Source organism: Phyllostomus hastatus, unplaced genomic scaffold, assembly GCF_019186645.2.
Source record: "Phyllostomus hastatus isolate PE091 unplaced genomic scaffold, TTU_PhHast_1.1 phas_contig_137, whole genome shotgun sequence".
In the NCBI taxonomy this organism is placed as follows: Eukaryota; Metazoa; Chordata; class Mammalia; order Chiroptera; family Phyllostomidae; genus Phyllostomus; species Phyllostomus hastatus.
The window spans coordinates 20,339,324-20,627,681 of NW_025333583.1; the positions used below are offsets into that span (position 1 = coordinate 20,339,324).

General features: G+C 35.1%; 5 protein-coding genes across 14 annotated transcripts in view; 3 read left to right on the forward strand and 2 right to left on the reverse strand.

Annotated features, from left to right (window-relative positions):
• Nucleotides 1-4,683: 4,683 nt before the first annotated feature.
• On the reverse strand, nt 4,684-169,333 carry NBEAL1 (neurobeachin like 1). Of its 8 annotated transcripts, none has more exons than XM_045855797.1 (56): nt 169,209-169,333; nt 167,881-168,156; nt 142,087-142,178; nt 136,947-137,108; nt 128,867-128,948; nt 128,183-128,310; nt 122,814-122,896; nt 122,390-122,475; nt 118,504-118,810; nt 116,714-116,820; nt 110,175-110,261; nt 108,046-108,129; nt 105,033-105,131; nt 104,365-104,945; nt 103,425-103,557; nt 102,500-102,619; nt 101,236-101,539; nt 97,622-97,707; nt 93,719-93,808; nt 91,717-91,885; nt 91,151-91,284; nt 90,572-90,731; nt 90,363-90,465; nt 89,633-89,789; nt 87,912-88,070; nt 85,926-86,085; nt 83,365-83,453; nt 78,809-79,381; nt 78,283-78,458; nt 77,348-77,501; nt 76,730-76,858; nt 70,412-70,717; nt 70,177-70,326; nt 68,139-68,296; nt 62,002-62,126; nt 60,980-61,106; nt 58,130-58,278; nt 57,387-57,520; nt 55,360-55,461; nt 53,632-53,727; nt 53,102-53,226; nt 50,577-50,717; nt 46,756-46,886; nt 42,437-42,546; nt 39,262-39,379; nt 38,103-38,200; nt 35,541-35,657; nt 31,035-31,124; nt 29,489-29,598; nt 27,949-28,121; nt 26,089-26,183; nt 23,261-23,377; nt 22,459-22,620; nt 21,627-21,775; nt 15,168-15,303; nt 4,684-12,336 (listed from the first exon to the last, which is right to left on the reverse strand). In XM_045855797.1, the coding sequence occupies exons 2-56, from the start codon at nt 167,929-167,931 to the stop codon at nt 12,235-12,237; spliced, it is 8,166 nt and encodes a 2,721-aa protein (XP_045711753.1). In that variant the 5' UTR covers nt 167,932-168,156; nt 169,209-169,333; the 3' UTR covers nt 4,684-12,234. The 8 variants fall into 8 exon arrangements, with proteins under 8 accessions (XP_045711753.1, XP_045711759.1, XP_045711764.1 ...); XM_045855803.1 differs by lacking the exon at nt 169,209-169,333 and adding an exon at nt 168,997-169,097 and having other exon boundaries at nt 118,504-118,807; XM_045855808.1 differs by lacking the exon at nt 169,209-169,333 and adding an exon at nt 168,997-169,097 and having other exon boundaries at nt 57,387-57,514.
• LOC123829895 (transcription factor BTF3-like) lies at nt 138,604-138,929 on the forward strand. The gene has a single exon (XM_045855835.1). The coding sequence runs from the start codon at nt 138,633-138,635 to the stop codon at nt 138,927-138,929; it is 297 nt and encodes a 98-aa protein (XP_045711791.1). The 5' UTR covers nt 138,604-138,632.
• Nucleotides 169,334-190,074: 20,741 nt separating the features above from the next.
• Nucleotides 190,075-239,150, reverse strand: CARF (calcium responsive transcription factor). The gene is made up of 18 exons (XM_045851245.1): nt 239,038-239,150; nt 238,216-238,316; nt 237,193-237,277; nt 235,385-235,550; nt 227,438-227,549; nt 226,732-226,959; nt 221,082-221,202; nt 220,021-220,150; nt 218,371-218,455; nt 212,598-212,787; nt 208,057-208,177; nt 204,943-205,086; nt 203,141-203,374; nt 200,263-200,425; nt 199,056-199,119; nt 195,894-196,024; nt 195,163-195,529; nt 190,075-193,180 (listed from the first exon to the last, which is right to left on the reverse strand). The coding sequence occupies exons 5-18, from the start codon at nt 227,504-227,506 to the stop codon at nt 193,059-193,061; spliced, it is 2,169 nt and encodes a 722-aa protein (XP_045707201.1). The 5' UTR covers nt 227,507-227,549; nt 235,385-235,550; nt 237,193-237,277; nt 238,216-238,316; nt 239,038-239,150; the 3' UTR covers nt 190,075-193,058.
• A 485-nt stretch (nt 239,151-239,635) lies between these two features.
• On the forward strand, nt 239,636-259,670 carry WDR12 (WD repeat domain 12). 2 transcript variants are annotated; one of them, XM_045855502.1, is made up of 14 exons: nt 239,636-240,088; nt 240,638-240,753; nt 243,342-243,436; nt 245,874-245,968; nt 247,515-247,621; nt 248,523-248,638; nt 249,231-249,385; nt 250,659-250,704; nt 252,214-252,299; nt 256,499-256,639; nt 256,755-256,860; nt 257,230-257,362; nt 258,455-258,527; nt 259,325-259,670. In XM_045855502.1, exons 2-14 carry the CDS (start codon nt 240,713-240,715, stop codon nt 259,400-259,402), a joined length of 1,272 nt encoding a protein of 423 aa, XP_045711458.1. In that variant the 5' UTR covers nt 239,636-240,088; nt 240,638-240,712; the 3' UTR covers nt 259,403-259,670. The 2 variants fall into 2 exon arrangements, with proteins under 2 accessions (XP_045711458.1, XP_045711457.1); XM_045855501.1 differs by having other exon boundaries at nt 239,636-240,075.
• A 13,410-nt stretch (nt 259,671-273,080) lies between these two features.
• ICA1L (islet cell autoantigen 1 like) overlaps nt 273,081-288,358 on the forward strand; it is a 45,548-nt gene continuing 30,270 nt past the window's right edge. The window contains exons 1-2 of one of the 2 annotated variants that reach the window (XM_045854668.1): nt 273,081-273,301; nt 282,558-282,708. In XM_045854668.1, coding sequence (XP_045710624.1) covers nt 282,671-282,708 — 38 coding nt within the window. In that variant the 5' untranslated portion in view covers nt 273,081-273,301; nt 282,558-282,670. The remainder of the gene's footprint in view (nt 273,302-282,557; nt 282,709-288,358) is intronic. The other variant, XM_045854677.1, reaches the window with a different exon arrangement.

Below are 288,358 nucleotides of genomic sequence, written 5' to 3' on the forward strand. Positions count from 1 at the left end.
ATTGAAATGGTTTTTCCCTTGCCACTGTCTTTGAAGACTGCCCATAAATAAGGCTTCAGTTCAGCTCCTACCTATTTTTAGCTTTACACACATACTAAGCCATCCCATTTGTTAATCAAGTGTGGGCTTTTTTCTCATCCTCCATCTGCTCATACAGGACCACCCACAAAACCAAACATGTTAGCTAAGAAAAGAGAACTGGGGTAACAGTGGTTGATACCCTGGGGATCTGGCCTACTTCCTCATACTTGCCTCTGCTCTGTGGTCCTTAAGACCTGGTGATCCGACAAGACCTAGCTAACAATAGGCGGTGGTGGAAAACTAAGTCTCTTATAAGTAAGGATTAATTGCCATTGCTCAGGACATCCTTTAAAAGGATTTTGTACAACAAATCTTGGAAGATAAAGGTAGTTTCTTTCTAGAACAGAAGGGAAGTTTGCTAACTTATCCAATGTAAAAACAGCTCCCTCCAGAGCAAGGGTCAGACTGGTTTGCTTGCAGCCCATTACATAAGATTCAACTTTCCTAAACTCAGATTCTTCAGCTGCGACATAAGATTGTGAAATGTATTCTTCTAGTTTCTTCTAGAAGTTTGTAGGCTTTACAGTAGTAGGTTTTACATTTAGGTCTATACATCACTTCAAGTCAGTTTGTAAGGTGAAAGTGAGACATCATTTTTTCCCATGTGGATAATGAGTTCTAGCACCATTTGTTGAAAACACTACTGTTCTTTTCCCGTTTAATTATTTTGGCACATTTGTAGACAATCAGTTCACTATGTATGTATGGATACATCTAAAGGTTCCTGTCTTCTTCCATAGAGCTACATGTCTCTCTTTGTTTCCGGATTACTATAGCTCTATAGTGATTTCTTTTCTTTGAAAAGAAATTCAAATATAGGTAACTATCATTATCTTAGCCACCCTGTAAATCCAGATTCATTCATTTTGGATCTGTTTTACCATTCATCCATTAATTTTCCACCTTCCAATATGCTTATATTTTCTATTTTCCTTATTCTTGTAGGTTTATGCTTTTGTCCTTGTAGGTTTATGTCTTCATTGTTGTTCTGATAGAATTTTCATATGAAGCAAAACTAAATACAGTACTTTTATAGTCAATCTGTTATCCTTAGAGAACAGTCTTTTCAAAGATCTGGACAAACAGAATCAGCTGTGGCAAATGTCAAGCGGTAATAGCTCCTTATAGTTGATCACTTTTTTTACTTAACTTTAAGATTCCAAAGATGCAGAAGTAACATATTTAATATATTTTAAAGTACCCTAAATTAAAATATCCTAAATTTTTTGGATATTGACAGAACTCATAGTTTCCTTTAACAAACACCTTTTCATGCTGGTTAACTTACTGGCTTACTAATTAAAAGCAGAATGTTTCATAAAACACCTTTTCCCATTTCAAACCTCCAAGCAACTTTACTGCTTAAGATCTGTGAGCCTTAATTGTAAAGTGATACTAGCCAGTCATATCATTTGGTATGAGAATAATTAGGCTCAGGCAGCAAAAGAGAAAATAATACATAACTGGTATACATTATTGGTTTTTCACATTCACTGCTATGTTTGGCTGAATAAGGCACCCAAATATGTACATATCCTAAGCCCTGGAATTTGTGAATGTTACCTTACATGGTAAAATAAACTTTACAGAGTAGTAAGCAAGCTAAGGATCTTGAGACGGGAAGATAAACCTGGGTTATCCATGTGGGCCCAATATAATCACTAGGCTTAGTAAGAGGGACACAGGAAGAGGAAGAGGCAGAGAAAGCAATGGGATGGTGGAAGCAGAGATTAAAGTGATATGGTCTGAGTTTGGTGGCCATAAACCAAGGACCACCACCACTAGAAGCTGAAAAAGATAAGGAAATGGATTATCCTCAGAGCATCCAGAAGAAATCACCCCTAATGACATTTTGACTTTAGCCCAGTAAAACTGATTTCAAATTTCTGACCTCCAGAATTTTAAGAGTAAATTTATGTTGTTTTTAGCCACTAAATCTGTGGTAATGTACAGCAGCAACGGGAACATATATAATCACTTGTAAATGCAATGTACCTTAAAGGGAGACGAGGCAAAATATCTAATGTTATGATCAATACCATCCATCAGTTAATTACTGTACTTTATAGTACAGGTAATTAGATTTAGGATATAGGCATTCACTTCAAAGAAATTTATTTTGCCTCTCTTATTAAAAGATTACTCCTTGCCAGGGAAGTACAGATTTCACTTATGTGAAAGATACTAAGCACTGAGTTCCCTGAATAGGATCTGCCCTTTATTTTAAAATCTGTGTGGCTTAACATATTATGTATTACATATCTCCTTGTTTAATTAATTTACAATTTATTAGTAACCTTTCAGTGCACTTTTATGATGGAACTCCATACCTGTTACCCAATATTTAAACATACAGAGCAAACTAATGACATGCCAATAGTCCTTTCATTAAAGTGAAAATTGTTTATTACATCGCTGTAATTTCTCACCTCTGATCCTTTACCATTATTTCATTTGATCCCTAAGCCATCATAAACATTGCTATGTTATAGATGGAGTAGAACCAGGTAGCTTAAGTGTATTATTAAAGGCACTGTGCTAGTAATAGTACACATGTAACTTGAAGCCAGATCTTTTGTTGCAGGTGCATGTCCTTTCCACTCTGTTACATTCTGTCTATTAGAGATTATGACAATATCTCAATAATGTTGCCCAATAATGTTGCCCATAGATCAAAATTTTATTTCCCCCCATTTCAATATGTTTAAAATATAGTAGTGACCTTAGTATACTGGGATCTGTCGTGGTTAGTATATGAGGCAGCTGGGGGAAATAAAATGAAGGTTGTCTCCTGTATTATAAATTAGTACATTTACATTGTGCATGTGCATGTGTGTGTGTGTGCCACTCTCTTAAGAACTTTGCTAATTTGCATTCTCAAGCTTCTCTTTAGGATACTGATAGGGCTAGATCCTGAACCAGGACAAGTTCATCAAGGAAATGAGATTTCCTCTCTCTGCATTACTATGGCTCTAACCAATACTACTATTAATATAACCACCACTCATTTAACCAATGTGGAAAAATCACAGCATCTGCATACAACCCAACTGTTAGCATTAAAATAATTTTCACTTTTTTAAAGATTTTATTTATTTTATTTTTAGAGAGGGAAGGGAGGGAGAAAGAGAGAGAAACATCAATGTGCGGTTGCTGGGGGTCATGGCCTGGAACCCAGGCATGTACCCTGACTGGGAATCGAACCTACAACACTTTGATCTGCAGCCTGCGCTCAATCCCCTGAGCTACGCCAGCCAGGGCAAAATAATTTTCACTTTTGATATAAATTTAGATTGTTTTCTCAAACAAAAGTTCCTCAAAGTGTTATACCTCAAACAAAAGTTCCAGATGATCTGCATATTTCCTTTCAGATGTAAAATTGGATGAGCACTGTTTTTAGGATGTCTATGTTTCTTTCCAATCTCTTTGACACTGTCTTTAAGTTCTCACATAAGCCAAGTTAGCATATGTTTCCTCATCTGTAAATGCCTCTGTGATGTTTCTTGAAAAAAATACTTAAAAAGGATTCTGAAAGTATTGTTGTTCTAGGCTGAATTAAACTCACCTTCACCTCTTTAATCATCATATCACATCATACGCATGTGAGCAATCTGGCACACTATTGTTCTTCTGAAAATCAATGATATGTTAAAGGATTTGGACTGTAAGTTAAGGTAGAATAATATAAGAAGGCACCTGCTTTCAAAAAGAATTTTATATCACTAGAGCATGTGTTACCGGGGAGACCTGAGTAAGGGGACTCTCCCTCTTCGGTTCTTACCGTGCTCGTAAGAGAAGAATTCAGACAAGAGACAAACACATATAGTGGAATGAGACAGCAAGTTTTTTACAAAACACACTTGAGCATAAAACCACAGGCAGGCACCCAACTTAGTCTGAATGCCTCACATATAGAGGAAATAAAGTTGTTAGTAAGTTTGTTGTCTATACACTTGAGCCCCTGGCTACAAGTGGGCACCCACCTAATCTGAGTGCACTGACTACTGGGATTCAGGGGTTATATACTTTAGCCAGTTTCTAGGTCCCCCCTCCTCCTCTCCCTTCCAGACCGTGGGACAATTACAAAGGCTTTCTTTCGCAGCCAGTGGAGATGATACACACAGAATTTCAAGGGGTCCCCTCTTCCTGCACTATCATAGTTTTGCTTGTGATATTTGGGACACCTGGCAATCTTATGAGATGGGGCTCAGAACTCCTGGGTCAGCAGGTGAGACATGACTCCCTTTTGTTTCTAGCCTCCTGTTTTACGTTCTTCATTAGACTTCATTGGGTGGAGGCCCTGCTTTATTTCCTCTCCGGCCACTCATTCCAAGCTGGGATTCACTAACATATGGATAAAGGAAATTCACTATTTCTCAGTAGCCTCCCCTCAACTCTTCCAATCTCTGCAAAATTACAACTGAATTACCTTTGAATGAATACAACTTTAGAAAACACACCAGTTTTATAGGAATTGAATAGACTCAAAATCTTAACAATTCAGTAGTAGAAAAAGTTAAAAATCATTAAAAATGTCGTAAGCTTTTAAAAATTGTTTAATCATTAACTGAATGATAGATGGTGAAAACATACAAGCTCCAGTTTTCTGTGTAAGATGAACACATTTATTTGATGCTTGGTATGGTGTTACAGATGTATTTCATATGACAAAAGCAAGGCGGTCTTAATTAAACCTGTAACTGACCTGGCTTGTATTGTCCTGTGACCGGGCAATTTCACCAGCTGAATTAATGCAGGCAGTTTCCAGTTCTAGCAAAGTGTCTTCAATTAAAGTGTAGAATAGTGCATAGATGGTGCTAGGTTAGAAATAAGTTAATGTTCCTTTCTATTGTCCTGTTACTATGGCTCTAGAGACTAAAGTACTAGCAAGAATCTGAAACAGAACTTGGGTTCTGTCTTATTATGGACTAAGTTCTATTAACCTTAACAAAAACAGAAGGATTAGGTCAACACTTCGACTGTCAAAAGTTGATGAATAAAAGATTTAATTATGAAGGAAAATAAAAGTAAAATAAAACACCAATCTAATGTAGTGTTGTTTAACTACAAATGGCGATTTCTGGCTTATGAACGTTTCCTGGCGCGGGGTGGGGGGTTGGGGGGAGAGGGAAGAATGTAACCATGTTTCTGAGGCGGCTTTTAAAACAAAAGGCTTAATAGCTGCCATTTTGTATGATGAAAACTGGTCAATTAACATAACATTTATCTTATACACACAGGACTACAGAAGAAATTCTGCTCATAACAGAAAGAAGCAGTGATCAATTTGTTGCTTAACAAATATTGTATTCAATTCCTTAACTTAGCCAAGGTCAAGATGCAATCAGACTCCATGAATGGAGAATTTAAAAATCAATGGAAGAAAGTAACATCATTTTTTAATTTGATCAAAACCCATTTTCATGTACAAAGCTAATTTATTATGTACAAAATAAATGTACATTCTTAGAAACTTTAAAATACAAATTTTGAAAGGACTAAAAAAGTGCAAAATTTTCAATTATTATCTTCAATCATGCTATACAGAAACAAATAAAACATTAGCTCATATACACACATTGAAAAATTTTAAAACAGCACTCGGTGTAACAAAACAAATAAAACAAAACATACATCTTATAGATTTAATTGTAAAAAGGTGAAGAAGAGAAGAGTGTATTGCACCAAATTAACAGTAACTTCATTATAATGAGAATATTAATGAAAATTATTTACACATGTTTATAGTTTAAACGTTTCTCAACTTCAAAACCTTTTTTGGCATACAAATATTCACTGAGTCACAGTCTGCACTGTCAATAATTAGATATAAATAAGGCTTAATATTCTTTTCCATGGTCCATTCCAGTAGAAAAAATGAGAAAGAATGTTTATGATAACCATATAACTTCTTCAATTAAATATTTAAGTAGCAGCACAATTTGCAAGTTTTTTAACATGTAATTCCAAATTTTCAGCTCTCCTCCTCTGAAATGATTATGTGCGTGTGTGTGTGTGTGTGTGTGTGCATTCAAGTCACTGTCACATCCCCAGAAAGCTGACAGAAAAGACAAATCATTTGTATGATATTCTTCTGTCTTAATGGATACACATCGACAACAATGCATCTGATAGAAAATCACTGTCTGGCTAGTTCTCTGATTACTTTTAGCAAACTTTTCCTCCAAGTCTTTACTTGGGGAAAGACTTTAGTTGGGGAAATAAAAGCCATACCTGTTAGGAGTTTCTGAAGAGAACAGAACAGCCATATAATTTTTGTTATGTAAAGCTAACTATAAAACTAACACTAGCCACAAAAAAACTTGGTTATGGTATTTATAAATCACAGAAAACAGTAAAAAACAGAAAAAGGAAAGACATCTAAAATATAAAGGATTTTTAACAGTAAGATCTACTGTAATATAGCATAATTTTGGGAGAAGTATAGAAACTATTATAATTAAATAATTTAAAAGTTACCTAAGAAAAGGAATCAAAATCCCAAAGGAAGAAATAAAGTTATTTTCTTTAATCCCTATATAAGAAACTAAGAGGTTGAGATTCTTTTCAGTTAAATCTGACAACTGATATCTCCTTACCAAAACAAGTTTCTGAAGTTTTTGTTATATAATTTTAGTGTTCTGAAGAACAAAATAATGTCTATCGCCAATAGTTTTTTTCCCCTTCAAAGTGCAAAAGAAGTACCTGTTGAATTTGTAGGTTGAGCCCCGTAAATCTTAAAACACATGGCTTATAGGAGAAAATGTTTCCAAGAGAAAGAACATAAAAATAGTGTTTTAACATGAATTAGACAGTACACTGGCTACCAGAGAACCTCTAATTTTAATACATATTAAACTGAACTATGTTATTTTCAAATAAAATTTTAATAGGTCCAATTAGATTAAGACTTCTTTTTAAAAAGTTACATTTTAATTAATAAAATATCATTTTACCAATCTTACGTAAATCCTAACTTGTTTTCCTATTCTCAAATTATAACATAATACTGAAACAGTATTACAAAGTTAATCACTTTGTGTACTCAAATGTAGTTATAAATTAAAATAATGAGACAGCTATATTATAAGTGAACACACACACAAAACTCCATTAACAGTCAACTGTGAAAAATGGTCAACTCTTTCAGTGACCAAACCGTGTTGTTGTGATTGTTATTTTACGATAATATTTGCAACATCCTGAATTAGTGACTTTCTACTTGTTCTTTTCCTTGAAGTTCAGTTCCCAAGATTATAGGCACTAAGACAAAGGAAATGCAGTTATATTTGTCTTTTTTCACTAAAGCTATTAGCTTTATAAATCAAAATCCTGTAATGTATTTAGAAATCACCCACATATGACAAATGTCACTAAGATAATGCCAGAAGATGTGTCTGAAGATTTACTGCAATGTGCCAGAACAGTACTTGGTGACACAGCCACTCTTACACAAGGTTCTTATATTGAAGAAAATAACTTAAATCCTATAATTAAGGATGGCTGATATTAATGTAGAAAATTGAATCATTTCCAATATAGGCCTAAATATCTTAAATGTTAATGCTATATTTTTGGTAATACTAGGACTTTGCATATGAAAAATTGAAGATTATTTCCATACAGGAGCTCTACTTACCAAAGTCATCATAAGCGGAAGGGCTTTATCCAATGCTTTTTATATGGAAAATTCAATTGATTAGAGCTTCAAAATTACAGAGCTCTAATTTTATTTTTTAGCATTTTGGAATTGCTAGTAGCATTTTGTTACTTGTGCTCTTTACTAATACTTTTAAATGTTACCAAATTTGACATGCAAATATTCACCGATGGTCAGTAGGATTAAAAACCAAACATATACTTGAGGGCAAATATTAGTTACAAGTTTCAAATATGAAAGGTCTGAGGAGGGTTTATGATGATAATGCAACTGAAAAGGAAATTTAAATGTTTCTATACCATGAAACACAAATAACTCATTTTAAGAAAATTTTATATAAAGTATCTCCCAAGATAATGATTAAAACTATTTTTAAATAAACCTGTGAATATTAAGTCTGATTTATAAAAATGAATGAATTTCTACAGAGTAAAACAGTTTAAGATTTAATATACTAATCCTGAGACATAATTTATTTTATATCAACATCTAGTAAAGTCATTCAGAAAGTCTAGGGTACTGTCTCGACCTCTGTATATTCACAGAACTTTAATAAGTCTGATCTGCAATCTCAATTAAGAAAAACTGGCCTAGAAAATGCTAGGTTCAAATTAAAGAAATAAGGCTGTAGCCAACATTTTAATCATATTGAAATGATGACCGGTAACAATATGCTGCCACTGCCTAATGTCATCAGAGAGAGTACCATCAGGACTCCGATGAAGGAAGACTCTTCAGAGCAATGTCAGACATGCAGTCAAGTTTAAAACAAATCAAGTGTTGAGTATATCTGATAAACGAATTAGGCAAAAAATACTGAGAATTAATATTTGTTGAGAAACTGGTCACTTACTGGAAGGGAACAGTTTCAGTTGATGACAAACAGTAATTAGGGCAAGCTATGTGTCTGGCTGATAAAGGAATACAGATTAGCTTTAAAAAAAAATGTATTTCCTGTCTTATATCACTGAAAAACCATATCCTAAAGACAGGTTTAAGAATTTATTTATGGAAATTTAATAATATATTTGTAGAGACGAACCATATTACATATTATATTATTTAATATTTATATAATATTGTCCACATACTTGCATCTCTTCCTTGGAAAGATAATAAAACAATGCTACTCATTTTTAAAATATAAATATATAAAAGGAGCTAACCTCTTTAAGTTCAATTAAAATATTTCCATTAGTGATTTCTTTAATAATAATATAAAATATACTTAAAGGCAAAGATCATGAGTCAGTCTATCATTAAATAAAAATCTGTTATTCAAGTTAAAATTTTTCTTTGCCTATTCCTATTCAAAATATAAAAAATCTTAGGTTAAGATTCAACTTTCAAGTCTAAATTCTAATTAAGTATGAAGGCACACTTATTCCTTCAGAAGCATAACGCTGATTTTCAACAATCGGTTCTTAAGAATTTTATATTGCTTACATAGAAAAAAACCTTGTTGATATTCCTTGCTAATGACAAGCGAATGCTTGGCATTTTCTCTCCTAGAAAAGCACGTATCCTAATAAAAGCACTTGGACCTCAAGAAAATAGAAACATTCATAGCTGACATGAGCTTCACAAACTTAAAATATTTTAAACCATCTAGCCAAACTTCATTTTCATGTACTTTTCTAATTTTCATGTCAGGATCTACTTTAGCTTCTGTCCTCCAATTTTAACTAAGAAAACGACAGAATACTGACTGGGGAAAGCTGAAAAAAGGCTTACAAAGCTTCTTTATTCTTTAAGTGAGGACAGCTATTACAGATTTTCATACTTGACCTCACTTTCTAAAAGTAAAATCATCTTATTATAAATCTCCCTTCATCAACAGGAAGCTGAGATTTTTATTTCCATCATCACCAGTGTCAAGAAACAAAAGCAAATGAAAAGTTCTGCAAAGACTTTATAACAGCCAAGTTATTACATTCATTAACTGAAATATCCACCTGTTATTCTATTCTAATGATATCGTTAATATATACAATACAGAAATAATTTCTAGGGATAGCATCTCAATACACCAGAATCTCCCAAAATATATCCTTCCAGTGATTTTATCTAGTGATTTTTAATTCAGTGGGTTAAACTGTTTAAAGAGAAATATATTATTCAGCTAATGGTCCCACCATATTTGCTTATTTAATAGATAAACTTTAAGTTCTGTTCCTCTAGACTGTTGCCAGTATTCTCAAAGATTTTCCTTAAAATTTTGGATTTTTACTTTTTGAGGAAAGTAATAAAAGGTTTAATTCCACTGCTTTGCACATCTACTGTTAGTGTCGGGTATCCATTTTACTGTGAACAGAGCTGCCTACTTGTGCTATAAAATCAATACTACTTCTTCAGTTCCTCCATCTAAAAAGCAGCCAAGCAAAGCACCGCACATGTCGGAATTTTCCCTCGGTAATCTAAGTTAAACTTTTTGTAACTTTTAAGCATCCAAAATAATTTCCAAAACCATATCAAGTGATCTTAAAATTAAATAAGGCATCCTTGTACCAAAATATCTGGAAAAATAAGTAAAAGAAAATTTTGCACAGTTTTGATTTAGAAAGTTGTTTTACAAGTCTACATTTAAAATATCAAAAATATTGTTAGTTCTGCCAACTTAAAACCTCCTAAAATATTAGATAAAAAATTAAAATAGAATGAAATAAACTAATAGAACCAATAAATCTCGATAAATCATAATTATTTCTATTGACTTGGTTTGAGCCATTTTCACCACAAATTTCTTAAGTTCTCAAAAAGGTAACCTTCACATTTACATATGTTCTATTTTACAGTTGCTACACCAATTTATTTTAATGTTATTTACCAAAACATAACTGTTTTTTACTGAATAAAAGGATTTAAAGTAATTTGGAAGAAAATTCTTCTAGTATATAACCTTTTATTAGTCCAGACTCAAATCAAACCTATTGAAAAAAACTTCCCTACACAGAATCCTTCACTACTTACAAATTTTTACTTACTCACAGGGTCATAAAGGAAAAGGTAGCAGATAATGTGGACAACAGGAGAGAAGATTTGCCAAGGAAAAATTTTTCCAAGGTTCAAGTGAGATTCAAGGTTCAAGGTTCAATTGGACATAAGGGATCTATGATTTGTGGAATGAAAAAGATTATTGTTTCAAGAAATTGTTAATGTGGAAAATGTTTGTTTTTCCTGATCAAAGACCCTTTAAGAAAGCCATTCAACCATTTGTTCCTTTAAAAAATGCAATTAACAAAATCTTCACACAATTTCAGGCGATTCATATATGCCACAAATAACGTGTAATCTCAAATTAAGAACACCTGTAGTTGTAAAAGCTCTCTGACCAAACTCAAAAAATGACCTTATAAAATCACTAGGTTTAACATTCTTTCTAAATTCCAAAATATATCTATCTGAATTTTACTATAAAATCTTGAATAATAAAGCACAATGTAACACCTAGCTATGTACAATAAAATTAATTATAATCCTCAAAGTTATACATAACATGAAAAAGAAATGTGGCTTTAAAAATTAGTATATCTAGATGGTTAGTTTAAGTTGCACATGTCTTTTCTATTCATTCATCTTTCACATGGAAGTCCTACTGAAGAATGTGATATATTTGGGTGTCACTGCTAGGTCTTCTCATTACTGAGGGAAAACAGAGTATTTGCTTAGCAAAGAAAAAGTCAAGAAATTCTGCACTTTGGAGATATAAATTGTGCTGCAAATGCTATGGAAAGGACCCAACTGTCAAGATCACAATCAGCATTTTTTATCTCTAGTTTCTCTGATTCCTACTCAACATTTATTATTTAAGAATAGTAATACATTTCAATACATTTTCACTAGTAATGTGCTAAGTAGTAGTGGAATGAGCCAGTGCACAGTTTTAATAGTCTTATTTTCAACTTAATGTGAAACCTGGAATTTTATACTGAGTTTTGGAAATCCAAGTATGCAACAGATACCTTTAAATATTATCTCCAATCAGGAGTTTTACAAGTAAATTGATTTTTTTCAACATATAGTGGTCAGTATACAGGAAAATGATTAACTAAAGAACGTATTAAGAGCCATGTCTCCCAACTGTCTTATTATCTGTTCTCTTTTTTTAGTATACCTTAAATACCTGGTAAATACTGCTGTTTAGAATAAGCATATCAAATCTAACTTCTTCACTTTTAGAAGTTCATTTTTAAAAATGAATCTAATGATTAGAAATGGATCACTAAATCTAATTAAACGTGTTTTCTCAAATCTTAGTGCAGACCAAGAATTAGCTAACAAGACTGAATTCAATTATGTTAATGGGAAGTTTTTAAAGTGAATAATAATACAATCTACATTTTTATACACACTTCACACCAAACTTTGGTAATCCCTAAGACCTTTTCAGGGATAAAAGCCCTGAAAGATTTCAGATCTTTGAGAAATGTGGTTAAAGTGACAAAACAGTAAATCAAGTTTCAGTTACCCATGACAGAAGACAGAAATAACAGTCACTTGGAACCTTGAGTATTATATTCCGTTTCTCCAGATGAAATCTGGCTGAGCCGCTTGCTGGATCCCCAAAATTTTCGAGAAAGTTGACCTGAACGCATCTGTTTAAAATAAACCAGAGAAATGTTATTAAGGAAGAAAAGAACGAATAAGTGAAATTGTTAAGATAATGTTAATTTAGTAGAATGCAGAGAATGTAAGTTCGGGTAGCAGAATCATTTTAATGATTCTTCATTAATAATAACAAAAGAAAAATTCTCTACATTGAATGTCATTCAGTTGAGAATGGTCTAATGCCAATGTGTAAATTTTTTAAGTGTTCCAGTTATGCCAAAATTACCAGACTCCTTTACTTCACGTGTTAAAAAAAAATTTCATTCCATTAAAATAATTTCTTTAAATTATATTTTATCTAGCTAAGGAGATACAAAGGTTTGGGGATTTTCTCCTCTTGTATGAAGTACTATTAAGGCCCATCACAAGGATAAGAAGTAACATGTTTCGATGAAAATAAATTTTTCAAATCTGATATAAAAATTTCCAAAAATATATTTGACAATAAAATGATAAAAAGTAATTTAGAAAATAAGAATGGCATAAATTTTTGATGGTAAGAATAACATTTTGTCCACCATTAGATTTGTACCACCCAGCCCACTTCTCAGCATATAAATATTACTAACTGAATCAATGAATGACCATACCTCTAAAAATGCTCACATTTCTAGGTAGGGGGGAAAAAAAGCCGTGGAAAACATTTCTCCCATCCAAGCTTCTGAGATCATATGAGATCAGGCATGTTTAGGGTGGTATGGCCATATACAAAAACATTTCTCAATCTAACTATATGATTTGTTGGAATTACTTTCCCAAATGCAATCTACTTTTAAACGGTGCTTTGTCTGCCATCCTTTTTAAATGGTTAATTTTTTTAGGTATGTTTAGTGGAGTGATAAAAGACAAGCCTAATGCAAAAACACTGTGGCAAACTTATTTTGCATTTTTGTTTCCAAATGTATTCCCAGAAATGTATTTCCATTCATCTATTAGTACTTTACCATCTAATTTATAAACATGTATTTCATACTGACTATATAATATGTAAAACTGATGCATGTTTTAAAAATACACATTAACCAACATTTTGACCTTTTAGATAAAAACAGATCTTAAAAAATAATTTTTTCATAATGATCTATTTAATTTCTACACTGTCATATAGCAAAATTCAAATTATTAAATTTGATTATTTACTAAAGTAGATGCATAATTCAAATGACACATACAAAAACATAAAAAAATACTTTTATTTAACATCTACACACAAGTCATATTATTTTTTGTGTTGTAGACTATATAAATCTTTTAACAAGGGCAAAAACTTACTTGGTAAATATTACATAACATTAATTTAGGCCTATAAAATGAAGTTGGTTAGGCACTTTTCCCCCAATCATTTCTTAAAATAGGGTCATTTCATTTTTAATAGTTCAGTAAAATCAAAACTGACAATTTTTTTAAAAGGCATGTCAATAAACCACAGAAAGTGAAACATACTCAAAGAGGCAAGTCTGAGCAGAGTACTTAAGTAATCTCATTAGCAGAAAATAGGAGGGAACTATTTATCTGGGAAATTTATTTTGTAAATAATTTTTAAAAGATTTTATTTTATTTATTTTTTAAGAGATGGGAAGAGAGGGAGAGAAACATCCATGTGTGAGAGATACATCCACTGGTTGCCCCTCACATGCCCCAAACCAGGGATCTGGCCTGCAACCCAGGCATGTGCCATGACTGGGAATCAAACCAGTGACCTTTCAGTTCTCAGGCCAGCACTCAATCCACTGAGCCACACCAGCCAGTGCCAGAGACAATATTTTAGATTTCTCAGAAAAGACCAGTTATATTAATAAAAATTCATAGTTCTTAATTTAATGTGATTTAACAATAAATTTTCCAGAATAATCACTAAATTACTTGGAGTAGCTACTATTAAGTTTTCTTAAGAACAGTGTTAGAATTATGATACTGGAATATTCAGTAACTGATAAACTACTGGCAAATAAATTCAGTGACTATAGGAAATTCATTGAGAATTAGCACATTATATGGGATATTTGTGGTTCCAAATAAAAAATGATGCTTTTATAAGAGGACAACTGATACACAATCATGTTGGGTATTTGTTAAAATACAGTTTCATACAGATTAGTTTTGCATGTTCTTGAACTTCATATAAATAGAATCATTCAGTATGTGTTCTTTTATGTCTTCCTTCTTTTAATAAGCATACTAAATTTTAAACTTATGTTGTTATATGTTTCAGTAATTTGTTACTTTTATTGGTGGGAAGTATTACATTGTACAATTATCCTAAATTTATTTATTTTCCTGTTAACAGACATTTTCAATATCCAATTTGAAATTATAAATAAAGCTAATATAAAAAAATAAAGTAGCTTTATTGTTTGAGTCTATATTTCTTTTTTTTTATTGCTTTTATTAGATATCTTAGTTCTTTAGCCACAGGTGTGTATAGAGAAAGATGGCAGATGGTGGGGCTGGTTGAAATTCTTCAGGGTCTTGTCCTGCTGGTACAGAGACAGGCCCCACTGTCTCTGTACCAGCAGGACAATTTTATTTTTCATAAATGCTTTTATAGACTAAAAATCTAAGAAGCAGTCTCGAATCTAGATTTGGAAAGAGAGACTAGAAGACCACTCTTAACTCAGAGTGATAGATGGAAACTGCCATATGTGTGCTTTCAATGATAATACCAGCATCATTCTTGAATACTGACTTTATTGCCCTTAGAAAAATCAAATTTTTAAAATTTGTTTATCTATAACAGTTATTCTTGATTCAGTAGGAACAAAGGAGAACCAAAGGAATACCACACAGTACAGGAATTATATTGTTCACTAGGTTTTACCTCTGCTGGCTTGCCAACACCCACTACAATCAATTTTCCATCTTCTAATCCTACAAGAATATGGCTGCATTCTTTGGTTACACAAACACAATGGATAGGCAATCGCATAGCTAATGGGGTGATGCTGAGATTCAAACTAGAAGAGAAAAAACACACATATAATTAATGGACATGTAATAGATTCTTAGAATCTTATACCTGAAAATTAACTTGATCATAATCGAGTTCTGCATTCTAATTTTACAGATGTGGGATTTGGCTTCAGAAAGTCTGTGTGCCACACATAAGGTCCACATTTATAGCATTACTTAAATACTTAATAGACCTTTTCTTTATCCTCAACATCTGTTGTTCTTCTGACCATATATATGAGTTCTCACAAAATGATTTTTATCTTGCTGATTACAAGTTAAAGTTGGATAAAAAGGTGTAAAAGTTCAACAAGTTTATATATAAGGGGATAAGGTCAATAAAATTGATTTATTTAGTTTGTCTTAAAAAAGAGGTAACACATCAAAATTACAACTGAACTATAAAACAGCCATCATTCAGACCCATCAGAAATTGAGCTGAATGGAAGTCCTAAAACTATGTAATTAAAGAAGAAACCACATCAAGACTGTAGGAGGGGAAGGATGCAGAATGGGCTAGTCCCGCACACACATGTGGTGGATAAAAATCAGAAGGGATATCTCAGGAGTGAAGAGTCCCAGCCCCATACCAGGCTCCCCAGCCCAGGGTTCCAGTGCCAGGAAGAGAAATTGCCATAACTCTGGCCATAAAAACCAGCGGGGATTGAGGCTGTGGAAGACAGAAACTACTGGGAGTTCAGGCAGTTCCTGTTAAAGAGCCCATGCACAAACTTACTCAGACTCACTCCTTCTGAGCCCCAACATGGAGGCAGCAGATTGAAAGGCACCAGAGACATATGGGGAGGAACGGAACTGTCCAGCATCAGGGCAAGAGCTGGGAGGACGCTTTCTCCCAGACAGAAGTGCTGGCAGAGCCTACTGTTCCTTTTCTAGGCATCCCCCAAGAGAACCACAGAGGTAGCAGGTGAGTGCCGTATCTGAGACTCCATCAACCTGGCTCACACTGTGTGCCCCACAATGGTAATTCTTTGAGGCCCTGCCCCACCCAACTTTCACGCCTACCAAAGCTGTTTGCAGTGGCCTTTCCATACAAATGGCTTGTCTTGGCCCATGATTCAGATTTTCCTAAATTCTCTCAACCAAGCAGTATCTGGCCGCTATCTCTCACTAAGGTGATCCAGGACCAGCACTAGCAGCAGTCAGCCTGGGTTCACCTGGGCACCTCGAAGCTCAGCACAAGTAGCAGCCATCTGTGGGTTGCTTTGTAGCTTATGCTGTGTGACCCCTGCACAGAACACAGGTGGTGGCTGACCTTGGATATGCCGACAGCAATAAAGGCTCAACTACAACAGAAAAGTGTATACAGCCCACACAGTGGGCACACCTTGAATACCCAGCTTGATGAATAGGGAAGTCCTACAGGACACATACTACACTAGGACACATACTATCACTGAGTCCTACAGGACACATACTACACTAGGCCACTCTACCAAGCCTGGGAGACATAGCAGCTCTACATAATAACATCGAAACAAACACAGGGAGGCTGCCAAAATGAGGAGACAAAGAAACATGGCCCAAATGAAAGAACAGATCAAAACTCCAGAAAAAGAACTAAACAAAATGGAGATATGCAATCTATCAGAGGCAGAGTTCAAAATACTGGTTATAAGGATGCTCTAGGAATTTTGTGACAACATCAATGGCATAAAAAAGATCCTATCAGAAACAAAGGATACACTGATTAAAGTAAAAAAAGATTTACAAGAATGAACAGTAGAGTAGATGAAGCTGAGATTCAAATCAGCAATTTGGAATAGGAGAAAGCAAAAAAAAACCCAAATCAGAATAACAAAAAAAAAAAAAAAATCTAAAAAAATGAGGAAAATGTAAGGACCCTCTGGGACAACTTCATTAACATTTGCATCATGGAGATGCTGGAAGAAGAAGAGGGCAAGAAACTGAAAACCTATTTGAAAAAATGACAGAAAATTTCCTTAACCTGATGAAGGAAATAAAACATACAAGTTCAGGAAGTGCAGTGGGTCCCAAACAAGATGAACCCAGAAAGCCCCTCAGCAAGACAATCATAATTAAAATGCCAAAGGTTAAAGGCAAAAAGGGAATCTTAAAAGCAACAAGAGAAAAGCAGTTAGTTTCCTACAAGGGAGCTCCCATAACACTGTCAATTGATTTCTCAAAAGAAACTCTGCAGGCTAGAAGGGATTGACAAGAAATATTCAAAGTGATGAAAAACAAGGACCTACAACTAAGATTATTCTATCTAACAAAGCTATCTTTCAGAAATCAAATGACAGATGAAGAGACTTCCAGCCAAGATGGAGGCATTGATAGATAAACTTTACCTCCATGCATGACCAAAAGAAGGACAACAACAAATTTAAAAACAAAAAACCACCAGAACCGTCAGAAAATCAAACTGTATGGAAGTCCAACATCCAAGGAGTTAAAGAAGAAACATTCATAGACTGATAGGAGGAGCAGAGATGCACAGTAGGGGCAGAGAGGACACGCAGCATGGTGATGGCTGGAGGACTGCAGATCCTGAGGTGGCGGCTGGGAAGCTTGGTGGTCCCACATTTGAGTGCAGATATACTGGGAGGAACAACTGGGGAGCGAGCGCACGAAACTAAAGCCTCAAAAACCTCTGGCTATAAAAATCTGTAGGGGTTATGACAGTGGGAGAAACTCCCAGTTTCACAGGAGAGTTCGTTGGAGAGACCCACAGGGTCCTAGAATGCACACAAACTCACCCACCTGGGAATCAGCACCAGAAGGGCCCAATTTGCTTGTAGATAGCTGGAGAAGTGACTGAAAGCTGGCAGGCAACCTAGCAAGTGGCACTGTTCCCTCTGGGATGCCTCTCCCACACACAGCACCACAACACAGTGATGTGGGTTGCCCCACCCTAGTGAATACCCAAGGCTCTGCCCTTTACTACATAACAGGCATGCCAAAACAAAAACAATGGCCCAAATGAAAGAACAGATCAAAGCGCCAGAAAAAATACAACTAAGCAACGAAGAGATAGCCAACTATCAGATGCAGAGTTCACAACACTGGTAATCAGGATGCTCACAAAAATGGTTGAGTATGGTAACAAAATAGAGGAAAAAGTGAAGGTTATACAAAGTGAAATGAAGGAAAATGCACATGGAACCAACAGTGATGGGAAGGAAACTGGGACTCAAATCAACAGTTGGATCAGAAGGAAAAAATAAACCTTCACCCAGAACAGAATGAATAAACAAGAATTCAAAAAACTGAGGAGAGGCTTAGGAACCTACGGGACAACTTAAAATTTTCCAACATCCAAATCATAGGAGTGCAAGAAGGAGAAAAGGAAGAGCAAGAAATTAAAAACGTATTTAAAAAAATAATGCAAGAGAACTTCCCTAAACTGACAAAGGAGATAGACTTCCAGAAAGTCCAGGAAGCTCAGAGAGTCCCAAAGAAGCTGGACCCAAGGAAACACACACCAAGGCACATCATCATTACATTACCCAAGATTAAAGATAAAGGGAGAATCTTAAAAGCAGCAAGAGGAAATGAGACAGTTACCTCAAAGGAGTTCCCATAAGACTGTCAGCTGATTTCTCAGAAGAGACCTTGCACGCAAGAAGGGGCTGGCAAGAAGTATTCTAAATCATGAAAGGAAAGGGCCTACATCCAAGAGGACTCTATCCAGCAATGCTTTCCTTTAGAATGGAAGGGCAGATAAAGTGCTTCCCAGATAAGGTCAAGTTAAAGAGGTTCACCATCACCAAGCCCTTACTACATTAAATGTTAAAGTAACTTATCTAAGAAAAAGAAGATAAAAAACTATGAACAGTAAAATGACAACAAACTCACAGCTATCAACAACTGAACCTAAAAAAACAAAAATAAAGTAAGCAAACAATTAGAAAAGGTACAGAATCACAGCAATGGAGATCATATAGAGGGTTATCAGCAGGGAGAGGGGAGAGTAGGGGAAAAGATTCAGGGATAAGAAGCATAAATGGTAGGTACAAAATAGAAAGAGATTAAGAACAGTGTAGGAAAGGAGAAACCAAAGAACTTATATGTATGACCCATGGACATGAACTAAGGGGTGGAGGAATGCTCATGGGAGGGCAGTGCAGGGCAGAGGGGGATAAAGAAAGAAAAAAAAAGGAACAACTGTAATAGCATAATCAATAAAATATACTTTAAAAAAAGGACAGATGAAGAGCTTCCCAGACAAGAAAAGCTGAAGGAGTTCACCATCACCAAACCAGTAGTCTGTGAAATGTTAAAAGGTCTTCTTTAAGAAGAAGAAAAATATATAAGAATAAAATCACAATAAATACATATCTATTAACAACTGAATTAAAAAAAAATAAATAAGCAGAACATAAACATAATCACTGATACAGAGAATGATTTTGATGGTTGGCTGCCAGATGGGAAGAGTGTCGGGGAGGGAATGATGAAAAAGGTGAAGGGATTAAGAATCACAAATTGGTAGTTACAGAATAGTCATGGGGATGTAAAGTACAGTACAGGGAAGAGAGTAAGCAAAAAACACATATGCAATGATTCATGGACATGGACAACAGTGTGGGGATCACCTAAGGGAGATGAGGGGGTCTGGGTGGAAAGGGGCAATGGCAGAAAAAATTGGGACAACAGTAATAGCGTAATCAATAAAATATAATTTTAAAAAGATAAACCATATAAACAGAATATAAAATAATATACAGGGTCTGGTCTGGCAGAAGTAATGCATGATTGAGTGTGGTTGGTAGGGTAATAATACAGGTGTAATAATTTATAGTTTTAATGTGAACATTTCACATAAAATGTCATATGGTGTGCTTGAATGTGATATTGTTATATTACAGAATTACATGGTTAAGATTTTATAATAAAGAAGGGGGATTATTTGTGCCAGATCCTATATATTTAAAATATGATATGAAATATAATACATCATTAGGAAAAATGTTCACAGCTTTTATAATTAGGGAATAAAAAATGCTACGATGCAATTAACATATTCTACACTAACCTACTAAAATATCCCACTGATTTTTCTAATTTGGGATTTTCTTAACAATACCCTGAAATTAGGGTTGTAAAACAAAAGGCTGGATCAATATGATTGGAATTGTATCTCAATGTTCTACCAAAGAAGAAAGATAAAACAGAGAAGAAAACTAAAAAAATAGAAAAGAGGTGTTGGTATAAAAGAGATTCTTATTGAATGCAATAAGGTAGGACATCTTGAATCAGGAAATATTTTATAAAAAAAGTTTTTGGAAAGGCCAAGATAAATTTGAGGAATATAAATAAGCCACAATAAATTTTTTATAAAGAGAAAAAAGAATGTGTGTGGGCATATAGGAAACATGAAACATATCTACTATTCAAACATTGGTGACATCCTTCCCCTTCACTGCATTAAATAACAAGTTTCTCCACCAATTTTATGCATATAGTACACTCAGTTATAAACAAACCCACTAGCCTTAAAATTTTTAGGATTTGGGATTTTTTTACCACAACTAAAAAATATTTTTAAAACCCTAACTTTAGTTTGTAAAAATTCAAACTGTAATTGGAATAATTTCGAAATCTATAATCCAGGGCTAGCACTTCTTGGCTATTTAAAAACATTTTTTTAAAGATTTTATTTATTTACTTCTAGAGAAAAGGGAAGGGAGGGAGAAAGAGAGGGAGAGAAACATCAATGTACGGTTGCCTTTCATGTGGCCCCCACTGGGGACCTGGCCCACAACCCAGGCACCTAGGAATCAAACCAGTGACCTCTTGGTTTGCAGCCCATGTCCAATCCACTGAGCTACACCAGCCAGGCTAAAAACATTTTTTTTAATTGGGGTAAAATACACACAGCATAAACTTTTCTACATTTAAAGATTTACATTGGTATTTCATTTATTAATCCAGGAATACATTAGCTTCCCCATTTTTTTTCACAGTTGCCAAAAAAGACATGGTCATAATAAATGATAAACCAAAAGATTAGAAACCTTAGATTGCTGATTTTTATGCTAGGTTGAAAAAACTACCACATTTACTTATATATTTATTTAAGATTTTATTTATTTATTTTTAGAGAGAGGAGAAGAAAAGGAGAAAGAGGGACAGAAACATCAATGTGTGGTTGCCTCTCACACATCCCCAATTGGGGACCTGGCCCACAACCCAGGCATGTGCCCTGACTGAGAATCGAACTGGCGACCCTTTGGTTCACAGGCAAGCACTCAATCCACTGAGCCACAGCACCTAGGCTGAAAGTACTACCACCTTTTAAAAAGCACCTTTTTAAGATGTTACTTCGATAATTCTTACTATTTACCTGTGGAGATCTCTTATGGACAGGAACCCTTGTAAACTGCCCATGACAATGTGTTCTCCAATTATGCATATATCTGATACTTGTTCCTTTAGGACTTGAGACCCTAGATACTTTCCATTTACAGAAAACAGATGTAATGCATTTTTATCCTGTAAAGATTAGATAAAGGAAATTTAATTATCTCAATTTAAAACTCAGTTTCAATACTATTAATTAAAACTATGACTTTAACAGTGACTATTGGGTTTAAAATGCTGGAATAAACACTTGGTTATAGTTAAAAAGAAAGTGTGTAAGCAATATTATTGAAGTGATTTCAAATCCGATTGCCAAGCAAATAAATATTAAATAAGAACTTACTCCTCCAAAAGAATTAACATCTTATCCAGTCCAAAAAAACCAAAAAACAAAAAAAACCTTCTACATTCTTAAAACAAACAGATTCTTAGATTCTCTTAATTTTTAAAAAGTTATCACTGAAAAGAAAAATAAATATAAAAAATCATGGTTTGTTTATGTATACCCTACCTTGTACAAAAAGAATTTAATTTGGTTATAATTTTCACTTAAGCTTATGAAGTCCCACATAACCAGAAATTGTTGAAATTATATATTATATAGGTCAATAGAAATCCTTAAAAAAATACAAACATGAAGCCAAGATTGTGAAAGGGTAAAGTAATGGTAAAAAAAATGAACAAATTGAATGATGAAAGAAAAATATCCTTTTTCAAACATGGTTTTCTTTCCTTCCTCAAAATGCTTCATATATAATTTGGGAAGGAAAAGACAAGCTTATGATCTAGCCCTGTTGCATGTAACTCTTAGATACCTTGAGGGTGGTCTTTTCTTCAATGCTGGAGTAGATGACAATATGTCCTTCCGAAGATATAGCCAAACTGGGAATGGTCAGGAGCAGAGAACTCTCACAAGGTGGCCGTAAAGTCCTCATGTACTGACCTTTCTGAATAGTATGTATAATCACAGTGCCATCCTACACATAGAAAATATTAGAAAATGAAAAAGACAAAGAAAAAAAAAACACCATAATGAAAAAAACAGTGGGCTGGAAAAAGAAATGTGGGAACGTTTCTGAGAAAATGAGTATTCTACCATGAACACATGTACCTTAGGAAAAATTCAAATCTTGAAATTTCAAATAGTATTTTATTTCATAAAATGCCCTGTTATTCTTAACCAATTAAGACCAGTAAATTCCCAAAATATGTCTTTTTAAGTTTGTACTTCCTGCAGTTTTCTACTTTTCTACTTTTTGCTACTTTTCTACTTTTGCGAAGTCCTACACATAGTATAAAATTTCTATAGTTTTACAAATTCCCCTACCAAAAAATATAGCTATAAACATTGTTTCTAAATTTATAGAAAAAATAGCATTTTTAAATCCTCATCCAAGAACATGCTTACTGACTTTAGCGAGAGGGGCAGGCAGAAAGGGGGAGAGAAATATTGGTTGCCTCCTGCACATGCCCCGACAGAGAACCAAACCCACAACATATGTAATGTGCCCTGACAGGGGATTGAACCCATGATCTCTCAGTTTACAAAAGGATGCTTCAACCAACTGAGCCACACCAGCAAAGGCAAAATAGCACTTCTTAAAGGTGAAATCTTACCCTTGATCCTGACACTGCCATGTCGAGCTCAGTGCTGATGCCGACACTCAATACCTCATCAGTGTGTCCATACAGAATCTGAAAGGGTTTAGATGCTAAGCCCACAGGAACACCTCCCTAGTATTAAAACAGAAAAGCAAAGGTAATTTTCTTGTAGGCTATTTCTACTAAAAAGTTTGCTGTATTTAAACTGTCTAATTACAAACCAATACTGTATCTAGTTCTTACCACTGATTCTGTTCAAAATACTCATTCTTGTCATCTCAATCTTTGGTAGCTAAAAAACTTAATCTGAAAAATTTTGAAGTTGATTATTTGGGATTAATTTTAACAGGTAGTTTGCCCTTTCCATCTAGATATTTATTCTTCCTTCACTTTGAAGAAACATTTTGCATTATGTTTCTGAATGCTTTCTCTTTTTTATTCATTGGAGTATGTAGATTTCAGGGACATCAATTATCTTTATGCTGACTTGTCTGATTTCTATAGCAGTCATTCTTTTTCTAATTGCTTTAATAATTTTGTTTTCATATTTCTATTCTCTTTGATTACAACATCAATTCTATCTTCCATGCTAATAATTTTATTTTTAGCCACATCAAATCTGTCCCTTACTGTTCCACTTTGGATTTACTATATTTGTAATGGCATTGGTCTGAATCTCAGTTTGATTCTTTTACAATCTCCCTTTTCATCCTAAAATACATTTTATAATTTCATTTTTGGGGTCCTATTTTACTGAATCAGTATTCTTATTATGTTCCTCTAATACCGTAATATTGTTGCAGGAATTTCCCTGCACTTGAATTGTTTCCTTCCAGAAGATTTCTTCATCTGTTTTTGACATGCTTTGTTTGTATACAAGTATCACTTCTTGTGATAAAGGATGCTTGAGTAGTTACCATGATATCTGTGTTATGATCATCCTGGACAACTCTATCCACATCTTCTACCGGCACTACATGATGTGGATGAAGTCCCCTTTAGACTCTATTACCCGTGACACATTTGTCTTTCTGTAAGGGTGTCTGAGTGCTTAGTACACTCTATCTAATTGCCAAAAATCAGGTCATTCCTATATTATTTAAGCAATTGAAGTTACAGAGAAAGATGGGCCCTTCTCGAATTCATTTTATAAAGGTTGTATATCCCAATATTAAACATGGTAGAGAAAAAACAAAAAAAGAAGTATAATAATTAAAGCACTAGTAAATAAAATCCTACAGTAAGATGTAACAATACATGACAAAATATATGAGTTTACTATAAGAATTCAAGGGTAGTTCAACCTAAGACATGTCTCAAAATAATACATTACATTAAGAAAAAGTAAGAGGAAAGCTATAAATAAAAAAAGGAAGAGAAACTGGGAAAAAATAGCTGCAAAGGACACTATTGGGACTGACTACTTACAAAATTAGAACGTGGACTATGCACTAGATAATGGTATTGTATAAATGCTAATTTCTCATTTTGATAACTACACTGTGGTTATGTATTAAGAGTGTCTTAGTTCTTAGAAAATAAACACTCAAGTATTTAGTGAAGGAATATGATGTCTCCAACTTTAAAACTGTTCAGAAAAAAATAAGATGGTAGGAGAGGGGAAGGAAAACAAAGAAAACAGGGGTTAGGATAAACAAATGGATAGCAAATTTTTTTTAACTCTTCTATAAATTGAAATTTTATTAAAACTAAAAAGTTACTAGAGAAAAAACATAAAAGATAACTACTTAAATATTAAAAATCACAACAAGTGAAACCCAATAGCAAACAGTATACTAAATGGCACATAGTAAAGGCACTTCACCAAAATCAGACTTAAGACAGGAAAGCTAACTATAATTTTCTTACCTTATTACATTAGATAATAATATAATAGGATAAGAAAATGAAATAATTAGTATATTGTAAAATATTTTTTATAAATCCTTTATTTTCATATCATCTTATTTTCAAAAAAGCCAAGAAATACCAAAAATTATGAGAGCTAGGTAAGAGGATTTGGTAAAACAATTAGTTACAAATAACTGTATAGAAATTAAAAGCTTGTTTTAACAGTAGTGATAATCAATTAGAAATAAAAATGATTTTTAAAATCCCACCAAAACAATAATAAACATATAATTAGAAGTAAATATAACAAAGTGCAGGACCTAAATTAAAAAATTACCAAAAACATTTATGCTGTTATAAATGACCTTCCACCCAGAAGTAAAAAATCATGTATATTGTTATAGAATAGAGAATATGTATTTTGCCTATAGAATACATAATCTAGGATATAAAATATATGCATATATTATACATATATAAAAACTAATTACCAATGAATTAAAGATTGAAATGTAAAACAATAAAACAAGAAAAGTATTACAAGAGAATTTTTAGTTAATATTTAGTAAATTTGGAATGGGAGAAAGCCTGTTAAACAAGGTAAAAAATCCAGAAGCTATAAAAAAAAAGATACTTCCCTGAACCAACATTATTATGAGAGTACAATAAGGTTGATGAAAATTATATATCTATGGTTTTTAGTAGTCCTAATGGAAGGAAAATAGGAATATATGTTAACAGGATAAGAAAAACAATCATTTTCCTAGAAGAAGTTAACAAAGAGGAGTTTCTGGAAAGTAATAGGATAAAAGGTCAAGAATCAGCCAATAAACAGGACAAATGTGGTGATTTAGGACGGGGCAGAATGGGGAGTAAAAGAATGCAAAGCAGCTCAAATAATCATTCAACGCAAAAGAACAATTCACCAGCATCTCAACAGTACTCCCAGGGTAAATCTCTGATTGAAGCTGAATATTTAAGTGCATAACTACCTGTTGTGTTATTTGCCATATCATACATGTAGTATCTCTGGAACCAGAAATCAAATGCATTCCACAGTAGTCGGTAGCTAAACAAGTCACAATATCTGTAAGGGGAAAAAAAAAAGACTTGGTTTTGCTGGAACAAAGAGCAATTTTAGTTTATGCTCCGAATATTACTAAACTAGTTGTTTTAATGGAAAAATATAGCACTGGCATTGCAAAAGCATGGAGAAAGTGACTCAGAGAAGCAGCAATATTAAAATCACATAAAAGAACTTTCTTTGAGGACACCCTTCTGTTGGGAACCATCCTGCCTGGTTTCAGGAGCTGTAACCCCACTACCAGGTGAAAAGGCCCCACGGCTAGGGGACCTTGGGACCATAAGCCACTAAGGAGACAAAACTTATCCTCCCAGCATGGGTGCAGCCTCTACCCCCTCTACTTCACTCTGCTTGGCCCCTAGAGGGTGGCTGGATAAGATTCCTCAAGGAATGAATAACCTAAGACAGGCATAGTCACAAAGGGGCCATCAGGGAAGGATTAGGGGATTGTGGATGAGGGACAAAAGACCTTCACAACCCTTGGCTTTATCATAGCCTGAGTCCTCAATTTATCTGTAAAAATCTCCTAATCTCTTGGCTGTCTTGCATCCCCCTCCTGATTCAGGCCTGAAACAATGCTGAAGGGAGGTGCAGCCCTGTGCTAGAACAGGTGGTCCCCAGCAGGGGGCGATCAGGCCTAAGAAAGAATGCATAAAGTCCTATGAAACCTGCTTTGCTAAGAATGTCCTCAACTTAAATGTTAAGGGTCCAAGCACAAAATAAGTTTGTTTCCCAAGGTTTTACAGCCAACTGGTGTCACCCTGTCTACCAGACCCTGACTCAAAAAGGACCTCTGATCCCAGAAACGTTATCTGTAAACCATACCTCCTTTCTTTGATATGCATCCCTATGCAAGCTTAACTCAATAAAAGCCCAATGTAAGAGAGGCTCAAGACCTTTCTCCTCTGAGAGACTGGTTAGCCCTTCCTCCCCAAGCAGATCATGTCTTGGCAGACTTATTCTCATCTGCAGCAGCCAGGGAAGCTCTGTGGGACAAAGCTCCCCCACAGCCTTTGAGGGTGAAGTGTAGACAGTGGGCTGGGGAATGCCAGCCAGAATATTGGCAGGAGGTCTAGTAGCTTGAAACAAAGGCATAGTAAATTTTGATACACTTCTCTGCTCCCTCATCCCCATTCACCTTACTCCCAATGGGAACTGCAATCCTATACAATATGCGACCTACAAAATTATACCATGAATTCACAATGTAAAATACATTTTTCCTAAATTGTAAAAGCCTGAGCTAAGTGACATCTTAGAAGTTACTGGTGCAGAAGTAGTGGCAGCTCCATTCCCTTTTCTATTAGGTTTATTGAGGAAAAATCTACTCATTTCATTCTTATACTGATGACCGAGACACTAAGAAATACCAGGTTAAAGAACATTCAACAATTTCACTTCTTTCATGTTTCACTATTAACATATATATAATAGGGCCATTTATGTATTAATCAATTATAACAGATTTTTAAAAACATTTTGTCTTAAAATTCTCATTTCTATCAACCAATTTTTTAAAAAGACTTAGTCTAACATCTTTAAAATACTGTAAAGCTGTATTTAATTTATATGGTACTTAATATACCCAAAATATATTAAACACTCTTAAATAAAGCATACAATATTCATAACACTGTTCTATCAAAAAGTTTACTCAGCCTCAGTGATAAAATATAATATTTTTTTCTAAGAAATATGTACTACTTTTATAGTTAGAAAAAAACAGAGAAAGTTTTGTGTTTTGGGAAGAAAAAAAGTTAATGCTTACCCATATGTCTGATATTGTGTGAAATAATTTTGCCTTTTGTAAGTGACATCACTTGAATGCTATTATCCCAATGTCCAGCACTGAAAAGCAACTTCGCATCATGTGATACTATAAATAGTTTAGAAGTGATCTCCAGCCCTGGAGCAAAAGGACCATTCAGACTACGTTGAGTTCTGTAAACACAAGTAAATATTAGACTTTTCCTTGAAAGAACATTTAGCCTTAACTATTTTTATGTCTTTAAAAAAGAAATGAAAAATAAGTCTGTTCAACCTTCAATCTGCAATGTCTCCTAACAAATGATACTTTCAGATAATACATCTTTACTCCTATTTTTCATGAAATAAAATTTTATATAACAAAGCCTCAAGGGTTATGCATTAAGAAACTGAGATTGGTGAAGGTGTGAAAAAATTTAAACCTAGCTTTTCAAAGCCAATTAGTAAGATAGTCAATTCTATAAATAGCAGCCTCAAAGCATAGGGTGAGCAAAAGTGAGCTTACCGTTGTTAATACATAAATAATAAATAAATAATAATGCAAGATTAAACTGTGTTTTGTATACTGACAACTGTAAACCTACTCTTGCCCACTCCTGTATAAAGACAAGACAGTATATACCAGGACCAGGAAAGTTGGAAATAAACTGAAACTAGTGATCTACTACACAGGCAGATAAATGTGTCTCTGACAATACTCATGAAGATCATTTTCCATTCCAACCAAAGAAAGCATATGGGTTTTACCTGCTTCCCACTAAAATACCTGTGCACTTAGCCAGTCTAAATTCTGCAGAAAGACACAAAAAGTGATTATGAGAATCAATTCTGACACTTCGGCTCTAGATTTTTATTATTCAACATTAATTTGCCGAAGGTACACTTTGAACAAAGCACGATGTACTAAAAATCCTATGTGGGATAAGAAGGAAAAAATACCTCCCTTAATATAGCTAAAACAACTCAATAGTAAAGGAATCATCACCTGAACTTAGAATGTAACCTTTGGATAGTTTAAAAGATAACTAAAGTAAATAATAAACTCTTATTAGATATAAGACACTGAGTCTTATTTGTAGATAATACTGTATAACAAGCCGTGGCTAGTGTGGCTCAGTTGGTTGGAGCATCATCCCATACAACAGAAAGTTCGAGGATTCAATTCCTGATCATGGCACATGTGAAAAGCAATCAATCAATGTTTCTCTCTTTCTCTAAAATTAATAAACATATATTTTAAATATTGTATAATAAAAATACAATGAAGCCCAAAACTATTCCTAATCATTTTTCCTTCCATAATGGTCTGATAGAAATTGTTTTCTCTTTAAACCAGTATCAAGTCAGGGAAATTGAAGGAAGAATAAAAATGAAAGAGGAAAGGAAAGAAGGAAGAAAGAAAAGGGAGTAGGAGGAAAGGAGAAAGGAAAGAAAATCTGGATGTCTACAATATTACTTTCAAAATGAAACCAATCAACCTTGCTGTTTTTCTTGGCAATAAGGTACTGTACTTCATTTACTTTAAATGTTCATTTACTTACTTTGGATTTGTCACAGTCTGATCCCTGATGAATGTAAAGTAATTAGAAATGTTTTTGTCATAAGGCAACCATCCATGGGTTCCAATAACATAATTCATGCTTACTGTTACCTAGAAAAAATATGAAAATGAAAATTAAATGCAAGATTAAACAAAGCAACACATAATAATCAAATGCTCACATGTTAGCATTTATCATTTAGGGAAAATGAAGGACTGTGTGCTTAAAACATAAAACTTATTAAGAAAGTCTAAATAATTTAAATGAAAAAAGCTCTTTGTTTTATCTAACAAAAAGTTATCCAGTGTATCTTTTTTTAGTGAGATTCTTTTCCTCATAATCTCTCAGTTAATTAGCATCTATTAGTTGGCAGTCAGAAGTAATTAAGACCAGCCCTTATCATAAAGTTTGATCTATATCATTTAGAGCATGAATGAGTAGAACTTATGATGAATTGTTAAGCTCTTCCTTCTAAGTGACAGTCATAGTGAACATTTTCTATTTATTTACTTTTAATTATTTTATTGTTGTTCAGTTACAGTGAATATTTTCTTTTAAAAATGAAAAGATTTCTTCCTTATGATTATAAAAGTAGATTACCAAAAAGAAAAATTAGATACCTTTTAAAATTACAGATATTAAGTCTGAAAAAATCACAAGAATTCTACCACTCAAAAAGTACTGTTACTATTTTTGTATCTTTTTCAACCTTCTTTTTCCTGAGTAAACACACAATATGCCTAATTAGAAAAAAGGTCTAATTCTGGAATCTCTACTGTTCACTCTGCTAGACTCCATTTCTATGATTTCTAAGTGACAAAACTGAAATAAGACAGACCTCGTTTGGGTCCATGTGCCAGGGTCCCATAACCCCTTACTTTGCTAGCTCTGTGACTATGAGCAATTTACTTTTGAATTTTAAAATTTCTCATCTGTAGAAGAGAAATAATAATACTGCATATCTCACAGGATATTTAGATGGATTACATGACAAAATTCATGCAAAGCACTCACATGCATGCCCTGCATGTAAACTGTAGTCAATTCTGTATTATTTCTCATTTTCATAATTATTCCTGCTGTATGATAAATTTTAATATGTAATAAGATGGGTTTTAAAAACACTTTATTTTTGAGAGAGAAGGTAAAGGAGGGAGGGAGAAAGAGAGAGAAACATCAATGTGAGAGAGAAACATCGACTGGCTGCCCTCCACACAGGCCCCAGGGGACCAAACCTGCAACCCAGGCCCTAGTCACACTGGCTAGGGCTTAATAAGATGTTATATCTTATTTTTCCTGTACAAAATTTCCTTGTATTTTCACATATTTATTATTTCAGATAAACTTTAAAATTATAGTTTTAAGCTGTAATTTTAAACTACTTAAAATAAAAGCTGTGCAAATAGAAAATATATTTTTATTCTTGGTCTAATTCTATACAAGTTTTCTCTATTTTTTTAAAAAAGCTTTAAGTATTTTTTATTTTCTCAATTTTTTGTTAAGTTGTTATATATATGGCAGTGTGAAAAAGGGATAATCAACTTACCAGTAACTCAGGACTGCCTTGAGACATAAAAGAACGAGACTGATTTCTGGGGACAATAGCCTTTATTAGTGGAATACCATCACTAATTCCCTATAAAATAAAAGAGAAGTTTAGTGGCTAATTCTGCTTATCTTTGTTAGGCACAAACTATGCAAAACTTCTGTTTCTTTAACAAGAATGAACCCTGTGACATAGCATTTTACTCTATCAAAACATATCACTGTTTAAATTAAAATGTAAGAAAGAAATTATATACCATGTTTGAATGGCATACTTGAAACTTCTGAAACTCATCACCTTCTTGTATTCCACTATTCTGCTATCAAAAAGAGATGTAAATTTCAAGGAGCATCAATTATTTAGGACCTTTCCCTTCCACTAGCCATACTGACATGAACATAAGTAGAAAAATATAGACCATATTAGGGTACACTTCTCTAATAAGTCAAATGGGAAAACTGGTTATATTTTAAAGAGATTTCCTTTGGACTTACCTTTTTAGGTGTAACTGGTACCTTTAGATTTTTAAGACAGCTTTACTGAGGTATAATACACAAAAAATTACACATACCATATTTTGCTGTGTAGAATGTGCTCCCATGTATAATGCATGCTCACATTTTTGCCCCAAAATTTCAGGAAACAAATGTTTCATATTAATTTTTTAAATCAATTTTATTTATTTATATTTAGATACTTGTTTTTTGTATTATAAAGGAATTTTCACATTTATTTTTGAACATATTATGGTACAAGAAATTTTATGTAACAAATAATTACAAAACATAAGAATAGATACAAGATATTTCAGGCACTACCCATGTATAATGAGCATCCTTGTTTTTCCCTCAAAAATTTGGGCAAAAAAGTACACATTATACACAGCAAAATATGGTATTTAATGTATATAATTTGGTAAGTTAGGATTCTAGTTTATATTCAGGATTTTTCACCTTCTGCATTAAATGTTAACTGTAGATCTTTTTTAGTGAATATTTTTTGAATAGTTCATTTTATAACTGAATTTTTCCATTACCATTTAGACCCCCCTATAGCCTCTTCCCTACCTGCACCCTGCAAACACTACACTTTTGTCCATCTCCGTGGGTCCTTCTTCTTTTCTCTCAGTCCCTCCACCCCTACCCCTGTCAGTCTACTCTCTATCTATGAGTCTGTCTCTATTTTGCTTGTTAGTTCAATACATTTCTCAAATAAGTCAAATAGGAAAACTGGTTTTATTTTAAAGAAATTTCCTTCTGGGTTTAACTTTGTACAAATAGAGCTATTCCATTTAGTAAGGCAGTCCCTGAAAGCCACAATAGGCTTTCAATAGCCAGAAAATAAAGATAGCCCTCAGAAAACATCTAAACACCTGCCATTATCTTATTACAATGTGAAGAAGAATAACGATTGGAACTGAGGCTCTTGATGTGACAATAGTTCATTATTGGGTACATATTATGTGCCAGGTGCTATTCTAAGAGCTTTATATGAACTAAAGAATTATCAACCACATGAAGTCATAAATGATTAGACATGATGAAACTAATTTTTATCAGCATTACATAATAAGTGTAGTATTACATGTCCATCAGGCTATGGGTTAAATGGGGTGTTATGGGTTGCCCTATGAGCAGTAAAGAGTTAACATAGCAGGACAGAGGTAACTCTCCTTGGAAAGGCCAGCCTGCAAGGTTGGCCCTTTCCTGCCATCTGGTAACTCAGTGGGCAAAGAGTTCCTTACACTGATTTAAAACTTGTCTTCAATGATAAGGGTGGCTCATTATGTCTAGATTCTCTGTACAAAGAATATGGTTTATGCATAACATCTGTTTTTCTTCTGAGAGCCTAAAATTTTGGCATGGCATAAAGAGGGTACCTATGTGACCAACCTCTAATAAAAACCTTGGGTACTGCGTCTCTCTAATGAGATTCCCTGGCAGACAAAAACACGGTTTCTCATTTCATTACTGGAAGAACTAAGTACGTCCTATGTGATGCCACTGGGAGAAGACTCTTTCAACTGGTTTCCCCAGACTTTGCCCCATATGCCTTTGCCTTTATGATGTTGCTTTCTATCGTCTCACTGAAATAAATCTTAGCTGTGAATACAACCATATGTTGAATCTGTGAGTTCTTCTAGAAAACCACCAAACCGGGGGTGGTCTCAGAAACACAGAACACATCCTAGAAATGACTCATCACTTCCAGACGTTTTTTTCTATTTGTTCCAGGGAAATGACTGAGATACTTTTGGAAAACAACCAGTTTTGTAGAACTTTGTTGATTAAACATTAAATAACTATTTCAAGAACATGCATCTCTAAGAGTGACAAAAATTAATTTTGAACTGTTTTCACAAACATGTGAAACATATTTAAATTAAAGCTATAATTCACATACTTTATTTCATATACTTTATTAAAAGTTATATAGTAAATTGTGAAAAATTCTATAAAGATTTCCCATGATATTGAACCTAAGTAACACATTACAATCATGCTCTCCCTAATGCAGAATCTGACAAACTAGGCCTGTGGGACAAATCCAGCCTACTACCTGTTTTGTAGGTTGTAGGTAAGCTAAGAATGGTTTTACATTTTTAAATAGTTATTATATAAATATGCAAAATACATATATATACACATACCTATACACACAAACACCTAACGGTATCCTTGATTTTGTCTTTGACCACAAAATCCAAAATGTTTACCACGTGATCCTTTAAGAAAAAGTTTACCAACCTCTGCTGTACTACATGAGAGTTAACGCTTTTTCTATGTATATCTCCAACCTATTCTTAATAACTTTTTTGCCAAGAGTGACTATTATCTGTCCAAACCAAATTCAAAGGTATAAGTGCATTTGACTATATACACATTCTGAATTATTCAAAGTAATTCAGTATGTATATTTAAACACTTAAATTCGAAGGTACTCTCTTTTTTTAATTGTTGTTCAAGCAGAACTGCCTCTATGTCCTCCCACTACTCCCCCCGCACCCCAGCCATCCCCACCTCCAACCCTTGATCCTACCCACTTAGGCTTTGTCCATGGGTCCTTTATAGATGTTCCTTGACAACCCTCCTTCCTTCCCCCCATTATCCCATCCCCCACTCTGGTTACTATCAGTTTGTTCTTTATTTCAATGTCTCTGGTTATATTTTGTTTGCTTGTTTGTTTTGTTGATTAGGTTCCACTTACAGGTGAGATCATATGGCATTTGTCTTTCACCGCCTGGCTTATTTAACTTAGAATAATGTTCTCCAGATGTTCATAGCAGCACAATTTACAATAGCCAAGTGATGGCAGCAACCTAAGTACCCATCAGTAAATGAGTGGATCAAAAAACTATGGTACATTTACACAATGGAATACTGCGCAGTAGAAAGAAAGAAGGAGCTCCTACCCTTCAAGACAGCATGGGTAGATCTGGAGAGCATTATGCTAAGTGAAGTAAGCCAGGCAGTGAAAGACAAATAATACTGATCTCACCTTTAGTGGAACCTAATTAACAAAACAAACTGGCATTCAAAATATAGCCAGAGACACTGAAATAAAGAACAAACTGATAGTAACCAGAGGGAAGGGGAGAGGAAAATAACATGGGAAAGAAGGGAAAGGGATGTAAATGAACTTGAGGAACCCATGGATGGAGCCAAGGTGGGGTGGGATTGAAGGTGGGAGGAGGGAGTGGGTAGGGTGAGGGAAAGTGGTGGTGGGAAAATGGAGGTAACTGTAGTCAAACATCAATTTTAAAAAAGTAAAAAAACAAAACAAAACAAAACTATGGTACATTTACACAATGGAATACTATGCAGCAGAAAGAAGGAGCTCCTACCCCTCATGATGGCATGGATGGATCTGGAAGGTACCCTCTTCTTAAAAATTTGTTTTTTATTAATTTGAGATAGACACACACACACACACACACACACACACACACACACACACACAAACACACATCAATTTGTTGTTCCACTTACCTATACATTCATTGGATGATTCTTATATGTGCCCTGACCAGAGATTGAACCTGCAACCTTGATATATAAGGACAATGCTCTAACCAACTGACCTACTCAGCCAGGGCACAAGGAACTCTTTCAACTATAGCATTAACTATCTTTGTTTTACCTGAATACTCCTGATATTAGCAATGAACAGTTTGACTTATTGGGCCACATTTTATACATGAACAGACATTACGATTGAGTTATTTTAGACTCCTTCTACACATCATCTCAACTGTCACAAAAAGCAATTTAAATAAAATTATTTTTTAAATGTGAAACAGAAGAAAGAAAGCCACTCAGCAGCAAAAAAAAAGTTTGCAATAAAATTGTTTTAAAAATTCAAGAACAGGTAATTATTTACTATTTTGAATTAAATATTACAATCCACCCCCTATACTGAAGAGTAAAAGAAACACTGAGGTGTACAGAATTAAGAGAGAGAGAGAGACTGACTCTGACTTTTTACCATTACCAAGTTGGACATTACCTCTATAAAAAATGACTTCAGTTCAGGGAGGTGCTGAAATAGGTTTAGGGTTGAAGTCTCAGTTCTCGTCTGCTTCTGTAATGCTTCCTCTGCTGATAATCTAGGAGGGTGTGGTTCCTTTAAAACAATTAAAAAATAATAATTTCTTAATTATATTAAAATATCTCTCACTGTATTCCTCCATATATACTGGGCTCTAGCTACAATGGCTTACATATCATGCACTATTGCTCTGAATCTTCTCTCAGCAGAGTTCCTACCATCTACATTTCTAGAGAAACCCTATTTCTATTTTAAAGTTTTTCTTACTGGTATCTTCCTAAATATCTGAGTAACAATTAGTCTCATACTATTTTCCTGAACATATTGCTTTAATATTTTATTTATCACTTATTTCTTTCTATGTTGGATTACATATAGCACTTATTTATGGTCTCTGTTTTCCTATCAAGAAATAGGCATCTTAAAGTAAGAAAACAAATCTTATTCATTTATGGATTTTCAACACCTAGAATAATACCTTAAATATCTTAAAGCATCTTAGTAGATGCTTAATAAGTTCTTGGTAAAATTAAACATATTATTCAAAAGTCAAAAGTTATAAGATGGGTAAAACTTTAATTCCTGAAATAAGATAAAAATGCCAATATTAACAGAATCAAATTAGAGATGTGGCTGAATTTTTTCAAATAAATTATTCTTTCTTAACTGTAATGCCAGAGACATAGAACAGTATTACCTTTATCAAAAAAAAGAAAATAAAAAATCGAGTTAACATTGCAAATGTACTGTTAAAATGTAGAACAGAATTTTATCTAAAAGGGATTCTTCCATCTGAATTTCCATTCAAGATGGCAGCATGATAAACAAGCTTATCTCCTCACACAACCGCATCAAAATTACAACTAAATTACAGAACAAACATTATTCATAACCACCAAAACTAGAGCTGAATGAAGTCCTACAAATACAGAAATAAAGAACAAACCACATCAAGACTAGTAAAAGGGGCGGAGGTGCACAATGGGCTGGTCTCACACGAACGTGTGGCAGATAAAAATTAAAAGGGATATCTCTCTATCAAGGGGTCCCACACTAGGCACCCCCAGCCCAGGATTCCAGTGCCAGGAAAAGAAGTTCCTTTAACTTTTGGCTGCAAAACCCAGCACATATTGAGGCTATGGAAGACAGAAACTTCTAGAGTCCCCAGCAGTTCTCTTAAAGGGCCTGTGCCAGGATTTCCTCAGACTTACTCTCTCTGAGCACCAGTGTGGGAATAACATATGTGAAGGCACAAGAGGCATACAAAAATGAAAATGAAGTGTCTGGCATCAGGGCGAGATGGGGGAGCTCTGTCCCAAAGAGAAATGCTGGAAGAAGGTATTTTTTCCTTTTCTGAGCCTACTCCCCACAGAGCGGACAGACAGGTGCAATGTGCGAGACTCCATCAACCTGGCCCACACTGTTTGCCCCATCTTTGTGATACCCTGAGGCTCCACCCACCCTAGTTTTTTCCAGGGGCTTTTCCATATGAATGGCTTGTCTTGGCTCATGCTTCAGATTTTCCTAAATTCTCTCATACAAGCAGCATCTGGCCTCAGTGTGCCCCAAGCCTATTGTTAAGTGGTCTCAGGCCTGGCACTAGAAGCAGCTACCCTTGGCTTACAGCTTGGACTTTTTTAGGCACCTCCAAACCCAGTATAGGCAGCAGTCAACTGCACATGGCTTTGTAGCTTATGTCAGGTAGCCTTGGTCAAAACACAGGTAGTAGCATTAAAAATGGATTGGCCATATGACCCAGCGATTCCACTTCTGGGAATTTGTCTGAAGAAACCCAAAACACTAATTCCAAAAAACATTAAGCACTCCTACATTCACTGCAGCATTATTTACAATCTTCAAGATATGGAAGCAGCCCAACCATCCATCAGTAGATAAGTGGATGAAACAACTATGGGACATTTATACAGTGGAATACTGCTTGGCTATATAAAAAAGAAAATTTTACCCTTTGCGACAGCATGGATGGATCTGAAGATCATCATGCTTAGAGAAATAGGCAAATCAGAAAAAGACAAGTACCATATGATTTCACTCACATGTGGAATGTAATGAACAAACTGAACAAATAAGCAAAACAGAGACAGACATAAATGGAGAGTACGTTGACAGCTCTGCACAGAGGGTAGGGAGTGGAAGGATCAAACCATAAAGAAAAAGGGCTCACGAACATGGACAACAGTGTAGTGATTGTGGGGGAGGGGATGAGTGGCTGGAGGTGGAAAAGGGTATAAGGGGGATAATGGTAATGGAAAAATACAATAAAAATAAATTATTAAAAAGAGTAATTGCATATGTGCATTTCTGACCACAATATTTTGTTATTTCAAAACAGAAACAATCACTTAAATCTATTTTTTATTAAGTGACAGAATATTTTTCCCAAATCTAAGTAATTCTGAAATAAGGTTTTAAATCATTAAAATCCTTGGAAATACTGGTACTATTCCACAGCAATTATATTCTAGACTTATCATATAATCAATAACTCTTATGATTTACCTTTAACAGTTGACAAGGTGTTTGCCCAAAATTATTAATCATCCCTTCTAAGGCTTTTCTTTCTTTTTCATCTGTTAAGGCATCCAGATCCACAGCTCCTAAAATCAGCAGTAGTCAACTCACTATACAGCAAAAAATAAATCAGCAAGCCAAACAACTGACTGATGTATCAGAGACTGATTAGTACACTTTCATTAAAATATTATTGCATTCTTTAATTTATAAAATATTTTAAAGAGGTAATGTTTTTTAAAAATAGTAAAACATCAAAATTAAATATGCAAACAAAATTTTATCTACTACATATAACTAAAATATTTTAAACAAATTTAACAGGCAGTCTGTTAGCTTCTCCTAGAAAAATACAAACTCTACTCAGAGAATACCTAATTGTTTTCCTCATGAGAGTCAAGCTCAAACAAGAGTAAGAACCACACAAAAATACTGCCATAAATTACCTTTTATCTAATAAATGTTAGGGAAGGTATTATTAGGGATAAATTATTATACTCAGCCATACCTAATATGAATCCTTACATGGCTAGTAATTGGCCAAAAGAAGCCAGTGTGATTCCAAAATCTATGCTTGTAACCACCATGCATACTACCTCCCAACAAACTTTTATAGAAGGAAAACATATTTGTCTATTTACAAAACGTCACATGGGCTCTGTTAAAACTCATATAACTTCATACTATTCACAATCTTTACAACTGAAGGATTAGAAAAGAAAGAATTGCTTCTATTTCAAAGGCTTCAAAATTGTTCTTGATCCTGAGCTACTTATTAAACATTAGAATGTCATCTTTATCATTTAAAGAACTGTTATTTATAATTCTAAAGGTCTTCTTTCAAAGTCTACTAAAACTGTAATACTAAATATTTAATGTAGGGCCTGACTGAATAGGACACACATGGCCAAGGATCAAAAACTTATATGCCACCAGTACTTGACATTTATAATTAGATTTGCATATATATATTCTCATAACTACTTTTTTTTTACAAAAATAGGTCTCTTATCTTTCAAATAGAAAAGATCACTATTTTTAAATGTAGTTACACTTAAATAGTTATGTCCAAAACACCATGTTATAAACTCATATTAAATAATACTTTCTAACAATATAATGGGGAAAAAAGTATACAGGCTTATACCTTCATAGCTACAGTAATAGAAAACATTGAGTGCCTCCACTGCAGGCGGCCCCCTCTGTTTATAGCCAAAAATCAGATCTATCCATTCATGAAGATGAGCAGAAACATATTCAGACTCCTAGAAAAGAACAAATAAGTAATAATTAATATGGAGATACCTTCCAATTACAATGTAGTGATGGGTCCTTTAAAAAAGTAAGAGCAAAGTCAGCATTTCCACACAAAATCTTACCACTGTAAATAAAATTATCTCAAAATCAATTTATTCATCATACACAACATATATTGACTATATTCTATCTTGTACAATGTAGGCATTATATTTATTAATATTTACTACATATGCATCTATTAATTAATGGGTGAAAAAACATTTTCTAATAGCCCAAATATTAATGACAAAAATTAATTATAACTCTGGAATGCATTTTCGTTGTAAAATTTCCATTGAAATAATTGTTTAGAAATTCAACTCAAAACACACAATGGGGTAGATGAAAGATTCTGCAAATCATTTCCTCACCCCATCCCACCAAGAGGTAGACTAGGGGCAGGCAGAGGCTTGGACAACTTCTGGGAGCCTCCAAGATGGCTTAAAAGACCATAAGGAAATTGTTATTAGAGACAGAAAGAAAGGGGACTCAATGTTTTAGTCACATGAAAAAACAGAAAGGGTAAATAATGAACTCATGGATCTGGAGATGAAGATTTCCAGGCAGAATATTTTTAAATGCTAATTGGCTTCTTTTTAGCTGCCTGTGATAAAGTGTTGGAGGAGAAAGATGAGTTAGGGAAAAAAAATAACTGTTTGAGTTTTAAGCATGATTTTAAAAAAATATAAAGGTGCCAGGTCTTGCTGGTTTCAAAATAAAATTATTTCTTATTTCCCGGATGACTACAGAGTACAGACTCACAAACCCACAAATGGCCCAAGTCAGTCAATAATCCAACCAAAGATCACCAGTAAAATATGGCCTCAGGCAAAAGTTTTGTTCAGGAGTGTAGTTGTCAAACAATCTGTTGAGACCCTTTTCCCTCACAGACACACTCAAGACAATAGAGCATATCTTAAGAATGTTAAAGAAAAAAAGAGACAATGCAAAAATGGAGTCACTTGTGCAAACCAAGACTTAATATCGAACCTCAGTGCAATTTCAGTCTATCCCAGGAATATGACCTTTAACCAATCTAGAATTACCCAATCAGTACTAGTGAGGTAATTTGCATGACAGACCCCTGCCTTTCCCCCAAAGGAAGGTGACCTGCCTGAAACAATCCTCTTTGTGTCAGACTTCCTTTTTCTGGCCCCCTCTACCTGTAGACCCTTCCAGTTTGTACAGTATCTGGGAGCTCCTTTCTATATGGTAAATGGCATGCTGTGTGAATCATGAATCACTGAATAAAGCCAATTAGATCTTCAAATCTACTGAACTGAATTTTGTTTTTTAACAACAATCTTAAGGGTTTTTTCCCATAGTAGCCTCCCACTCAGCCCAAAAGAGGTATGGGGCTGTTCTGTAAATTAATATGGAACGTTTTTGTCCAATAGACTAGATGCATAAGAAATCCATAAAATTTTATAAGAAACTGTATTAGTTCAGAGATAGAAACTGTTCAAAAAAGGAGACAGACCTTTGACTCCCAAGTTACTATGGTTAAGAAAGAGGCTGCCAAAAACACTCATGGACCCCTTTTTATCAAAGACATTCTTTCCATTACAAAAAAAAATTTTTTTTTATTTTATTTACAAAAAAGCCATGAGAAAGTGTGGAAGCTTCCACCTTTGCACTCTTGGGGAGCCCTGAGCGGCCATGGAAGAAGCCTGGCTACTCAGGTAGAGACCACACAAAGAGGAGCTATCCTCAGACTACATGGAGAGGGAGAAAAGTCCAGCAGGTCAGGGTCTCAGTGAAGCCAACATGACTCAAGCCTCAGCAGTCATACGACTCCAAGGGCATGAGAACATCAAGCAAGACCAGGAGAATTATTCAACTGAGACCAGTCACTTCACAGAACTGTGACAGGTCATAAAATGGCTACAGTTTAAAACCATTACATTTTGGAATACAGTCGAACTTCAGTTCTCAAACATAATTCGTTCCAGAAGGCTATGGAAGGAGTGATCTGTTCAAAAACCAAATCTCCTTTGTTTGCTGCCTGAGAGATGATACATAACTGGTGATACCAGTATCAGCATGAAGGGTTGTCACACTGAGAACCGAAGTTTTGTTCAACAACCAAGACATGTTTTCCGTCAACAACCTGGTCGAGAACCAAACTGTTCAAGACAGGAGACATTTGAGAACTAAGGTTTGACTATAGTTTATTACACAGAAATTACACATATGAAACACAGACTTCTACCATCTTATTAATAAGGAGCATGCTCTCCTGAAATCCTGGACCCCCCCCCTCCCCACATGCCATAGGTAATATAGACAAAAGCATCTGAGAAGTTCCTGGTTAGCTATAAGAAACAGATGATGTTTGGGAGTTGCTTTATTCATTAACAGGATCATGGTTTACAAATATTATAATCTTATCCTGAATATTGTAAATTTGACAAACTATATATTACTGACAAGGAATGTTTCCAAGTATTGGCCTAATCAGCTTTAGAGTCTGCAACATTTCAGTTTAGATAGAAAACTAAGTGGGCTACTATAAAGGAAAAAAACACATTACCTGCAAGATAAAAATACTGCAATACAATATCAACATTAACCTAATTTTTCAATTCCAAACTGAAAATTTAGCTAAAAACTAATAATATTCTTTCAGTGGCATTTAGGGTTTAGCTGTCTTAGTAAAAACTTAACTGAAATCCTTCAGAGAAAACAAAAGCGCACTCAGCCTTATATTAGATTTGAAACGACTGTATAAACTACAAAACATCAAACTACACCCTGCCAGGTGACTGAAATAGTTTCACATACAACAAGCAGATTCCTTAGAGAACTGAAATCCTTTTGCTATATATCCATAGAACTTTACTATACTTTCACTATATCAGAAGATTCATTACCTCGAAATAAATCACTACATTACACTTTCTAAAATATCATATATGAGATTACAAATTAATCTAGAAAAATAAGTCAGATATACTTAATTTCATCCTCTAGAAAACACATACATTTTTATCTTAATCTAATAACTAAATACAAAATCTTACCAGAGCTTTCCTATGTTTATAGATGAAATCTTCAGCAGATTTAGCCCATTTGGGGAGAATGACATCATTTACTTGTTCTTTAGAAACTTGTAGATGACCCAAGTTAAATTCTAAGACATGTAAAAGATAAATGTATCAAGTCATTTTAGCTTTAATCAAGTAGAACAAATATGAGGGCACATTCTTTAGCAAATCTGAATGCTTTTTTCTTCAGGAGTGAAATGTGAGAATCAAGTTCCTTTTTATTTTTAAATCCCCACACAAGGATATGTTTTTCAATAGAGAAAAAGGGGAAAAAAAATCAATGTGAGAGAGAAACATCAATTGGTTACCTTCCCATACTCAGTCCAACCTGAACCCACAGCCTAGGCACGTGCCCTGACTGGGGATCAAAACTGCAAACTTTTGGTGTACAGGACGATGTTCCACCAACTTAGCCACCCAGCCAGAGCTCAAGTTCCTTTCTTGACCTAAATTTATAGAGCCACCCTGACCTTGCTGGGTGTTTCAGTTGGTTGGAGCATTGTCCTTCCACCAAAAGGTTGAGGGTTAGATCCCCGGGTTGGGGTATATAGGGTGGCGGCCTACAGAGGTTTCTCTCTCACATTGATGTCTCTCTCTCTCTCCCCCTTCATCTCTAAAATTAATTAAAAAAAATATCCTCAGGTGAAGATTAAATTCACTGAATAGATAAAAGTAATTCTTATATATTGGAATACATTTATCAGTTGATTAAAAAGGTAAATGAAAATATAATATTGGGTTGGCCAAAAAGTCTGTATGTCTTTTTCCATAAAAGACATTTTTCATTTCCACCAGTAACTTCATTGATTTAGATATTTTGAGTATGTTGGCTATCTCTCATGTGATATAACATTGATTATTCTCAATTAATGTCTCAGTTTGATCGCTTTCAAGTTTAACTGATCTACCTGACCATGAAGCACCACCCAGAGAGAAATCTCCAGCAAGAAACTTCGCAAACTACTTTTGACACATTTGATCAGATACAGTAACTTCTTCATACATGACATAAATTTTTTTGCATTTGTTTCATTTTTACCTTTCTTGAAATAATAAAGCGTAATATGCTGAAAATGTTGCATACTTTCTTTCATCTTTAATATTAAAATGGCTACACAAAAATCCACTGATTTTTATTTATAAGCTTTTTAAAATGCACGCTGATATGACAGATGTCACAATACAATCTAACAACATTGTTTCAAATGAAGTTAAAGACAACTAAGCACTACTAAAGCTATCTTATGGGAAAAAACAAACAAACTTTTTGGCCAACCCAACAGTTTTTTTTTAAGATCTTTATTTATTTGTTTTTAGACAGAGTAGAAGGGAAGGAGAAAGAGATGGAGAGAAACATCAGTGTGTGGTTGCCTTTCATGTGCCCCCTACTGGGGTCCTGGCCCACACTGGGAATCAAACTAGTGACCCTTTGGTTTGCAGGCTGGTGCTCAATCCACTGCGCCTCACCAGCCACGGCCCAATAGTTTTAAATTGGCTATTAAAAGGTAAATCAAATTAATAATTGATATTTTTGTTGAGGAAAGGGAGGAAAACTATAGCTATGACTGAAACCTTAACCTGAACAAAAATGCAAGATTAAGTATTCATTTTAAATTAAAAAATAATTAATATACATAGTCCCTTTAATGGTTAATTTGCAAAATATAACTCCTTAGAGCTTTTTGGATTAATTCATACCTTAAACTCACTTTAAGATTTATGCTTGCCTTATGGAGGAACAATATATTTATTGACATACACCACTATTCTAAGTAGATACTGACATCATAAAGATATGCTCATATAGCTAAAACCCAAAGATGAAGTTTTCTTGTTCATACAGTGTGGGAAGGGAAAAGTGTTAACACAAAAGACCTTCATAAAAAGAGCTGCCTTAAAATATCAGTGTGACTCAAAGTAGGAGGTTTAATGTCACAGGATGACAGAACAGGGTCAGTAGCTTTGTTAACTCAACAACTGTGCAGCAGATACTGTTTGTCGGCCACCTGATAGCCATTCCCTACTTTGCAGCAGAACCTTGATTTTATGCAAGTTGTCTGCCCCACCCTATAATTCATGCCTGTTGCAGGTGACTGGTGTGGAGGCTGGTCTATGGCCCAGCCCTGGGGAATGAGGGGAAGTTATGAGAAAGGGTTTTTCACTCTTAAGAAGTAACAAAAGAATCAACATTCTCACTTCTTTCTAAGACACTAAGATATCTGCCTATGATACCTAGTACTGAATTAGCCATTTGTAACCTGGAGAGGAACTATCTAAAGACAAAGCCAAACACTTAGAACAGCACAGTGAAAATACAGAGAACTTGGATGATATCATTTAGCCACCTGCAACTACCATATGTCAAGGTTTTTATGAGGGAAAATACTAAAATTTTCTTGCTCACACAATTTTGAGGTGTTTTAAATCAATATCTATTTTACTAATAAATACTAATATTAATATTTGTTGACGTTCTAACTAATATACTTTGCTTTCTCTCACCTACTTCATTTCAAACAAAGAGACAATGTACAGTTAGAAATGGAGGCCACCAGAACGATAGTGCGAGAGGACAAACTGGCTCTAGTGAATGTCAGCAACTGTCGAGCTGGGAGTACCTTAAATTCTGCATCCAAATTTAGTCTGCTCAATCTATCTATCCCAGACACCCTGCTTTAGGAGACTCCAGTTCCATGACTGACTGAGAGTCTAAGATCAGACTCAGTGAATAGAATCATTTGATTTTCTGAAAGGGACCAATTCTAACTACCTCACTAGAAAATCAGACCCCCTGCCTCCTATAGCCTGGCCCACTGTGCCTGAACACAGGACATGAAGCCCCCAATATGTTCTCTCCAGCCTGATGAATAATTCTACTGAGCAAGCAAAAGGTCCAACATTACATGACATGCTAAGGGAGGAAAAAAGAAATTGGTAATGGTCCTTTGATACTGTGAAATTTTCCTAAAGAACACCAGTGGTAACAATCTTGTTAATTTCCTTATCTGTGCTTTAAACTAAATCAAACATTACCTTATAGAAAAAGTATTTGGATATTTTTAAAGACTGTATTTAGCTTCACAATTCTCTCCTTCAAATACTATGGTACCTTATGCCATCATTAAGTTCAATCTGCCTCCTGTCTTCTGCTTTAAATCAGGTGTTAGCAAACTTTTTAAATAAAGGGTCAAATAATAAATATTTTTGGCTTTGTGATCCCCGTGGCCTCTGTTGCAACTACTCAAATCTGCTGTTACAGTGTGAAAACAGCCACAGTCTGTATGTAAATGAATTGTCTGGCTATGTTCCAACACGACTTTATTTATAAAAGCACACATCTGCCTACAGATTCAGCCCACGGACCTGTAGTTTGCTGATCCTCGCTCTCAATCCTCACCTTATCTAATTCAAACACTTTTAACCTAAGTGGTTATATGGCTGAAATGGGGTAGGGTCATTTTTTCTTCTCTAGTAAACACTGTACTTTGACAAATTGTCTCACCAATTCACATCTTGCTCATTTATCTTACTTCACTGTGGCATTTCCCTGGAAGGTGACATGAGTACCTGGGCAGAGAAGCCCTGCCACTGAGTAATACACAGACAGAATGAATCTTAAATAATCTGTAGGGCATCACGAAGGAGAGCATTATGCTAAGTGAAATAAGCCAGGCAGTGAAAGACAAATACCATATGATCTCACCATTAACAGGAACCTAATCAACAAAACGAACAAGCAAGCAAAGTATAGCCAAAGACAATGAAATTGAGAACATGCTGACAGTGATTGGGGGGGGGGGGGGGGCGGTTAATGGGGGAAAAGGGTGAAGGATCTACAAAACAATTATAAAGGACATATGGACAATAACAAGGGGGGGGTGGAAATGGGGAGGGAGGCGGGAAGGGCTGGGGCGGTGGGGAGGAGTGGGGCGGGGAGGCAGAAAACTGTACTTGAACCCCGGCTGGTGTAGCTCAGTGGATTGAGCGTGGGCTGTGAACCAAAGTGTCGCAGGTTCGATTCCCAGCCAGGGTACATGCCTAGGTTGCAGGCCATAACCCCCTGCAACCACACATTGATGTTTCTCTCTCTCTCTCTCTCCCCCTCTCTAAAAATAAATAAATAAAATCTTAAAAAAAAAAAAAAACCCTGTACTTGAACAATAAAAAAAAATGACCTGAATAAATAAAAAGATTTAACATATTAAAACAAAACAAAACAAAATGTCCTGAAAGATATTTTTCAGGCTCCTCCACTGGGACCAGTTAAGTCAAATTTTTAATCTTCTATATCTTACGATTTTGATTTTCCAAAAACTCTGGGAAATAGAAGAATTCAGGAATAAGTTCCTTCACATCATTTGGACTGTCCATGAGAGTCTGCCAGGTGGCAGGGATGGAATGGAACTGCCGATCTGCACAATCAAACCTGCACATGGAGATTGAAAGAGAAAGTGAATGCTGAATGAAAGTGACAATGTATATGAAACAAACCTTTAAACTCAAGTTTCCTAATGATTAGTCTCTCTTCTCTCAATATTTCTATTTAATGTCTAACACACAATTTGCTCTCCTTCTTAGACTATCTTTCATACTCTGTTGTCAGGAACTAAATACCATCCTTTTAACTAGTAGTATCATTTTAGTTAAAATAGTTGAAAACCAACTATCACTGGAGAAAAATTTTAAGTAATGAAATATAAACCTAAATAAAAGCCTAAGACACCTTAAAAATAGCACTTTAAAAAAATAGTTTACATTCAATACTATTTTGTACCAGTTTCAGGTATACAAGCTTACTGGTCAGTCACATACCCTACGAAGTGCTCCTCCTGCTAGAAGCACCCGCCTGGCACTGTGTGTACTAACCACACCATCACTGACTACATTCCCCATGCTGAACTTGACATCCCCGTGCCTATTATGTAACTACTCGTTTTTACTTCTTAATCCCTTTGAAAAATGGCACAATTTTTGCTCAGTAAAATTTATTACAGAATATGAATAAACGTTGTTTGGATATTTTTAAATCACAGGGTTTAAATATCAAAGTATAGTATTAATATATGTGGTTAACAGATCTATAAAAATGCTGCTGACTTAGCCCTTGATACATAAATATCTTTACAAATTCTTCCACTAAAAACCAGGGGGTGACTGAGAGAAATAGCTCTGTGGCTAAAACTCTTATATTTTACTTGCATATACTATTACCTTATTTTAACTTTATTTTTAAAAATATTTTATTTATCTATTTTTAGAGAGAAGGGAAGGGAGGGAGTAAGAGAGAAAGAGAAACATCAGTGTGCGGTTGCCTGTCACATGGCCCCCACTAGGGACCTGGCCCACAACCCAGGCATGTGCCCCAACTGGGAATTGAACTGGCGGCCCTTTGGTTTGCAGCCCCTGCTCAGCCCACTGAGCTGCACCATCCAAGGCTTAACTTTATTTTTAAGTCCCATCATGGCTGTGTGGTAGTTGAAAAAGGTCAAGTGGTCATGCTATAATTTTACTACGCTTTCTCTCATCTCAAAAAGCATAAACTCCTTCTGTTTCATCTCCTTTGATATTATTTCCCTGGACTTATTTAGTAATGACTTACTAAGTGACACTGATGACTAATTTGATTCTTTTTATGCCTACAAATCTTGGTTTGAGGCTAAGCTAAACTTAGCAGAACTCTGAATTTAATTATCATCAGTGATTGGGTCATCAATAAAGTGTAATGATGGTATATCTGAATTCAAGGAGAAGTATAGCCTTTAATGGTAGAATCTTTTTGTTTGTGTGGGAGACAACAGCTTTATTGAGATACTACTAACATACATATAATTCACTCTTTTTAAGTAGAAAATTCAGTGGTTTAAGGTTTTCAGTATATTTACAGTTGTGCATCTACCACAATGAATTTTATAATACTTTCATCACTCCAAAAAGAAATGCTGTGTCTATTAGCAGTCACTATTCCTTCACCCAACTTCTACCCCCGATCTACTTTCTATCTCTATGAATTTGCCTATTTTGGACATCTCATATAAATCATACAAGATGTGGTCATTGTGCCTGGCTTATTTCATTTAGTATACTGTTTTCATGGTTCATCCATGTCATAGCATGTATCAAACTTTCATTCCTTTTATTCACTCATGACCAAATAAGATCCCATTATATGGATACATATTTTATTTATTCCTAATCATTTGATAGACATTTGGGTGTTCACATTTTTTACTATTACATACCATACTGCTATACACATTTGTGTACAAATTTCCACATGAACATGTTTTCAATTACCTTGGGCATATACTTAGGAGTGGAACTACTAAGTCACATGGTAATTCTATGTTTAACCCTTTGAAGAACTGTCAGACTATTTTCCATGATGCAGCCTGTGGAAAACAGTACATTAGGGTTCCAATTTCTCAACATGCTCATTGGTGTTGGGTATTATCTCTCTTGATTATAGCCATCCTGGTGGATGTGAAGAGGTATCTCAATTTAGTTTAGATTTAAATTTCCCTGATGGCAAATGATGCTCTGCATCTTTTCATGTTTATTGGACATTTGTATATCTTCTTTGGTGAAATGTCTCTTCAGATCCTGCGTGTCCAGTGTTAACTCGGTTATTTGTCCTTTTATTATTATGTTGTAAGGGTTTTTTATATATTCTAGTTACAAGTCCCTTATTAGATATACAATTTGCAAATATTTTCTCCCACTGAATGGGCTGTCTTTTCACTTTCTTAATATTCTGTAAAGCACAAACAATCTGTTTTTGAAGCTCTGTAAAAACAATTTATTCATAAAATCATTAAAAATTGGAAAAAAACCAGTTATACTTTACTAGAGGAGAAATTACTTACTGTCATGGTAAATGTAGTATTTGGAGATGTATTAATGATCTTGAGGACAGAGCCTCTTCTTGGAAACCAGCTTAATGTTCTAAAATCAGGAATAAGGGACCCATGCTAATTTTGAGAGACAAAAACCACATGTAGCCCTGGCTGGTGTGCCTCAGTTGGTTGGAACACTGTCCCATAAACTGAAGGGTCACAGGTTTGGTTCCCGGTCAGGGCACATGACTGGGTTGTAGGTTCAGTCCTGGTTGGGGAACATATGAAAGGCAACTGATTGATGTTTCTCTCCCTCTCCCTCCCCATCCTTTCCCTTCTCTTTGCAGTCAGTAAGCATATTTGTGAGTGAGGATAAAAAAAATAAAATATAAAGCCACATATAAAGACAGAAGAATAGGCAATGTTTACATAGCTCTTAATTGTGTAGGAAAGGCAAATGGTAATGTTAAAGAATAAGCCAATATGGAGACTAAACGTGAATCAGTCAAGAACTATCTGCAGGATACAATGAGGAATGGCAGATTCATAAACAAATGTTTCTTTAAGATCATTAGGAAAATCTGTAACACAGGTAAGTTTTAATACTGACAGATATATGATATAATGACATCACAGACCTGTTTGAGCTGCTACGCCTAATATAAAAGCCCTCATTCCTCCTCCTTTTTATTCCTTTTGATTAATAAATATTTTTAGGAAGACTACATAGGCATTGGTTAGATATGAATCTCTGGTAGATGTCTTGGGTCTAGCTCTAAATCAGTTCTAATTTTAAATCCATGGTGAGTTGCTAAAACCAGTAAGAATCACAAAGGTATACTGGGTAACAATAAAAAGGAATTATCTTTAAAATCATTTGTGGCCCTGACTGGTGTGGCTCAGTTGGTAGGGCATCTCCCTGCAAAGTGAAAGGTTACCAGTTCAATTCCCAGTCCCAGCACAAGCCTGGGTTGTGGGTTCAATCTCCAGTTGAGGCACCTAGAAGCAATTGATCCATGTTTCTCTCTCACACTGATGTTTCTCTCCTCTTTCACCCTCCTTCCCCCCTAAAGTTAATAAACAAAAACTTTAAAAAAATTCATTTGTGTAAGTCACTGTGACCTATCCTCAAACTAGTTTGGCTGTTTATCTAGAGGCTATCAAAACCTAAAAAGGAAAATAAAAAAGATGTGGCTCTGTTATACAGTATATGACACGAAGGTAAAGAGTTTTGAACACTAACATATAGTCTTAAGAAAATAGTGTATTTATCCAAAACATACCTTCCACTTTGAAGCTGGATGTGGAGGGTAGTGAATGGTTCTATACGAATAAGATAATGCATAACCCCAGCAGAATTTGAATAGTGAGTACCATAATGAAATTTATCAATAGTTCCCATAGGATCCTCAAAATTTTCATATCTAAAAAATAAAACAAAACATATCTAAACAAAGAAACTAAAGTCTGGTAACCACAAGAGTAAAATTAAATTAAGAAGACAAAAGTTTGTATTGCATTGCTGAAAATAGTTTTTAAGAAGCCCTTATTAATAATTTTCATGATTAAACATGTTGTATTTTTCATGTTGTATTTATAACATCACACCATGTAAATAAATGAAAAAAATTTTTATTCAGTAATACTTTTTTCCTGATAAACAAAATATCAGTAATACTGGATTCTGGAACAGGTTTGTATTATACAATAATAATATACATGTTCACTGTAAATTAGAAAACACAGAGAACCAAAAAAAAAAAGTGAGAAAAAACTTTAAGTCAGCTATTACATTAAAATTTTGGTGAATATTAGTCAATCTTTAATGTATAAATTAATACAGATCTATATTTTAACATAAAAGTGCCATACATAATATACTGTTTCAACTTATCATTTACTGTCATCTATTAACATCTTTCCAAATGACTAAATAAACTATTTTTAATAGTATGTGCTATTTGTAACAGGTACATGTATAAATATATTAAAATATATAACTATTTCTTACTTTCAGATATTTAGGTTGTTTCTATATTTTTGCTATTGTTGGCAATGTAATAATTAGAGATTCTATTGTGGCCAACATAATAGAAAAAACATCTGGTGAGTCAAGAATTGTGGAAATGAAATCCTGATAATTTAAAGGTAAAAGATGAAGGAAGGAAATAGTGGATAGAAAGAAGGGCTCAATCATATAGTGATTCCGCAAGTACTATCACTGACACAGAGGTGTGACTGTTTTAAATAGTGGTTTGAATGGTGACATCTGAATTAGAGGGTATAAAATTTGAACATGAATGAACATTTTTTGAAGCAATAGACACTGACATTTTTAGACCAAAATACTAATCAGTTCCTCAAGCAGAAGTCAATTCCTTTTATGTAGAAATCATTAATATTTGGGGGAATAAAAGTTTTCAGGTCAAAGTCATCTGTACCAATGTAAAAAATATATTACTGAAATTTAAAACAACCTGTATCTTAGATTATCAACAAATTATTTATATAATAAGTATTACTTGTGACAGTGTTAAAAAAAAAACCTTTAAGCCAGTTGACAAAGATAAACGATCTCACTTACACATGGAATATATTGAACAAAAGAAACTGACAAACAAAATAGGAACAGAGGCAATGGATACATGTAACAGACTGACAGCTGTTAGAGGAAGGGGGTTGAAGGGCTGGATGAAAGAAGGTGAAAGGATTAAGCAAAAGATTCACACATATATACAACACATAGACCAAGACAAGGTGGTGACAGCCAGAGGGAAAAGGGGCGTGGGGTTATGGGAAGTGGGCAAAGGGGGAATAAATGGGGACTCAATGAGACTGTGCTGGTGGCGATGGGCACATAATACAGTATGTGGATTGGATGGTGTTTTGCCAGTTTCACTGTACACTTGAAATCTGTATGATGTTGTGAACCAATGTCACCCCAATAAATTCAATTAAAAAATAAACCTTTTATTTTATTATTGTAAAAAAAAGTTTGACTAATAGTGGTGAGGTAATACACACACAGCCAAATTCCACTAGTAAATCAAATCAAATATTAAACACTACAAAAAGTCCCAGGGAAGATTTGTGGGGGGAAAAAAAAAGAAAAAGAAAAAGAAAAGAAAAAAGAAAAAGAATAATGTACAATCTACTCCCAAATAAATCTACAAGTGAGTTTACTGACAAAACAGTTCTTTGTCCTTATTATTTAGAAGCAATAACTGACAAGTCACCTGCAAGTTCAACTGGAGAAAGGGAAATGAAAATTATTCTTTTACTTGTCAGCACTTGGCTTTGAAAAACAAATTATGAGAGGTTTACAGAGTAGATTATAAGTATATAGAACTATAAAACTTTTCCTTATCAAAATGATACTTAAAATTTTCATACATTCCACTGTTCTTCATTCATGTTACCTGTGAATAACAGGTTAGTATTATTCATTTTATATATACCAAAATATTATCTTAGATGGATATTTTTACATGTTAGATTATAGGTTAAGTCTACAATACTTGGGCAGAAAAATTTCAAAAACTCATTATCTTTTTGCACATACTTATTACAAGGTAAAAAGAAATTCTAAGCAATATTCGTTGAAATTTGGCAAAGAAGGGAAATAGACTATAGTAAGAACATATAAAGGACAACTTTTATATTTTCAAGAAGACTTAGTGAAGGAATTATCAGACTGATTATCCAAAGTAGTTGTGCATTTAAATAGAGTAACACTTGGTTGGCCACAGAAAACAACACAAATTCAAACAAGCAAAAAGTATCTTTCAAAATGATAAAAGACTCTTACTTTTCTTGCACAGCTTTCGCATTTTTATCATTAACTACCCCAATAGGTTTGGAAAGATCTCGAAAAATAGACGGGTTATTCAAGTCCAACTCTTCTGAAGTATAGTCTTGTAAAATCCAGGGAAACTAAAACACACAATATACAATTTAGACATCCCTTCCTAGAGAAGTTACTATCTCCCTGTCTAAATAATATCAAATGCTTATCTAAAGATAAAAAAGAAACAGTGTTTAAAAATATTTTTCTCTGTTGCAAATGTTTATTCATCATTATTGCAATAACCAGAAGCATTATTTCCTATAATCCCAATGGAATATTTTCAATGAAGCAAAAGAAAAAAGGTTTTATTTTTTAAATATTTTTCATGTTTATATTTCTTCTTGAAAATAGTGGGGTAGAAAATATACAGAAAGGCAAAAACAAATTTTATATCCTTTTAAAAATAAAAAATAACTATCATGTGCATAGATTTTTATATATTCTACAACTGGAAGGCAATTATATATTTATGAGAGTTATATGAAACTTACCACAGGATACTGTGCAAGGTCATTATAGGTTCTCCCTGCCATTGTATTTATTTGAATGAGGTAGTCAAAATTTGATATCTCTCTATTCACCCACTTCTAGATGACACAGAAAAGAAAAGCAAAATGAATCTATCTCTCTTAGAAACCAGTAACTATTACTGATTACTAATATAATCTTTATCATCTTTCTGATAAAAGGAATGGGGCTTTAAACAAGCTTAACAGGGACATAAAATCAATGTACTTTTCCTAAATTCATTTCCTCCACCTTAAGTCAATAATTTTATCTTTTTTTGTTTCACTTTTAGATTTTGTTCATGTTTGCAATTATGGTGTACATGCACTTATTTTATATATAAAATTTAAATTTGAAAGTAAAAAAAAAAAATGGTCTCCAGAAAAGGAACAGAAACTTCCACAAAAATTTTATACTACATTCTCAAGATCTTCATAAGAATACTTCAATGAAATATTTTATTGGCTGTCTTAAAATTTTTAAGTCTAGGAGGATCGTCCGACTTTGATAATTTTGTTTTTAAATAAAATTTTCGTAAGTGCACATATTTAAAAAACCAGTATCTTAGTTTACTAAAATGACCTACAAATTCCATATAAACATTATCTTTTACAAAGCAATGGTAGAAGGATTTCGTTACATTGGATATAAGATTTTCTAAAGAAAGACATTTTTTCTTTTAATAACCTTCTTGCATATAGCCTGCTAATTACACAGTGTGGGTATGCTAGAGAATTTTGCTGACAGTTTAACATTCAAATTTAAGTTTACTGTGTACCTTAAGCAAGAGATGTACTTAATGGGAAACAGTGAGAAATTATGTATATAGATTTTATTAAAAGCCCTATTATAACTGTTCTTGAGTGTCAAATTAAAGAATCAGTACTTTAATGAATAAAGTTTATCCCACAGAAAACAGAAAATGTATTTTATTAAATAGAGCTTATTCCACAAGCAATAGGAAAGAACTGCTGATGGCTTTCTGAACAAGAGCAACTCTTCAGATTATGATTCAAGTACAGCATAGAGAATACAGTCAATAATATTGTAATAATTATGTATGGTACCAGGTTGGTACTAGAATTAATGCAAGAACCACTTTCTAAATTACATAATTGTTTAAGCACTCTGCTGTACATCTGAAACTTATATAAAAATAATACTGAATGTCAACTGTACTTAAAAAAATTAAATTAAAAAAATAGATTAATGCATACACAGGAGGAAGGAAAAAGCCAAGGCCAAAGAACTTAATTAGGAAACTACTAACAGTTCTGGAAAGCAATGGCCTTTCCTTGGCAGAGCAAATTAAAGAGCCGTTGGGATACAGCTGAGGGTAAAATACATCAGTCAGCTTTGGCTGTCAGAAGAAATTACCCTTTTTTTTAACCTTTTTTCCATGATATCTTTTGTATTTTCCCATTTTTGACCTTGTCCATGAGTTATTTTTATTATTAAGAAAAAACACATTATTTTTTAAAAAGAAAAAATTAGTAGGAAAGAGGAATTCGTAAGACATGCCCATACACTGAATGATGTGGGAACTGGAAGACAGGCACTGCATGTGTGAGGGAAACAAAGATTCAAAGTATCAATCTGACTGGAAGAATAGCAGTTGTAATAATCAAAATAATCAGGAGAAAGTTTTATCTTTAAGCAAAACTCTGAGATATAAAGTGAACACCAAAACAGTGACTGTTAAAATCTCCTACCTGAGTCAATCCTGATGCTTTGAATAACTCCTGTGGTGATCTGGTTCCATAACTATTTGGAGAGTGAAATGACAACAGCCTGCTATATACTTTGTTTCTAACCTATAAAAAAACAGCATTTCATAGTTTAAAAATTGATCAAGACAAACAAGGATTATGGCTTTTATAATAGCTTTATTGAGATAATTCCAATACCATAAAATTCACCATTTAAGTATACAAAATTCAGTGGGCTTTTCTGTGTATTCTCAGTTGTGCAACCATCAACATCATCTAAGTCTGAAACCTTTTCATCCTCCCCAGGGGCAGCTTTACCCACTATGGCTCCCCAATTCCCACTCTCCCATCCCCTAACAACCACCAATCTGTTTTCTCTCGCTATGGATTTGCCTCCACTGGACATCTCATATCTCAAATAAACAGAGGATTATGGTTTTAACTTCTCTATGATACTAGGCTCAGTGAAGTCAATACATGTATTTTCTGAGAAAGTTATAATGTATAATGGAATGATCATCAAACACTGAATCAGAAAACTAATTCAAGTCTACTGCAAATTTAGTTGCCACTTACTAATCATCTTGGAAAATCAATTTATTTACTAAGTCTCACTTGTACATTAAGCATAATAATCTCTACTCTTAATAAATTTGTAAATTATTCAGGGCTATACAAATATAAAGTAATAAAATTTGTCTTTGAACTAAGTGTGTTCATCTATAAAAAAGGAATAATGAAATTTTCTGTATCTAATCTGAAGGCTGTTATGAAGATTAGATACTATATACAAATGTGCTTTAAAACTATAAAATTATACAAATATATAGTATTCAATAGGAACACACTTGGTATAATTAGATGATACAGCTTTCTAATAAATACATGCTTTGTTTTTCCCTATAAGGGAAAATTGATTTTTAAAGATTTTATTTATTTATTTTTAGAGAGAGGGGAATGGAAGGAAAAAGAATGGGAGAGAAACATCAATGTGCGGTTGCCTCTCGTGTGCACCCTATTGGACACCTGGCCTGCAACCCAGGCATGTGCCCTGACTGAGAATTGAACCGGCGACCCTTTGTCACAGGCCAGCACTCAATTCACTGAGCCACACCAGTCAGGGCAAACAATTTTTAATAGTAGACTTTTTAATAGCAGACTTTTTTAATAGTAAAAAAGTATTCTTTTGTAAAAATAAAAAAAAATACTCTTCAAATGTCCAAATCAAATCATCTGAATAATCCTCAATCCCAGGATTGAGGATTGAAAGAACAGGAATATAGCTTTTGTGCTAATCCAGGTCACTTGAGAAGCAGATGCCAAGACAGACTTGAACATAAAATAATTTTACTAGGGGAGATGCCTGTGAAAAGGAGAGAGCGCTAAGCAAGGTAGGGACAGATGTCAGAATGTGATGGATGCAAGTATGACTCCAAGTGAATGGCAGAGGGAAGGAAGGACGGCTCACAAATAACATATGGAAGGTTACACAGCTAATGGCAGACCCAGGAACCTGGTTTCAGTGGTAATCTATTAAACTCTTACACTCTACTCCAGATGAAATAAATGCCCCAGTATTGTTGAAGTGAACCCAACCTATTCTCATAAATCCAATTATTTTATATGTATTGCATATTATGTCACAATTGGATACTGTGAGTACCTATTGGCTAACACTCAATATTCTATTACCTATCCATATATAATAACTGCAAGCAAGCAGTCTCTAAACATTCAAACATAAATTCCAACAAAATTCATATACTACTTAGCCTCCAAGTACAGGGTGGCGCAAAAAAGTAGGTTTACAATTTTAAGTACAAGAAACAAGGTTTATTATTATATTATTATGTATTATTTTCCATAGGAACTGTAAATATACTTTTGCCCAACCCTGTACCTACTTTTTTCCTATAAATATTCTGATATGATAAAAGAATAGAATTCAAAATTTCATTATAACTCACTGACTGGAAAATAATCTCAAGCCAATACTTTTGGGGCTCCCAGAAAGGTCATGTGTCACATACCTCTTTTTTAAAATTGAGAAAGTAGTTGGATTGGTCAACATGGAAAATCTCAAGGGCTGACCTCCTTAAGTTGTAACGCCGCAGGTGAATCTCTCGAATTTGAGAATGAGGCCATTTGAAATCAAAGCCTACTCCTTAAAAAAGAAGAAATCTTGTGACTACGGTACCCTATAAAGTTACTCATGCTATGCAGAAAATAACTCCTACTTAGGAAAGTAGCTAGGAAAAAAAGTAGCACATAGGAAAAAGAAATTCAATTTCTATATCAAAAACCATTTGTTAAATTTATTGGAAGTTTAAATTGTTTCTCTTTAAACTATTTAAAAATTTTATAGCTACTCTATTTCCTTTCCATTAGAATAAAGAATAATTCTAAATATTATATCATGGAAACATTTATCTCTATGTTGACATCTTAGATTTAAGCACCTTTTTATTTTCAGGTAAAGGATTAGAAGCCTACAAGAATAAGTGGACATTCAAATAAAATTAAGATTGCATTTTATAACTTAAATTTAAGCAATCCCCTCAACCAAATCTTTGAAAACACTGATAATAAAAAAAAGCATTCCTTCAGTACATTGTTGAATATAAATTTAATCCCACACTGACTTTCCATTTCTCCTTTTATATGACACATTATAATTCCACAGGCCTATCTTACTGTTTTTTTCATATTAATGACTGATAAACTGGATACTCAACTATTGAACAACAGAAATTATTCCCCCAGAACTCCTCACCATCTTCTTTTTCAATGCTGCCATCATAGAAGTAAATGTGTTGAGTAGTGATTTCTAATCTGCCAGGAATTATGTCAATTATTGTAACAAGTTCACAGTCTACTGACAACACCAATTTTTCTTTTTGATCCTGTTCTTTCTTCTCATCACTGTAAAAACAAATACCAATCAAACACCTAACAATGTATTTTGTGTAAATGGAAAAGAATATCATATTCAAATATAAATCTCATGTCTATAAAATTAATATCCAAGAGCATTTACATTATATAAAAAACATATTCCACTGCACATTAAATTACTTAAATATTGACCAGATATTCTTAATACCCAATAACTCAGTTTCAAAAAACAAAATATAGTGAATCTTTAACAATACTGGCAGAGGTCCTTTCAAACATGCAGCAATACTGGTCATGTCATTTAGTTACATTTAGGAGACATAAACTGATCCAGGGGAATATATGAATTTGTAAATGAAGTATTGCATTATTAGTGGTTTCAAAAATTATTATTACAAGTACTAATTATGATTGATTCTTAAACTGTAAAATGAGACCTTTCAAGAGCAAATCCAACTCTGCATCATAGAGCATCATCAGCATAGTGGCCCCCGACAAGAAAGGAGACAGTACTGTGCACTGCTCATCCCATACCTTATTTAAAGTGAAGTCATCTTGATTTGGATGACTGATATAATTTATATTTATTGAAAGGTGTAACTGGGGAAGTGACTTTTACTGCCGAGCATAGAAATGGAGACTTCCACCATTCACAAAATAATATTCAAGTATAACCTGCAAGCTACCTGCTTGCTGGTCCTAGATATTTCACATCTGTCTCATTTCTAGGAGAGCAGTGGCTAAGTCTAATTTTGTTCCCAATGGATTTTCATGAGGAATCTTATATTACAATCTTTAAGATAAACTTTAAAAAATTAAAAATTATCAGTGTTTTCTTAAACAGTGAAATTCCAGTATTTACTATGATGAAATGGAGAAATAAGAGACCTAAGAGTGTTAACAGTCTAAGTGTTATTACAATTTAAAACAGTTAAAATAGTAAATTTTGTTATGTGACTCTCAATTTTCAAAAACTCTATTTCAATTTTTTAAAAAGTAGCCAAAAGTGAAGGCAAAATAAAGACCTTCACAGATAACACAGACTGAGGCTATCAGAGCTTCCTTACGAGAAATACTAAATGAAGTCCTTCAGGCTGAAAAGAAATGACACCAGATGACAATGTGAATGTATACTAAGAAATAAAGCGTAGAAGTATGGTAATTATGTAGGCAAATGGAAAAAAACATATAGTTATTTAGTTTTCTCTTTTCTTCTCTTAAGTGATTTAAAGATAATTACGTATAACAGTAACTACAAAACTGTACTGTTGGGCTTAAAATATATAAAGTTCTAACGTTTATGATATTAGCATAAAGGAGAGATGAAGAAATGAAAATATATTTGCTTAGAAGAAGTTTTTAAACTACAAAGCCAAAATTAGACATACAAGGTCTATCCAGAAAAAGTCCAACCATTGTTAATATAACAAGAACAGTTTGCAAGACATTGATGTAACCTCCTTGGCAGCCAAGGAGAGTGGACTAGAATGTGCATGTGTGAACAATGACTACTTTACTGTACTAGTCAGTGGGGGCAGTAGATGCCATCGAGTGAGAATGTGTATTGTGTGGCCAACACATTCAAAATGAGCAAGTAGAGCAACAAATCTGCATCAAATTTTGCATTAAGCTTGAATATTCCTCCATGGAAACTATTCAGATGATTCTGAAGACTGCAGCTATAGGCAACTGGTAATTGGCAGCTTCATCACGACAATAGAAGGGCTCATGCATCATGTCTCAGGTGGAGTTTTTTGGTGAAACATCAAATCACCCAGGTGACTCAGTCCCCCTACAGCCCAGATTTGGCACCCTGTGACTTCTGGCTTTTCCCAAAACTGAAATCACCTTTGAAAGGGAAGAGATTTCAGACCATCGATGAGATTCAAAAAAATACAACAAGGCAGCTGATAGAGTTTGGGAGAACTGTGTGAGGTCCCAAGGTGTCTGCTTTGAAGGGGGCTGAGGTGTTATTATCCTACATACAATGTCTTTTGTATCTTGTATCTATCTTCTCCAGTAAATGTCTATATTTTCCATATTACATGGTCAGATACTTTCTGGATAGACCTCACATATCTAAGGCTACTCAAATTATATATTTCTTCCTGAGTGAGGTTTGCTCATTTGTATCTTTTAAGAATTTATCCATTTCATATAAGATCTCAAATTTATTGGCATAAAGTTATTATTAGTATTTCTTTTTAATAATTTTAATATTTGTAGCATTATCTTCTCTTTCATTCCTGCTACTGGTAATTTATGTTGTTTTTCTTTCTCTACTAACCTGTCTGGCTAGAGATTTATTGTTCTGTTATCTGTTTTTTTTAATAACTAGCTTTAGATTTCTTTTTTGCTTGTTTTTGTTTTTCAGGAATTTCTGCTTTTATCTTTATAATTTCTACTTTTTGGTTAAGAGTTGCATTTTATGCTATACATCATAAATGTGATGTTATGGTCTTACTATCATTCAAATCAAATACTTTCTAAATTCAAGGTCATGCCAGTTCTAAGAAGCCTTCCTCAATGATCTCAGTTGGTCATGCCAGTTCTAAGAAGCCTTCCTCAATGATCTCAGTTAACACTGATACACTCCTAATAGCTGATACAGCATTAACTGTTAGACCCTGGAAATGCATTAAAATTTCAAGCAAGTGTCTTCCTCAAATTGACAATCCTATATGTCAGAACAAAATAATTTTAAATTCTTTCAAGTACATATACATACATATTTACTCTGGCCGTTATTTCCTCTTCAGAAAGGTCTAACTTATCTTCTTCCATATCACTCACTTTTACTTGTTTCACTACTTCCAAAAGCAATGAATCACTGGAAGGCTGTGAGTGTTGGACACCTGTTTAAAAACAAAATATTTATTAAACGCAAAGTAAAAAAATCATACCTCTTTTGTAATTTCTGACTGTTAATTACATGATAATGTGTTACATGATAAAGAAGGTACTTAGCTCTCTTCATTTTATGGCATCAATTCTACTGACCAACATATTAGTGCAACTTTTAAAAAAATTAAAAGCTAGTACTAATTTCACCTGTAACTTAGTCACTGAACCCAAGGGAACACAATGTCCATTGGAACACAGGTGGCTATGTATTGTAACTTCAATTTAGTGTACACATAACTAACTAGCCAATCACTCTTTAACAATCAATATTTTGAGGTTTTTACAGACCTCTCTTCATAAAAGGGAGAAACACCAGGTCAGATGGCTAGAAAACAATGGCTTCCTAAAGAATTGTAGAAATTCTTTCAAATCTGCTTTGAATCACTGCTAGGCTATGTATTTTAAAGCACTTTCTCCTATAAAAAAGACATTGCCCCCCCCCAAGATACTAAGTGTCTTGAATTCTGTAAGAACACACTGTAAAAGAAAGGCCTAGAGTTACTGAGAATTCTAGATATATTTAACCTCAGTCTCAGTCTTGGTAAGCAGAACTAAGGGGAAAGGACTATTGTTTCACTGTACCATAATGAATATTAGACACAACACATTTCACACAAATGATAGCATAATTTTATGGTTTTAAATTATGTTGTTTGAAAAATTACAATTAATTGAAACAGAAAGCCAAAGTAGGTTTAAAACATTTAACATATACAAAAATTTAAATATCAATTCTAAAATGTCACCCTTCCTTCATGAATAAATAATTTTGAAACAATAAAAACAACAACCAACCCCATCAACACCCTTATTATATCCCACAAATACATAGCCATTAGAACTCACCTAGATTATCTCTCAAAGCACTAGCTTCCTCATGGGTTTTGAAGTTATAGTTTGGTACCAACTTAAGTCTCATACGGGAATAGTTTTCTACATTAGCTAGCTTCCAGTGAATTGCATTTTGTTTCCTATGAATATTCATAAGTAAAAAAATACAATTATTTAGCTTAAAGTTGCAAAGATTGACATAGAATAAGAACGTATCAGGTATTTTACATGTGTTTAAAATCGTTTTATAAAAATTCACATTCTTTAACTAACTTGACTCAAAAACAATTCTGAGACAAAACCAATGCGAGTATGCACAGCTACAATTTATACATGAGGTCTCTAAGACAGGCTAATTTTTTTTTCCTAAAAGGCCATGTGGTTTATAGGTAGCAGAAATAAGATCTGAACATAAATCTTCAGATGTATAATTTGACATCTTCTAACTCTTTCACTGTTATATGGAAGTTTTTAACTAGCTATACAAGTTTATTCCAAATACAGTTTTCAAAATGAAGTAATTTTATTATAAACAAAGATAACATAATTGCAAATGAATCGAAGATCTAAGAGTTAAAACTCTTAGAAAAAAAGATGGGATAAATCTTTAAGACCTTAGAATTGGGAATGCTTTCTAAGATATGACATCAAAAACACAAGCAACAAAAGAAAGAAATAGACATACTGGACTCTAAAATTCAATACTTTTGTGCACTAAAGGCAGCTATCAAGAAAGTGAAAAGACAGCCTATGTAATATTTACAAATAATGCATCGAATGAGGGTCTATTATTGAGAATATAAAGAGAACTCTTACAACTCAAGCACAAAAGGTCAAACAATCCAATATAAAAATAGGCAAAGGACTTGAACATAGATTTCTCCAAAGAAGACACAACTGGCCAACAACTACACGAAAAGATGCTCAGTGTCATTAGTCACTAAGTGAATGTAACAACATCAAGAGATATCACTTCACATCCACCAGGATGGTCATAATTAAAAAATCAGAAAATGACAAGTACTAGTAAAGTGGTAGAGAATTGGAATCCTCAAGTATTGCTAATGGAAATGCAAAATGGTGCAGCTACTGTGAAAAAAAGCCTGGCAATTCCTCAGTAAGTTAATCATAGAGTGATCATATGACCCAACAAATCTGCTCATAGGTATAAACCCAACAGGATCAAAAACAGGCATTGAAACAAACACTTGTTTACAAATGTCCTGTTGTTTACAAGGAACACAACTCATTAACTGATGAATCGACAAAATGTGGTATACCATACAATGGAATATCATTTGGCTATAAAAAAGAGAGGTACTGATACAAAGTACAATATAATGAAAACATTATGCTAAGTGAAAGAACCCAGACACAAAAGGTCACATATTATATGATTTCATTCATATAAAATATCCAGAACAGGCAAATTCATGGTCAGAAAGCAGATTGATGGTTGCGTGGGGCTGGGGGAAGGGATAATAGGCAGTGACTGCTTCAAGGGTCCAGGGTTTCTTTTTGATGTGATGAAAATATTCTAAAGCTGGACAGTGGTGATGAATATACAACATGATAAGTATACTTAATGTCACTACAGTGTACATTTTTAATAATTAAAATTTGATATGTATGTTACCACAATAAAAAAGGCTATAAAATATACACATATATCATGTAGTACAATATTTTGTGACATTACTTTGTCAAGTAAAAAAACGTAAAATATTCAAGCACAAAACATCACTAACTCTAGATAAAAGAGGCAGTGTCAGGAAGACAGAAGTAAACTGATTCAAGACAAACTATCACAGGGTAAAAGGAAAGGAAATAAATCCATGGTCAAAAATATATACATATAAAGCTCAAAAAATATCAGAGCTATAATTTACAAAATACAATCAAATAAATAAAATTAATTTATATATTTTTTTTTGTTTTTGAGGAGGGATAAAGAGTACAATAATCTTTGCTCTTAAGGAGCAGAGTTTGGAAGATATAACCTACACACAACCCACACACAATTCAGAAAACAAAGAACTCTAATGGTAGAGATAGAAACCAATTCAGGTATGTGTCTTAATTATCATTTTAATCAATGTCCCCAATTTGTATGTGACAGAACGGAGGCTCAAAATGGCTACTTCCATAAGGTCATGCAGTTTATAAACATCAGAGTGGGACTTGAACCCAGGGGCTCTGACTTCAGAAGCTCATTTGCTCTAACACTGGGGTCCTACTTTTCTCAGTCTTCTTTCTCAGGGACAAGAACTGTCATCTGCAGATAGTACGCCTGGATTTCTCCTTTCAGATTGATGCTAACTGTGGACTTCTTGCTTACTGCAAGTTTTTTTCCTGGGCTCCGCCTTACTAATAAACTTACTCCATGCTGCTAGCATCTGTCAATGAGTTGGCCTGGTTCTTTATTCTCCTGAAATCACACAGCCAGTTGATAGGCTTCTCATGGCAGCTGGAGATCCCAGTGGCTGCTGCCACAGGGACCTTCATTTTCTTATGCTAGAGCTCAGATGCAGCCCACACGTCTTCTTCTTCAGCACCAGGACCAGAGGACAGCTCCAATAAATTCTGCGCTGGGGAAATTCCACTCAATATTTCATCTGAAACTGCTCTTTCACGTACTCTAGTATAATGGTCAATTTTACATTTTTGGTTGTAAGGAAACAAAACTCAAATTGCTTATAAGCACATCAGACATATACAAGCTCTCATAACTTGCAAGTCTAGGAGTGTATTTGGTCTAGATGGATCCAGAAGCTTCAGTAATGCCACCAGGGATAAGATGGCCAGCCACAACCCAGGACTAACATTCTGTTAGCTTAGTGATCCCAAAAGACACTACTTTCTGTGACAGTACCAGCAATAAAGTCTCAGGGAAGAGTAACGGGTAGACTTGAGCCACTGGCACCTTTGCGATAAGGTGAATTGGGAGGGGCCATATCAAAGCAGTTTCCTCACAAAAAGGAAGGGCTTTAGTACCAGGAGAAGGAAATGGGGCTAGAGAGACAAAAATAACAGGGTTTCCTGTAGCTGGCATCCTCAGGGAAACTCCCACAATCCACAAATAATCCAAGGCCTGTTGTGAGATAGAGTTGTCATTCCCCTTAGTAGTACCTGAACTCAGCTTTCCAGAAGAATCAGCAAAAGTTGCAAATTATAATTCACACACCTCCTCACTGTCCCTTCCCAAAAAAACAGGGCCAGAGACATAGATGTGAACTAGCTCTGAGAATAGCCAGGGGTGCCTAAAAATACCTCATGAACAATACGCAAATAAAATCCTAACACCCAACCCAGGTTACATCTATAACCTTATCTCTACCATTGTTATAGTGCCATAGTGCTGCCTGTTCTCTAATGCATTCTCAGAATGTGTAGTAAATGAGTCTTTTTAAAGGAAAACTTAAGTGTGATAAAAAAAAGAAGCACTTCCCTTATTCTGCAAAACAAATAAGATCTTGTAATTCACCTGATCCATCTGTGAGAAATTCCTTTATGTTTCACTGTGCAAAACAGTAATTTCCTTTCTTAAATTTTATGTTTTTAATTTTTTTGTCCTTCCATCATTTTCATTCCCATTCCCCAGCCCACGTCCCCTCTGGCAATCATCAGCTTCTCCTCTATGTCTATGTATCTGTTTCTATTTTATTAATTTGTTCTGCTTGTTTTAGATTCCCGTAAGTAAAATCATCGTATTTGTCATTCTTTATATGACTTATTTCATTTAGCATAATACCCTCTAGGTTCATCCACTGTTGCTATTGGCAAGATTTCATTCTTTTACTGCTGAATAATATTCCATTACATATATATACCACATCTTCTTTATCCATTCATCTATTGATGAACATCTAGTTTGCTTCCATATTTTCAATATTACAATACCAATAATGCTGCAATGAACATACAGGTGGCACGCAATCTTTTCAAATCAATGTTTTGGGTTTTTTTTTTTTTTATAAATTCCTAAAGTAGAATTGCTGGACTGCATAGCAGCTCTATTTTTAATGTTTTTGAGGAATATCCTACCATTTTACATTGTGGCTATATTAATTTACAACCCACCAAACAGTATACAACACTTCCCTTTTCTCCACATCCTCATCGGTACTTGCTATATTTCCTTTATTGATGAGAACCACTTCAACAAGTGTAAGATGATATCTCATTGTGGTTTTAATTTGCACTTCTCCAGATCATTAGTGATACTGAGCATCTTTCATATGTCTGTTAGCCATCTGTATGCCCTCTTTGGATAAATGTCTTTTCAGGTCCTCTGCCCATTTTTTAATTGGAGTATCTGGGGGTTTTGGTGTTAAATTGTATGAGTTCCTTATGTATTTTAAATACTGTGTATTTAAAACAATATACAAATTCAATGTAATCCCTATTAAATACCAGCCATGGCTAGTATGGTTCAGTGGATTGAGTGCCGGCCTGCAAACCAAAGAGCTGCCACTTCGATTGCCAGCCTGGACATAGGCCTGGTCTCGGGCAAGGTCCCCAGATGGGGGCATATGAGAGGCAACTATACATTGATGTTTCTCTCCCTCTCTTTCTCCCTTCCTTCCCTTCTCTCTTAAAAAAACAAAAACAAAAACAAAAAAACAATGGCATTCTTCTCAGAATCAGAACAAATCCTAAAATTTATATGAAACCACAATACCACAAATAGTGAAAGAAATTTTCCCTAATTTTCACTCTCCTTGATTTCAAACTATATTATAAAACTACAATAACAAACAGTATAGTACTGATGTAAAAAGATATATGGATCAAGGGAATAGAATAAAGAGCCCAGAAGTTAATTTTCACTTATACAGTCAACCTAGGACAAAGGAGGCAAGAATATACAATGGGGACAGTTTGTTCAGTAAGTAGTGTTGCGAAAGCTGGGCAGATACATGCAAAAAAAATGAAACTGGACCACTTTCTTACACCATATGCAAAAATAAATTCTAAATGTATTAAAGACTTAAATATAAGAGCTGAAACCATAAAACTCCTAGAAAAAATCACAAGCAATAACCTCTTTGACATTGCTCTTAGCAATATCTTTTTGGATGCATCTCCTCAGGCAAGGGAAACAAATGCAAAAACAAACAAATGGTATTATCACAAACTAAAGTTCTGGGAAGCTTAAGAAACCAACAAAACAAAAAGACCACCTACTTAATGGAGAGAAGATATTCGCAAATGATACATCTGATACGTGATTAATATCCAAAATATGTAAGAAACTCAGTCTCTATTTTAACTTGGATTCTGAAATTCATACACTTTCTAATATTCATTATGCAGCCAATGAGTATGTGACTTGTGACTGTAATCACTGCCAGCAATTTCTTTGCTCCATTTTTTTTGTTTTCCAAAGGTTATCAATGATAACAGTTGAGTGTGTTTGTTTTTGGTCTTAATCTCTGTATTTTACATACCTTGATGATACCCCATAGCTTTTGAATCTTTTTAAAATTTAATATGACTGCATTAACATTTTCTAGGGCTTTAAAAGCTGTAAGCCTAATTCTAATGCATGCATCATATTCCAGAGAAAGGACATATAACTTCATAATTCATTTTTTAAAGAAATAAGTGTATGTACCCTTCTCCGATTTCCTACATTCTTTTATTTATATATTTATTTTTAAAAAGATTTTTATTTATTTATTTTTAGAGAGGGAAGGGAGGGAGAAAAGAGAGAGAGAGAAACATCAATGTGCGGTTGCTGGGGGTTATGGCCTGCAACCCAGGCATGTGCCCTGACTGGAAATCGAACCTGCGATGCTTTGGTTCGCAGCCCGCACTCAATCCACAGAGCTACACCAGTCAGGGCCATTCTTTCATTTTTAATTTTTATTTATTGATTTGAGAGAGAGAGAAAAACATCTATTTGTTCTTCCACTTATTTATGCGTCCATTGGTTGTTTCTTGTATGTGCTCTACATGCTGTGACTGGGAATCGAACCCTCAGCTTTAGCCTATCAGGGTGATGCTCTAACCAACTGAACAACCTGGCCAGGGCTCCCTCGTTTTTAAAATTAAAAATCATATAAATTGGATTGGAGAAGCCATTGGCTTAAAAAGTTCTAGACTAGAACTAAAGCGCAAAGGTTATTTAATAAATGATATACTCATACCTTTCAGCCCAAGGTCCTCTTTCACATGTAAGATAGACCTGTATTGCCTTCCAGCGTCTCAGAATGGCTAACTGTTGACCGCTAAGTTGTTTAAGCATATTATTATACCTCAAATTCTCTTGGCGTGCTTTTCGATTAAATGGCTCTACAAAAAATTTCTAAAAAAGAAGCAATAAATAATACCACTGAATCATATTTTACAGGTAAATTTCAATGCCATAACTTAAAAAAAAAAAAGACCCAATAAAATCATACAGTGAAAGAAAGAAGCTGGTAATCAACAGGATTTTTGCTCTACTAGAATCATTTTCTTTAATGAAGCACAATACGATTCTAGCCGTAGTGCATTTATTTATTTATTTATTTATTTATTTAAATTTAATAACTAACCAACAAAGACTTTTGGTCTGTTTCATCAGTATTTTATAGTTTTTAGCATACCAATCAAGTACATATCTTGTTAAATTGATGTCTAAATATTTCATTTTTTAAAGATACTCTAAATAGTATTTTTTTAAATTTCAGATTCCAATTTTTCATTGCTTAACATGCAGAAATATGATTAAATTTTGTGTACTGATCTTGAGTACTGCAATCTTGCTAAATTCAATAGGAAATAGGAAATTTTTGGTAAGATTCCTTAGAAATGTCTATATAGATAATCATGTTGTCTGCAAATAATTTTATTTTTTCCTCCCTAATGTAAATGTCTTTTATTTCTTTTTCTGTTCTTATTGCATTTGCTAGGACTTATAGAACAATAGTAACTGGGACTGGTGAGAGCAGACATTCCTGCCTAGTTCTCTACCTTCGCTATTCTACAGGAAAGCACTGTTTTATACCTTTAAATACCAAGTTCACTGTAGGATTTTTGTAGAGATTCACTTCTATTTCTGGTTTGCTGAGAGCTTTGATCATAAATGGATGTTGAATTTTGTCAAATATTTTTCTCTATTAATATGATCATTATTTTTTAATTGATAAGTTTACTAATGTGGCCCATTATATATATTATCAAGTGTTGAATCAGCCTTGCGTTCCCAAGATAAACTCTACCTGGTTGTGATATATTATTTTTTCATATATTGCTAGATTTGGTTTGTACCTATGTTCCTGAGGGATCTTGGTCTGTGGTTTTCTTGCATTATTTTGCATGATTAAACACGAAGGTAGTATTGCCCTCATATAATAAATTCAAAAGTGATCTCACTTTTCTGGTTTCTGCAGAAATGGTGAGAACTTGGTGTAATTTCTCTATTAAATGTTTGATAAAATTTGCCAGTGAAACAACCTGCATCTGAAATTTGCCCTTTTGGAAGGTTTTTATTACATTAAATTCAATTTCTTTAACAGACAGAGGACTGTGCAGGTTATGTACTTATTATTGAATTAGTTTTGAAAATTTGTATTTGTCAAGAAATTGATTCATTTTATTTATGTCATTTCATAGATTGGTTTGTTGTAGTTTTTTTATTACTATGTTGACATTTGTGAAGTCAGTGGTGTTACTTCCCCTTTCATTCCAGGTACTACTAATTTTTTACTTTTGTTTTTTTGCTTTGTCAATCTAGCTAGAAACTTATCAATTTTACTGATATTCTGAATAACTAGATTTTGGTTTCACTGATTTTTCTCTATTGTTTTTCTGCTTCCAATTTCACTGATTTAGAAACTAAGTTAGATTACTTTCTTTTTTCTAGTTTATTCAGGTGAAACAAATTATTGATTTGAGGCCTTTTTCTTTCCTAATATAAATATTTCATGCTATATATTTCCTTCTAAGCATTTACTTATACCCAGACTCCTTAGAGAAACCTATCAGCTTAATAGACTTCTTATATAATCAGAATATATAGAACATTTTGATATTAAAGTTTTAATTTTTATTAATCAAAGCTTTTCTTTCAATCCTGAATATTTTCAGTCAGAAATACTGTTTGTTTTCAAAGTTCAGACTTGTTATTACTCTCACTTGAATATTAAATGCTTGAAATCAACATAAAAAAATTAGATACCTAAAGCACTTAACAATTTTTACCTGGAACTTGAGTTTGCTTTCTCCTCCTTCCCGGTCTCTTTTATGCATATTCACCATTAAGGCTTCGTAACAATTCTTCCAATAAAGTGCCATGTTCTCATGATCATCATAAAATGTATGGGTTTCATACTGCTTCATATAAGGTATAATCTTATAAAAATACATATACAAAATTTAATATATACTTCTATAAAATAACAGTAGAAAAATCTCACTCAAAAAATATAAAACTTACATATTTTTCAATGTAAACTTGCCATTCATTTGAACTGCAATATTCTTGAAAATCTTCAAAAAATGAAGAACTACCATTGGTAAAAGGTAAAGAAGGCAGGTGCAAGTTCATGAAGAGAAGTTCATAAATTTTGGAAACCAGGGTACGGACAAGGGGAATCAGAAATGAGTAAATTTCCGTCTGTTCCTTGATGGATTGACTTAGAACATGTTCTAGCTTCCCTAAAATATAACACGCTTCTTCCTGATTTTCAATCACTTTGGTCTGCAAAAGTGTGTTTAGCTTAGCCGATGCCATTGCACAAACCTGGGGGAAAATAGGTAAGAAAGAGCAGAATAAAGTAGACGCTTAGGGATAGCAAAAGTTTTCTTTTACTCTGCTTGAAGTTTAAGAAATTATAAATGTACCACATTTAATTTGGAATATACAGTAAGGTTGTGGTACATAATTAATCACCCAACATCCATTCTACTCCTCTTAAAGTCTGCAAGGATAGAGTGATGATGCCATCTCTAATTCTAACAATAGGTCCTGAAGGTCAAAATCCAAACAGAATATCCAACCCCTAGCTCCAGTGATTAGTTCATTCAATTCATACCATTGTCTGTCACAAAGATTCATTCAGGGATAGGCTTATCAGCGCAAATTCAGAACTTTTACATAATAACTGTTAAGGAATGCGAAGGGTCTCAGAATTCATCTCACCTGCAAGCTAAAAAGTTAGCCTACCACAGTTTCATAGATACTGGCAGAAGACATTACAATCCTGGGTTGAAAACAAAGATCTACAGTATTAGCAATAGCCAGAATATCAGTCTTTACGTCGGTCCCCATACTGCAATTCCCATGGTGAAAGATAAACAGGACTAGATGATGCCTGCACACACAGTGGTTGCATTATAGGAGAGGAACCCTGAGCACAGAGAACCCAAATCTTTTATATGGGGCAATAAGTGTGCCTACACTTTGCCTGGGAGGGAGGCAGTATCTTTACTATGCTGGAGAGTCAACAAACCTGCCTTTTGCCCTGGAAGGAAGGCATGATCTGTGTCTTCCAAAGTTGTGCACTATACATGCACCCTCAGAAAGACCACACAAAGCATCCAGCACCTCTATTCATAAGATATGCAGAGATCCATGAAGAACTGTCTTATCAACAGTGACTGTAGGAAGGAGGACTCTCCTTCTCTGGATATGAATAAGGCAGCATGTAGCCCCCACAGCTGTTGGCAGTCATTTTGTGACAATAAGAGCAGCCAAGTTTAAGACAACTTGAGACAGGTTGGAGAGCAGTGCTGCAAGAACAGCAAATAAATGTAACTGGAGCCTTGATTGCATCATGCCTTAAACTCATCTTACCTATAAAATTTTCAATTATATGAGCCAATGAGTCTTAAGAAGTCAGTTGAACTTGATGCTTCTGTTACCTAGAATCAAAGCATTCTGATACATAAAGAACACGTACACAGGAGACCAAGTCCTTGATCAGAAATCTAATTATCCTTGAAGTTCCCAAGGAAAATATATATACCGGGTACAAATCCATGCAAAGGAATACTCTATTTACTATTAAACTTTGACCTTAAACCTCAAAATAGAAAGGTAAATGAGGTCACAAAGGGGACGCCTTTTGTCTACAATTAAGATCTAAGACTTAAAACCGTATCAGGACAAATGATAGAAAGTGTCTCCTTCTCCCTTAATCCTAAATCCCAATTTTGAATCTTATTACTTTAAAAATTTTAAAAAGCAAGAAAAAACTCAGGAAGTATTAAAACTTAACATCACTTCAAGAATGCATTTGTGTCCAAGCAGGCTGAAAAAAAGCAAACAGCACTGGAGGAAACAATCTCTAAGAAAGCTCAAAACACTTACTTTTCTACTTTTTACTTTAACTTCTACTAGTGAAGCTTCTCTAGCCTCCTCAGGTTTTCTCTAAATCTCTTCATTTTAATCTTTGGATCTGACTTAAGCAGATTAATTCTAATAGAGGCCAACAAATGTAAGGGGGAAAGTCACACATTTTTCCATCAACCAGAAAATGCCAGTGCTAATATTCTAGGATTTTATGCTATGTGTTTTTTAAAATACAGCTTGTATAAAAAGACTATTCAGTGCTTTGCTTTTAACTTAATATTATGGTTAATAAATGTAAGTTTATGTATTTATTTAAAAGTATGAGACTTTGAATAAGTACAAAATAATTTAGTTGACCATTGCCTTAATTTTGAATATAAACATACACTACATACATGTAATCTCCTCATCATAAAGAATACTGCCTTAAGGTCACCTGAGAAAGTACAAAAAATACGGATGCCCTACTTCCCTATTTCTTATTTAATTACTATGGGAAATGCCCTACAAAGATTTAGAAAAAGCTCCTCCATCAATGGCTGAACTAAGACAACTGGGAGAGTAGAGACCCAGACAAATTAAAGACCATATACTGCATCTAAATAGATGCAGCGTTTCTGAAGAGCCATTCAGTCTCATTTTAGAGACAAGCTGGAAATCTTGGTGTTTATGTAAAATTTACTAATACTTAACTGCTGGCAACTAGCTAATATGTATGTGTCATGCAAAAGAAGTTTGCTAGCTACATTCATTTTGCAGGCAGCTCTATCAAAACTCCTTTAAGGGAAGCGATTCCTTTCCTAGCTTTTAACATGCACAACCTCAGAGACATAATCTTTCATTTCTGAAAGAATGAAATTAACTGGTTAATGAGAAATGATTTAAATCACTGACTTCTGGTAGACAGGACCAGTCTCATCTGTAGGCGCTGCTACACTCATTTTCTTAATATATTTTATTGACTATGCTATTACAGTTGTCCCATTTTTTTCTCCCTTTTATTCCCCTCTGTCCTGTACTACCCCGCCCACCAGCATTCCCTCGCCTTAGTTCATGTCCTTGTGTTGTACAGGTAAGTTCTTTGGCTTCTCCAATACCCATACTATTCTTACCCTCCCCATATATTTTGTACCTATCACTTGTGTTTCTTATTCCCTGTACGTTTTCCCCCATTCTTCCTCCTGCACCTCCCTGATGATAACCCTCCATGTGATCTCTATTTCTGTGATTCTGTTCCTGTTCTAGTTGTTTGCTTAGTTATTTTTTTTTTTAGGTTCAGTTGTTGATAGTTGTGAGTTTGTTATCATTTTACTGCTCATATTTTTTATCTTCTTTTTCTTAGATAAGTCCCTTTAACACCTCATATAATAAGGGCTTAGTGATGGATGAAATCCTTTAACTTGAACTTATCTGGGAAGCACTTTATCTGCTCGGATAGAGTAATGTTAAATGTAGGTCCTTGCCTTTCATCACTTTGAATACTTTCTAGCCCCATCTTGCCTGCAAGGTTTCTTTTGAGAAAACAGCTTATAGTCTAAAGGAACTTCTTTGTAGGTAACTGTCTCCTTTTCTCTTGAGGCTTTTAAGAGTCTCTCCTTATCTTTAACCTTGAGCAATTAAATTACGATGTGTCTTGATGTGTTCCTCTTTGGGTCCAACTTCTTTGGGACTCCCTGAGCTTCCTGGACTTCCTGGAAGTCTATTTCCTTTGCCAATTAGGGTAGTTCTCCTCCATTATTTTTTCAAGTAAGTTTTCAATTTCTTGCTCCTCCTCTTCTCCTTCTGGCACCCCTACGATTCGGATGTTGGAATATTTAAAGTTGTCCCGTAGGTTCCTAAGCCTCTCCTCAGTTTTCTAAATTCTTGTTTCTTATTTCTGTACTGGTTGGATGTTTATTTCTTCCTTTTGGTCCAAACCGTTGATTTGAGTCCTGGTTTCCTTCCTCTCACTGTTGGTTCCCTGTACATTTTCCTTTACTTCACTTTGCAGAGACTTCACTTTGCAGAGCCTTCACTTCTTCCTCTATTTTGCAACCATACTCAACCAATTCTGTGAGCATCCTGATTACCACTGTTTTGAACTCTGCATCTGATAGTTGGCTATCTTTTTGTTGCTTAGTTGTATTTTTAGAGCTTTGATCTGTTGTTTCATTTGGTCCTTATTTCTTTGTCTGGGTACAACTAATACATAGTAAGGGGCAGAGCCTTAGGTATTCACCAGGGAGGGGCAACCACGTCACTGCATTGTGGCACTGTATGTGGGAAGGGGTCCAAGAAGGAACAATGCCACTTGCTCAGCTCTCAGCCAGCTTTCAGTCACCTCCCCAGCTACCCATAAGCAAATTGGGCCCTTCTGGTACTGATTCCCAGGTGGGTGGGTTTGTGTATGTTCTAGGACCCTGGGGATCTCTCCAACAAACTCTCCTGTGAGGCTGAGAGTTTCTCTGGCCCCAGCCCAATGCCGCAACCCTCACAGGTTTTTACAGTCAGAGGTTTTGAGGCTTTATTTCCCCAAGCTGGAACCCTGGTTTGCACTGTCTGTCTCACTCCCCAGTTGTTCTTCCTGGTTTATCCTTACGCAAATGTGGGACTGCCCAGTACGCCAGCAGCTGCCTTGCCCAGCAAGGTCCTCCAGCTGTCTCCTTGCCAGGAGTTCTCTCCACCCCAGCTGCCCATCTCTGCCCTTCCTACAGGTCTGAATGAATGTTTCTTTAATTCCTTGGTTATAGGACTTCCATACAACTAGATTTTCTGGCAGTTCTGGCTTTTTTTTTGTTTTTAAATTTGTTGTTTTAGAAATTTGGTTTTTGCAAGGAGGCAAAGTGTATCTACCTGTACTCATTTATTTAACATGTATTTATAGAGCCCTACTATGGGAAAGACATTGAATAATTAATGTTGAACAATTTAAACAGACATTTTATTTGGTGAAATTTCATCAAGGAGAAAAACAGAGAGTGACTATGAGTGGAACAAAATGGAGTCCAATACCTAAAGTAAATAACCACCCAGCATGCTGCCTGCAACTGCTTTAATAGTCATCAGGTTAATATTAATGAAAAAGCCAAAAAAGCTATTTTTGTTCTACTTCTAGGTAGAGGAAAAAAAGAATACTACAATGACTATCTATGGGTACAAAGACTGGTGATATTTCAGACTATTATCTTAGGGTACAGTTTCAGAGCAGAATTACTAAACTAAGAGTGTAATAACTTTTTACAGTTCTTAGTTCATGTATTTTCAAACTGCATTTAAAAGGCTGTATGTACCATTCAAACTTCCACCATCCATATATCACAGTGTCCATTTTCTGGTTTAGCTTTTCTGCAATTTCCATGTTTTTTACAATGAATATGTGCTACTCTTATGACCATGAAAAAAACTATCTTTATAAAGTTAGTAACGTGGGGAAATGAGTTTGATATAATTTTAAGAAAAAATACAAACTTATCAAAATACTGATGATTTCAATCATGTGGAAAAATACATGCATAGAAAAAATACTAAAGTAGCTGTTTTCTTTTAGGCCATGAGATGATAAATAAGTTACGTATTTTTTCTTCTTTATGCTTTTGTGTATTTTCCACAAGAGCCTGTGTTATTTTTACGATTAGAAAAATATATCTACTGAAAAATCTGGCCTTTTTAAAACAGAGCAACTTTATACATTTTTAATCTCATGTTCTTATCAATGCTATATCAAGTTTATGTATATCAGAAACTATCTTTACCCAGACCTCCTTAACTCCAGGTACTTAAAATCGTAATACCAAAAGAAAAGAAAAAGGGTCAGGTAAGGAGTTATGGGATACATGTCATGACTAAGCCAACCTAGGTAATCACAAGCATCCAATGTAAATACAAACATGACAGACTAACATTCATATGGACCTTAACCAACCTTTAAAATTTTTAATTTAAAATATAAATAATAAATATTCCTTGGGTCCATATTTTGTTTCTTTATTTTGGACAGACAGCACAATGCTAATACTTGGTAGATATTCAGTAGGTGTTTGATGAATGAAAAATAAATACAATGTAAAACTGGATTACTACAGTAGTAAACTAGTAGGATATGATTTTGAAATGAACAATTTAAAAAATAATTTTCCTTAAGTGTAAGCCTTAAACTGTACATGTATAGTCATTGCAAGCAGGATAGCTCCTAGCTGCACTAAATATAAATATCATTAATGCCTTCTACTATAAGCTATGTATGAACACTTTAAAGGGAATTTTTAAATTATACTGAGTAATAAAAAACTGAGATAAATAATTAGCTGACTGTCAAGCTTCTTTCTAATCTCACAGAACTGAATCTAGAATGAAGTCATAAATAGTACTAGAACTAATTAAAAAATTAAAATACTGAAAACATATTATCATTTAATTATCGCACAAATAATTCCTATACTGCTTGCAAGCATAGAAAACAATGTAAAAAAAAAAAAGACAAACCTGTAAATTACCCTTTCCAATAAATCCTAGAAGCAACTGGATTTGAATCTGAGAGAGTTTTACCCATACTGGACTTTCAGAATACCAAACTGATAGAGAATCGAAGAGCAGCATCATATCCTCTAAAAGCTATTGCAAAAGAAAAAGTCAAAAAGAAAAACATTCAGTTCTTTAATCTACTGATGATGAGTTTTCCCTAACACTAATACCAAGAATTAACATTCCAAACCTAGTTCAATGTACAGTCAGTAAAAGCCAGTAACAAGCTAATAAAATCTGTGACTATCACATCTTATCCATGGTTTATTGCATCTGATGAAATATTAATACTCTGAAAAGAGGGGATACAAAATTTGATTATTTTTTAAGATTTAATTTATTTTTAGATGGGAAGGAAGGGAGAAAGAGAGACACACATCAATGTGTGATTGCCTCTCACATGCCCCCTACTGGGGACCTGGCCAACAACCCAGGCATGTGTCCTGACTGGGAATTGAACTAGTGACACTTTGCTTCACAGGCTAGCACTCAATCCACTGAGTCACACCAGCCAGGGCAAATTTGTTTAAATAAATCCTTAATTATCAAAGAAATGATTTCAAAGACATATTACTGCACCTTCTCAGTCCATGTGTTTGAATTAGCTAGTCCCTCTGACTGCAGAAAGTCCTGTATGATCAGCATGAGTCGGAAGGCATTTTCAGCAGTTACTGGATTAGTTTTTGCTTCTCTATTTTCTGCAACTGCCCATTCTAACATCTTCTGCAGCAAACTAAGTGTAAAATAAAGTTCTCTTAAAACCTTTTTAAACTTAGAAAAACAGTAGGATATTAAAAAACCCAGTTATTATTTAATAAGCCTATATCTCCAGAGATATACCATCTCTGGCAGGCATCATAAAACACTTGGAAAGAATTTAATAACAATGAAGCAACTTTTTAATCTTTAGAGTATCTATTTTTAATACACCTAACACTAAACTGCAAAGTAAAAGTTACCTGTTGACTTGACTATTAAAAAGCCATGAAAATAAGTCACATTCAAGTCTCCATGAAATACTTAAAAGCTTCTTTAAAGCTGAAATTGGAAAAATTAGAAAAGAAAGCCTTATTATGCCTTATTGTGGGCCAAGCTCTTTGGAAAATAAAGAAGTAATTCTCCCCTAGGGTGCTACTGTTAGTGTTCTATCATAAGCAGGGAACTCAATGCTTTACAGAAGTAATTTTCATGAAAACACTTAACATGGAAACAACCAAATTTGGACAAGACCATAGAACACAAGCACCAAGTGCTTAGATATTGCAGAAAACAATTTAAACAAGGAATATATAATGACTTAAAACCCAAATTAATTTAGGGTTTAAATCTCTTCATACTGGAGCTAGTTTTTGGACTTCTCTCTAAATGCCAAAAGAATGGTGACAGAAAAGGAGCTGTAAACAAAGTTTCCCCTTTCCTCTACATCCACTGAATGCTGGATACATGTTCAATAAAATATTTTATGCTCCTGCCCACTCCAAGGAAAGAGGGGAAGTCACCAACCGAATACTTACATTAGTTTTATTTCATCTGATGGTCGGAGTAGCTCACTGGATATTCCTGATTTAGTTAGTGCTGCAAATACTTGTCCCCGTTCAATCCAAGTATCATCATCAGACTTTTCTAGTCCTTTACAGATTACATAGTTCAAAATACTTGTCAGTAATTGAAGAAGCTCCTCCTCACATCTCTATAAAAATATAAAGTAATATTAAATTATTGGAGGGAAGGGATGTTAATTAAAGCACATAATATCCATCACATATACTGACTATAATCCTTTAACATATTATCATTAAAGTGTCCGGATGAACCTAGAACTTTAGTAGTAGGTGCTAGAGAGATAAAGGATGAATAATACACTGGCTTTGTTGTCAACACATGCATAATTTAATGACACAGGCTTCTAATATCTTAGATCATGAGACTTAGAAATTAATATAAAATGAAATTGTTAACAATTACACATTCCTAAGAATTAGAAGTATACAATAGACATATATAAATAAAAAGAGCACTTGGACAAATAAGGTATTTTACCTCTTGGCTTTCAGGTAAAGAGAAGTCATCACTAAAGCCCATGTCATTCACGATGCTGCTTTCTTTGTCGGATTGCACAGAAAATGATTTAGTAGACTCTACTGGGGATGGCGTGCTAGGCAAGCTATCTGGCATTTGACTTCCACTATCACTCAATTCACATGAATCAATTCCACTGAGATCTAAACTTAAATGTGAAGGATTATGCCAGAATTCTTCCTGATTCTCTGATTTGAAAGACAATTCTCCCACAGAGCTATCTTCTTGAAATAAGGGTGTGTTTGAATCTAGAGAGTGTCTATCCTCCAAACTCCAAGGATCTGAATGCACATCAGCTAAAGCAAAAGAGTTAATTTTTTCATCATCTGTCTTTTCATCTAAGTTCCTCTTAATATCTTCAGCTGATATATTTTTATCATTGTCTTTCATTAAAACAGCCCTATTGTGCTTATGAAGAGTATTTCCATTTTCAAAATTTGCTTTTAAAAAAAGCCTAACTAAAGTGTCTTGCCAACCCACTTGTTGAGATATTTGATGTGCTGCATCTGGCTGGGACTGTAAAATCTGTAAAATCTGCAAAGAGAGTAAGAACACCAAGTTCGTCAAAACGTACACAGTACTTTACATCAAAAACAATTTCTTTTCAGTTATTTTAATAATGAAGGGACTTAATGAGAAACTTTGAGAAGGTATACTTTCCAAAGATTATGTTTATAACTGGATTAGAAACTATTTGGAAGGCAGACATTATGTTTGTAACTAATCTACTTATTTTATTACAGAATGGGGATGTACTAAAAAATTTGCTGAGAGATAAAAGAAAAAAGATTAACAATCCTCCACATGTCAATACCCTCATGTTATTAATTTAATTTGGTTAGAGAGAAAATATAAGTAGAATGAAGGTATATTTAAAACACAATAAAAGTTATATCCTCTTAACTAAAGCCTTCCCATGAGCCCATTTCATTTGCTTCGCTAATACTGAACATCAACTATGTGGCAGACACAGGTCTGGTAATAGGGTTAGGAGAGTAGAAACGATACACAAGACACTTTGATAGAACTTAAGTGCTAAGTGCCCCAAGAATAATGTTTTCCCATCTTATGTTTTTCCTGGAAAAATTAATGGTTGTTTTTGCAAAAACATTTTTTGTTCACTCTATATAGTATTAAAAAAACAAAAATGAAACTTTAATTCCAAAAAAAAACTCCTAATTCCAATAAAATGGAAGCTGCTATTTAACTAGAATAAGAAATTAAAATTAAAGAGCAGACACTGACATAGTAAGGTATATGACCTCCAATATCCAAATGCTTTTACTTTTTTATTTGTTTTTTTTATTAATTTATTTATTTTTAGAGAAAGGAAGGGAGGGAACAAGAGAGGGAGATTCCCCTAACTGGAAACCTGGCCTGCAACCCAGTCACATGCCCTGACAGGGAATTGAACCGGTGACCTTTCAGTTTGTAGGCCAGTGCTCAATCCACTAAGTCACATCAGCCAGGGCTGATTTCACTATTTTTGTGGAATAAAAATAAATTCTTAGATATTCAGTTAAAATTAAAAGTACCTCTTTTATTAGAATTTCTAACTCTGACAAGTTCCTAGCAGGAGATGAATAATGTTGGTAGGGACTTCAATATTAACAGTTCAGTTCGAATGTACATTGATGCTGATATAGAAAGTAATGAGGCACAAGGACATGATGACATGTGAAGTTTCTTTCTTTATTAATGCTATCAATCAGTGAGCTACCATTGCTCTATAGGTGCAGTATACCAATTCTTTTTTGTTCCAGATTAAGCTTTCCTTGGATAAACACTAGGTTGCACTGATAGCTGTTCCTAACTACACACTGAAAGAAAAGAATCAATTTGCATGACCTGCTTCAAGGAAAATATGGCAAAATCCATCAAAATGTAAAATGTAAATACCCTTTGACACATGAATTCCATTTCATGGAGTATGTCTCACAGATATACTAACACAAAGAGGTAAAAATATATGCAAAAATTATTCTTAATAGAAGTATATTAACATGCAAAAAAGAGGAAAAATAAGCAAAATATCCATCGATGAGAAACCAGATAATACTTTCTATAATAGCCAAAAGATGAAAAACTACGCAGCCACTAAAGAGAAAAATATATATCTACATTTACTGATGGAAAAATTGTGACATAGGAGTTCCGACCAAGATGGAGGCTAGGTGAAAACCCTTCACTACCTCGCACAACCGAAAGGAGGATAACAACCAATCTAAAATCAATGAACAACCAGAAGTGCTAGAAAATCAAACTGCATGGAACTCCAAAAAACCACAGAATTAAAGAAACAGTCAAACAGAATAACCAGACCTGTAAGATGGTGGACAAAGAGAAACCACAGTGATAAGGCAGACCGTGTGGGCAGGGTTGGCTGAGAAAACCCACCAACCCGGCACCTCGAGGCTGCAGGTGGAGCTGACTTAAGGAGAAACTGGGACTCAGAGTTGACTGTGGAATATGGAATGTGGCAGTTGCCACAGTGGGAAAAACTCCCAGTCTCACACGAGAGTCCACTGGAAAGTGCACTAGAGACAAGCAGGAAAGCTGCATTGTTCCCTCTCTGGCCCCTCCACAACAGGCAGCACCCCAACAGGCAGCAGGGAGGGTTGTCTCACCCTGGTGAATACCTAAGGCTCTGTCCCTTACTATGTAATAGTTGTACCAAGACAAAGAAATATGGCCCAAATGAAAAAACACAGCAAAACTTCACAAAGAGAGCTAAATGATGAGGAGACAGCCAACCTATCTGATGGAGAATTTAAAGCCCTGGTAATCAAAATGCTTACAGAACTGATTGAGCTTTGTCAAAAATGAAAAAACAAATGAAAGATACCCAAAATAAAATAAAGAAAAATATTCAGAGAACCAACAGTGACAGGAAGGAAACCAGAACTCAAAGCAGCAATTTGGAACAAAAGGAAGAAATAAACATCTAACCAGAACAGAATGAAAAAACAAGAATTCAAAAAAATGGAAGAGAGGCTTAGGAACCTCTGGGACAACTTGAAATGTTCCAATATCCAAATTATAGGGGTCCCAGAAGGAGAAGAACAAGAGCGAGAAATTGAAAACTTATTTGAACAAATAATGAAGGAAAACTTCCCCAATCTGGCAAAGAAAATAGACTTCTAGGAAGTCCAAGAAGTCCAGAGAGTCCCAAAGAAGTTGGACCCAAAGAGGAACACACCAAGGCACATCATCATTAAGCTACCCAAGATAAAGATAAGAAGAGAATCTTAAAAGCAGTAAGAGAAAAGAAAAGAGTTACCTACAAAGGAGTGCCCATAAGGCTATCAGCTGATTTCTCAAAAGAAACCTAATAAGCAAGAAGGGGCTGGAAAGAAGTATTTGAAGTCATGAAAGGCAAAGACCTACATCCAAGAATACTCCATCCAGCAAAGCTTTCATTTATAATGGAAGGGCAGATAAGGTGCTTTCCAGATAAGGTCAAATTAAAGGCGTTCATCATCACCAAGCCATTATTATATGAAATGTTAAAAAGACTGATCTAAGAAAAGGAAGATAAAAAAAGATAAACAGTAAAATGACAATAAACTCACAACTATCAACAAATGAACCTAAAAAAATAAAGAAAAACAACAAGAACAAAAACTAAGCTACCACCTAGAACAGGAACAGAATCATAGAAATGGAGATCACATGGAGGGTTTCCAGTAGGAAGGGGGGAGGGAGGAATAGGGGAAAGGGAGGAAGGGGGAAGGTACAGGGAAGAAGAAGCATAATTGGTAGGCATTAAAATAGATGGGGAGAGGTCAAAAATAGTAAAGGAAACAGAGAACTCAAAGAACTTATACGTACAACCCATGGACATGAACTAAGGCGGGGGATGCTGGAAGGTTGTGGGGTGCAGGATGGAGGGGAGGATAAAGGGGGAATATTGAGAAAACTGTAATAGCATAATCAATAAAATATACTTAAAAAAGAAAAAAGAATAGTGACAATCAAGAAGTAAAATTTTTAGGAAAAAGCAAAGAAGCAAATTAAATACTAGACAGGTCAGTTGTTACCAGTAGAATAGAAAGAAGGTCATAATCAGAAAGCATCACTGAGGTTAACTAATTGCTGATTTAGTTCAAGGTTAAATGAGTGCACTGAAGGCAAATCATTGTTGGAATAGCCATAAACAAATTACAGAAAAATTTTCCCATGAAATTTAAAGATACAGAAGCTCAAAAATACAGTAAATGTATTAGAAATGTTCACAATCATTGACAGTTCTTAATAAAGAAACTATTCTCTGGTAATAGATTTTTGACTCTAGAAAGGGTTTATGTGTTTCCAGGAGCCCATCTAGGTAGTGGTAACAAAAACAAACTTAAATACTGATTGTGAGTACATGAAAATTAATCTCAAAAAAGGAAACTATAAAATTGTCATTTTAAAAATAAATATTAAAACATGTCTGGTACAAATACTCATTCTAAAAGTTATTCAGAGTATAATGACACTACTATTTTTAACATGTATCTTAAAAGTTGACTAACCTTTCTGCAGATGACCACCCTGACATTTACATGTGTTCTGTGAGATATAAATACCACAGATAACAGATCTTTGAAATTAACTGCAGTATCTGTAGTAGGAAAAAACAAAAAATTAAAATTGAATTCCAAAGATAACCAAAGAAAGAACTGTAGGCAATAGTCATATAAATGCTGAAATAATTGCTTCATTTTTTTTCACTTTTTTTTTGCTGTCAATAGATTCCCTTTTTTCCTACCTTTATTAAAATATAATTAACATAAAACATTGTATAAAAGTTAAAGGAATATAACATGATTTGAATATATTGTGAAATGATTACCACAATAAGGTTAAACATCCATCGACTCACATAGTTAACATTACTTTTTGTAGTGAAGACTCACATAGTTAACATTACTTTTTGTAGTGAAAACATTTAAGAGCTGCTCTCTCCGTTACTCTCAATTACACAATACAATAATGTTAACATAGTCACCTTGCTGTATAATAGATACTCAGAACTTACTCATCTATAACTAAAAGTTTGTACCCTTTGGCCACTTTCACCCATTTTCCCCACTTCTTCAGCCCTAATAACCACTAGCCCTAATAGAATCTACAGTTTCTATTAAATAATTTTTTTTTTTGGATTTCACACATAAGTGAGAACATACAGTATTTGTCCTCTGACTTATTTCACTTAGCAGAATGCTTTCACAATTTTTCCATGTTGTGACAAATGGCAAGATTTCCTTCCATTATATGGCTAATATTCCATTGTATATATTTATATAAATCACGTCTTCTTTACCCATTCATCTCTCAATGGACACTTAGGTTGTTTCTGCGTCTTGGCTATTGTGAATAATGGTGCAATGAACGTGGGAATGCAGATCTCTTAAAAACATTAATTTCATTTCTTCTGGACAAATACCCAGGAGAGGGAATGCTGAATTATATGGCAGTTCTATTTTTAATTTTTTGAAGAACCTCCATACCATCTACCACAGTGGCTGCACCAATTTATATGAACACCAACAGTGCACAAGGGTTCCCTTTTCTCCACATCTTCACCAGGACTTCTCTCTCATCTTTTTGATAATTGTCATCTTAAAAGGTATGAAGTGATATCTCCTGGCTATGGCTTGCATTTCACTGATAATTAAGGATGTTCAGCACCTTTGTCATGTACCTGTTAGCCATTTGTATGTCTTTGGAAAAATATCTATTCAGGTTCCTTGTTCATTTTTTAATTGGATTTTTTTGCTGTTGAGTCGTTTGATTTCCTTACATATTTTTAATATTAACCCTTTATCAGATTTTCACTTGCAAACAGTTTCTCTCACTCTGTAGTTTGCCTTTTTATTTTGTTGTTGGTTTCTTTTGCTGTGCAGAAGCTCTTGTGTGCTATAGTCCCACTTGTTCTGGCTTATTTTGCTGGTGCTTTTGGTATCATATCCAAAATATCACTGTCAAGACCTATGTCAAGGAGATTTTCCCTATGTTTTCTTCCAGTAGTTTTATAGCTCAGGTCTTACATCTAAATCTTTAATCCATTTGGGTTAATTTTTGAGTGGTAGAAGGTAGGGATACACCATCATTCTCCTATATGTGGATAATCAGTTTTCTGGACACCATTTATTGACAAGACTCTTTTCCCCACTGCATATTCTTAGATCCCTTGTCAAATATTAGTTAATCATATATGCATAAGTTTATTTCTGGGTTCTTGATTCTGTTCCATTGGTCCATGTGTCTGTATTTATACTTATAGCACGCTGTTTTGATTTTTATAGCTTTGCATTATGATTTAAAATCAGTAAGTTTGATGCCTCCAGCTTTCTTGTTCTTTCTCAAGTTTTTTCTCAAAAAAGAATCATTGGTAATAGTTATATAAGTGCTGAAACAATTGTTTTTTAAAATAGAAATTAGAGACATTTAAATTTTACCAGACAATAGGTTTAGAATGCTTAACATCTTCTGAGTAAACTGTAAATACTTATTCTTTTCTTTTGATTGCGTGAACACACTATCCATACTACTTGGTTCTTATACTGTTATTTATCTTTTTAAGTACATGCTTTGTCTTATCAATAAGATAGTGAACCACTCAAAACAAAGACCTTATGTTACCTTTTGAACTCCCAGCATCTGATATATATTTTATAGTTTTAGTATGTACTAAAAAAAGTTCATAAAAAGTCTGAAATTAGTTTTTATTTTGCCTTTAAGAATTTAAGCTTCATAAAGAAAAAAATAAAGTATTTTGTACATATCTTCTCTCATGTCCTTTTCTTGAAATAGACATTCAATTATCTATTTACTAATTACTCAGTCAATAAGCATTAATCAAAGACCTACAAAGTAAGGCATTATGTTACGTCCTAGGAAGAAAAGATAAATAAGAAACAGCAGTCAAGGAAAGCCTCCTTGATCAAATAACAGATCATTTAAAAAGGCAATCTGAGGAATGATGGAAAAAAAACCTCAGGAAAAAAATAATTGAGAACAGTCAAATAGAAGTACATTACTATGAAGAACATTTCTTAAAAGTCATCAGTATCATCAGCCTTAATCATACCTGTATTTATAATCTGATTGGTGAGGTTTTTAATGAGAGAAGTATTAATAGGCACGTCATTCAGAAGGAGTCCCAATCCTGAGTAGCCAACTTCTCTGAGTCGAATACGTTGTTTACTTCGTTCATAAACATTTGTGCATTTCAACATCTGCTCCATAACCTAGTCACAACAATATAGTCTTCTCAACAGAGAGAACTAAGAACACTTTGTCACTTAGGTTAATATTTAATTAGAATATTGATTTAATAGGCTTTTTGAAGCATAATTTTATTCCTTAGATATAAAAGAAGAACCAGCACTAAGGAAAGAGCACTCCATATCATACTATCATTCAAAAATGAATTTAAAAATAAATTGAACTAAAACACGCCTGTATTAGAATAATTACTATGTTAAAAATTTAGTTTACAACCAGATCGGTGTGGCTCAGTTGGGTGGGCGTCATCCTGCAAAGCGAAAGGTCACCAGTATATTCCTGGTAAGCACACATGCCTGGGTTGCAGGTTTGGACCTGTATGAGAGGCAACTGATTGATGTTTCCCTCTCACATCAATGTTTCTGTCCTTCTCTTTCTCCCTACTTCCTCTCCCTGAAGATAAAATCTTTTTTAAAAAATTCTAGTTTACATGTATTTCTTGGCAGATAATAGGAATTAATTTAAACTATCTTTTAATGGCTTAGGCATAGATAGAAATAAACCCTGTAGCTTGTAAGAGGAACAAAGGTATGTTCTGTAAAAGAACGAAGATACTTCTAGATCAACAGAGTAATCCATTTATGTAACAGTTATCAAAATAATTTTTAATAACAAAGAAACATTTTATGGAGAAACCCACCCATATGCTAAAGTGGGCAAATAAATTAGTCCTATACTTCTTGGAGTGAGAGCAACATTTTTCAAAGTGAGAAAATCAAATCATATGTGGAATGGGTATTCTTGAAAATGGTATCATGAACAATCCCTCCAAAGCCATTTTTGAAGAAATAACATTGAATCTCCATAAAGGAACACTTGTATGGCAGATGCTTTAAAGAGTGGCCTCAGGACCAAAATACAAGAAACTGTCAGACCAGTTTTAGTTTGCCTTTGTTTTCTAAAGTTTAGGGATTTTAAACACAGGCAATCCAAATATGACCCCATAAGTAGGCTTTATAATGTAACACTAATGATGGAAGAAGAAATAATTATTATAAGGCAATTAAGCATAATGAACAGAATTTAAAAAAAAACATATTCAGCAGTAAAAATATGACTGACCCCACTGCTTTCAGAAAGTTAACAAAAAAGGTAGAGTGGGTGGCTTCGGCCCAGGTTCAGAGTTTGGCACAGTCTGGATAGTTTAAAATATGTTCTAGACCTGGCTGGGTAGCTCAGATGGTTGCAGCGTCATCCCAATACACCAAGGCTGCAGATTCCACCTCCCATTAGGGCACGTACAAAAATCAACCAATGAATGCATACATAAGTGGAACAATAAATCAATGTTTCTATTTTCCTCTCTCTGTGTATCTCTCTGTAGCTATCTCCCAATAAAGCAATTTTTAAAAATTTTTTAAATAAATGTGTTTTATATCCTTTGACAAGTTACAAACTTTTCTGCCTCAGTTTCTTCATCTGTAAAATGGGGATGAAATAATATCCACTTAATAAAGTTACTGCAAGTGCCTGACAATGAGTGCTATATAAGGTTAGTTACAATCTCCTATGCAGACTCACCGTAAGTCAAAATGGAGATGAAAGGTTTTATATTGAAGATAGTATGCCAAAGTACATTTTCCACTGAAATAACTTGTAAGATTATAATATAACTAGCTTTTAAATATGCTAACAAAAACATGAAAAATATATATTAAAACAAATGTGACAACTTAAAATTAGAAGTAGATATGAAAAAAGAATTTACATTCATAGAATGCATATACTCCAAGTAAATTCATCCACCATAACTTCCCCAAAATATAAAGATATTTAAAAATGTTTTTACCTTAAAAATGATTTCTCTTAGTCTGTCGGAGTACTTCTGGTTTAAGAGCAAGGCATAAAGTATGTCAGCATTTCCTGGTTCAAACAGTAGTAAGAAAAGCTGACCTCTAGTTGGGCTGGTACGCAGAAGACTAAAGAGTATATCCAAAATTCCAAAGAGCTTTTAAAATTAAATAACACAAAACAAATAACCACACTCATCTATGGAAGCCAAATAAAATCATAAACCACAAACAGTTATTTAACTAAATCCTACATACCCTAATGTTCTACTTAACTGAACTATCTGATATCTTCTGAACCTCGCCTTCCACTACATTACGCTTTCGGTTTATTCCATTTCCTTTTGTGTATCTTCTCACTGCCACATGTACCTGCTGAACCATGCCTATGCTGCTTTGTCCATATGAAAAGCCATCTCTTCATAAAGCCTTTCTTGGTCTCCTCAACATGTAATACTGTCCTATGAAAACCTCATAGGACTTTGTATCTCTTTTACAGATGTTATCATACTCTTTTTTGTTCCATAATTATTTACGAACCTCTCTTATTCACCCTTGTCTCTGTTAGGCTAAAAGTAAAAATGGTAATTGATTCATCATTATAAACCTACAATGGCTAGTATTACATATAAAAATAGATATAGATATAGATACAGATACATAGTTACATTTTCAATAATTCTTTAAAGTGACCAAGAAAATATCACTGGCAATGAATCATGGCAGGTGACAATAGAGCTATCATAAAATAAAAGGGCTACTCATTATTCTAAACAATGAGAAGCTTTTGAAGTAGTCCAACCTTACATGGAAATTGCCAAAGTTAACTTAATTATATAATGCACATTATAAAGTCGTGTAACTATGGAGTAAACAATAAATAGTTCACGATACAGGGAAAAGTATTTGAGTCAATATAAATTAAAGCTGCTCAAATTTGGTGTTGAGAGTGATATGGAGAAAGAACACAGAAACAGCAGCAAATACACTCAGTTTTTCTAATCCCAGGTTTATCAGCTCTGTGATTTTTAAGTTGTCACCTAATATTTCTGAACGTATATTTCCAAATGTACAGGTAGGAAGAGTAATTCCCAGTCTGTATATTTTATACCAGTGTTTCTCAAATTCTACCACGCACCACAATCATCTGGAGGAGTTGATTCAGCACTGTATTTTCATTTCTAAAGAGTTCTCACGTAAGGCTGGTAAATAACTATATACTGAGAACCACTGTGTTAAAGAGCAGTTCTGAGCTGTAAATAAATGTATATAAAAGTATTTAAAAACACAAATAAATTTACAATGTATTTTATGTAAAACTTTTAGAAACCCATGTTATGTTCAAATTCATGTTAGAAATCTGTAGGAGCTCCGGGGTGCAATTGGTTAGCGTGCAGTACTTACAAGAAATCTGTTCAGTAACTCTGATGATACATCAATATACATTATGTGACCTATGAAAATAGGCTCAGAATTGCCAGATAAGGCAACAATTTCCACATCCTACTTTCTACTTCATTAAAATATTTTATCATACTACCATCTACTTTATTAAACTTTCCATTAGAAGATAAAATTTATTTCTTTAACTGAATAATCTTGTATGTGACACTAAAAACATTTTATTCTTCAAATGTGTTTATTATACATGCATTAAGTATAAAAGAAGATGATATAGCAACTTCAATGTTAAAAAATTAGATTATCCTGGGCCTAATACCTGTTCTTCTTCATTAATAGCAGCTATGTAACCCATGATACTTTGTATCTCTTCATGAGTTCCACCTTTGCACAGAAAGTATTTAATTAGGCCATACAAAGAAGTCCTCATTGTTCGGATATCATCTAGAGACAGCTCACTATATTTACAGTCAGTTCTGAAAGAGACAGTAAAAGTGCAAGAATTGATATTTAAAATTTTTATATTTGTGTACTTATATAAAAAAATCCTAATTTAAAAAAGATGTTTTCATGTAATTATTAGAATTCATAATATAATGTTATTAATCAATGTTACCTCAAAACTTAATTTTAAAATAAGAATTCATGGTATCTTTTGCTTCTTTTTCTAAATAGGAAACCTCCTGCAGTTAGGAGTTTCAATGATAAAGATAAAAATTTGTATCTTATATATATGTAACACTCACTATGTGGCAGACACTGTTCAAAGTGCTTTATATGTTATTAACTCATTTAATTTAATGACCAATACAACTACGGAGTGTCTCGATTTTATCTCCTTGTTCCAGAACAGAAAACCTCAGCACAAAAAAGTTAAGTAAGTTGTCTAGGGTTAGTTAATTAATGAAACATAGGATCAAACTCAAAGTATATGGTCCACTGTTCATCCTTTTGACCTCCACACTATCCTGCTGGAAAAATAAATGATCTAGACATTCCAATCAAGTAGCAGGCAGACAACAGCAAACTGAGGAGTAAGGACATCATACCCATAATAAATCCTAAGTGAATCTAGGAGAAACTGTACACCGTACTTCTTTCGGAAAACTCTCCTGCTGTCTTTGATAATGGTGGAAAGATACTGTATATGACCTAAAACAGAAAGTTCACTCTTAAATTATATACCTAAAATAAAGTCATCTATGTAGTTATAATTTTATAAACAACTATAAGATTTTTTGTAACAGCCTGCGCTCACCAATTCGAAAGGGAAAATCTCCACGGTTCCAAATACGGAAATCAAAGAGTAAATACTGATACATTTGTTGCAGGAGCTGAGTATTTTTCTCTAATGATACCTGTTCAATTAGTAATTGAATTGCCATCAATACATTAACATCCATCAAGGTGTTTGGCACCTAAAATCCAAACAGAAAAGGGTTCTGTAAAATTCAGTTAAAATAATTGTTATTAAGCTATAATTTCAAACAATTTATTTAGAACATCTACTAAATATAAAACTCTTGATTAAAAATGTAAACAACTTAAAACATTAATTTTTCTGAAGTAATTAGAATATATCTTCTTAATGTTATAAACTGATCAAATATCCCAAATAACAAAGCTAACAAACAAGGTCCTGTTACACATGCTAAGTAATTCTTGTATAAGATGATTCAATAGTTCCTAAATCTACTTATGAAGTAAATTACATCCTTTAATACAACAAGCTGTAATAGTGTAGTTTTTAAAAAAATACTTACTTATGAGGGAGAAAAACTCCAACACTACCTGCTAATTAAAATCATCAGCCACATCTTATGTTGGACTAGCTCACCTTCTGAAGTAGGGCACCAAGAGTGGCAACTCCATGGGAATGAATAAGATTGTCCTGGTTAATAGGATGTCTTTGAATCAAGTGTTTCACAATCAAGATAAACGTTGCAACTAAACTTCTCTCTAGTCTTGACTCTGTGGAATTGTGAACATGTCATTAATTATCATAATTACGCTAATTACTTTTATAACATAGTTTCTATATCATAATGAATATTGTACCATACAAAGAATCTGGTTAAGAAATATGCCTCCAAATGTCACTTGTAGAACACAAATATCAGAGAAATCAGCAATTTCATTTTGTATACTTATATGCACATGTAAATATTTTCTCTACAGTAAATTTAATAATATCATATTTTCACTGAGAGCACAAACTAAGGATAAGAGTAAAACCAACACCTTAAGTTTTTGACCAAAGTATTATAAATTTTCTGAACTACATTAGTATATTAGGGATGGGCTACTTCACCTACAAATGGTTAACTTTCTTCCTAATGGTATCAAGATATTTTAATCTACTTTTCCATTAACCCTCAAATCGTTTTAATTTCATCTTAATACCTGATGTCTTTGTGGGGGTCGATACCACCCTATCTCCTTCTACAGGTGTTAACAATTCAGAAACTGTTCTTTCAGTCACTCCTTCAGGAATTTGCCCTTCACGAATATGGCTGATTTGTTCCAATAGAGGAAAGAGTACATTTAATCCACCTATGCAGTTTATGATGTCCTGAAAAAGAAATTGATAATTTTTCATCTTTAAAACAAGGGCAATTTTGTCATTTAATATCTAATTTACTAAACCTTTAGGCACTGTATGGTATAGTCTATGCTGAAGGAACTTTTGTACAGGCACATGCTGTAAAGAGCAGCCTCAGCAGTCACCATAACCAATCCTCAACAGAGAATAAGCCAGACCATTTTTTAATGCACCTCTGTTTTCCAAAGTTCAGGAATTCCAAACACAGGCAATCTAAACAGGACCCCGTAAGTTAACTTTTTAATGTAACATTAATGATGTAAGAGGAAATGGTCACAAGGAAATTTGGCAATTAGGAGAATAAATCATGGGGGAAAAACAGAATGTATTTGGCAAGAGAAATATGACTGACTCTTCTAATTTTAGTTAACAAAAAAGGTGGAGTGCGTGGCTTCAACCAAAGATCAAAGTGACTATTTTGGATAGCTTAACAAAATATATTCAATATCCTTTGACATGTTACTAATTTCTCTGCCTCAGTTTCCTTATCTCTAAAGGAAATATCATTAGGGATACTAATTCCCACTTGGTAAAGTTGTTACAAAAATTAAGTAAGCTAATATACTAAAAGTGCTTGGTGCCTGACATACAGTGAGTCTATACATTAGCTATTATTAACTGCCAAGATGTTCTAAAGTGCCATGTAGACCTAGCTTAAGTTTGTACACAACTTCTCCATATTTACAAGCCTGTAAGACCCATCTTACAAGTGACAGCAAATGTTAACTTATAAATTGGTAGACACATCATAAAGCTTATCACCTTAACAGATAAAAAGTGTTCTCTTCAAGTCAAAGATAGATTTATACCACACAAATAACATGAGATTAATATTAACTGATGGATTCATTTTTACACAAGAAGAATTATTCTAATGATTTGTTCCACTGAAAGAATAAGTAAATTCAACTGGTGTTAAGTGACTAGAAGGGGTCAAAATCTGTCACATAGTTTTAGGGATTAAATACATTAACAGGAGGTATAATTAATTAAGACAGTATACAAGGGAGGACCCCCAAGAAAACAGTATTTATAAAGATCTGTGTATTTATTCTTATATGTTTAAACTTCAGTCATCTTCAAACTACTCTCCACCTGATATATCAAAACTTTTTTTCCACTACTCAAAATAGTTTTTGAACTCATTGATTTTGATGCCTTTTGGTGCTTCTGCTGTTTTTTGTTTCACCTCTTCCACATAAGCAAAATGTTTCCCTCTAAGGATTTTCACTGGGGACACAAAAAAAAGTCCCTTGGGGCAAGGTCAGGTGAATGGGGGTGGGGGTCCCAGAGTCATGCCATTTTTGGTCAAAAACTCCTGAACACTCAGTATGGTGTGGACAGGTGCAACTGTAAATCACATATCATGAAATGTGCAGAAGTATTGAAAGAGTCTTCAAAATAAATTCACTGAAGCCAAACGCAGCCTCTCACAACAATGCCAGTTGGTACACTGTACACTGATACAGATGGATTCTTAGAACACTCATGTAGTGTGGTAACCCAAACTACAAGGGGTCTGCCCTCCAGAAGATAATTACAGTTTGTTTGGGGTTTTTTTGGTCCCCCTTGTATTTTTCTCCTAAAAATTGTTAAGCTGATAGCATGTTTAAAAAGTAAATTTCTGGCAAATCAGTCATTCACTACTTATTTGTTCATCCTTCAAACTTTATAACTTGCCTGCAAACTTTTTAATTGGTGGTGACACTATTTAAATCAATCTGATGGTGCTCAAAAGATAAACCATTGTAAAGGATCAGTAAACTTACATAATGTGTTGCCTGCCATTTATGATTAACTTACCTTAATGTCCCAGTTCACTACTTTGTTTCCTGTTAACCTTCCATGCAAACAGTTAGTAGATAAATCAAGACAGATAGAATTTTTGCAGGCCTAAGAATAAAACAAACAAAAAACAAGTCAAACAGCTAAGCACAATAAAGACAAAACATAACTTTAATTACAGATGGAACATTTCACCATAATTTTAAAAAAGTACATAGCACAGTTAAAAAGATGCCTACAATATTAAGTTTAGTATTGCTGTTCTCTGATTATTTCTTAAAGGAATCAAGGGCTAGATTCTAAAGTACTCATTCATCAAATACAGGTCACTGCTGCTTATTATCTGATAGTTGAACTACTGCTAGAACCATTCACCGACCACACAATTTAAATATTTCCTCTTTTAAACCGATGTATGCAGGAAGATTTTCTTGACTTTAAAAAAAATTCAATGTTTTATTCCCATTAGTACTTCCCTAAGCACAATTTCATGGTCCACAAAAAAGTGTGCCTAAAGCCCTGACTGGGTGGCTCAATTGGTTGGAACATCATCCTGTACACCGAAAGGTTGCATGTTCAATTCCCAGTCAGGACATACACGGGAGATAACCGATTGATGTTTCTCTATCATATTGATGTTTCTTTTGCATGAGGATATTTTTAAAATGTGACTAAAGTATGATACAGAAATCACAGAACAATATATTACAATATGAAAATCCAACCACATGCATAAGGTACTATTTTCCATCACATTACTGACTGATTCTAGTTATATTCAGATTAAGAGCTTAGTCTGAAACTCTAGAAATTGTTGAAGTAATTTGTCAACTTCCATAAAGGCTTCTAAAGCAAGTAACTTCACATTCAGTCTGTGAATCTGTAGGCAATAAAGCATCCTCAAATCTAATCCCTATCAAAAAAGAAATCTACAAATGTTAACACAGATGATGCAGCTACGGCTTCCCTCTTAAGGCAACTGAGAAAAATTGCTTTAGTAAGACAAATGTAAATTGAGTTTACATTAACTCAGTGTAAACTGTATTAGTGTCAGAGACAGAAATGTCTTTCTCCCATTACTACCTTACTTTCAGTACCCGTGTACCTATGACCTAATTTCATAATGATATAGGACTGCCTCCAGCCTCCTATACCTCCAATTTGACTTCCACATTGCAATATGAGATTTTTTTCTAAAATGCAAACTTTGAATTACTCTCCTGCTTAAAAATCCTACCCAATGCCTACTATTTAGCCTAGTACAGGTTTGCTATGATCTGGTCTCCATTTGCTCTCTAATCTCATTTTCTGCCATTGTCTCTTCCTGCTTTGTACACTATACCCAATATATGCAGAACAGTTTTACCTTCGGTGCCTTTGTAGGTGCTGCTCACTGTGCCTTCCACATTCCTCAACTTTGCCTTTTAAAACACAAGTCAAACACCATGTTTTCTATGCTACCTAACCTCCTGGAAAAACAAACCACTGTTCCTTTGTACCTGCACTGCATTTTGTACATGATTCCAACACAGACATATTATATAATGGGTAAGGATAGGAATTAAACCAGCTGGCCATTCACTAGAATTATGAGGCGAGGCAAGTTACTTATCTTTACTCAGTCTCAGAAAACTAGAGTTTAGAAAAGATAGAGATACCATGTGCCCTCTCAAAACTTTTGTGAAGATTAAATGAAATAATACATATAAAGCATTTAGCATAGGGCATAATGTTATAAACATCTAACAAGAGGTAGCTAAACAGAAAAATGCTCGTAAAATTACACTGCACTTAATTTTTTGACACATTTATGTAACTTTACATTTGAAGCTTCCGATAAAGCCACTGGCTTTAATTTATTCATCTTTATATCCTAAAAGTTCAGACAATTCTTGGCACAGAGAAGACACTCAAATTTTAAGCAAAGAGATGGTTAAACACCTCCTAAAAATGAATACAAAAATAACAAATAACAAACTGTTGACTGTCAAAAATCCTCTACAGCAGCTTTTCCCAAACTAGCATTTATTACTGAGATAAAATACAAAATGTGTCCTATGTTCAAATACCTGGTGAAAAAGTAGGATAAAACAAAAGTAAATTAGTTTCTTACAGCAGAATTTTTCAAGCATGTCACTAGTCTCCAAGAGGGATATACAAAATGCAACATCCCCCCAAACTCATGTAACCAGAAAATCCTTGTAGCATGCCATATCACCATATGCAAGAAAGATTCCTCCAATAAACTGTTTTATTGCATATACTTGACATGTTTTCATTTCAAAAACAAATAATGGCTATATTTTTATCTATTTTAGTATAACAGAAATTTTACTTCCAACAGTAAAAATTCAACCTTTAATTCTTCAAAATTACTTTGAAAAAAAAAATATGGCAACTATAATATAAAAAAAAACCAGTTAGCCATCACATATATAGGCATATAATATACCAAATATATTAGGTGACATTAAGTCTAATTATTCCCTATCTACCTATACCAGATAGTTGTAATGAAAGTAAGTATAAGATATAGCCTCTGACAAGAAATAACTTAAATCTAGTTTGGTAAACAAACATATGTTTGGAAAAAAGTTAAAAGGGAAACAAACAAAAAAAAATAAGAAACTCAGAGACACTATAACCAATGTAACACATGAACCTCGAATGGATCCAAGGTTAAATTTTTTAAAATAATCTTTTTAAATCCTCACCCAAGGATATGTTCATTGATTTTAGAGAGAGGAAGGGAGGGAGGAAACGGGAGGGGGTGGTGAGAGAGAAACAGAGAGAGAAACATTGATCAGTTGCCTCCTATATGTGTCTCAGCCAGGAACCGAACCCAAAACCTACACATGTGCCCTGATCAGAGTCAAACCTGCAACTTTTTTTTGGTGTACAGGATGATGCTCCAAGGAACTAAGTCACCCAACCAGGGCTTCCAGGGTTAAATTATTAAAAGACTAAGCAAGTATTTTAAGGAAAATTGGGAAAATTTGAATATGAGTTATATAGTATTTGAATTATTGATAATTTTTTAGATAGGTTAATGATTATGTAGGGGAAAAAGTTAGGATTCAAGTGTCTTGATAAGTATGTCAATCTGCTTTCACAAATGATTTGAGAAAGATAAAACTGTGGCAATATGTAATAATTGGGAAATTTAGGTGGACAGTATATAATCTCTCTATGTTTGAAATTAATCAAAATAAAAAGTTAGGGAAAAATACCAAATAATAAGTAAATTTCATTAGACTAGATATAACAAATAAGTATTTGATGTAATAAATTATGGCCATACACTAGCAGGCTAAACTAAAAACAAAAATCTACAATGTATAATCTCACATAGCAAAAGCATTTTCTATGTCAATGTCAAATTGAATATAATGAAAGCAATTGATATAGTTTGTTTATGCCTCTTCTCCCTTTTCTCCTTTCCAGTTCTACCTTGATCTTCTTCCCTCAGTCCTTGTTGACCTTTTTGTTCAAGGAAAAAAGACTAAGCATAGTTGGTTTCTTTTTCTCCTTCTAAGTAAATGGTTTTGTTTTTTTCAGACTAACATATTTAAAAAGTTACAAAGCAAATGCTGAGCAAATTATGTTTTCTCTCTCCTCCCCAAAAAGTAGGAGAAAAATGTTTAAACTGATTCATTATCTGAAATCAATTCATTAGTACAAATTCCTACTACAGCTGTTGCCAATCATACTATTGGGCTGACTAATGATCACATCTGAACCACAGTTGAGAGGCACGCCTTTGTTTTTAGTGCTTCTCTGCTTCCTTTAAAAATAATTTTTAATGGCAATTCAAACCCTTCCTTCTCAATTACCCACTGAAATGACAAAATTTAAAAAGGAATTCTACTTCATAGACAGCACAGTTACAACTAAATGAACAATCCATGTATTTACTCTGACCTTTGCAGTGTAGTGAAGAAGGACGTTACCAGGCAGATCAGCCATGTCAGACTCTTGAAATTTCCAAGGGCTTAAACAGTTTGGACCTGAAAATTATTTATACACATACACACATATCAGTGAATAGACATGGCCTCTTTGGTTCTGTGCAATCAGAACAAAATTTAAAATTGAGCGCTTTGAAGCTCCTAACACAGTTAAAACACACTAGCCAAAATGTATTTTATTTTTATAACACTTCTAATTCATCCAAAACCTAGAAAAGTTGGGGGGATGAATCAATCTCCACTTCAGAAAGGAAATTTATAAAACTAATATTAAATATAACAGTTTATCTATTAATTTATCTAATGTAAACCAATTAAAATTTGTATGACAAAATAGCAATATAATCAATGATGTGAATGTATATCACCGAAATGAAATAAAAATGAGCAGGAAAAAATTCTTGACTTTAAAACAAATCAAAGAAATACAATTAAAACTGGTTCACTTTTACATAAAAAATGGAAGAAATAGTATTGACCATTCCACCTTAATGAGGCTGTGATGAACCTGGTATACTTATGTATTACTGTTAGGGACTGTCAACTAGTATATCCTTTTTGGAAGCTGACTAGGTAACATATTTTGAAAGCCATAAAAATATTTATCACTTTAAATATTCATCCTGGAATTTTACCATAAATAAATCTATGAAAATAAGAAAAAATGATAAGTACAACAGTTCATCACATTTAATATTTGAAGTTTATATCAATATTAAATATTATATTTTGGAGATTAAACCCTTGTCTGAGGTGTCATTGGCAAATATGTTTTCCCATATTATCAGTTCTCTTTTTATTTTAATACTGTTTTCTTTAGCCGTGCAGAAGCTTTTTTATTTTGATGAGATCCCATTTGTTTATTCTTTCCTTTATGTCCCTTGCTCCAGGGGACATATCAGTGAAAATACTGCTGTGTGAAATATCTAAGATTTCCCTGCCTATGTTATGTTCATAGCAGCACAATTTACAATAGCCAAGTGCTGGAAGCAATCTAGGTGCCCATCAGTAAATGAATGGATCAAAAACTATGGTACATTTACACAATGGAATTCTACACAGCAGAGAGAAAGAAGGAGTTCCTACCCTTTGTGAAAGCATGGATGGAACTGGAGAGCATTATGCTAAGTGAAATAAGCCAGGTGGTGAGGGACAAATACCATATGATCTCACCTTTAACTGGAACATAATCAACAAAAGAAAAAAGCAAACAAAATATAAACAGAGACAACGAAATTAAGAACAATCTAACAATAGCCAGAGGGGAGGGGAGGGGAGAGGGAACTGTGGGGAGAAGAGTTTTCAGGAACTACTATAAAGGACACATGGACAAAACCAAGGGGGAGTGTGGAAGCAAGGGAGGGAGGTGGGTTTGGCTGGGCTGGGAGGGGGAGTAGTGGGGAGAAAATGCAGACAACTGTAATTGAACAACAATTAAAAAAATAAGTAAAATAAAAATAAAAATATTAAATATTATAAGCAATTATAAATTATGAATCCAACTATGCAGCCATTAAAATGATCATTATGATCACTATATAACAAATAATTATTATTTACTAGAGTTGTAAGTAGAAACAACTATAAAAACAAAATCCAAACTACACAGCTGTGATGATTACACTAAGTGACTTATCAATTTGGAATTTTTTGGATTATAAAGCTCAACCTCAAATATTGTGGTGAGTTTTAAAGTAATGAAAAGGTTCTAGACTTTGAAAGTTTAGACATTCTCATATATCTCAAAACTCCCATGTAATCTAAAAAAGAAATTTTGACAAATAATAAGCTATTCTTCAGAGTTAATATACATGACTACTTAAAGGCTTAGCTCCTGAATAATCTATGAAAAATAGATATAATTTTTAAAATAATTAAGATCCAATAATAATCTGTGCATATTTTAAATCACAGCCAAGAGAAAAAGCCAAAATAAAAACAGCTCATAATTTTATCTAAGGACTCATAATTCTACTGCCTTCATGAATTCTTCAGGTATATTAATACAAATTATAAAAATGACAAGTTCTGAAATAAAACTCATGATTTTAGCACCAGTCATGTAATTTCTTATGAAGGCGGGCTTATATTTGTTTCCTCATTTTATTAAAATCTGGTAAAAGCATTATGGACTGAATTGTATACCCACAAAATTCACATGTTGAAGGTATGATCCCCAATGTGACTGTATTTAGAGACAAGGCCTTTAAAGAGGTAATTAAGATTAAAGGATGTCCCAAGGGCCAGACCCTAATCCAACAGGGCCACTTATAAGAGGAAAAGCCACCACAGATACTCTCTCTGCACACATACAGGGAAGAGACTCCATGTGAGGACATAGCCTAGAAGGCAGCCACCTACCAGCCAGGAATAGAGGCCTCACCTAAAATCAAGCCTGACAGAAAACTGATCTTGAAATTCTAGCTTCCAGAACTGTAATAAAATAGTATTTAAACCATGCAATGTGTGGTATTTTGTTATGGCCGTCCTAACAAACTAATAGTAGGTAGTTTTATGGATAACATTTGAAATATTTCCCAAAGCTTTGCTCTACTTAGCCTACCAAAAAGAGTATGGTACACTATAATTAATAATACTGTGTAACATACTTAAAAGTTGTTAAAGTAGATCTTAGAGAGGTGGAGGAGGGCATGGGGATGTAAATGGTGATGGAAAGAGACTTGTCTTGGAGTGGTGAAAACACAATACAGTGTACAGATGATGTATTGTGGAATCGTATCACTGAACCCTGTTGTAATTTTGTTATTGGGGTGACCACTGTCACCCCATAAACAATAAAAAGGAAAAAAATAAAGTAGATCTTAAAATATTATTAACACATATAAAAATGGTAATTATGTGAGGGGATAGAAGTATTAACTATTATGGCAATCATTTTGCAACATATGATGTATCAAATCTTCATTTCTTTTTTTTTTAAAGATTTTATTTATTTATTTTTAGAGAGGGAAGGGAGGGAGATAGATATATATATATATAGAGAGAGAGAGAGAGAGAAAGAGAGAAACATCAATGTGCGGTTGCTGGGGGTTATGGCCTGCAACCCAGGCATGTACCCTGGCTGGGAATCGAACCTGGGACACTTTGGTTCCCAGCCCGTGCTCAATCCACTGAGCTACGCCAGCCAGGAAATCTTCATTTTCTTATACTTTAAACATACATATATGTCAGTAACATCTCAATAATGCTGAGGGGGAAAAAAGTATGGTATGTGGTGGGGGTTTTTTCCCCTTTAAGTTTCAACTAAAATAAATACACTATTCAGCTCTGGCTGGTGTGGTCAGTTAGTTGGAGTGTCGTCCCATAAACCAGAAGGTTGCGGGTTCAATTCCCAGGAAGGGCACATGCCTAGGTTGCAGGTTCAGTCCCCAGTTGGGGCAGGTACAAGAGGCAACCGATCAATGTTTCTCTCCCTCTCTTCCCCTCCCTCTAAAAATCAATAACCATGTCCTCAGATGAGAATTTTTTAAAAAATACACTTTTCAGGTTTAGGCAACAGAAATAAAACTAAGTTTAATTAAACAATATAAATGTAAATATATTCACCTGCTAAATATAATGCCTTCACCTGGGGAGGTTGCAATGCTTCATAGAAGATGATGACAGACCCTAGTTGGCCCTCCAGAGATGTGGGACAACCCCATTCACTGTCCTGGGTTCCTGCTGATATCAATTTGGTAATCAATTTTGATTTTTCAGTTGTTCCTCCCCAGGAGGCCGATGAGAGAATTCCACCAAAGGATGTCCGATGAGGGGTAATGGGAGAAGAAAAAGGTGGATCTGGAATTTGGGATGGTGGAGGAGTGGTGGTTCTTTGTCCAGCTGAACCAATGCAGCATGAAATAAACGGCTAAAAATTAAGAAACAAACAAAACAAATCACATAATTTTAATTAAATTCCTATCATCACATTTAAAATGAAACAATTCATAAAATTAAACAAGTACATTTGCTAGATTACGATATGTATGTGCAAGTGCACACATAAGTTCACATTACAGATGTTACCTTCCACCTACTTGACTTGTATACATTACTTTCATAACTCACTTTATATCCTTTTTCAAAGTTTAAATTTTTAATGAGTGTATATTAACAAAAATGTTTTAAGAACTTTACTATATTCTAAAACAGAGAAAACTCCATTTACCCCTTCAAATTTGTAAACAAAGAATTAAACATCAGTATAATAATGCTAATTATAGGTTATCCTGAAATGGTCATTGAGATAAATATCAAGAAGAAATTACCAGAATTCTAGAATTTGGGAAGTAATCTAATCCATCCTATTACCTTCACAAAAGGTCCTTTCAAAATTATCCAAATACTTTCAAAGAACTTTGACACTAATGTTAAGAATCACGCTAGAAAATAAATTATATCTTACATCTAACCAAAATACCATGTAAAGATTTAAAGTTTCTTCATTGTTGTTTCAAATTCAATGGAGAAGTAAATGAGTCCACCATAACAATTTGTAACTGTTCCTATACTTGGAGAGTTTATTAAACGATCCTTTGCTTAATTCAATTTCTTTGGTTTCCCTTTGGCTGTTTTAAGTCTTTTCTTCTAAGCCTTTAATTACATTTGTTTCTTCCTTGAATTGTTTTTCTTTATTACATGTTGTCTGACTTCAACTAATGATAACAGGCTAACTGAATTAAATATTAACTTACTGTATCTTAGTATAGAGAAAACATAAAAATTTATAGGCACGTACTTAGAATAAGGAGAACTTTCTACACTAAACTAAAATTTTTCAAGAGTTCTCAATGAGCTGGTCCTACGAACAGTAGTTAGCTGTGCTCACTTCGTTCATGGCAGGAAACCGGAGCGGGGCAGAGGCCTTCTGCTGCCCGTTGTCGTAGATGTAGACAAGGCTCTGCCCAAAGGGCCTTTTTCCAGGCATGTGAACAATGGTTATGTTGTGCTGGCAAAGTAAGACATGTGTTTGAAAAGAGAAAAATCATATTAAGTTCTTGGAATGATAATGTTTTCAGAATATTACTCTATAACTAGTTTGTGTGAACAGCAACACATTAAGCCTAACTAAATGTTGAGTAAAATGATGATCTTCAAGTGAGCAGCATTTTTTTCTGTATTATGAAAACAACTATTCTAGAAAATCTACACACAACTGTAACACAGTATATTTTCCGAGTCTATGAGTAGTCTTCAGAATCAACTTTTTCTAATGAGAACCATGTCATATTTTAAGAAAAGCAACAGAAATGAAGTTTTTAACAATTTATGTTCTCATTCAAATTTAATTCTAGAACACGTGAAAGCAATCACATTTTAATTTTTAGCAGAAAAATAATTACTGCTAAATTTATAATAATAATGATAAATGGTATTAACCTCCTTACAAACTTCAACATGAATACAAAGTGAAAATTAATCTACTCAAAAAGCAGATAACACCTACTATACATTCAACAAATGTGTGGTTTTTATCAGATTTATTTATTTTTAGAGAGAGCAGAAGGGAGAGAGAAAGAGATGGGCAGAAGTATAGATGTGAGAAAGGGACATCGATTGGTTGCCTCCTGTAGTACATATCCCAACCTGGCACCAAACGTGCAACCCAGGCATGTACCCTGACCAGGAATCAAATTGGCAACCATTCCCTTTGTGAGACGGTGCCCAACCAACTGAGCTACACCAGGCAGGGCAAATGAGTGCTTTTTAAAGGAAAGAATCAAGAAGTTAAATGTGATGCCCTAAAGCCTTACCCAGAGAGAATCACAGAAACTGTGGTCAGGAAGCATAACCGTTGCATATTCTCTTTTTGTGCACACTGCCACAACTAACATACCTGAATGGGTAATAAAAGCTTCAAAACCCATGCCACTTCCTGTAAAAAAGCTAACAAAAATACATTTTATCAAAACTTTTGAAGTCAGTTATTCAGTTTATCTGAAGCACACAAAACCATAAAGGTCATCATGAATATTTTTATCTAAGGCATTGTGGCTTACATTCTACTGCCACACATCAGTCCAACTTTGGTTCAAAGATGATTTTTAAATCTTTTTTGGGCATTAAGAGTTCATTAAACCATAAAAGGTAGTCTTACAAGTTGAATTCCATTAGTAAACTATAGTAAAAGGTATAAATTTTCAAATCTTAAAAATTTGCCCAAGTAGGATTCAGAAAAGATAAAGGTCTTAAAAATCAAAGGTATATTAAAACTTATTACTGAAGTGACTAATTTTGGGTGTACATATATAGGTTTTCTGGTCCTTCACATAATTATACAGCACCTTTAGTGGAGCAGAGAGATTCAATTTCAAGTTTATTATTCCTTTGTTTTCCATTTTTATAGTATTTTTAAGATGAAACTTGCTTCCAAACTTAACTCAGAATGAGCAAAATATTTGAGATATACAATTATTATTATGAAAGCAACAAAGCATCTATAACTAAACTGTGTACATAACTTGTACATTTGAAAACTATATCCTTGAGCTGCATTTCTGCTTTTGAGCTCAACAATTTATATACCACTGTGGGGGAAAGGACTGCTGCTACTTTCATTCAAGTTACCTCAGAAATGAAAATTAAAATAAATAAAGTAAAAACTAAATGCTTGGAAAAGCTTTTTCCTTTTTAAGAATCACAGCATATATCCTATGACAGTATTCACTTATATTTTATAACTTGTACCCGTACCTGTACAACTGTTTTCTTTTTCCTCCTTTGTTAGCATTGCCAAGCGTCAACTGATCCTGATCTAAGCAAAACCAAGCACTGAAGGAAAAGGCAGATCCTGGCCATTTCTGTATGGAAGGCACAGAAATTCCTGCCATACTATGTGACAAATTGAAATACTGCAGTGCACTCTCTAGACTTTGTTTTCGGGCCATTGTCAGGATTGCTTGAGTCACGGGAGTAGTATAAGGGTGAAAACACTCAGATTCATCCACTCTCAGCAATCTTAGTAGTCGACGGATTTCTTCTGAGCTTACTGACTGACTCCCCAAGGAACCATGGAGAGCAATCAGGTTCTCAGCACAAGTTCGATGGAGGGCAGGATGGGAATCAAGGGTTTCAATGATTCTAATTCCCATGTTTGCATTGACACAAGTAGTTCGACTCTGCCTATTAATACAACAAATTCTTTTCAGCCAATCAGAGATGAAGATCTGTAGATCTTGGGATTCTAGCTCAGGAAGCCACTGGATAAGAAGTAAGAGAGGCTGGACATTACTAATGCCCAAAATCCCAACTGAAGTGTGGTCGCCCTCTACAGCCTGTAAAGCAACATAAGGGATCAAAAGTTAGTTACCATTTTTTATAGGGAAATAACACAACTTCTAACAAAGCTAAAAAAAACTCACCATATTCATAAGTTCTTTAAGTAGTTCCAGTGACGGCTGACCCAGGGATTTTAATACTTCAAACATATGTGTATAACCAATTCTTTCTTTAAATACTTCCTAGGGGAGAGAAAAATCAACATATCAAAGCACATTTTCAAAGACCAGATTTTCTGGAAAATATTTTTAAATGTTGTGCAACATCCATTTAAGCTAATTAATATGAAGGATTATAAGTTCAACATTTCTGTTTTCTCAAACCACGTGTATCTTCATCTTAAAATGAACTCCATATACCTTCTGAAATATAATTTATAATAATGTACTAAAATATATAATAATTACTATTAATTACTAATTAATTACTAATAATTACTATATATTATATATAATATAATAATATATAATATAATAACTAAAATTAACAACAGCTACATATTATAAAATTATTTTACAGGTCAGGCCACATGACACTTTATTTTCTTCACTTGATTTATAATTAGAGCAGTATTACATTAAGTTAAAACAAAAATGGAGAAAAAATAAGGAGAATCTGGGAAAAACGGGAGTCAGAGAGCAGCCTCAAAGGACTAATGAATCCTGGCAATTTTGAGTAGTGGCAAAAAACAAAACAAAACAAAACCCTGGGTCATTTTCTTTTGACTCTTTGTATCTAAATGGTCTGAATTAGCTAGAGCACAAAGATTACTTTAGTAAGGTCTAATCACATATTTTTGAAATTGAGAGACACAAAACCATTAGGTAAAATATGAAGACAACCAAAAAACCGAGCAACAGTAAACTGGTCCAGTAAAGGAGTCAGAACTATACACACTCATTATAAAATCAGAAGATTTAAACAAGATGAGTAAGACTGGTTGTCTCTGACAAAGGGAACTAGTTGACTGTCAACCAAGAGTAGAAAGAAAATCTTTTCAAAAGGTATGTCTTAAATGATCTTTTTATTTAAATAGTATTTTAAAATTTTAACCATGCAAGGCATTATACACTATAAAACACTGATGCTGCAAAAAGCTTTGAACACTATTTTAGGTTTGAATTTCATAATACAGTATAAGCAATCCTTTATACTCAGAAGCCAAATTACTAAGAGAACTTAAAATGATCTTTATCCTTATAGAAACTGTTTTAAATGGAGATTAGATATATTCTCAAGCCAGCCTGTTAACAGTTGTAAAAGCCTAGTTAGCAGAAATCTAACCAAGAGTTATATGCAGCAACAATATAGGGCAAAAGTTCATTTCCTAACAAAAATCAACAAAGAGTGGAATACAACTAATGGCTCAGCTTAGGAAGCAAGGAGGAATTCATTCATCTCTGGTACTAGAAAGGTAATTAAGGCATGAAACATATTAGAGATGATGGATTAAAAGGTAGATGTTAACAATAGTAGTAATATTTTAAGCATTTACCATGTGCCTGGCACTATGCTTACCACCTTATACAGATGTTCTCACTAATCCCCAAAACTACTCTATGAGGAAACCACTAGCACAAAATCAGTGTAAGTGGACAGCAGGACAGAGCCAGTGGTTGTGGAAGAAATGAGAAGGGAAAGAAAATCCTGAGGGTTGGTGACTACAACCGAAGAAGAAGAATTTCCATGGCCATATGAAAAAACAAGTCCACAATTGGTAGAGCTGTTGACACGTGAAAAATGTTCATGTTCTCAGCAGTCATAAACTGACCAAATAGTGAAAGAGTGATTATTCGACTAATGAAAAAAAACTAGGATATAAAATTTAATTCTTTAAATACACTATCATAGAATCACTTAAAATAATCAACACCAGTGCTCTCTTCTCATGTGTTTACTGTCAGGGTGTCCAACCTGAGGCCTGCGGGCTGTATGCAGCCCAGGATGGCTATGAATGAGGCCCAAACCAAAGTCATACATTTACTTAGAACATTACTTAGATTTATTAGTAAGTTTCATACTAAGTTTTACTACTGAGATATGAACATTCTCTATACTAGTGATCACAAACTTTGGGCCCTGCTTGACGATTTTAAAACATTATTGAAAGGGCCGCTGCATATTTAGGGTTATTATGTGAGGAGGCCTTTTTTTGCTTGTCTGTGGTAGCGAATATCATGAAAATTATACACTGGCCTTTTTTTTTGCTCATCAGTTTTCATTAGTGTTTGTGTATTTAATGTGTGACCCAAGACAGCTCTTCTTTCAGTGTGGCCCAGAGACGCCAACTGTAAATCCTTACTGGCCTGCAGTTTAGTCATCAATGTCTTAATCCCAAAGCAGTGCCCACAGATATCGGTCTTTAAAATTACCAGAAAAATGGTTCCTATACTAAGATAAGATATTTTGTGAACTATCATATTTTGCTGTGTATAATAAGCATCCATGTTTTTGGCCCAAATTTTCAGGAAAAAATCTTTCATTCTAATTTCTTAATTTACTTATTTATTTATTTATTTATTTATATTTAGATCCTTGTTTTTTGTATTATAAAGGAATTTTAGTATTTATTTTTGAACACATTATGGTACAAGAAATTTTATGTAACAAATAATTACAAAACACAAGAACAGATACAAGGTATTTCAGGTACTTCCTATGTATAAAACGCATCCTTATTTTTCCCACAAAAATTTGGGCAAAAAGGTACACATTATACACGGCAAAATACTGTATTTCATTTCAGGTGTGAAACCATATGTATTATACATTTTCATATATGACTTTGGGAATTATATAATAAAAACTGGTACAGTGGTACCTCAGTACTCGTCATTAATTCGTTCCAGAACTCATGACAAGTGCCGAAACTGACGAGTACCTAATGATGAAGCATTTTCTCTTGCAGGGCACTGTCATGGCTCATACAAGTTCTAACAAGTGTGATGAGTCCTGAGCAAGCACCGAATGCTGAAACATTTTTTTCTCGTCAAAATGCGATGAGCACAGGGTTTGACAAGTTCTGAAGTTGATGGGTACCGAGATATGACTGTATATCTAAAATAACATTTTGGAGCTTGAGGATACATGTTTCACCTTAGCAGCTGGAGACTTGTTCATTACTGCTGTCAAAGCCTGAATGGTTGATACAGCCAAACAATCCAACTGTCCCTGAAATGCCTACCAGAGGGGGGGAAAAAAAAACAAGAAATTAACAAAAGTAGTCAAGATTTGTTAGTTAGGAAACCTTTGTTTCTGAAAACCTGAAAAAATAATTACTTAACATGCAATACATTCCTCTTCCAATGAAATGGATTTCTGAAATACTATAGCCTGCAAGAAAAGTCACCTACCAGACAGAAATAAGCCACATGTCAAGAAGGATATGGTTACATTCACTCATTACATTAAAATTTGGGGGAAAAGAAAACCACAAAACACCAAGCATAATCCATGCTTTTTTTTTTAATGGACAATCTCAAGAGGAAGGGAGGGAGGTCTATCATTGGAAATTCTATTATGTTTTAATTTTTCTTAAAAATACACATGAATGACCTAGCTTTATATTTTATTAGCATGTATAATAAAATGGCTAAAATAGTCTTGTCTACTTAGTTTCCAAATCCTGAAATGGTATATGTGCATATACCAATCAATTAATCAAAAATACACTTGCAAATAATAAAGTGCATCTATTTTTACATAATATGCAAAATTTAAAGCAGAAAATGAAAGATGCATCTTTGAGCAATGTCATGTTTTTTAAAGTAACCTTTAATGCTAAAAGTAGTAAAAAAATAAACAGTTTTATTTTGTCTATTTCTGTTTAGTCTTCAACATAAAAAAGAGGTTAAATATCAGGTCACTGTATTTATAGCAAAAATAACAACAAAAAAATATAACCTCAACAATACTGAAAAAACTGAACATAACTCATATCATTAAGCTTAGTCAACCATGAAACTGTAGCATAAGGACTAGAAAGTTGTAAAAACTAATAGTCCCGAAAATTGGCTTTTGGGAATATATTACTATGACTTGAAGGTAGTCACTCCACAAATAGAATTTTCTTCTCCCTCCCACTAAAAAAGATTTGAATAAAAGGGGACTGATTTGATCTTTGTTGTTTTAAGCCAAGCGCTACCACTTTCAGGCAAGTTATTTAAATTCATATCTTGGTTTCTGTTCATGTTCTTTGTTTATTAAACATTACATAAAATAAACATAAGTAACAAACAATATGCATTAAACATTCTGCGTACAGAATTTCATACAAATAAGATCTTTCCTAGACTTTAAGAGGACTAGGCATCACAGAACCTAAAATTAGAAATCCTGACATAAACCTCTAAGAAGAAAACTATTATAACTATTTTATGTATCTATAGGAAGGCCTTAAAAGGGACTAATACTTAGAGATATCTAAAACAGTACTCTGAAATTTGATGTTGCACATCCAAAATAGAAAATAGATTATCATGTCTCTTTCTATACCATAGCTCTATTTATAAACCTGAACATCAAGATGTTAATTATGACATCATGTAAGCTCATCAAAATGTGAAAACAAACATTTTTGGAAAAGAAAAAAACAAAGCAACTTTGTAGGTGGTCTATCCAAACTAAATTACCTATGTATTACAAAAAGCAACATAAATTATATATTTTTACCTATCCCCATATATACCTGAATATTTAGAAAAAAAAAGTTAAGTTTTATTCTAAATTAAGACTCAAAGAGTTCAGCATCTTCTTCCCTTCCTCCAAGATTCAGGTTGTCCACTGAATTATAATCATTATTTGAAATCAAGAGCAAAGAATCAAGATATTAAAACTGACCATACATATTCACAAAGCCCTAAAGTCCCAATACACCACAATGCTTAGGAAAAGAAGCCCCAAAATTATGAAATCACCACCAGGTGGACAACACTGATACTGGGATCCCATTCCTGTACTTTATATCTCCTCACACTGAAAAGAATGCACACATAAACAAACGGAATACTGTTGATCATTTATATCAACCACCAAATTTTTAATCTGTTGATCTTTTAGATAAAATAATTAAAACTGCTTTTAGCATTTTTAAAAAATATTTTATGAAGATTAGAATTAGATGATGTTTGTATATTTTAAGACAAAAGAAGAAAAGTACAGGAATAGATGGTCCCACTGACTGATTTTGGACTTCAGCTGAAACAAGATGCAGGCTTTGTAGATACCTGGTCCTCATTTATTTCTGTCAGTAATTTGTTGGCAAGGTCTTTCTCGTTCTTGTCTGCCACCTTATTGTTAGCATTTAAAAATAGCTGTTAAAAACAGAGACAAGAATAATGGAGAAAAAAAACATTAAACTGTTACCTATAAGCGGAAATGAAGCTTAAATGGGTTTCCATGTCTCTTGAAAATAAATCCAAGAATCCACTTATGAAATATACCACACATTTAAATTGACAATCAACTATTCATTTTTTGTAACAAATATTAAGTTCATATACTCTATTATTTATTCTCTCTTGGAACTCAAAGAACTAAAATAAGAAACAGCAATAATTAATTTAGTTAATATGCCTAAATTCTTAAAGAACCAGCAGAGAGAATGTTTCACAGAAAAGAAAATGTGCTACTGAGATAGACTAACCTGTAGTAATGATGCACAGTGCGGGTTCTGTAGCCATGTATGTTTGTGAAATGCTATTCAACTAACTTTAAAAACGGTCTTGGGTTCTTTCCAGAAATACTCTTTAAAGTCTCAAATATGCTAATATGTAGTTTGACAAATGTGCAGCATTTTCCAAATTTATCTGACCACACATTTTGTTAAAAGTTTTTTTGCAAACACACATCAACAGTATCAAGAGTTGAGCATAAGTAAGTTTGTGTACTAAAAAGGAATCAAGTATTTTAAGTATATGAACTCAGCATCCCCAAACATCTCAGTCACAGTCTGGGTAAAAAGAAAGAGTTCAAATGAGAGTGAAGAGAGAAAGTTAGACTTATAAGGGATTTATCAAGAGCACCCTAAGAATCAAGTTCTTAGGAAGTTTTATCACTTCAGAAATGAGAAAAGTCGAGTAATGTGCTGAAATAATGCAATATAAAGTGGATTAAGGTATGTAGTCTGATGTGGTAAGTAAAGCTTAATCTAAAAATAAATCAGTGTTCACAATATAGACTTTGGAAATAGAAACCTGGAAGTGAATTTTGGTTCCACTATTTATTAGCTAAGAAAAAACAAAACAAAAACCAAAAAAAACACACCACTTCTCCAAGGTTGTTTTCTCAAAAAGCAAAAGATTATTATCTCGTGAAATAGGAATGCAGATGAAATGAGATAATCCATGCTGGATTATTAGAACAGTATCTGGCGCAAAATAAGGGCTTAATATGGTATGAAAGTTGGTATTATAATTATCAGAAAATTTTTAAATAATAGTAATATTCCATACTATCTACTATAAGGGATATTGACTGCTCAAAACTGATGAAAGCAAAAATGAGTAAAGTCTTTCCAGAAAGCAATCTATAACAAGAATCTTTTTAAAAGTTTTATTCTTTAAATTAGTATCTTTATTTCTATAAATTTACCCTAAGAAACAGAAACTTTACGCTGCAATTTTAGAATACAGATGTTTACTTTAGCCTTATTTATTGTATAATAGTAAAAAGTAAGAAACCACCCAAACACCCAACAATAATAGAATAGTTAAATAAATTACAGTTCATCCATAAATTGAAAGAGAAATCCTCAAACTTTCTGGTCTCAGGACCCCTTAAACCACTTAAAAATTATTGTGAGAGCCCCAAAGAACAGTAATGTGGGTTACATCTATCAATATTTACCATATTAGAAATTAAAATCGAGACATTAAAAATGTTTACTCATTCAAAAATAACAATAAACCCTTTATACGTTGACATAACATTTTTATGAAAAGTGTTATTTTCCAAAATATATCTTATACTCACATTTGTGAGAATGGCACTGCTTCTATATTTTTATAATTTTTAAAATGTCTGACTTAATAGAAAACAGATGAACTCTCATACCTGCTATTTCATTCAGATCATTATAATAATGCTGTTTGGTTAATGTTTTTATGAAGAAAATTTAGCCTCAAAGAAAAATATTAAAATTTGACTTTGCAGGCTCCCTAAAATGATCTTGGAAACCTCACACTTTGAGAACTACTGGATTGAAATATTTATTTATTTGGGATGGCAGTTGGAGCCTGTCCCAGAGATGAGCAGGATCCCACCATCTGGGGTGGCTGTGGCAATGGAGCCAGTGGCATCATGGTGATTAAGTAACTTTTATTCAGGAAGGGAAACTGGTCCCTCTGCTCCTCCATCAGTCATTAAAAACATTGTTTTGAAAAATATATGATGACAAGGCAATTCCACTGCTGTGATTATATCCTAAGAACCCTGAATCACCAATCCAAAAGAACCTATGCACCCCAATGTTCATGGCAACACAACTTACAATAGTCAAGTGCTAGAAGCAACCTAAGTGCCCATCAGTAAATGAATGGATCAAAAAACTATGGTATATTTACACAGTGGAATCCTACACAGCAGAAAGAAGGAACTCCTACCCTTTGTGATAGCATGGATGGAACTGGAGAGCATTATGCTAAGTGAAATAAGCCAGGCAGTGAGGGATAAATACCGTATGATCTCACCTTCAACTGGAACCTAATCAACAAACAAGCAAGCAAGCAAAATATAACCAGAGACATTACAATTAAGAACAAACTGACAGTAACCTGAGGGGAGGTGGGAGGGGATAATTCGGGGAAAAGGGGGAAGGGTTTTCAGGAACTACAAAGGACACATGGACAAAACCAAGTGGGGGAAGGTGGAAGCAGGGGATGGAGGTGGGGGGAGTGGTGAGGGGTAAAAGCAGATAATTGTAATTGAACAACAACAAAATAATTTTTAAAAAATTTTTTTAAAGAAAAATATATGATGATATATATTTTGAAGAAGGGAAGACTCGTTTTGGTATGGGCATACTCTTGATATCACAGCATTTAAAAGGAGGATACAAAAATATTCAGTAGTAACAAAATATATTCACAATAAAAATATATATACAAATACTGTTCTGTATATTTTGCCACAATTTTAAATTTTAAAGATTACAAATATACTGTGTAAAAAGATTAAGAAAAATCTTTCATAATTCTTTTTTTCTCCATTATATTAGTTAAAATTTAAACAAAGTTCTATTTAAAAAACATTTGCTCAAGGTCACTAAGGCTCAAGGTCACATCCAGGTAGGTGTGACTCCCAAAGTAAGTATACCATTCTATCTACTCCCAACACTCTTTTCCAAGAACATCCTTTAGTTGATCCTTTCATACATTCTCATTCCTAAGACTGTCTTGATGATACATTTTTGTTGCAGTTGATTTTAAGGGGTAGTTGTGGAGAAAAAAAATCCAATCCTACCCCCACGCCAGTCTTTGCCCATGGGTCCTTTATACAAGTTCCCTGACTTGACCCTTTCCCTTCTTTCCCCCCTTATCCCCTACCCGCCTATCCTCTGGAAACTGTCACTATTTTGCTTGCTTGTTTGTTTTGTTGATTAGGTGTTTTGAAATGCATTATACCTATCACAAAATTTAAACAAATGATTCCATGGAATCCTATTGTAAGTACTTTATACTATGATGACACTTATTTTGACAAGCCCTGAAGTCGTTATACAAATACTTAAGGACATTAATGCATACTTAAACTGGCTGGTGAATCTCACACACACAAAAAGCATAGAAACTGCAGCAGCCAACCTATAGTCTTCCAGGTAATTAATAAATTATTTATGACACTTATAAGTTTTAGTTGACAATGTTTCCAATAGGTCAGAATATTTAAATAACAAATGTTTTTATTCACTATTATTATAAACTAGAATAAATGATCCCTTCCTTACTAACAAAAAAGTTTAAGCATCTTGTAATACACATAGAAACTTGAAGTTTTCACAAGATTCCATATTTTTATATATTCAGGAATCTTATCACCTATCTCCATCAAATATGTGTTTATCAATAAAACCTGTAATTTATAATTCTCCTATATTTAAATCACAAAAAAACATTTTCTCCTACAGACTAAACAGTGACCACTAATACACTTACAAAACTATATGTATCAATAAACTTAAGGTCAAAAGACATACCTAGATAAGAAACCCTTCCTCCATCATGTGTGGTGTTAATCTTCAGCTAAATAAATCTCTTAGGACATATTTCCTCATTTGTATAATAAAAGAGCTGGGCAATTTATTTCAAAGATTCCCCCTTTTTTATAAGACTTAATGACTAATGTTTGATGATGAATCTACAGTGATTCTGACTAGAATATTCTGGAAATAAAAAAGACCACTGCCAGGTGGGAAGGCCACTAGGAAGGCCAGGTCCGAAAGCCTGGCTTTCCCTTCTAAAATGGGTTTCTTTCTTCTCTAGCATTTCCCGTTTCAAAATAAAATGTGGTAACTGGTATCAAATAATTAAATTTTAAAGTGCTATAACTGTCAGCAAATTTCCAGACCTAAATTATAAGAAACTTTGAATTATCCCATGACAGAAAGAGCAATTATCTACCCATCATAACAGCTATCTCAAATTTTAATTTTTAAAAAGATGCTGACCATGACATGATAGATTTTTAAAATTATACGAGTCTCATATATTGATGAAAGTCACATACTAATCAAATGTAGTTCTTAGTGTATTTTAATGTAGTAAGTTCATACTATTAAATTTTAGTTTTTACTACATTTTATGATTTACCCTTCTATAATGTGTAATTAGCAGGCTCTCTACACACGTGAGATTCTGTCTTTATCACTGAAGCTGCCTTTATAGATGAAAAAGCCAAACAACTTTTTTACAACAAAAGGTTTTATAAACATTTCTCTTATGCTGCTCCCACTGTCCAAAACTTGTTTCCCAAGAATAAACGATTTTTAAAAGGTGAGTGAAGGCATATTAAAGCTCCAGAGGTAATGTGGTACTGACATTGACTTCACAGATATTCACTACTATTACTTAATATATTCTTTACTGTTTTACTGCTAGTTAAGCACCATAGTTACATAAATGCTTTCAGGGATACTCCTCCTAACAGTATGTAAAAATTCAAGGAACTGGTATTAAAATCTTTATTCTGAAGTATTTTCACATAATCGGAATAAACTCCTGGTATTTTTCAGCAGGGACTCCATGAAAGGAATACCTCAAATAGAAAGGTAAAAGCTCTTTGAAGCAGTTTCATTTTCAAAGGCTTCTCCAGAAGCTCTCTAAAATATTTCTGACACCATCTTAAATTTATGGAAATATATAATGAACAGAAATATTAGTTATACACTCACATACAAATCTGCTAAAAGTACAAGTTAGTGAAAAATAATTTGTAAATGAGCACTACATATCAAGAACATCAACATTTCTATTTTTCTACACTTCAAAATATTTGTTGTTTTAATATTAATACAAAGTTCCCTAACCTTAAAAAAAGTTTATGCTCTTTGACATACTAATTCTAATAGAAATAAAATTCTATTTGATGAAACTTGAAAGTTATGTAACAGCAAAAAAAAAAAACTGGAGACAAATTAATTATCTATCAATAGGAAACAGTTAAATACATTATTGTACATCCACTTAATATCATGCAGTTATTATAGACATAACAAAAATACTAGTGAAATAATCTTAAATGAAACAAAAGCATAAAATTATATGCATCAGATGCTGCCACCAAATTTTAACAATGCACTAGAAAAAGTACTTTAAAACTCAACAAAATAAATGAACAATCCAATTTTAAAATGAGAAAAAGTCTTAAACAGACATTTCTCCAAAGAAGATAAATGACCAAAAAGTGCATGAAAAGATGCTATCACTAATCATTAGAAAAAGGCAAATCAAAACATGAGATACTACCTCACAACCATTAATATAACAATTATCAAAAAATATTTTTATTTTAAAAAGAAGAAAATAACAACTCTTGATGAGGATGTGGAGAAACTGGAGCCTTTGAACCATTGTGTACTATTGGTATGAATGTAAAATGGTGCAGCCACTATGGAAAACATTATTGTGGTTCCTCAAAAAATTAAAAATTGAATGACTATATGATCCCAAAATCCCACTTCTGTATATACACCCAAAAGAATTAAAAGCAAGGTCTCGAAGAGAAATTTGTATATGCATACTCATGGCAAAATTATCTGTGATAGTCAAAAGGTAAAATCAATATAGGGGTCCGTAGGCAGATGAATGAATAAATTAAATGTGGTATGCACACACACACATATTATTTGGCCTTAAAAAGGAAGAAAATTCTGCTATATGATACGACATGGACGACTCTTGAGGACATTATGCTAAATGAAATAAGTCACACACACATACAAAATCACTGTATCATTCCACTTATATGACATACATAAAATAGTCAAAATCATACAGAAAGTAGAATGGTGGTTGCTGGAATTAATGGGTATAAACTTTCACTTTTATCAGATGAAAAGAAATATGGGGAATGAATGGTAGCGACAGTTGCACAACTATGTGAATGTGAATGTACTTAATGTGTACTATGCAGTTAAAAATGATTAATACAGTACATTTTACATGTGCATTTTACCACAACAAAAAATGGTGCTAATAATATGCTCAAACTTGAATCAAAACATAAAACAACAACTTCTTAAAAACAAAGAATAGTAATAGAAAAATACCTTGCAGTTCTGTAGCAGTCGTATGAGATGTTCAAAGCAATTACTGTTAAGAAAAATGGCCTGAAGAACAGGCCTATCCGTGCAGTCGAACATGGCTGTGATGGTATCTAGGAAAATAAAAATAAAATCACCCATTTATAAGGTAGAAAATTTTGGATCATAGAAACATTTACTCAAGCCATATTTTAAATTTAGGCTTTTCAGATAACAGATATAAATTAATTAGGAGATGATAGGGGTGGGTAGTAGAAAAAAAATTTGTACTTCTTTCCTGATAAGAAAAGTGAACATTTCTATACTTTATTATTAAAAATATTTAATTTTTTATATAAGTGATATATATTTCCCAGAGTTTACTTAATTCTTCTTCCATAATAATGTTCAAGTGTTAAACAACTGAGGTTCCAACTTCCTGTTATTAAGCAACATGTGGTTGTATTTGGCAACATAGTCTCATTTACGTATATTAACTAACATACGGCCATTATGAAAAAGAGACTCAGTCAATCCATTTGTGATGATGCTTTGCTCTTTTTTCCTACTGAAGGAATACCCCCATTCAGAAGTGAAAGAACATTTGGTATAGATAATATATATAGTTTCCAACAAAAAGTTCATTCAGTATCGCCTCAAGCTTTCTTATAAACTTACAATATTTAATAATTATAAAACACAACATGTTACAGCATGTAAAAGAATAGACGCGGCCCTGGCCAGGCAGTTCGGTTGGTTAGAGCACAGTCCCAGTACACCAAAGTTGTGGCCTCAATCCCTGGTGTCAGGACATATACATGAAACCACCAATGACTGCATAAATAAGTAGAACAACAAATCAATCATTTTTTTTCTCTCTCCCTCAAATCAATGATTTTTTTTTTAAATAAAAAAATTAAAAGAATAAAACACATATAATATGGATCTTATTTCCCTACAGAATCACTACTGTAGTGGCTCATTAAGTTTCGCCAAAATTTTGATATCCAGTATTTTTAAATTGGACACCACATACCCGCTCACATAAGCATTTTTTTAAGTCTGTAGAGCTACAGAACAAACCATTAATGTTGGTTATGTCTGGATGATAGGATATAAAAAACCTTTGTCTTTTTACTTATCTGAATTTCCTAGTTTAACTGTAATAAAAAATATTTTACTTCTATAAAAAGGTACTTTCAATTAGTAATATTTTTATCTATCAATCTAACAAAGGAATACAGTAAGAAATCACATATTGGTGAAGGAGCTTACAGAGAGAGAGAAATAAGCACAGAATGACATATAATAACCAACACAAAGAGAAACCAGACAGACAGACACACACATACACACACAAAGGCAAAGGTTCTGAGGAAAACAAAACAAAAAACAGAGGTCCTCTGGAGGAAGGACAGCTGTTGAGGTAGTCTACAGAGATGCTATAGAAGTATATAGAAAACTAATTGTATGCGACTCTTGCTATAGGTTAAAAACTACAAACAGCACTTTCTAAAAATTTGCTTATCCTAGAATTTTGAAATCGTAGCTGACTTTCTTTTTAACATTGATGCTTTCAGTAAATAATACTTTCAAAACAGAATACTGAGGTTCCATTTTTCACTATTAAACACAGATGTATATATAAATTTCCCTATTAATAATCTTGAAATTGAAATTTAAAGTCACATAATATCTGAATTAAACAATCAATACTTTCTATGCAATGGCTTTGTATTTGAAATGAAGAGGAAAATATAAAAGTAACAAAAGGACTCGGAGAAAACTGAGTATAATAAACTTTATGCAATACTTACTCAGCATTTTTATCTGTAGAGCTATGAACCAGCTTTCCCACTCTCTGGACCTCCTTTGTTTTGGTAAAGCTGAGTGATCTGAATTTAACAATTTAAAATAGTTCTCCAGAATAGTGCTGGTTTCCACTTGACGCTGGTCAGAGCTGCTAGTGAGAAGAATATGCACCACTTCTGTAAGGCACTTCAGAGTCAGTTCTACCTTCCTACCCACTTCGTCAGGATTTCTGTCCTCCCAGGAATCACAATCTGCCAAAACTCTCATAAGAACTTCCATGGTGGCTGGAGAAATTGCTTGCAAAGCATTCTTCTGAAACATGACAAACAACAAAAATAAAACCCCAAAATCTGAAGTTTTGCATGTTTGGAGAAAAAAAAAAAAGCCGTGGCCAGGTGGTTCAGTTGGTTGGACGGTGGTCCCATACAATTAAAGGATGCAGGTTGAATCCCAGGTCGGGGCACGTGCAGGAAGAAGCATCAGACCAATGTTTCCCTCTCACATCAATGTCTTTCTCCCCACTCCCCCTCTGCCTCTGCCCTTCTTCTCTCTCTAAAATCAATATACATATTTCAGGTGAGAATTTTTTAAAAAATAGCTTTAAAAAAAGCAATTTAACAAATCTTCACACTTTTCATTTTAGTAAATCAACATATAAAAAAATTTTAATCAGATACTTTGACACTGCTAGTATTTTACCTGTCTTCATTTCCTCACTAACAGAATTCTAATTTTATTCAGATAGCAATCTCCTCACATAGAAAACTCACCACACCCCCTTGCATCTAGGAATAGCCATGTTTTGGTCGAGGGTATATGCCAACAGACTATGAAGAAGTTATCACTTCACAAATAAAAAGAAAGAACCCTCTGCTCTCGGCCGTTTCACCTATTCCCTGCCTGAAATGCAGGCATGAGGCCTGGACACAACTTTCTATCACAAGGAATTAAAGTAAGGAGGCTAGCCCTGGCCAGTGTGGCTCAGTTAGCTGGAACATCATGCAGTAACCAAAAGGTTGTGAGTTTGATTCTGGTCATGTCACATGCCTAGGTTACAGGTTCAATCCCTGGTCCAGGTGCCTCCAGGAGGCAACCAATCAATGATTCTCTCTCACATTGATGTTACTCTCTCTCTCCAAAAGCAATGAAAAAAATGTCCTCAGGTGAGGATTAGAAATAAATAAAAATAAAGTAGAAAGCAGAACAGAAATATTGAAGGACCACAGTCCCTATTGGTATTATTGAGCTACTATACCACCTCAAAACTGCCTACATCTGGACTTCTTATATAAGAATAAAAAAAAAGGAAACTTGATTTGATTAAGCCTCTCTCAGGTTCTGTTGTTTATAGCAAATCCATCTTAAATGATATAGATAAATAAGTGGACTGGAGACTGGAGTAGCTGAGTCAAATAAGCATTTCTGAAAGTCTAAGTTACTGGTAACTTTATTAGAGGTGATTCATTAAATTTAGAAATAAACAATATATGTTGCCCTAAATTATTAAATTGATATATAATACATATGAACAAAGTTATGCAAAATCATCTGAAAGGAACAGCAATGAAGCTATTAGGACTTGTTATTATCAACCTAATACATAATATCAATAATAACAAGTACCAGTATGGAAGAAATTGCTGATGGCCCACCCAAGTTCCATTTTCCTCTGCTTCCTTATGAATAGAATCCCTGATATTTTGCCTGTATACATAACTACTAGGAATAAAGATTACATTTCCTAGCCTCCCTTGCTGCTAAGGAGTCCGAGGAAGCAAGTTTCACCAAATTTTTTACCTGGATATATCTGCAATTATCCAATGAAGTTTAGCAGATGAGACAAAAAGACATCAAATGTCAGCTTTTCAGTATCTCATTTAAAAACAACTGGCATTTGCCATTTGTTTTCACCTCCCTCTCCATCTTTGTGCCTAAAGTGCACACAAAAGAGCCAGAACTCTAGAAGCTATCTTGAAGCACAAGAAATAGTAAGTAAAAACAGACTGACATTCAGAAGGAACCTGAATACCTGAGGATCTGAGAGCTACCAGATTAATACTGGACTGCTTACCATTGTTTTTTTTTTTAATGACAGAAAAAAGTGAACATCTAATTCAAGCTGTTATAATTTTAGTATTTACTGGTATCTACAGGAAATCACGTAAATTGAACTAATATACCTGTGATTTATTTAGTACTTATAAGCACATGTACTTTGTGTTAAGTGTTTTACATATATTATATACTATTTGGTCCTTATGACTACCCTATATATGTCAGTATTTCCATTTATTATAAATAAAGAAACTAAAACACATGTAGTTTATCCAAGATCATACAACTACTTATACATGGGCATGGGATCTAAACCTATGTCAATTTGGCTCCAAAACCCTTGCTCTTAACATAACACAAAACAGAACAAATATGCCAATGGTAAGCCCAGGCACGATGCTTTGGGAAGGGACAGCAGTCATCAGACTTCAATTTTTCTGCTCTTTATGACAAGGCCATTCATACATCTGTAGATATTCAATTCATCTAAATACCCTTTCACTGATGCTATCATCAACAAACAACCTTCTGACTTTAACACAGCCATTACCTTAGCTATAATTTGATTATAAGGATTGAGTATTTTAAGTACATAAAATGATAAGTTGGCCCTTTAGTATCTGCTTGATTTCTGTTAGTTTTAATTACTGGGAATCTCTCAGGGCCTGATTACCCTTGGGCACTAACGAAAAGTCTCTGTGTGTTCAAAAAGGGAATGGGATCAAACCAGCTTCTACATTAGTCAAAAGCAATGTCGTTTCCAATTTTATTCACATAACACTTATTAATTCTTATTTTTAGTACAGTAGTGGAGAAATGATGAAAAGATATCAGCTAATAAAGGTAGGTGATAAAGCAACAAATTAAAAAATACAATGTTGGTCACCAGTCCTCCTACTACAAAGAGACTCCCCTTTTACTAGAGTGAAGAGGCGAAGGCAAGGTAGCCCACGAGGAAACCTAAGTAATATTATTAGCTATACCTGTGATTTTTGTAACGAACAGAATCATATAAAGTTTCTTATATTATTGTTGTTGCAGTGTCTTAAAACTCATTTATCCTTACCTCTTCTTTTAAGTTTTCATTAGTTACTAGACTTGCAAGTATATCTTTTTATTTAATGTGTTATAAAGCACATATTACTGAGTTACAAATTTTCATTAATATTTTAGTAACGTATTTGAGTAAAATTAGTTTCCTTTGTAATCATATGTATTTAATTATAGGCATTCGGAAACATGCTAATAAGGGGCTCTATTGAGCTGCCAAAGGGGTGATACAAAAAGTGTTAGAAACCTCTAAACTATATGCATAAATAGGCAGAATGTCCTTTTTGAACTATAATCCTCTTTAAAAAAAGAAATATACATTACAAAATAAAGAATACTTTTCTTAAGGGTTTGTTAAAAACCTTGTTTATATGCACTGAGTAATTATAAGTCAACAGAAGAGTGACTAAATTCATATATCTTAGAAAATCAAACTGCTAGAGCTCAATTTCATCAAGTGGACTAATACAGCTGACAATCCTCTATATTCTAAAGGAAGAAGCAGCAGGTGAAAAGCCAACTCAAGTAAGGACTTGTGAGACCAAAAACTGTTAAATCTAGTTATGCATTAATTTCATTTTTAGTGCTAAGATTATTATTTAGGTTTCTAGGAAGTTAACAAAATAAAGAAGTAAGCAGATTAGTTTTAAACAAGATATAAACTTAGAAAAATATCTGTATGTTTCATTAAATTATAAAAATAAATGAATACATTAAATAATCCACAGAAAGCTTTTTGCACTGTTAACTATTGTTTTGTATATTAACATTCAATATGTTCCTTACCTGCCCACCAGCTATAATGGCTCCAAAGAGATGCAATAAGCAACACTTAAGGCTTTCCTTGAGATGTTCACTTTCCTGAAAACACTCTGTGAATATAATACACAAATAAACAAATAAATAAGATTTCTCTTTCACGGTATTATTTATGTCTAAGGAATGTCTGACACTAAAACATTAAGAACTATTTGTGAACAGGCTAAAATCTGTTAAAAGGCAAGGTTCATATGTATTTTTTCACAGGAAAGGAAAACAGATATCACCTATCAGGTAGTATTTTAAATACTTTATGCCATCTCATTTAATTCTCATAATATTCCAGATGAGGATGATGTTTTGTCCCCATTTACGACTAAACAAATGGAAGGTCCCAGGGCTACTAAGTAACATCAAAATCACAGTAAGAGAAATTAGAGCTGTTACTTACGATAAAAGAAAGGGACAAATTCCACAGTCAGAGACGCTGGTTTGTATTTCTGTCTGCTCTTTTCCACCGTACTAAGGATTCGTCTATCATCAAAAAGAAGTTAATACCAAATTATATCATGGGCAAGTAGACATGGTACAATTATAAAAATAATTATAAAATAATTTTTTTATTTTTGATTTGTGTGCTGAATAATACATCTCCAGGACTGATATAATCTTAAAGAGGAAGTCTAGCCAACAACTTAAATGTTCACCGATGAAAGGATTTCTTCTTTAGAAGCAAGCAAAAAATTTTTCACCATTAAAATGCTTAATGGTGAAAAATAGCAGCCAGGTAAAATCTCCAAACTAGAAAAAGAAAAAGAAAGTAGCTATTTAAAATTTCCACTCTGTAGAAGAACTTGTTCAGCAGTACAGCTAATTTGATACCTAACGTAATAGTTTATTACTACAGTATCACTGACATTCATCAGAAATCAGGCTATTCTGTGCCACTGTCTGAAATTTCATCTGAACATAGAGTCCAAAGTACTTGCCTCTTCCATCTTAAGGATATAGCTCCAATATGGGCTGAGATAAATATTGTTTTTAATGACAATTCCAATAGTTTTGGTGGCTGAATTATTTCCACAGACTTTCGTAAGGCCAACACAAATAGCATATACTTTTACCAACTATATTTCATTTCAATTCAATGCAAAATGAGTCTCTTAGACGGATATGGTGATGAACTGGGAAAGAAAGGTTAGTTATAACGATACATCCAACAGGTAGACTGCTGAAATTTTTTGAAAAATTACAGACACTGGTTCATGCCCTGAAAAGCTCTTAATGTTGTTAGATATAACCAACAAAAATGAAAAATACTTGAAGAAGTACCACATAGAAATTCCATATACCTAAATGTGATCTACTGATAAAGTATCGAATTAAGATGCCTTCTTAATAACCATAATTGAGATATTGAAATCAATTTCCTTATAATTATTCAAAGCTAGAAAGAAAAGCCAATTGACCATAGAAGAAGCCAAACAGGATAGGCACAGCTGGACTCAGTAATGACAGAATAAAGAGTTCTATGATCCACATTCACTAGAAATCACATCAGACACAATTAGCTACTGAACGCTTTCCAAATCTCTGACCATTTCTACTGCAAGGAGGCACAAGAATTACCATTCTGTCTGTATTTATTATAATGTCAAACATAGCATCCTAGAATACTATTAGATCTTCCTATTTATTAAGACCATTATCAAAGATTTTATGTCTTTACAATACAATATTACTGGAATTTCAAGTAAAAAATAGTCATGCCTTTAAAAAATTTAGTCATGTGGTAGAAAAATTAATTTTTAAAAAATAAAAATTTATATTTTAGTTAAAATTTTCCATGAGATTATTTACCTTTTACACTTACATGAATTATAGTATTAATAGATTAGATATACCCTACCCAAACATCCTGTGCTACAAACAACAATAAACATACTCACTTAACATAATGAAAATGTACTGCGATTTGTGATTAATGACTCATTCTAAAGGCCCTGTATTAATGGAACAGGTTGAGAGCTGTCTGGGGGGCGGGGGTTGAAGATGAAAGGATTAGCCAAAAAACATTTATATGTAACACATAGACACAGACAACAGCATAGTGACAGCCAGAGGGAAAGGGGGGTAGGGGCTAGGTGGAGGTGGGCAAAGGTAGTGGGGAAGGGGGACAACAAAAGACTTTCCTTGGGGCAATGAGAGCACAATACAGGGTGCAGATGATGTTTTATTGTGTTGTTCACTAGAAACCTATATGGTTTTGCAAACCAATGTCACCCCAATAATTTCAATTAATAATAATAATTGTAACACAGATGTAACATATAAGCATAACTTCCATTATTAATGTGGGAACATTTAATATACTTAACATAAATAAAGAGGAGAAATTATACATAACACAAACAATAAAGCATAAGTAGCCCTGGCCAGTGTGGCTCAGCTGTTTGGAGCACCAGCCTATAAACTGAAAGGTCACAGGTTCAATTCCTGGTCAGGGCACATATCTAGGTTGTGGGTTTGGTCCCCAGTTGGGGAGCATACAAGAGTCAACCAATCGATGTTTCTCTCCCACATGGATGTATGTATCTCTCCCTCTCTCTCTCCCTCCCTTCTCCTCTCTCTAAAATCAAGAAGTATGTCCTCAGGTGAGGATAAAAATAAAATTAAGATAAAATAAAATAAAATAAAATAAAATAAAATAAAATAAAATAAAGCGTAAGTAGTTTGCATTGCATGCTTTCAATGGGTCAAGATAGAGCAGCTAAAAATTAGCTTAGTATTGTACCATTTTGGAACACAACATACTTGGTTGCTCCACTATCATATATAATATTAGGGCCAAGTATCTCATATTTAACAGATGCTAATCCATATCAACAGGTTTCTGAGAGCACTGCAAAACGTTTGTCTGCATCTGTTTTCTAAGTTCATGTCCCCGGTCAATTTTTCTGATTTCTTTTTAGTGCTTACATCGTGCTTAGGATATAACTATTTTCTTAATTTTAAATTTTCTATCTGGAGATAAGCTCAAACTCTTGCAAACATTTCAAGATAAAAATAATACAAAGAACTTCAAATATAGTTTACCGAAGTTCATTGTTAAAATGGTATCCCAAATGCTTTACCATTTGCTCACTCCCTCCCCACAAATACTGCACATATATTTAGAAATATACATGTTCAAACATATAATATTTTTTCAGAACATTTAAGGGGAAATTATAAATACTCTGGCCCTTAGTAAACACTTCCTAAGAACAGGAATATTTCCTTAAGTAAAAGCACAGTGTAGTGACAAATTTCAGTACATTTAACATTAATACAGTTATTGTATCTACCATTCATAATCCAGTTTTGTCAACTAACCCAATAACGTCCTCCATAGCATGCCCCTAACCCCCACCCCATTACAGCTTCCTGTCCAGGGTCAGGTATTGCATTAACCTGTCATGTCTCTTTAGCTTCCTTTAATCTGAAACATTTCCAGCACCTTTCTTTATGACACTTTTAAAGAACACTGTCCCCACCCTTTTTATTCATTAAAATGTTCTTCATTTTGGGTTTGCTTGATGTTTCCATACAATTAGATGCAGATTGTGTAGAACTGGCTGGAATACTATATGAGCAATGATGTGTCCTCCTTTTACCTGTCACAGCTAGAGACACAAAATGTCCATCTGCTTCTTATTGATGTTAATTTTGATCATCTAGTTAACACACTATCAGTACTATACAAAATAATTATTAATTTTTCCTTTGCAACAAATTTGTAATCTGTGGGGAAACATTTTAAAACCATGCAAAAATAAGTCCTTATCAAAACTCGTGTCATCCTGGAGGGAGTTTTGGATGAGATTAACCCTTAAACTGGTGAACTCTGGGTAAAGGAGATTGCCCTCCAGAAAGTGCCTCATCCAATCAGTTAAAAGCCTGAGTAAAGAAAAAGACTGGCCTCTCCACCAGTAAGCTGCCTTCTGACTTCATCTGCATCAACAAGTCTGAGTGTTCAGCCTGACTGCCTTTGGGCTGCCACTGGAACATCAGCTCTCTATCCACCAGCCTTGAGACTATAACCGCACCACTGACTTTCCTGGGGCACAAGCCCAACCCACATGAAAGATTTGGACTGCAATCCTCTATTATCACATAAGGCAGTGGCTTATGATAAACTCTTTCTAAACACACACCCCTAATGGATTTATTGCTATGGAGAACGCTAACTAATAAAGACAATTTCTCTCAAGGCATAAAGAAAAGTAAATGTATAAATAAGCAGATAGGATTACCACAATTATGAGCTGGAGTATGTGTTCATAGTATTCTACTTCTTCTTGCTTTAACTAAAGGATGTGTTATTTAAATAAAATATCACTATACAGATCATACAATTATTACCATATAATCTATGTAAATGTTCTCTCTGTTACAAATTTTTCACCATTATCTAATGCTAGCTATTCAAAGTGAGGGTATACTATTCTAAAACCCTGAGAGTCTATATAAACCAAACATTTCAGTAATGAAATGTTATAGGAAGGAAGTGAGAATTGTTTATAGGTGGGTCAGGTTAAAGTGAATATGAAAATGAAAAGATCTTGAGATTGAAAATACAGCAGATTTGGGACATCTAAAAAAGAGGTCTCACTGTGCATGATGATACAAATCTTATTCTGTGCCCACAGGTTAAGAAAGACATATGAGTTTAAAAATCTTTTCTTTGAGCTCTGTACTGGTAATTACGCCATCATCACTAACCTCCAAATCCATCATCCTATATTCTATCTGCTTTGTGATTCTGGAACAGGCACTCTGCAAACTCTATTTCTCTTTTCCCAGCCACTGTACTGTTGGTTTCGAAAATAGTGAGTACTAAATGGGGCCCAGAAGACTGACAGAGCAAAAAATGAATTGTTTCCTTGGTCCTTATTTTTTACCAGCCAATAGTTCTGAACTGTAGCATTCGCAGTTGGTTCCTATCTTCAGGTTATTTCTGGCAATCTCAGAATTAGACTCTTTATAGCTACGCAGCAATATCCACACTCCTTCCTCAGAGGTCCAAGCCCCAGCACTGCAGGGCTGAACATTCCACTTTTGGTAACGCCTGTTTCTTTCTTTGTTCCCACAGCCCCAGAGAAGTAGCTGCTTTCACAAATCACTGTGTTTGTATTACATCAGTGTCCCCTATGCTTTTTAAGCTCTTCAATACTTATTAAACAATTTCCTTATATTATACAGGGTTGAGCAAAAGCAGGTTTACAGTTGTTCATGACTAGTTATAAAAAATACAAAAAATATATTATTAAGTAAAAAAATAAGAAATAATTAAGAAATAAAAATAAACTCTGTTTCCCATATTTACAACTGTAAACTTACTTTCATCCCGTATTCTCATACTTTTCATCCTGTATTCTCTCTTTTTAAATAAAATTATAGTATGGTTTCTGTTTTCCTGACTACACCTTGACTGACACAAGCTCCACAAATAAAAATAAATGGATAAAATATTGTTACAATTCATTTTCAAATTATGAAATATGGATTAAAAAGAGACCTTTCCTTGAAAAAATTGACTGTGCTCTGAAATTTTCCTATCTGATTGTTAGCATTTAATTGCATTACAAATAAAAGTTCAGGGTAAATTGATTCTCTGGAAGTGGCTTTTATCACGAATTCATTACCTCCACCTCAGAGACAGAGATGGGGGTTGTCCTAAACACATCTTACTGATGGCTTTCAAAGAGGCTTGCTTTGAAGAATGGTATATATTATGACATTAAGGTTAAAATGAAAATTGTGATTTACAAGACATACCCTGATATTCTGTGTCTCCAATTCCGATATGGATCATATAAACTTTCACAAAATGCCAATGCATGGATCACAAATTCTTCGATAGATGTTTGATCTGCCAATTCCTTCTCTTTTTTTTTGCTTTTTAACTGAGAATAAAATTAATCATAAAATTATGTCTAGTTAAAAATATTAAATTGTACAACAGCCTTACCTACATCATTAAAGAATTATGTTTCATTCATCATCTAATAATAAGTTGTCTTTATTCAAGTAAAAGCCTAAGTTCCATTTGAATCTAAAGATAGTCAATTAATCAGATGGACTGAATATAACCTCTCAAATTTTATTAATTTCCTAGAAAGGGTTTCCAATAAATAACCAAAGACAGTTCCAAAAAAAACTATGTGTTCAACAAGAGATGTCTGATGAATAAATACATAAAATGACAAATTGTGTGATTTTAAAAAGTCATTTATAAAACATTTTAATTTTTTAATTAAAATAAAATATATTAATGTTTCCTACTTTTAGATAATATGTATAAGATGCCCTAAATATATTGTACCAGTGATAATTTTAATTCTATTCTCTATTATTATGTCCTCTGAAAATATTTAACTTTACTAACTATACTACTGAAAAAAGTAAAACCTAGTTACTTTCAGTAAAGCAGCAAAAAAGAATATATTAATTCACACCTACTTGCTGGATATAAAGTGTTGTCATAGTGATGACATGATTAATGTAAGAACAAGTGCCAATTTCTTCCACATTAGATAGATTTCTGTGAGGAAAGAAATACATGTATATTTGTTACATGTGAATAGTGAGAAAAATGTATGCTCATGTAATTCAGGTTGAATTTTGAAAACATTGCATGTTGGCATATGCAATATAAACGCATTTATTAAAGCTTAAAATCAATAGTTACATAAGTACTTTCTCATTGAGACTGATTCACACTTCAAGCAGCATTTAACTACTATAAACAAAGAAATATTTAAGAAGTACATGCTGATTAACATTTATTATAGAAAAATCAGAAAAAGATTATGAAATAGAAACAAAAGAAGAAAAATATCACAAATATTCTTACAAGCCAAACATTAGCAACTACATAGATTCTGAATTATTTTTCAGTGTTTTTTTTTCCCACTGCAGATTCTTAGTTTGGGTTTTGTACATATTATAGTCATTTTAACATGTGCAGTTTTATAGTTTTCACTTTGCTTTTTGAAATTATAATTACCTTTTTAGACTTGAGGGAATAGTACATTTCTTGTTTAAAGCAGTGGGTCAAGACTTCTGATCAAGATGGAGGTAAACAAGCCTTGCCTCCTGGCACAACTACAGCAAAAATTACAACTAGACTACAAAACAAATATCATCCAGAAACATCAGAAAATCGAGCTGTATGGAAGTCCAACAACCGAGAAGTTAAAGAAAACCACATTCATCTGAAGAAGCAGGAGGGGAAGAGGTGGGCAAAGAGGTGCAGAGAGATGTAGAGCCATGGACAGGCACAAGAGAGGTGGAGAGTCACAGAGACACAAGTGGCACAGAAAGGCTCAGAGATGCAGAACAAGTGATACCACATCCACGGGTGGTAAATAAAAACTGAGGGACACCTCAAGCATGAGGGATCCCAGCCCCAGACCAGACCACCCAGCCCAGGGTTCCAGCACCAGGAAGATAAGTCCCCATTACTTTCGGCAGTAAAAACCAGTAGGGGTTGGGGTGGCAGAAGAAATGGTGGGATTCTCAGAAGACTCCTCAAAAAGAGCAAGCAATGGATTTAGGATTTACACAGACTCACCCCTCAGGGATTCAGCACCAGGGCAATAGCTGGAAGGGCACCAGTGGAATTCAGGGAGAAAATGAAGTGATTGGTGACAGGGTGAGTGCTGGAAGACAGCTTCCTCTCAGGCAAAACTCCAGAGACCGGGCAGAAGCACTGTCCCCACTCTGAGCCCTCTTCCACACAGATCCACAGAGTGGTGACACAAGTTGCCCCACCCTGGCAATTACCTAAGGCTCCCCCCATACAACTTATAGGTGCACTTTTCTATAATAGGCCATGCTACTAAGTCAGGGAGTCAAAGCAGCTCTACCTAATACACAGAAACAAACACAGGGAGGCTGACAAAATGAGGAGACAAGAAATATGGTCCAAATGAAAGAAAGAACAAAACTCCAGAAAAAGATCTAAATAAAATGGAGATAAGCAACCTAGCAGCTACAGAGTTCAAAACACTGGTTATCAGCATGCTCAAGGAACTCATTGGGTACTTCAACAGCATAAAAAAGATCCAGTTAAAAATGAAGCTTATATTAAGTGAAATAATGAAAAATCTACAGGGAACCAACAGTGGAAGGGATGAAACCAAGAATCAAATCAACAACCTGGAACATAAGGAAGGAAAAAAAATATTCATCAGAACAGCAAGAAGAAAAAAAAGAATTAAAAAAAATGAGGATAGGCTTAAGGAGCCTCTGGTACATCTTCAAATGTATCAACATTCAAATCATAGGGGTGCCAGAGAGGAGGAAGAGCAAGAAATTGAAAATTTATTTGAAAAAATAATGAAAGAAAACTTCTCTAATTTGGTGAAGGAAATAGACAAATAAGTCCAGGAAGCATGGAGAGTCCCAAAAAAGATTGACCCAAAGAGGACCACACCAAAACACATCATAATGAAGATGCCAAAAGTTAATTAAAGAGAGAACCTTAACAGCAGCAAGAGAAAAGCAGAGTGTTATCTACAAAGGAGTTCCCAAAATAATGACAGCTGATTTCTCAAAGCAAATTTTGCAGGCAAGAAGGGATTGGCAAGAAGTATTCAAAGTGATGAAAAGCAAGGACATACAAACTAGATTACTCTATCCTGCAAAGCTACCATTTAGAATGGAAGGGTAAATAAAATGATTCCCAGACAAGGCAGAAGTAAAGGAGTTTATCATCGCCAAGCCATTATTATAGGAAATGTACAGGGACTTATCTAAGAAAAAGATCAAAACTATGAACATGAAAATGGCAATAAATTCACAACTATCAAAAACCAAATCTAAAAAACAAACTAAGCAAACACCAACAGGAACAGAATCATAGACATGGAGATCATTTGGAGGGTTATCGGCTGGGAGGAAAGGGGAAGAATGGGGAAAAAGGTTTAGGGATTAAGAAGCACAAATTGGTAGGTACAAACTAGATGGAGATGGATGATAAGAACAGTATAGGAAATGGAGAGGCCAAAGAACTTACATGCATGAGCCATGGACATGGACTAAGGAGGGGATTGCTGGAGGGAATAGGGGCACCATATGGAGAGAGACAAAGGGGGAAAAATTGGGACAACTGTTAACAGCACAATCAATAAAATATAGTTTAAAAAATAAAAAATAAGGCAGTAGGTTGATAATGCTTGGTAATTAATTAATATATGGCCCTCATTTTTATTCTATTTTTAATGACTGAGGTAAGACACAGAAAATGCTAACATTTCCTGTATCTAACATTACCACTCTTTTTCTTGGTATAAGAAAACAAACTCTTAATTTTCTGTTCTGAGACACTGTGACATTGAAAAATATCTTGTATCTTAAAATCCAGCATATGCTAAACAATCAGAAAAAACTGAATTAACAGATTTCTTAATATAAGAAGTCGGACGAGTACGACATCTTTGAGAGAGCAGAGTAAAGGACAGGTAAAATTCAAAGACAGTGCACAGGATCCCAGGAACATGGTGAAGTAGAAAGCACCAGGAATCTGTCTCCACATCTAGAAAACTGCACTTGCAGAATTGGTCTGCTATAACTATTTGGAACTCTAGAGTCTACTCAAGGTTCATAACATTCAGAGGAAGACTTGGACAGTAAATTGCAGTTAATGTTGGTTAATTTTGGTCAACTTTAGCTAACAGCAGAGGTAGTAATTACCCAGCCCCAACCCCGCCATGAGAGAGGCAACTATGCAAACATTCCTGGAACAACTTGCTAACAGCTTAAAAGAACCAGCATGGGCAAAAAGGACCTTATCCTCCAAATATCAGGGGTTTGTACTCTTTCATTGATTGCTGCTTTTTATCGCAGAGGTGCAGACAAAGGGGCGGGGCAGCCATTGTTGTTGCACCTTTGCCTACTGTTGCAAGTCCCTCTCCCTCTGCTGAAGTAAATTCCAGGGAAATTAAAGGGTCACCATGGAAACGATCTCAACATAATAAAAGCCATATATGAAAAATTCACAGCAAACATCATACTCAACGGTGAAGACTGAAAGTTTTTCCTCTAAGAACAGGAATAAGGCAAAGATGGTCACTTTTACCCCTTCTATTCAACATAGTTCTATTCAACCTAGAGCTTCCCCAGTAGGGAAGTTCTAGCCAAAACAATTAGGCAAAAAAAAGAAGGAAGAAAGGGAGGGAGGAAGTAAAAAGCATCCAAATTGGAAAGGAAGAAGTAAAATTATCTGTTTGCAAATTACATAATCATATTATAGGTAGAAAACTCTAAACACACACACACACACACACACACACACGCCCCCCAAAAACTATTAGAACTAGTAAGTGTAATCAGGACAACTGTAAAAGCATAATCAATAAAATATAGTTATCTGGTGAGGGAGAAAAGCCTCTGCAAGACTTCAACAATGGGAGAGTAGGACCAATCTTCCTTCTAAAAACAAGATGGACAAAACATTTTTTAAAAAATACATAGATTTAAAGGTATCAAAAAACTAACAAGGCAGTGAAAAATTACAATGCCAAGATGCTGAAAAAGTTAACCCATAAAGATAAGACACGGTATTTAGGTTTATTTTTGCCCCCATGATTTCCGCCTTTTCAGACAGAAGTAGATGACATAATGAAAAGCTGATGAGTGATTTTCAGAGTCCCACAGTGCTGAAAGAAGATTAATACTGGAATCCAGAACCCAAAAAGGATACTTTCTAAGACTTTGGTTTGAGATCCCAAAACAACACTCAAGAAGGGTGAATAAGAAAATGGACCAGCATTCATAGAGACTGAAGTCCAAATCTCAATCACTGACTGTACTGGGTGATCTGAGTGTTCCAAAAGCTAACACAAGTCATCTCTGAAGAGAGGTAGTATCATCTTAGGCCTGAAATTATCTCTACAGTTTTTCTAAAGTAATGCAAAGCACTTAGTCAAAAATAACTATTCAGCTCAGAAGGCAACACAAGTCTGAAGATCAAAATAAACAATACAGAAAAAGTTAAGCAAAACTCAAAAAAGTAAAAAAAAAAAACCCAAACAAAAAGGCCAGGCATAAAAGAATAAAATTTATTTAATCAATTCCATTTATATAAAGTTAAAAATCAGACAAAATTAATCCATAATATTAAATGTCAGAATAATAGTTAACTTTGGAGAGTGGTGAGGGGTAGCATTAAGAGAGGGCATAGAATGGGCTTCTGGGGTACCAGTGATGTCCTATTTTGTGACCTTGAGTGGTGATGAGTGTATTCAATTTATAATTTATTTAGCTGTACCTTTGTGATCTGACCACTGTATGCATGTTATATGTCAATAAGAAATAGTTCCATATCAAGGGTAAGAAGCTTAAAGCAGTTTGCCCTGACTTCAGGCAATAAGTGAATTTCTGTAATGAATTTAAAGACAATAATAAAACTGATGAAAAACAGTCTATTTTCTTTAGTATCACCAAGTGTCAGTGAATACCAGCTATTGAACATTAAATTTATCATCAGAGATTATCTCCTACCAAAAAAAAAATGTGTTGAAAATTCTAGTGCTTCCCCTCTATTACAAGAGCTAAATATATTAGATTTAAAACAGTTACTTATCTACAGGATTTTTTAATTCAATAATTGTACTAGGAACTAGGAGGGGTGAAAATGGGAGGGAGGTGCGGAGGGATGGGTGGGTGGACTGGGAAGGGAGTAAAGGACAGAAAACTGTACTTGAATAACTATTAAAGTAAAATTAAAAAAATAATAATTGTACTAGGTAGTTAACAGGAGAAAAGATAGCAAATCTACTATCACAGTGGCCAACATGTGTATTACCACCTGAGTAAATTCTTTTCCCTCAATCCTTATCATTTTTGTAGTGTTCTTCTCAATGTTAAAGACAAAAAAAAAAGCACAAAATCAGAAACATGCCTAAGGTTCTTAGAGAACCTAAATTAGGGGAGAAATGTTTTAACAATTTTTGCTTAACCTTTCTATGATCTCGGTAATCAAAGGCAAGGAACAATTAAGTAAAATGTAAATAATAAGTAAATTAAGTTTCTATAAATCTATTAATTACTATAAAATATTTATGAAATAAATAGTACATACAACAGGAAATGCCTTCAAACAAACAAATTTTTAAGAACAGACACACAGATCAATGCAACAAAATAGAGAGCACAGAAATAAATGTCTTTGTGGTCAACTGATATTTGACAAAGAAGGCAAGAGCATACAATGGAATAAAGACAGTCTCTTCAATAAATGCTGTTGGGAGAACTGGACTGGTACATGCAAAAAAAATGAAACCAGACCACCATCTTACACCATATACCAGAATAAACTCAAAATGGATAAAAGACTTAAATGTAAGTTGTGATACCATAAAAATCCTAGAGAAAAATATAGGTGGTAAAATTTCAGATATCTTGCATAGCAATATTTTTGCAAATACATCCTCTACTGCAAGGGGAATAAAATAAAAAATAAACAAATGGGACTACATCAAATTAAAAAGCTTCTGCATGGCTAAAGAAACCATCATCAAAATAAAAGGGAACTGACTGCATGAGACAACATATTTGCGGATGACACATTGGACAAGGGTTTAATCTCCAAAATATATATAGTTTCTATGACTCAACACCAGGAAAACAAACAATCCAATTAAAAAATGAGCAAAGAATATCAACAGACACTTCTCCAAAGGAGACATACAGAGGGCCCAAAGACATATGAAAGGATGCTCAACATCACTAGTTATCAGAGAGATGCAAATTAAAACCACAATGAGATATGACCTCACATCTGCCAAAATGGCTATCATTAATGGAACAACAAACAATAAGTGCTGGCAAGGACGTGGAGAAGAGAGAATTCTAGTGCACTGTTGGTGTGAATGCAGAATAATGCAGCCATTGTGGAAAACAGTATGGAATTTCCTGAAAAAACTGAAAATGGAACTGCCTTTTGACCCAGTGATTCCACTCCTGGGAATATATCCTAAGAATCCCGAAACACCAATTCAAAAGAATTTATGCACCTTTATGTCCATAGCAACGCTATTTAAAATAGCCAAGATTTGGAACAACCTAAGTGCCCATCAGTAGATGAGTATAAAAAAAAACTGCGGTACATCTATACGATGGAGTACTATGCAGCAAAAAGAAAGAATTCCCACCATTTGTGACAGCATGGATAGAAATGGAAACTATTATGCTAAGTGAAATAAGCCAGGCAGTGAAAGACAAACACCATATGATCTCACTTATAAGAGGAATCTAATGAACAAAATAAACTAATAAGCAAAACAGAACCAGAGACATGGAAACATAGAACAGACTGACACTGGCCAGAGAGGCAGGAGGAAGGGGATAATGGTGGAAAGAAGGGGAAGGGATCAAAGAACATGTATGAATGACCCATGGATATGGACAAGACGTGGGAACTGACTGTGAGAGTGGTGGGTGGGCTGGGCGGAGGAAGACAAATAGGGAAAAACTGGGACAACTGTAGTAGAACTGTGGTACATTTACACAATGACTACGCAGCAGAAAGAAAGAATTCCTACCTTTTGTGACAGCATGGATGGAACTGGAAACTATTATGCAGAGTGAAATAAGCCAGTTGGTGAAAGACAAACACCATATGATCTCATTTATAAGAGAAATCTAATGAACAAAATAAACTAATGAGCAAAACGAACCAAAGATATACAACCATGGAACAGACTGACAGTTCTCGGAGGGGAGTGGGGAGGCAGAGACTGACTGAAAGGTGAAGGGAGTAGTCAGAGAACATATATGAAGAACCCATGGACATGGACAACAATGTGGTGATTGACTATGGAAGTGGGGGGACAAGCTGAGTGGAGGGGGACAAAAGGGAGAAATTGGGACTATAATAGTATAAACAATAAAATATTTAAAAATAAAAATAAAAAAACAGATTTTTAAGAGATATGTGATGGCCCAACTCAACAGTTCTTAAATTCTAATATGCATATTAATTTGGAGTTTGTGAAAAATCAAAATGCCCAAGTGCTTTTGTATCAGAAATTCTGTAAGTAAGGATCAAGCTCTGTACTTCTATAGTTTCCCAGTTGTCACTTAGGCATATCAAAATTTAAGTACCACAGACCTAATTATTTATAAATCTGGAAAATACAAGCTGTAGAATAATTATACTTTCTTGGTACAATTGTAAAATAAAATATTAGAACAATGCATTTCAAAAATGACAACGCACAGTACTAAAAAATAATATGTCTACAGGTTAGTACCACACAGAAAATAGCAGTGCAATAAACTCTTGGTTAGGAAAACTCCTGTTGCTATCTTTACTCTAAAGCAATTTTTTAAAAATCTTGGCTGAATTTCTCTATAACTAGGCATAGAAACTAAAAGGCTTCCCAATATAACAACAAAAAACAAACCTACTGCAAAAGGTGCACTCATTCTTTAACACTCTGTATGGAAAAAATACCAGTAATAATCAATAAATGCATTACCATTTTGGTAATACTTACTTAAAACAAATAACTAGTTTATTTGTACCAGATACCTGCAAAGAATAATGAAGAATTTGACAAGCAAAACTGATAAGGCTTGCTGTTGTTCCTCTAACCCATCTGCCATTTTCTGAACACAGTGTAGTAGCTGGATCCTCAGAACCTGCAGGATATTGTCAGGAAGCAGAGATATTCCTGGAGGCACGTCATCTACCCTACAATATAAGGGGAACAAAATAAGAAGAGTGTTTAAATACAAGGAAGAAAATATCTTCCTTGTAATTCACATATTAGAGGAATTGTATATTCAGCTCAAATCCTAAAGAAGCTCTTTTATTCCAGATATTCTGTGCCTTCTTCTCTGCAAGACACCACCAGATGACAAGTGACACTTTAGAAGATTTTTAGAGAGAAGAGGTTAGTCTTACTTCAGAGGAGGCTTACTGAAAAGAGAAAAAGACAGAGAGGCTTTTTATATTTTAAATTTTGCTATTTTTAAAGAAAATTTTTAGAACATAAATTAGTTCATTTTCTATTTAAAAATGTAACATATCCATGTATGTCTGCATACCATTTCTAAAAAAAACCCCCAAAAACTAGCAAATAGAAATAGGTATTATTTAGTACCTATACTAAACAATATTCACCTACCTGTAGGTTACCCAAGCCATGTGATCAGAAGAGGAGAGAAGATAATCAGCAAAAGAAAAGCAAAAAGATAAAGAGGTAAATGTAAAATCTCAAGTATAAGAATCAACAGATTTTTTAAGTAATATTTCAATATTTTTCACAACTGGTTTCTGTTTAAGAAGACAATATTATTAGCCCTGGCCAGGCAGTTCAGCTGATTAGAGATTTGTCCTGATACGAAAAGGTTGTGGGTTCCATCCCTGGGCAGGGACCAACCAATGAATGCATGAATGGGTAGAACAGCAAATCAAGGTTTCTCTCTTTCTCCCTTCCTCTCTCTAAAAAATTAATAAATTTTTCAAAAACATTTTCAAAAGACTATATGTTCTTCAAGGGCAAAAACCAACATGAGATGTGACTGGCTCCTCTGTGTGTCTCTTAAAATAAAAAGTCCCTAGATTCTAAGTCATAAGACCTGCATACTAAATTCCACCTCTGTAACATGAAGCACTTCATTTAATCTCTAAAGTTCCCTAGTCTATAAAACTACAGTGTCATCTGCCTTATTTCACAGGGCTCTGAAACCAAAAAGTCAATGTGCATTTTCAGCTTTGAAATATGTAAAAAACTCCAAAACAAGTAACATATTTTCCGTATTTTGTATAATCACTAAAGCCTAAGAATCTTTCGTAAGTCACTTTTTTCCCTATCTCTATTCAGAAAAATGTCCAAATCCCAAAGGAGCACCCTAAAAATCTTCTACTGTTAAATAACAATTATACCTTGCAATTATCTACCAACAATGCTTAGTATAAAGTATTACTATTCTTACACTGAATAAAAGGCTACTCTGTTCACTGTGGACAGAAAAATTTAAAGCACATTACTAGTAATCACATAAAAATATATGATATTATTAGCTTCTCTGAATTACACTGCAATGTAAAGTGTTTTATAAAATAAACACATGACTTTAATTAAATTACACAGAAAATAAATCACAGGGTACATTACCAAGATTGTCAAATTCTATAACCATGGTACGAAAATACATGTTCCATTTTAGTGAAGTTAGGGTAAACAATATCTCTGGTATTGAAGAGGTAAATATGTTCACAAACCAAGGAACAGTGATCCACTTTAACAACCCTAAAGTTCAGGCATCTCTGGCAGCAAACCCTTTCACCATTACAGGCCACGCTGAGACAAAGCTGCTGACAGCAATGCTACCCAGCATCTTAAATCAGCTTCATGCAGACAGTCTGACTAGTTTAAAGAGACTCGCTGAGGCTCTGCCCAAACAATCTGTGCATGGAAAAGCACCACTTGCTACAGGAGAGGATGATGATGAAGTTCCAGACCTTGTGGAGAATTTTGATAAGGCTTCCAAGAATGAAGCAAACTAAATTGAGTCAACTTCTGAAGATAAACTTGCAGAAGTTACTGGGAGCTGCTGTTTTATATTATGACTGCTTTTACAAATTTTGTTTATGGATCTGATAAAATATAGATCTCTAATATTTTTAAGCCCTAGCCCCTTAGACACTGCAGCTCTTTTCAATTTTTGCTTCTACACAAATCATTTTTTTTTTGGCAGCTAATTAAGCTAAAGAAGCCCGGGAATAAAGTTTGAAACTAAAGTTAAAAAAATAATAATAGTATGTCTGAGCATAGCTTCACTTGTAGCTGTGGAATCTTTCATTCTCTCTTATTTATAGATGGTGCCAGAAAAGTCTCATTTTTACATATACTTTTTTCTTGCCTGAAAGCTAAAATAGAGGTGATCAGAATAACCAGAGTAACTTCAAAGTAATATACAAAGATTTAAACATAACTTATTTTCAAGATTAAGCTGAACTTTTCCTTCTCGATTTTTCAAAAACAAACAAGAAAGACAAAATCATGTTTCTTAATATTCAATCCTAGTTACTTAAAGGATTAGTCCCTTTTATCTTTAGGTGTCTCATTCTCTATCTGTACATGCTTTTTACCTTACTAGACAGAAAAAGAAATAGCTTCTAAAAGAGAAACTTATGCTTGAATTGTTTTCTAATCTCATTATAAAACTGGGGCTTGGTTAGAACATGATGTTTAGACAAAGTTAAAATTTTTAGCCATGTTCCTAATACGATGAGGATTTAAGAATACAGAAACATTTTCCCACCTCTAGGACTTTATTGCCCAAAATTCTACATTCCTTTTTGCTGAAATTTCCCACATCTGTTCCAGAAATCTGTTTCACTCCTCTGTTTGGCTACTGAATGTCTGTACTAAAGAGCTGATAATTGTCTCAATCTATCACAGAAAGAAGTCCAGCTTAAATTTCAAGGCTTTAAATTCTAGTAAAAACAATCCTTGCCTTGTGTTATAAATTCTCTAACTTGTAAATTCTATAAAGTCAGTTTACTTTAAATGATCACATGAGATTTTCTTATTTTTAAGGTTGACTAAATTAATTTCATACATCTTGGACATAGCATTTACTTGAAAAATTTAAAGTTTACTACTAGTAAAATCTAAATTTATCATTCAGTTTTCTGACAAAGACACAAAATACAATTTTAAATAAGCCAACAAAATCACAAATAAAGCAATGCTCCTGGCATGCTTTCACTTACTTTTAATACAGTAGTAGCAATATATGTTTACATAATGTTTTTAGAAATGATGCCCCCCCAAAGAAACATTAATAATGAAAAGATGGTAACAAGTGCCACTTAGTAAACCCCAACTATTTGAAGGCCCAAATCTTAACTCCATAAAAATCTCTTAGGCTCATCATTTGAAATGAGCTGTAAATTATTTAAGACATATTTCTAAAAACAAACTGTAATAATACTTTATGAGTAGAAAAGCAATAACATATAATCTTATTTTGAGTTAGAGACTTAATACTGTATAAACCTGTTACAAATACTCACAATCTAATGAAGAACTCTGAAACTGTATTTATAAATAAATACTGCTGCTTTTGGAGCATAAGCACATCCTTTCTTTAGTTTGATGCATTGGTTAAAAGTTCTACTAAGTTCTTTCTCTAAATTATTACAATCACCTCTGAACTGGGCTTCTTGCCTGCATTCTCAACCCTTTTCAATCCAACCTCCAAATGTCACCAAAGCAACTTTAAAAACAGCTTGATTATGATAGTCATGGACAGAAAAGTCTTTACTAGAGACTTCCAAAGAAAATCAAAGTTCATTAACAGTGTACACCTGGCACTTCACCATCTGGCCTCCCACTTGATTCTCAAGATTCAACTCATCTGTGCCTACCCTCTTACTGCCTGCCTCCATCCCCAAAGTGCAAATGCTTTCCTCCTCAAAGATTTCTAATTCTCCAGATAGTCTTTCTCATTCTTCATCAAACACCACCCATTTCTCCCTTCCCCCTCAACACATCTTTCTAAATGGGGTTTCTTTTGTAGCTAAAGTGTCTACTCATTTCTCCAGCTTTTTAACCCAGCCAACCTAACCTCTATTACCTGACCTACAAGTAGCAGATCTTGAAGATGGCTTGAGATACAACTTTATCTGAGAAGTGGATCTGGGAAGTGTGAGAGTTGGGAAATGGTGGTAGGAAGAAGAAGGGGAGAAAAGACTTGTATTTGCACTTTGCCATAAGATTTGAATTGTCCCCCATTTATTGATGTTCGAATCTAGCTTTTAAAAATATAAATACTTAACCTCCTCTCAGTTGCTCTTATAAGGCCCTACTCTACAGCCAGAAATAAATGTAAGTTTCAACTCAAATGCCTGTGGTATAATAAAGAAATTTTATGCAAATGAAGTGGCTCACGGTGGGCCCTTAGACAGTTCTGAGAGGAGCTAGCCGCATCTGAAAGACCTCTCTTCCCCTCTATTTTCCAGGAAAGAGAACTTGGTGATTGAGTTCAACCATACGGTCAATGAGGTAATTAATAAAGACTGAATAAAACTCTGGACACCCAAAGCTCAGAGAGTTTCCTTATTGGAACACACTGTTTACAGGGAGGGCAACATGCCCTGACTCCATAGGGACAGAGTATAGAAGCCCTGCATCAAAACCTTTCCAGGCCCTGTCCTCAATGAATCCTTTATGACAAAACCATAACCACAAGAACAGTGCTTTCAGTGAGTTCTGTGAGTTGTTCTAGTAAATCGCTGCACCTGAGGAAGTTGTGAGACCTCCCAAATTTATAGCTAGTTGGTAAGAAGTGTGCAAAGCTCCTAAGACTTGCAAACAGTGTTTGAAGTAAAGGTTGTCTAATGCAGTACTTTGCCCTTAAGTTGCAGATTCTGTCACTAACTCCACGTAGTGTCAGAACTGAAGTGAATTGCAGGCCATCTAGCTGCCAGGGGCTGACGAAAATGGAAAAGGGCCTTCCAGAAGCGAAGTCTAGTATCAGCAAAAAAAGACTGCTGTGTTCAATTAGTAATATCTACCCTGAGAGCATGGTTATATAATATAGAGTATCGTTGTGTGTCACATAACTGCTCTCCTTGTATATGTCACCAATGAAGTCTTTGTGCCAAAAATTAACAAACTCACCCAACAGTAAGATTATTAAGTGTTTCTACATACCTGGTAGGCAGCTTTTCAAAGTCAACATCTAAGAATTGTTCATAGCTGGAAACAAAATTGTCCAACCATAGTTTCAGGTAATCTGGATCTTTCTGAAATAAAAACATTTGTGTATTAAGGCTATCTGTGAGGGAAAAAAAAGTTTTTACTCCTATTAAGCAAATGTAAGTGGATAAATCTAAAGAAGAAATAAAGCCCTGGTCGGTGTGGCTCAGTGGACTGAGTGCCAGCCTGGGAACTGAACGGGTGCTGGTTTGATTCCCAGTCAGGGCACATGTCTGGGTTGTGGGCCAGGTCCCCAGTAGGGGGGGTGTGAGAGGCAACTAATCAATGTATCTCTCACACATCAATCTCTCCCTTTCTCGCTCTGTTCTCTCTCTCTAAATAAATAAATAAAATGTTTAAAAAAGAAGAAATAAAATGAAATTTCTAAGTGATACTCAGGAAGACATATGTTCTAAGCACAGTCAAACCTCCGTTCTGGAACAATTTGGTCCTTGACCAGGTTGTTCATTTAAAAACAAACAAAAAAAAAGGTTCAGTTGCCCTGACTGTTGTGGCTCAGCTGGTTGGGTGTCATCCTGTAAGGCTAAAGGTCACCGGTTGGATTCTGAGTCCGGGCACATCCCTGGGTTGCTGGTTGAGTCCTGGTTGGGGTGCACACAAGAGGCAACTGATGGATGTTTTTCTCTGTTTCTCCCTCCCTTCCCCTCTCTCTAAAATAAATCAATAACTTAAAAAAAAAGTCTCAGTTGTCTAACAAACTTCAGGTCTCATTTCTCTACCTGACAACCCTCTCATGCTTATACCTGTATGGTCAGTCATGCATCTTTCATGTAACAAACAAAGGAGATTCTGTTTTTGAACAAATTGGTTCTCCAACAGTTTTCTGGAACAAATTAAGTTAGAGAATGAAGGTTCCACTGTATAGTGAACCCACAAATGGCTTTGCGCATCCCTCACATGAAGAGTTCCAGTCTTAATATTCCATAAGACTTAAAAATTTGCCCTCCTCGCTCTCTGTTACCTTATCCATTATTACCCATACTACATTGGCTTGCTGGCTGTTACAGGGACATGCCAGCCATGCCCCAACCTTAAGGCCTTTGTAATGGCTGTTTTCTCTCCCGAGAACACTCTTCCCTCAGGTAGCTGAATGGCTAACTCCCTCATTTTCTTCAAGTCACTCTTTAAATGACATTTTCTTTTTTTTTTTTTTGAAGTGGTTTTATTTTTTTTTGGTTTTCGTATGTGGCTTTTTAAAAATATTTTATTTATTTATTTATTTTTAGAGAGGGAAGGGAGAAAGAGAGAGAGAGAGAAACATCAATGTGCAGTTGCTGGGGGCCGTGGCCTGCAACCCAGGCATATGCCCTTACTGGGAATCGAACCTGCGACACTTTGGTTCGCAGCCCGCGCTCATAAATGACACTTTCAATGAAACCTAATTCTACCACCCTTTCTTAAAATTGCAAACCTTTTAAAAATTTTTAAAGACTTTATCTATTTTTAGAGAGTGGAAGGGAGGGAAAAAAGAGGGAGAGAAACGTCAATGTGTGGTTGCCTCTCACATACCCCCAACTGGGGGACCTGGCCTACAACCCAGGCATGTGCCCTGACTGGGAATCAAACCAGCAACCCTTTGGTTCTCAGGTCAGCCCTCGATGCACTGAGCCACACCAGCCAGGGCAAATTGCAAACCTTCTTACTCACCTTTACCTTGCCCCATCTGTTGCCCCCACTTCATGTTTCTTTCTCACCTTCTAACATACTCTGTAATTTACTTATTTGTTAATTTGTCTGTCATTTCCCATAAAATGGAGGTTTCACAGTGTAGGGCCTATCTAGAGCTCACCATGACTGACCTCTTTTGTTTATTAACAGATACCAAGTACCTAAATAGCGCCTAGCACTGACCAGGTACTCAATAAATACTTTGTTAAATGAATTGAGAAATATAAAATGCACAAGTAAAATCAAATAGAAAATGTATCATTAACCTAAACATAAAAATGAAAACTAAAATCATCTAAAAGAAAATAAGAGAATATTTTTGTAACCTTGGGGTAGACAAAAAATTTTTATCTGGGACCCAAAATCACAAACCATAAAAAAAAAAATTATAATGGTTTTAATCATACTTAAAAAACTTTCACTCATCAAAAGACATCATTAAGAAAAATGAAAGACCACCCTGGCGTGTGTGGCTCAGTGGACTGAGTGTGGGCCTGCAAACCAAAGGGTCACTGTTCCAGTTCCCAGTCAGGGCATATGCCTGGGTTGCAGGCCAGGTCCCCAGCAGGGGGCATGCAAGAGGCAACCACACACTGATGTTTCTCTCCCTCTCTTCCTCCTTCCCTTCCCCCCCACTAAAAATAAATAAATCTTAAAAAAAAAAGAAAATTAAAAGGCCATATATCAGCTGAAAATATTCTCAGTACATATATCTGACAAAGAACTTACATCAAGAATTTACAAACCAGTAATTCAATTTAAAATGGGCAAAAAACTTAAAACACTTTACAAAAGGGGATACAGAAACAGCTAAATAGTTCACAAAAGCATGTTCAACATCATTAGTTATTCAGGGAAATGCAAACTGAAATCAAATAAAGCATCATTTATTAACTACTAGAATGGCTAAAATTAGACTAACCATATCAAGTATAAGTAAAGACGTAGAGATACTGGAACTCACACTTCTGGTGGGAGTATAAAATAGTATAATCACTTGGAAAATAACTTGGCATTTACAATTACCACATGGCCTATCCATTTTCTCCTGGGAGAAGTGAAAACATATCCACAAAAACACTTGTAAAAAATGTTCATAGAATGTTAAACTTGAAACCATAAAAATCCTAGAAGAAAACATAGGCATTAAAATCTCAGACATTTCTCATAACAACATTTTTTCCACATTATCACCTTGAGCAAGGGAAACAAAAGAAAAAATAAATGGGACTACATCAAACTAAAAAGGTTTTGCACAGCAAAGAAGACCATCAACAAAATAGAAAGACAACCCACTGAATGGGAGAACATGTTCACTGATAACATCTGATAAGCGGGTAATATCCAAAATTTATAAAAAACATACAACTCAACACCAAAAAAAAGAATCCAATTAAAAAATGGGCAAAGGACCCAAAAAGACACTGCTCTGAAGAGGACACAGAGATGGCCAACAGACATATGAAAAGATGTCCTTAATCATTAAAGAAATGCAAATTAAAACCACAGTGAGATATCACCTCACACCTGTCAGAATGGCTATCATCAACAATCAACACACAGCAAGCACAAAGGAGGATGTGGAGAAAGGGAGCCCTTTCACACTGTTGATAGGAATGCAGATTGGTGCAGCCACTGTAGAAAGCAGTATGCAGTTAACTCAAAAAATTAAAAATGGAATTGCTAAAATACAATGATTCCACATCTGGGAATATATCCAAATATGGAATTCTGATTTGAAAGGTTATGTGCACACCTATGTTCACTGCAGCATTATTTACAATAGCCAAGATTTGGAAGCAGCCCAAGTATCCATCAGTAGATGAGAGGATTAAAAAGCTGTGATACATTTACACAATGGAATACCATTCAACAGTAAAAAAGAAGGAAATCTTACCCTTTGCGATAGCATGGATGAACCTTATCTAAGTGAAATAAGCCAGTCAGAGAAAGACAAGTACCATATGATTTCACTCATATGTGGAATATGATGAAAAAAATAAAATAAACAAACAAAACAAACAGACTCATAAAAGAAAAGACTGACAGCCATCAGAGGCAAGGATGGTTATTGGGAACTGCCCTGCCTGGTTTCAGAAGCTGTAACCCCCCCATGGTTAAGGCTGAGTGGGCAACCTTCGGACCATAAGCCACTAAGGAGACAAAGCTTGTCTCCCTGGTAGGGGCGCCGCTTCTGTTCCTTTTACTTCACCCTGCCTGGCTCCCAATGCTTGATTGGTTAGCCAATGACGGGTAAGATTCCCCACGGGGGCAATGACCTAAGACAGGCACAATCACATGAAGGCCCTCAGGGAAGGCCATGGGGAGCTATGGAGAATGGGGGTGATGGATCCTCGCCCCTCAGCTTTGACATAGCCTGAGTCCTCATTCTGTCTGCAAGAAGCCTCCTAATCTCTTAGCTGCCTTACTTCCCCCGCCTGACTTAAGCCTGAAACAATGACAGAGGGCGGTGCAGCCATGTGCTGATAAGGGCGGGATCCCTGGGGTGATCAGGCCTAAGAAAGAATACATAAACTCCTGTAAAACCTGCTTTGCTAAGAATGCTCTCAATTAAATGATAAGGGTCCAAACAGGAAATGGGTTTGTTTCCCAAAGTTTTGTAGCCCTTTAGCTAACAGACCCTAACTCAGAATAGGCCCTCAGAGTTCTTTGCATGTTATTAGTTGTTTGATCCTTACTGCCTAACAATGATTAATGAGCTTTACCTGTATTCCTGGGCAAAATGAACCCAATAAAAGCCCATTGAAGAAAAGGCTCTTGGCCCTTCTCCTTTGAGAGATCGGCCACCTTTCCCCCCTAAGCAAATCATGTCTTGGTAGACTTATTCTCATCCATGGCAGCCAGGGGGGGCCCTGCAGGCGGAGCGCCTCAACAGAGGGTTATGGGATAGGTGAACAAGTGAAGGGAAAAAAAATGAAGACACAGACGACAGTATGATGATTATCAGAGAGAAATGGGGCTGGGAGGAGGTAGAAGAAGGTATGTGGGGGATAAGTGGTGAGGGGAAGAGATCTGAAGTACTGAACACAAAATACAGTATACAGATGTTTTATTATAGAACTATACACCTGAAACCTATATAATTTTATTAACCAACACTACCCCAATAAATTCAGTAAGAAAAAAAAATACAGTATTTTAAAAAATGTTCATAGAATTATTTTTAATAGCCCAAAGCTATAAAAACCCCCACAAATCCATCAACAGGTTAAATGATAAAAATTGTGCTATATTCACACAGTGCAATGCTATTCCCTAATAATGAATGAAGTACTGATACAACAAAAAGAAATTTTAAAAACATGTTCAGCAAAAGATGGCAGGCATTCAAGTATGTACACTGTATAATTTCATTTATACAAAGTTTTAGCCTGGCTGGTGTGGCTCAGTGGGTTTAGCACTGGCCTGTGAACCTAAGGGTTGCCAGTTTCATTATCAGTCAGGGCACATGCCTGGGTTGCAGGGCCAGGTCCCTACTGGGAGCTACATGAGAGGCAACCACACATTGATGCTTCTCTCCCTCTCTTTCTCCCTCCCTTCCCCTCTCTCTAAAAAAATAAATAAAATATTTTTTAAAAAGTTCTAAAGCAGGGTTTACAGAAATTAGACCACTGGCTGTCTTTCAGAACACTAAAAAGAGACACAAAAGGGTACTTTCCTCAATGACTGAAATTTTCTATTTTTTTTATTAGGATAGTAGCTATATTAATGTGTGCTTGTATCAAAACTCATCAAATCTGACACTTATAATCTGTGTATTTGTGGTAAGTTATATCTCAAAACTGATTTGAAAAAAATAATTCATCAGAAAAATGTCTATTTAAATATAACTACATCATTAAAAATGATGTTCAAATTTGTTTCCTTCACCTCCTGAACATTTCTTTATTCGATTTCAAAATGATAGTCAGGAGCCATTAGTTACTTAGTCATTAGTTATTTCCCCAAAATAAAAGCATTACATTACAAATCTGAATTCCCAAAAGAATGTTCTCAGAATATGCAGACTGCTGACCTTTTGTGTATTTGTTTTTCTATTAATATTCTGTTCCAAAATCAGATCATAAATTGCCACTATCTACATCATCACTGAGAAATAAGATGGAAACGTTTCAGAAAAAGAACTCATGAGAAATTTTCTCAAGGATTTCATTACTTGTTTTTCATTTCCAACTAGCATGTCCTTCATTCATTCGTTCATTCATTTATCCATTCAAGATAGGGCTCCAGAAATGCAAGTAGCTGGAGTTTTCCTTATCACTGTTCCTTTTCAATAAAGCAGAGGAGTCTCTCTTAGTAAAAGTTAGAAACAAAATAGTCCCATAATGCCATAAAGAATTAATGCATTTCTCCCTCATAGTTTATTTAGGAACTCTACAGTATCTGGTTCAAAGTCTAAAGGTCAGAACTACCAAGTGTTTAACAAGTACAGAGTTCTACGAAGTTGACCAACTATAAGGAAAGAAATGGTACTTAAATTTGTAAATGTTTCATTTAGTGATAAGTAAAGCAGTTACTTTTTTTAGTTTTTTGAGCGTCTGCTAAGTACTAGAGCAACATTAAAGTATATATACATATATGTATATATATCATCCAATTTATTTCTTACAACCATCCAGGTTTCATTTCCCCCATTTTAAAAGTCAGAATAGGGAAGTTCTAAGGATATGCAACTTGTCCACAGTCACACAGTTAATAATCAACAGTACTAATTTTAACATGAAAGGCCATGTGAATCCAACTATACTGCACTACCCTGTCTTTGAACCATGAACAGGAACAAAATGGAGTTCAGTGGGTAAAAAGAGAAGAATTTAATCAGAATCAATAAACTCGAAGCCAAAAACAATTTAACACAAAAATCATCCACATTCCACACAGCCTGAGTAAAGCCTTTGAGGATCTATACTTTACTGCCAAAGGCATAAAAAGAAAGATCTCCACACACCCAGAAACATTAAGTGAATCTCAAGCTTGTTCACTTTCATGGTTAAGAGGAGTCTGGTATATTGAAAACACCACAGGATCTATCTCCGCAAGTGTACAATATTAATTAACACAACACATAAATTTAATACATACTGCAGGAGCACTGGGGCCAAATTATGTGGGCCCTAAAACACTGCTCTGTCACTTTCTTGAACAAGTAGCCCTATAATCGATTGCACATCAGTTTCTTCCTCTGCAAGAATGAGGATAACAATAGTACCTTTCTTTACAGGACTAGTGTGAAAATTAAGTCACCTGAAATGCATCAAAGACGTAGAACATAATGCCTAGCACACAGTATATGCTCAGTAAGTATTAATTAGTATTATTTGTATAACCTACTATGTGCCAAAATTAGGAAGCTCCCACAAAACAAAAATGTTCCATGCTACGCATAAGCACATTTAAATATTTCATGATCCCATTTGCCACATGACTTTAATTGTACCCTTTTCCTTTTAAATCTCTTTGCATTTACTATCTCTGCCACTCTGTTTTTCATCTGTAAAATGAAGACAGTATTTCCTATCTCATAGGGCTAAGAGCACTACATGATATAAATAATAAATTTAAGGCCTGACATTTAGCAAATGCTCAAAAGATGTTGGCTACCATTATTAAGATAAAGACTCTGTTATTAAATTGGTCATGGTCCAGTATAATAAAATAAGCAATTATGGAATTACAAAATCAACTTTACTGATTTTGCACTCAAATTTTCATCCAATCATCTGCCATTGTATAAGATAAATACACTCTTTCATTTGAGCTGTTACGTAGCTTCCTACTGGTCTCAGTAGCTTCAATTTCTTCCACCTATACATAGCTACTAATGGGATTTGTTAAATTAAAATGTAATTATCTCATCTCTCCTGTTCAAATACCTGCAATGACTCCCCATTACCATAAAATGAAATCCAACACTTAGAGATGTGCTGTCCAATATGGTGACCACTGGTCAAATGTGGTTATTTAAATTACATTAAAGCACAAGAGGCTTTTATCTTCTCAGAACATCCATTCCCCTGCAGGGAGGCCTTAGCGGGTAATGGAATTAAAGAATCCACACAATTTCACTAGTTCTTAACAGTAGTTACAGGTAAAAATAGGGGAAACACCTTACTTCCTCTACAATATTTGGGCTCTAGTATTTCTTAAAGTTTTAGAACTATGAGCTTTTACAAAACATACATATTTCAACCATAAGTTGGGCAGCTCCCAACTTACATGAGTTGGATTTTAAAAGGTCATTTAAGTGAGTTATACAGAGTAGGGCAAAGTAGCTTTGTAGTTGTTCATATGGAAAATAATTTAACAGTGAATAAATAATAATACAAAAATAAACTTTCACATACAATTGTAAACCAACTTTTGCCCCACCCTGTATTCATAATGTATTTTCTAACATTCTACCAAAAGAAGATAAATGTCCCCCATAGAAATTATTATTAGTGGCGATTAGTCTCTAAGGCTAGCCCTCAAGCTTTTCTGATAGAACCTAGTTACTTAAAAAAAAAACATTTAATAAGTATATGCCAAGGACAGTGCCAGACTCTCTGGATATGAGGAAAAATAAAACAATCTTACGTAGTTATACCTTAATTAAAAAAAAACCACACACACACATAACCTTGCTTCAAAGCGTCCTTTTCTTCCATAGAAAAGATAGGCATAAGATTGTAACTTGGTGTAGCTACTATAGAAGACAGTATGGAAGTTCCTCAAAATTTAAAAATAAAACTACCACATGACTGAGTGATTCCACTTCTTAGCAATTATCTGAAGAAATCCAAAACACTAATTCAAAAGGATATACACACCCCTGTGTTCCCCCCATGTTCACTTCAGCATTACTTACAAGAGCCAGTTATTAAAACCCTCATGGGAGTGTAAAGTATAGCATCAGGAGTACAGTTAATAACATTGCAATTACTATGAATGGTGACATATGGGTATTAGGCTTATCAGATTGGTCATTTATATAAATGTCTAGTCACTATGCTATATACCTAAATTAATATAATATTGGAGGTCCATAACCACAATTGAACAATACATTTTTAAGAGGCATAAACAAATAAATGCAAAACAGCACGAGAAGTAAAACAGTGTGACTAGTTTTAAAACAATACAAAGAAGGGAGTTAATCAGTCAAGGTAGGAGGTAGCTGAGTAGCAGAAGCACTCAAAAGTTTTCATAGATTATAAGTGGATATTTTCAAGGAGGGAGGAGAGAAGAAAGGAATTCCAGACAGAGAGACAACAGCAAGGTATGTTCAAAGATATACAACATCTGGTATTGTTCCACTGTGGAAACGACAGAAAGCAGCGGAACAGATATTTTTTTAAAAGATTTTATTTATTTAGACTCTTGGGACTTCTGGCCAAGACGGAGGCGTAGGTAGATACCCTGCCTCCTCACACAACCAAAGGAAGGACAACAACAAATTTAAAAACAAAAAACAACCACAACTGACAGAAAATTGAACTGTATGGAAGTCCAACAATCAAGGAGTTAAAGAAGACACATCCATCCAGACCAGCAGGAGGGGCAGAGATGGGCAGCCAGGGCAGAGAGGACTCAGACCAAGGTAGCAGCTGGAGGACTGGGTGGTTCCACATCTGCGTGCAGATATACCAGAAGGAACAACTGGGAAGAGAGACAGACCATGCAACCCAGGGTTCCAGTGCAGGAAAATAAAGCCTCAAAACATGACTGAAAAAACCTGTGAGTGTTGCGGTGTGGGAGTAATTCCCAGCCTCACAGGAAAGTTCACTGGACAGACCCACAGGGTCCTAGACTATACACAAACCCACCCACCCAGGATTCAGCACCAGAAGAGTTCAGTTTGTTTGTGAGCCCTTAAGCTTGTGAGCAAGTGGCATTGTTCCCTCTCAGACCTCTCCTCCACATACAGCGCCACAAAGCAGGCATGTGGGTTGCCCTGCCCTGGTGAACACCTAAGGCTCTGCTCCTTACAATGTAACAGGTACACCAAGACAAAAAAATATGGCCTAAATGAAAAAACAGATGAAAGCTCTAGAAAAAATACAACTAAGCAATGAAGAGAGAGCGAACCTATCAGATGCATAGTTCAAAACACTGGAAATCAGGATACTCATAGAAAAGGTTGAGTATGGTCACAAAATAGAAGATGTGAAGGCTATGAAAAGCAAAATAAAGGAATAGGCACAGGGAACCAACAGTGATGGGAAGGAAACCGGGACTCAAATCAAGATTTGGAACAGAAGAAAGAAATAAACGCTCAACCAGAACAGAATGAAGAAACAAGAATTCAAAAAAATGAGGAGAGGCTTAGGAACCTCCAGGGCATCTTTAAACGTTCCAACATCCAAATCATAGAAATGCCAGAGGAGAAAGGAAGAGCAAGAAATTAAAAACTTATTAAAATAATGCAGGAGAACTTCCCTAATCTGGCAAAGGAGATAGACTTCCAAGAAGTTTAGGAAGCTCAGAAAGGCCCAAGTAAGTTAGACCCAAGGAAGCACACACCAAGGCACATCATAATTACATTACCCAAGATTAAAGATAAGGAGAGAATCTTAAAAGTAGCAAGAGGAAAGGAGACAGTTACTTCAAAGGAGTTCCCATTAAACTATCAGCTGATTTCTCCAAAGAGACCTTACAGGCAAGAAGGAGCTGGAAAGAAGTATTCAAAGTCATGAAAGGCAAGGGCCAACATCCAAGATTACTCTATCCAGCAATGCTATCATTTAGAATGGAAGGGCAGATAAAGTGCTTCTCCGATAATGTCAAGTTCAAGGAGTCCATCATCACCAAGCCTGTATTATATAAAATGTTAAAGCAACTTTTCTAAGAAACAGAATATGATAAAAAAATATGAACACTAAAATGACAACAAACAACTATCAACAATCAAACCTAAAAAAAAAAAGAAAAGAAAAACTAAGCAAATAACTAGAACAGAACACAATCACAGAAATGCAGATCACATTGAGAGTTATCAGTGGGGAGGTGGAAGGGAGAGAACTGGGGGAAAAGTACAGGGAATAAGAAGCATAAATGGTGGGTACAAAATAGACAAAGGGAGGTTAAGAACAGTATAGGAAATTTAGAAGTCAAAGAACTTATACATACAACTCATGGACATGAAACTAAGGAGGAAATGCAGGTGGGGAGGTGGGGTGCAGAGCACAGGGGAATAAAGGGGGGGGGAATGGGACAACTGTAATATCATAATCAATAAAATATATTAAAAAATAAAGATTTTATTTATTTTTTTTTAATTTTAATTGTTGCAGTACAATTTTCTATCTTTTACTCCCATACCAACCCACCCACCCAGCCTATTTATTTATTTTTAGAGAGGGGAAGGGAGGGAAAAAGAGAGGGAGAGAAACATCATGTATGGTTGCCTCTCAAGCAACTCCTTGGGGACCTGGCCCTCAACCCAGGCATGTGACCTGACTGGGAATGCCCATCCTGTGAGCCACACCAGTCAGGGCTGATTTGAAAGTTTTAAAAATGAAAAGATGGCTGTGATTAATCAAGTTTGAATCACCCTTATTAAACAAAGTTAAATGAGATTTTTAATAATATATTATATTTAAGATGAAATATGCCTTGTGGGTGGCATTAGAAGGGATGGGCATACATGAATTTTCCAAAGTATAACCACAAACCTTATCTTCCTGACTCAATTTCATTAGTTTTATCAAAGAACCAACTTTTTATTTGTTGATGCTTTCCAGATGTTCATTATTCCATTGAGTTCTACTCTTTCTGAAAGCATTTTATTAAACAAAATTTAAAACATACATAAAAGTACAGAGAATGGTATAATGACTCAGCTCCAACAATAATCAAATCACACATAATCAATATTCTTTCACATATATCCCCATTCTCAACTGGGATATCATATCATTTCATCCACAGATATTTCAATATATATCCCTATAGGTATCTTTTAAAATATGACAATATTATCACATCTAAAAAAAAATGAGCAGTTTCTTAATTATCAGTGTTCACACTTTCCTGATTCACTTGTAAATGCCTTTAGTAAGATCAGGTCCCAACTAAAGTCCATAAATGACAATTGGTTGATATATCCTTTAAGTCTTTTTAAAGCTATTACATTTCTTTTTTCGCCCTAAACTATGTGTTGAAGACACTATGTCATTTGCGGTGTGGTATTTCTCATATCGGGGACTTTGCTGACTGCATATCCTTACATCACTTAATATGTCCCTCAACCTTCTGTATTTCCTATGAATTAGTAGATCTAGAGGCTGTAAGATTTAGGTTCTTTTCGCAAAAAATAGTACATAGGTATTGTTATATAGGTCCTTCAAAAGGTATATATCTGGTTACCTCTTTTGTGATATTAGAAGCTATTGATCACTATTTCCTAGATCCATGATTTTGATTTTCTCTAATAAACCTTATAATGTCCTAATGATACCACCATGACTACTAGAAAGATCTGCAGAGAAAAGGAATATTAATTTACTCTCAATCCTACTCCCAGATTCTCAAAATTATATCTAGATACAGATTGTGTTTATGCCATTTACCCCAAAATGTTATATAATGGATGATTTATCAATATTAAACATATTCCTCATTATGTCAACTTTCTTATATATTTCCCGCAACAACTGAAAAATAAACATGATAAATTTAAGGATTTTCACATTAGCGGAAAAAAAAAAACTCATACATTTCCTTTACTTTCTTTGGGTTTGTTCTTTTAGTCTTCTTGAAATGGATATATTAATAACCTATTCCTGCAAACAAATTAAACTAACTAAAATTAAAGAGCTTAAACAACAATTATCTTACAGTTTTTTAGGGTCAGGAATTCAAAAGCAGCTTAGATGCGTGGTCCTGGCTCACAATTTCTCATGAGCTAATAATGAAGATGTCAACTAAGGCTGCAGTCATAGCAAAGCCTGATTTGCCTGGAGGAACGACTTTCAACTTCATTCACATGGTAGTTGGCAAGGTTTCACTTCTTCACAACATGGGCTCCACAGTGCTGCTCACAACGTAGCAGCTGGCTTCCCCCAGAGCAAATGATCCAAGGTTAAAAGAGGAGTAACTGAGATGAAAATAAGTGTCTCTTCTTATTTTGGAAATGACATACCATCACTTTTGCCAAATTCTATTGGTCACAGACAAGCCCTGGTACAATGTGAATACCAGGAGGTAGGGATCTTGAAGGCTGGCTACTACAAATGACTAGTTCATTAATAATTTTTAGTCTTTTTTCTCACTTAAAGCCATTTTCACAAGTAATTCTATAGCTGACCCCTCAAGTTCTAAAAATGCATACTTTTATCATTCAGTTCCAAAAAATTTCTAATTTTCTTTTATTACTTACACTTAAATAAAAGGTTTATTTAAAAGTGTATTTCATGGTTTCCAAACATTTTAAAACATCTTTTACTGCAAATTTCTTCTTTAACTACATACTTATCAGAAAACATACTCTATTATTTCAATCATTTGAAGTTTGTTAAACCTTGCCTTAAAGGTCTGTTACATCATCATTTTTGTAACTTTATGTGTACTTGAATGTATGTTGGGTATGGTGGTCTACATAAATGCCTTACATTAAATTTGTCAATCCTGTTGTTTAAATATTCTATATATTTACTGAGTTTGTCTATTCACTCTATCAATTCTTGAGAAAAGTGCATTTCTTAAAAACTACTAAAACATGTTAAATTTTTTATAAACCGACTAAGATTATGTTCATTTCTCTGTAGTTTTGTCAATGCTTGCTTTATTTTCTGATTGTTACTATGTACACACAAATTTAAAACTGTTATATTTTCCTGGTGAATTAAACTATTTTTGTTTTGCTGAAAATGGCTTAATTTCATTTTTCTCTTTTAAAAGAATTTCACTTGGTCAGAAATTACAGACTGGTGAATTTCTTCTTTAAAGATGTCAATCCAGCCCTGGCTGGCGTAGCTCAGTGGATGGAGCGCGGGCTGGGAACCAAAGCGTCCCAGGTTCGATTCCCAGTCAGGGTACATGCCTGGGTTGCAGGCCATAACCCCCAGCAACCGCACATTGATGTTTCTCTTTCTCTCTCTCTCTAAAAATAAATAAATAAAATCTTAAAAAAAAAACACAAAGTGTATGTTAAATTAAAAAAAAAAAAAAAGATGTCAATCCATTATCTTTTCCCTTTCATCATTATTACTGAAAGGTTGGCTATTAATCTGACATCCATTGGAAGACACTTTTTTCTCCTCTGGCAGCTTTTAAGATTTTTCACTCTCTCTTTGGTTTTCAGCAAAAAACACTACTGTTTTACAATGTGTCTTATTATGGAATTTTATTTATTGTTCTTGAGATTCACTGGACTTTTATCACCCTGGAATGCTCCCTCTATTCTCTCTTCAAACATTAACCTTTGTTTCCTTTTTTCCTCTCCACTCCAGTCCAATAAAACATTTGTTAAACCTTTTCACACTATTCTCCATATCTCTTAACCTGCCTTCAATGTTTTCCATCTCTTTGACTTTCTAGGATATCTTTTAAGAATTCTTGTGATCTCTCATCCAATTCTCATTGTCTGATATGATTTTCAATTATCACTATTGGATTATTTTCTATTTCTAGACATTTTATTTCTTTTAAAAACTGCCAGGTCACTTTTATATAATATTTACCTGATTCTAAGATATGTGTTTTTACATTTAGGCATCTTAGAAATTAAAATGCAGCTTTCAACTGCTCTCAGAGAGGCTGCTGTTATGACATACTTGTCACTGCCTGTGCAAATTTGGTAATAGGTGTTACTATGTTCTTTTGCTGGATTTACATGCAGAGTTGGTTCTACAACATATTGAGTTCAATTGCTCTTCAAAATGTCTTAAATTACACTATGATTAGGCAATATAATGAAGTTACTGTATATATATATAAAGGCATGAAAACAGAGCAGCAGTGTATAATGACATTAATGATGCAAATATTCATTATTGCAGAAATGATACAACTTCTTGCAAAGGAACAGCTAAGTGCTTTATAAATTTGAGAATGAGATACCCTCAAATAGATTAATCTCAAATTCAGACAGAAAGAAATTATCTACCACACGCCAATCAATGCATATGAAGACAAGAGAATCTGCCAAATTCCTTGCAAAGGTAAAAGAAAATTCAGAACAATGAGAGTATGGTATGGTCAATTCATACATCATGAATTAAGGCATTAAGGTGCAATTTGAAAAAATATTTGAGAAGAGAGGACTCCCGTTCAAGATGGAGGCGTAGGTACAAATAGCTTGCCTCCTCACACAACCACTGCAAAATTATAGCTAAACTACAGAACAAATATCACTCAGGACCGTCAGAAAATCGAGCTGCATGGAAGTCAGACAACTAAGGAATTAAAGAAACCACATTCAGCTCTGGCTGTTGTTGTTCAGTGGATTGAGTGCCACACTGAAAACCAAAGGGTCACCAGTTTGATTCCCAGTCCAGGCACATTCCTGGGTTGAGGGCCAGGCCCCCCAGCAGGGGGCGTGCAAGAGACACCCAACATTGATGTTTCCTTCTCTTTCTCCCTCTCTCTCTCTCTAAAAATAAATAAATAAAGTCTTAAAACACAAACAAACAAACAAACAAACAAAGACTGTCAGCTGATTTCTCAAAAGAAACTTTACAGGCTAGAAGGGACTGGCAAGACATATTCAAAGTGATGAAAAGCAAGGACCTGCAAGCTAAATTACTCTATCCAGCAAAGCTACCATTTAGAATTGAATGACAGATAAAGTACTTTCCAGACTAGGTATAACTAAAGAAGTTCATCACCACCAAGTCGTTAGTACAGAAATGTTAAAGGGAATCATATAAGAAAAAGGTAATCAAAACTATAAACATGAAAATGGCAATAAATTCACAACTATGAACAACTGAATCTAAAAAGCATGCTAAACAAACAAGCAGAACAGGAACAGAATCATAGATCATTTCGAGAGTTATGAGTTGTGAAGGGGAGGGTGAGAATGGGGGAAAAGGTGCAAGGATTAAGAACTAAAAAACGGTAGGGTACAAAATAGACAGGTTGATATTAAGAACAGTATAGGAAATGGAGAGGCCATAGAACGTATATGCATAACTCATGGACATAAACAAAGGGGGTGGATTTCTGGAGGGACTGAGGATATCAGGTGGAGGGGGGCAAAGGGAGAAAAATTGGGACAACTGTAATAGTATAATCAATAAAATATATTTTTTAAAAAGTTGAGAAAAAGTAGTGCGCATCTTTCTTACTATTCAAATGTCAAAGAAGATTATATAGTAGTTAAATTAAATACATCAAACAAAACTACATTTTTTACAGAGGCAACCTGTTTTGAAATGCTTTAATGGCTTTTGTGTGAGATGCATGGATCAGTTAATGCTCTGATTCAACCTGAGGGTAGATAACTCTACCAGTCTAAATCTAACTCACAGACAGAAATTAAAAGAAAATGTTTATATTCCTTAGACATAAATAAGAGTAAGTTACTTTCACTATTTTATAAGATAGCACTGGTTTATATGAAGTATATTTAAGAACAGAATCCCCCATTTCCCTTAGTGACACACTGTAAGATGAATTCCATTTGTTTTAATAAAAGTTCAGAGGGAGATGAGGAAACCAATACTGCTAACTCTTGACTAAATTCTGACATCTTCAATGAAGTTCATTTAGAGTTATGGCAGACTTTAGTCATTTCACATAGTACCTTACATCTTAATAGAGTCTGAATAACCAAAATAAAATTGTCACAAAAAATGAACTTTTAAAAAAAATTTTTAATTCTCACCTGAGGACATCTCACCACTTTTCAGAGATAGGGAGAGAAAGAAAAATAGCAATACAAGAGAGAAATGTCAATTGTCTGCCTCCCTTCCACGCCCAGACCAGGCATTAAACCCACAAACAGTTTAGGGATGTGTCCTGACTGGGAATTGAACCCAAAACCCTTCGGCCACTGGATGACACTCCAAATGAGCCACAATGGCCAGAGCATAAAATGAATTCTATTTGCACAAAATGAAATTTTTTGTCAAAGCCTCTAAGTATACACAGAGAAAGGGCAAGCTAGGCAGCCCTACTACTTATACTCAGACACTAGAAAACACTAAACTATAAGCACTTTAGATTTTTAAAAATGAAGGACTATTCATAATTAAGTGCAGTACCTGACTTCCAACTGGACCTACTTAAAATCCATAATGATGATTTTTTTATAATGGAGATTTAAAATTGCAACTACTAAATACCAATAATTAAAGCAAGTAATGATTCTTTTCAATTACACTGTCAATATTTTTCTGAAGCATAAGAATAGTCTAATTATACACATCTTAACATATACACACACAAAACCATAATTGATAGTTGTCAATATACTCTAAGTGGCAAACATGAAATATTAGCAATGTCATCAGTAGACTTAAGAAAAAATGAATAAGGAAATAAAATACCTACCACTTATCTAACATATGCTGATCTATGAGTTAAAAGGGTTTTTTATAGAGAGATACATTTCTCAGCCCCAAAGTCTAAAAGTCTAAAGATAACCTAATAGGAAACTCCCGTCTTTTTCCCGCTAAAGTGAGGAGCAAGACAAGTATGTCTCTTATTTCAAGTACTATAGAATCTCATGCTGGAGTTTTTAAACAATAAAGGTAGACAAGAGATAATAACTGGTGGAAGAAGAGGAGTCTCCACTTTCTGTAGGGAACTTTCTTACATGCAAGAAAACAGATAACGGAGTTGTTGAGTCACAAGAACATACATAGTCTCCAATACCCATTTCAGGTGTAGTTAAAAAAAAAAAAAAAAAAGTTAGATTCTCCAAGAGCATGGAACCAACAGTGGCCTGTGCAGCTACTCCCAAGAAACAGAACCAGCCTCAAATAAATAATGGAACATTCCTTCTCTGAGGGTAGTGGGGAGCAGGCAACACTTTGCCCATTTTTCAGAATCACTATGGATCAATGCCCACTAAGCACCTCCATTCGTCTCTTTTCCAAGAGTCTTTATTATGGCATTCATATCCATTTCACCACTGTATGTTGGGTTCGTGGGGACCAGATTATCAAGTGTCTTCTGAGGTCACAGGTCTCAGTACAACTAGAATCACACTTGGACCTGATGTGTTTCACCAGATCTTGGGATTAAGACAGATGTCATAATTGGAGGAGACTTTGGAGTTCTTAAGATAGTCATGAAGTAGACATTGCATATGGGAGAAATATGAATAACTTTAACCAAGAAATATGACTGTAGTAGATTGGATTCTTGGTCCCTATTTTTCATTCCTTTGCAGTAAATTTGCCATGTAATTTTGCAATGGGAAAAGCAAGCTGCAGAAAGCGAAAGCTGCAGCAGTTAGGTATTAATTCAGGCTTTTGTTTCTGAAACTGGGGAGCAACAACACGGAGAGTAATTAGAAATATTTTCCAAGTGCATAAATTCCATATAAGAATTTTAAAAGTTTGCATTAATATTTGCATTCACTTTTAAATTAATTTACGCATATTAGAGCCGACTACCTTGTAATTAGTACTACTGCTCAATATCAGTGATCACATATGCTTTGGTACCAAGCAATCATCAGTGACTTCAATTTGTAGAGGTATTTGTCAAATTACAGATGGATTCTGAGCAATCTGAAAATTTTCAGATGTTGTCGAGTCATGCCATGCAAGGTATGGTACACAGACCAATAAAGGTACTTGGTCAGTAAAGTACAAAAATCAAGAGTAAAGATTTAAACAGTTTAATAGCAATCTGGCAATAAAGTCTGTAGAATTTAATTTAAAAATTAATAAAATGGGAACTTGTATAACATCTTTTTCCCCACTCTTAGAACTACTTTGCTAAAGCCTCCAATAATCTCCTAACTGACAAACTTAATACATACACCATAATGCTTTTCTTCACTGCTTTAATTTTACACTACTGACTGCTCCCTTCTTTATAACATCCCTGATTGCTGAAGCAACCACTCACTCCTGGCTCTTCTCTTTCAAACTCCTTACAAACTCATCTTCTATTTCTCTTCTTAAATAATGTTCTCTAGGACTCCCTGACTTTGACCCTCTTCTCTTTCTTACTCTGATATAATATGTCAATAATTGACAATATGATTAATTCTCAAATCTTTATTTCCAGCATAGACCACCCTTCTGGACTCCACACTGTATCTCTCCCTAGGTGTCCCACAGGCATTGTGAACTCATGTGTTTACCTGAAAACCTAGTGAACCTGTGTTAGCTAATTTGGTGAATAGAATGACCAAGGACTAGTTTCAAAAAAAACCCTGAAAATTATTTCAAGACTGTTCCTTTTCTCTCGTGCTCCACATCCACACATTTAAGTACTATCAATTCTACCTTCTACCAAGAAAATTTAAAATTGATATTCAAAAGGAAAGAATAAGAAATTTTCATGCATCTTAACAACTTTTCATAGTGCATAAGCTCAAGTCAAACCACAAAGATATTTCTTTCTTAAGAGCTACTCCCATGTCTGTAGATATAAAATATTTCTTGCTTTTTCATTTCTTGCTTTTACATCTAACTTCCTAAAATGAAGATGTAATTGGTAAACACTACTACTAAATTGCTAATGATTTTGGTTTGTTTTACTTAAAGTCAAACATTACTTTCCTTATGTACAAAGTCATGATTAAGCCACAAAAAATTAAGAGCCATTTCTATACTCTGCATACACCAACACTTACTAAATATGAATTAAATTATAAGGTTTGATATATATTAGTATATTTAACAAAAAGTTACATTAGGATTATAACCAAAATTGACAAATAAATTATAATTTTCTCAAAAGACTATCCGTCCATTCCATTTTTTCCAAGTCTATGTATAGAAAGAAGTACTTGCCTTTTTAACTGAATGAAACACCTCTATAATCTATTTTCTTTATGAAATAAAACTTTTATTCTGAAAAGGAAGTTCACTCTGAGCTCACTGCAAAACTATCTATTTCAGTCATATTCCAGATTTAGCAGGACAAAGGGCAACAGCAGGAAATGGAGCATCATCAAGGTCCAAAACAAACTTGGTTCAGAGGGAAAAAAATACCCTCAAATCATTAGGATAATTAAGCACTATGCTTGTAAGTAAAAATACAGATTAAAAATGAAGACTTTCATGAGCGTAGCCTCACCACCACTGATAAAAAGACAATAAAATATTGCCCTCTATATAATTACAGAATGTAAAGGCAAAACGGAAGTAACTGATATACTTTCATGCTCATATATGTATTTCTAAAATAGTAATAAAGATTACATCTAAAAAGACTACATATTTATATTCTTACACTTATGGTGTATTTAAATACAATCAATCCATTTATTTTTCAACAACTTTGAAAAATATGCATAATAGTTTTTTTTTCCATTTGACAGAGGAGAAAACTGAAAATATAAATTTGGTGACCTGTTTTTAGGTCCTTAAGATCAGAAACAGATGTGGACTAATCTTGGCTCTAATTCCGTAGCATCACAAATATTTTTCTGTGTAAACTGAATTACCAAAAAATAAACCAGCTAATGACAAAAATTAACTATGAATTTCAACCCACATTGCCATTTTAAAATGTCATGTTTTTTAGTTACTTTGTATCTTTTTACTGAATTAATGCATTTGATACTTTCCACGAGAACAAAAATAACTTAATCTTATCAAAGAATTTGATAAGTCTCTCAAGGCTCAGTTTCTCTTCTGCATCTTATGGTGACCAACTGCAGCACTACCAAAAGGCTAAATGTCAAACTGAAATATACTCTTACTCCTAGTCAAAGAGAGCAGGTGGAATAGGGACTTTATGATACATATATGTCTTATTCTGTGCAACAGATGAATTCTAAAAAGTGGTATGAGACCAAAATTGTTCTCAGCACTTTCTCTCTTACCACAAGCACATTAAGTGAATCAATGGCAAAAGATACAAGGAATAATAATGTGCCTAATACAGAGAATACAAACTAAAATCTTTAGGTATTAACAAGTAAATCAATTTGCCTTCTACACTTAAGAAAAATATGCTCAGACAAGAAGTAGTTAACTACTTAACCAAAATCCAGATATATTAAATGTGTTCAAATTAATGTTTAACTTAAAAGAACTATATGAAATGCACTGTTAATAAAATCCTTGACCCTGGGTGGGGATGCCCATTCAGAGGCAAGGAAAGTTCAGACTACATAATGTGAATTACTCTCATACACTGGTGAAAGAATCTGTAGAGAGCATGAATGTTGGGTGATAAGAAATTGTCCTGCCTATATTATGTAATGATAATTATATGCATTTAACAAATAACCTACCAGAAGATGAATGTTTCTAACAATGCAACTAAATCTTACACCTAGGAGGAGAAAATGAAAAGTTAGACCTAGTTTGGTTAAAAAAAACAAACTGCAGCCCTGGCCAGGTGGGTCAGTGGGATGGAGCTTTCTCCTGAATGCCAAAAAGTTGTGGGTTCGATTCCTGGTCAGGGACCCTAGAGGACACAACCAGTTAATGGATCTTTCTTTTCTTCCTCTCTCTTTCTTCTCGCTCTTTCTCTTTCTCTCCCTCTCATCAGTCCTCTCTAAAATCAGTTTTAAAAAAATTTATCCTCAAGATTAAAAGAAAAGTTGTTTAGAAATGTCTTCAACCTAAATGCACCAACATGAAAATAACATAGATACCAGCCAACAATAACTCAAAGCTGCTTCCATTATGAAATTAGCCTTTGCTTTAAAAAAAAAAACTGCAATTTTTTTCACCTAAATTACTGAGTTTAATATGTGGATACCCATCTGCAAAAACCATGAAACCAGTAATTTATTTTAGTTCTATTTAAATGATTTTAATCATAATATATAGGCTTGCACAATGTACCCAAATGGATAGAAGACATATTTGTATACTCTCTTTGTATTCCTTTGATTGAACAATATTACCCAAGTGTTATTTCTAACATAGTCCTATCTATGCTACATACCCACTAACCTTTTATTTTAAATTTTTTAAGATTTTATTTATTTATTTTTAGAGAGAGGGGAAGGGAGGGAGAGAGGGAGAGAAACATTGATGTTCCAGAGATACATCAATACATTGCCTCTTGCACACCTTCAAATGGGGACGTGGCCCACAACCCAGGCATGTGCCCCAAACAGGAATTAAACCAGCAACCGTTCGATTCACAGGCCAGCACTCAATCCACTGAGCCACACCTGCCAGGGCCCTATGAAAGTTTTATAATGCTCAATGGAAACTTTTAAAACATCCCATTACATACAAACAGGATGATGGTACCTTAATATTGATCCATTGTTAATACAGGGCAGAATACCTGTGTTAAGGTTAGCACTGTGACAAATAAGGAGTATGTCTTAACCTTAATGCCCTGAAGACGACCTTCAAAAATCTTCTTTAATCAGGTGTGTATACAATGTTTGGTATGAATAGCATACCAACTTGGGCAGCAAAATAGTAAACAATGTTTAAATTTTCATCATTAAAGATAAACTCGATAATCGAGAAAAATGGTCACCCTGGGAAAGATGCTAGTAAATCAAGTCATTGTAAAAACAAACAGAGAAAAACCAAACATTTATTCAGCCTGCCTTCCCTTTAAGAGCTGTCATCAAGCCCTGGCTGGGTGGCTCGGTGGATTGAGTGCCAGTTTGTGGACCACAGGGTCACAGTTCAATTCCCAGCCAGGGAACATGCCTGGGTTGCAGGTTGGGTACCCAGCTGAGGGCATGTGAGAGGCAACAAATCGATATCTCTCTCTCACATTGATGTTTCTCTTCCTCTCTTTCTCCCTCTCTTTTCCTCTCTCCAAAAATAAAAAGAAATTAAAAAAAAAAAAGAACTGTCATCAAATAACTGATGAGAGGACATTTCTCTATATGTGTTCTACTAATATATAGAGAAATATATAAAGAAATGATAGAATTGGGTATCAAGTTTTGCAAACTCCTAATGAAACAATTAATGCATAAATGCAAAACCCACTGATAGCCGAGACACTCCCAAGATATTCTAGCCTCACCATGCTGAATAAAATATGAATCAATCAAGCCTCTACATACTCCAAGTTTGCAGACACCAGTGGAGAGGAACAAATAATTTATATCAAGGGAATTCAACCAGCAAAACCCAGGCTGAGAAAAACTCTAATGTTAAAACCTGGTTTCTTCAACATATAAAAGAAATTAAAAAGTGTGGTGAAAGGTAACACAGATTAAAAATTTAACATATTTTTCCCTGGCTGGCGTAGCTCAGTGGATTGAGCACGGGCTGGGAACCAAAGTGTCCCAGGTTCGATTCCCAGCCAGGGTACATTCCTGGGTTGCAGGCCATAACCCCCAGCAACCGCACACTGATGTTTCTCTCTCTCTCTCTCTCTATCTATCTATCTATCTATCTATCTATATCTCTCTCTCTCTCCCACCCTTCCCTCTCTAAAATAAATAAATAAATAAAATCTTTAAAAAAAAATTAACATATTTTCAACAAAATAGGTGCTTTGTTTAAATACAGAGTCAAACAGCAAAAAAATAAAAACATTTATGGTACTACCAGGAAAGTCTGAACAGTGACCAGATATTTGATGATTTAAAGAATTACCATATTGCAATTATTTTTAAGAGGTTATTACTTATACATATATTTTTAAATCTGTATGGCTAAGACCATATGTTGTCTGAACTTGCTTCAAAATAATTCAGGGGTAGAGATGGTGTAGTGTAGGGTTATAGATGAAACATCACTGAAAATAAACTGATAATGACTGAAGTAGGGTGATGGACACAAAAGAATTCATTGTAGCATCTTCTCTATTTGTGCCTCCCTGAAATTTTCCATAATAAAGTTTAAAAAAGACAGATGAACTAAAGGGTTCTACATGACTATCCATGAAATAAGGACAAAAGAACTCCATGTCCTTCAGAGGTCAAAACAAATGAACTAAAATCTTAACCGTGAATTAGACAAATACTCTCCCTGTACATACGCACTATTACTTACTTGACTGGTGAGAAAACTGAGACCCAAACAGGTAAGTCTTGCTGAAGGTCACAAAACAAAACAGCAGCAGAGCCAAAACTAAACTCTACAATTGCAAGCCCAAATTGGAGCTAAATTAAAAGAAGATCTAAGTAGTCCTGAAGACTGAAAGCCCCAGGTGTAAAAAAGGTCTTAAAAGTCAGGTGAAAAGGAAAAAAGTCAGGTAGCTTGAAGGGCTGTATGCTAGAGTGAGGACAATAAAGCTAGAGAGAAAGCATAGAGAACTGAGTGTCTGGTAACCCTCCTCACTAGGGAGATGTGTTAAATCTATGACCTATCTATGAAAGCTACTTGAATTCAAGGTGTTTGTGGGACAAAGCTGTCGTCTCGCTTACAAGCAGCATACTCATGAACAGGTGAAACATAAAATCATTATGTTAAATAACAATTTTTTGAAACAGTTGAAAAAGTTTAAATCTTAAGTGTACAAATGACTTAAATCTTACACATAAAATGGGACTTATCTCCTGTCCAAGAATAGCCTTCAAAAAATATGAAGGGCCTTCACTATTTACTTAGATTTTAATGCACAGAAGGATTCACATTTACATTAAGTGTCATTAAGAACAGAACCTTGTGTATGGCAGTGAACCATATTATCTTTTCAATATAACAGTGTCATTTAAATAAAACATGAACTCAACCTAGAAACAACGTAACTTATTAGACAATGTAACCCCATTTACCTTTTGTCACCCAAAAAACAGTAAAACCTAGTAAGTTTGATGTTTTCTTAAATAATTTTAAAACTATTAGGCATTCATACTAAAATGTGTTTTAATTTTTGACTAACATGTGTTAGTGACTATTTTCAAAAGTGTCTGGTGATTTGGATTCTTTTTTATTGGAAGAGTGGTCTATTTCTAAAAAGACATTTCTGGCATTAAATTACAGAAGACTAAAAGCTATTTTAAAAATCCATACTAAGCATTTCAAAGTATATATCCTTCCTTAATTGTAGGAAATACCAAACCAGAAAATTAAAGAACATTCCAGTGTGACTGCTAAAATTTAATATGACAAATAACTGAGGTTATTTGTTAAAGAATAATTTCTTTAAAGAGCTGAAAGTATAAAAAAGGAGCTGGAAAGGACAATGCAGAAATGGAATCTGAGACTTGAAAACTTCACCACACACCTCAAGTAACTTAAGTAGATTAGAGATGTTTCTCTGACCCTTGCTAATATCTTCAAAATAGTAACATTGCTCTCCTCACTTGAAAAAGATGTTTTTACTAGTACCCTTCTCCTCCAACAACCAAAAATTAAAGCTAACATGTAAAAATTCACAGAAAGATAAAAAAATTTTTAATGACAAAATCAAAAATATTAAGAAGTCATAATGGATAAGACCATGCACTTGAATCAGAGTTTCCGGCTCAGTTCTGCTACTCACTAGCCCCCTTTGCCTCTGCAACAGTGAAAAGGGATAATTACAATACCCATCCCACAGAACCGTTCTGAAGATCACATGAGACAACACTCACAAAGTGCTAACATCATGCCAAGCTTACAGTAACCACCTCAATAACCTTTTAATATAATCACTAACCTTTTTTATACAATTTAAAAGGTTAACCATTAAAAAAATGCTTAATGCCCTTCTTGTGAAAATATTTCTATCCTCCCACTTGTGGGAGAAAAAGAAAAGCACAAAGAAAAATTAAAATATTTTATTTTTCACTTAAGGTAATAATTTTACTTACATAATTTTGGGATTACTGAGAATAAATATCAAATAAAAAACACACCCTACAGTTTTTAATAATATGCCAATATTGTGCATGCATTCACACCACAAAAATGGAAAACAACAAATCCTGTGTTTTTAAATTCTGGGTCATTGCTATCAATAAATACACTATTACTCATTAAATAAAGTGACTATCAGGCCAGTCACAAAATTTTATAACAAAGTATTTTAAAACTTAGAAATAAAAAAGAAAGCAGTTACCTTTGTACAATAAAGCATCCAAAGTTCAAAGAGCCTCTCTCTGGATGCCATTCTGGCTTTCACTTGCAGTTTAATTTTTCCTCAAAAAAAAAAAATTATGTTCAAGACCACAGCATGCTCATTTTATTTTCCAAGTTTTTCAGCTGTTACAGCAAAACTCAAAGCAGTAGGGAAAACAAAAAGATGTGAAATAAATGGACTTCTGGTCAATAAAATTCAGTTCCAGCAGTTACTCCAACTTATCTTCATCGGTGGTAGCTGGGCAATTAAATAAACCTGTGAAAGAGTAAAATATGCAAATATTTGCCAGAAAAAGAGGTCATATTAAAAATTTTAGATTTTATCAGAACTAGAGATTTATCTACTTCACTTCCCAGAAACAGGGTAATAAGCTTTTATTTACACTTGTTAGATAAGATTTCACTAAAACTTGTAGCTCAGGAAAATATTATACCCAAAAGTATTTTAACATCAAGTAAAAAGTCAGAAAAAAGTCAGAATAGGGCGTGCTCATAATCAAAAATGCACCCACTGATAATAAACAACAACACGATGATAAAAATAAAAAAAAAGAAAAAGCACACTTATTTCCGACATACAGAATCCCTTAGAATTTTCTAGTCTGCTTCTTCAACTTGGGAGTGTTTGCCGTTGCGTTGCAGGGCAGGGCGGGGGGTGGAGGGTGAGGAATTCCTGGTTTGTTTGTTTAACACTCTCTGAGAGTGAAAATCAACCTGCCCACCTGGCCTCTCTGCCTCTTCCCATCCAGGAAGAAAAGAGAGTGCTCGCGCCCGCAAGAAAAATACCCTGGGAAAGCCTCCAAGCATTTTTCGGAGATCTTTAAATTTCCCCCTCGCATCCCGGACAACCAAAACAGAGACAAACTTAAGGTGTGCCAAGCTGCCAAGAAAAGCTTTGGAAATGGGGCAATGACTGCTCTCCGTCTCCCACCCGCTATCCACGCCCGTCCCACCGCATCGGGACACACCCGAGTAAACCTCGCCCCCTCACTGCCGCCCCTCAATCTACACCGCGCTCACCACCCAGCAACCGGGACCCTCCCATTTCTGCCACGCAAACCCCTCTTCCCTACCCCGGCTCCCTCACTGCGCTCACGTTAAGGGGTCGCGCCGTCGCCGCATTCAGTCTAACTTGCTTCCCTCGCCCCCAGCCAACCCAAAGCCCTAAGTCGCCCCGTGTCACCCCGCAGCTAGGGGGCGGGCGGGAGAAGGAGGCGGGGCCCGATGGCCGGGAGGAGTAGGGGCGGGGCTGTCCCCTGGGCTAATCATTCCGGCCTCTGAAAATTTATCCGGCCCCAGGGCACTCACTGTTCATTGGTCGCTCTTGCTGGAAAGGGGCGGGGCTTGCCCCAGCATACTTGCGCAGTCTCAGTTTCTCCCACTCCTCAAAACCCGGCGGCTGGCGGCTGGCGGCTGGCCCCTGCCCCCTGCCAGGGCTCTCCGGTCTTCCCCAATCCGGGACGTGTATCGGGGAGCCGGCGTGCTGACGTCCACGCCCGGGCACTGCTGGGGTCCGTCAGACGTAGCGTTCGGCCGATGGCGTCATTTCCGGGAATCATCGGAGGGCGGGGAATAATACACTGAGAGCTAGTGTATGTTTTGTTATGAGTTCTTGTTATAAAAGTGGGCTTGGTCCTGATAGTATATAGGAATGTGAAAACAGACAACTTCGCCACAATCCCCTGCAAAAAAGTCCTTTTCCTTAAGCGTGTTTATGCCTCGCTGAGTGTTAAGTTCAAAAGGTTTTTTTTACCACAATTCACGATTTCAAAAACGGTTTTGCTCTTTCAGGAAAAGAAACAAAAGGGAAATGGCTGCATTTGCGACATATAGACAACTTTCGGGGGGGTTAAAGGGGGAGAGGAAGAGCCATAAGGTTAATCGCCTTTGGTACAGCTACGCATTTTTAAAACTTTTTGTTGTGAAAAATGTCAACCGTACAAAAGGAAACTAGTGTAATGAAACCTCACATACATACCGTCGCCAGTCTCTCAAATTATCAACCCATCTTGCTTCATATACACCAGCAATCAGCAAACTGTAAAGCCAGAGAGTAGATATTTAGGTTTTTCAGACAATTAACAAAAATCAGAATAAGAATAATTCATGATATGTGAAAATTAGGTGAAATTCAAGTTTCAGTGTTGTAAAGATTGTTGGGACACAGCCAAGCCCATACCTTTACTATTAATGGCTACTTCACCCCAAGAGTGAGAATCATTTAGAGCAGTTTGCAAGTCATGCCTTTTCGCCATCTCTCCTTGTCTAGCAGGCATGTGAAAACGTCGGGAGGAGGGTTAGCAATCCCGTTTATGATACTCAGCAGTACCATTCTTCCAGCTGGCCAGTCCAAGAACCTAGAGAGTATCCTTGCCACCTATTGCATATACATAACATTCAATCTAATCCTTTCAGCTGTAACTTCTAAATCTTTTCTGGTTTATTGTAAAGCCTTCCACTTTTTCTTTCCGCTTCCACCCATGCACACTCCCGATCCATGGATGGTTTTCAACATTGCAACAAAAGTGATCTTTCAACATAGAAACCTTTCCAATGGCTTCCCATCCTACTTGAAAGGGCCAGCAAGGACCTGTGCTTTGCTTGCACACTTCCCTCTCTAAATTCTCTAGTATCCTGGCCTTCCCTTATTTCATTCCAGACACATGGCTTCCTTGCTGCTCCTCAAATACACAAAGCACACTCCACTCTCAGGGATTTTAAATAAACTGTCCCTCAACCTGAAATGCCCTTTCCCCTGATGTCCACACACAATCTTGAAGTCTCTGCTCAAGCATCCCCTTGTCCATTTGTGAAGCCTGGAAGATTTTTTACTCCAAATTTCATCTGTTGACATCCTAACCCCTGAGATGATGGTATTAGGGGGTGGGGACCTTTGCAAGATATTTAGGTCTTGAGGGAGGAGCTGTCATGAATGGGATTATTGCTTTTATGAAATAGATCTCACAGAGAACATGCTAGCCCTCTCTGCCTGTGAGTACACAAGGAGAAGTCTGGGAGTTAGAAGAGGGCATCCATCTAACCATGTTAGCACTCTAATCTTGGACTTGTCTCCAGAACTGTGAAAATTAATTTCTGTTTAGAAACAATCTGGTGTGGTATTTTTTGTAGCAGCCTAAATAGACTAAGACATCCATGAAACATTCATTCCTTGACCCTTTGTTAAAAAATGGCATGCCTTTTTCTCCCTTTATTTTTCTCTGTAGCACTTGCCAGCTGACATGACTTCTTTGTTTATTATGAGTTTCCCCACTAATAAAATCTAAGAACCCTGAAAACAGGGCCTTTATTCACTACTATATCTTCAGGTCCTTGAATAATGTCTTAAGCACAATAGGAGCTCAATAAATATTTAAAGACTGTACAATGAAAGAAATAAATTACCTCTTCCACTATTTATCTGTACTATTCAACCTCTGATTATGCTCCCATTACAAACTATTAGTTTACAGCATGTTGGGCTCATCATAAGAATAGCACTATAAAATATAAATGTAATCAATTTGTACATGATAGCAAAAATGTGTTGTTCATAAAGACGATACTATTGTTGTACACATTGTTTCTCAGTGTTTCCCTCAGAAACTTTCAGGTGCATGTCAATCATCCAGGAATCTTGGTAACGTGCTGATGTTGATTCAGCAGTTCTGGGATTCATGCATGGGTCAGAGTTCTGCTCAGCTCCCAGCTAATGCCAACGCTGCTGATCCACAGTCCACACTTTGAGTATTAACATTCCCACTGTTAATACAAGATGATTTTGGTTTTTCAGTGCTACTGATAGATTTGCATCCATCTACTCCCATTTTCTTCCCCTTCCTTCCCCTTCGTGTCTAGTGACAAAGATATTACAGAGACGTAGTTTGTGAAACAAAACCAAATCAATGGCTACATGTAGGCATTGACTCTTCAAACATGGCATCATTGCAGTTACATCTAGAAAGGGATAAATACATCATCTGTTGTGACAAATAGATGTTCCTGTTGGGACACAGAGAATGGCAGTATTTTGTTTTTCATGTCCACATCATAGTATCGATCAGGTTTGTCACCAGTAAGAAAACTCTAGGGCTCTGACTTACCCTAGTTAGCTCACAAAAGGTGAATGAATGCATGTAACCTGTGTGGCAGGTCCATTCTTTCTAAAGGAGGTCTCTAGCTATGCACTAAAGAGGAGAAGGTCAGGGAACTTATTTACATTGTCTCTGAGGAACCTGCTAGTTAATTCTCTTTCCCATCTAATGATCCTAATAGTGGGATAGGCTGGTAACCATTAAACTTCTGTGAGCAAGGATTATCCTGTTCTAATGTCTCCTTTCCATTTTCACTCAGATGAATTACACACTGGATTACAGCAAAGGACTAAGCAGTTCTTATGCTGAAGAATTCATGTCTCCCAAAGATTACTGGACACTGCCCATTCCCTTAGCTCTCCCAATTCTCATCGGTTTTCCATGTGACCCTCCTCGAAGTCCTACCTTTCAAGTGTTCTCTTCCAATGTCTTCATTATCCTCGCAGAGTATAAGAGAGTGTGGGCCTCAGCGCCTTCTTGAGTCTGTCAAATTCTGTTGAAGGCATCTGCATTTCAGCTAGATGCCAACAGTCTTCCTCTGCTGACGCTTCTGACAGCTCCCAGGAGAGGGAATAAGCTTTGGTTTTATGAGTTTGGTATAGTAACCACTAGCCATATGTGTTATTGAACAATTTAAATGTGACTTCTGCAACTGAGAAATGAATTTTAGTTTTCTTTAACTTAAATAGGCACATGAGGTTACTGTACTAGACAATGCAGCTCTAGAGTTAATTTGAATTTTAGGAAACAAGTTAAATGATAATTTATTAAAAATTACTTCAAGGTATAGAGGAGTTGACTTGCCCTATACTGCATTGCTTGTTGTTAACAGAACTGGAACTTGAACCCAAGACTCCTTAAGCCTAGGCTTTTTAAAACAACAACAACAACAACTATATTGTGCTGCCTTTTTTAAGTCTACAGGATGAATTCAGAGCAGCATTTCTCAACCTCAGCATTATTAACATTTTGGACTGCATAATTTTTTGTTTGGAGGAGTTGTCCTGTGTATCGTGGAATGTTTAGCAGCATCCCTGGTATCTACCCAGTAAAAGTCAATAGTATCTTCCAGCCTCGGCAACCAAAAATGTCTTCAGGCAAGGCAGAATATGGCAGTTTTGCTGGTGGCAAAACTGGGAGCAAAACTGTCCCCAGTTGAGAACCTCTGGTTCAGAATTTTCTAATCTCATAAAATATTCTTCAGGACTCCCATGACAGGCAAGGTAAATCCAACTTACTTACTGCAATGAGAACTTCGAGAACATGATCTTGTTTTAAAAGTGTGAATTAACTCAAGACAGGGCTGCCTATTAGTGGCCGTCACTAGAATGAAGACTAAAAATCAAGCATGCACATCATTTCTTGAGCACCTACTATGTACATAGTACTATACACTTTAAAAATATATTTTATTTATTTTTAGAGAGAAGGGAAGGGAGAAAAAGAGGGAGAGAAACTGATGTGTGAGAGAAACAGCAATTGGTTGCTTCTCACACGCCCCAACTAGAGACCTTGCCCTCAACCCAGGCATGTGCCCTGACTGAGAATTGAACCAGCGACCTTTCAGTTCACAGGCCGGCAGTCAGTCCACTAAACCACACCAGCCAGGGCCTGTTTACATCTTTTATCTCTAAGTCTCTAACTAACATTGCAAGGCAGATTGAATTCTTCTCATTTTACAGATTAGATAATATGGTTCAGAAAGTTTGAGAAACTGGCACAAGGTCACAAGGCTGGCTAACAAAAGGAGAGGTAAGATTCATACAAACTAGGCATATCTGAATGTGATGTCCATGTACTTTCTACTTGGATACCTATCTCTCTAAAAACCTCTTTAGCACTCAGGACTGAAAAGCCAGATCTGAGGTATTAGATTGAAAAAAGAATGGAAACAATACACAGAATTTGTAAAGAGCTAAAGGTACATTCAGTGGGGAGAGTTGTAGGAGACAACCACCAAATAATTACTACGGTTAAGGCAGGCTTCCAGTACAGAGTGCTACCTGAACAAGATCTTGAAGAGATGTTGAAATCTGGGTGTCCGGGAAGAAGAGGCCAATTAGGTAAAGGCTTAACTCCTCAGGAAATTTGCCTCCAAATTTTGAGGAGAATATAAGCAATCTAGCTGGGGTGGAAGAAGGAAGGAGACGAGGTTGAGAAGATACAGGTTGCAACTAGTCCTGATTGCTGACTCAGTGATTTAGATTTCACTCTGTATAAAATTAGAAGTTTTTAAGTGGGGATACGATGAGATTAAAACTATATTTGTTGTTCTAGACCTTTGATATCTTTCCCAAGGCAACATGTAATCATATACTCCCTGCAGCGTATAAAATATAGTAATTAAAATTCAGTTGAAAGATGAAAGAAAACCACTTTGCTTTCATATATAATGAACTTTCTACAGTGGCTGGGAAGTTAATTGAAAGTTAAGACTTCTGCAGTCTACAATAGGGAAAAATTCTTTAATCAAAAAGAAAAAGGAAATTACAGACATTTGAAATTTTAAAATTCGCATTTTTCTTTTTAAATTCTTATTTCCTGTGAAGAAAATTTTGAGACTAGGAGAGATTTTATTCTAAGAGAGCAGTTGTCATGAACTTCAATTGCTCTAATTTAAATTCATGTTAATCAATATTAACAGGAGATTTTTTTTTGTTATATAACAGGAATATTTCTTTCTTAGAGCAATATAATACTATAAGAATTAAAAAGAAAAAAATAAACCTTTGTGTAATCTCTACCCCTGTGTCTACTGTACCACCACACATCTCTTCCTCACATTTTACACATTTGGGGACCCCAAAAAACAGAATTTATTTATAAAAAAATTGGTATATGTATTCTTACATGTTTAAACTTTAGTCACCTTCAAAGTACTCTCAATTTGATGCAATACACCATGTTTTTTCCACTGCTCAAAACTGTTTTTGAACTGTTTTTGATGCCTTTTAGTACTTTTCCTGTTTTTTGCTTCTCCTCTTTCACACTGGCAAAATGTTTCCCTTTGAGGAATTTTTTCATCCAGGGAAACAAAAAAAAATATCTCTCGGAGCGAGATTGTTGAATAGAGAGGGTGGAGCATGGGAGTCATGCTGTTTTTGGTCGAAAATGCTGAAGACTCAGCACAGTGTGGGAAGGTGTGCTAGTGAATCACCCAAAAAATGGGTAAATGTGTTGAGTCTTCAAAAACAAAAATCACTGAAACCCAGTGCAGCCTCTCACAAAAACACCAGCTAGCACACTGATACAGATGGGTTCCTAGATCACTCACCTAGAGGGGGAGGCCTATACTAAAGGGGCCCGCCCTCCGGAAAACAATTCTGGTTTTTAGGGGGTGCCCCCTCATATTTCTGGCATTAATCTAAGTTAGCATTCCTAGTAACTATATTTGGCATTGTTTTCAGTTTTTTTGAATGATACTTTTTAACTTGTATTTTCATTTGATTTATTGGTTTGTTTTAGTTTTTCATGTTTGTATGATAAGGTGGGTTAAAAATTATCAGCTTATTTGGAAATATGTTTATGAGTTCTAGACCTCCAGTGGAAACCACTGTAACTGTGACTCACAGGGCCTTACTTTTTCATATAACACCAAAATTGTAACAGTAATCAAGCAGGAAACACTTAGAAAAACAGATCTCAGGTCAGAGTTCCTAGTTGTGTGGACACTATGACACACAATAAAGGCAGTGAACTAAACAATGATTAAAACAAAAAGTGCTTCACAGTCTTTCAAAGACATTTCTTTAAAAAATCATTTCACTTTCCCTTTTTTATTATAATGGATTTAATAAAAGGGGGTAGATCTTTGTTTACTGAGTATTCCATTCTCACATTTACTTCCTGCCAAAAAGATCATTAGCTTTTGTTTATCACATGACTCATTATGATGAAACACATTAGTAGATCAAGAAGATTATGGTTCCCAGCTGTGGAAAATGGTGCCCTAAAGAAATAAGCATGAATAAAACAAAAGCTTGTTTCAGTACAAATTAAGAGGGAAAATAGATGATTAAAGACAATTTTTTTCAATTTAGTTTTTTGTTTTGTTTTGCTTTGGTTTGTGGTTTTTAAGTTTCCAAATGAGAACTCAGCAGTCCCTGTAAGGGATATACCCTCAGGTGATAATTTTACAGATAGAAATGGTATCACAAAAGCCATATTTTCTAATTTTCTTAATTATATTTTCTTATTGTTTGTAATTACCCACTCAGTTCCATTAAAAACTTTAAGCAATTATTCCACTTGACTAGATTATGGTAAAAAGGCAAGAAATTCTAAAAACCAAATTAGGCATTTTGTATAATATTTTATGTATTATAAATTTTATTTCTCATTAGTCAGTTGTGATAGTTATTAAAATAATAGAAATTATGGAAGCAATTATAAATTGCAGATACCTGAGTACCAGTAAACTGATCAGCTCAGTCAGCATGCACTGGTAGATTACATAAACAGCAACATCCTTTTCTTTTTAGGTTCCTTATCCTCCCCTTTTTACAGTTTTTTCTTTAAAGTGATGTTTTGGTCATCTCCAACCTTGCCCACTTCCTGGCTGTGCCCCTTTGAGTCTTGTTGGAACATTGGTGTTCAGTGGTAGAATTCTCACATCCCTGGGAATCCTGTTAGCTTTCTCTCTCTCCATTTCTGTTCTTAACTACTTGTACAAATAAAGGAGTGAATTAAGCTAATGTAACAGAGATACGGTGAAATACAGTGAATTAAATAAGATAAGATTTTAAATCTTTCTCTTATAACAACCTTAAGGTAGGTAAGCTATACAGGTGGTAGGGCAGCTCAGTTCCACAGTGAGATTTAAGGATCTCCATTCTCCCTTTCTAGTTGTTCTTCCATCCCCTAGGATGCTGACCAGTGCAACCAACTCACAGGAAAGTAGGGAGAGGGGAAATGAAGTGCCATGTCCTTTTAAGTAAGTGATGTGGAAGTTGCACATTACTTCTCATATTCCATGGGCTGGACTTCAGTCAATGGCTAAATCCAGCTGGAAAGGATACTGGAAAACACTATTTCTCATATGGAGAAATTCATATGCCGAGTTACTACTATGGAAAAACAAATCGGGGGAGGGGGGAGGAAAGGGAAAAGTCGCAGTCTGATGCATTACCTTACTCCCACTAACATTGGGATGATTGGGCTTGGTCTGTTTGATTACCAATATTTCCAGAGCCTAAAAACTATTCACTTGTATCTACATAACATTCTTCTAAAAGGTTCCTATAAGTCTTCTTATTCCACAATTCTTGTATAACATACCACCTCAAAACTTAGTGATATATGGCGTAGCTCAGTGGATTGAGCGCGGGCTGAGAACCAAAGTGTCGCAGGTTTGATTCCCAGTCAGGGTACATGCCAGGGTTGCGGGCCATGACCCCCAGCAACTGCACATTGATGTTTCTCTCTCTCTCTCTTTCTCCCTTCTTTCCCTCTCTAAAAAATAAATAAATAAATAAAAATAAAATCTTTAAAAAAAAAAAGAAAAAGAATATTAACAGGTAAGGAAGTTTATTTAAAAAAAAAAACTTAGTGGTATAAAACAAACATTTTATTGTGCTCAAACCTTCCATGCACCAGGAATTTGGGCAGACCAAAGAAGGGGGATGGTTTATCTCTACCTCACAGGGTCTGGAGTCTCAGCTGGGAGGCTCAAAGGCTAGGAGTGAATCCTTGGCTGAGGACGGAGATAATCTGGAGACATCTTCATTTACATGTCTGAGAGTTGGTGCTGGCTGTTGGCTGGGATGTCAACATAACACCCACCTATAGCCTTTACATTTAGTCTATCTGCATGGGCTACTTTAGGCTTTCTCACAGTCATTTCTTAAACAAGAAACAAAAAGCACTAGTCCTGAGGGGGAAAACTGATGTAACTTCATTAGGCTTAAAACCTGTTTCTCAAAGGCACAGTAGAAAGAGAGTGAAATAATATTTTCCCTGGAATGGGAAAAAATATTTGCAACACATATATTGATAAAAGACTCTTATTTGGAATATATGAAGAATTCCAATAAATAAATAATGTAAACTATCTAAAAATTTTTAAATGGGCAAAATATTTAAAATGGCCATTCACAGGAAGGGAAATACAAATGATGAACAAATATTAAAAAATATTCAAACTCAGTTGTAATTAAGGAAATGCAAATTATTAAAAACCACTATATACTTATCATCTTTGCAAAAATTAGGAAGTCTGGCAATAAAAGGTATTGTTGAAGATACGAAACAACTGGAATTATCAGACATTGTTAGTGAGAGTATACATTGGTATAATCAGTTTGGAAATCAGTTTGGCACTATTTGGTAAAGCTAAAGATGTGAATATCCAATAACCCAACCAACCATTACTCTGTATGCGGGCTGGAGAAACCATGCATATGTGTACCAGAATATATGTACCACATGTACATATCTGTACATACTTGGACATCAATCTATGTATTTCACCAATTTAACAGATTGAGGGAGAAAGACCACATAATCATTTCAGTAGATGCAGTATGTGACAAAATTCAACATCTATTCAAAATATAAAGTATTGGCAAACTAGAGAAGATCTGAAATATAAAGGGCTCTAAGTGTATATGAACAACAGAATGTAATGCTTGCTTTTTAATTTAACTTTCCTCTGATTTATTTGGTATACAAAGATAATATCTCAGAGCCAATGTTCCTTAAAGATTTTGTTTCTATTTATTACAACTATATAACATTAAATATTTTTACAAAGGCTTCAAAGGTCAAGGCGGTTGAAAATAAAATTAAAGTGTTACTGCTACTTGGGAAAAAATATGGTTACCACATTAATATATTAATACATATTCTAAAGTACCTTATATGAAGGATCACCTTTTAATTTATACATGAGAATTCTGTACGTTGGCAGGTAGCATACTTTCCTTATGGTAATTTTGATAGTTCATGGATTGTTTAATTTAGAGTCAAATCTGGTTATAACACAAGCCCTGGCCAGGTAGCTCAATTGTTTAGAGCATCATTCAGATATGCCAAGGTTGTGGGTTCAATTCCCAGTGGGGGCACACATAAGAATCAACCAATGAATGCATAAATAAGTGGAAAAACAAATCAATGTTAATGTTTCTCTCCTTCTCTCTCTCTCTCTCCCTCTCCATTTCTCTCTCCCTCTCCCACCAATAAATAAAAATTTTTTAAATCTGGTTATAACACAAACTTTGGAGTAAAAAAAGTCTTGGTTTTAGGTCTTTAATTCTTGGTTTCCTAGTTATATGATTGTGGGTAAGATATATAATCTCTCTGAGTTTGTTTTTCTTCCATAAAATTGAGATAATAATACCCAGGTCAGTTGTGAGGATTAACTGATAAATAAAAAGCATCTGGCACTCAATAAATATTATGCAGTATTATATTTGGGAGCTAAGTTAAGTAAATATATGTTATATGAATAAAACCTTTACTTTCCATCATTGCTGATAGTCCAAATGATGCATAGCTTGAGGAAGGGCAGGGCAGGCAAATTAAAAAGAAAAGTACATGTTGCTAGGTAGCAAGTCATTATGTAATTCTTTAAAAAAATATTCACCCAAGGACATATTCTGTTGATTTTAGAGATAAAGGAAGGGAGAAAGAGAGAAACACGGATGTGAGAGAGAAACATCGATCTGTTGCCTCCCACACACACCCCAACCAGGGATCAAATCACAACCTAGGCATGGGCCCTGACTGGGAATCGAAACTAGTCTTTTGGTGTACAGGGCAACATTCCAACCAAGCTGCCCAGCCAGGGCTAAAATGACTTTTTGAAACACTAAGGCTTGTATTGTACGTTCCATGTACAATTATTAAAAAAACAAGTGACTAAACATGTCATTCACTGTGTGTTTAACTTTGTGCCTATGTACAAAGTACATACAGTTCTTCACAAGTGAATATAATTCCTCTTTTATAACAAATGATTCCGTTTTTCTGCTAATTTTTTCTTTAAAATAAGTCCTTTCAGTCTTGTATTATGAGCAGAAATACTGCAAAGCTAGGGAAAGTAAAGAAATTTGAGAATTCTAAGATTCAATGGTTGTGACTTATCTAACATCAAATTTTAAGATTACTCAGCTAAGTATCAGAAGTTTACTTTAAATGATCATGTCTATACAACTTCAGTTCCAAATGATTTGACCTGTCATAAACATGCCATTTATTCCCTGCAATTTAGTGTTCTCAGCTATAAAATAGGAAAATAATACTTATTTGAGTTTTATCACAGAAATTTTATGAAGAAAAGTTAAACAACATGTAAAAGTACTTAGAAATAAAGTGACTAACAAATCCTACCTATTTCATGAGGGAAATAGGAAGATGAAATGAAATGTTGTACATATAGTGAGTTTTTCCCTACTAACTATACACCACTCATAAGGTATTTTTATGGCTGTGACCATTATTACTGTAAGGCGCTAATCAAATACAATAGTATCCAAGGGGAAAATTAATGTGGAAAATCACAGTCTAGCGTACATTTTTATAATAAATTCAGTAATACATTTAATAACTGTACTATTATGTAAATATAGTAAGTGCTGATATATTTCACAAAATGCTATCTTATTCATTTGTTTTATACCTATGAAATTTTAACTACTTGAGTCACATTCAGTTATCTAAATAATTTTGCTCCTTCTTTTCAGTAAAATACTCTAGTGTTTCAAATATAAATGTTTCTCAAAGGGCCCTAACATTGAGAGTTGAGAAGAGGGAAAAAAAAGAAGAAAAGATACTTCTACACAAAATCTTTTTAACAAGCAGCTGACTTCCTCTTAAAGTTCATGACCCATGATTACTACTATTAAACAAACGACTCTGTGCTGCTAACCCATGTGATGCCACTTCATCACAAATCAACTTCTCTGTGACCTTCAAGTTTTCTGTTCAATTCTGGACTTCAATTTTGGATTCCTAGTTTATTTTACACATACTTATATTTACACATATATTATATAGATATTTTTAATATCCCATAAAACTGCTAACCTGAGTGACTATTTTATTTATTTTATTTTATTTTTATCTTTATTGTATTTTTTCCCATTACCATTTAGTCCCCTTACATCCCCTTCCCCCAGCAATCACCACACTGTTGTCTGTGTCCATGAGTCCTTTTTCCTTTTTGCTCCATCACTCCATCCCCTAACATTCCTCCTATCCTACTAGCTGTCATCAGCCTAACTCAATGCAATAAAAAGGTTTTAATTTAGCCCTGGCTGGTGTAGCTCAGTGGATTGAATGCGGGCTGTGAACCAAAGCATCGCAGGTTTGATTCCCAGCCAGGGCACATGCCTGGGTTGCAGACCACGGCCCCCAGCAACTGCACACTGATGTTTCTCTCTCTCTTTCTCCCTCCCTTTCCTCTCTAAAAATAAATAAATCTAAAAAATAATCTTCAAAAAAGATTTTAATTTAGTGGATAATGCACTGAACATTTTCAAGTACACCTGGGTTATAGCTTTAAATTTGACATTAACTACATGACTGGGAAAAATTTTTATCCCCTCTGAGCCAAATTCACTGATACGTTTCTTTTTTTAAAGCACAGGATCTGATTTCCACGGTGTGTTTTAGGTCTAAAAATGTTATGCTCTAGACACAGAGCATATCAAATGAGCAGCAGACTGGTGGTCAGCAGAGGGGAGGGGGTTGGGAGACTGGGTGAAAGAGGTGAAGAGATTACAAAGTATAAATTGGTAGTTACAAAATAGTTATGGGTATGTAAGTAAAGCATGGGGAATATAGTCAGTAATACTGTGATAACTATGTATAGTGCCAGTTGGGGTACAAGAAATATCGAGGGGAACACTAGGTAAAGTATATGATTGTCTAACTACTAAGCTGTACACCTGAAACCAATACAAAATAAAAGTTAAAGTAAAAACAGTTATAATCCACTATTATTTATTGATACCTCTGATAAAGTATAAGTCTCTTCCATCTACTCTAGTTTGATGGCTTATGCAAATATGATGGATTAGTTCCAGAATGTTAGTAAACTTGAGGAGGGCTGAATTAGAATTTGAGGGTTAGAATTACCTTTATTGGCCATCAGCTAATGGACAATTGTGCGACTTGAGGCCAGGGACAGAAGCTAACTCATCATCGCAAAACAGAAAAACTGAAAACCAAGCACCTAAAGTACAGAAATCTCCCTCATCCTAATTGTTAACATCAATGATTTTCAAAACTGTTCCTTCTATATACCAAAACATTTTTTTGATTTAGAAACTCTTTGAATAAAATAAAGTAAATGCCATGAAATAGTAATACTTTAAAATTACTACATATTTTTATTAATGCAGTTGGGCACATAATTATATATATGCAAGTCATATTATTTGGTTAAAGACAATAATAGCCCTGGCTGGTGTGGCTCAGTGGACTGAGTACCGCAGTTCAATTCCTAGTCAGGGAACATGCCTGCATTTGGGGCCAGGACCCCAGTAGGGGGCACATGAAAGGCAACCACACACTGATGTTTCTCTCCCTCTCTTTCTCCTACCCTTCCCCCCTCTCTCTCTAAAAAAAAAAAAAGAAAAAAGACAATGCTAGATTCTCAGATCCCTCTGATTAATGTACAACCCCTCCACAGTCTAAGACAACTGGTAGGGAACTACTGATAAAGACAACTAACAAATATACACAGAAAGAAGCTAAATCTCAATTTACACTAAAAGTTCAAAGTAATATTTCAAATCGTACCTTCAAATGTTGACTGGAACTTGACAGAATTTTCTCCTTCAAGTTTCAATTTCTCTTTTATAAAATAAGAACAATAATTGCAGCTTATAGGACTGCTATAAAGATTGAAAGATAATTATGTAACAATACAATGTATACTATATAGTAGATTTTCAAATAATATCAGTTCCTTCTCTATGCCCTATGCATTCTGAAAATTACCATGGTCAAATAGGAACAGAACCTGCAAAGCTTATGTGTCAGGAAATGTGATAATACAGAATGAGAAAAGAAATAAAATTCTTCCAAACTACAAAATCTTCATCACACCCATTTAGTGAACAAATTGTTCCATTAAAAAGCTTTTTATTACTAGTCTGCATCCAGTCTCTGTTGACAGATTTTCCACATAATTAGAAGTATTATCAACACCGTGGCCCAAGTGGGTAGTTTCCACAAGTCATGGGCTCTATAGAGGCAAGGTATTTCAAAGAACCACTGCATTCTGTCACTCATCCTCATTCTCTCAGGTTGCAGATGAAGAAACTGAGGACCAGCGAAATAAAGTGACTCACCCAGTATCACTCAGCTAAGTAAGTGGCAGAACTAGTTCTCTGCTCCTACTACTTCACAGCAATTTCACTTATCTTACAAACTACTTATCTGACCAGCACCCATTGCTGAGTTTCTATTCTAGTTTACTTCCTGTGAAATACTTTCAACAAAAGGGTATAGACAAAAATAGAAGAATTAATTGGAGATAAAATTGCAGAGCAGGTTTAGGTGACATTAGAAATAATCAATTACAGCTACATGAAATTCTTTATAATTTTAAACTACATTTCCTCCTTTATATTTTTTAAACTAGAAATGAGTAAAACACTAGCTTCTGTGCTTACTACTACAGAGTTAAAATCTATGGAACTGTAAACTCTAGTGTAATTAAAAATTAAAATGACTTCAGTGTTTCCATGGAAATAAAGACCTCATGAATAAACAATTACTATTATGCAATTGATATAGAAGTCCGTAACTTTGAAAGCCACACATTGTTTTACAGTTACTACAAGCTAATGTTTTTGTTTTGTTTTGGGCTTGCCTATATACCTTGGTTAAATTCTTCCTGAAGGTCTAAATATACCCATAGTTTTTATTAATATAAGACTGATAAATATTACAATCTATTTTCAAATGTTAATCAGATCTAAAAAGAGAGGACCTTCTTAAGAGAGTTGATATATTTACATAAGTCTAGCCATCTTTTTTATTTCTAGTTTTGTAATGTCAAGATCTAATTGGCTTTATTAAGTGATTCATGAATGGGGCAGCACCCCTTCTGCCAACTACAAGGATGCTCTGGCCCTCTTTTTAAAGCAAGAATTTATACTGCCATTTAACCATATTTTAGGTAAAAGAAAAATAAGTGAAAAGTTACATAGTTTATTAAATAAAAAATTAAGTAATGTATAAAAAAGATAAAAAATTGACAGCTTAAGGTAGTTAGTTAAAAAAATAAAGACTAGAAAGCATAAAGAGTTTCCCAAAATATTTTGTAATCAAGTTTAGAAATCTGATGCCCCTTACTTGGAGAGGGGTGTTATATGTAAATATGGTATATTAAGGGACATTTAGACTGGAGTTGCCTTATATTATAATATCTCTTGGAGAGCTCTGTTTATAACACTGAATATGTATTATTTTTTGACTGAGAGACTGAAAAGATTGCTTCAAACAGCACCTAATCTTAGAAACTCACTACCCGAACAGTTCCTCACAGGTTCCAAAGTGGACTTAATTGATCAGTCTGAAGCAATCTTGGTGTTCCTTTTAAATATTTGGCCATTTTTCCCTGTTCTAGCTAAATAAATGTTTGGAGGGCCCCAGGGCAAGATTCTGAACATTCTTCTCTTATCTATGTTTTATTCTCAGGTAATATGCCTATTTTCTAGTTTTAAACACCATCCATATGTTGACAAACTACAGAAATGTTTCTCTCCAATTCAGATCTCTAGACTTGTATCACTATGTGTCTACTTAATATTTCCATTTAGAAGTAAAATTAGCCAGGTCCAAAAGATAGCTTTTGCTTTTCCCTTCCAAACCTATTCCCTCCATCGGTTTTCCTCAACTCAGTAAAACTCTCCGCCATTCATACAGTTGCTCTCAAGCTAAAACTCTAGGGTCAATTCTTCATTCCTCCCCTTCCTTCATAACACCATCCCTGCACCCACTCCCCAATAGCCAACCAATCGGCAAGTTCTGCTGTTTCTGCATCCAAAATATATCCTGAATTTGTCCATTTCTTTATCTCCTGCATCACTATCACTCCGGCTCCAAATTACGTTAAGTTCTTACCTCTGCAAATGCAATAACTGCCTAAGTTTGCTCTCCATTTCCATTTGTCCCTCTACAATACATTCTCCTACAACATAAAAACCACTGCTCCTTCAAAAATCCTCTAATGGTTTCCGTTGTATTTAGAGTGAAAATGGCCCTAGCTAGTGTGGCTCAGTGGATTGAGTGTCAGCCTTCGAACCGAAAGGGTCACCAGTTCGATTCCCTGTCAGGGTACATGCCTGGGTTATGAGCCAGGTTCCCAGTGGCGGGTGCACGAGAGGCAACCACACACTGATGTTTCTCTCCCTCTTTTTCTCCCTCCTTTACCCTCTCTAAAAACAAATAAAATCTTCATAGAATGAAACTGACCCTATGATTACTATGGGCTCTAAGCCTTCTGTACTCCTCTGACCTCATCTCATATCATCTTTTCTCTTGCTCTGTAAACTTACGCCACACTGCCTTCTTTCTGCCGTTTAACTTTTTTCCACCTCAAGGCTCCTTTGAAATTCTTCTCCCTGCTTTTTGAATGATGGGTCCTTTTCACCTGTTGAGTGCTATCTTCCTGAAAATATCACCAACATAAGCTGTTGATAAAGCAAAACTAAGTTTTCTGCTTACTGCAGTAAGGAAGAATACTGCCTTGATAGATTTTAACAGTATCACTAAGGGGGAAGGGCAATGATGAGCGGCTTATGCAATTTGGGAGGTCTAATTTAAGTTGAATTTTTAATGTGAAGACCTGATTGGTGTTGGATAAAGTCTGCAAAACTGATGGGGAAATCTCCAGTCACCCATCAGAGTCCTTTTCACAGAAATGGCCCTGTCTTAGTACTTTTGCCATGCTCAGCCATTGGCTGGGAGCAGCCTGTGAGAAGCATAGTTTCTGCATAAGCACCATGGTAGATCCAGAGGACAAAGGCTGGGCCATTTGTCAATTACTCCACCTGTAGCAAGAGCTCTGAGTAGCTCATTTTCACACCTGTCATAGCCCACCCATTCACTGAACAAATTTGTCTTCCTAAGGTTCAGGATGCAGGTCTTCCATGGTTTTTGTGAGCCTGTCTTCCTGAGGGGTAACTCAGGAGACCTCCACCACTGCAGTTGGTCTTTGTGGAGTGACAACTGGTACTCATGTCCTATACCTCTTCCAGTAGCTATTCTAATTTCTCTCACCCTCAGCTATCACCTCATCAGGTCCTGGTGGCTTACTGGAGCTATGACTCAAATGTCAACTCCTGAAGAAAGGGTCTCAGTCATCATATTGTTCTTATGCTGACATCACTGCATGTGTCCATTCAATCACAGTACGGGTTGGGAGTACTAAAAAGGTGCATAAATGGATCATCTGGGTTCCACACGTAGTCCTACTTTCTCCTGCTGAAAGTGTCATCCACTCCTGCATGAATGCTGATGCTGCTTCTTACTTGCTGGTGTGTGAATAAAAGGGCTTCAAAGTGCATGGACAGCAACCATATCTTGTTGATCAAAAACAAACAGCCCTGACTAGTGCTGCTCAGTGGACTGAGTGTCCCCCTGCAAACCAAAAGGTTGCCTGTTTGATTCCCTGTCAGGGCACGTGCCTGGGTTGTGGCAAGTGCTGGATCAGGCAGCATGTGAGAGACAACCTATCGATTTTTCTCTAGCACATTGATGTTTCTCCCTTTCTTTCTCCCTCCCCCTCTCTCTAAAAGTAAATAAATATCTTTTAAAAAACAAACAAACAGCCCTGGCTGGTATGGCTCAGTGGATTGGGTGCTGGCCTGTGAACCTCTGGTCGCTGGTTCAATTCCCAGTCAGGGCACATGCCTGGGTTGCAGGCCAGGAGCTTGAGAGGCAACCACACATTGATGTTTCTCTCCCTCTCTTTCTCCCTTCCCCTCTCTCTAAAAATAAATAAAATCTTTTAAAAAATCTTCAAAATGACTGAGCAAATAGAGCAACAAATCTGTATCAAATGTTGCATTAAGCTTGAACATCCCTCCATAGAAACTATTCGGATGATTCAGAATGCTGCAGCTATAGGCAACTGGTGACTGGCAGATTCTTCACAACAATGCGCCAGCTCATATATCACGTCTCATGCAGAGGTTTTTGGCAAAACATCAATCATCCGGGTGACTCAGCCCCCCTACAACTCAGATTTGGTGCCCACAACTTGTAGCTTTTCCCAAAACTAAAATCAACTTTGAAAGGGAGAGATTTCAGACTGTTGATGAAATTCAGGAAAATATAACAAGACAGCTGATGGCGATTAAGAGAAATGTGTGAGGTCCCAAGGTACCTACTTTGAAGGGGACTGAGGTGTCATTGTCCTCTGTTTTTCATATTTTTATCTTCTTCAATAATTGTGTCAAATTTTCATTTTAATGTGGCTGGATACTTTCTGAACAGAACTTGTATGACCAAGCTGTTCCACTTCTAGATATTTAAATGAAATGAAAGCACATGTCCATACAAGGGCTTTTACACAAATATTCACAGCAGCTTTATTTGTAATAGCCAAGAATTGTGAACCACCCAGATGCCTATCAACAGTTGAATGAATAAACAAATTATGGTATTGTCATACAATAGGATACTACTGAGAAGTAAAATGGAATGAATTGTTTATCCTGTGACATGAAAAAATCTCAAAATAATTATGCTGAGTGACGGAAGTCAGACAAAAATGGCACGGACACTGGCCTGCAGTGTCCTCGGTGTTATGGATGAGATAACATAAATTCACACGAACTACTGAGTCCTGTGGAGGAAAAGGGATGGCAGGGCTACCCTCTCAAATGGAGAGTGCCTTGGAGCAGCCTGGCCACTCTCTCAAGAGGAGAGTGCCCTGACCCTTGCCTTAACTGGCTTTTATTGGCTTTCTAATAGCATACATCAAAGGTTTTCATTCATTATACTTAGGTTTGCTTTATTTTTAATTTTTTTCTGCTTTTATTTTTTTGCTGTTTTAAAATTTCTTTTAAATTTTAATTGCTGTTCAAGTACAGTTTTCTGTCTTTTACTCCCATCCCAGTACCCACCCCACCCCCCCCACTTTACATTTGCTTTAGATAATTACTTTTTACAGGTAGCAATGGAAGGGATGTTACTGATTACTTCTTACAGATTAACAAGGAAAAAATGTTGCAAATGCAAGGGAACGATAAGAGTAACAGGTCTGGTTACACTTCAATCCTTGGGAAAATTAGCACAGACTTCAGGAAGTTAGTTTAAAGATATGCAGCAAGCGTTTGCTGCCTGAACTCAAGGTGAGAGAGTTTTAGCAAGGGCAAGTCACAAAGCAGCCCAGGTACAATGCAGGCCTGATCTCCCACGGGAGAACTTCGAGGGCGTGGTCCTGTGTGCTGACTGGCTCCCCACTGGTTTTCCATGTGGGTGCTGAGCTACATTTCCACGCCTCAAGAAGTGGTTCCCTCAAAAAAGATTCATACTATATGATTTAATTTTTATAAAATTATAAACAAATTGATCTCTAGTGACAAAAAGCAGATCCATGTGTTTGGGGATGGTAGGGTGGGCTTTGGAAGAAGGGAGAAGTGGGGATGATTACAAAGGAACATCAGGGATCTTTTGGGGGCGATAGATATGTTCATTATCTTAATTGTGGTAATGGTTGCATATATGTACACATATATCAAAACTCATCAAATTGTACATTTAAATATGTACATTTTATTTTATGCCAATTATACCTCAGTAAAGATATTTAAAATAAAGATTGCTGCTATCTGCCTCCCACTCTTCCCTCTGGTTTTAGAATTCATTTTTTTAGATATAATTAACATACAACATTGTTTAGGGTTAAGGTATACTATATATATTAATTTATTTTAGAAAGAGAGGAGGGAGAGATTAATTTGTTGTTCCATTTAATTAATGCATTCATTGATTGTTTCTTGAATATGCTCAAACTAGCGAGCAAATCCACAACCTTAGTGTATCAGGACGACACTCTAACCAACTGAGCTACCCGGCCAAGGCTACGGTAGACAATATATTGATTTTATAATTTATGTATTACAGTATGATTACTATCACAGTATTCACTAACACCTCTATCTCATCACATAATTATTTTTTTCATGGTGAGGACAATTAAGACCTAGTGTTTGACAACTTTTGAAAGTTATAACACAGAACTGTTGATTATAGTCACTATGCTGTACATTAGATCACCAGGAATTTGGTTGTAAGTTTTTACCCCTAGACAGTATCTCTCCACACTTATACCTATATCACATTCTCAAAGGTTTTCCATATTAACCATAGAACGTATTTAGTTTTCCCATTAATCAGTATAGGACCCATTAATAACTAAGATTTTGTTTAAATTCTGATTTTATTCCTGAAGTTTTAAGAATTAACTCAGCAACAAGTATTTCTATTATTTAACAATAGAATTCATAGCTAATATGTATGTGGCAAAAGAATACTAAGGCTCTGCCATTGTCACTACATTAACTAAGCTGAATTGCAGACATTTAGATACTCAAACAATATACTATTTAAAATGCCTAAAGCCTAAATCAGCTGATGGAGTAGAGTAAATGCAAGTGCCCCTTCTGGAGGGAGAAAGATTTTCTATGGTCCCAAAAAACAGGCAGAATGCAATTTGGAAAAAAAAAAAAAAAAAAAAAGCAAAGAGGAAAACAATTTATGATCCCTCCTTTTAACAAACTTCTGTCAGTACTCCAAAAATATAAAGCTGTACTTGAAAATGTCATAGTACCAAAATATGGGGGGGAAAGACTTACTTATACCTTTCTTCACTCATTGTTTTAAAATATTGATGGTGGGCTGAGTTGAGAGTGCTAAATGCATATATACCCCCAAATGTAATGATAACAGGAGTTACTGGTAGTTGTGCTTATAAACTTTCAGGCTCCAAGTTGAACATAAAGGTATAGTCAAAATTTTCAGATATTAGAGTATTTATTCAGCATCTTCAAGATGAACAAAACCACAACTATTCCCAGGAAAGTATAAAAAGAAAACTAAAAAGTTTAAAGAGGGGGAAAACACTGTATTTTATTGAAAAAAATTACATTATAACAAGGACACTATACATTAAATTACTATAAATACACACAAACACACTTTTGAAAACTTTTTTAAAAATCTTGGTACAAATTAAATAACATCTTTTTCATACTCACATGATTAAGTAGGTATTTTGACAGAATATAAAGATGAAATACAAGTTGGCAGGCCTCCAAATTAGAAACTTCAATGTCAGGACAGATCCCAAAATCTGATTTCTATCACTTTCATGACTTTTAGAAAATATTTACATAGTATAAGACTTACAAGCTTTTTCTTTTAAGTATGTCAACTGCTTACACAGAGTATTAGTACTGAGGAAAATGCCCAACATGGCCATGTTTATCTATAATTAATTGTAGTATACATAAAGTTCACTTGGAGACTTGGAACATAAAAACTACAATGAAGAAACAAGCTCATCTGTAATTATGAATTTCTAAGAGCTTATTCTGAATGTCCAACTGACTACTACAGATACTACACCTTGTAATACATGATACAAAAGAGCACTTCTCAGACTTTGCTGTAGAGCTGTTAGGAGAATGCTGAATAAAGATAGTGAAAACTTTACGTACTTGCATTCAGTACCCTATGCATTTTAAAAATAACTAAATATTTAAAATATGTAAACATACTTTTTAAAAAGTGATGCTAAGCACCTTTAAAATGCAATACTGATACATTGTGACTGAACATGCATTTAGAGGACAAATGAACTTTTAAAAACTAATTTACAAACAATTTTTAAAGAGCTACTCATGGAAATACTTACATGAAAATATTGATAGTTCCAGTTTCTACCTACAAACCAAAAGAGTATAGAATTAGGGATTTAAACTTTCTTCATGCTTTTTTTTGTTTTTGTTTTTATCTGTGGGGAGGATGCATGGTAACTTTTTGTGCTCATGTTAATAAAAAAGACCAGTATCAGAAGAGACATTCATGGAGAATGATGTGAGAGAAATATTTTTAAACTATGTTTCGTCCTTGATCAAGTGCCAAAGTCTGAATCCATGGGCATCTCTGAAACTGATCCTCATCTGAAAATGACTGAAGTTTGTATCTTAACAAGCATTTCTCCTTAGCAACTCAACATCAAAAAATAAAGGAATGTTTCCAAATAAATATAGTTCAATTGGTAAAATATTTAATAATCAATTATTGTCATTAATGAAAGGTGAAGATCTATTATATAAAATCTTTGAAAAGTTTCCACAAAAACTAGAAATAACAAATGAAAAAACATTACCTACAATGCAACACTAAACTATAAATTAATTTGGACTTATTCCCTTTAAGTATACACAGACTAAGAGGAATCTGCATTTGAGGTAATTAATAGTTGTGTTTAACTCAACATAACATAACAGATTTGGCAGCTAACTCGATAAATGCCAGCAGCAAATATTTTCATTTCTTAGGAAAATGATAAGCAAGTCTTGTTAAAAATCATATATGTAACTGAATATTAACTTTGCATTATATGTTTAAATAATAAATTTTATATTAAATAGGATATAAATCTAAAGGGCAAAGAATTTTTAAATTCCACCCACTTCTAATATAACAGTGTTTTATAATGATACATATTGTATACTGGAAACTATTAAAGTGAATTTAGAATGGGAGATTAGACTCAGAAAAACCAAAAAATTCATATTTGTGCAAAGTATTATTGTTAAATTTCGTATTATATTCCACATGCTTTGAATATTAAACATTAAAATCCATTTGAAATCCTTATTACTTTTTGAATATATCCATAGATGATCTCCGGGGGATAGGTGTGGGGAGGAGGTCTTTAGGTTGATTTCTTGATAGTTATAATTGATGTTTCTAGTGTACCAACCTTCTAGAAAACAGAAGCTTATATTCAGTATTTGAAGTAAATATACTTACTCAACAAGCAAATATATATAACACATCAGTTGTTTTAAAGTTTTAATATAAACTAAATTTTAAACTGTAAGTACTTACCTTGAAGTACTATAAATTCTAACACCATCATTTCAGTAAGAACTCTGGCATAAAAAAATAAATACAACTCAAATTCTTTTCTAACCAGGGCTGAATCTTCAATATAAAATAGGAAAAAAGTCCTCTGCTGATATCAAAAAATTCCCCAAATTATCTGTAAACACCCTGAAATGTTATTCTTTCAGAATTCTCTCAATTTCTGTATTTTTCTACCCGTAAGTAGAATTGTACTATAATACTGCATAATCCATGCGATATACATTTATTTCTGTTGCTTATTTGATTAATTCGAGTTAAAATTCTCAGTACTTACCAAGATCCTTTACATTTCTACTAGATGACCATTAGTACACTAATGGTTTGTAGTCGCAAGTATAAAAATCAGAATGGAAGAAACTAAAATGCAACTACACAGTTTCCACAGATGTCAATGCTGAGCTTTGTGTTATGAAGTAAAATCTACTGTTTTATCTTTCCAAATGAGACAAATTATAAATCTTCTCTCACCTGTCTGCCAATGTAAAAAATTTTTTCACTTCAAATACAGAACAAGTTCTTTTAGAAATGAAAAAAAAAGTCATCTCACACATACATACACAGTTTTGGGGGGGTTGGGGTTTTTTTTGTTGTTGTTGTTTTCATTTTTTAAGAGCCAAAATGGGTAGTTCCAGGGGATATATTTGATGACTACTTGTGTTCAGGCTATATTACATATTACCATGGATAAGTTCAGATGATCTTTTGAAATACTGGCTTTGCCAGGCACTCAAAAAGCATAAGAATTATACAAAATAAGAGGTGTAAAATATCTCTTAAGATAAAAATATAGGATTGGCAACAAATATATCAGTTTTTAATCAAAGTTGCTCATTGAACCAGTCTTCTGTCCTCTTATCACACTGCTGAGTTTAACAATATTCACCTTCTTTTCTATGACATCAGAAGTCACCAGAGTTGTACAATTATGAAAAGCTTCAATAATTTAGGTAGCAGATAATTTCTTACAGTCCAAATGTTTTTTTGCTTCCATAGACAATGCTGGTGGTTCTTTGGGTTCTTGCTTAACTTGGTTCACAGAAATGGTACCTTCTGGATTTTCTTCAACTTTAAAACCAAACATAAAAGAAAAACCATGAAGGTTAATGTAAACTGGGATCTTCAGAATTATATGAATTTAAAAGCAAAGCATAAAACAGTCATTTGGAAAAAAGAACTGAGTAATTTAGAAAAGTAGTTGATGTATTTGAGAATTTAGTGCCTCTAACATCTTAATAGTCATTCACATTAAATTCTTTCAGTATGCTGCTAGCAACAAAAAGAAAGAAGAGACAAGAAAACTATAAAGCTATTCTCTTCTAAAGAAACTCTGGCAAAAAAGCAGTCCATAATTTGATAAAATTAGAGGAGTAACTAATATTTAAACACACTTGTCTTTAAAAGCATGTGTGAATAAAAGTCAGGAAGCCTCCCATTATTTAAAAATGATTTGTTTTGCAAGCAGCAGACACGGGTATCACAAATTCACAGATGTATCACAAATTCCTATGTGGTTTCCACGTGTGGTCGAATATTAAGAAAAATGTCCCCTCCCTAAAAAAACTTCACTACTTAAGTAATTAGAAAAATATACTATATCTTACATGATAGCTCTGTACAAGCTACATGTTTGCTTATCTAAAATATTTCTGAATGCACTTACCATTCCAAAGAATTTATGACCAAATTAATCTTAGTGTAGCATGCAGGTGAAATAGCTAAGATAAAATCTTTCTCTCTCCTCAGGAACATCAGGTTTGCAGCTGCTATAGGGAATTGAAGTTAAAGGGGCTATATTTGCTCAGAGTAGTGTGTTAAACACTGTAAAGCTTGTCACATATATGTGTGTTGGAGTTTAGCCCAAGCCAAAAAGAAAACCAGCAGAGGGTGAATTTAAATGACCTTGAGAATAAATATTCTGGTGAAACTGTCTCTCAGATCATGAGCTAACTTGACAAATCATGCAAGTTTAGATTCATAGAGGGTTTCCTTTAAAGCAATCTGAATTAGAGATCCCAAAAGTACTTTGGCACAATTCAGAGGGAAGAAGCATGTTAGAATGGAAAAACTTTCAGAGGCAGATAGATCTGAGTTTAAATTCCTTAGTTGCCTGTAACTTAATATATGTGATCTTTAGGCAATTACTTGAACTCTTTGAGCCTTGGTTTCCCCATCTGTAGAATGGGGACACCATCGACTATTTTATGGCATTGTGAGGATTAATTTGAGTATATTCCTTTTCTGTCTCTTCTACTAAAGTTCCTCAGTAGTGACAACTGCCACAGCCCTCTGGACAAATTTTCCTAAAAGGAATACTTCCAGTAAGTTTAAAAGACAATGAAACTTTTCTGGAATGAACTATCTCACACTTTTCCTTACCCAGAAGAAAGAGGAAAGATGTATGTTCTAAGGATAATTTCTATGAAGATTTTGCTCTTTAAAGCAAACTGCAAGTCTTTTCCCACAAAAGTGCCCCATCCAGAGCAACTGGTAGGGAAAGAAGTGACATAGGTCAAATAGTAGTTAACAATGTGTTACTATGTTGACTGGGTTCACTACAAAGTGAAGGTTAAGTAACAAAGTCATGTATTAAACTCAAGTCCCCAATTCTTACTAGTCCCCTTTTAATTTCCATGGAACTCAACACTTAAGTCAGTAACTTAAAATTTTTCTTTTAATTTTTATATCTGCCCACTTCATTCTATTTTCATTGTATGTATATTAATTTTTTCATAATAATCTTTACACTAAATAGTTTCTCTTTTCTTTCATTTTCTCATGCATTCTAAAATGATCTTTCTGATCTGATATCACCACAGATTTTCCATGTAATATTAGGTATAGAATGAATAATTACAATAGAGGAAAAATTAAGTTTATAAGTTACTAAAATTTACACTCATGAAAAATTTTCCCTTTTTCTCGTAGTTTTACTTGACTTATTAAAAAATTAGAAATCCACTGAGTAGAAATGATAGTTCTTTTCTATAGTGTAATAGTGATGATGGTCCATAAATTTTTTAAAAAATCATAACTTGATTTTAACTTACTAAGAGCTGGGTGGCTGTCTATAATCTGTATTGGAATGGTCTGCCCATTTCCCAACAGAATCCGATGAACACTTCCTTCCAGATTCTCTGCATCCTCAACATCTCCAACGTCCACCAGCTGATCCATTGCAATCAGATTTTGATCTGGTCCTGAAAGGTTACCCCCAGTAGAGGCAATATTGTTTTGGGTTAGGCATGTATCTGTTTGAAGGTTCTGACTCTGACCAAGCTGTAGAGAATTGTTATTCATTATAGCACTTCCTATTGAATCCAGAAGTCTTGAAGGACTGGAGGAGGGGTGGTTATTTACTGATATCAGAGCCGGTGATCCATCGGGAGAAGCGAATCTTGGTTGCAACTGTAAACCCTTTTAAACCAAAAAGAGTTACATCAAAATGTTTGAATTTACTATGTAAATTCTCATAGAATACATTATTCTTTTGATAAAAAATCAGAATAAAATATAGGAGTATAGTTAGTAACAAGTATTTAGTGAGGACAGAAACAAGAACTAAAGGAAAAGTAGTACAACTAAATTTTATTGCATGCATAGTCAACTCAAACATTTTCAAAACATGTTTAAATTATTATGTTAAATCAAGATATAAAAAGCTAGGATATTAATAATGAAAATACTTTGATCATTACTATAAGATCCCTAAGAGAAGAAGAGGGGTGATGGAAGAAGAAAGAAAAGGGCCTCAAATTTGGCTATTATACTGGATTTCTACCTGTAGTTGTGTGAATATTTTTGGCTGAAATGAAGAAAGTGAGGAGAGCAAGTGGGCTGGTTCTGGAGACAAAGAACTCCTTTTCCGATTTGTTTCCTCTTTAGTGGTAGTTGATTCTCCTGGTGAATTTCCTAAATTATATAAAAAATAAACTATTAAAACAAAAAAATTATGATTTCAAGGATACTACACTTTATTAAAACCCTAACTAAGAATCAGAATAAAAAATAAGGTCAAATGTTTGAAAAGACTTTAAGAAGTTACCTATCCATTATTTCCAGAACTTGGTATATAATCAGAATCCCTAGGGAAACTCTAAAAAAATATAAAACCCTAGGTTCAACCTCCACTAAATTTAATTCAGTATATCTACATTGGAGTATGAAATTATTATTTTTTTCATTAAAAGACTCTACATCTATAACTGTAATCAAGTTCATTTTCCATGCCATGATTCTGGATTATACTTAAATTTCTCTAGGATGGATTTAAGCAATGGCTTTTCTCTGTAACTTTCAACATGCTATTTAACCCAGTTGTTAAAGTTCAGTTTCCTCATCTGTAAAATGAGGACAATAAGAGACTTCCTCAAAAGACTACTGAGAGAATTAAACATCACTCTCACATTTCTTTGCTTCTTCATTCCTAATTGTCCTTCCACTTCACTCTGCTACTATTACTATGGTCATACCATGGACTACTCTACATCTAAAATCTCTAATTCAAACACCCCATTCTCTGCTCACCACCTCTTATTCTCCTAGGCATTTCGCTCAGGTACTCCACTACAATTGTTCTTCAACCTCATGTAAACCTCCAGTTATTTTTCTTAGGATAAAATTCTGTCCCCATCTAGCTTAGCATCCTGGGTTTGTAATTTTAGTCACATTCTTGGAAATATCCTAACCTCTGTTGCCTCTCTGTCCTTGGTCATAGCTACCTGGTAAAATCCTGGCTCTGGATGAAAATGGCTTCCACTTGCCTATACACGTGAAGCCAAATGCCACTGAAGAAGAAACTCATTGCTACTAACACCAACCCACGAACATCAACATTAACCTGTCACCTATATCTGACAACCTTACATTGTTTCTCTTACTTTATATAAGGAATAATATCTAATCTCCATTTTCCTAAACTCTTGGTCACCTTTCCTGAGATCTCTCATTCTTAGCACTCTTACTTAAAAAGAGAAGCTGTCAGATAGAAATCTCCTCAGTTTCCCATCACCAAAGCTATCAAGTACCCTCATCTTCATCTATTTCTCAGATTGCTCCTGTCTTGTCTGCCCTCAACCTCATACTCCCTTCATAGTGAACTTCTTGCAAAAGTGGTCCACATTGCCCTGGCTGTGTGGTTCAGTTGGCTGGAGCATCACCTTGTACCAAAAGGTTGCAAATTCAATTCCCAGTCGGAGTACATACCTAGGTTGCAGGTTCAATCCTCAGTTGGGGTGTGGGAGGTAACTGATCAATGTTTCCCTCTCTCTCTCTCTCTCTCTCTTCCCCTGCCCCCTCCCTCCCTCCTTCCCTCCTTTTCTCCCTAAAATCAATAAATATAACCTCTGGTGAGGATTTTTTAAGAACATATTTTTTAAAAAGTGGTCCACATTGTCTCTATTTCTTCACTCACTTCCCATTCACTCCTCAACCACCCCATATGGCTTCCTCCCAATCCACTCTATAGAAAGGGCTTTCATATGCAAGCTTTCCAAACCTGACCTCATGATCTTTTTTACTCTGCCCTGTGGCCACCAATACCTATTCTGATGTCAGTGCTGCTGAGCTCAGTAAATGCTACTATCTGTCAGTTGCTCATGGAAGAAATTCAGGAGTCATTCTAGATCATTCCCACTCTTTTACCTCTTGTATCTATTCACTCAATAACCAAGGCCCTTGAGTTCTTTTTACAGTAACTCTTAATTAAATCTTTCCAATTCTAATATAAATGGTACCACTATTGTTAAATGACTGTCACCTTTCAAATGGACAGCTGAAAGAGCCTCTTGAGCCTGTTTTGCTTATCCAGTCTTATCTCTAAGTTCCTTGAATATGACCAGCTCTTTCTTGCTTAGCCTTAGAACATGCTACTTCTTTGATGGACAAATTCCTATTCTTCAGTTCTTAGTTTAAAAGTCACTTTTTCAAGTGTCCCTTTCCTAGTCCCTGAACTAAGTTTTCACAATTTTGTTATTCCCACACAATTTTGCAAAACTATGTCATGGCACTTTTCCTAATAGTAATTAATTAGAATATATTTGTTTACTGTATTTTCCTCTTGCTAAACTTGAAAATTAAATGAAGAAACTTACGTTTTCTTTTTTATGCCCAGCATTTATCACAGTGAGTGAAATATGTTCAGAACAAATGAATAATGCTAAAGAATTTGAAAGTTATTCTATAGGCAGTGACTCAAAGGTTAATAAGCCAAAGAATAAAGAAATTATTGTATTGTACGTAGTTATTGATAAATTTATTCTAAAGCATTTATTTAGGTATCAACTTTTTAGCAAGCATTATGGCATGGACTAGGTATATTAATTTGAATAAAATATAATCCTTGCCCCTGAGGAGCTCAAGTCATAATGAAAGATACAGATGTGTAAACAAAAGGATACTATGTAAAATGAAGGAGTAAACACAAAAGAGTGAATATCTAACTTTATACAAGGGGTGAAGTTAAGAGTGCATGTAAAGCCAAAGAGATTATTATCTGAGTAGTGAGTGAAATTTGCCATGTAGAAGAGGAGAAAAGACATTTCCAGAAGAGAGAACAAAAGAAGAGAGAAATAAGATGGGCTACTGAGAGAACATAGGAGTAAGAACATAGGAACAAGCACATTTGAGAAAAAGCGAACAATAGAAAAGGAACAATAGTTCCTGATCACAGTATCTTAGGGTTATTACTATTGGAATTAGCCTAACTTTATAGTAAACTGTGCTAGTAATCAGACTAAAATTTCAATCATAAAGAAGCATAATGGCTAATTGTAAGAGGAAATTTAAATAGCTGGAATTATTTTGATAAATCTTAACATAGTTGTTCTTATCTCTTTGGACCATGGTTTTCTTATCCATAAAATTTGATTAGATAATATTTTAAATGTGTTCCAATTTTAACATTGTTTGATTTTATATTTTAAAGATATTTAAGATAACCTACCTTCTGCAAATGTAACTGTCACAGTCTCTCTGAGAATATTCCCGCTGTCTGAAGTCCACTGGAGCTAAAAAGGAAACATTCACTTCAGTAAAATATTTTAAACCATCAATACAACTGTCATATTTTATTTTCATAGTATAATTGTATTTTTTTCTATAATTACTCTCTTCACTTGTTCATATTCTCAATGCACAAGTATACTTCACTATTCAAATGCATTAGCTTCCCAAGTTCAGACAGCAAGACTTTGGATAGCAAGTGAAGGTGGCAAGGACCATTGCTTACTAAACCAATTTTCATTTCTGAATTTTGGATAGTAAATAATTAAGAGTTCTGGATAGCCCTGGCTGGTGTGGCTCAGTGGACTGAGTGTGGGCCTGTGAATCAAAGGGTTGCCAGTTTGATTCTCAGTCAGGGCACATACTTGAGTTGTGGGCCAGGGCCCTAGTAGGGGGCATGTGAGAGGCAACCACACATTGACATTTCTCTTCCTTTCTTTCTCTCTCCCTTCCATTCTCTCTAAGTATGAATAAACAAAACCTTAAAAAAAAAGTATTCTGGAGAGCAAAGAATAGTTGCTGTAGCATAATATGTATCTAAATCTATTCAGTTTCTGCATTTAGATAGTAAAAATGTGGAAAGCAAAATATATTGCTGCTGAGATTTTAATGCCATAACAGTACCTGCATTACAATTAGTAGTTTCTGGGTAATTATACTCATCTCTTCAGAACAGGAAAACGTCTCACAGAAATGATGAATATTCAGGGGGAAAATACCACAGTATGAGATAACACTAATAGCCATAGATGGCATATAGAACTAACATTATTACTTTGTTTATTCGAGTCTAAACTTTTCTTCTCTAAATGTACACATCTAAAGAGGATAAGATATACACAGCATGCAATCAATAAATACCTATTAAGTGACTAAGATATACTTTTTACAAATATAAACTATGTTGATTTTTAAATAAAGATAACCATTGTTATTATAAGTCAGAGTTGGAAATTCACTGGTTTTTCATGTGAGGGTAATTAAAAAAATTAGTCAAATCATCATTTAAGAATTCATAGTGTTTACATTTTAAGAAAAAAATACCCCTATTTTTCTTATATCATAGTTATTTACATGACCTAGCAGCAACCATCCCTATTAGTCCAAATAGTAATAGAAGCTAAGAAAGATTCTGTACTAAAACATACCGTTGCTGGAATAATCTCTGAGTTGTAAACATTATCTCCATTTCTCAAGGATTTTTGTACTTCATGGATGTGATTTTTTATATCATTTACAGTTGGAAAAAAGGATAAATTATGTCTTTCAGGTACCTCATCAGGTTTAAACAGCTCCCTTTCCACAAATTTTCTGTGGAGAATATGAAATGGAAAAAAAATAAGTAAATCTAGCAATTCACTTTAGATCACATGAGAGATGGTTCTCTTTTAGCATAAACTTGTGTAAACATGGTTTACACCTTTGCAAGTAGTTCACATATTTCATCTTTTAAATTTTTTCCATACATTAAATCATAGAATTCATGCAAATTAAAGAAATGTAGTATTTACATTGGTTAAACAACTGTGTATCTTAGAGTGAGCTTTAGAGTTTTATGAATTTAAAGGAACCACTATTTTCCCTTTTTTTATTCTCACCCAGCACTTTTTATTGCTTTTAGAGAGGAAGGGAGAGAGAGAAGCATCAATATGAGAGAGAAGCATCAATTAGTTGCCTTCAGAATGCTCTGGACTAGAGATCGCACAAGCCTGGACAGAGGATGGTACTTGTCTGGACCAGGGGTTGAACCTGTAACCCTTTGGTTACCCAATGATGCTCCAACCAACTGAGCTATACCAGCCAGGGCAAAGGAATCATTATTTTCCATTTAAGTATATTTTTGAATGTTTACTAGGTTAGGCACTATACATCAAGTATCTCCCTTAAGCCTTACTATAATCCTCTGAGGTACAATTAGCATTCCCACTTTACAGGTAAGAGAACTGAGTGCTGCCAAAGTTATGTAATCTGCCCAAAATTATAACCTGGAAAGTAAGAGAGCTTGGGCCTATACTCAGGTTATCTGCATAAATATTGTTATATTCCTTCCAAAAGGCATCAATTAATATCATATAAAGTATAATCAGCTTACCCTGGCCAGGTGGTTCGGTTGCCTGGAGTGTTGTCCCCTATACCAAATGGTTGCGTATTTGAGCCCTGGTGGAGCATGTTTGGGAGGCAACTGATTGACATCACTCCCTCACATCAATGTTTCTCTCTCTCTCTCTCCCCCCCATCTCCCTCTCTTAGTCTCTCTCTCTCTCTGCCTTCTTCTCTCTCTAAAATCAATAAAAGCATACTCTCAGGTGAGGATTAAAAAAACTTTTGAGGCAGGGGAGAGCAATGGGGGAAAATTAGGACCACTATAATAAAACAATAATTTTTAAAAGAACAAAAAAAGAATTTAAAAATTAAAGATTTTATTTTACCTTAAACATTTTTTTGAAAAATATGATCTGCTTGCACTTTACAAGTATACAAAAGACAGAAATAGAAGGCAGTGTTGCCACACAACTGTATAAAAATGGATACATAAAAGAAATTATGAAGTTATATATATAAATAGAATATATATACTATATATATAGCATTACATTCAGTAGACTGTAGAACAGAGCTGTATTATATCCCTGTTCTTAAGATTCAGGTTTAGTAAATAGTGGATGGCTTTAGCAAATTCTGGTTCTAGTCTAACAATATCTCAATGGAAATATAAAATGTTTAAGAAATCGCATAAATAAAAAAGTAATATATTAATTAAGAAATAATTCATGAAGCCCTAGCTAGTGTGGCTCAGTTGTTTGGAGCAACATCCTATAAACTGAAAAGTCTCAGGTTCAATTTCTGGTCAGGCTCATGTCTAGGTTGCAGATTCAGTCCCCAGTCAGGGCACATATGACAGGCAACTGATTGATGTTTCTCTCTTGCATCCACGTTTCTCTCCTTCTCTTTCTCTCCCTCCTTTCCCCTCTCTATAAAATCAGTAAGCATGTCCTTGAGTGAGATTAAAAAAAAAAGGAAAAAGAATTCATGGAAATACTCATTGTGTTATTCAGATCAGACTATGCAATAACCAGTACAAACAATGTCAGTTAGGTCCCAGAAATAACAGCAACAAGCATAGGCTGTAGAGTCAGACCTAAATTTCAGTTCTGCCTCTACTTCTTAAGCTAGTTATTTAACCTCTGAGTCTCCATTTTCTCAGCTGCAGGTCAGGGACAAATATATGAACTTTATAGTCATAAGAATAAATGAGGTCATGCATATAAGGTGCCTAGTACAATACCTGGTACACACTGACTACATGACAATAATAGTTAATTTAATTATTATATCCTGAGTATCAATAAAATTAGTCCAGACTGCTACATAAGAGATTTCATTAGCCAAAGAACTATCTACATTCTTTTGTTGTAACAAAATGTAATTGTATTTCAAATAGCTTCTAATAAGTACCTCGGCCTAGAGATTTTAAAATCTTTGGTTCTGCATAGATGTTTTTCTGCAAAGGTATCTATTATATAATTCAATTCATATGCCACTTAGATATAGTTCAATTTGGCAAACCTGAATATGGAATATCTTAACTGAGTAAGTCAAATCATTACATGGCTTGTCAAGCATCTGCTGGAAAATAATCAGCTAATATTAAGATTTAAAAAAATATTTTATTTATGTATTTTTAGAGAGAAGGGAAGGGAGGGGGAAAGAGAGGAAGAGAAACATCCATGTGCGAGAGAAACATCAGTCAGCTGCTTCTCACACACTCCCAACAGGGTTTTGCATGTCCCCAAAGGGGCACCTGTCCCAAACCCAGGCATGTGCCCTGAGTGGGAATCAACTTACTACCTTTCGGTTTGTGGGATGATGCCCAACCCACTGAGTCACACCAGTCAGGGCAATAAATAAGATTTTAATAAATTAATATATATTCCTTATCTACTTGAATTGCCTATATCCCAGAAAATGTTTATAATGTTAATATTTAAAGTAACAAAAATGAAAAACAATTTGTTTCTACTGTACCTTAGCTGTTTCCTTACTGCGTACACTTGTTCTATTCCCTGTGATACTAATTCTTGAATCTTATGTGCTACTTGAGGATGTAGACGTGAGGGTAATGTACAATTCTCATCTCTAACTGTAGTTTCCTCTTCTTCAAGAGAGGGCACAGGAAAAGGGGAGGGTGACAAAGGGAGGGAAGGAGGCTCTAATTCATGATACTGATGAGCTTGCTGTGTAGGTAACTGCACATACCACCTGACAAGAGAAAATATTTAAAATTATATTACTAGACAAAGGTAAGAATCATAATTACCTATGTTAATACTCATTAAGAGAAGGTATAATCTTTTAAGAAAAAATTGTATATCATATCATATTGAATACAAATTCAAAATGTTCTCTGCTTAACTCTTCTAAGATTGGCTTTAAACCCAATTAAATACAAATCTTTTTTTTTAAACAGATTTTTTACTATGGCCCAAACATTAAGGAGAGTAGAGGATTTAAGTATATATGGAAATGGTATTTTAAATCTCATACTAAGTAAATTTCATCTCAGAATAATGACTTTTTACATCATCTTTTGAAATGTATATTTGCCCATTCTTCTACCACTTTGTTCCCAGATTCCAGCTTCTGTGTTGCACCTATTATCCTTCCAACCGAAGAGGGGATATAATTCAGCATATCAAGACTGAGCTATGTGGGAGCATCTTCTCTGACAGGAGCCCAGCAAACTGTCTCTAGAGCGCTGCAGCTCCTGTTATGCCAATGAGCAAGACAATGAACTAAAAGACAAATACAGGTCTCTCGTACAGTAGGGCACTGCAAAAAAACTAATGCTAAGAAAATAAATTGATCTACTAGAATACTGTTTTAATATATTTATGCAAGATGCTTCAATGACAGATGTTGCATGAAATGGAGCCTACATAAAAATTATATGCAATGTTCTCCAAACTAAATGATCTAATTATTGACTCTACTCATTTTTCATTTATATGAAAGCTTTTTTTTAAGATCACACACAAACTAAAAGTCCATACTCTTAACCCCATTATACAATTGCAAATTCTTCACCTGGACTGGCACATAAAAGAAAGTAAGAAAGAAAGCTAATATTTTTTCTTATTTAAGACTTTAGGGAGACAAATATATGGTGATAGAAGGCAATTTGACTTTGGGTGGTGGGCCCACAATGCAAAATACAGACCGCATATCACAGAAATCTATACTTGAAACCTATATAATCTTATTAACCAATGTCATCCCAATAAATTTACTGAAAAATAAAATATTTTAAATGACTGTAGTATAAAAGATATAAAATGAAATTTTATGTAGGGATTCAAATTCATTTCTGGCTGCCACAACTAATCAAAGATGGGTTAAAAAATATTCAGGTGACTGCAAGTATGGCTCCTAGTAAATGTGTGAAACAAAGTACTAAATATATAGTGAAATGTGTTGCTAAAAATGTATTTGTCATTTCAGAAAAAAAACTTCAATATGGCACACAGAATTCTTTGGTCAGACTGGGCCAAGACATCTGGCTGATAAACTCAATGGCCTATACAGTGGCAAATTATTTAATACCTAGGGAACTACTAGTGAGAGATCCACCTTATAAAAAACATTTCTTTTTAAAAAATTTTTTCACTGTATTTTTTCATTACCATTTAACCCCCTTATACCACCCTTCCCCTATAAAAACAATTTCTTAAAATAATTAGAAACCATAATTGTAATTTTTCTTACAGAAGAAATTCTTGCAAATGGAACTAATTAATTTATAAAATAAAAGAGCTATACAAATGTCCTACCTAAGAACACCACCAGCATCTACCAAGTTCTTCTTTAGCATGTTAAAGGCTTTCTCTTGCTCCATTCGGATTATCTTCTTATCAATTTTGGGGTCTGTGGGAACTCTATATTCAGGAAACTTTTGTACCTTTTTAATGTAAATTCTTTTTATAAGAAAAAAAAAGATTTTTTCATTATATTGTAATCTTAAGAAAACCTAATTTATCAACCAGGACTTTATTGGAAGCATTAAAGTTTAGAAAAGAATTCCATTAATCTAGAAAGCTTTCAGAGGATTATGTAAAAGACATGCCATTTCTGAGTGCATCATAATACTTAACAAATTAACAATAATCATGACTTTAGTAAAAATATCTAAACATTTCTGGATATTCACATTTTTTTTCTGGATTTGCTGCTTCTCCATTCTCTTGAAAACCATAAACACCTCACACCTGGGTTACTTTAACAGCCTCCTTCTGGGCCTCTAGACATCCAATCTCAATACTAAAATCCACTTAATACATCAATGCCACAGTAATTCTTCACATATGTACTACTCTGCTAAAGAATCTATCTGCCCTTTAATCATGTAAAATTTCTTGGCAGCATTCAAGGCATTCCATGTGATTCTTTACCTAGCTTATCTACCTAGTCTTACTTTCAATTACTTCAAATATAAAATTGCTTTCCCTATGAAGTTTGTCATCTTAATGAAAGAATCATCCTTCCTCTTCTGATACTAAATATACAATCATGCCATATCTTCATTTATATAGTTTTCCTCGCCTACAATATCTTTCCTTTAATTCTCTATCTATCCAAATTCAATCTAAACTTCAGCATCCAGACTTTCTTAGCTAAGTATTTTCTTTGCTGTTAATGAGTTTGCATGGATATATTCCCTCTGAAGACAGTTAGGTAATCCATACTATACTATTATGTTCTCAGAAAGTTTTTGTTTACTGATCAACCCCAACATTTTAAGTTTCTCATGTTTAAATAAAACCTTACCCTTTTTTAGTCGCCCTCTTTCCCATGGCACCCAATGTAGTTGCAGGGTACAGAGCAGATACTCATAAAGTACTTACAGAATAATGAAGAATAAAATTTTCTTCACATATAGAGATTTTCTCCCGAGTCACATGTAAAGCTTTAGATTTATTATCATATGTAAAAATCAGTTGAAAACTCTGTTTCATGGTCAAGTTTAAACATGACCTAAAGTTAACTTGATCGGATTAAATATGAAAAGCCTTCTGAACTGGATTTAAAAATGAGAATGCTGAGGTCTGTGATTTAAGATATGATGTTAAAGTGTTTCAAAAATCAACTAAATCCAACCTTTACATATTTTTTAAATTTTATTGAACATGATAATATAAAACATTTGCAATGTCTGAAAAAAGAATATTATATAGGACGTTATAAAAACATTTTATTGGTTCACATTTTTCATTTTCACCCACAGCAATAATAACTCCATAGTCCTACACTATCTAAAACTTATACTATGTTGGTCTCATACATTGCTGCTATGACCACGATTGGTCAAAATTTCTCTAAAAAGCAACTTTCTAATACTTGTCAACCTTTAAAAAAAATAACCTTTCCCAGGCTGGCTGGTGTAGCTCAGTGGATTGAGCACGGGCTGGGAACCAGGCATCACAAGTTCAATTCCTAGTCAGGGCACATGCCTAGGTTGCAGGCCATGGCCCCCAGCAACCGCACACTGATGTTTCTCTATCTCTCTGTCTCTCTCTCTTCCTTCCCTTTCTAAAAGTAAATAAATAAAGTCTTAAAAAAATTTTTAAAATGTTAAAAAAAATAACCTTTTCCCTAGCAATAACATTTCAAGGAATTTATACTATTGATACACTTGCACAAGCATATAAATAGGTACAAAGTTATTGGGCTGGCTAAAAAGTTGATTGTTTCTTCTATACGATGGCTCTAGTAGTACATTTTTTCCATACAATAGCTCCAGTAGTGCTTAGTTGTCTTTAACTCATTTGATACAATTTTGTTAAATTGTATTGTGACAGCTGTCATTTCAGCCTGAATTTTCTAAAAAACTTGTCAAAATTCGTGAATTTGTGTGCAGCCACTTTAATACTGAAGATAAAAGAAAATACACAAATTTTCAGCATATCATGCTTTATTTTTCAAGAAAGGTAAAAACACAACTGAAACTCAAAAAAAAATATTTGTGTCATGTATGGAGAAGGCACTGTGACTGAATGAACGTGTCAAAAGTGGTTTGTGAAATTTCTTGGTACCATTGACATTTTAGCCAAATAATTTTTTGCTCCAGGGCTGTCTTAGGCACCAGAAGGTGTTTAGCAGAACCCCTGGCCTCTACCCACTAGAAACTGATAGTGGGAAATAGTCGACATACTCGAAATATCCAAATCAATAAAGTTATTGGTGAAAATGAAAAATGTATCTTTTATTTTACAGAAAAAACTAAATGGATTTTTTGGCCAACCCAATATTAACTGCAGCAATAATAAAGAAGTAAAGCCTACATGTCCATCATTATGGGCCTAATTAAGTAAATGGTAATTTGTCTATAGACTATCTTGTATGTCAACTATATTTCAATTTTAAAAATAAAATTTAAAAAATATTTAAAAAAGAAATGAGTGATTTTATCTACAGATATGGCAACTTTGAGATAGATGTGGAATGAATAAAGGCAAAGTGTAGTATATGTTATTACATTCATTATCACAGTAGCTATGAAGCTACTATGAAACTTAATAGCTGTGCATTAAGTAATCAAAATAGGCATTCAGAATGAAAATAAATCAATGTGGATTCATAGCACAAAAAAAGGTACACTACTACCTAAATTTTAAGAAAAGGAAATATGAATAAGCTTTACTGAGATCTTTTACAATTATGAGGGTAAAGGAGAATGTGTGTGGGTATGTGTGTGTATACGCATATACACAGAATATCTATGGAGGGTAACTCAAGAAACTGGCGAGAGTTGTTGCCTTAAAGGGAAAGTAGGGGTAAGAGGAAACTCAGATTTCACTGTGTATTTTTCTGGAGCTGCTTAAACTTTAAAACGTGTATATTAGCTATTCAAAAATAAATACTTAATAAGAAAAAAAAAGAAACCTTACCGGGCTGGACAAGTGGCTTTGTAGAGTTGACAAGACCTGCTTTCTTGCTCATTGATTTTTTTTAACTGGAAACCTTTTCTCCTTGGCCCATACTGACACTCCATTACCACGGCTCTACTCCCTGTGGGCCAAAACCAACTATTGGTATTAAATCAAGAATCCATCTGTTTTGGATACTAAATTAGAAATAACTTGGTGGTAGCAATGTTAAAATCTGTATTTTCATTAAAGAACTTTAGAGAAAGAAAACAGCAATAAATCTTACTAAAATAAAATGTACAAACAAGCCCCGATTGGTGTGGCTCAGTGGGTTGGGCATTGTCTTACAAACCGAAAGGTTGCCACTTTGATTCCCAGTCAGGGCACATGATGGGTTATGGCCTGGTCTCTGGGTGTGGCACATGTGATAGACAACCCATCAGTGTTTCTCTCATACACTGATGTTTCTCTACCTCTCTTTCTCCCTCCCTTCCCCTCTCTCTAAAACTAAATAATTAAAATCTTTTAAAAATAAAGTTCATTGTAATATTTACCAAATATACCACATGTTAAAGAAATGAGTAAATACTACATTTACTGAATGTCAACTGGTATTTACATACATGGTTTTATTAACAAAATTTACCATTTTATAAATAGAAATTAATATATGCTACATTTGTTAATAAATATTAGTATCATTTAAAATTTTATTTCCTTTTATAATTATTTCCTTTTTCCTATTTGGGCTGTTAGGACAATATGATAACTGGTCACTAAAATGGCCCCCAATGATCCCTGCCTCCCAGTACTCATGTCCTTGTGTAATTCCCTTCCCTTGAACATGGCTAGACTTATTAACTTACTTCTAATGAATATAGCTGAATTGATAGGATGTTATTTTGATAATAGATTATAAAAAAAAGTGTGACTTCTGTCTTAGGTAACCTCTTGCCCTTGTTTGGACTGCTCTCTCCAGGAAAAACCACCTGTCAAGTAATAAGTCAGCCAGGTGCAGAGGGCCACATGGCAAAGAGTCAAGTCTGCCAACAGCCCCACAAGTGAGCTTGGAAGCAGATACACCCCTGTCCAGCTCACACGTTAGCTGCAGTCTTGTGAGAGAACCTGAGGCAGATAATCCACTCTTGGATTCCTGATGCACAAAAACTATGAGGTAATAAATGTTTGTTGTTTTCCGTCACCAAGTTTGGGGTAATTTGTTACGCAGCAATAGATAATACAAATAAGTAGAAGTGAAAACTATGCAGTTTAGATTTTAAGTTGAATATTTTATACTAGGGTACAGAAAACTTCTAAAATATAAAACTGAAAGTACAAATCATAACTTAAAATGTTGATAAAACTGATATTAAAATGTAAAATTTGTGCCCTGGCTCAATGGATTGAGTGCTAGCCTGTGAACTGAAAGGTCACCAGTTCGATTCCCAGTCTGGGCGCATGCTAGGGTTGCCAGCCAGATCCCCAGCTGGGAGCATATGAGAGGCAACTGATCAAAGTATCTCTTGAACATCAATACTTCTCTCCCTCTCTTTCTCCTCCCTTCCCCTTTCTCTAAAAATAAATAAAACCTTTAATTTAAAAAAGTATAAATCGTGTACTTAAAAGATACCATAAATAAAAATGACAATAGCAATTTGAAACAGTATTTTATGATACACGTAACAAAAGATAAAAAAAACACAAATAATTTTTTTTTAAAAATAAAGAAATGATCAAACAGAAAAATGGGCAAAGGCTATAAACAAGCAATTCAGAAAGAAAAAATGGATGGTAAATGAAAAAATAAAAAGTTGTTCAACCTCACTAGTAAAGAGGGAAATACAAATTGAAACAATAGTAAAATATTATCTCACATTCTTCAGATTGACAATAATAAAAATAATTGACATATTCTACAACAACTGACTCTCCTGATCAATTTTAACATTATTAAAAGGTGTTACACATAGATAGCAATAAGAACCTAGCAATAAGTACACAGAACCTATGAGGTATTCTTGCAAAATACTTTTATGAAGATTATATCTTCATTTAGTCAAGCCTCTTAGATTTAGCAGTTTACAGGAAGTACAGGAGATAAAAGAGCATGTTAACCTACATGACAGAGCTGGAATCAGCAAAATGCAGAATGTGGCAAACTCTACATGACAAACTATCTGAAGAAAATAGAATAGAAAGTTTTAGATGAAAATAGAGTTAAGAGATATATTAACCAAATATAATTTGTGAACTTTGTTTGGATGTGAATTTGAACAAACCTATAGAAAAAGAATTATGAGATAAGTGGAAGAATATGAATATTGGACATTTTGACATTAAGAAATTATTGTTAATTCTTTTAAAGTGTGATAATGGGATTCTCGTTATATTGTGCATATATATACATATACATATACATATATAGAAAGAGACAGACAGAGTCCTTATCTCTTTAGTTGTAGATGAAGTGACAGATCTGGAATTTACTATAAAATCATCTTGGGAGTGGAGAATGAGGAAGTGGGATATAGATGAGACAATATTGACCACATGCTGATAGTTGTTGAAACTGGATGATAGATACATGGAGTCATAGGATTTCAAATATTATTACTACTACTTTGATATACATATGAAAATGTTCAGAATATAAAGATTTTTAAAAGAATGACAATGCTAAGTCATACAGTGAATGTGAGAAAGGGAAAATTTTTTTTAAAGTTCTACTTTTTTTGAGAGAGATTTTAATGAAGTTCTCTCTTTGCTTTGTTTTTTTTAGATTTTATTTATTTATTTCTAGAGAGGGAAGGGAGGGAGGGAGGGGGAGAGAGAGAGAGAGGGAGAGAGAGAGAGAGAGAGAGAGAGAGAGAGAGAGAGAGAGAAACATTAATGTGCGGTTGCTGGGGGCCATGGCCTGCAACCCAGGCATGTGCCTTGCAGGTTTGATTAACCTGCAATGCTTTGGTTTGCAGCCCGCGCCCAATCCACTGAGCTATGCCAGCCAGGGCAGAAAGGGAAAATTTCAAACATCACTGAAAAAAGTAAAACTGGTACAGGTCATCAATTCTTTGTGTATATTTCTGAATCTAAAAAGCTCAAAAAACAAAAACTTTTTGAACTCATGTACCTGTAAAACCTGACCTGAACTTTAGGAGGTCATTTATAGTCTTGATTTATTCCTTAGTGTTGAATATCCATAAAATATTACTTGTTCGATCATATGTTACTGTCTACAGAATACATGCTAGAAGTATTTTATAACATTATTTTATTATAGTCCAAAAATTTGGAATTCTAACACACACCTGGACAAAAAATTTTAGAGAAGGAATTTTTGAACCTGCACAACCATTTCCGTGAACTATTTGAAAGAATTGTATAAAGATGAAATAGGCATGATTCACAACATGGTAATTCCATCTTAACACATATACATTAAAAAAAGTAATTACATATTTTCAACAGAAAATATATATTGTAGGCCTCTGACTATAGCATTCTTTGTGATACTGAAAAGTTGGAGACAACCTAAGTGATTATTTATAAAAAAATAATTGTGGTTTGGTCATATGCTGGACTGTTACATAATTAAATTGAGTTAACTGGGGGTCAGTGAAATTTTATATAATAATGTCTGCAGCTTACTATTTATGTATATTTTTAAATATGCAATAAACAAAATGTATTATTAAAAATACAAACATGTATGGTAACATAAAAACAAACTAAAAAGACACACACCAAATTCATGTAGTATCTGCTTGTGAAGAGGTAAGAAAGGGATTAGAACTAGGGAGGTGAAAAATGTTCCATTTCTTTTATAGAATATTGATAAACCTGAGTAGAAGAAGTTACATTTGTCTTCCTCTATTCTCTTTACCCTCAGAGGTCCAGGATGAGGCTGCAACTCTTCCAGTTGAATAGTACCTGAATAATCCTGAAGTAAATCACTTATTTTAGGTTCTGTGGGATCTGACTAGCCCTAGGGTGAATCTCTGGGAATTCTTTGAAACTATATTGCTTTAGTAAACACCAGTGTTTGAGAATACTGTATATAATATACCTGATGCTTGAGAACCCTAATATTAAAATTCTAAATAATTCCTGATTGTATGCAACTTTTATAAAGTAACTTAAGAATTATAAGCTATATGAAATGGACACAAATTTGTACCACAAGACAAATCAAGAAAGAAGGAGAATCTGTCTAGAATGGATGAAAAGACAAAGACAAAACCCAAGAGATATACATATTTAAAATAATAAAATTGCTTATTATTTAATTATTTAATTTGTATTAAGTAGTTCTACCTGGAATTTCAATATTTTTATTTTCTATTTTCAGCATAATATCTAGAGGAAGCATGATTTATTTAATACAATAAATGCAATTTTGCAACATAAAAACTGTCTTATTATTTTTTTTTAGTTTAATATACATTTTATCAATTAACATTCAGTTATCATCTACCAAAATGAAAATGAATCACCTTAGGAAAACCACAGTTTCACAATGGATCATGGCTACTGCTAAACCTTTTAAAATATTTCTTAAAATGTACCTGCATTGACAAATGGAATTCCATCATACGGGACATACTGGGATTTCCACATCAAACGTGTAGCTGGCTTGGCTGGGCTTGGAGACTGGCGGGTCCCCCAGACGCTCTGTGTTTGCTGTTTGTGAAATGTTAAAACACTTTCTAATTCAGTCTCACTTACACAGTAGCCCCGGTATGAATCTCCAATTTTCTGCATGTAGTAAAAATTAAATAATAAAATTATTAGCAAATATGTTTCATAGTACAAAAAATTTAATGAAGTGATTGTCCAAGGTGAAAGACTCCTCAGCTCTCAAAAGAGATGCCATTTCTCCCCTCAGATCAATGGTCTATTACAACCAGTGGATCTTTTCTGAATTCAACCAGCTTCATCAAATAGACATTGTCTAGGTATTTGTTTGAGAATGCCAAATTCACTGTCACAATGACTTCATCAAAATCTTATTTGAGACTAATAATACTTAGGGAAGATAGCTTGAGGAACATATCGTATATCCATTCTTCCAGATACTTAAAATTCTACCCCGCATCTAACCAAATAAGCATAAAACTAGTCACAATGTACTAGTTCTCTGTGGGGATTCTTTACTGAAACTGATTTTGATAGGATACCATCCATCTATTTTGAAAACCTGTGAACATTGTAATGTATCTCATATAAAAATTATATAAAAGAATTTGTTCATTATATCAACCTTGTTTTCATGAAGATCCTTCTCTGAGAGAAATTCCTGTCTGACCTTAGTATCAAAAATAGGTAATGGGATTTTTTTGGTAGTTTAGGAAAATTAGCATAATTACCATATTTACTATGTATAATACACACTTTTTTGCCCAAATGTTTGAGGAAAAAATAAGGATGCGCATTATACATGGGCATAATGATTATATACAATGGGTATACTAATCTCATGCAAAATGTGCACAAAAATATGGATGCACATTCTACAAAGCAAAATACAGAACTTTTACCTAATACACACAAACTTCACAAATTAACTAGGTTTTGCCTTTTGAATGTTAATTCTCTCTCTCCCTCTTTCCCAGCAGTCTGAATCTCACCTCCTCCCATGGACTGAAAATTGTGAATCCTATCCCTGTCTTCTTCCTTCAGAATCTTCAAATGGTTTACAATTTTATCCGAGCTCCAGTGGAGGGAGGGCAAAGCAGACTAGAGCTGCATAAGGAGAGTCTGGGGTTGGTGACTGGGTGGAGACAGCTGAAGAGTCAGCTGCCATATCCCTGTGCTCAGTCATTCCTTGTACTGCAGAAGCCACCTTTCTCCTGAACGTAGATGCTTAGATTGTAGACGTTCAGCTCATGTCTGTGTGTGCATACACACACACATAGACATGCACGTAGTTCATTAAGATACACGCTTCTTTCTTCCATTTTATGGCTCCATTCTTATTTTTCTTTATTCTTTAGCTCCATTTTTAATTTCTATCTTGCTAATACACTTTAAATATTTTTCTTTTAAAGTATTTAAAATTTTTTTCCCAATTACAGTTTATATTCAATATTATTTTGTGTTAGTTTCATGTATACAGCATAATGGTGAGACAATCATATACTTTACTAAGTGTTTCCCCTGACAGTTCCAGTGCTCACCTGGCCCCATACATAGTTACTACAATGATATTGACTATATTTCCCACACTGTACTTTGTACCCACATGACTATTTTGTACTATCAACTTGCACTTCTCAATCTCTTCCACCATTTTCTTCCCCAGACCCCCAACCATTCCCCTATGGCAACCACCAGTCTCTTCTCTACATCTTTGTGTGTTTCTGTTTTGTTTGTTCATTTACATTGTCTTTTATTTTACATATATAAGTGAAATCACATAATATTTGTCTTTCTCGGACTGGCTTATTTCACTTAGCATAATACCCTCTAGGTCCATCCATGCTATTGCAAATGGTAAAATTTCCTTCCTTTTCATGGCTGAGTAGTATTCCATAGTGTGTGTGTGTGTGTGTGTGTGTGTGTGTGTGTGTGTACCACCACTTTTTTATCCACTTGTCCATTGATGGGCACTTGAGTTATCTCTATAGCTAGCTATTGTAAATAATGCTGCACTGAACATGGAGGTGTAATATATTCTTTTTTAAATATATTTTATTAATTATGCTATTACAGTTGTCCCATTTCCCCCCCTTCACTCCCCTCCACCCTGTATACCCTTTCCCACCCATATCCCCCCTTTAGTCATGTCCATGTGTCATACTTATAAGTTCTTTAGCTTCTACATTTCTCATACTATTCTTACCCTCCCCCTATCTATTTTCAACCTACCTTCTATGCTACTTATTCTCTGTACCTTTTCCCCCTCTCTCCTCCTCCCACTCCCCTGTTGCTAACCCTCCATGTGATCTCCATTTCTGTGGTTCTGTTCCTGTTCTAGTTGTTTGCTTAGTTTGCTTTTGTTTTTGTTTTAGGTGTGGTTGTTAATAACTGTGAGTTTGCTGTCCTTTTACCATACATGTCTTTTCTTTATCTTCCTTTCTTAGATAAGTCCCTTTAACATTTCATATAATAAGGGCTTGGTGATGATGAACTCCTTTAACTTGACCTTATCTGAGAAGCACTTTATCTGCCCTTCCATTCTAAATGAGAGCTTTGCTGGATAGAGCAATCTGGGGTGTAGGTCCTTGTCTTTCATGACTTGGAATATTTCTTTCCAGCCCCTTCTTGCCTGTATGGTCTCTTTTGAGAAATCAGCTGACAGTCTGATGGGAACTCCTTTGTAGGTTACTGTCTCCTTATCTCTTGCTGCTTAGGATTCTCTCCTTCATTTTTACCTTGGCTAATGTAACTATGATGTGCCTTGGTGTGTTTCTTCTTGGGTCCAACTTCTCTGGGGCTCTCTGAGCTTCCTGGATTTCTTGGAAGTCTATTTCCTTTGCCAGAATGGGGAAGTTCTCCTTTATTATTTGTTCAAATATGTGCTAAATCTGTTGCTTTTCCTCTTCCCCTTCTGGGACCCCTATAATTCGGATGTTGGAACGTTTAAAGATGTCCTGGAGGTTCCTAAGCTTCTCCTCCTTTTTTTGAATTCTTATTTCTTCATTCTTTCCTGCTTGGTTGTTTTTTTCTTCTTTCTGGTCCACTCTATTGTTTTGAGTCCCAGTTTCCTTTCCATCACTATTTGTTCTCCGTGCATCTTCCTTCATCTCGTTTATGGTAACCTGCATTTTTTTCATGTAATTTGCACCCAAAATCAACCAATTCTGTGAGCTTCCTGATCACCAGTGTTTTAAACTGTGCATCTGATAGATTGGCTATTTCTTGGTCACTCAAAAGGATGAGTCCTGGGGGACTGATCTGTTCTTCTGTTGGAGACATGTCTCTCTCTCTCCCCCTTTTTTTTTTCCCCTGGTCTGGTCGCTCTTGTTATGGTGAGGGGCGGAGCCTTAGGTGTTCACCGGGGCTGGGCACCCCAGTTGCTAGATTGTGACGTTTATGTGGATGTGGGGGTCGGGGTAGGGGTGGGGGTGGGGGTGGGGCGGGGGTGGGAGGGAACAGTGGCAGTAGCTCCCTTCTCCTGGGATCTCAGTCCCTTCTCTGGGATCCTGGGTTGTGCGCTCTGCCCTGGTCCACAATGCCACCTCACTGGGTCCGCCAGCCTCCGTTTGCATACTCAGGGTCCACTGCTGCAACCTTGCATGTCCCAGAAGGCTTATGCGCTCCCGGTTGCCTTTTGTGCCCAGTTCTCCCTGATCGCCGCGCACCGCGACCCGTGCCCGCTCCTCCTCTCCGCCCCTCTTACTGGTCTAGATGAACGGGTCTACTTCAACTTCTTGGCTGTCCGACTTCCACTCAGATAAATTGTCTGTCAGTTCTGGGTGTTATTCTGGCTCTAAATTGTTGTTGTTCTAATCTTGGTTGTGCGTGGAGGTACAGTGCCTCCACCTATGCCTCCATCTTGCCGGAAGTCTCTAGGCGTAATATATTCTTTACAATGAGTGTTTGTGTTTCTTCAAATATACGCCCAGAAGTGGAATCACTGGGTCATAAAGCAGTTCCATTTCTAATTTTTTGAGGAATCTCCACAAGGCTTTCCACAGTGGCTGTACCGATCTCCAAAGAGGACATACAAATGGCCAACAAACATATGAAAAGGTGCTCAATGTCACTAATCATCAGAAAAATCTAAATTAAAACAGTGTGGTAATTATGGAGACAGGGTGGGGTGTAGGTTGAAAAGGGTACAGGGGGATAAATGGTGGTAGAAATAAATAATGTTTTTAAAAACCACAATGAAATATCATTATCACACCAGCCAGAATGGCTATCATCAATAAATCAACAAACAACATGTGTTGGTGAAGATGGGGAGAAAAGGGAACCTTCCAGCATCGTTGGTGGAATTGCAGATTGGTGTAGCCACTGCAGAAAGCAGTAAGGAGTTACCGCCAAAAATTAAAAATGGATATGCCTAATGACCTAACAATTCCACTTCTCAGAATATGTCTGAAGAAACACAAAACACTAATTTGAGGAATATATGCATACCTATCTTCATTGCAGCATTATTTACAATAGCCAAGATTTGGAAGCAGCTCAAGTGCCCATCAGTCAAAGAGTGGATAAAAAAGCTGTGGTACATTTACACAATGCAATACAATTGCACCTTTAAAAAGAAGGAAATCTTGCTTCTGGTTGGCTCAGTGGATTGAGCACGGGGCTGCAAACCAAAGCATCGCAGGTTCGATTCCCAGTCAGGGTACATGCCTAGGTTGCAGGCCACGGCCCCCAGCAACCGCACATTGATGTTTCTCTCTCTCTCCCTCCCTACCTCCCTTCCTTCTCTAAAAATAAATAAATAAAATCTTAAAAAAAAAAAAGGAGGAAATCTTACTTTTTGAGACAGCATGGACAAACCTGGACAGTATTACACTAAGTGAAATAAGCCAATCAGAGAAAGACAAGTACCAAATAATTTTATTTACATGTGGAATCTAATGAACAAAATAAACTAACAAACAAAATAAAAACAGATTCATAGATACAGAGAACAACTGACAACTGTCAGAGTAAGGGGGATTAAGAAGCTGGATGAAAAAGGTGAAGGAATTAAGCTAATAATTCACAGACATAGAGAATAGAATGGTGACTATCAGAAAAGGGTAGGGGGAGAAGAAGGTAGAAGGTAAAGGGGGGACATGGTGATGGAAGGAGACTTGACTTGGGGTGGTGAACACAAAATACAATATACAGATAATGTGTTATAGAATTGTACATCCAAAAAATTATATAATTTTATTGACCAGTGTTACCCCAATAAATTCAAATTTTTTTTACAAACAAAAGAAAGAACTGGTGATATAGATTTGGGAATCATTTTTATAAAAGTGATAGTGGAAAGCCAACAAAGTTAATAAGCTCTACAAAAGATAAAATGTGGAGAAATAGAAAAAGGTTAAACAGTGAAATCTGAAGAATTTCCACTGTAGAATATGAAAATAAATAAGTATAAGCAAAGAACGAGAGAATGGTCAAAAGATAAAAGGTAGAGAAACACAATAGCAAAGTTTCATGGAAGACAAGGGAAAAAATGATAATGAAGTGAGAAGATTTATATCATCTCTGCTTTAACAGAGTTCATAATCTCTAACAAATAAAAGACTAGATGAGATCAGATTTAGAATAAACATGAACAAAACAGTACAGATACAGCTTCTGTTAGTCATATTCAAAAGTGGACATTTTGGGGTGAACTGTAGTTCATTAAGTGTATCTAGGTAAGGATTATTTTTAACTCACCTCACAGCTCCTAAGACGGCAGGCCCACATAGGTGTGTTAGAAGAAAGTGGCTGGAGAGGGGCCAGAAAGGGTTCTTCAAGCATTCTGGGACAAGGGGAAATAGATATAAAGACATATTAGAAGTTACACACACAGACATACACATGACATTCAACTGCTTTATTTTCTTTGCTTGTATCAACGACAAAAGATTGAGATCATCGATAAGAAATTGTAATAATAATGACAGATTGATCTGATAAGCATATTCATTATAATTTTCTTTAATCATGACTATTTTATTAACTGCGAATGAAAAGGCCCAGGTTAGCTCTTCCATCTACCTGTAGTTCCAACAAATTCAAGTATTTTATCTCTTGCTCTATAAACTTATTTTACATTCTTATCATTATATAATTATTTTCATTTATCAAAAAATGAGCTAATAAAACATCTTCAGATGACTTGTTAAGAATTGCATGACATTATGTCAAGTTCTAAGACTAAAGGTCATAAGTATTGTATTAATTTTAAAATATTTTCATAGAACAATTGAAAGAATATTAATAATACAGCCCTGGCTGGTATGGCTCAGTGGATTGAGTGCCAGTCTGAGAACCGAAAGGTTGCCAGTTCTATTCCTGGTCAGGGCACACGTCTGGGTTATGGGCCAAGTCCCCAGTTGGGGGTGTGTGGGAGGCAAATGATTGATGTATCTCTCACACATCAATGTTTCCCTCCCTCCTTTCCCCTCTCTCTAAAAATAAAATAAATGAAATCTCTTAAAAAAAAAGAATAGTAGCCCTGGCTGGCGTAGCTAAGTGGATTGAGCGTGGGCTGTAAATGAAAGTGTCGCAGGTTTGATTCCCAGTCAGGGCACATGCCTGGGTTGCAGGCCACGGCCCCCAGCAACCGCACATTGATGTTTCTCTCTCTCTCTTTCTCCCTCCCCTCTCTAAAAATAAATAAAATCTTAAAAAAAAAAAAAGAATAGTAATAATACAAAAACCATTATCTTTATTTCCCTAAATTAGCATAAAGTGTTATTTTAAAGCAAAAGTAAAAGCTGAAATAAATGTTAACAAAAGACATTTTATTTTATTTGTTAAAAGATTTTATTTATTTATTTTTAGAAAGAGGGGAAGGGAGAGAGGGAGACAAACATCATTGTGTGGTTGCCTTTTGCACACCCCCTGCTGGGGACCTGGCCCGAAACCCAGGCATGTGCTCTGGCTGGGAATCAAACCGGTGACCCTTTGGTTCACAGGTCAGCACTCAATCCATTGAGCCACACCAGCCAGGGCACAAAACACATTTTAAACACTTTACCACAGAGGAATTAAATGCATAAAAATGTGCTGAAACCATTAAAAATTTTAGGATCTAGAATGAGTATTTCTTTATTCCAAAAACTGTTAGTGTCAGATGTTTTCAGGTTGCTTCAAAATATCACAGGAACGGGTCACTAAGGAAAAGCAGCACTTTGGACAGTCATACTTTCTATAGTATCCTCTTATTACCAAAATCACATTAAAATATATATTTGATGATAGTTTATTCTATTTCCTGAATTTCTGATCTTTTCTATAGTAAGCCAGCTTTAGACGGAATAACTTAAAACATTTCCATGGTGATAACAAAAGATAAATTCCTCTCTCCTGCGGACTCACCTGGTCACTGTTGTTGTGGGCAATGTGAGGGATGCTTGTGGATGAAGAATATAAGCATTGTTATTGTCTGCTAAAGCATCCACTCTCACAGTTGGTAAGTTTCTGTTGCTGGGTTTCTCTTCAGAGGCATCTTAACCACAATAACAAGAACAAAGCAACATCAATATCTTGGATAAGACCCTGAGAATGTAACTATAATTTACATATTTGAAATAGGACAGGAAGATATGCTCTGAAACCAAAGATAACAAAATTTACAATGCTTTGTTGAGAATCTCTCTGATAAACTTGTTTACTTTCCAATTATAATACTGATTACTAAAATAATATAATTAAGTTTTTGAAACTTATATTGAACAACTAAGATATAAGAGTGGTAGAAGTAATTGTTATATGTATTAAGAGTTTCACAATATAATAGGAAAATGTAAATCTGACTCTTGTTTCTATACCATGTTTATAATGTTTTCTTCAAACTATGCTTTTTTTCTTACATTTTAGTGACTACTAACAAAGACAAAGAATCATAACACCAAGGTAAAAATATCTACCTTAAATCATTAACTGTGAACAAGTGACAAAACAGACTGGGGATATGAGTCTCATTTCTGAACTTGAAAGAACAAGAGAAAGAAAAAGAGCAGAGGATGAAAGTACCCTTAAAAAAAAGTACCAAGTCACATGGCTAACAACAGCATTGATATAAATACAAATGTAAAATCTTCTCCAGTAGCTATTAGCACCATATTCTTGTTATTGTTGTTGTTATTATTACTGTTATTATAATTAAGAAGAATTTATTTTATGCTCACTGGTCATTTGAGAGGAAGCAAGAATCAACCAGCTTCATAGAATTCCAAAATGGAATAGACAGCTAACCTAGACAGGAGTTGAAAATGAACTTGAAATTTATTTGGGCTATAAAACTTTTTTTCTTATTCAGTTCACAATTTTGCTCCAAGAAATCAATTTTAGCACTGACTTTCATAAGATGATTTTCCCAAATATACATTTCTTTCTTTAAAACATTCTAAAATCCCCTATGTCCAATTATTACTCACCCCGAGGACTATTCATATCCACAAGCTGCCCTTGAGGTATAATCACTTGTGCCATTCCTGTCTGGGTAGATGGAATTACACGAAGCACCTGTCCATTTTCTAATGAGCTGGCAACAATCATCTTGGAAGCATTAAAAACGAAATCAAATGCATAAGCCTACAGTAATTTAACAGAGTTATTAATTAAATCATTAAAGACATGCCTACCTCTTCGGTTAATACTATTATAGATGAAATCATCATTAATTATATAGATGAAAACACTGAGATACATAACTTTTTCCAGTCTCACAACCGATAGGTGGTAGAACTAGGATTAAGACAGGCAGTTTGACCATGTATCCTAGGATCTGAACCACCTATGGTCTTCTTCATTACACAGGGTGAGATCTAATGATTCAGTAATCGGAACAAGGCTCTGACTGAACTGAATATATTAACTTTTTTATATTTATTGTATTACCCATACATTCTTGACCTATTTGTGTGGTAATCATCTACATTTTAAGTTATTTCATTAGTTTAAAAACAGTAACTTGTTAGATATCTACTTAAAACAGCATTTGTTTTTATATCTCTGCATTTATATATATCCTATCTTGGTTCATAGGGAATACTGCAGAGTCCTCAAAAGTCTAAAAATATAGAGAAAACAGTATATTTATTATACTCTCTTTTCAGTTTAATACCTAAAGCCATTGCCAGAAATTTAGAAGAATGTCAACTAAAAAAAAATCTGAAGTTTAAGAAAAACATTTGAAGATATAATAAATTAATATTTGAAATAAGTTTATCCCATAGTTCTAGATTTTTTAGACAGCCTATAAACTTTATTACCTAACATACTGCTTTCTGCTGACACAATTTTATTATTTTACCTCTACCTAGTGCAATTAACTCTCCTTATTCATTGCATTCTACTTTCCCAGACTTCCTTCTTGCTATGCAAAAACGTGAAAGCATTACTGATGCATGCCTGATAGAGACTGCATTCCTCCTTTTAAGGAGATCATTTGAAAAAAAAATTAAATTAATAAAAAACCACCTCAATAAATATAATCATAAACATTTTCCGGAAACTAAGAGTAGGAGTGGTTTCCCTACCCCAAATGTTTATCAAGTTTCTTGAGATAAAAATGTATTGCCATACCTCATCACTTCAACATTAAAAAGCAGTGGAAACTCTGAAGATGAGTTTATCTCTGAAGATGAGATAACTGCTTTACATTTGTTGAGTGAATACTAATAAGTGGCAGGACTTAATATTACCTTAATTAATGCTCATTACATGTATATGAAGTATGTACATTTTATATATGAGAAAACTTTTAAACAAAGGTTACAAATTTTATACAAGGTAACACAGAGCTGGAAATTCAAACCCAAGTAGTTTGTCTCCTTTTAATCACTACTCTGTACTGCCTCCTGATACCTGATGATGCTGTTAAAGCTAAAAGAAGACAAAAACAAAGCAATACAAAACGTTCTCCTGGACTTTAAAAAGCAACAGTTATAATATTGTTTTAAATTCTTTACTCTTTGCTCTAGGACACATATTGGCAAAATATTGCTATGAGAGATGTCTGAGATTTTACTACCTATGTTTTCTCCTAGGATTTTTAAGGTTTCCTGGCATTCATTTAAGTCTTTTATCTATTTTGAGTTTATTGTTGTGTATGGTGTAAGTTGGTGGTAAGGGAAACAAAGAAAAAAATAAGCAAACAGGACAACATAAAACTAAAAGGCTCTGAACAACAAAAGAAACCATCCACAAAATGAAAAAAGAACCCACTGTATTGGAGAGCATTTGCCAATGATACATCTGATAAGGGGACAATTTCCAAAATATATAAAGAACTTATACAACTCAACACCAGGAAGACAAACAATCCAATGAAAAAATGGGCAAAGGACCTAAAAAGACACTTCTCCAAATAAGACATACAGACGACCAACAGTCATATAAAAAAATCTTCAACGTCACTAGTTATCAGAGAAATGCAAATTAAAGCCACAATGAGGTATCACCTCGCACCTGCCAGAATGGCTATCATCAGTAAATCAACAAGCAACAAGCGCTGGCAAGGATGTGGAGAAAACACAGTGTACTGCTGGTGGGAATGCAGACTGGTACAGCCACTATAGGAAACAGTATGGAATTTCCTTAAAAAATTAAAAATGGAACTGCTTTTTGACCCAACAATCCCACTTCTGGAAATATATCCTAAGAGTCCCAAAACACCTATTCAAAAGAATATATGCACCCCAATGTTCATAGCAGCATTATTTACAATAGTCAAGATCTGCAAATAGACAAAGTACCCATCACTAGATGAGTGGATACAAAAGTTGTGGTACATTTACACAAAGGAATAGTATACGGCCGTGAAAAGAGGGAAATCTTACCTTTTGCAACAGCATGGATGGAACTGGAGATTATTATGCTAAGTGAAATAAGCCAGTCTGAGAAACACAAATACCATATGACCTCACTTATATGTGGAATCTAGTCAACAAAATAAACTGAGGAACAAAATAGAAACAGAGGCATGGATACAGGGAACAGACTGACAGCTGTCAGAAGGGAGGGGGGAGGGGGAACTGGATTGAAAGAAGGTGGAGGGATTAGCCACAAGACATATATGCATAACCAATAAACATAGACAACAGTGTTGTGAAGGCCAGAGGAAAGGGGGGGCAGAGACTGGGTAGAGGCAGGCAAAGGACGGGGGAATGGGGACATCTGTAATAGTGTCAGCAATAAAGTTTTTTTTTTTAAGATTTTATTTATTTTTTTTAGAGAGGGGAGGGAGGGAGAAAGAGAGAGAGGGAGAGAGAGAGAGAGAGACATCAATGTGCAGTTGCTGGGGGTTGTGGCCTGCAACCCAGGCATGTGCCCTGACTGGGAATCGAACCTGCAACACTTTGGTTCACAGTCCGAGCTCAATCCACTGAGCTACGCCATCCAGGAGCAATAATGTTTTTAAAAAATAAAAATAAAATATTTACTCCTTATAAAGAGATTAAATATCTATGAAAATACTTTATTAATTCTTAGAAAATAAAAGTACTGTGGGTATTTTAAATCCCAATAAAAATGGTATATTTATAAGTTACTCAATCATGAAAATATCATCATTAAGACTGGTCTGATACTGTGTCCCAAGCACAGTAAAAAAATCTCTATTTTCTCTCCTTAGCTTACTCTACCCAGTACCTAAAAAACTATTTTCAATTCATATAATTTGATAATGTTACTTTTCCTGTAACAAAAAAGCTAATTATCTTTAATCTTTGCTATGAAAACACACATAGTTTTGAAGAGTTATCTGTTGCAATACATTCTATTTGAGACATGAAAATTATCAGAAAAGCTGATCATGAACAGTTTCATAATTAGTGGTTTCTTTGCATACAACTACCTATTAATTCAAAATACCATCCCTGCCCTGGCTGGCGTAGCTCAGTGGATTGAGCACAGGCTGCGAATCAAAGCATCGCAGGTTCAATTCCCAGTCAGGGCACATGCCTGGGTTGCAGGCCACGGCCCCCAGCAACCGCACATTGATGTGTCTCTCTCTCTCTCCCTCTCTCTCCCTCTCCCCCCCCCCTCTTTCTCCCTCCCTTCCCTCTCTAAAAAATAAATAAATAAAATCTTTAAAAAAAAATACCATCCCTACTTCACTACAAAACCTCTGCATTTATTTCATAGTGAACTACAGAAATTTTACTAGCTCCTTGATAGCTTCTATATTAAAAATATGGAAGCAACCTAATTGTCCGTCAGTAGATGAGTGGATAAAACAACTATGAGACATTTACACAATGGAATACTACTCAGCTGTAATAAAGAAGAAAATTTTACCCTTACCCTTTGCAACAGTATGAATGGACCTGGAAAACATTATGCAAAGTGAAATAAGCCAGTCAGAAAAAGACAAATACCATGTGATTTCACTAGTATGTGAAATCTAATGAACAAACTGAACTAACAAGCAAAAGAAACAGGTTCAAAGAGTGCAGGATGACTGCTAAGGGTAGGGGAGGTTAGGAGGTGAAGGGATTGAGGCAAAAGGAAAAAGGACTCATGGACATGGACAACAGTGTGGTGATTGCAGTGGGGAGAGGAGTCTAAGGGGACTACATGGTAAGGGGAAAAAGAGAAAAAAAAAAGAAGGAAAGAAAACACAACTTTTTCAATAAGCTCCACTTGGTGGGGAATGTTGATAATAGGGAAAGTTATGCACGGCGGGGGGAGGGATATATGGGAAATCTCTGTATCTTACCCTCAATTCTACTATGAACTTGAAACTGCTCTCAAAAAATAAAGTCTATTAAAACAAACAAAAACTCCAAAAAGTTGCACTAGGTTTTCCAGAATATCACCACTTTCTGATCTTGGGTTCTTTGAAAAAAAAAATACTTTCTCACATGTCGATGTTTATTGCCACGTGCTTCCTATTTCACAGCTTTAAATGACACTCTGTATCATCTCTTTCTTACCCCAAACAATGTAAAATCACCTGTATAATGCCTCTGTATAAAAAGTTTAACACAATTACAAAGAGAAGAGAACTCTTTTAGAGTCAAACAAATAAACAACTTTAACATCTTTTTTAGGAAAGGTATTATAACACTTCATACATTTAGACTGTTTGATCTTTCTCTCAGAACATGGAGACTTTCTAAATGTTCTAAGACCAAATACAGTAAATGTTAAATAACAGGAGAAATTACAGAAGTATTTCATGTTGGACATGAAATATTAAAATGTAGTTGGTTCACATCTAAATTATTTATTGCATATTAACCTCTGCTGGTGATTTGGTATGGTTTCAGAAGCTTACCCTTACTTTGCATTTCAGTCCTAAAGTAGACCCAGAAATTTGTTGAGTCTGAGCATACACAAAAAGCACTTGTCTACACTTAGCCACCTCTCAACCAATGACTCTCAACCCCAGAATTTAGCTGGGTTATATGGGAACAAAAGGACAGAAATTAACTCTGTAATGTCCTAGACTAGAAACAATAGGAACAAAGATTAATTTTACATAAAATGATTGATTACTTGTATAATTTATAATCAAAGTTCTGATTTAAAAAATAATTTTTGAGAGCTTCTGGTCAAGATGACAGCGCAGGCAGACATCTCTTTGCACAACCACATCAAAATTACAACTAAAATATAGAACCACCATCACTTAGAACTGTCAGAAATTGAGATAAATGGAAGTCTGACAACTACAGAATTAAAGAAACGACATCCATCCAGACTGGTAGGAGGGGCACAGATGCAGAAGGGGCTGATCCCAATGTAAGTCAGTAGTGTAAAGAAACTGACTAGGTGAAGAAGGTGAAGGGACTAAGAACTACAAATTGGTAGTTACAGGAGAGTCACAGGGATGTAAAGCATAGAGACTATAGTCAATAATCCTGCAATAACTATGTACGGTACTAGATGGGTACTGGAAATATCAGGGAAACACTTTGTAAATGATTGTCTAATCACTATGCTGTACTCCTGAAACTGACACAAAATAATAATAAAAGTAAATTGTAATTGGCAAATTAAACAATAAAGGCATTAAGGCCATATACTAACACAATTTAATAAATAGCATAAAACTGGTTATTTATAAAATATACTCACCATTTGTGCATTAGAATCCCCCAATGACTGAAGCTCATATTGAATAGGTTGCCCATTTTGGTCCACTAGGTGAAATTTCTCTGTAGAAAGAGTCTGTGCTTGAGTCAGGGGCCCTGGTATATTTTGTGATGTGAGTGAATTATCTGCTTCATTAGTAGTGATGGGTAAAACTCTACCAGAATTATTTTGTCCAATGGAAGGATCCCCGGAGTCCATACAGGTTGGCTGCTTTGCAAAATAATAACAATAATAAGTAAATAATCATTTGGGTGTTTGTAAAATATAAACATCATAACTTTTTAAAAAATGGAATATTTATAATAAAAATGAAATGTCATTCATTTTTCAGTTAATTATCTACTTTACTCTTTGCAAGAGTTGTCAGTTCACAGACTGATACAGACAGAAACCAGTTCTTAAGTGAAATTGTTGATTTTTATTATATTTTATTTCAACCTTATTAAAAGAAAACTGTCCACAGAAATGCAACCTGAAATTATAAAATGTAATTCAACATAAGAAACTTTCTTGTGTGTAAAATTTACAAGTATACATAATTAAATATGATAGAACTATGGATAATAGAATGTTAAAATTCTTGAATGCATTAAGTATAACATATTCCTTAAGCATAAAAAGTTATTAAATGGCATGTTGTTCTTCAGAATGGGAAAAAGTTCCCAGTTGACTCCCTACCTCAAATTACCTGAGAATCTGTTTTTGAATCTTCGGAATCATTATGATTGACTGTTAATGAATCATTAGGCTGTTCCATGCTGATATCATATTCAATTCCATTTTCTTCTATTACTTAATAGCTGAAAGAGTTCAAATAGCTGATCAGCTAAAGCCCCTAACATTTTTTAAATTCTTACTTATTCTATTACAGCTGTCCCAATTTCCCCCCTTTTCCCTCCTCTCACCAGCCCACCCACTGCTCACCCAGTCAATTCCCACACTGCTGTCCATGTCACTCATGCACGTTCTTTGATCCCTCCCCCTCCTTTTCACTATTGTCCACCACTCTCCTCCCCACTGGCAGGTGTCAGTCTGTCATGTTTCCATGTTCTGTTTTGCTCTTAAGTTTATTTTACTCATTAGATTCCTCTTATAAGTGAGATCATATGGTATTTTTCTTTCAATGACTTGCTTATTTCACTTAGCATAATAGTCTCTAGTTCCATCCATGTTGTAGCAAAAGGTAGATTATATATAGAGATCTGTTACCATAACATACAGTCATTACACTCAATAACTGCTTGACAAACTTTGAAAATAAAGAAACATGTGTGAGCCACTAAGTGTGAGACACTAAGGTGTAGTACAGTGATTTGCAATTGTGGCGATTTTGTCTCCTCACACATTCCTCCACCCTGAAGTACATTCAGCAATGTCTGAAAACATTTTTGGTTGTCACAATGTAGGGAGGCATGGGAGGGTTGCTACTGGCATCTAATGGAGTATTGCTAAAAATCTTCAAATGCTAGGACAGATGCCGTAACAAAGATGTCAATGTTACTGAGGTTTACTAATCCTGGCTTGCTATACTGTAGTAAGTATAAGATTTTGCATTATCTTTAAAAAAAGTTTTATGTCTTAAAACTGTAGTGAGGTCAAAATGAAACTGGAGAAGACTATGACTGAACATATATGTAATAAACTTCATAGAACCTTTGAAAAACCTATACATTTAATTTTATTTTTCAAAGAAAAGCATACATATTTTTTAACTTTTTAGTTTTTATTCTTTAAATTAACATGCATTAAATTACACTTTTTTGTGTATGAACAGTTCTTTGGATTTTAACACACGTTTCTATGTAACCACCATCACAATCAGGATATATAATAATTCCAATCAACCTTAACCCTAATTTAAAGTTATACCTTGTACTTTAGACTTATTTAGTATTATATGTATTCGAATACATGAAAAACTAATTTTTCTGTGATAGTATGCACACATATAAACTTGTAAAATTAACTATTTCATCAAATCTATAAGGTTTGCCACTGTGTATTTCCAAAATATTGTAACTATTTCTACTTCAAATATAATTGGCTATAAATCACTCTTATTTTTAATATGCAACTATGAAATATCTTAAAACTGCTTCTCCTTTAAGAATTTAAATTATCACTTGTTATTCTAATCTAATTTATTACAAAAATTCCAAAAACCTGTAGTTACTTCTCGAGCTATAAGAGAGCAATTTTATAACTTCCTGTTTTGTCTTGAAGTTTTTACACTATATGCATTACTTAAGAACAATATTTTTAGAAGGGGTTTAAAAAAATAAAAAGATAGTTCCACTAAAGACAATATTGCAGATTTGATACAATAAAATTCTCACTTGCTAGAAAACAAATAATAGGAAGTTGATCTAAAACAAAATCTAAGAAGTTAGTTACATACAGAGCAGTTCCCATAAGACTGTCAGCTGACCTCTCAAAAGAAACATTACAGGCAAGAAGGGACTGGCAGGAAGTATTCAATGTGATGAAAAGCAAGGATCTACAGCCAAGATTATTCTATCCAGCAAAGCTTTCATTTAGAATGGAAGGGCAAATAAAGTGCTTCCCAGATAAAGTTAAGAGAGTTCATCATCACCAAACCCTTATTATATGAAATGTTAAATGGACTTATTTAAGAAACAGAAGAAGATCAAATCTATGCACATTAAGATGATAACAAACTCAACTATGAACAACTAAAAAAATAAAAACAAAGTAAGCAAACAACTAGAACGGGAACAGAATCACAGAAATGGAAATCACATGGAGGATTATCAGCGGCGAGGGGCAAGGGGGAGGATTTAAGAAGCATAATTGGTAGGTACAAAATAGACAGGGGGATGTTAAGAATAGTATAGGAAATGGAGAAGCCCAAGAACTGCTATGTTCAACCCATGGACATGAACTAAGGAGGGGGTGAATGCTGGAGGGAAGTGGGGTACCGGGCACAGGAGGGCAAAGGGGAAAAACACCAAGCAACTGTAATATCATAATCTATAAAATATACTTAAAAAATAAAATGCAGCAGAGAGCTTAGATCAGCTACAGAGTATTGGTATCAGACATACAGCAGACTACTCAAAAGAAACCATGACGGTAGAAGTCACAGGAATAATAAAAAAGAAAGCGCTGATATATAATTGCATATATTCAAAGCTATTTTCTTCACAAAACAGGATGAAAGACACTTTAAGATTTTTAAAAACTGAAAATAATCTACAGATCCTACATGAAATTTCTAGAAATACTGAAAACAAAAATGATACCAGATGTAAGTCCTGATTCTAAAAAAATAAGCAAATTAATAATTCTATGAAAAATCTAAATAAACACTGCCTTTATAAATAATAACTATTATAATTTTGTATATGTGCAGTATAAACATAGAATAAAACACTGGAGAACTAAATAAAATACACATAACTCAGGAGGGGTGATAAGAAACACAACATATTAAAACTTGCAGGATTCAGGGAAAACATTGCTCAGAGGGAAGTTTAAAGCAATAATTTTTAAAAAATCTCCATCTTTATATCTTAAAAAATGGAGAAAGAAGGGCAAACTAACTGAAATGTAGCAAAAGGAAGGGAAGAAAAAATCAGAGGGGAAATAAGCAAATTCAAGAATAGAAAAACAATAGAGAGTACCAACAAATCTAAAAGTTGGTTCTTTAAAGATTGACGAAATTGACAAACCTTTAGCTAGAGTGACAATAAAAAAGAAAAAGATGCAAATAACTCAGAAAAAAAAAGGGAGGATATCACCACCAACCTTACAGAAATTAAAAGGATAATGAGAGAATCCTAAGAACAATTGCACAACTCTCTCTATTCACAGATGACATAGTCTTACAGAAAATCCTAAAGAGTCCACAAAATAGAATGATTAAACAAATTCTACAAACTTGCAGGATACAAGATAAACAGGCAAGTGAGTTTATTTCTCTGAAACAGCAATGAACAATCCAATAATAAATTTAATAATCCACTTAAAATAGCATCAACAATAAAATACTGGTGACTTTAACCAAGGAGATATAAGAGTTATACGCTGAAATTACAAAATATTGCAGTAAAAAAATTAAAGAGGACCTAAATGAATATAAAGACATACTGTGCTCACAGAACTGGAAGACATGAAAATTATTAAAATAGCAATACTACCCGAAGCAATCCATTGCATTTTCTTTCAGTTATAGAAAAGCCAACCCTAAGATTCAGATGGAATTGTAAGGGACCTAAATGGCCAAAACAATCTCAAAAAGAATAATGTTGGTAGACTCTTCCCAATTTCAAAACTTACTATAAAACTACAGTACTCAAAACAATGTAATATTGATAATAAGACAAGACATGTAGATCAACGGAATAGAACTGAGAGTCCAAAAATAAACGCATACATCTATGGTGAAATAATTTTCAACAGGGGTGCCAAAATCATTCAATCAGGAATGAACAGTCTTGCAATAAGTGGTGCCGGGACAACTGAATATTCACATACAAAAGAATGAAGACGGACCCTTACCTTACACTATATACAGAAAAATAACCAAAAATTGATCAAAGACTTAAATGTAGGAGCTAAAACCAAAAGGTTCTCAGAAGAAAACATAAGAGTAAGTCTTTATGATTTTGGATTTGACAATGATTCCTTAAATATGACACCAAAAGGGAAAGTACCAAAAGAAAAAGTAGACATATTGGACATTATCAGAAGAAGAAAAACATTTGTGCAACGGACACCATGACAAGCCACAGATGGGAGAAGGTATTTGCAAATCAAATACCTGAAAAGGGTCTAAAATATAAAGAACTCCTACCATTCAACCACAAAATAATAACCCAAAACAATCTAATTAAAAAGTGGGAAAAGAGCCCTGGCCACGTGGCTCAGTTGGTTGGAGCGTTATTCCATGCACAGAAAGGTCACCAGTTTGATTCCGGTCAGGGCACATACCTAGATTGCGGATTCGATCCCATTTGGGGTGCATACCAGAGGCAACCAATTGATGTTTCTTTCTCACATTGATGTTTCTCTCTCTCCCACCTCTGTCTCAAATCAAATCAATGGAAACATGTCCTTAGGTGAGTATTAAAAAAAAAAAAGGGTGGACTTCCGGCCAAGATAGAGGCATAGGTAGACACACTGTGCCTCCTCACACAACCAAGACAGGAACAACAACAATTTAGAAACAGAATAACAACTAGGACTGACAGAAAATTGAACTGTATGGAAGTTAGACAACAAAGAAGTTAAAATAGACCCGTTCACCAAGACCGGTAGGAGTGGCAGAGTCAGGCAGCTGGGCAGGGAGAGCAGAGAGTGTTGGGACTGGGCGTGTAAGGCATCCGGGGTACGCAAGACTGCAGCGGGTGTACCCTGAGCATGCAAGCGGCAGCTGGCAGATCCCAGCCAAGGGGTGGCAACCAGCAGACCCAGCGAGGCGGGAATTGTGAAGCAAGGCACTGCGTGCAACCCAGGATCCCAGCGCTGGGAAATAGAGCCTGGGGACATTGATTGAAAACACCTGTGGGGGGTTGAGGCACAGGGAGAGACTCCCAGGCTCACAGGAGAGGTCCTTGGAAAGTCTCACAGGGTGCACAAGCCCACCCACATGGGAATTGGCACCAGAGGGGCCCAGTTTGCTCAGGGGAAATGGCGGAAGGGACTGAGGTCCGACAGAGTGGAGCAAGTGCCATTGTTCCCTCTCGGATCTCGCCCCACATTCAACGTCACAACCCAGTGACTGGGGTGCCCCGCCTTGGTGAACACCTGAGACTCCGCCCCTCATATGTAACAGGCGCAACTAGACCAAAGGGGGGCGGGGGGAAGATGGCTCAAACAGAATGAAAGTATGGAAGTTCTGCAGCCAGTACTTTTAAGTGACCAAGAGATAACCAACCTATCAGATGCACAGTTCAAAGCACTGGTGATCAAGATGCTCATAGAATTGGTTAATTTTGGTCGCAAATTAGATGAACAAATGCAGGCTACAATAAGAGAAATGAAGGAAAATGCACAGGGAACCAATAGTGATGGTAAGGAAACTGGGTCTCAAAACAACAGTGTGGACCAGAAGGAAGAAACAAGCAAACAGAAAAAAAATGGAGAAATGAGAATTAAAAAAAATGAGCAGAAGCTTAGGAATCTCCAGGACATCTTTAAACGTTCCAACATCCTAATTATAGGGGTCCCAGAAGGAGAAGAGGAAGAGCAACAAGTGGAAAAGTTATTTGAACAAATAATGGAGGAGAACTTCCCCATTCTGGCAAAGGAAATAGACTTCCAGAAAGTCCAGGAAGCTCAGAGAGTCCCAAAGAAATTGGACCCAAGAAGAAACACACCAAGGCACATCATAGTTACATTAGCCAAGGTAAAAATGAAGGAGAGAATCCTAAGCAGCAAGAGATAAGGAGACAGTAACCTACAAAGGAGTTCCCATCAGACTGTCAGCTGATTTCTCAAGAGACCTTGCAGGCAAGAAGGGGCTGGAAAGAAGTATTTCAAGTCATGAAAGACAAGGACCTACATCCCAGATTGCTCTATCCAGCAAAGCTCTCATTTAGAATGGAAGGGCAGATAAAGTGCTTCTCAGATAAGGTCAAGTTAAAGGAGTTCATCATCACCAAGCCCTTATTTTATGAAATGTTAAAGGGGCTTATCTAAGAAAAAGAAGATAAAAAAACATGTATAATAGAATGACAGCAAACTCACAATTATTAACAACCACACCTAAAACAAAAACAAAAAGAAACTAAGCAAACAACTAGAACAGGAACAGACCTACAGAAATGGAGATCACATGGAGGGTTAGCAACAGGGGAGTGGGAGGAGAGAGGAGGAAAAGGTATGGAGAATAAGTAGCATAGATGGTAGGTAGAAAATAGACAGGGGGAGGGCAAGAATAGTATGGGAAATGTAGAAGCTAAAGAATTTATGACACATGGACATGAACCAAAAGGGGGGAATGTGGGTGGGAGAGGGTGTGCAGGGTGGAGGGAAATGAAGGGGGGTAATGGGACAACTTTAATATCATAATCAATAAAATATATTTTTTTTAAAAAAGGGCAAAGGAGTTGAATAGACATTTCTCCAAAGAAGACATACAAATGGAATGGCAACAAACACATAAAAAGATGCTGAAGATCATTAGTCATTAGCAAAATGCAAATCAAAACAACAATGAGATTAAGTTCATACTCACTAGGATGGTTATATTTGAAAAAAAAAAAAGAAAGTAAGGGATTGCAAGCATGTGGAGAAAGGGAATCCTCATGCATCATACTGCTGGGTATGTAAAATGCTGCAGGTGCTGTGAACATTTTGGCAGTTCCTTAAGAGGAAAACCTAATTACCATATGAAAGCAATTCCACTCTAGGTATGTACTCCCCAAAATTGAAAACGTGTTCAAATATAAACCTGTACACAAATGTTCATAGCAGCACTATTCATAATGGCCTAAGTGGAAACAACCCTAACGTTCATCAGTTTATGAGTGAATATACAATATGTGGTATATCCATATAAAGGAATAGTATTCAGCCATAGAAGGGGAAGAAATATTGATAGAAGCTACAACACAGATGAACCTCAAAAGCCTTAGGCTAAGTGATAGAAGCCAGACAAAAAAGTGACACATTACATGGTTCCATTTATAGAAAACATACAGAACGGGTAAATCCATACAGACAGAAAGCAGACTGGTGAATGTCAAGGGCTTGGGAGGAAGAGAACAGGGAGTCACTGTCAGCTGGGTACAATGTTTTATTTGGGGGAAATAATATTTTTGAATTAGATAAAGGTAGTACATATGCAATAAAGAAAATATGTATAAATACTTTATTTTTGTGTGTGACTTACACAAGGATACCGCTCTTCCTTTAAAATAGGTTAAAAACAGTATCCAGAAAAGTTTAATTTACAGGTGAGAAAGCAAGTAGAGCGGCGGCTCAGAGCACTGAAAAGGCACTGAGCAGGCCTGACTGAGCTGGATGCTGCAGTGCAGACCTGGGCAAGGTGAAAGCCCCAGAATGTGCACTAACAAAGGGGCGGGGAGAACGTTAACACGGGGAAGAGTGCCAAGCAGAAACCACTTTCCTCAGGGCTTTGCCCAGACTAGAAATTTTGTCAATGGAAGAAAGGTAACTTATTTTTCTAAAGTCTTTTGGAAACTCAAAATTCAAAACTTTTCTTTCAGTATGTACTACGATACTGTGGGTAAACATAGTATACCCACACTTTTGTGATTATACCTGGAAAGTACTACTTAAAGTAGTTCCTATATACACAGGTGGGTTTCGATACCGATTGACCTAACCCATTGCTGAACTGGAGATTAAAAGTATATGTTTAAGATACAGACACCCTTTCACAAAATAATTTGAATGCAGAAAAAAATTACTCCCTCCTTCCCTAATCCTTCTACCAATTTGAATTGCCTTTTACTATGTCAGAGTATTTTTTAAAGAATAAGATATTAATATTAAATAACTAGTTATAATATTTTTTTCCAACAGGCAGCCAAAAACAGAACAAAATATTACATACAAAGTGTAACTTGACTTTTACCTTAATTTGTAATGGACAATAATTAACTTTTATACAGCTATTGTTTTCAATTAAAAATAAAATTATTACCTTCAGGCAGTAGCTCAAGTTTATATTCCAGACCTTAAGCATTCTACTGCCCCCCAAAATGCCCTTTTGTCCACTGAAGTTCTTCCTTTCTGCAATACTAAAATCATGATAGTAGTAGCTTCATTGTGTGAAAGCTATAATTATGTCTTCATAGCAGCATATTTTTCTGTAATGACAAGACATCCAATGTATATTTTATGTTCCTACAGATAAAGAAAAATACTAGATTTTGTTATGCAGGTTTTACTACAAAATAGCCATTACGAGCCTGGTATCATGGAACCATCAGCTGACTCAATTGAGGGAACTAAAGACTAGAACTGACTTTACAGATAACTGCCCTTGTCTTGCAGTAGGTGACTTAACCTCCTTTCTTATCTAAAGTTAAACATTTGGACTAAGGTTTTTTTTGTTTCGATTCTCACATTCTAGAACTACTGAAGCAAAGACCTCTGCAGTGAATTACATTTTTTCCCGCAATGAAAACATTTACTAATAGAGCATCTTTTGGAAGCTTCAGAATAAAGGCCTCCTCCCCAACCCCACCCCCTATAAAATCCTGGAATTGATTTGACAAGCTTATTTCTTAAGCAAGTAGTGTTGGGGTTGGATAAGAAACCAGAAAGGAGAAACTATTAAATATATGGTCTACCAGGGGTGTCTAAAGTTTTGGTGTCTTTGCAATAGAATGGGAGAAGAGCTGTCTTATGCTTCACATTAAATACATTGTGACACATAATTACACAAAAAAACCTCATAATTTTAAGTAAATTTATGATTTTCTGTTCGCCACATTCATAGCCATCCTGGGCAGTATGCAGCTCAAGGGCTGCAAGTTGGATGCCCCTGGACAGTTAATGACTGGACTTCAAAACACATGCTAAGGCATTAAATTTTGCTGGCAAATTGCATTCTAGAATGTTTCATGTAACATTTAAAACCTGGATTTTACCTATAGTGAAAGCAAAGATTAGGGAAAAAGTGTTAAATTAGAAACTTATTTTTATTTATAGGAAAAAAAGCCCTTTTTATTATTTATCCATATTTAATACATGGCAGAGGAGAAGAGATTATTCAGGTTGTAGTCACTCATATCTCCCTGGGCCATGCTTGGGTTACTGCTGTTTTGATTTTATTCAACAGCATTTCTATTTGCTCAAAAATTTTGAGGCAATTCTCAGCTGCAATTTCTAAAGACCCATCTTAACATCTGATTATTTAATTTTCTACCTACAGACGTTTGTGTAGTAAAATTTATCCATTAAAGCCAATATTCTGAAAATAAATCCCCAGACAGAAGATCTAAAGAATAAAGCCACCTGAGGTTAAGTCTAGGAGTTTTTCTTAATTCTATGTACCTTGATTAGTATCTCAAGATTTAAAGGATCTTGAAATCAGTATCAGGTCTTATTAACTGTATCAAAAAAAAATCTTGCTCAAAAGTACTTTAGAAAATAAAATGTCTTTCATCTTTCGAGGTAGGTAAATGACATCTTTTAGGGTAGGTTATCTTTTATGATGAATACAAAATGGATATGAATCAGTGGTTTCAAAATTAAATCAAGACTACTAGTTCACAAATATTTTATAGAGCCATTTATTTTTTAAGGATAGATTTTGAAAGTTATAGCATTCCAAATCAACACCAAAATTTTAAATGTATGCAAATTTATATAGAAATAATAACCTATTTTTCAGTGAAAAAAATTTAAGACTAGTGTTCAGTATCTTTTATGTAAGGTTTGTGCTCCCTATAAATTTCCCTGTAATCTTGGTTTCTACCCATTTCTTACCCTGTATATACACACCTCTTTTTATCTCTTTGCTCTTTGAAAACTTCACAAATTATTTCAGGTAATCCTCACGACGACTCTCAGGTAGATCTTATCATCTCTATTTATAGATAAGAAAATCAAAGTTGTCAAGTAACTTCCTTAACATCACAGAGAACATTAGAGGTCAGATTTGAACTAAGTAGGGAAAAAAAACCCCAAAATCTGAACAATTAGGGGTCCAAAGCCCATGCACAGTCTTGTACCACACCATGCCACGCCATCCTATACCAAAAAAAAGCCTATAATGAAAAAATATTTTTCAAGTTGTTGCTCTCCAGATAACAGTGTGCCTTCATGAGGACCATAGTAAATGAACTGTGTAGAAAATCATTAAGCAAAAGCTTGCAATTAAGTAAACTTAAGTAAACTTAAAAACACTCAAAGTAAAAGTACTAACTACCCTAGGTTTCACATGGAGACAACACCAAAATTAAAGCCATGTCACTGTTGATAACACACCAAAGCCATCATATGGGGTGTTCACAGTTATTTTGGAACACTTAACTAGTTTTTCCTTAACTCAGTTCTCAGTCAAATGAAAAATGTATTTTATTGAATTCAACATTTCTGCATTGCCAATTAAGTTTTATCTTATTGAGCATTTAGGTTCTGTATCTTACTGACATTTTTCAATTCAAATTAAGATGAACTTATACTGACTTATCAGGTATTTTTTATTTTGATAAATTTCAAATTAATTAGTTAAAAATGTAATAATCTACTGATTATATATTTTTAAAAGATGTTCTGACCAATGAGATATTATAAATAATTTTCAAATTATCTGAAAAACAAGTAATTAAAGATTTATTTCAAATTCAATGAAATTTACTTCAGGCAATTTTACTGCTATAAGTTAAAAAATCACTAATGATTAAAGAAGAATGATGTTTAAAGCTGTCAAAAGTCATCCTGACCAATGATGTGGCTCAGTTGCTTGTCGAGTCCTCCCTTAAACTGAAAGATCATGGGCTGATTCCCAGACAGGGCACATACCTAAGTTTCTGGTTGATCCCGGGTAGGGACGGGTATTGGAGTCAACGGATCCACGTTTCTCTCTCACATCGATTTTTTTTTCTCTCTCCCTTCCTTTCTCTCTAAAAATCAATAAGTACATATATTTAAAACTGTCAATTTTTTCCCCTTATACCAAATTTAAAAAAATATGGATTAAATAGGGAGACTTCAATTAGGCAACTGTTAAAAGCTCCATGTGGTCTAACTTCCTTGATGAATGCAATTCTCACCATTACAATGAATCACATGGTTAAATGACCACATTTATTTACCAGCCCAGTCCTTTGTTAGGACTTCAAGCACAGAGGTTTTATAATTTTATTCCTCTAACCATGAAGCTATTCTTCCTTATTTGATCACATTGACAAAGTCAGTTTAGTGGACATCTAAATGACAATGATGGTAATAATAGTAACATCTACTAGGTGGTATTTAACTCTCACACTGACCCAAGTGTGGCACAGAGGTTAATAAAGGGCGGCTGGCAAAAGTAGGTTTACAGTTGTTAGTAAGGAAAGACATGCAGGTAATGTTTTATTAACTTTTCACGTACTCACATCTGTAAACCTACTTTTGCCCACCCCGTACGTAGCAATACCGGCATTGGAACCCAGGGCACGAATTCTAAAAATTAAAAATAGTCCTAGTTTCATCAACATTACTCTCTAATAAAAGATTGGTTTTCGCTTACAATTGTTTAAATCACTTCTCATATTCTATGGCTGATTGAAATATCGGGTGTCTGCGTAATTAATTTTTAAGCGACTTGTTAAAAAAAAGGAAAGCTTTAGTTGTTTTCACCTGTACTCATACCGCTCGGCCCACAAATTTTGCAATCCAGTTTTGCCTGATTCTAAACTGCTGTCTCTTGTCGTCCCCCTCTTGGAGTTTTGGTGAACGCCTTAAAAAATGACTCTGAAATCTGGATAGCATCTCTCCATCCATCCTCCCTCAGGAAAACAAACGTAACCACAATAATTCTCGGTCGTCGAGGTAAGACATACACCTTTGGGTAACTTCAGGACCCCAAGAAGTCGAAAAGCGGAGGAGGTGGTGTGCGAGTACGCCTTTCCGGTTCTAAATACACGAAGGGGCTCATAAAGAGCGGGGGGACGTAAAAAAGGGACGCCGGGCAGGGCAAAAGACTGCACTCCGGGTTCCCCTGCCCAAGGGGTCCGACTCCTTCTCCGTGGCGGGGCTCAGCGACCCTCCTCAAGACACCTAACCTCCACATTTTGCTGACTGCCCCTCCGGGACACGCGACCCCCGTCGGGGGCAGGGAATAGTAGGCCTCGCCATGTTAAGGCCCCAGAAAGGACCCGAGACGGGGTGCAGACGGCGCTACCAGGGCCCAGCTGCAGCGGGGGCGGGGGCCGGCGGCCGGCGGTTGCTTAGGGACCGGCGGGTCAGGAGGTGATGGGAGGAGGAGGCAGGAGGATAAAGGGGCGTTGAGAAATAGCGTCCGGTCTGTCGGCCCAGACAGCTCTGCCAAACCTCCGACTCCCCTAGTCCCGCTGCCGCCGAGAGCTCTACAGGGAGATAAGGGAAGTCCACAAAGTGCTGGAGCAGAGGGGAGAAAATTCAAAACGAGTCTACTCAACCTCGTCTTGGCTCCGAGGCCCCGCCATGGAGACCAGCACAATGCGCAGGCGCATCCCTTCCGAGATCGCGCAGCTCCGTGCCAGAAGATAAGACCACTATCGGCCACCGTTGGTAGTTTCCATTTGGACTCGGGATTCTCCTTCTCTACCCCCCGCCCCCGTACTTCTCCAGTGGATTTAAAGCGTGAAGCTGGAGGGGAGCCTCTACGAAGAATCTCGGTAGAGTGAGGTTGTGCTTGTGAGTATACGTGATAAGCTAAGCCCGAAACGGCTTTAGTAAATTAAAGCTGAAGAGGGAGGAAATTTAATGGACATCTGGCTGGAATCGGGATGGTTTAATGCAGATACGCTATCCTGAAAACAGCGTGACAGAAAAGACTACAGTTCCCAGTGCTTATAGCGTCCGAGAAGCGGTGCTTTCTGGGGCTTGTATTATGTATGAGCTGTGCTTCAAGTATCGGGTCAAAAGGCAGACTTTCACATTTACAGAAAGAAAGAGCGAGAAATCAGACTTGAATTGGGTCTTTCTGTATTTTCATATTCGATCACAGGCCTAAACATATTAAAAGAAACACAAAAAGATTAAAGGGACACGCCATCTTTAAGACTTTGCTTTACTAATCGATGATTCCTAAATCTAGAAGTAGGTAGTTGATGTTTGTGGGCTGGGCGTCTGTGGAAAGGCCACCTCGTGGTCTCTTCTGGCTGAGGAGGCTGGGGAGAAGAAGGCGGAATTCCAGCCCTGGACTGCAGTTTCTGCTTCCCTGTGCAGTCTGATTTAGAGCTGCCTCTCTTTGTAGTCCAAAGGGACCAGAGCGCGCGTTGTCTGTTACCCCATACGTCTCTGTGGGCGAGTTTTGTCCCTACTTCCCGCGATGGCTCAGCTCCAGACACGCTTCTTCACTGACAACAAGAAGTAAGTAAGCTTCGCTCCTCTTCTCTCCCTTACCAGGGACCCCTTCGGTATAACCTTGTGGATCTCTCTCTTTGCCGTGTTCACTTTTACACAACCCCTCTTTTTCCGCTCAAGCGGAAGCGGTGCCTAGAGGATTTCTCAGGGTCCGACCTCTAATATCACCTCCCTGTTGTCAGGCTTCTCAGACTCTATGCAATTTAAACTGTGAATGTGGAGGGGCTGGAAGGTTTCAGGGTTGCTTTTTGAGTGAAGCACATTATGCAATTGAACAATGGACCAAGTCGTTACAGGCAGGTAATGGTGTTTGTTTCTGAAACACAACTTCATTTTTTTAAGTAGATGGAAAATGGTTGGCCTTTTTATGGCCAAATAATATTCCATTATATAGATAATACCACATTTTGTTTCCATTTTTCAGTTGATGGTCATTTGATGATTTCCTACACCAGGCTAGAAAGTTGAGTTCCGAAGAGGGGGTTGGTTGGTAGAACTGTTTTTTGATAGGAGTATGAAGTCAAAGCAGTTACAGATTTGTGTGTGTGTGTGTGTGTGTGTGTGTGTGTGTGTGTGTCTGTGTGGTGTATGTACATATACAAGTATATGTATTTGTATATATGAGCTTTATAGCTCTGTGTATATACATAATGTATAAACGTTTTCAACAATAGTCCCCAGGTCTGTAGCATTCATTTGAAACCTAATTACATTCTGCCTCATGGGGTGTTTGTAGTTTTATGAGTTGACCTGGTGAATCATAGTTAGTCTTTGTATTGTTGCTTACAGTATACATAAATTGTATTATCAGTGTACTGAGTGTATATACTTAAGTCTCAACACTTCTCAAGTAATGTGATGATGCAATAGCATAGCCACTGTACCTTTTCTAATTGAAATTTTTATTATTGATTCACATGAAGTCTTAAGAAATAAATGTACCACTGTATTTTAACCCCTGAGATAAACTAATGTTGTGTGTGTGTGTAGATTCTTGAAAAATATGGAATATGTTCTGGTCAAATGAAGGGACAGAATCATTTTATTCATTTATATGTATATAATTTACATATACTCTGTGTATATTCATATACGTGCATGTGAATTATGCCACTCCTATCCCACCCCCATTTTACTGACCAACATGGTAAGTGCAAGGAAGAATGAAAATTTTTAATTTCTATGTTTTGTTACCTTTTGGAAAGCCTAACTGCTTACTACTTTTAGCATGATAAATATGTAACTATAGCGTCACTACTCAAAGTGTAGTTTGAGAACCATCACCATCAGCATAACTTGGGAGCTTGTTAGAAAAAGCAGAATCTCAGCCTCCTCCCCAGACCTCCTTGTTTAGAATCTACTTTTTGACAAGCTCTGAAGCCCCATTGTGACAAAAAGAGGCTTACTGTAGCATTTCTTGAAAAGCCCTGTAGATTCTACCTTAATATCTTTGGCAACTTTTCCATTCCCCACAAATGCAGCCTTAAATTTGGCCTTATAGAGATTTCTTTTTTCATTAATTGTCCTTTTATTTTTTTTTAATAAAAACTTTGAGATGTAATTCACACACAACAGAATTCACACATTTAAAGCGTTTAATTCACTGGTTTTGCAGGATTATGTGACCATCACTACAGTAAATTTTAGAACATTTTTCACTACCTAGTCTTTCCACTCCCGCAGCCCTAGTCAATCGTTTAATCTATTTTCTGTCTCTAGATTTGTGTGTTCTAGACATCTCTTACATGTGGAACTACATAACATGTGGTCTTTGGTGACTGGCTTGATGAGTCTTCCATGTTGTAGCATGTATCAGTACTTCATTCCTTTTTATGGCCAAATAATATTCCATTATATGGGTAATGCCACATTTTTTTTCCATTGTTCAGTTGATGGTCATTTGGGTTTTTTCTACCTTTTAGGTATTATGAATAGTGATGATGTGAACATTTCTGTACAAGTTTTTGTGTGTACATGTATTTTCATTTTTCTTGGGTATATACTTAGGAGTGGAGTTGATGGGTCAAATGTAAGTTCATGTTTACCACTAACTTTTTGAGGCACTGCAAGATGTTTCCAAAGCAGCTGCACCATTTTACATTTCCCACCAGCAGTGAGTAAAGTAATTTCTCCACATTCCCACTGACACTTAAGCTGTCTTTTCCACACTTACTGGAATATGCTGGGTGAGTAATTTAATAACTCTTAGCTAATGTTTATCTGCTCTCCCTGCACTCCTGCACTCCTTCTTTTTGTCTAGTATCCCTCTTTCACTCTGCATCCTTTCAGACTCTGCTCTCCCATCCTTTTCTCTAGCTGAAAAGACCTTTATGGCTTCTTTGTTCTCCCATTTTATATGTTATGTATGACACCATTCTTATGTAGTTTCATTGTATTTGGGTACTAGACATTAACCCTTTCTGAGAACAGAGACCATGTCTTAATTCGTTTTGCTAACCCCATGTAGCAAAATGACATGTATTCAATACTGAGTAAATGTTTCTTGAACGAATAAATGGACATTCATTAAAATAATCTTCGTAAAATAATTCGTTAAGTGGACTTAATCTTGATGTGTCACTTCTTTTTTATAGATATGCAGTAGATGATGTACCCTTCTCAATCCCTGCAGCTTCTGAAATTGCCGACCTTAGTAATATTATTAATAAATTGCTGGAGGCCAAAAATGGTGGGTATATATGTTCTGAAAAGTTAGGACAGGGCACAATATGACTAGCTACAATAAATTCCATCATATTTTATTTTATAAAAGATTTTATTTATTTATTTTTAGAGAGGGGAAGGAAAGGAGAGGAGAGGGAGAGAAACATCAATATGTGGTTGCCTTTTGCGTGCCTCCTACTGGGAACCTGGCCTGTGCCCTGACTGGGAATTGAACCCATGACCCTTTGGTTCTCAGGTTGGTGCTCAATCCACTGAGCCATACCAGTCAGGGCAATTCCATCACATTTTAATGTTATTTGGCCTTATGTTATAATACTGCACACATTTTATAATGGTAAAATTTATAAATTATAATATGAGTTTCCCTGGTTTGAAATAAAAGTATTTGGGAAATAATATTTTCAGTTTAATCTGTTTTTAAGACTGTTGAGATTTAGGAATAAAGATTTTACTATAATGTTTGTGATGTAGAAGTAATCAAGACATTTTGAGTGCTGAGATTTTTTACTGATATTTTTTAAGTGTTTGGGATTCATAAAATGAATGGGTAAAACAAACATATAAGAGTATCAAGTAAAACATTTATCAAGATATAAATAGTAAACATATGCTAAGTGTGAATATAAGTTATTAGCCCATAAAATCAATATAAACAATTTGTACAAAAATACTGATTAAACAAGATTGGCTCTAAATTAATAATTTGAGTTGCATGATAGGTATATGAAGGTTTATTATAAAGTTTATTCTCCATTTTTGCATATATTTTTATAATAAGATGGTTTTTAAAAAGTAAAATCATTCCCTTCCCAGCATTGTCCTATACACCAAAAGATTTCAGGTTTGATTCCTGGTCAGAGCACATACCTAGGTTGAGGGTTTGACCCCTTATCCGAGGATATGTTTTTATTGATTTTAGAGAAAGAGGAAGGGAGGGAGAGAGAAATAATCAATGTGAAAGAGAAACATTGACTGGTTGCTTCCCACTCACACCCCAACCAGGGATGGAACCAAAACCTAGGTATATTCCCTGACCAGGAGTCCAGCCTGAAAGCTTTTGGTGTAAGGAGGATGCTCCAACCAACTGAGCTGCCCAGCCAGGGCTATTTTTTCATTTTTTATCCTCACCAGAGGGCAAACTTAGAGAGGAGAAGCGATGGGGAGGAGGGCGGCGGAGAGAAACATTGATTGGTTGCCTCCTGTAGGTACCTGGACCAGGGACCTAAGTATATACCCTTACTGGGAATAGAACACATGACCCTTCTGCCCCTGGGATGATATTCCAACCAATCAAGCCATACAGGCCAAGGCCAGATTTCAGATTTTTAAAAAGTACAATCCAAATAGTCAGTGAGAGAGTTCTTTCGGAAGGATTATCTGTAATACATGCAAAGTAATAAAGAATTTAACCTTTAAACATACTAGCATATTATAACTCCAAATGAAGTAATGGGTTTAAGTAGTGATTTCCAGTAGCCGCTAAAATCACTAATTAGGTCAAAGGTTGATAGAGAACATGATGGGTAGGATTATACTGACATCATCCAAGCCCAGAGGTGATTGCAAAATCATAAAAAGGAAATCTGCAATCTAATCAAAATTGTTTAGGTCTGCCCCGTGTACAGGATATATAGGTGGTAGAGGGAACATGTTCAATGACACCTTACAAATGTAATCAACCCAGCTCCCAACTCAGATGTTAGAAATACTGAAAGACAAATGACCCAGTTTCTTCAACAAATGAATGGCCAGGGAAATAAGGAAACTCTTATTATTATTATTATTAAAGATTATTAAAGATTAAAGATTATAATTAAAGATTAAAGATTAATTAATAAAGATTATTATTATAAAATTCATTAATCAAATATAATTTGTGGACTTTGGACGCTGATTCTAAAAAGCTCACTAAAAATATAAGGAAACATGAACATTGACTATTTGATACTCAAAGGGATAATTATAGAATATTTTAATGTGACTTTCCAAAAGTCTTTATAGTATACGGGTGCATACTAAAGATTTACAGATGAAATTATATTATACCTGAATTGCTTTAAAATAAAGCAGTGGGTGTGTAGAGGGAGAAGTATAGATGATTGTCCATGAGTTGGTAATTGCCAAAGTGTGCAATGGGGATGGGGATTCATAGGTTATTTCTACTTTGTATATATTTGAAATTTTTCATAGAATAAAACATTTTTTAAAAACCTAAAAATGATACCACCAAGAATAACAAAACAGTTTTACCAACAGAATGAACTATTTCTGTTTTTAAAAATCACCTAGTATATGGGGACCTGTGGCCTGATTATGCCATGGAGAAATTCAGAGGCCACACTGGGATATTAGGAATCTGTTTGTTTTGGGGTCTCTTACGTACCTCTGCCAATACCATGTCAGGTCCTAAGAGTGGTAATTTCATTATGTATTTTCTTTAGAGGTCCACAAATATGTGGAGTTTGACTTCCTTATCAAAGGCCAGTTTCTGCGCATGCCCTTGGTCAAACACATGGAATTGGAAAACATCTCATCTGTAAGTTCAAATGCTACCTGCTCTGTTTTACTTATTGTTAGGTAATGTGGGTAAATTTCATTTAGAATTAGTCAGAATCATCAGTAACCAAGAACGTGTTCACTAATTTTTTTCCTTGAAATTTGAATTTCAGTTTCTATATGTTCAGATTTTAAATCCTCTCTTCTGAGAGTATATTATTTAAGAAATACAGATGAATGAATATGAGAAGATACCTTCATACTTTCGGAAGAACTGTCAAGAAAGGGAATAGCAAATAGTTTTTACACATAAAGGTGTACAAAGTGATTGTGCACGTGTAACAACTTATAGGTTACATTATTGTGATTTAGAATGATTTTTCTCCCTTTCCTCTAATTTTCAAACTTTTGCTTTTATATTGGGTTGGCCAAAAAGTGCATATGGTTTTTTCTGTAAAAGACACGTTTTTCATTTTCACCAATAACTTTACTGAATTGGGTATTTTGAGTATATCAGCTATCTCCCATGTGGTATAACGTTGATTGTTCTCAATGTCTTGACTGCTGTCAACTTCAACTGGTCTACCCATCCGTGGAGCATTGTCCAGTGAGAAATCTCCAGCACAAAACTAGGCAAACCACTTTTGGCACATTCATTCAGTCACAGCATCTTCATACACTGCACAAATCTTTTTTTGTGTTTCAGTTGCATTTTTACCTTTTTTTTTAAAAGATTTTATTTATTTTTAGAGAGGGAAGGGAGGGAGAAAGAGAGAGAGAGAGAGAAACATCAGTGTGTGGTTGCTGGGGGTCAATGGCCTGCAACCTAGGCATGTGCCCTGACTGGGAATCAAACCTGCGACACTTTGGTTCACAGCTTGTGCTCAATCCACTGAGCTATGCCAGCCAGGGCTACATTTTTACCTTTCTTGAAATAATAAAGCATAATATGCCAAAAAATGTTGCTTATTTTCTTCCATGTTCAATATTAAAATGGTTACACAAAAATTCACCAATTTTGGTTAAGTTTTTTCTAAATGCATGCTGATGTGACAGCTGTCACAGTACAATAACAGAATTGCTTCAAATGAAGCTAAAGACAACTAAGCACTACTAGAGCCATCTTAGGGGGGAAAATTGAACTTTTTGGCCAACCCAATGCATAAAATTGATCATTTTAACCATTTTTAAATACACAATTCAGTGGCATTAACTAATTCACAATGTTATGCAACCATCACCCTATCCATTTTCAGAACTTTTTCATCATCCTAAACAGAAGCTCTGTACCCATTTAACAATATGCTTTTGTGATTTTATAATTTAAATTTCCTTATATTCCTTTTTTCTTCACTTTCAGCATGAGACTTCCAAGGTCACCAACATTTCTTAAGAGTTACTCATAGCATACTGTCAGATCAAATAAAGTTTTTCATCTTAATTTTCTAATTTTCTGGCTCTAAATTTTCTGGTTTATGAAGGGGGCAGACATACCAGAGATTATTAAACTGGGGTCCTGTATCTTTATAATGTACCGTTTTAAGACTACACCACCTGACTGATTTCTGGTTTCTCTCTGTGACTAGGAAGAGGTTGTGGAACTAGAATATGTGGAGAAGTATACTGCACCTCAGCCAGAGCAATGCTTATTCCATGATGACTGGATCAGTTCAATCAAAGGGGCAGAGGAATGGTACTGCCAGATGAATGTTCTTGTGTCCTTCTCATGCCACCCCCATTAGTGTTTATAACTACATGATGGGAATATTCTCCTCTGATTTCTCTGTTCTCTAAAATGTAATTTGTGATGTATGTATCAGTGACCATACCAAAGATCTTTACATTCACTGTAAGTCAAGTAGAAACATTTATTAGTAAGTTTTCTTTGTGAAAACGTAGTGACATTTGTATTCTGGATACATCAGGTGTCAGGGCATTTATTTGATTTGAGTATGTTGCTTTTAAGACCAAGGATATAATTTGTTTTATAGAGGAGGAACATTCTTTTTATAGTCATAAATCTCCTGGCCTGCTATGATGAAGATGCAGGTCATGCTACTTTAGAGTTAAAATGGGCAAACTGGAATCAAGAAGTTATATATGGCTCAGAGCAAACCCCGCCCTGGCCTTACTTGTGAAAGAACACCTTGAGAGTGGTGTATAGTGGTAGCTCACATTAACAGAATGTCTCCCTCGAGTTAGTATACAAAGTTAATGTTTTTACTGGTTTTATTTTAAGTGGTTTTACTGTCTTACTATGTAATGGTTTTCACTAGTTAAATACAGAGTACAGCCAACTTGCTTAGCTTTCCTGAGAGTTGTATTTACAATAGTAAAAGTGAAATGTAGAATTTGTCAGTTATGTTTTTATTTTTAGCAGGTCAGGAAAAGCCGAATTTAATGCCTATACATTCTATAACACCTGATCTACTTTATACTCGAGTATGTTTTGAAATCTTAATCTTCATATTAAAGGAGAGTTTAAAAGAATTATCCTTAAGGTTGACTTTGTCCTTTTCTTAGAAATATAATTGATTTCAGGGTTTGAAAAAGCTGCTTTTTGTATTTCATAGGATTTTTTTTTCTCCTTGCAGGATCTTGACTGGTTCTTATGATAAGACTTCTCGGATCTGGTCCTTGGAAGGAAAGTCAATAATGACAATTGTGGGACATACAGATGTTGTGAAAGATGTGGCCTGGGTGAAAAAAGGTAAGGACTCTGCCTAAACTGAGAGGAATCCTGGGAAGGGCTGGAAGTAAGCCATTTTCAGTGCTTGGATAGAATGTGGACAGGACAGAATGTGTCTTCTGCCTCAGTTATTGTGAGGTCTTTGAAAAATACAGCATTCAAAAAGAAAAGGATTATATAAACAATTCATGTTAATGGAAGTAACCCTTACTGAAAATATCTCAGATAACATATTTTCAAGTAAAGATTGTGTTTCATTTCATTTTTTAAAATTTTACTTACTGGTTTTAGAGAAATAGTGATTTGCTATTCCACTTATTTATGAATTCATTGGTTGTTTCTTACATGTGCCCTGACCAGAGATCAAACCTGCATCCTTGGCATATTGGGACAGTGCTCTAACCAGCTGAGTTACCCAGCCAGGGCTTAAACTCATTTCTTTTATAATATTTTTACCATAAGTTAGCTTCTTTTTCAAAGCTGGACAAAATGATCTTTTTATCTTTTTAATGTTTTTCCTCAACAACATACTGAATTCTTTGGTTTCAGAACACAGTGTATTTTAAATTTTTGTACTAACTTGTTTCTTATTGTTGTGCTATCCTTTCTCCAGACAACTTGTCTTGCCTACTACTGAGTGCCTCTATGGATCAGACTGTTCTCCTGTGGGAGTGGAATGTAGAGAGAAACAAAGTGAAAGCCCTGCACTGCTGCAGAGGTCATGCTGGAAGTGTGGATTCTATCGCCGTTGATAGCACAGGAACTAAAGTAAGGAGCTGTTGTGTTAGCAGTACTGTGTTTAGACTTTGAATTTATGAAAAAAAAAATTTCTACATATATTCATTATGATTGGCCTACTTTCATAACAGTTGGTGACAAAAGAATATGATTTCAAACCAAAAAGTAAATACTCATATGGTAAAAGATACAAAAATGGACTTCTTTATCTCAGTATATCTCTGGGTTAGAACTTAACATAAACTGCAGAAATTTTAAGAAATCAGGTAAATAAGCAATTTATTTATGTAACCTTAAATCATAATGACATTTTAAATCTTTCAGCTGCTCACAGAGCTGCTACTAATTGAAAATATCTAGCTGAACAACTAATAAGCCTTAGCATACACTAAAGTTATGGTTACTAAAGGTTGTTTTAATAATCTTGCTGATCTCTTTATCATGACAAGATGAGTAAAGGTTAGTTAAAAGGAAATAAACCTGAAGGCAATACTGCATTGACTTATGAAGGATTACAAACTCTTACCATTTGAAAGTTCCATATGCTACTTTTAAGTATTCTGCATTTATGAGTGTTTCTTCAGTATTTTTTGCCAGTTAATATATTAGAGTTAAAGATTCATGATTGTTCATATTTGAACCATCAAGAAGGTTTACATGGTGTCAATCCAAACTTAAGTGAATTCATCATACCTTACCATGGCTATAGAAAACGGGCTCATCTGGAATGTTTTCAGCTTAAAGATCATGAGATCCAAGGGCAGAGTAAACAGCCACATTATGAGCAGGGCGATGGATGATGCATTTGGGTCCCAGGAACCAAGGAGTGGAGGCTTGAATGTGGCCAGCACCCCCCCTCCCTTTCGTCTCCCCATGTTGACTTTCTTCTCTCCTACCTCAAGCTGGCTTTTTCCACGTGGTAGTAAAACTTGGCTTTCAGTATTCTCAGGTTTTACACCTTGTACCAGCTATCCTGGGAAAAGACTAACTACACTCTCTGGAATACAAGCTTTAAAAAAAAAGTCCTGGAGGATAAAGACCTATAGGCATAGTGGAGGTCAGTTGTCCACCCTTCTCTAAGCAGCCATAGCCAGGGCGCTGGGCCAGGTAAGAATGGCAGCTTCTTCAGTTGCTGGAAATTGAAGGTACAAGTTCAGGAGACTAGGAAGACAGGCAGATGATTAGCATAATAATAAGGATTTCAGAGCAAAGTAAGGTTTTAAGTTAAATAGAAGAGGAAAAAAAGGCAGATAATATGGGTTATAATTATAAACTCTTTTTCCCTTCATATACATCTGTTTAGTTTTGCAGTGGCTCCTGGGATAAGATGCTCAAGATCTGGTCTACAGGTAAATGAAATCTTTTTGATTAATGGTATTTTAAGAATTTCAGTGAAAGAGTTCTTTTTAACCCATATTTTACCATAAAAATGGACCAGGGCTCTGTAGGATACAAAGGAGCATACTCTAGAGAAAACTTATTATGTTTCTCTGTTTCAAAATGTTTGTGTGCCCCATCATCCCTTCATTTATTGGACAGTGTCATTGAGTGGCTGGAAGTGTCAGCAACATGTTCGGTGCAATATGGGACACAGCTGCCTGAGCTCTCTCATTCAGGAACCTGGAAATAAAAATACCTTCTGAGTCATTTTAATATACTTTACTGTTAGAGAGATTTTCTTAGTTAAGTGGTTTGCTTTAAAAAAAAAACACACAAATAAACTTTTAATACAGTTTTACCAGACTTCTTACTTTGAAAACAGTAGATTAGAAGGGACAAATAGAGGAGGAGGAAGAGAGGGAAGGCGGGCTCTCAGAGGAAGGTACCCTCATAGGAGTAAGAAGACACTGAAAAAAGAAAAGATGGGGAAAAACTCACAGATAATTTAAACTTTAAAAGTAGTAGTCTGGAACTGTTTACTGTACAGGTAAACAGATCAGAATACCTCTGATACTTCTGAAGTAATTGCTATATTACAGCATAATACCCTAAATATAGTTGATGAAGTAGAGTTGGGGGGAACAGGAAAAGCTTAAAGAGTTTTAAGTAACTATGTATAAGATGCCAGGAAATATATAATCCATTTTAGTAGATATTCCAGAAATGCTTAAAATAAGCATTTGGAAGCATTTATAAGCGTTTGGAAGCAGAAAGTGATTTGTTTAGGAAATTTCCCCATTATCGAATATTTTATTTTTTGCTAGTTCTGGGTAAATGGGATATGTATAGAAGTTGTTAACTTAAGGCACTTAATAGTTTAATTTGGAGAAAAGCTTTAATATTCATAAAATATAGTTATAAGACATAAAATACATGGTTTTCCATCTGGGGGTTTGCTACCTGGCCAAATGATGTGTAACAAATATTTTTTAAAAATCAAAAGTATCTATAAAACACTTAAGTTCATTGTTAGAAAAGTAAAGTAATAATAAGAATAAACGTGGCTGGAATGTGTATCCTTTTAATGTGTTTATCTTACGGCATTACCTTCATCATGTAAATACAGTATGACCAGAACTGTCCTGCAACTATTAGTAAGCAATTTTCATAGATGCAATAAAGTAATGAATATTTATAATGATCTTAAAGACATAGCAAGATATCAGACTGGTTAAGCTCTAGGATTTTAATGTACTTGACTTTTTACTTTATCCTTTTGGAAGATTGGTGACACAGGTATTGTTTTTATGTATCATTTTCTTTAACCAAAATAAGTAGGAATATCTATCTATTCCCTAGCCAATTAAGATAATGTGGAGAAAGTGTATACTCAGAAATGTAAGAATTCTTTGAGACTGCTTGCAATTAATGTTTACCATAAATTTAAAAAATACCAAATCTAATTCTCTACGATACAGTCCCTACAGATGAAGAAGAAGAAATGGAGGAACCCACAAATCGACCAAGAAAGAAACAGAAAACAGAGCAACTGGGACTCACAAGGGTAAGAGTTTGTGAGAATTGCAATACTTGGCTTAAGTCTGTATTGACAAATACATAGTAACTTAATATAATTTTTCCTATTTAAATTTCCCTTTGTCTCACTTTGCTGCTTCAGCCATAATTAAGCTTTCTTTCAATAGATTTGTAAATACTTACTAGAAATACTCCAGCTGTATTCCTGAGTCATTGACTATAGTAGCATTGAGTTGGGCTTACCAATTGGTAGGCTGATTATTCAGCTATTGTATTTAATCTCATGGTGGATTTTGAAGTAGGATCTTTTTCAAAGCTTGCACTAAAGTGAAGCATCTCATTACCTGTTTAATCATGATTGTTTCATACACTGAGGATGTAATTCTCACTGAGGGATGCTCGTGGTATCTTCTAAATCACTAGAAACCAAGAGTTTAATTGAGGTTTTGATTCTGTCATTTTAGCTACTAGATTCAATTAAATCAAAATGAGAAATTTCATCCATATTCTTATTCTGTTAAGTTAGGGAGGTATTTGTCATAATATGATCTGACCTGCATTAATATACTTAATGTGAAGGACAATACTGAGTCAGGCTTAGAAAAACATTTTTCATTCATTTTCTCACAGCTGTGATGAATGTGCAGTAAATGAAGCACACATTATTTCTTACAGTCACTAATAAGATAGCTTATAAAAATCATTGAAAAGGAGAGTAAAGTGTGATCATAAATGATTCATCAAACTCATAAAATGCAATGAACAGTAGCACTTGCTGGTTCCGATCAAAAGTAGTGATCTATAATTTATACATTTTAAACCTGGATTGCTGAATTGCGAGAAGAATGATCTGGCAGCAACTCAGCTTCCTTATCACTTCGTCTGGCAGGACAAATTAGAACTTTAAATGTCTTGCCAATTTGGATATTGTGTCAGTTGTAATTTATTGATGTATATCCCTGATCAGCCTCTGAAGAATATATTTGATTATAGTGTAATTTCTTTTTTTATGTATTATTTCTTGAATTATAAAAATTCTTCACATAGAAGGTAGCTTTTTTCTTTCTACTTTTCTTATTTTTAAAGAGAAGAAACATTTTATTTTTAAAGATTTTATTTACATATTTTTAGAGAGGGGATGGGAAGGAGAAAGAGAGGGAAAGAAACATTGATGTGTAGTTGCCTCTCCCATGCCCCCAACTGTGGACCTGGCCTGCAACCCAGGCATGTGCCCTGACTGGGAATTGAACCAGTGACCTATTGGTTCATAGGTCAAGGACTCAATCCACTGAGCCACAACAGCCAGAACTACCTTTCTTTTAACTGAAGCTTGTCATGCATATATTTAAATGTATAGATCAATGAATTTTAATAATGTATAGTATTTCTTTACATAACTATACCAGGATTTATTCATTCTTCTTTTGACAGACATCTAGGTTTCCAGTTTTGGCCACCATAAATAAAGTTGCTACGAAAATTCTTACACTTGCCTTTGGTGTACACGTGTAGTCATTTCTGCATATGTGGAATGGCTGGATCACAGGGTATACACATGCTCAGGTTTTTTAATGTTTGATACTGTCAAATAGTTTTTCAAACTGTATCAGTTTATACTTTCACTGCCAGGGTATGAGATTCAATGTTACTCTACATCCTTACCAGTACTGGTCAATTTTTTTTAATATCATAACTGATTTTATTTTACCACATAACATGTTTAATTTACTTACTATTACAAAGTGTATCATTTTGTCTGTTCCTGGTGGTGTGTAGTGGAATTTAAGTCCCAGCCCTTTGACACCTAATTGTGAAGTGCCCGCTTGTGTTTTTAGCCCATTTTTTAAAAGTGTTACCCATCTTATTGATTTGTAGGAGTTCTTTATGTATTCTGGTTTCAGAGTCTTTGTTGGATGTAGGTATTATAAGTATTTTTCCCATTAAGTACCTTGCTGATAACTTTTAATTTTAGATATGTACTTTTATAAGCTTATATCCATTGTTCATTTTATTTGAGAAATCATAATATATTCACTTTCTCATAGGTTATGCTGGAATCCTTTGAAATAAAAATTGTGCTAGAATTTGGGGAAAAAGTGGATTTTCAAGACTAAAATAAGACAAATGTCAAGAATGTTATCTTCTATCTCTTTCTAGTACCTGATTTGTATTAATATGAGTAAAATGCTGCTAATTAGTTAACTTGTCATTTGTTTCATGCATGAACATACACTGAGTTTTTTTCCTCATTTTTCTCTCAAAATTCCTTTTTTCACTACAGTACTATCTTACTGGAGTTTGTAGTGATGGTGCCAAAGTTGACTTTCCTATCTTTTTTTTTTATTTTTAATATCTCATTTTTTTAAAGTCCTCATCCAGGATGTGTTTATTGATTTTCGAGAGAGAGGAAAGGGTATAGGGAGAGAAAGAGAAACATTGATTAGTTGCCCCCTGTGCATGACCCAACTGTGGATCAAACCTACAACCTAGGCATGTACCCTGACCAGGAATCCAACCCACAGCCTTTTCGTGTACAGAGCAACGCTCCAACCTACTGAGCCACCCAGCCAGGGCAACTTTTCTGTCTTCAAAGAGAAATAAATTTACATATAGAAAAGTTTACTCTCTTTGGTAAAAAGCTTCTGAATTTTGATAAATGTGTAGAATATGCAACTACATAATCAAGATACAGAACAGTTTGTCATCCCCTAAAACTCCTGTTGTGCACTGATAGTGAGCCTTTCCCTCTATTTCTGTCCTCTGCAACCACTGGTTTGTTCTCCATTCCTGCCATTTTCCTTTTTCCAGAATATCTTATGAATGGAATCACACAGTATGTAGACTTTGCATCTAGATAAACTCAGGTTATTGGAAATCATGACTTTAAAAAGCTGTATAGTAATCTTTTTGTATGGATATACAACAGTTTCTTTAATCATTCACCAGTTGAAGGTTACTTTGGGTTGTTTCTAGTTTGACAGCCATAAATAAAATTGCAATAAAATTGTGTGGATAGTTTTTTGTATCAGGTTCTCTCACTTTGTTCAGGAAAATTTTAGGGATGGAAAGAGAGAACTTAGGGATCATTTGGTCCAGGAGTTAGCAAACTATAACCCAACAGCCATTTTGGCTGTGGCCTATTTTTTGTACTACTAAGACAGATTTTAAAGGGGTTTTAAAGACAAACCAAGAATATGAGACAGAGATTGTACGTGGTCTGGAAAAGCTAAAAACTTAATTTCTGGACTTTACCAAAAAACTTAGCTGATCTCTGATTCAGTATAACTCCCTGGTATTACAAAAGAGGTAATAATATTGAGGGAGGCTAAATATAACAAAGTTACAAAATTAGATTAACTGCCTTATTTCAGAATTTTTCCGCCTCTTTCACATGTTCTTTATATTTAAGATAAACACTATACCTAATTTGGGGATTTTAATTTGAGAAAGTAAGTAGAGGTTTTATAATACTAATGAGCCATAGACATTATTTAAAGGCTGGATGCTGAGGAAATAAAGGAGGTAAGAATAACCTATTCAGATTAATTTAACTTGGAAGAATCATGTAGAAAATGGCAGCACCTTGACTCAAAACTAGATCTAACCCCAGAGCTTTCTCTGCTGTCTTCTACATGTAGTATATTTCACAATGGAAACAAGTTAGTATTAATATTAATAGTCCTCAAAATGAAAAGTAGCCCTGGCTGATGTGACTCAGTGGATTGAGAGCCAGCCTGTAAACCAAGGGGTCACCAGTTCAATTCCTAGTCTATGGCATATGCATGGGTTGTGGGCCAGGTCCCCAGTTGTGGGCGTGTGAGAGGCAACTGCACATTGATATTTCTCTCCCCCTCTATTTCTCCCTCCTTTCCCCTCTCTCTAAAAAATAAATAATTTTTTTAAATGAAAAGCAGAATAGATGGGGAGGTGGCAGAATATAGGGGAAAGACTACAAACTTTGGAGTAATATTTGGGTTGGAATTTAAATCTTCTGTTTATAAACTGTATGATCTTGGGTAAATTATCTTTCTTAGCTTTAGTGTGTCCATCTACAAAATTAATTATCTGTCGTGGAGGATTGTGGTAAAGAAGAAATATGGCAGGATATGAAAGCCAAAGCACATGACGAAATATCTGTAATATGGGCTTCAGAAGTACAAGTACTATTACTGTTTCAATTACTCTGAACTGAAAATGCTTTCCCTTTTGGGTATCTTTCATTTCTAGACACCCATAGTGACCCTCTCTGGCCACAAGGAAGCAATTTCCTCGGTTCTGTGGTCAGATGCTGAAGAAATCTGCAGTGCATCCTGGGACCACACAATTAGAGTGTGGGATGTTGAGTCTGGCAGTCTTAAGTCAACTTTGGTAAGACATAAATTCAGTGGTACTCTGATTAATTTTGAGCTTTTAAGTGATAAGCTTCTAGAGATGATTACTTTTAAACCACCATGGTTAAGTATCCTTTCCTTTTATTTTACAGACAGGGAATAAAGTATTTAATTGTATCTCCTATTCTCCACTTTGTAAACGTTTAGCATCTGGAAGTACAGATAGGCATATCAGACTATGGGATCCCCGAACTAAAGGTAAGTCATGTAAACCACTGGAGGAAAAATACATGTAAATACCATCACTTTTTCTTCTCACTAGAGATGTATATAAAAAGATAATTTTCTATATTTAAAAAAGATTTTATTCATTTTAGAGGGGAAGAGAGGGAGAAAGAGAGGGAGAGAAGCATCAATGTGTGGTTGCCTCTCATGCACCCCCTACTGGGGACCTGGCCCACAACCCAGGGATGTGCCCTGACTAGGAATTGAACTGGTGACCCTTTGGTTGGCAGGCCAGCACTCAGTCCACTGAGCCACAACAGCCAGGGCTCTACATATATTTTTTTAGATTTTTCTGCCTACTTCTAAAATTCAGTAATTGTTACCTTTTTTTATTTTGTTCAGATGGTTCTTTGGTGTCACTGTCCCTAACCTCACATACAGGCTGGGTCACAGCAGTAAAGTGGTCTCCTACCCATGAGCAGCAGCTGATTTCAGGTTCTTTAGATAACATCGTCAAGCTGTGGGATACAAGAAGGTAAATGCTATTTATGGTCCACAAAAGAAGTACATCAATTGCCTGTTGTATACAGAGAAAGTGAAATGATAAATATATAAAAAGGGACACATCTTTGGGGAAGGCCTCTCTTTGAAGGTGGAATTCTAATAATGAATCAAATAATGTGTAGGTATGAACCATGTACAGATCATGGCAGAGGGAAAAGTAGATAAGGTGGGGAAAATCTGTGCATGTTGACAAAATAGCAAGAGAGCCAGTGTTGATGGAGAAATCAGGAGAATGGCAGTACATGAGGCAGGAAGTGGTTCTATTGAGCTGGACCTTGTAGGTCTCAGTAAGGAATTTGGGTGTCATTCTACGTGTGCAGGCTTTAGAGGTTTTTTGAGCAGGGGAGCAAGAAGGAAAGCAGAGAGGTTGATATTATAATCCCAGAGACAGAATGGTGATTTGGACTGTGGGGGTAGCATTAGAGATAAGCGGTTGGTTGGATTTTAGGTATATTTTGAAGATAGCTGTTTTGGCAGGATTGGTTCATGTAGAGGTAAGGCATCTAAGATAATGCCTGTATTTTCTACTCAGCGTTTGGGTGATTATTGGTGCCATTTGCTATAATGGGAAAGAGTAGAAAAAGCAGTTTATGAAGGAAAATCAAGAGCTTTTGGTTTTAAATTTGTAGTGCCCATAAGACAGTCTGCCATCAGCCAGTTGGGATATATGAACCACTCAGTGGAAAAGCTTGGCTAATACATAAATTTGGGAGTTATCAGCATATAGATGGATAGATAAAGGGTATATAAAAAACCATGATTTGGGGGTAAAAGTGGAATAATCAAGGAAATGTAGAAATGGGCCTAGACAGAAGTTTTTATAAATAAATATCATTTTTTCCTGAATATATTTGTTGTAGTAAATCTTGGTCGTTTGCTAATGATACAGGAAAATCAGGAGAGTTGATTAAGTAAATACCCAGAATTTTAATACTAAGTGTTACAGAGGCTAGGATGTTGAACTCTGAAGTTTTCAGGAAAGTATAGGTGATTGTTCATATGTTTTTGTGTTTGTTTTAATATCATTAAAAGCATATAACATGTCAGCATTTTCATCTTTTAGTTGTAAGGCTCCTCTCTATGATTTGGCTGCTCATGAAGACAAAGTTCTGAGTGTAGACTGGACAGACACAGGGGTAAGACATTATTAGTTACTTGGTGAAGAAAAAATATATAAAAATAAATACGGTGTTTGTGTTTACGGATTTAATAATTTCAATATATCTGATATTTATAAATCTGTATTTTAAGTTTCCATTAACATTTGTAAAATCTCATACCTCATTCAGAGAAGAAACAAATTTGTCCTTTAATATTAAGTATAGTAAAATTTAAAAACTTTGAAGCTGGTTTTTTTTTTCATTTATTGAAATGTTTCAAGTTGATAAACTTGGTACTTTAGACTAAATGAGTCAAAATACTTCCTGTTTAGAAAAATCTTATGTAATAAATCTAGACTTAGATTTAAAGTGTGTTTAAAGAATTACAATCGAATATTTATGTATATACGTAAGATCTTATTGTCTAAGAATTCTTTTCAAATCTATAGGCCTTAGGGCTTACTTGAATAATTTATAATACTCATTTACCTGCAAACAACGTGCTGTCCTTTAAAAACTTAATTTTTGTAAATGAGAAAAACTGTATTACACTTCATACTTTTTATTACATTTCTTAGGAAATGCTTCATAGAAAGTACAATAGCATATTACACCTTAACCAAATTTAAATGACCACTTTAAAAGTTTTAATATGTTATATTATAATGTAGTATTAAAATTGAGGTATCAGTACATTTAAGTGTTATTTCTTAATGCAAGTTAACTGCTCATCTTAATTGCTCTGTAATCAAAATCACCATTATTAGGTTTACCATCATATGAAATAACTGTCTCCTGTTTGTGGTTTTTCTTTTCCCTCTCCTTTTTTGCAGTTACTTCTGAGTGGAGGAGCGGACAATAAATTGTATTCCTACAGATACTCACCTACCACATCGCATGTTGGGGCATGAATAAGTTTGACCAAGAGACTCTTCCTATAAATGTGATTGATAGAGAATATTCAAATTATATTAATGCAGATCATCCTTGATAATAGTTATTACTATCTTTTTATTCTGTATTTATTATGTAATAGTTTGCATTTATAAAATATAAAATATGGCCTGCATTCTCTACCTTGTGCAAACTCTTGAAATTAAACTGTTTATTTCTTTTTAAAGGTATTGGTTTGAATTAAGATTTGCTTTTGAAATGCTATAAAAGTGTTTATTAAACTCAGTGCTTGTCAAGTTTTTTTCATTTCTGATGAACAAACTTTAAAGTTACGTGTTTTAAAAGGCATCTAAAAAAACTAATGTATTTTGAAAATCCAAAAAACTACTAGACCTAATAAGTGAATTTGGCAAAATGGGGTATAAAGTCAATATTCAGAAACCAAAGGCATTTTTGTGCACCAACAGTGAAATATCAGAAACAGAAAAAAATCCCACTGAACAAGAAAAATAAAGTACCTAGGAATAAACCTAACCAAGGAGGTAAAAGACCTGTACTCAGAAAACTATACAACACTGAAAAAAGAAATTAAGTACACAAACAAATGGAAGCATTCGCCACGTTCAAGGATTGGAAGAGTTAACATCATTAAAATGTCCGTACTACCCAAAGCAATTTACAGATTCAATGCAATCCCTATTGAAGTACCGAGGGCATATTTCACAGATATAGAACAAACATTTCAAAAGTTTATATGGAACCATAACCCTGAATAGCTGCAGCAATTTTGAGAAAAGAACAAGGTGGGAGAGGTTACAATACCTGATATCAAACTATTACAAGGCCACTGTAATCAAAACAGCCTGGTACTGGCACAAGAACAGGCACATAGACCAATGGAACAGATTAGAGAGCCCAGTAATACGCTCCAGTCTCTATGGTCAATATTTGGCAAAGGGGGCACAAGCATACAATGGTAGTAAAAGTAGCTTCTTTAACAAATGGTGTTGGGAGATCTGGACAGCTACATGGCAACAAAAAATGAAACGACAGACTGAACAACCAACTTACAAAAATAAATCAAGGTGGATAAAGGACTTATATAGAAGTCGTGACATAAAAGTCCTAGAGGAGAACACAGGCAAGGAAATCTCAGATATTCCACGCAGAAATATTTTCACTGATGCGTCCCCCAGAGCAAGGGACATGAAAGAATAAACAAATGGAATATCATCAAAATAAAAATCTACACAGCTAAAGAAAACATTAAAATAAAAAGAATCAACTGTATGGGAAAACATTGGCCAGTCATACCTCAGACAAGGGTTTGATCTCCAAAATATATAAAGAACTCATAAAACTCAATACTGGGAAGACAATTAAAAAATGGGCAAAGGACTTGAACAGACACTTCTCCAAGGAGGACATACAGAGGGCCCAGAGACCTATGAAAAGATCCTCAACATCACTAGCCATCAGAGAGATACAAATTAAAGAGAGATACCACAATGAGATACCATTTCACACAATTGAGAATGGCCATCATAAATGTATTGGAGAGGATGTGGAGAAGAGGGAACCCTAGTGCACTATTGGAGGGAATGCAGGCTGGTGCAGCCTTCTGTGGAAAACAGTATGGAATTTCCTCAGAAAACTAAAAATGGAACTGCCTTTTGACCCAGCAATTCCATTGCTGGGATTATACCCTAAGAACCCTGAAACACCAATCCAAGAGACCCTATGCACCCCAATGTTCATAGCAGCACCATTTACAATAGCCAAGTGCTGGAAGCAACCTAAGTGCCCATCAGTAAATGAATGGTTTGAAAAACTGGTTCATTTACACAATGGAATATTACGCAACAGAAAGAAAGAAAGCTCCTACCCTTTGTGACAGCACGGATGGAAATGGAGAGCATTATACTAAGTGAAATAAGCCAGGTAGTGAAAGATGAATACCATCTGATCTCACCTTTAAGTGGAACCTAATCAACAAAACAAGCAAGCACAATATAACCACAGACATTGAAATTAAGGACAAATGGACAGTAACCAGTGAGGAGGTGAGAGGGGATAATGGGGGTAAAAGGGGAAGGGTTTTCAGGAATATGTATAAAGGACACATGGATAAAACCATTTGATCAGGTGTGTGACATAGCCCGCTATCTTGTTTCGGAGCTTCTTGCTGGGGATAATGGTGATCTTGCACATGCACTTGGTGTGGAAGTCATTGCCCAGGTACATGTAGTACTTCTCGATGACCCAGGCCTCCTTCTTCACAGTCTTGTGAACATGGCCCATCTTGATGGGTCCCTCCATCATTTCTTAATGACAGTACATTTTAATGCCCAAAAAGTGAATAAAGGTAACTGGAAAATTCATACCCAAAATCTGTTTTTCTTATTTAGTGCAGGTTGGTGTAAATTTCATCATTATCTGTAGTTCCTGGAAATCTTAATTTTCATGGGACAGAAAGAAATTTATGTTCCTGTTTCGGATGATCCCTGAATGTGCCTTACAGACAGAGTTACTGAAAATATTTTTACTCACCCCACCTGGGTTGTGCAAATGTAGTATGCATACACTAGGTGGTTAAAGTAAAAGTAAAGGGGCCTAAAAAGATAAAGGACAAAGAAGGAAGTGGCAGCAAGTACAGGTCCATTATCTACTCTCAATCTTGGTTTTAAGGCAGAATATAATGCTGGGTCAGGCATTGTTCTTTGGGATGGATATAACACTAGTTACCAAGTCTCTTAGAGAAGGACTATCTGATCTCTGCCAAACTCTCACCTTGTGTAACTCAAGTGGTTAGATTTATTCCACCACAGGAAAAACATGAGGCCCACAGAAGCCTAAAGACTTAGTCCTCTTAAAACTTTCTCCTACTTCTCATGCTCCACCTTTTCTTCAAAACTAAGCCTCCTTGTCAATGATCCATTTTCCTACATTTAATTACACCAGAGACAGGGCATTAATTGGATCAATTTATCCTAAGACTCGCGTGGAGAAATAAGTGAAGCTGCTATCCTAGTACTGGGTTAAGTTAGGAACCAGAAAGTGCATTGTCCAGGACCTGCAGGCCTTCACAGTGCTATTTATGCTGTCTCGCCACAGTAATGCAGTTCATTAACATTGATATTTGCTCTTACTTCATCAAATAGAGTTTAAAGAATTCCTTTTCTTACCATTTAACAATAAATGTCCTAATTTAAAATTAGGCTCAAAATATATCTCATTGTCGAATAAGTCAGTTCAAAGAAAACTCCTGAACTTCTACCATGTACCAGGTTTTGAGCCAGGGTGGAGGAGAGGGGGAAGAAAACCACAAGACATAGACACTGCCTTCAAAAAGAGTGCCTTCACACTCACATGGGAGAGACTCATTTAAAAATTAGTTACAGCTCTGACCAGGTAGCTCAGTTGGTTAGAGCATCATCCCAATACCCCAAGGTTGTGGGTTTGATCCCAGTCAGGGCACATACAAGAATCAACCAATGAATTTATAAGTGAGTAGAACAACAAATTGCTGTATCTCTCTCAAATTAATGAATTAAAAAAAAAGAAGAAAGAAAAAAGCCCTGTCTCAGTGGATGGAGTACCAGCCTGCGAATCCAAAGATCCCAGGTTTGATTCCAGGTCAGAGCACATGCCTGGGTTGCTGGCCAAGTGCCCAGTTGGGGATGTGCAAGAGGCAGCCAATCAGTTTCTATCCCTCTCTAAACATAATTCTTAAAAAAATTAATTACAACAGTGTTTTAAGTGCAAAGACAGATGTAAATGTAAGGTAGAAGGATAGCATAGAGAGGGGAGCTATTAGCTTTGAGGGCAGCAACCTGGCTGTCAAAAAAGGCATTGTAAAATGACATTTGAGTCAGATGTGGACAAATAATTGACTGGGGAGGTGGAGATGCAGGTTATTTCTGGCAAGGGAGCACCACAGAAGGAGCAGAAATGGTAGGTGAAAAATATTGTGATAAAAGAAGATGAGCATATTTCTTCATATGCTAAGAAGTTTAATTTTGTCTTCCTTTTTTAAATAAAGCTGCCTTCCAGCCCTGGCTGGTGTAGCTCAGTGGATTGAGCATGGGCTGCAAACCAAAGGGTCACTAGTTCAATTCCCAGTCAGGGCACATGCCTGGGTTGCAGGCCAGGTCCCCTGTGGGGTCCACATGAGAGGCAAAAACACACTGATGTTTCTCTCCCTCTCTTTCTCCCTCCCTTCCCCTCTCTCTAAAAATAAATAAATAAATCTTAAAAAATAAAAAATAAAATTAAAGCTGCCTTCCAAAACTATACTATAAGTAAAACCTGACTGTGATGACTACCTAGAGATTATTAGGGTAGAAACTTTAGTTATTTGTTTATTCTATGTAGAATGTAGGAAAACATTACAGTAGCTTTTCTATGAGTAGATGACCAGTATTTGCTTTGCCATATTCTTTTCGTTTGAATTTAGAATGACCATTTTGGAACTACTGTCAACAATGCATGGTAATATATGAGGGGGAACCCGAGAAATGGAATTACATTCTGGAGGGTGGGCTCCTTGTAGTACAGGCTTCCCCTGTTAGGTGAGTGTTCTAAGAACCCATCTGTATCAGTGTACCAGCTAGCGTTGTGAGAGGCTGCATTCAGCTTCAGTTAATTTTTTTGAAGAGTCTTTCAGTGCAGTTGCCCATTTCATGATGGGTGATTTATGAGTGCACCTGCCCACACTGCATTGAGTGTTCAGCAGTTTTTGACCAAAAACAGCAGGACCCCTATGCTCCACCCTCCCCAATCACCCAATCTCGCCCCAGGCAACCTTTTTGTTTGTTTGTTTGTTTGTTTGTTTGTTTCCCCAGTGAAACAGGGTCCTTGAAGAGAAACATTTTGCCAATATGGAAGAGGTGAAACAAAAAACCGACAGAAGCACTAAAAGGCATCAAAATCTATGAGTTCAAAAACTGTTTTTGAGCAGTGGAAAAAAACATCTCAATAGGTGTGTTGTATCAAATAGTACTTGGAAGGTGACTGAAGTTTAAATATGTAAGAAAAAATGTACAATTTTTTATAAATAAATTCCAGATTTTGGGGGGTCACCCCTCATATTGAAATGCTTCCTAGCATTATCAGGAGGAAGACAAATGGAAGTTTAAATTAATATAAAATACACATAATTAAATAACCCTGCAAAACAAAACAAATGCAATCTGGGAATTTCTGATAACTTTGAAATCTGTTCACAAAATTCTTTTGATGTATTCTACTTTTGAAAAAGAACTTATATAAGGCAAATATAAAGGAAAATATTAATCTTTGATATATACTATCATAGCTTCTATTCTTAAAGGAAAATAATGAGATTTTAAGATTATGCATATGCAAGAGATATTCAGTTAATATCTTTTTTATTTTAAAAAGCCACTAATTGGAATCAGATTTCATTAGGCAAGTGATATTCAAATGTTGCTAATTAGAAACTACCAGGTATAAAAACAGCTACAACAAATTTTAGTCACTTTAATACTGGCATTTTTAAAAAAATGAAACTCGAGCACCAACTTACACCTTCTACAAAAATAAATTCAAGGTGGATGAAAGACTTAAATATAAACCGTGACGCCATTAAAGTCCTAGAAGAGAACGTAGGTAGGAAAAGCTCAGATATTTCACGCAGAAACTTTTTTACTGACATGTCTCCTAGAGCAAGGGACATAAATGAAAGAATAAACAAATGGGACCTAATCAAAATAAAAAGCTTTTGCACAGATAAAGAAAACAGTATCAAAATAAAAAGAGAACCAACTATATGGGAAAACATATTTGCCAATGATACCTCAGACAAGGGTTTAATCTCCAAAATATATAAAGAACTTACACAACTACACTCTAAGAAGACAAGCAACCCAATTAAAAAATGGGCAAAGGACTTGAACAGACACTTCTCCAAGGAGGACATACAGAGGGTCCAAAGACATATGAACCAATGTTCAATATTGCTAGCTATCAGAGAGATGCAAATTAAAACCACAATGAGATACCACTTCACATGAGACAGAATGGCCATCATAAACAAAGCAACAAACAACAAGTGTTGGAGAGGTTGTGGAGAAAAGGGGACCCTAGTGCACTGTTGGTGGGATTGCAGACTGGTACAACCACTATGGAAAACAATATGGTATTTCCTCAGAAAACTAAAACTGAATCTTCCTTTTGACCCTGCAATTCCACTGCTGGGACTATATCCTAAGAACACTAAAACACCAATCCAAAAGAACCTTTGCACCCCGATGTTCATAGCAGCACAATTTACAATAGCCAAGTGCTGGAAGCAACCTAGATGCCCATCAGTAAATGAATGGATCAAAAAACTATAGTACATTTACACAATGAAATTCTATGCAGCAAAAAGAAGGAGCTCCTACCCTTTGCAACAGCTTGGATGGAGCTGGAAAGCATTATGCTAAGTGAAGTAAGCCAGGCAGTGAAAGACAAATACCATATGATCTCACTTTTAACAGGAACCTAAACAACAAAACAAAGAAACAAGCAAAATATAACCAAAGACACTGAAATAGAGGACAGGCTGACAGTGAGCAGAGGGAAGAGAAGAGGGAATTTCAGGAGAGAATGGGTAGGATTTACAGGAACAAATTTAAAGGACACATGGACAAAAACTAGGGGGAGGGTGATAATGGGAGGGAAGTGGAGAGGGTTGAGTGGGTGGGATGGAATGGGAGTAAAAGGGAGAAAACTGTACTTGAACAATGATCAAAATTAAGAAAATAGAAAAAAAATACTGACTTTTTTTTACTATAATTGACTTCTAGTATCAAATGTATTAACAATGTTAATTATTATTTTGTTATGTAAACCAAAATACCTTAGAAAAGGTATTTTGCCCTGGCCAGTGTGGCTCAGTTGGTTGGAAACTCATCCCATAAACTGAAAAGTCATGGTTCTGTTCCTGGTCAGGGCACATGCTTAGGTTGTGGGCACCAACCCCAGTTGGGGCACATACAAGAGGCAACTGAATGATGTTTCTCTTTCACATCAATGATTCTCTCCCTTTCTCCCTCCCTTCCCCTCTCTCTAAACACAATAAGCATATCCTCTGGTAAGGGGAAAATATTTGTGTTAAGCTTTTTTGTTTGTTTGTTTAATAGAATTAGATTGGCTTTGTTACAGTATTAGTTTTACTGATTTGCAGGTTTGAGGACATAAATTATTTTTTGGCAGTATTTATAAAGATGGCAAAAAACTATCCCCCCATAACAAGTTATTTGAGCTGACTTCATGCAGCCATCAAACAGTCAGGATTTGAATTTACATTTATCTGAGTCTAGAGTTGCTGAAGCAACTAGAATGCAACCAGTATGTATTTTTCCAATTCTGAAAGTCATAGAAAAGAACAATTGTTTTTATAAATGCAAAGAATAGGTGTGCAAATGTGTTCACCTGCATGGAAGAAAAGTTATATATATAAGTTAAAGTGGCATTTACTGGTACCAAATTACCATAATGTTATGTTCAGCCTTGCAAGTATTTGCCTTTACAATTAGCTTTAGTAAAAATACATTTATCACTAAATGTATTGGTGTAATGTATAAATGTATACTTTAAAGATCCATTTCTGTATTTTCATATAGGAACTGTATATGAGAGAAAAGGAACTTCAGAAATGATCCTGTCATTCGTATCACTTGAATTGTGTTGTTCATGTTATGAAAGGAAACCACAACCCAGACAGGTTAAATACCTAGTGTGAAGGTATACAATTAGTGAAGGAGACAGGGAGACTTGCCTCTAAGCAATAAAGACTACAGATACTGACAGAAAATTTAGAAACATGTCAAATAATTCTATATATAGTTAGTAAAAGTATAAAGAACATGCCTGAGGCTTAATAATACCATGTTAAGTTCAATGGTTGTTTCAGGGGGTGGAAATACTTTTTTAAATGTATCTGTAACATTTCACATTAAAAATTCATTTTAATAACACGGTCCCTAATCTAGCCCTACTTGAATAAACAATACTGAAGTATGGGACAGAGAGCATGTTTAGCTTGCCATATATAAGTAACTACTAGTGAGGGCATCTGGGAAGGTAACCCTCCAAGCATAACCTATATGCATGCATGCATAATAGGACTGCCACTGACCCATTACTTCTGACTTCCTTGATAAAATCAAACAGATTGCAAAGTGGAACATCCTGAGGAAATGCAACTATCTCCATGACATCGGATTCAATAGACCCCCTCATCCTTATAAAAGTAAAACAGTGCAAAAGAGTAGAATTCTTAATATGTTTTATAATATCAATTGAGGTTTTATTGGGCAGTTAATCAAAGGTTTGCTTGATAGTACAAAAATAAAAGTAAAGATCATTGCTCCCTAAGGACATTAGGACTCCAGGTTGAGTCCTAACGTCCTTTGTGGAGCCCCACATTCCAAGCCATCTAGTGGTCTTCTTTTCTAGCTACCATAAAGAAAGCTACAATGGAGGAAAACACTTTTTAGTAGGATAAATCTGTTACTATGTTGATAGAAAATTAAGTAACAGTTCTATAAATGTTTATACTTCTAAATAAAATTAAATCCATATAAAAGTACTTATGTGGTATTAAATTATTTTGTTTTCTAAAATAGGTTTTTTATGAAACACTAAATTTTAACTATTCTGGCTGCCTCATATGATAAGGGACTAGTAGTACCAGCTATTTAAATATTTCCTTATCAATCCAACAAACATTTATGAAATACCATGAGGAAGAAGATTTGATTCCTACCCAGAAGTGTCAGTGGTTCCACCTTGTTTCCTGAAACCATCTCTATACTGTGTCCCAACTTGCACACTTTTCTTAGTGACCTGCTTAGACAGGATAGTAAGAAGCTAGGAAAATTCCTGGGCTAGTGGAAAGGGAAACTCAGGCAATAATATCAAACAAGGCCTACCAATTTGAGCAACCTACAGCCAGCTGGTGAATTGCAAGACCTCATCTCCTTTAACCATGGACACTGGAGAGCAAATGGTTTATACTTCTGCTCCTTAACCAGAGAATACATAGCTTCCCTGGCCATAAACCACAGGTGTCCTGGGAAGAAAGGAATGCTAATGCAAATGCAGGTAACACTAGAAAGGGAACTACTTTGGGAAGAAGCTATGTGACTCCCCTGTCAGCTGTCCTTCCAAGAGAAACAACATGTCTGCACATATGTGCTCCCCTTAGGAATTTCCTCCTCCCAAATTCCCATGTTTCCTCATATAAATTTGCTTCTAAAAGTTCAGGGGAAGATGGTCTGTTCACATACATAACCCACTGCCCTCTCAGATTGCCAGCCATCTGAATAAAGCGCTCATAAAAATTCAATCCCTGTCTCTGTTTATTTGTTCTGGTAGTGACAGGCAGCATGAATACAGACTTTTCCAATTTCCCAAGGGAGGAAAAGGGATTGTGTGTAAATGCTACGTTTTATGGTGACTTGGAAACATTGTATATCTTTTGGTAATTTTCCCAGTTAACTGAACAAAACTAACAGACCTGGCCCAGAGTCACTACTCTTACTTCCTGGTGTTCCTTTCTGGATCTTTCTCAGCTTCAGATTGAGCTGAAGAAGCTATTTGTTTAATATCCTCTTGAGTTAAACTTCATCCTGTTGGACCAAGCATTTCCTAAAATATGCTAAGGAACTCGCTACCAGTGTGTGGTAAAATTTTCAAAGTCATTTTGCTTATCATTTTTTTCTTTGGGGAGAAAAACGTTCAGTTCTTTTTCAATATTTTATACTGTCTCCTTCAGTTGTCAATTACTATCTTTGTTTCTGTTCATTTATTGATTGGATAAACATTCATTCCCAACCTAGTATGTATTAGCCACTGGGTTAGATAAGGCTACAGAAATGCATACAATTTTCACTTTGGAGGTGCTCAGCCTCTAACTGGAGCACAGACAGGTTAATAATTACAATGCAGGAGAGCTGTTGAGAGGAGGGAGCTGCCCTTAGGAGGGAGGCCAGATTTAGCAGGAATAAGTCAGAAAAGATCCAAGGAAGAACAACAATCATCATATTTGCCAAATGAAAATTCTTACCTTTTTAAGGAGAATCTGAAGGAAGCTGTGAATTCTTTAAAAAACAAAAACTAAATTTTTGAATATTCAATTATCTACCCATTCCTTGAAATCCCATATATCTTAGGGTAAGAATTCCTAATCTAAAGACAGTTTAATATTTTCAGCCCAAATAATTCTGTGGTATAAATAGCCTAAACATTTCCTCTTCTAAAACAGGTTTTTCAGGTTTTTAAGGTAAGTGCTTTGTAATAATATTCTAAATGACACCCCATCTTGTCTTTCATGATATTACAGACTTCAGTTATGCAAGCTTTATTCCCTTGCTAGCCTATGTGTCATAGTTGTAATTAATTCATATTGTAAAGTTTTAGGACAGCTGATATTTTTTTGTCATTTTATTTTTATTTTTTAAAAGATTTTATTTATTTATTTTTAGAGAGGGAAAGGAGGGAGAAAGAAAGAGAGAAAGAAACATCAATGTGCAGTTGCTGGGGGCCGTGGCCTGCAATCCAGGCATGTGCCCTGACTGGGAATCGAACCTGCAATGCTTTGGTTCGCAGCCCATACTCAATCCAGCCAGGGCTGAGTTACACCAGCCAGGGCTTTTTGCTCATTTTAGAAGAAAGCACTATGTGTTATATACCACATAAACAAAATGAAGGACAAAAAACACATGATCATACCAATAGATACTGAAAAAGCATTTCATAAAATCCAAGCCCCATTTATGATAACAATTAGCAAAGTAGGAATAGAGGGAGCATACCTCAACATCATTAGGGCCATATATGAGAAACCTATTGCCATCATCATACTCAATAGGCAAAAACTAAAAGCTTTTCCCTTGAGATCAAGAACAAGACAAGGGTGTCTATTCTCACCATTTTTATTCAACATAGTACTGGAAATTCTAGCCACAGCCATCAGACGAGAAAAGGAAATAAAAGGCATTCAAATTTGGAAGGAAGAAGTAAAACTGTCACTGTTTGCAGACAACATGTAGTACATATAGAAAACCCTATACTCTCCACCAAGAAAAACTACTCAACCTAATAGGTGAATTTGTCAAAGTAGCAGGATACAAAGTTAATATTCAGAAATAGATGGCATTTTTGTACGCCAATGAACTATCAGAAAGAGAAACTACAGAAAAAATCCCATTTACTATAGCAATAAGAAAAAATAAATTACCTAGGTATAAATTTAACCAAGGAAGTAAAAGACCTATACTCGGAAAACTATAGAGCACTGAAGAGAGAAATTGAGGAAGATACAAATAAAAGGAAGCATATATACTCTGTTTATGGACCGGAAGAATTAACATCTTAAAATGCCCATACTCCCCAAAACAATCCATAGATTCAATGCAATCCCTATTAAAATACCACTGGCATATTTCACAGATCTAAAATCAATACTCCAGCATTGGCTGGAGAGGTTCAGTGGATTGAGCACTGGACTGTGAACCAAAGAGTTGAGGTTTGATTCAGTCAGGGCCCATGCCTGGGTTGCTGGCCAGGTCCCCAGTGGTGGGCATGCAAGAGGCAACTACACATTGATGTTTCTCTCTCTCTCTTTCTCCCTCCCTTCCCCTCTCTAAAAATAAATAAATAAAACCTTTAAAAATACTCCAAAAATTTATATGGAATCAAAAAAGACCTCAAATAGCCACAGCAATCTTGAGAAGGAAGAGCAAAGTTGGAGGGATCACAATACTTGATTAAAAAACACACACACACAAAAATGATACTGCAAGGCCACTGTAATCAAAACAGTCTGGTACTGGCATAAGAACAGGCACAAAGATCAATGGAACAGAATTGAAAACCCAGAACTAAACCCATGCCTCAATGGTCAGTTAATATTCAACAAAGGGGTCACAAATATACAATGGAGTAAAAATAGTCTCTTCAATAAATGGTGTTAGGAGACTGGACTGGTACATGAAAAAAAGTGAAACTAGACCACCAACGTATACCATACACCAGAATAAACTAAAAATGGATAAAGACTTAAATATAAGTTGATGCCATAAAAATCTGAGCAGAAAACATTCACAGTAAAATTTTAGACATCCCATGTAGCAATATTTTTGCTGATATTTTATCTCCTAGGGCTAGGGAAATAAAGGAAAAAATAAACAAATGGGACTACATCGAATTAAAAATCATCTGCATAACTAAAGAAACCATCATTAAAATGAAGAGGGAACTGACTGTATGGGACAGCATATTTGCCAATGATACTTCAGACAAGGGTTTAATTTCCAAAATATATAAAGAACCCATGTGACTCAACACCAGGAAGACAGACAATCCAATTAAAAAATGGGCAAAGGACCTGAATAGATACTTCTCCAAGGAGGACATACAGAGAGCCCATAGGCATATGAAAAGATACTCAATGTCACTAGCCATCAGAGAGAAGCAAATTAAAACCACAATGCGATATCACCTCACATTTGTCAAAATGGCCATCATCAATAAATCAACAAACAACACATGTTGGTTAGGATGTGGAGAAAAGGGAACCCTAGTGCACTGTTGGCGAGAATGCAGACTAGAGCAGCTGCTGTGGAAAAAAGTATGGAACTCAAAACTAAAAATGGATCTGCCTTTTGACCCAGCAATTTCACAGCTGAGATTATATCCTAAGAACCCTGAAACACCAATCCAGAAGAACCTATGCACCCCTACATTCATCGCAGTGCTATTTACAATAGCCAAGTGCTGGAAGCAACCTAGATGCCCATCAGTAAATGAATGGATCAAAAAATTGTGGTCCATTTACACAATGGAATTCTATGCAGCGGAAAGAAAGAAGGAGCTCCTACCCTTTGCGACAGCATGGGTGGATCTGGAGAATATTATGTGGAGTGAAATAAGTCAGGGGGTGAAAGAAAAATACCATACGATCTCACTTAAAAGAGGAACCTAATGAACAAAATAAACTAAGGAGCAAAATAGAACCAGAGACAGGAAACATGGAACAGACTGTCAGCCAGAAGGGAGGCGAGAGGGATAACGGTGGAAAGAAAGAGAAGGGACTAGTCACTGAGCACGTGTGAATGGCCCACTGGCCCACCGCCATGGACACGGTGTGGGGACTGACTGGGCGGGCTGGGCAGAGGTGGCCAAAGGGGGAAAAATTTGGGCAACAGTAATAGTCTAACAATAAAGAAATCCTAAAAACATAAAATTAAAAATAAAGCAGTATGAAATTTAATTATTTTCCACCAGTAATGTGGTTTGCCTTCTTTTGCCTTATTTCCATTTTTTTCCTGAGGTTTTTAGGCTCAAACTTTACCTTTTGCTCTTGAAGCCTCATATATGGTAATAAATTATGCGCATTCAAGGTCAGTTATTAACAGTTTTTAACTTAATCTTCTTCGAACGTTCAAAACAAGAGTAAAATATAGCACGCGAGCATTTCCTGCGTCCTGGCACCGGGACTGAGAAGCTCCGGAGGATTCGGGAAGGTCCAGGGCTCAGTTTACATTTCATTCCTTTCACTTCATTAAGAGGAGCTCGGAAAGGAGGAGCAGAGACGGTCCAGAGTTTGTTCAATGCAAAGGAGGGACTGAGAGGCAGGGCCCGGTGAGTTAGCAGAGGGCGAGGTGGCAGTGGACAAGGACAGCCGCACCGCGGCGCCAGGCTGCTGGGTTTGAATCTCCCGCCTCCTGCGCCCCCGGGGCGACACCTCCGCGCTCCGGTGTGGAGGGGCCGGGGCTGCAGGGGCGCCCAGGTGGTGTCGCCTGGCTCGTGGGCGGCAGAGGAACGGGTGCTGAGACGAACTCCGCGAGGCAGAGTGCTACCCCAGGGACGGTGGACCAGCCAATTCAGACTACGGCGTTGAGGTGAGTGTCTCTGGCCTCCCTGCCGCCTCATCTCACCCCCTGCGGCCCTCCGACAGCATCCTCCGCAGCTGCCCCGGCCCAGCGGCCAAACCCCTGGTTTCCCTGGCGACGCCCGTGGTGGAGAAGCAGCGGGAGGGGCCTCACGCACACACGGAGTCCTCGGCCCCTGCGGCCCTCCCCCCTTATCTGAGATCCTTGGGGCAGAGCTGTAGCAGGGTCCTCCCAGGACGAAAGCAGTGCCCACTGGTTTGAGTGATTTCCCTCGAAGTCAAGATCCTTCCCTTAGAGGCCAGTGTGCACAGTCTTTAGGTGCCTTCCTGCTGACCTCCTTTTGGTGTGGTTATTCTTATGTCATTATTTTGAAATGGGAATGCCTTCTTTAGAAACTAAGTGGCGAGCGGTGTGTAAAAACAAAACATAAGTAAATTTACGGTTTACGGCGAACAGCGAAATGCACGAGCTTCGGTGGGGTTCCACGCGCAAATACTGGAGCCGGGGCCTTGAACCCAGCCGCACGCGGATCCGCCTGTGGAAACACTGACCATCTGAACAGGTGCCCAAATGATGTCATGGATCAGATGCCTGCCTCCCGAGAAAGGTGGGGGGATGGGGTTGGGGGAGGGGGAAAATCCATCCTGGCAACCAATCGGTGATACTGTGGGTTTGCCAATAGAAGGGGTGGGATTATTTTTCATGTAGTGGATGATCATGATGCACAGAGCAGAAAAACTATTATAAACTGTAGTTCCCTGTGAAATAAGTTATTTGGAAGATAACGCTTAACCCTGGTTTTGGTTTCCTCATTTGGTTCTGATTCAGACAATGTACCGTAAGATGATATTACTTTAGTCATCTTCACATGAATATTAATGGAGTAGCCACAAGTGCCTCAGGCTTTAGTAGGACTTAATTATGCATTTGTTGGCTAAATAATCATCTAATATTATATAAATATTTTTATTTGACAAATTTTTAATCCTTTTATATATGTTGTCTGTGCCTAACATACCCAGTATTCTCTGAAATTTCTGTATGTATTTAATAGTGAAAATTAGTGCTCATCTAGCCATTGAAATAATTATATGCAAGATATTGTTCTCATTACAAGTAATTATAATTTCCAGACAAATCATCATAATTTTAGAGTTGGATGAGTGCTCAGAGATCAACCAGTCCAAAGTGCAAAAGCTGAAAACAGGCTGATGGAAAAACTAGAAAGCCACGTTTTTGGGTTCTTTTTTAACAGCATTTTAAAAAATTTTAATTGTTGTTCAGGTACAGTTTTCTGCCTTTTACCCCCATCCCGGCTCCCCCAGCCCTCCCCACCTTTCCAGCCCTCCCCACCTCCCTCCTGTTTCCCTCCCCACCCTTGTTATTGTCCCTGTGTCCTTTATAATTTTTCCTGCAAACCCTTTCCCCTGAAATTCCCTCCCCTCTCCCCTCTGGTCACTGTCAGCCTGTTCTCAATTTCAGTATCTTTGGTTATATTTTGCTTGTTTGTTTGTTTTGTTGATTAGGTTCTTGTTAAAGGTGAGATCATATGGTATTTGTCTTTCACTGCCTCAGAAAGCCACGTTTTTGTTACATTTATTATAAAACAATAAAATAGTATTTATACCAATGACTGGACTAGGACAAAATATTAAATATCAGATATAAAAAGGTAATGTATTATTTTGTTCTACTATACTGTCAAACTTGTGATTTCATTTTGTGATACATCTTATATCTAAAATTTATTTTTATAGTTTACCTTTTTTAGTACTCACTGTAGCACTTTAGAATAAAGAAAAAACTTTCTTTATTCTAAAATGTTTAGAATATAAAAATTTTATCTTTTTATATTCTCTAAAAATAACAGTTGAGATGTGTGACTTTTAAATATGTATCACTGTAAATATTTCCTCATGGGAAGTGGCTTTTGTTATTTAATAATATCCTTATTCCCTTCTTGCATTTGTCTATTTTGTCAGTTTTTCATTCAACCCTTAAGTTTTTCCTTTTTTCTGAAGTCATACTTTTCAAACTTCTGCTTGGATCCAATATTAACCATTAAAAGTTAGTCACTTTCTATATAATTTGTTATTATCATTATTGTCATTATTTTATTTTTTATTTTTTAAAATATTTTATTTATTTATTTTTAGAGAGAGAGGAAGGGAAGGAGAAAGGGGGTGAAACATCAGTGTGTGGTTGCCTCTCACACAGCCCCAACGGAGGACCTGGCCCACAATCCATATGCCCTGACTGAGGATGGAAACAGTGACACTTTGGTTCACAGACCATCATTCAATCCACTGAGCCTCCCCAGTCAGGGCAATTATCATTATTGTTATTATTTAAAAACAAAGACTAAATTACTACAGTATACATATTTACAGTAGCAACATTAACTGTTGCTAACACTGTCATATTTTTTCAAGTATTTTTTGAATAAAGAAATAAAACATTTCCAATAAAGGTGAAGTTCTTTTTCTACCATTACCATTCTCTTTCTTCCCACCTGATATTGCATATTCATATTTTTCTTTCTTTTTTGCTTGATCAGTCTTGCTGGAAGCTTATCATTTTATTATTTTTTTTTAATAAACCAACTTTTGACTATTGATTTTCTATCATTTTTGCCTGTTTTCTAATATTTCACTGATTGCTACACTTAGTTTTTATTTTATTTATTCTACTTTGGGTCTAATTTTATCACTTCTTAAGTTAGAAGTATAAGTAATTGATTTTATATCTTTTTCCTTTCACATAGGCATTGTAAAGCTGTAAGTTTTCTTGTAAGCATGCTTTAGTTGCACCCTACAAAGTTGAGTGTTTTCATTATCATTTAGTTTAAAATATTTTAAAATTTCTCTGTAATTTCTTTGTTCCATTATTTATTTAGATGTGTTATTTTATTTCCAAACATTTGGGAATTTCCTAGATAGAGCATTATTATTGATTTCTAAATTACTGATGTTGTTGTCATAGAACATACTCTATATTATTTCAGTACATTTATATTTATTGATTTTTTTCTGTCTAGCTTATGGTCTATTTTGGTGAATGTTCCAATTACCCTTGGGGAAGAGATTTTATTTATTTATTTTGAGAGGGAGAAAGAAGGGGACAAAAACACTAATACATTAACCACTTGTCTCTCACACACCCTCTACTGGGGACCTGGCCTGCAACCCAGGCATGTGCCCTGACTGGGAAGTGAATCAGTGACCCTTTGGTTCACAGGCTGGCACTCAATTCACTGAGCCACACCAGCCAGGGCTGATTACTGCATATCTTAAAAAACCTTTCTAAGTATTCAGTCGTACTCAAATACCATATTTGATTGATCCTAAGAAGCACCTGTTCATAGTTTCACATCTCTAAAATCATTTCTGATATCTGAACTTTTATGTATCTGACAGTTTATGATTTAGAAGCACGGTTCACTTTGTAGCTCTTATATAGAGATGTATAAAATAATGATGCCCCTTTCAAATGATGGTGCCTTCAATTGATGAAATATGGTAAGATAATTGCAAATCATTACTTTACCAAAAATAATTTTTATCTATAAGCTAAAATATCAGAAAATTTAATAACACAGTGTGTTGGTCAGTTTTGGTGAACAAACACTTGCATTACTGGTGGGCCTAAAAAATGTTGAAATCTCTATGGAGGCCAGTTTAACACAATGGAAAAAAGTTAAAATACATATATCTTTTGATTCAGCCATTATACTTCCAGAAATTTATCTTATAGGTATACTTGCAAATAATACATATATGTTTATTTATTGCAGCATGGTTTGAAATAATAAAATTCTGAAAACAATCTAAACATTCCTCAATGATAGACTAGTTAAATAAATTATATCACATCCATACAGTGGAAAGTTTTATACCCTTTAAAATTGTATTTTAGCTAAGTAGAAAATTCCATGTAATATTCCCTTTCTCTTAGTACCGTACGCATTACTCACCTTTATCAATTATCTAATGTTGCCGTTGTTGAGGAGATGTCTGAGGCCAGCCTAAATTATTTAATTTGTAGGTGGCCCTGTTTCTTCTGTCTAGATGGCAATAGCCTTCTTTATTTATCCTTGAAATTCAGCAACATTCTATAATATATCTTGGTCTTAATCACTCCTTATTAATTTTTCCTGGGACATAGTGAGCCCTTTCAATTTTTAGCTTTATCTCTTTGAATGTTTTAGCTGTTTTATGTGTTTTTCTCTCTCTGTTCAAGAATAATTACTATGTTAGATCTCAGTTGTTTCTCTTCCAAATCTATCATCTTTGTTCTATCTGTATAGTTTGAATCTAGGCACCTTTATCATGTAATCTCCATTCTGAATGATTTCCCAGGCTTGCCATCCATGTTATTAACCTGGTTTTCTGAATTATCTATTCTACTTGGAGTTGTTTCTAATGTGGTTTCAGTTTTGTGTATTTTTGCCTCTTTTTTAATATCTTTTGCTTCATTCAGCTATTTTAAAATATCTGTTTTATGGAGGTGTGTTTTATATGTCAGCATTCAGAGCAGTTTTTCCTTGATATTTTATGAAGCAGTTCTTCAAATGTTTATATATTTTTTCTTTTTCACATTATGACCTGTCCTTTTTATTTTCATGCAGCTGTGTAAATGCATGAAAACCCCTTTCCAGGGGCCATTAAAATAACTGCCTTAGAGGCTGGCACAGGAGACTGGACACATTATTGTGATCTCTCTTCCTTAGTTGGCTGCTTGGAGACAGTTTTCATATGCTCTCTCTCTGAGCAGTTTCACACAGACATGTACTAGTCATTGGTTTCAGAGGCAGGTCAGTGCTAACGTGTATCTCTTACTAGTCTACTTTAGTTGGCTGTGCAAGATTGACTCCCAGCCGGCTGTTTCTGTTTCTCTACAGCCATGACTTGCCTCTTGGCAGGGAAAATAAAAAACATTTTGGCCACCGTAGGTTTTAGGGAACCCAGTATATAATACTAATTGCCTTTTTTGTTTCCTCCTGAGATTGGAACCAATTTAGCTGTAGTTGGAGGAACAAAGCAGATGGTGATAAAAATATCAGCTTTATTCTTGAGAGAGCTGTTGGAAGGTATGTTTGTATGGTATCAGTGGTGTTGTAATACTTCAGAACTGGAACTGCTCACCCGAGGGAAAGTTTGAGTCTTCATAAAAGACAACTTATGGGAGACTTTTGCCTCAAATTGATTAGGCCACAAGTGATGATTAAGAGGTTTTTAAAAAAGGGATTAAATTCCCTAAGTTTTAGACTTTTGATAAATTAGCTCTATCCAGTCAGGAAATGTAAATGGTAAACTCATCAGTCAGATTTCATACTTCAGGGAATAAGGGCAAGAGGCTGGGAATACTTATGGAAAATCCATCCTCATGAAAACCAGGACAGTTGAAAAGAAGCATTCCCCACCTTAAACATCACAGTTCCTTCTTGAGTAGTCTTCTTTGCTAGCCTGTGACAGGGGGATAGCCACCAAGTGGAATGCTGTCTACTTCTTCCATAAGTTTTCCTGCTATGCCTTTAAGGACTCATGTTTCCAGGTTAGGACCCACTCAGTTTGCCAAATTGAGATTAGAGGAGATGCATATCAGATTTAGACTTCTTTAACTTTTAAAAAATTTATTGATTTTTTTTGAGAGAGAGAAACGTCGATTTGTTGTTCCACTTATTTATGCATTTATTGATTGATTCTTGTGTATGCCCTGACTGGGGATCAAACCCTCAACCTTGGCGTATTGGCATGACATTCTAACCAACTAAACTACCTTGTCATGACTGGACATCCTCTTTATGCTTCAAATTTCATTGTACTGACATTGATTCATTGGCAGTAGTGCTAACAGGTGTAGCCAGTGTGCATAGGAGTTTCCTTCTCTAATTTTGGTCAGGGGAAGGAATTATGCAAACATGCACTCATTCCCTCATCTTTCCCACAAGCTATTAACATTTTTAATCACTACTCATCTGACAGATGAAAGTGGTTTTTTTTCATTTGTGCATTTGTACATATTTAGTTACAAAAGAGATTAAATAACATTTTTGTATATTCGCTGGACTTTTGAAGTGTTTGTGTGTATAAATTGCCTATTCTTGTTTTGTCCTTTTTTTTAAGATTTTATTATTTTTAAATGGGGGTGGGGATGGAGTGGGGGAGAGAGAGAGAGAGAGAGAGAGAACATCAGTGCATGCTTGCCTCTTGCATACTCCCCACTGGGGACCTGACCCACAACCCAGGCGTGTGCCCTGACTGGGAATCAAACTGGCGACCCATTGGTTCACAGGCCAGCACTCAATCAACTGAGACACACCAGCCAGGGCTGCCCTCATTTTTCAGTTGGTAAATTTGTATTTTCACTATATAGTTATGAATTCTCTAACATAAAAATATTGAATTTTTTCCCACATGTCTTACTTACCCAGTTATTTTTCAGATTTTGCTTATGGTCAATTTTGTTATATAAATTTAAAATTTCTACTATCTAAATGATTTTCACGTGTGTTAGTTACCATGTTAGAAAGGTTCTTGATCCTAAATTATAAATCATTCATCTATATTTTCACATGGTAATGTTGTAAGGTTTTAATAATTAAATTTTGAACCATCCTTACATTGACTAAGAATCAAACATTTTTTTCGAATAGATAGTTGTCCAAATAATATATATGGAATAATATTGCCCTTTCCTACTGATCTGACATTCTTCATTGGTTGTAGTGAGTTGAATGTGACCCCCAAAGATAATAGGTCCTAATTCCTGAAGTCTGTGAATGTTACTTTGTGTGGTAAAGTTTTTGTAGGTATAATTGAGGTGAGGATCTTGACATAAGATTATTCTGGATTAACTGGGAGGGTCCTAAATGCCAACTGGGGGGTGTCCTCATTTTGGACAGAGGCAGAGGGAGGTTAAATAGAGGCACAGAGGAGAAGGAGGAGGTGAAGTGAACACAGAGGCAGAGATTGGAGTTACGTCACCACTACACAAGGGCAACCAGCAGCACCAGGAGATGGAAGAGGGAAAGAAGTTTTCTCCCCAGAGCCTCCCAGGGAGCGTAGCCCTGCTAACACCTGATTTCAGACTTCTGACTTCCAGGAGTGTGAAAGACTACATTCTTACATTGGTGGTTGTTTTAAACTACCAATTTGTGGTAATTTGTAGTATAACTTGATCATATACTATATTCTTTTATATTCTTTTGGTCTCTGTGGATTTTTTTCCACTTATTTCACTGCTCTATCTGTTTTGGTGTATCATTCTATTTTAATGAGTAAGGTTCATATTCAGGTAGATTTTTTAAAATTGTCATTATTTTATTAAATTTGTACATATACATGACTTTTAAAGTCATATATTAAAGGATTATAATGCACAAAAGCATTCGTGTCCCAATTCCAATCTCCAGTGGCACCTACCGTTAAGCCTTTTGTTTCTTCTTAATTTCTGCTATTCTTATACATAATGCTTATTTGCTGCTCTTTGATTTATTAACTTAAGGCATCACCTACCTACTTTCTGTATGGTAAATGAGGACTTAGCTGTCCTTCTCCACCACGGTCTCCACATGTCCTTCCCCAAATAGCTATATTATAGTTTTTATTAAATCAAATGTTTATGTTACTGCGAACTATTAAGTATTGAAACAGCCTAGTCAATAGTGCCCTATAACCATTCCTTCTTTTTTGAACATCCTATCTCTTCACTTTTGTTGAAGTTACTATAACTTACTAATTTTCTGAATACCATTTTTCCTTACTGTTCTAACATTTCTGCCATGTGACTGCGAGTGATGTGCTCAAACATATCAGTTATGTTTCCTGGAGCGCTCCTTTCCAGATTCTTTCATCTTCTGCCTGCATGCGGGCAGCTTGCTCTGCGCAGCTGTCATCTTGCGCCTTCTTTTCTTTGCTCTTTCGGGCTGGTTTTTGTCTTCTGTCGGAGAAATCTGCTTTTATTTGGACTCCCAAAGCTCTGTTTGTGATCTTTTTCTCTTAAAACTTTCATGATCTTTTTATATAAAGATGTGTCCTTTAGTTATTTCAATTACTTCTTCCCCTAGGCAATCTTTAGAATAATCTTTAGTCAAATATGGGACTTCCTTGATCATCTCTTATTCTCTTACCCTTTTTATGGTCCTACTTTCTGAGAAGTTTTTTTTTTTATTTTTCAACTCTTTTATTTAAATTTTTTAAATGTCAGCTATACTATTTTTTTGCCCAAAGGTTCTTTCTTATTCTTTTTTTATTGCTTTCTAAGTGATAATCTGTCCCCTCCCCACCAGAAGCAGTGTCTTGACTTATCCCTCTGAGGATATTAGTTAGAGGGTTATGTTTTGTTTTGCTCCCTATATTGTATTTGTTTCCTTTCAACTATTATTTCTTCTATTTGTTGGTTTAGTTCAGAAGTCTTTCTTGACGGAGTCTTTCCTCAGATATTTGGTGATCTTTGGGTCTCAATATAAGACTATAAAAAGCTGATTGGAAGCTTTGTGTGTATGAGTGAGCCTGTTTATTGGTGAGTTTTACTCTACTGTGAATAGGCAAGGATTCATCCATTTATTTTTATTTTATTTTTGCTATTTCTTATCTTCACCCAAGGGGGAGAGAGGGAGAGAAACATGGATTCGAGAAACATTGATTGGTTGCCTCTCGTATGTACCCCGGCCAGGACCAAACCTACAACGCAGGCATATACTCTGACCAGGAGTTGAACCCACTTGCTTGGAGCAGTGACATTACAGAACAATGCTCCAACCAAGTGAGCCACACTGTCCAGGGCAAGAACTCACCCTTTTAGAACAGCAAATTTCAACTTGTGTGCTGCAAAAAATTTTAAACATTCAATACCTGACTATTTATTTAGGGGCACTGACCTCTTTTTCCTTAGACGGTCAAATAAGAAAATGACAACATCCAACACAACTACAGCCATCTGGTGTGAATGAATCAAAACTATATTTTTTTGTCAGACTGGCAGAAAATATATTTTTTTGGTGTGCAACAGAATATTAGTAATTAGTTTATGTATGCCCTGAGATGAAAAATGTTGGAAATCACTATTTAGAATGTCCAAAGGACATACTCCTTTCCTCTGGAGCTTTTAGTATTTTTCAGAGAAAAGAATGTTCCAGTGTTTTCTGAGAAGTGTAGGTGTAGGGGGTGTATGTGTGTGTGTGCACGTGTGTGTGAATGCTTTGCTACTAGTGAGCAAAAAAAGAGCTAGATGTTAGACTTTCACTTAGTCATTTTGTTTTCAGGCCAAGCCCTCCGCTGTGTTGGTGTGCCAAGTCCAGAGCTTTCCCCATTCAATCTCTTCAACCTCCATTGAGTGACACAGATTTGGGAAGGGCCTCAGGTTCCAGCCAGCTTTATGCAAACGTCAATGAATCCTCCTTCCACTTCCAAATAGTGAGTCTTTCAGATATTCCAAGGAGTAATGACTCACTTATAAGCATTTCTGTATTAGTTCCTTAGGTTACTACTTCATGTACTGTCTTCAAAAAGTTATTGAAGTCTTTCATTTGCTTTTGTCAGTATACTTCAGTATATTTATTCTGTCTGTACTTTTAGTGTTTTGATTACTTTTTACCTTTACTGTTATTTTAGTGGGTTTGAGAAGGAAAATCTGGTAAGTGCATGTGGTCAATCCACATTTTCAATAGGATACTCTTGTAATGTACTTAAATATCTGAAAGGGCAAGTTCTTTCTCTTCTAGGTTATTCTCAATATTGAGCCTTAGATTTTAAAATTTATAGCCTATACATTCTTACTTATTTGTAGGCCATAAGTAATACAATTAAAAAATAGTATCTTGTATATGACTTTATATTTTTCAGAGCAATTTTGCACACTATCGCATTTGATCCTAAAAATATGACTGGCTTTGAACTTGGGTACATTGGGTATGGCAGAGGACTGGGAGAGGCACTGGCCTGAAATTTGCAATAAAGTTGGAGATATTCTAAAGTTTCATGGGGAATTAGTTTCAATATCATTTTAACATAAGTATTTAGTATTTGCTACTTTAAAGTATCAAAAACATTTGAAATACAGTTTTTCAGCCACTTTCAAAAAGATAATATAATATTTTCTTCTCTAGTTTACTTCCCAATACATTTTTAAAAAACATTTTAAAGGATTTTTAAAAAGATTGTATTTATTTATTTTTAGAGACGGGGGAAGGGAGGAAGAAAAGAGGGAGAGAAACACTGATGTTGTGAGAGAAAGACATCAACTGGTTGTCTCGCACACACCCACAACCAGGGATCAAGCCTGCAACCCAGGCATGTGTCCTAACAGGGAATCGAACCTGCAATGTTTTGGTTTGAGGAATGACACCCAGCCCACTGAACCACACCTATCAAGTTACTAATATGTTGTTTATATTTTGAATGGTCTTACTAATTTTCTTCAACATTTTTCAAGTCTTATTTTTTAATAATCTATTTTATGTGCTACTCATATATGAGGTCTGTCTGGAAAAAGTCCAACCATTGTTAATATAGTAAGAATGGTTTGTGTGACATCAATGTAACCTGGCAGCCAAGGAGAGTGGACTGGAATGAGCATGCATAAACAATGATGACTTTACTGTACTGGTCAGTGGGGACAGCAGACACAGTTGAGTGAGCCTGTGTACTGTGTGGCTATCACATTCAAAGTGACTGAGTGAGTAGAGCAACAAATGTGCATCGAATTTTGCATTAAGCTTGAACATTTCTCCATGGAAACTATTCAGATGATACAGAAGGCTGCAGCTATGAGCAACTGGTGATTGGCAGCTTCATCACAACACGCCAGCTCATGCATCATGCAGAGTTTTTTGATGAATTATAAATCACCCAGATGACTTAGCCCCTCTACAGACTGGATTTGGTGCCCTGTGACTTCTGGCTTTTCCCAAAACTAAAATCACCTTTGAAAGGAGAGAGAATTTGAACTGTTGATGAGATTCAAGGAAAATGCTACAGGGAAGCTGATGGCCATTAGGAGAACTATGTGAAGTTGCAAGGTGCCTACTTTGAAGGGGACTGAGGCATCATTTTCCTATGTACAATGTTTCTTGTATCTTGTATCTTCCTCAATAAATGTCTCTATTTTTCATATTATAGTGACTAGATACCTTCTAGATAGGCTTTGTATTCTTCATGAAATAATATGACTAAAGTGGTATAAGTAAATTAATTATATTTCCATAGTAAATTCTTAAATCTGTCAGAAAGTCTGAAAAGTAGTTGATAATCCATAACCATATAATTAAGCCATATAATTTTGGGAAAAAAAGATCTAATTTGTTTTCTTTATACAGCTTCTTCTTTACAGACTAAAATTATGCTGACTATTAAATTATAGACTTACTTATGTAAAAATCAATCTTATTTTAATGAGAAATTCAAATGTGGTTTGCAATGTAGACATTAGCTTTCTTAATGACTTTTCTTTATTGTTTTTATTCTTATAAGTAACACCTTTTTTATGTGCCTAATTCTAAAAAACCTATGGGTTAAAATTAGAAAACTAATACTGTATGTTTAAGTAAACTGACTATAAAACAGAAGACAACTTTAATCATACTTTTACCACCTTCAAAATGAAAAAGAATATGCCTGTGGAGTCAGAAGACCTGGCTGTGTGCTAAGTATCAAGATGTTCTTAATGTATGTGTATCCTCGAGAAATTTACCTTAATTTTACAGAACCTCAGCAATGTCTTCTATAAAACTGGAATAATAAAATCTGCCATTTCTAGCTTTCAGGGTTATCATAAGGATCAAGGGAAATAAAATGTGTAAAAATGTTTTCAAAACTATCAAGGGTACTACAAGTATAATATAATTATGTTAGCAAGTAGTAGTACTAAGATTATTAGGAACTTTTAAATATTTTAAGGCTTCTCTAAGACTTTACCTTTCATGTACATTTGAATTCTTTTTGAAAAATGATTAAGCTTTAGTACTTTTATGAGAATAATAGGTCAAGGTGGTAACCACTCTGCAGGCAACTTACCTGTGTAGTAGAAGATTTTCAGATCTATAATAGGATGGTGGTAATTGCCATAGTCTTTCTGTTGTAGATAAACACAGGTGTGTATTTAATTTAATTTTATTGTATCGGTGTCTTATTGGTACATGATTATAGTACCAAGTATAGCACTTAAGACAAAGTTGGCATTTATTTAATATGTGCATGAAACTGACTTTCTTACTGGGACTGTTTGGAAATTTCAGCTAATTTAGTTCTGCACTAGTTCTACTGTCTCAGTGCATTTTTAAAGTTTAACTACTCTAGTCCTGTAATGGTTTGAGTATCTCAGTAACAACTCAGTAACCAAACCATGTTTAGCTTAACAACAATTAAGGTCACCTATCTGAAAGGATTCATGTTTATAACCTGGATGTGATTCTAGCCTAATATTACAGCTGATAATTTATATAATATGTCCTTTAGAGCAGTTTGAGGAGCAGATTCTCTTTTTTTTAAATTTAATCTTTATTGTATTTTTTCCCATTACCACTTAGTACCCTTATAACCCCTTCCCTCCAGCAGTCACCTCACTGTTGTCCATGGTCCTTTTTCCTTAGGGGCAGGTTCTCAATCCATGACTGATAGTCTGTCTTTGATATCAGTATCAAAGTCCCTAATAATTTCAGTAGGCTTCATGGCTTATACTTGTCTTTTATCCATTTTGAGTTTATTCTGGTATATGGTTTAAGTTGGTGGTCAAGTTTCATTTTTTTTTTGGCATGTACCAGTCCAGTTCTCACAACACCATTTATTGAAAAGGCTGTTTTTCTCCATTGTATGTTCGTGAGTCCTTTGTCAAATATTAATTGACCACAGAGACATGGGTTTATTTCTGGGCTCTCTATTCTGTTCCATTGATCTTTGTGCCTGTTCTTATGCCAGTACCAGGCTGTTTTGATTACAGTGGCCTTGTATTATAGTTTTGTTTTTCCAGGTATCACTTCAGTTTTCAGTGGCTAATTTTCTGCCAGGACCCTTGGGATCCCCTCCTTCACCTCATGATCGGCACAGATCTTGGGAGGATTTTGTATGTAGATTTTGGGGATCCCCTCCTCTTTGGCTGCCCCCCTTCCAGAATATTTTTCCTAAATTTCTGGTAGTTTCTAGCCTTGAACTCTATCATCTCATATCTCACACCATTTGGCTTTCTGCTCAACCTACCCACAGTGGAAGCAGATTTAGCACTGCCCTCAGTCAAAAACCCAAATTGTGCAAATCTCATTTTTTGCAGATTTACCCACCCAGCTACTGTCCTCCTCTTGCTAGGAATGGTGTGCACTCTGCAGGTAGGATAGCTTCCAGAGAGGAAAAAGAAGCATAAGTTTATTACTCTCAAATCCAGTCAGATAACTTACTCTGTTCCCCCATGAAGCAGATGGTGAGGAAGTGGAAAGAAGCCAGGAGAGTACTATTTGAGCTACAGCAGCATGGAAGTCGAGGCAGAGAATAGATGTTCTCTCCTGATACTCCCTGGGTTTTGTTCTTGTAACTGATTGGGCTAAGCCTGCAGTCAACATAGTAGAAGAGATCAGTACTTTGTCATACAACTCGACTGACCCTCATACTAATAACAATCTAGGGGCAGGGAGACTAAACAAAAGCAAGTCAAGAGCAACCAAAGGAGGAAAGAAATTGAAGCAGAAAGATGAACTGCAAGTTTTTCCTCAAGACTGTGTCAGAACAGTATAATGCTATTTGCTGTGTCTAATGCATTATAACAGCGTAATGCCATTTGCCATTTTAGATGGCTCTCAACCAGCATGCCATTGGATGTAGTTTTCTGCTTTCTATGATTTGAGGTTCTTTGTGTTTAAGAGGAAGTTTGCATTTATCATACTAAAATGTATAATTGTTTTTACTCTGTCATCTGAGTTTATACTGTTTTTTATGTTGCATTACTCCTGTTTTTTCCACCCTTCTGCTGTTTTTCTTGTTTAGCCCTCAGTAATTTATAAATTAGACATTCTATTTTTATTTAATTAGTAGTTACTTTAAAATAAAAAGAAAATGAATCTCTATCTCTTTAGCAACATTGAGAATACGTTAGTATCTATTGATTCCCCTGGAAATGATGAATGACTCACACACTGCAGTACTTCCCTTTGTTCCTATCTCCCATTGATTAGAGTAATTTGGGCTTTTAAAACTAGTATTATTTCATTCTTTTACTTCTCCTTAAGGAATACTTTTCACAATTGCCTTTCCTTATATAGTCATGTTAACCTTGTTAAGAACAATCACTTTGACAATTTTTAAGCTTATAGGTTACAATTTCTATCTCTATTTCTTTATAACAGATTTCCCCTATACCTAAGACTTTATTTTTTGGATACTAAAGTATTTCTTTGAGTGATTTTTAAAGAGAGTGTATTTGAATTTTGCATATCTGAGAATATTTATTAAATGTGTATTCTTTTGACATAGCAGTTATAACTACAGGAAGTTTTCCTAAGGAAATGATAGTGGTATGCAAAGATGTGTATACATCTTTGCATGTATACACATTCATTTCAATGTATACATATTCATTTTGCAGTATTATTACAAAAGCAAAAATTAGAAACTAATAAATGTCTACAAATAGAAATTGGTCAGGTAAAATAAAATTATTTCCAGCCATTATTGCAAAGTCATTAACAGTTTTATTACCTTTGTCACCTAACTGAAATTAATTATCATTAATCTTTTTGCCTGTTACTTGTGCAGGTTATAATTATTACTAGTATATCATATAAAGCAAATATTAGCATGTTTAGCTATTAACATTAATATACTATTTAGCATCTTTTTATTTTATTTTGTTTTTTTTATTTTAATCATTGTTCAAGTACAGTTTTCTCCCTTTTACTTCCATTCCAGCCCACCCACCCAACCCTCCCCACTTTCCTCCCATTACCACCCTCCCCCTAGCTTTTGTCCATGTGTTCTTTAAATTTGTTCCTGTAAACCCTTCCCATTCTCTCCTGAAGTTCCCTCTTTTCTCCCCTCAGGTCATTGTCAGCCTGTCCTCTTTTTCAGTGTCTTTGGTTATATT

Coding starts and splice junctions, on each gene's coding strand:
- LOC123829895 (XM_045855835.1), top strand. CDS start 138,633: ATGTTCACAAACCAAGGAACAGTGATCCACTTTAACAACCCTAAAGTT.
- NBEAL1 (XM_045855797.1), bottom strand. CDS start 167,931: ATGGCATCCAGAGAGAGGCTCTTTGAACTTTGGATGCTTTATTGTACA. Junction 110,262..116,713: donor GACTGCTACAGAACTGCAAG/GTATTTTTCTAT, acceptor TGTTTTTAACAG/CTATTTTTAAATGCTAACAA. Junction 103,558..104,364: donor AAAAGAAAACAGTTGTACAG/GTACGGGTACAA, acceptor TATTTTTGTTAG/CTTTTTTACAGGAAGTGGCA.
- CARF (XM_045851245.1), bottom strand. CDS start 227,506: ATGGAACAGCCTAATGATTCATTAACAGTCAATCATAATGATTCCGAA. Junction 218,456..220,020: donor CCCACAACAACAGTGACCAG/GTGAGTCCGCAG, acceptor CCCTTGTCCCAG/AATGCTTGAAGAACCCTTTC. Junction 196,025..199,055: donor GACAGTTACATTTGCAGAAG/GTAGGTTATCTT, acceptor TATATAATTTAG/GAAATTCACCAGGAGAATCA.
- WDR12 (XM_045855502.1), top strand. CDS start 240,713: ATGGCTCAGCTCCAGACACGCTTCTTCACTGACAACAAGAA. Junction 250,705..252,213: donor GCTCAAGATCTGGTCTACAG/GTAAATGAAATC, acceptor TCTACGATACAG/TCCCTACAGATGAAGAAGAA. Junction 256,861..257,229: donor ATGGGATCCCCGAACTAAAG/GTAAGTCATGTA, acceptor TATTTTGTTCAG/ATGGTTCTTTGGTGTCACTG.